Here is a 288,358-nt window from a genome sequence, read left to right on the forward strand (position 1 = left end):
ACAGGATCTCATCAATACACTCCGCACCAAACGCAACACCGCTCCTGGTCACGATCGTGTTACCTACCGTCACCTTCGTGAAGCTCCTGTCTCTTTTCTCTCCACCCTGGCCAGGCTCTACAATGTAGTCCTGTCCACCGGTTACTACCCCGACCTGTGGAAAACCTCCCGTATCCTCATGTTCCTCAAACCTGGCAAACCGCCGTCCGCCGTCTCCTCCTACCGTCCCATCAGCCTTACCTCGGTCTTCAGCAAGGTCCTGGAATCTATCCTCACCCGCCGCATCCACCAGCATCTCCGCCAGCACCGCCTCCTCCCCGTTACCCAGTGTGGCTTTCGGCCGTCCTTCTCTTCCGACGATCTTCTCCTTCACCTCACTCATCTCCTTTCCGAACAGCTCAATTCCCGTCGCTCCGCAATCTTCCTCTCTCTTGACCTCGAACGCGCATATGACCGCGTATGGCATTCCGGTCTCCTCTTCAAGCTCCAAACCTTCGCCCTTCCCATTAACTACGTTCGTCTGATCGGTTCCTTTCTCTCCCGCCGTCCTTCCCATGTCACCATCCATAATACCGATTCCTACACCTTTTTCCCCTCCGCCGGTGTGCCCCAAGGCTCCGTCCTCTACCCCCTTCTGTACCTTTTGTACACGGCGGATATGCCGCCGCCGTCACCCCCCGTCCACCTTCTCCAGTTTGCCGATGACACCGCCTTCCTTGCCCTTGCCCCCACCCTGCAACGCTCTCAACGCCTTCTCCAATCCCATCTTGACCGGTTCACCGCTTGGTGCAACCAGTGGTTGCTCAAGGTCAATCCTTCCAAAACCCAGGCGATCATTGTAGGCAAAACCACTCCCTCCTTCCGCCTCCTTTATTTCTATCTCACCGTTTATGGCCGTCCCATCGCTCTCACCCCCACCCTTAAGTACCTTGGCGTCACCCTCGACCGTCGCCTCTCCTGGACTCCCCATCTCCAGACAATCCAAGCCAAGGCACGTTCCCGACTCCGTCTCCTCAAACTCCTTTCCGGCCGAACGTGGGGTCTGGACCCCTCCACCATCCTCCACACCTATAAGTCCCTTATCCGCCCTATCCTCTGTTACGCCCATCCAGCCTGGATCTCCGCCCCCCCTTCCTTTTATAAATCCCTCCAAATCCTTGAACGCCATGCTCTCCGCCTTGCCTATCGCATCCGTCTCCCTTCCCCCACGCGGATCCTGTATGACCTTATCCCCTTCCCCCACCTCCTCCTCTTCCTCGAAAGGATACGAATCCTATACACCTCCCGTAAACTCGATCCACCTCACCCGCTCGTCTCCCCGGTCCTCTCCCACCCCCGCCCGCTGCCGCGCCTGTACTCCCATGTCCCACCCGGTCTCCATCTCTCCACCCTCCTTACCCTCTCCCAAGGTGGCTTCCGCCAGCTCCCCCTCCCTGATGATGTCCTCCTCCCCTGCATCTACCCCTCCTATCAACTTTGATCCTCCCCCCCCCCCTCCTGTGTCCTTTCCTTCAGGCACCCTCCCTCCCCCCCCTTTTTCCCTTCCCTTCTCTTTCCTTTCCCCCCTCCCTCCTACCCTCTCCTCCGGGCTTCACTCCCCCTTCCTCCCTCCCCCTCTCTCCTTTGCCCGTGGCATCTCTGCTCTCCCCTCTCCCATTTCCCCTTCCTCCTCCTCCACCTCCTCTCTTGGCAGGTCCCCGGACTCGTACACGCTGAGTGGACATTCGCGCGCCGGAGATCATCGCCATCAGTGTCTCGTGAGTGCCGTCGTGTTTCGTGTTCAGTGTTCCCGTCATACTCCATCGTTCACCTGTGCCATCGCCATCTTCAGTGTTAGTGCGTCGTGACAACAGTTTGTAGTGAATTTTCGTCAAGTGTGAACGGCTCCGTGTTTGTCTTTATGTGTCTACTGTTTTATTACCCACCGTTATGTCACATTTGTGTATTCTTTCTGTTCTATCTTTATCTCCTCTACGGCTGAAGAGCGGCGTACCATGCTGCTGACAGCCTGCCTGTTTGTACGGGTTTGAAAATAACAATAAAGAAAAAAAAAAATCATTTCGGCACATGTAGCAGTACTGCATCAGTGATTAGTGTAACACACAGTCAGGAAATATAAATAGGGTGGAAAACTAAAATTCATACGTGATGTAGTGATGAAAATTTAAATTGGAAAAAGGACATTTTGGAAAACAGCTTAGCTAAGTCACATTTGCAGTTAGAATCAATGCAAATCTTGCGGACACATTTTTAAACACGGTTTTAAAAATGAAACTGTCCTTCCAACAATCATATCTTTTTCGATGTCTTCACATTTTTCCTGCAGCCATTTCGTCTTAGCTTCCCTGCACTTCCTATTTATTTCATTCCTCAGCGACTTGTATTTCTGTATTTCTGATTTTCCCAGAACATGTTTGTACTTCCTCCTTTCATCAATCAACTGAAGTATTTCTTCTGTTACCCATAGTTTCTTCGCAGCTACCTTCTTTGTACCTATGTTTTCCTTCCCTACTTCTGTGATGGCCCTTTTTAGAGATGTCCATTCATCTTCAACTGTACTGCCTACTGCGCTATTCCTTATTGCTGTATCTATAGCGTTAGAGAACTTCGAACGTATCTCCTCATTCCTTAGTACTTCCGTATCCCACTTCTTTGCGTATTGATTCTTCCTGACTAATGTCGAACTTCAGCCTACTCTTCATCACTACTATGCGTCCTATTGTGGCGAGGCTGACGTTTGCATAAATTGCAGCCCTCTGATTGGGACTGGTAATATTAGCCTACAGTTATTTTGTGCCGTTATATCAAATGAAATAGGTAAATGAAAGAATATTTAGTCCATCCACCGTTCGCTGCTTTTCTCGAAAAGTAAGGAGGGGTTGACTACTTACTGATTTAAGTTTTTAAATGATTAGTGTTGCCACAAATTCTTTTCTTGTTCATTATTTCATAGAAATGACAAATAATGCTTTGTGTAAAATTTGTAGCGTTTTCCTTTGATTATTTCGAATGAAAAACCAATTTTTCCTCAAATATGTTTTTAATAATTAATCGGAATTTGAATGCAACTGATTTTTGACGAAACCAAAAAAGCTCTTACAAAAAATTCAAATGGACAATTCAGATAGTAGACAAAATTCAGCATTATGTAGTAACACTTACGTGGAGTAGTTAAGAAAACAATAATTAATTAATCCACTGGACAACATTTAATATCTGTTCATAAACACTTGCTCCCTAATGTGTTGATCTGGAAGACGAGTTCATCTATATCATTCGAAGATGATACGTATCTTTTACAAGCCAAAGTCGTTTTCTTAAAAGAAGTTTATTTAAAAATCCAAAATTTTACCACCACTGGTATGGCCAACAGACATTTAGGTATCACAATCGGTTATCGGTAAAAAATAAAAACCCAGTTATACAGAACTAAAATACCGGTATCCGTCTTATCCAGACGGTTTTTTGCATCTTTAGCTAGAACACTTACTTGTTAGCACCTGTCAGATGCTACTTGTAACTAAATACAGAGTAGGATGCTGAAAGGGCGTGTTATCTTTGGTACGATGCTAGAGGATGTGGATAAGGTGTTTATAACCTGCACCACTACCAATCGCGTTTAAGCAACCGGAGGTTATCATACTTAAACTCTATCACAGAGCTCAATACCATATTTATATCTCAATTACGTGACAGTTGACGTGTTGAGTCTGATTTACGAATATACAAACCAAGCCCACTAAAGCCTGTGAAATTTTGTCAGCATCTGTGTTACTTGATTTATTGAGCTTGATCCACAAACATGTTAATCAAGCCCCTCAAAAATTGTGTTACTTGATATATTGAGCTTGATCCACAAACATGTTAATCAAGCCCCTCAAAAATTGTGGATATTTTGAGAGCTTGTACAATTCACATTTTTTTTTTTTTTTACTTTATTGTTATTTTAAAACCTGTACAATTCAGGTAGGCTGGCAGCGGCACACTACGCCGCTCTTCAGCCATAGCGTTTTACAAGAGTATGAAACATGGTGAATGACAATGAACAAAGTGACGGGCAAAAGAGAGAGGTCACAGAGACATAAAAAACACGGAGTCGTTCACATGTGACGATAACAACACTGAAAACACGTCGGCACGGCGCACAAAACACTGATGAGTCCGACGGCACAAGTGAACGTAGGAGTGGGACGGCGGACACCAAAAACACTATACGACGTCACAAACACGAGACACAAAAGGCGACGATCTCCGGCGCGCGAATGTTCACTATACGTGTGCGAGTCCGGGGACCTGCCAAGAGAGGAGGAGGAGGAAGGGGAGTGGGAGAGCGAGAGGGGAGAGCAGAGATGCCACGGGCAGGGGAGATAGGGGGGAGGGAGGAAGGGGGAGAGGAAGCCCGGGGAAGAGGGGGAAGGGAGGGGACAAGGAGACGGAAAAAGAAGGGAAGAGAAGAGAAGGGAGGGAGGGTGCCGAAAGGAAAGGACACGGGAAGTGGGGGGCGGGGCAGGGTCAAAGTTGATAGGAGGGGTAGATGGAGGGGACGAGGACATCATCAGGGAGAGGGAGCTGGCGGAAGCCACCTTGGGAGAGGGTATGGAGGGTGGAGAGATGGAGACCGGGTGGGACGTGGGAATACAGGCGCGGCAGCGTGCGGGGGTGGGAGAGGATCGGGGAAATGAGCGGGTGAGGAGGATCAAGTTTACGTGAGGTGTACAGGATACGTATCCTTTCAAGGAAAAGGAGGAGGTGGGGGAAGGGGATGAGATCATACAGGATCCGCGTGGGGGAGGGGAGACGGATGCGATAGGCAAGGCGGAGAGCATGGCGTTCAAGGATTTGGAGGGATTTATAGAAGGTAGGGGGGGCGGAGATCCAGGCTGGATGGACGTAGCAAAGGATAGGGCGGATGAGGGATTTATAGGTGTGGAGGATTGTGGAGGGGTCCAGACCCCACGTGCGGCCGGAAAGGAGCTTGAGGAGACGGAGTCGGGAACGTGCCTTGGCTTGGATTGTCTGGAGATGGGGAGTCCAGGAGAGGCGACGGTCGAGGGTGACGCCAAGGTACTTAAGGGTGGGAGTGAGGGCGATAGGACGGCCATAGACGGTGAGATAGAAATCAAGGAGGCGGAAGGAAGGGGTGGTTTTGCCTACAATGATCGCCTGGGTTTTGGAGGGATTGACCTTGAGCAACCACTGGTTGCACCAAGCGGTGAACCGGTCAAGATGGGATTGGAGAAGGCGTTGGGAGCGTTGCAGGGTGGGGGCAAGGGCGAGGAAGGCGGTGTCATCGGCAAACTGGAGGAGGTGGACGGGGGGCGACGGCGGCGGCATGTCCGCCGTGTACAGAAGGTACAGAAGGGGGGAGAGGACGGAGCCTTGGGGCACACCGGCGGAGGGGAAAAAGGTGTAGGAATCGGTGTTATGGATGGTGACATAGGAAGGACGGCGGGAGAGAAAGGAACCGATCAGACGGACGTAGTTAATGGGAAGGGCAAAGGTTTGGAGCTTGAAGAGGAGACCGGAATGCCAGACGCGGTCATAAGCGCGTTCGAGGTCAAGTGAGAGGAAGATGGCGGAGCGACGGGAATTAAGCTGTTCGGAAAGGAGATGAGTGAGGTGAAGGAGAAGATCGTCGGAAGAGAAGGATGGCCGAAAGCCACACTGGGTGACGGGAAGGAGGCGGTGCTGGCGGAGATGCTGGTGGATGCGGCGGGTGAGGATAGATTCTAGGACCTTGCTGAAGACCGAGGTAAGGCTGATGGGACGGTAGGAGGAGACGACGGACGGCGGTTTGCCAGGTTTAAGGAACATGAGGATACGGGAGGTTTTCCACAGGTCGGGGTAGTAACCGGTGGACAGGACTACATTGTAGAGCCTGGCCAGGGTGGAGAGGAAAGAGACAGGAGCTTCACGAAGGTGACGGTAGGTGGCACGATCGTGACCAGGAGCGGTGTTGCGTTTTGTGCGGAGTGTAGCAATGAGATCCTGTGTAGTGATAGGGGCATTGAGTTCCGTGTGTGTAATGTTGTCCAAGTACTGGAAGCCAGGAGCGAGGGGAGGGGAAGAGGTGTCAGTTCGATCGCGGATATCTGGGAAGAGGGAGTAATCGAACTGGGGATCATCGGGGACGGAAAATACATCGGAGAGGTAGGAGGCAAAGTGATTGGCCTTACTAAGGGAGTCAGGGAAAGGGTGATCATCATGGAGAAGAGGATAATAGGGGGAGGGTTTAGTTCCGGTAAGGCGACGGAAGGCCGACCAGAACTTGGACGAGTTGATTGGTAGGGTTGCATTTAAACGGGTGCATGTCTGTCGCCAGTCCCGGCGTTTCTTAGCCGCGAGCAAATTACGAACGTGTCGCTGGAGTTGCCGGTGGCGTCGTAGTGTGTCCGGGTCACGCGTGCGGAGGAAGGCACGGTAGAGACGACGGGATTCACGGAGGAGGAGAACGGCCTGTGGGGGTAAGGTAGGACGGTGGGGGTGGATGGCGACAGTAGGAATGTGGGCCTCCACGGCCTCAGACAAGGTTCGCTGGAGAAAGGAGGCGGCATGGGTGACATCGTCAGGGTGGTGGTAGGTGAGAGGGTGGCTATCGACCTGGGTGGAAAGGGTATCCCGGTAGGCATTCCAGTCGGCTCGGGAATAGTCGTGGACATACTTAGGGGGAGGGTCAGTACGAGGGTCGGGGCGAGGGCGACGACCGTCTGAAACGGTGAGGAGGACAGGGAGATGGTCGCTACCAATAGGCTCCAGGACATCCACCGTGATGCGGCCAAGGAGGTTGGGGGAGGAGAGGATAACATCAGGAGTGGAGTTGGATTCAGGACGGGTATGCCGGGGGATGGGGACGAGGTCACCTTGAAGGGTGGAGAGGAACCGATGCCATCGCCGTAACTGGGCAGCGGAACGACTATGGATGTTGAGGTCAGCGGCGATCACGTAGGAGGAAAAGGTACGATCGACGTGGGAGAGGAAGTCGAAGGGAATAGGAGCGTTGGGGCGGACATAGATGGTGGCGCAGGTAATGGTAAGGCCGGGGAAGGAGAGACTAAGGATCAGGTGTTCGGTGGGGTCGGGAAGGAGAGGTTGGAGCCGAACGGGGATCTGGCGGTGGTGACCAATGGCAACTCCGCCACGCGCAATCGGGAGGGGATTATCGGAGCGGTGGAGGAGGTAGGGCGAAGTGTGGACTGTGTGGTGGGGTTGCAGGAAGGTTTCATTGAGGAGGAAGGCATCCACGCGGTGGGTGGCAAGGGTGTGCAGGAACAGGTTTTTGTTGGCGGGAAGGGAGCGTATGTTGTTGAAAAGGATACGTTGCTGTCGCGCCATGACTGGGATTTAAACGAGGGTGTCAAGACGGGAGAAGGTGAAATGGGCCTGGTTGTTGGAGTAGGTGGCGTACATCTTGAGTTGGAAGATGGAACGGGCAGCAAGGGAGATCTGCTGGAGGGTGTGAGGGCGCTGAAAGGGATGAACATTCTGGAGGACGATGGTGAGGAACCTGATGATGTCCTCAGCGGTGGGTGGGGGACGAAGGGAATTGCCAGGAGGGGTGGGGGCGTCCAGAGGACGGACAGGTACGGTGAGTTCAGGAGTGGTTGGAGGGGGTCGGGCTTTACACTTTTGGGAGTAGGTGGGATGAGGGAGATTGCAGGTATTACAAGAGGGAGGGGATTGGAGGTTAGGGCACTGCCGGAGGAAGTGCGCCTGCCGACAATGCGGGCAGGTGGGGGCCTCGCGGCACTCAGCTGTGGGGTGCGCATTATAGCGCAGACACCTCTGGCAGCGCAGGGATTGAGGAGGGGAACGGGAAGGGTCGACCTTGTACCGCTGGTGGAAGAGGAGGGCACCCTCCTTCAGGAGACGGTCAATGGAGGAGGCGTCCTCAGAGAAAACCCGCATAAGGCGGGTGGGGCCGGCCGAGTTGAAAATGCGGCGGACCGCCCGCACCTCCAGCGTGGGATGGGCCTGGAGCTCCGCCAACACCTCCTCCTCCGTGATCGACGGACTGAGCCGCGTGATCACGGCGGTGAGGGTCGGCGGGCGACGCGGAGGTTGGGGTTGGCGGGTAGGAGATGGAGAAGGAGCAGGGGTAAGGGAGGCGTTGGGACCAAAACGGGTGATGGGGAGACGGGAGAGGATGTCAGTATGGAGGGTTGGGCTGGGGGAGGAGATGAGAACAGAATCTCGGCGAGGAGTGAGGAGGGAGATGGGGGCACCAGGACAATGCTGGCGAAGGAAGAGGGTGAGGTTCCGGGCTTCAAGGAGAGAGGGATCAGGACGGGAGAGGAGGTAGCGGTAGGAGGAAGGGAGAGAGGAGGAGGATGAGGGGGCAGGGACAGGCGGGGAGACTTCCATGGCATCAAGGGTGGGGGAAGGAGGACGAGGTGCAGCCTTTTTGGAAGCAGAGGAAGCAGGGGTGCCACCGGGGCGCTTGACGGCGGTGGAGGAGGTGTGGGGGATGGGAACAACGGGAATGTGGCGGGGAGGGGCAGGTCCCGGGGCCGGAGTCGGCGCCGGAGATGGTGACGGTGACGGTGAAGGCGACGATGACGATGACGGCGGCAGAGGCGGCGGTGATGGCGAAGGTGACGGGGAGAGCTGGGCATGGGCAGTGGCCCGACGGGCCACCACCCGAGCTGGAGCTGCAGTGACAGGCTGGGGGAGTGGGGGGAAGGGATCAGAACGAGAGGAGCGGGAGGAAGAAGCGGGAGAGGGGGCGACAAAGATAGAGGGTGAAGGGACAGTGAGGAGAGGTGGCAGGCGGCGACCAGGCGGAGGCGACGGGCGACGAGCCCCGGCAGGCGGCGGCGGCGGCGGCGGCGGCGGCGACAAGGACCGGAAGGCGGCGACCAAGCGGCGGCGGCAAACAGACGACACGGCAAGGATCTTCCACGTCGAAGGCGCACCCTGAGAGTAGCCCAGGCAGTGAAACTCTTCGATGAAGAAGAGAGGGAATCCAACCCTCGAATGCGCATGACAATTCACATATCGTTACATTTCATTTATAGCAGTCATGATGGGACGGGATGACGAGTGAGAGACTTTGTCGTAAATCGCTGAAGTGCAAGAAGATTCATATGTAGTTCATCAAATAACTAAAATTACATAGCCATTCGGATGAGCTTTAGTTCAACTATTCTTTCATGAAAGTTTAAACTGCAGTAATAAACTCTACTGCCACTGTCGAATGGCGGGACGGCCACGAAGCTTTTGACGTCACCAACAGATGGCAGCGCGGTAGCTGAACGACAGCGGCAATCGTTTTTCGCGGTGGCGTGGCTGCTGGAGGATTTGGTGTTCCCATCTGGAAGCGGCATACACTGGCGGCTGTCAATGGCTGCTTTGTTTGCAATATATTCTTTCATGTATTTCAAGATTCATGTTCCCTTCTTTTTACCGTAAAGAGAATGGGACTTAACTTCTAAGGTCATCAGTCCCCTAGAACTAATTAAACCTATCTAACCTAAGGACATCACACGCATCCGTGCCCGAGGCAGGATTCGAACCTGCGACAGTAGCGGTCGCGCGGTTCCAGACTGTAGCGCCTAGAACCGCTCGGTCACTCCAGCCGGCTGGAAGAAGTACAGCACATGATTGTTCACTGTCTCATTATGTAGTGGATAACATTTAGAAAACCAATGGCCACAGAACAGAAACTTTCTCTGGCTCTAATATCAACTTTTAGTATTGACAGTTGCAGTACCTAAATACTGGCCACTAGAATGATACTACATTACCATTTATACAGCAGACAGTGACTTATTATTGAAGACGAATTACAGTTGATCCTCAGTGTTTGCAATATTAAGATCATATATTCTTACCGCTTTCAAACAATCAATGAACTACTATGACCATACTCAGCTCCATCTATAAACTGACATTAACTTTGTCATAACGAAGGTAACATATTATTCATATAGTTAAGGAACAGAAAAATTTAAAATGTAATGAGAGACTGGAATTCTGCAGCAAAGACCGGAAGAGAAAACAGTACAACAACATAGCCTTGGGGTAAGGAATAAGTGCAGAAGGCATCTGGCAGATTTTTTAACAGAGCGAAATTTCATCATCGCTAAAATTTGCTTAAGAATCATGAAAAAGGATGCATACGTGGAACAGAGTTTTCGAAACCAGATTTTAAATTGTATTGCACGTGCAGATGCTGACTGACGATAATTTCTTGATTATAAAGTACAGAATGTAACAACAGATAGCAAAAGGTAATAAATTAAGGTGCTGCAACGTGAATAAGTTGTCGATACCCTTAAATGGATCATTTGGCAACGATTGACAGAAACACAGGAAGGAATACACTACGGGACGAATGGGTTCCTTTGAGACAAGTAGTGAAGACAGCAGAAGTAGAAAATGGAAAAACGGCGCAGTAGAAATTCTCAGACAACAACGATATACTGAATTTAACTGACAACACTGGAAAATATTACAACACAGTGATACGGAACACAGATGTCTAACGATGACTTGGACAGAAGGTGCAAAATCGCAGATCACGAATAACTAGGGGGGGAATTCAACAGCCTTAAAGTTTTCTTTTGTCCATTCTTGCGTTAGGATTTTGCACCTGGGTAAGATAAATGCCGTATACAGGAAAATTAATATTGTAAATGCTTTGGAGTAAAGAAGTGCAACGGTACAAATATCAAGAGCTTAGTTGGCATGCCAGAACTACGCATGGAAGTGAAAGCTGGAAGCTGTAGGGTGGGAGTATATTGGTGAGGGGCGCTATACAAACAAACTTGAGCACAATTTTCATACCTGAGATAAATCTGAACACGAGAGACAGTACTGATGCTACCATTTCTCAGTAGATAGACAGAAGGGAAACAGACCTATGTCTGTAGGACTTCTAGATTTAAAGTAAGCGCTAGACAAATCCGGGATAGACACAGGGACACAAGATTTTCTATAAATAGTACAGAAACTGGACTAGAGTTGTAAGAGTTCAAGGACTCGAAAGGGAAGCAGTAGCTGAGACAACGGAAGCAGAGTGGGTATAAAATGCAGACTGTCATTAGCGAGAAAACTGTTTCTGAAAAGGAAAAGCTTGTTGACATTGATTATAAATTTAAATGCTGGGAAGTATTTCACGAAGATATTTGCATGGAGTGTAGCGTTATATGAAAGTGAAACGTTCTGACTAGAGGACAATGGATGATTTTGAAAGTGACGCTACAGAAGGATATGAAAGACTAGATATGTTGATCGCATAAGTAATGAGGACATACTGAATCTAACTGGGGAGAATGAAACTTCGGCATAAAAAAATAGGTTCGATTGACAGGACATGTTCTGAGGTATCAAAGTATCGTCAGTTTGGTAATGGAGCCGAAATTGTAGAGGGACGCCAGGGCTTAACAAAGGCAAGCAGATTCAAATGGATGTAGGATCAGGAGTTATACAGAGGTTAGGAGGCTATGCCCGCTCACCCACCGTCGTCGCAACTGCACTGATATCGCTTCCACGTTTCCCCTTCGGCAGCGGAGCTGATTTCACAAGTAAGTATATATATATATATATATATATATATATATATATATATATATATTGTCCTGGCTAGTAGAAAACAAGTACCTCCCATGTGGGTCGCGCATAAAAATCTATGAATCACGTTGTGAATCTAATTGTATCAATTAGCAGTTGAAAATTGAACTCTTTTTTTTTTTCCTAGAGATATTTCATTCACTTTCAACCACGACGGATCCAAATACAGTGATTTTATTTATTACTCGGGTGTAACATAGCAATCAGGTTCCAGTCTATTTTTTCTAATGTTTGTTCCCCAAAATAATTTGATTTAATTACCTTTATTGTCAATATGCCTTCGCTATATCCTATTTTCTGTTTATAACAGGTTGATCAGCTTTTCTCATAACACTTGAATGTTCACAGATTTAATTGTCTATGTACTAACTGATTTTTGGGATTTATAAAACATGGAGAAAGTCTCGTATATCTTCTGTTTTATTGACACTATTCACTTCTTAAATTAATGAGAGATGGCACTGGAGAATCGATGGATGAGTTGATCCTAGTGTGTGTCGTTTCGGTATAGTAACTGTCAGTCCGTACCATATTCCTTCGCGTTACTATCACCAAAGATATGATTTCCCATGAAACTCTCCTTTACCATTAATATCTGATAAATCACAAATATGTCTCTGGCTTCACAATGTCTAAGCTTCTTAATTCTCATGACACGATATTAATTATATGTTCGCGTTCTTTCAATGTCTGTTCAGCACAAATTTAGTGTTTTCACAGGGACTATATCTCACGTCTCGTTTATTTCCAAAATCGCGTTGTCATCGATCGGCAAAGATATTAGTATGATAAGGTCCAACTATTTTCTATATATGTAGGTAGTATCTGTTCCCGAAAGAACAGATACCATTGATGACTGTGCAGCTTCTCTAGAATGAAATAATTAAATCGACACCATAGCTCCAAACAGGCGTTGATCTACGTGTCCCAAATTATGTATATCAACGCCTATTTGCAGCTAGGGTTCGATTTATCATTTCAATTATTTTCTCTCCAACATCTCAAAATAATCTATTATCCACCACTCCAATGTCTAATCCAGTTATCAGAATGATATTTAATTAGGCTTATAATCCCTAACTTCCGACTACCATGGAAGAGAAATGTTCAAATGTGTGTGAAATATTATAGGACTCAACTGCTAAGGTCATCAGTCCCTAAGCTTACACACTACTTAACTTAAATTATCCTAAGGACAAACACACACACCCATGCCCCAGGGAGGACTCGAACCTCCGCCGGGATCTGCAGCACAGTCCATGACTGCAGCGCCTGAGACCGCTCGGCTAATCCCACGCGGCATTACGAAAGACTGCGAACATGCACCATTGAAAACAAAGACTCAAAAGAGCTAACAATGCTGCGCATTGATTTATATATTACATTCTGAACAAAATGCAGCTCTGTTATGTCTTCCTTGGATTCCCTTTGTACTACTTCGAGTTACTCTATTTCGAATACCTACTCTTTGTAAAATTTTAGCTGACTATTACTTCGAAATACTACTACCGATTTTTGGCTCATATGTCATTTCGTATTACAGAATTTAATCTAATATTCGTTTCCGTATAGCCACTCTCTAAAGAGCGGTTACAAGGCTCACCATTCGTCAGACAGGTCAGTAGCGTATTTGTTTGCTGAATGTCTGTTTAGTACAGGCTCTAGTAACATATCACTTGTCATAGACGAGGATCACTCAATACATATCGCAACACATTTCTTTTTCCTGAAAACAGATTCTTATTTTCGATTCCCAAACCCGATGCTATTCCTCACTCTTCTGGATACAAAACTTTTCAACATGATTTTCTTTCAATTGGGGGACCTTACTGGGAGGTCTTGTATCCCGGCACAGTACCACTCTCCTGGTCAACATCGGAACCAACGTCCTGCTGCGTCAGTAACCTCCCCATCATCCACACACTGCTTCCCGTGGAGCGCAGCCTTCATTAGGCCATTGGCTATTGATTGGTCTTCTGTTTGACAGCGAGGAAACCAGCAAACACACACCTCTGGGAACACTAACTGGTGGACGAGTGTCAATACTAGAAGCAGAGACGTCCAGTTGTCCAGAGATTTGTTCGATTTTGATCTGTCGATCACCTCGAATGAGTGTGTCCACACGTTCCAACATTACAGGAGTCTCAGCCGGCCCACACACGGGAGACCGGACAAGTTTGTGCGATCCTGTTGAGACGATGACAGACGCGTCGCCCAAAGACTCAACGTGCTTTTGTTTACTGCTGGATTTCCGTAGACATACTGCAAGCGCCTACGAATATCTCTGGGATGTTCGGTTTTCCCCCAAAAGAAACGCAACTACAGCTCTCTACTTGGAACACACTTCCGTCACAGACGCCATTTGGAACGCTATGTATAGCATCGCCACCTATCGGAACTTCGTGAAACTATAGGGCAGGGGCGGGCAGGAATCCTGCACGTGTGCGGTGCACTTGCACGTGTGCAGTAAACAGGTGTTCTGCGTGCACACAGGGGCAAGCTGGCCATCCGCTTCTCTCCTCTCCCCACCTTACCGTCTCTCCGCTTCTTCCTCCGTAATGCGACTTGTTTCCTGGCCTGCTTTATTGAATGAAGGAATAAGGTTAGTACGAGTGCGTGAAACAAATCATGGTTTGAAAGAGTACCTATTAACTACGATACGTTGTATTTAATTATCACAGGTGGAGTTTACAATACGTTTAATGTATGGAACAAAATTTCTACATACAGACAAACGCAAACAGTTACGTAAATTTTCATTACTGATGTTTACTCTTAACCAAGACTTATTAATTTTCATAACAGAAAAAATCTCTCGCAAACGTATGTCGAGCCAAACATATTATCCTCGCGGCTTCACGATGCAGAGGAGGAAACTCTTGCTGTGAAAAGTTGTGATAAAAATCTATTACACCTCTTGCCAAAAGGAACTTGTCTCTCATACGAGAATTACGCTGTAGAATCTACATTGTAGATCTTTTAATTCCATTTGCAAACTGGAATGAATATCATCTACAGAAACAGCAAATTGTCTCGAGAACTATTCAAAACCTTGGGATAAGTATGATATATCCCCAAATCGCTTGAGAATTTCCTCTTTTATTGCACTAAGTACGGGAACATATTGAAATTTATTATAATGGCGTTCAATATTAAACTTCCGCTGGCCAGCGAGAATACAGTCATTTCGAATTTTCACGTTTTTGCACAAAGAAAAAATGATTCTTCCATTCCTTTTTAAAAGATAGCAATTCCTTTTTAAAAGATAGCAAATCTCCACTTCTTCGTTTCCTTGATTCACTCTGCATTTTCCGGTTCTTGAAATACAACGTTGACTACGTAGTGGTCGCTTCGCTTCAACGTCCACAGCTTAGCCTGGTACTACATTGCCGCACCCTGCCAGCTGTCACCACAGTCCCATTCGACGATTGCACGCGAGCAGCACACGTGCAGCGCTGTGTGCTCATGAGCCGCGTGCAACGTTTGCCCGCCCCTGCTATAGGGACTGAGACGGGAATATTCCACGAAGGCCCACAATAAATACCACATTTTTTCAGGAAGTACTGGCAGAGAAAAATAGTTAGTGGCATTTCTTATTCTACACCCGTTGTATGTTTTGAGCATGCCCCCCCCCCCCCCCCCCCCACCATCACGACCTCTGCAAAAATCTCACTGCTGTATTTAAAGTGGCTGCACAGTGGATGATGTAAGGCACAAATTATATGGACTATGCAAGGAGTCGACAGATGTCACCATCGTCCTCCAGAACGTCCACCCATTCCAGTGACCCCACACCCTCCAGCAGATCTTCCTCACTGCCCGTTCTGTTTTCCACCTTAACACCTATGCCATCTACTCCCATAACCAAGCCCACTTCACCTACTCCCATCTCAACACCCTTGTCTAAATTCCTATCATGGCGCGACAGCACCGTATCTTGATCACTAACATCCGCTCCCTTTCTGGAAACAAAAACCGCCTCCTGCACACCCTCACAACCCACTGTGTGGATGCCTTCCTCCTAAATGAAACCTTTTTCCAGCCCCAGCATACCGTCCACACATCACCCTACCTCCTCCACCACTCTGATAATCTTCTCCTGATAGCATGTGGTGGAGTAGCCATTGACCACCACCGCCAGACCCCTGTTCGGCTACAACCCCTTCTTCCTGACCCCACGGACCTGATCCTCAGCTTCTTCTTCCCTGGCCTTACCATTACCTGTGCCACCATCTATGTCCGCCCTAATCTACATCTACATCTACATCTACATTTATACTCCGCAAGCCACCCAACGGTATGTGGCGAAGGGCACTTTCCGTGCCACTGTCATTACCTCCCTTTCCTTTTCCAGTCGCGTATGGTTTGCGGGAAGAACGACTGTCTGAAAGCCTCTGTGCGCGCTCTAATCTCTCTAATTTTACATTCGTGATCTCCTCGGGAGGTATAAGTAGGGGGAAGCAATATATTCGATACCTCATCCAGAAACGCACCCTCTCGAAACCTGGCGAGCAAGCTACACCGCGATGCAGAGCGCCTCTCTTGTAGAGTCTGTCACTTGAGTTTGTTAATCATCTCCGTAACGCTATCACGGTTACCAAATGTCCCCATTCCTTTTGAATTCCTTTCCCACGTCGACCGTACCTTCTCCACTTACGCGATTGCCGCCGACCTCAACATCCTTACTCGTTCCTCCACCCAGTTGCGGCGGTGGCATTGGTACATCTCCACCCTCCAAGGTGACCTCTTTCCATTCCTCAGCACACCCGTCCCGAATCCAATACCACTCCAGCTGTCATCCTCTCCTACCCTAACCTCCTCGGCTGCATAGCAGTGTTAGTCCTTGACCCTATTGGTAGTGACCATCTCCATGTCCTCCTCATGATTCAGAGGGTCATAGACCCCATCCCGATCCTCGCATCGGCCCTCCCCCGAAATACGTTCATGATTATTCCCGTGTCGAGTGGAATGCCTACACAGGTCGATAGCCACCCCCTCACCTACCACGAACCTGATGATGCTACCCACGCCACCACCTTTCTCCCGCAGACCTTGTCTGAGCCCGCAGAAGCCCATGTCCCTACTGTCACCATCCACCCGCACCGTCCAACTTTGCCCCCACAGGCCACCCTCCTCCTCCTCCTCCTCCTCCTCCTCCGTGAATCCCACCGTCTCTGCTGTGCCTTCCTTCACACGTGTGACCCAGACACACTCAGACACCACCAGCAACTACAATGACACATCAGACACTTGCTCGCAGCTAAGAAACGCTGGGACTGGTGACAGACATGCACCCATCTTAATGCTATCCTTCCTATCAACTCGTCAAAGTACTGGTCAGCCTTCCACTGCCTTACCGGATCTAACCCCCCCCCCTACCACCCTCTCCATCAGGATGACCAACCCTTCCCTGACAACCTTAGTAAGGCCAATCAATTTGCCTCCTACTTCTCCGATACCTTTATCCACCCTGACGATCCCCAGTTCGATTACTCCCTCTACCCAGATGTCCACGATCGAACTGACACCTGTCCCTCCACTCGCTCCTGTCTTCCAGTACTTGGACAACATTACACCCAACGAACTCAATGCCCCCATCACTACTCAGGATATCATTAATTCACTCCAAACGAAATGCAACACCACTTCCAGTCACGGTTGTGTTACCTATTGCCACCTCCCTGAACCTCCCGCCGTCTTCCTCTCCACCCTGGTCAGGCTATATAATGTGGTCTTGTCCACCGGCTACTACCCCGACCTGTGGAAAACCTCCCAGATCCTGATGTTCTCAAACCCAACAAACCACCATCTGCTGTCTCCTCCTACCATCCCATCAGCCTTACCTCAGTCTTCAGCAAGGGCCTGGAATCCATCCTTACCCGACTCATCCACCGGCATCTCCACCAGCACCACCTCCTTCCTGCTACCCAGTGTGGCTTTTGACCATGCTTCTCTTCCGATGACCTTCTCCTTCACGTCATTCATCTCCTCTCTGAACAGCTCAACTCCCGTTGTCCATCATCTTCCTCTCCCTCGACCTTGAGCATGCTTAAGACTGTGTATGGCATTCCAGTCTCCTATTCAAGCTCCAAACCTTTGCCCTTCCTATCAACTATGTCCATCTGATCGGGTTCATTCTTTCCCAACATCCTTCCTATCTCACCATCCATAACACGGATTCCTACACATTCTACCCCTCCACCAGTGTGCCCCAGGGTTTCGTCCTCTCCCCTCTTCTTTACCTTCTGTATATGGCGGATATGCCACCACCTTCACCCCCCATCCACTTTCTCCAGTATGCCATCGACACTGCCTTCCTTGCCCTCGCCCCCACTCTGCAATGCTCCCAACACCTTCTCCAATCCCATCTTAACCGGTTCACCTTATGGTGCAACCAGTGGTTGCTGAAGATCACTCCTTTTAAGACCCAGGTGATCATTGTAGGCAAAATCATCCCTTCCTTCCGTCTCCTCGACTTCTGTATGACCATTTATGGCCATCCTGTCACCCTCATCCCCACTCTCAAGTACCTTCGCGTCACCCTTGACTGTCGCCTCACCTGGACCCCCGTCTTTGGACAATCCAAGCCAAGGCACGCTCCCGACTCTGTCTCTTCAAGCTCCTTTCTGGCCGCACATGGGGTCTGGACCCAACTCTTCACCATCCTCCACACCAATAAATCCCTCATCTGCCATCCCATGCTGCACCCACCTTACCTCGATCTCTGCCCCTCCTACCTTTTACAAATCCCATCAATTCCTAGAACGCCATACCCTCTGCTCCGCCTCGCCTATCGCATCCATCTTCCCTCCCCCACACAGATCCTGTATGATCACATTCTGTTCCCACACCTCCTCCTTTTCCTCGAATGGATATGGATCCTCTACTCCTCCCGTAAACTTGATCCCCCTCACCTGCTTGTCTCTCCCATCCTCTCCCACCCCAGTCTGCGCCTGTATTCCCACGTCCCACCTGCTCTCCATCTCTCCACTGTCCATACCCTCACCCAAGGTGGCTTCCACCAACTCTCACTCCCTGATGATGCCCTCATTCCCTTCTACCCTGATCCTCCCCTCCCCCCACATGTTTTTTCCCTAGGACGCCCTCTCCCTTCTCCCTTCCTCCCTCCCTCCCTTCTCCCCCTGGGCTTCTCCTACCCCCTACCTTCTTTCCTCCCCCTCCCTTCTCTGTTCCAGGCATCTGCACCCTCCCCTCTCCCTCCTCCCCCACCTTTTCCCCTTTTGGCAGGTACCCAGACTCGTACACGTACAGTCAACATTCACGCGCCGGAGATCGTCGCCATTGTTTGTGTGTGTCGTTGTGTTAGTGATTCAGTGTTTCGTCATTGTGCTCCTTCGTTCGCGTGTGCCATTTCTGTCGTCTCTGTTCGTGTCCGAGTGCTGAACGTTTTTAGTTGGACGTTGAACCTGTGGACAACTTCATGTATATTAAATTTGTGTGTCTACTGTTGCCTATCCACCGTGTTTCGTGTTTCGACGTCTCCAATTGTAACTGAATGTATTCTCTGTGGCCGAAAAGCGACGTAGTCTTGCCGCTGCCAGCCTGCCTTGTATGAATTTTCAAAATGACAATAAAGGAAAAAAGAAGAGTCGACAGAGATGTGGAAAGATCGTATGTTGTCTGTAAAATGTACATAAGTGAAATAAGTGTACTGAACCTACTCTAAATAACCAAAACTAACTTTCATAAACTTCCTCTCAACTGATTCATATATTGGGTGAAATAACATCTGAAATGTTACACTGTGGGATTCGATTGCTATATCACGAGCTGAAATAGCTTTCCCATTTGGTTAATATACTTAACCTAACCATTAGACGATCTTTGGCAGAACTGACAGTGATGATTTAAATAATGAAGCACTGCAACAGGTACGTACTGTTTCGCGCTGAGCACGACACTTTGAGAATTTATTCCCAGTAGGAAGTGCAAAGGATTGCAGAGGTATTTCATGTGATGGTTCGGAAAAATCGGATAAAATAAGTCTGTCCTCTTAAAAGAAACCATAAAAAAACTGCACAGCAGAAACGGCAGAACACACACATTCAAGCATCTTACAAAATACCTAAGTACATATTTGCTGTTGATAATGAAAATAAATTCTCGAAACGCGTTATACTCAGATTGCAATTACTTTCTGACTGCCGTTTTAGCGAGTCGAGAAAGAGATTACTGCATAATAGGTGTGAACCAAAGCGTAGGGCAATAGACGGAGAAATTCCGAATGAAATGCGTTTGGCTGTCAAGAGAGCAATGCGTGATCCCTTCAGTGACTACTGTAGTAGAATATCGTTAAATTATCTTTCACAAAACCCAAAGAAATTTTGGTCGTATGCAAAGGCTGCTAGCGGTACCAAAGTCAGTACCCAGTCCCTAGCAGATGTGATAGGAACTGAAATTGAGGATAGCAAAGCGAAAGTTGAAATGGTTAACTCTGTTCTCAAATTTTCGTTTAGAAATTAAACCCCAGGAGAAATGCTCCAATTAAGTCTTTGTACCACCGAAAAGGTGAGTGAAAGAAGTATGTCACGAGGGGTTGAAACACCTGAAATCGACAAAACTCGACAAAGTTCCAGGATAGGATGGAACACCGTGCCCAGTTCTCTAATAAAGTGACAGGTGACACACGTCTACAAGAAGGGCAGTAGAAGTTATTCACAAAACTAACGTCCACTATCCTTAACATCGATCTGTTGTAGAATCTTAGAACATATCTTGAGTCAAACAAAGAGATATTTCGAACAGGATCACCTCCTCCAGCGCAGAGCATGACTTGATAGCGGGGTTGAACGGGATTGTTTCTGGAGGTGGCTTGGTTTCCGTTAGTTTGTAATTATATAACACGAAAAATACCTTTGCTCTAATTTTTTAATCCGTTATTCGTTTTGTATTTCCGTTTGGAGACCCTTCTTCTATGGTACAGTTTGGCGTATCAAGCTGAAATTTTTCACACACTAAGGTCGATGGTTCGTAGGCGTTGTAAAAGTTTTATACCTTTCAGTGAAGTCAGTCATAAGTTAGGCCACTTTTGTGACATGTTATGATACTCGAAAACACGCATGTTCAGCAGTAGTAGCGTACTGTGTGTTGACCTGGAACCATGAGACATAGGAAGAAGCAATGTTTCACAGTACAATTAAAGGGAAGTATTGGAAAGTTTTTAATTTGTAGTTATATAAGACAAAAAATAACTTTTGTCTGTTTTTATGTGTTTTTTGGTTTGTATTTCCGCCTTTGCGAGCGTTTTTGTCCGGGACAGTTCGGTGTATCAAGCTTAAATGTGCATCACGTACTAAAGTCAATGGCCGCTTGACGGTGTACAATTTTTAAACTTGTAAGCCAAGACAATCAGGAGTTATGGCCATTTATGCGACATGTTTTGTAACACGAAGAGACGCGCCGTCTACCCCAGTAGCGCAGATCAGATTAGATTAAATTAGATTAGATTCGGTTTTCGTTCCATAGACACAAAAATTGAGATGATTCTCGTGGGAAAGTATAATATAAAAACAAAAAAGATTTCGATATAATAATAACTACCCCTACAATTTATCAGGAGATTGTTGAAATAGGTGAATAAATTGCGGTAAACGGGAACAGCTAATATTTACAGAATTAGCACGCTGTCAGAATGCAATATTGTTATGCTTTATCAATAAATTTATCATAAAAATACCTCGTCTAGACTGTTGTGACAAAGTGCTGTCAAAATTGAAACCTAAGAGGCATTTTACTTCATCTGGCTTAACACACTCTGTTAAGATATTTATCTATAGAGTAGGAGTGGACTATTAAAAAGTCTTTCTAACTCTGTTTAGTGCTTTATCGGAAAACAAGCTTTTAATGGTTGCTGGCAATTTATTGAAAATATGTGTTCCTTAGTATTTGACCCCTCTTTGAACCAACATAAGTGATTTTAGGTCTTTATGTATATTTTTCTTATACGTAGTATTGATACTATGTGTGAAGCTATTGGTTGGAAATAAAGCTATATTATTGCAAACAAATTTCATTAAGGAAGAAATATACTGAGAAGCAGTGGTTAGAATACCAAGTTCCTTGAACAGGTTTCTACATGATGATCTTGAATTTACACCACAAATTATTGTAATCACTCGCTTTTGCTCCCTAAAAACTTCCTCTCAGTTTGATGGGTTACCCCGGAATATGAATCGATATGACATAATAGAATGAAAGTAAGCAAAGTATGCAAGTTTTTTTTATATTTACATCTCCTACATCTGACATCATTCTCACAGCAAATACAGACTTGTTTAGCCGCTTAAGCAATTCTGTTGTACATCCTTCCAACTGAATTTATTATCGAGCTGCAGTTCCAGAAATTTACCGCTGTCAACCTCTTCCATCTGCTTGTCTTCATATGTTATACACATGTTGGATGGAAATCTCTTACAGGTCCTGAACTACATGTAGTGGGTCTCCTTGAAGTTTAATGACAGTGGATTAGCTTTAAAGCAGTTATTAATGTCAGTGAAAATTTGATTAGCAGCTATTTCTAAATCTGTACTTGACTTGCTACTTAAGGCAAGCAGCCTTATCATCTGGCAATGTAACAGACGAGAGGTCATTAATGTACACAAGAAAAAACAATGGATCCAAGATGGAACCATGACGAACACCACGTGTATTTAATTCCCAATCAGATGAAGGCTGCCTGCTTACTGCACAGGTATTTTGCAACGACACTCTTTGTTGCCTGTTAAAGAGATAAGACTCATACCATTTCGCAGAAATATTCTAATTTACGTAAGAGAGTGTTAAACGCTTTTGAAACGTCCCAGAAAATGCCACTAGCCTCCAATTTATTATTTAATGAATTAAGTACATTCACACTGTAAGTGTAAATGGCTTTCTCTATATTAGGACCCTTAACAAATCCAAATCATAACTTGGACAATTCAGTATTTGCAGTCAGATGCTTTGGGAGGCGCTTGAACAGAACCTTTTTAAATATTTTTTACAAAGCTGGCAGATAAGAAACTAGTCGATAGTTTGATGGTATCTCTTTATCCCCCTTCTTGTAAAGAGCCTTACTTTTCGGCATATTTTAACTAGTCTGGAAATGTTCCGGTAATAAGACATTATTGTTGTTGTTGTGGTCTTCAGTCCAGAGAGTGGTTTGATGCACCACTCCATGCTACTCCATCCTGTGCAAGCTTCATCATCTCCCAGTACCTACTGCAACCTACATCCTTCGGAATCTGCTTAGTGTATTCATCTCTTGGTCGCAGAGATTTTTACCCTCCACGCTGCCCTCCAAAACTAAATTGGTGATCCCTAGATGCCCTACCAACTACCAACCGATCCCTTCTTCTAGTCAAGTTGTGCCACAAATTTCTCTTCTCTCCAATTCTATTCAATACCCCTTCATTAGTTATGTGATCAACCCATCTAATCTTCAGCATTCTTCTGTAGCACCACATTTCGAAAGCTTCTATTCTCTTCTTGTCTGAACTATTTATCGTCCACGTTTCACTTCCATACATGGCTATACTCCATAGAAATACTTTCAGAAACGACTTCTTGAGACTTAAATCTATACTCAATACCAGGACTTGAACCCGGGATCTCCTGCTTACATGGCAGACGCTCTATCCATCTGCGCCACCGAGGACACAGATGAATAGCGTGACTGCAGGGACTTATCCCGGTGGGGGCACACATTTTCAACTCTCCACATCAAGGTATATCAACAACACCTGTCGGCAGCTGAGGGTTTCAGTTAGTCATCATTTATTCCAGGGAAAAGCTAGCACGGTCATCAACAGTATTCTGTTGTTTCGAGAACAGTTACTGTCTTCACATATAGAGTTCCTAATAGTTTATGCTCAGAAGAACAATTGTGCGAAGCTTGTGTGAGAGCTACATTAACAAGAAAACCATTTTCTACTGTGAGAGAAAGAGCAACAAGACCTCTTGAAATCGTACATACTGATATCTGTGGAGAGACAGAACCCCCAATATTTAATGGATATAGGTACTACATGACAGTGTTAGATGATTTCACTCATTTCTGTGTAACCTACTTGTTAACATATAAGGCAGAGACCGAAAGATTCATAAGAAAATATGTGTTAGAAAGAGAAAATAGGTTCAATACAAAAGTGTCAAAAATAAGATGTGATAAAGGTGGTGAATAAACCAGCCGTGAGTTTAAGAATTGGTGTGAAGAAAAAGGAATCGTGCTAGACTATAGTATTTTTTATAGCCCTCAGGTCAATGGGAAAGCAGAGAGAATAAATCTGACAATAATGAACAAGGCAAGAGCTATGATATTCGATAGCAAACTAAAGAAAGAGCTATGGGGAGAGGCAGTGCTCACAGATACATACTTAATCAATGGAATCCCAACTATCAATCAAAGTGCCACAACTGCAGAGAAATGGTTTGGGAAAAGACCAGATCTGTCAAGACTTCAAATTTTTGGCTCAAGAGTTTTTGCCAAAAATTTAGGCTATTTGAAGAAACTGGATGTAAGAAGTAGTGCATACATTTTTGTTTGTTATGCACCAAATGGCTACAGACTGTTTGATGCAGAAAGAAGAAATATTGTTGTGTCAAGAGATGTTGAATTTGAGCAGAAAGTGAAAAAAGAAACTCTACAGAAATATCTTGTTATTGGTGAACTATCAAATGATACTAGCAATCAAGAAAATAAAATAGAAGACCATAAAAATCAAGGAGAAGAAAATCAAGAAGTAATAACATGCAATGAAGACACAAGAAACTACAACCTTAGGAAAAGAACTAGTTTGAAAAAAACCTGTATAATATAATGATTATGAAACAGCTTTACTTACCTATGAAGAATGTATGAGTGGTCCATACAAAGAAAAATGGTTAACAGTAGTTGAAGAAGAAAAGAGATCTCTTCGACAGAATGAAACATGGAAGTTGGTTAGTCCAGAGGAAGCAAAAGGAGAAGAAATCTTAACAAGCAAATGGATCTTTAAAGTCAAAGATGATGGACAATATGAGGTCAGACCGGTTATCAGAGGTTGTCAACAAGAAAAGGATATAGATTTCAAGGAATTATTCAGCCCAGTCGTATTTATATGTTCATTGAGACTGTTTGCACTTGCAGCAGAGAAAAGTTTCCATATGAGAGTGTTTGATGTCGAAACGACATTTCTCTATTTTTATGAAGATACCTGAAGGATACAAAGAAGCTGGAAAAATCTGTGTTTTGAAGAAAGCTCTGTATGGACTTAAAGAAACCCCGTCCAGATGGAATAAAACTTCGACAGATTTCCTAAAAATCAGAAGGACTAATTCAATTGAAATCAGATCAGAGCACAATTAAAGATGCAACTGTAGAAATGTACATGGTTATACATGTTTATGATGGAATCGTAATAGGAAAAGACTTGGAGAAAATTGAAAATATCCTAAAGAAACTTAAGAAGAAATCTGAAATGGTTGTGGTAGAAAATCCATATATACGTAGGGATACAAATAATGAACACAGAGGATGGAATATTTTTACACCAAGGACAGTAAGCAAAGAAAGTACTAGGAAAATTCAATATGACTGACTGTAAGGCCATGAAGACTCCATGAGTTTCAGAGGGAAAGACAAATGAAGAAAATCAAGAAAATGAACACATTGAATGTGCATATCATGAAGCCACAGGAAGCTGTCTTTATTTTTAATGTAAAACAAGAACAGATCTTGGATTTACAGTAAACTATGAGAGCTGCTTCACAGAAAACACCAAGAAAAAGGGATTACAAAAATGTAAAAAGAACTCTTAAGTATCTACAATGTTCTAAGAATTATGGTATTTTCTATAAGAAAAAAGAAAGTGAAGAAGATAACAGTATTCATCTCAATGTTTATTGTGATGCCAATTATGCACAAGATTTAAGAGACAGAAAAAGTACAAGTGCATCTACATCTACATCTACATCCATACTCCGCAAGCCACCTGACGGTGTGTGGCGGAGGATACCTTGAGTACCTCTATCGGTTCTCCCTTCTATTCCAGTCTCGTATTGTTTGTGGAAAGAAGGATTGTTGGTATGCCTCTGTGTGGGCTCTAATCTCTCTGATTTTATCCTCATGGTCTCCTCGCGAGATATACGTAGGAGGGAGCAATATATTGCTTAACTCCTCAGTGAAGGTATGTTCTCGAAACTTCAACAAAAGCCTGTACCGAGCTACAGAGCGTCTCTCCCGCAGTCTTCCACTGGAGTTTGTCTATCATCTCCGTAACGCTTTTGCGATTACTAAATGATCCTGTAACGAAGCACACTGCTCTCTGTTGGATCTTCTCTATCTCTTCTATCAAACCTAACTGGTATTTTTTTTTTTTTTTTTTTTTTTTTTTTGGATCCCACACTGCTGAGCAGTACTCAAACAGTGGGCGAACAAGCGTACTGTAACCTACTTCCTTTGTTTTCGGATTGCATTTCTTTACGATTCTTCCAATGAATCTCAGTCTGGCATCTGCTTTACCGACGATCAACTTTATATGACCATTCCATTTTAAATCACTCCTAATGCGTACTCCCAGGTAATTTATGGAATTAACTGCTTCCAGTTGCTGACCTGCTAGACTGTAGCTAAATGATAAGGAATCTTTCTTTCTATGTATTTGCAGCACATTACACTTGTCTACATTGAGATTCAATTGCCATTTCCTGCACCATGCGTCAATTCACTGCAGATGCTCCTGCATTTCAGTACAATTTTCCATTGTTACAACCTCTCGATATACCACAGCATTATCCGCAAAAAGCCTCAGTGAACTTCCGATGTCATCCACAAGGTCATTTATGTAACTTGTGAATAGCAACGGTCCTAAGACACTCCCCTGTGGCACACCTGAAATCACTCTTACTTCGGAAGACTTCTTTCCATTGAGAATAACATGTTGCGTTCTGTTATCTAGGAACTCTTCAATCCAATCACACAATTGGTCTGATAGTGCATATGCTCTTACTTTGTTCATTAGACGACTGTGGGGAACTGTATCAAACGCCTTGCAGAAGTCAAGAAACACGGTATCTACCAGGGAACCCGTGTCTATGGCCCTCTGAGTCGCGTGGACGAATAGCGCGAGCTGGGCTTCACACGATCGTCTTTTTCGAAACCCATGGTGATTCCTACAGAGTAGATTTCTAGCCTCCAGAAAAGTCATTATACTCGAACATAATACGTGTTCCAAAATTCTACAACTGATCGACATTAGAGATATAGGTCTATAGTCTGCACATCTGTTCGACGTCCCTTCTTGAAAACGGGGATGACCTGTGCCCTTTTCCAATCCTTCGGAACGCTACGCTCTTCTAGAGACCTACGGTACACCGCTGCAAGAAGGGGGGCAAGTTCCTTCACGTACACTGTGTAAAATCGAACTGGTATCCGATCAGATCCAGCGGCTTTTCCTCTTTTGAGCGATTTTAATTGTTTCTTTATCCCTCTGTCGTCTATGTCGATATCTACCATTTTGTCATCTGTGCGACAATCTAGAGAAGGAACTACAGTGCAGTCTTCCTCTATGAAACAGCTTTGAAAAAAGACATGTAGTATTTCGGCCTTTAGTCTGTAATCCTCTGTTCCAGTACCATTTTGGTCACAGAGTGTCTGGACATTTTGTTTTGATCCACCTACCGCTTTGACATAAAACCAAAATTTCTTAGGATTTTCTGCCAAGTCAGTACATAGAACTCTAGTTTCGAATTCATTGAACGCCTCTCGCATACCCCTCCTCGCACTACATTTCGCTTCGCGTAATTTTTGTTTGTCCGCAAGGCTTTGGCTATGTTTATGTTTGCTGTGAAGTTCCCTTTGCTTCCGCAGCAGTTTTCTAACTCGCTTGTTATACCACGGTGGCTCTTTCCCATCTCTTACGATCTTGCTTGGCACATACTCATCTAATGCATATTGTACGATGGTTTTGAACTTTGTCCACTGATCCTCAACACTATCTGTACTTGAGACAAAACTTTTGTGTTGAGCCGTCAGGTACTCTGAAATCTGCTTTTTGTCACTTTTGCTAAACAGAAAAATCCTCCTACCTGTTTTAATATTTCATATTTACGGCTGAAATCGTCGATGCAGTAACCGATTTATAATCGCTGATTCTCTGTTCTGCATTAACTGTTTCAAATAGTTCGGGTCTGTTTGTCACCAGAAGGTCTAATATGTTATCGCCACGAGTCGGTTCTGTGCTTAACTGCTTAAGGTAGTTTTCAGATAAAGCACTTAAAAAATTTCACTGTATTCTTTGTCCCTGCCACTCGTTATGAACGTTTGAGTCTCCCAGTCTATATCCGGAAAATTAAAATCTCCACCCGGAACTATTACATGGTGGGGAAATCTACTCGAAATATTTTCCAAATTATCCTTCAGGCGCTCAGCCACAACAGCTGCTGAGCCAGGGGGCCTATAGGGACATCCAATTACCATGTCTGAGCCTGCTTTAACTGTGACCTTCACCCAAATTATTTCACATTTCGGATCTCCGTCAGTTTCTTTCGATACTATTGCACTTCTTATCGCTATAAACACCCTCCCCCTTCACTGTCCAGCCTGTCCCTGCGGTATACATTCCAATCTGAGTTTAGAATTTCATTACTGTTTACATCTGGTTCAGCCAACTTTCTGTCCCTAGTACTATGTGGGCATTGTGACCGTTTATTAATGAGAGCAGTTCTGGGACCTTTCTATAGACGCTTCTGCAGTTTACTATTAGCACATTAATATTGTTATTACCTGTTGCATTTTGCCTACTCCTACCTTGCCGCGTCTCAGGAGGTGTCTTGTCTCTAACCTAAAAAACCCGCATGTGCACTCCACACGTACTCCGCTACCCTTCTAGCCGCTTCCTGCGTGTAGTGCATGCCTGACCTATTGAGGGGGACCCTACATTTCTCCACCCGATAGCGAAGGTCGAGAAATTTGCACCCCAGATCTCCGCAAAATCGTCTGAGCCTCTGGTTTAAGCCTTCCACTCGGCTCCAAACCAGAGGACCGCGATCGGTTCTGGGAACGATACTACAAGTAGTTAGCTCAGATTACACCCTGCGAGCGAGGCTCTCTGCCTTCACCAACTCCGCCAACCGCCTGTACAAACTGAGGATGACCTCTGAACCCAGACGGCAGGAGTCATTGGTGACGACATGAACAACAATTAGCAGTTGGGTACACCCAATGCTCTCTATCGCCACAGGCAGGGCCTCCTCCACATCTCGGATGAGACCCCCCAGCAAGCAGACAGAGTGAACACTGGCCTTCTTCCCCGACTTTTCCGCTATTTCCCTAAGGGGCTCCATCACCTGCCTAACGTTGGAGCTCCCTATCACTCCCCCTGTGTGCCTGCTCGGACCTTGCTGAAGGAGCAGCCACATGTCCATTCACAGGCAGAGCGGGTGACGCCACACGGCCAGCCTCCACATTGACCCTCCACCTCGTTTGCCAATCCAACATAGTTCTTTATAATGGTGCTCCCATTAGTTGGTGTTCCAAGAAGCAAAGTGTGACAGCTACTTCATCAACTGAAGCAGAATACATTTCAGCAGCAAAATGCACCAAAGAAATAAAACACATCAATACCCTAATAGAAGAGTTAGCCAGAAGAAAAGTGAAAAACATTCTTCATGTAGACAATCAAAGTGCTATCCTAATGACCAAATCAGGACAGTTGGTTAGACGAAGCAAACAAATAGATGTAAAATTTCACTATGTCAGCGAACAATAGAGAGAAGGTTTGTTCGAGATAAAATATTGTAATACGGAAGAACAATTAGCAGACATACTGACCAAAGCTCTACAAAGATCAAAGTTTGAGAAATTTAGAAATGCTATTATGAAACAATTACTATGACTGTGTGATAACTAAATTTGTGAAACTTGTGATTTAGTCATTAAAAAGAAACATTGTACTTTAAGGGAGATTGTCGAAAGGAGCAAGTAAAATACAATGTTTACTGTGTGTGCTTAAAAAATATCTGTAAGGTAGGTTGACATAGCAACATATCAAGTGTGTCTAGTGTTTTTTTTTACTTTGAGTCTATGTATGTGTGTTATTACATTCACATAAAGTTACAATAAAATTGATATAAAAATCGCAGCATGCATATAGAGGCTACTCTTATAATCTAAGCTTTCTTTTACACAAAACAAGTTCCTTCATGTTTTCATTTTATTCTGCAAAACCAGTCTGTATACATTTTTTGTACTGGAAATACTCATTCTGTTGCCAATGTTCACAAAAAAGAGAATTGTAACATACTTCCATTCGTTGCTGCTAAGAACTATTGTTTATATCGGCAACTTTATTTGTAAATGGCAGTACATTCTGGTGCAGAATCCCAGTGTGTGTGCATCGTTTAGTTCTGCAACACTTTTTTTATGATACAGTTTACATCCCCCATAATATTGTTCAACCTTTTAGTAAGAGTTAGAAGTTTTCTTAATGACCCAATAGTCCAAAATACTTCGAGCTGCTTTCATGCTATGCCTCTAACCCATGCTGACTAAATGACAGACTTCTTTTAGTCAACAATTATTTACCATTGTAACACATGAAAGCCGTGGCCGGTATGCGTGGATTTATCTAACATAATTACATCTTTCAAGTTCACCTATAGAAGTTTTCTGTGCACTTTATTCATCTCTCCGTTCATTTATTCTATTAATTTATTTACGCATGACCAAGAGCTCAGAAAAACAGTATAAGAGGATTGCTGGTCACACCGTGATTGACCGAACTTGAACTGAACATTTCGTCTTCTGAAGATGCTGTTTCTACTGTAACCACTGGCTAGCAATTCTGTCACAGGTCATATGCTTTCAACTTTGAAGTTTCTGATCAGAAGGTCGAGCACGAGACATGACCCACGAACATTTCGAGCACACGGTGTCGAGTACAACTACGTTCACACCCATACTCTGCGAAAGCGTGACAGTCTGCAAACCGCTGTGAAAGTGTGAAATACATGACGTTTTCTATACACATAGGAAGTTACCCTGCCATGCGTAACAGAAGCAGTAAATAGGGACTCGAAAGAATTTGAAAAAAACAGTCTCGACAAAAACATTCTCGCTTCCATGTCAGTGAGAGAGTGCTGTTCGAAGATGTAAAATGAAGATACAATAGGTTCATGTAATTTCAACGCCTGTAGAATTACCATTTATGTTTGATTCAAAATAAAAATAGAAATTTGTGATATTGAGGAGAATGTAGTGACACTTTCTCAATTTTGATCTGCCTGCAGCTGTTGGCTAAAAATCGATAATTTTGTTTTTGTCGCCAATGCTACGTTGGTAGCTTTGTTCTCTGTTCGTTTGTTTTGGGGTTATTGCGTGGTATTATGTGGAGGGACATGTTTGTTATTGGTTACAAACAAATTAATAATAATAGTGTGTTAACGGGATTACTGTGATCAATCATGCACGATTTGAATTCAAAAAACGTTACAGAAGATCCTATAAAGGTATATGCAGTTTTTATACATTTTAATTGAGGGTTGTCATTGGTTGTGCATCAGTAGTGTACACTTTTGCTGTTAATCAAGGCCAGTGAACAAATAACACAATATCCGGAAGAATGAGCATGGAGTGCGATGTTAGTATTTGTCATCCTTGTTATTTGTTTATTTATAAGACTGTATCAGGTACGTCACGTTACATTGAAAAATGCATATAAACGTTGCAGAGACATTAGAGATGCTTTCTGTTTTGCTGTAATTGAAGCTCATAATATACATTTGAACTTCATCTCACCGATACCACTTCTCCAACACTTCATCCAGTGCATTAATTCTGCTCCCGGCGTAGTCTGTATCAGATCAGACAAATTTGGTAAAGTTTTGGACCGTGATGTCTCAGATGTGTCTGATTTTTTTAGCGTCTGAGCGCACCCAGGTAGTTGACAAATACTGCAAACTCCAACAGCGTTTCACTATGCCAGATTTTTTTTCTTCGAAATCGTGGGAAACTGCCTCATTTGCCAAACGTTTTGAGAAATAATTCTGTGTATGACTCCAAAACTATTGAAACTAAATAGTTGACTCTCGTGCCAGTTAAAAACTCTTGAACTATGCAAAAACTAAAGAAAAGATCTGTTTGAAACTCTCAAAAACACCCTTTTTATTTTTCTCAGAAAAATATGTTTATTGCTGCCATGTTTGTGATAAAATTTGAATGTGGGGACAGGATGAGTAGAAAGTGGAATTAATTTTTAAAAATAGAAGCCTATTGCTTCACATTATTTTTTCCAAATTGCAAAGGATCATCAATAATAAAGAGTGGAATTTTTGTTAGAGCTTCTATTCGGCTGTTAAGGTTATAGTTATGCTGGTATGTTATTGAGTGTGCTGTGTGCAGTACAGAGTTTTAACCACTCAAGTGTGAGTTTATTCATTTAGCCAACATACTTAGTGATGCCATTAATTTAAGTATCACTGAGACTGGCTTTTAAATTAATTGATGTCACTTTTTGTATTAATTTGTGTTTGGTGTGTAAAGGGTCAAACAGTTTCCTTACAATGCAGAATGACTCACAAGAGGCACAAGTTCCCATAACCCATAATTTTGATGAAAAGTATTAATTTGTGCTTTGATATTTGAAATTTAGTCCTGTTGCTGGACTGTCGACCAATCCACAATGCGTCCATTGGTTGAATACTGTAGTTGGGATAATACTCAACTCAAATACATGAATTATGCATAGACATTTCAAAATACGTAAAATGCAGTACAGTGATGTTTTCCGTTGAATAGTGATCTCACTCTCAAAGAATAGATTGCCTGTGGAAGATTCCATTGTGATTTAAGTTACATTTTGAAATCAGTATTTTATTATGTTGACTTTTTATCAACCTATAAACCCATTTTGGATCGACAGAAGCGTCCGATCCCACCCGTCGGCTTTGACCCGTGACGCCATGACAGCACGGAGTTTGGTTTGTGAGTGTGGCGTGTCTGCAGATGACGTCGTGTTGTGGTTTGTTGTTGTTTCTGGTGGTATGTTCAGGATTTTCGTTTGTGTGGTGTAATGGGCTCAGTTTGCTTTTGCTCATTATCCAGAATTGTTCAAGTGTCGGCTGTGTTTGTAGTGGAATTTGTTTCAGTGAGTTAACAATTTTGTGTGAAGGTTAATTTAGTGCTGTTCGCTGTACATCGTGTGGTAATTTTAGTAAAATTAATTGATTGTTGTTTTTGTTCAGGAATTGATATGATGGATAAAATTAACAGTGCGCAGGCCAAGTGAAGTGTTCGATACCAATGTGTGGCTGTGTATGTTGATATTGGTATCGGGAGATGTTTTTGAGCTATATAGGCCAAGGGAAGTGTTGGATCCTAATTTATGGGATCGGGAGCTGCTGTTGAGCTATATAGGTCAAGGGAAGTGTCCGATTCCAGATGATATTGTGTTTAGTGGTATTTGGGGAGTATTGTGAAGTCGGTTTTTTCGTCGTTTTGTGTGGTTTTGTATTGGGGTGAGTGTCTAAATTTGTTTATATTTAGTTTGCCCCCCACCCAATAACATCCCATTATCCGCCCTTGTCCCGTTAATATCATTAGGCTTTTTGTGGAAAGTGTGTGTGTTTGTTTTTCGATGTATTTTCATCTTTATAATGTGTACGTACTGACTTTATGTGCACCCTATTGGAATCGTGGTTTATGGTCGTTTCCGCCATATTTGTGACGTCGTGGGTCAAAGCAGACGGGTGGGATCGGACGCTTCCGTGTTTCCCCCATTTTTTCTTTTATAAATCTTTATAAATTGTGTTATTCAGGCAAAGATCTTGATGTGTTATTTAAGCAGGGAAGAGCATTAAAACTAAAGAACAAGTATTTAATTTATGTTGTTACTCATGTTACAAATTTGGGACATCCTGTTCCTAATGTGCATTTTGGGTCCAAAGTGTTCTCTAACCTGGAGTATGGTTCTGGTTTTTATCACAGAAAATGTATATTATGTTGGCATTCAAATGACAGAGTTACAGATTTCAAAAAATGTTTGTACCATGTGAAATATTGTAATATATCGAAATAGGCGTGTGACTCATTGTTACATATGACTTATGTTACTTGCTACTTCTTGTTGGAAAAACTTTTTCCTGCAAGCAGAGAAACGAAAATATGACATTATGTGCCAAGTAAGATAAACTTTACACTAACATTTCACTTTTCAAACACTATGAAAAATTAAAAGAGCTTGACGTCTGGGAAAATGAACCGTAAATTCAATTAAGTCAGAGAACTGAAAACATCCTCTTGTATTGACAACATCAAGCCGATTAATTTTATTTATAATTTCGTCACATTTTACAGGCCATTTCAAATAGTGACAAACACACTCCATTGCACTGATTAGGTAAGAATTTCCAAACACTGCACATACTTCCCCAGAATTGAATTTAGTGTCATACTCTGCTTTGTACCAGTCTCCAGTTTTCACACTTTCTGTGGTTTCTTCAGTATGATGATATGCAGCAGTGAAATTCTTTGGAGACAGCAGATATGTTTGTAGTACTTCTCTCTTATAGTGAAAGCAGTGAATGCTTTTTATGTTTGGTACTGATTGTGCTGAAGAAAATATTTGAGCCAGATGAACTTTCACATTGATTATTTGAATTTCATCAATGGACATATGAAAAACCTGCATAGTTGGAGCTACCTGAGTGAAAGTTGATGCATCACCTGCTATGAATTTTCACTTTTTTGCTGCATTCCACACCAGTAAATCTGCAACTGGACCAATTCCATCTGCGGCTCCTTTACCATGGCACGTGGGTATTAGGGGAAACGAACTGGCGGATGTGGCTGCCAAAGATGCATGTTCCTCCCTCACGTTGTTGAATGTGTCGTCCCCCTCCATGCTGTTACCTCCCTTTTGCGGTTTCATGTCAATGGGAAGAGGAGTGGTTGGCAGTCGGTGAAAATAAGCTGCGTCTGGTCAAGGCCACCATGCGGCCGTGGCATACGTCCTACCAGTCATGCAGGCGGGATGAGGTTCTCCTCACTCGTCTCCACATTGGGCACAGTCCCTTAATGTACGGTTTTTTACTCTGGCGGGAGGACCCCCCAATCTGCAGTGCTTGTGGCGTCCAGATTACTGTCCGCCACATTTTACTTGACTGTCCTTTATTCTCTGACCAGAGGGCGGTGGTTTTCTTGCCACCGGATTTGCCCTCTATTTTGCAAGACGACGCAACGACTGTGGTTAAGGTATTACGGTTTTGTGTCCTGTCCAAATTGTTGCCTCGGATTTTAGGGAGAGGATTTTAATGTGCTGCTGGGTGACTAGCTCACCCAGGTTTTAGGTAAGAGGTCCGCCAATCACGATTACCTAACTTGTTTCACTTCGATTTCTGTTCTCTTTTCCTTATGTTTCCTTTCCTTTTTTAGTGCATTTCTTCTCCTCTTGTTTTGCCTCTGTATGTGAGGATTTGGAACTGCATCAGATCTGTGTCTTTCAGCCGTTCTCCTTGTTCGCTGTCCGTCTTCGTCCCTTCACCGCATGTGTTCCTGTTTCTATGCGTTTGGGCACTGATGACCATGCTGTTTAGTGCCCGAAAACCTCAAACCACACACACACACACACACACACACACACACACCATGGGATGTAGCAGATAAGTTTCAATAGATTTCCACATTATGAAATAATTGAAATTGAGGTTCAGCAGCAGAAATAATTTGTTTTTAAATTGTGAGGCAGGTCCATCTGACCAGATTGAAACTACCTTCACATTTTCAGGTATAGTTGATAGTACCTTTCTAGTGTAAGCAATTGCAACACTCGAGCCATGGCTTTATCCAGAGCACCATGTGACTTACACAGTGACAAACCTGCTTTACTAGGTTGGTGATCTCGCATCAGGATTACGGAAGCGTCCGATTCCACCCGTCTGCTTTTGACCCATGATGTCATCAATATGTCAGAAATGGCTATTCTAAGTGTCTCCAATATGGCGCCTATGATGTCACCACATACACACAGCAACAAGCACCAAAATGTGTATAAATAGGACAATAGCATCGCCCTCCTAAAATACAATCAAACTAACGTGACAACAGTGGGATATTTGGCTTTTAGGGAGGGTACAAGCTAAATATAACAGTAAAAAACACACCATGATCCCAAAACACACAAAGTAACGAACAAAAAAAAAAACAGAAATCTACAGGAATCGGACACTTCCCTTGACCTGTGTACGTCAGCCGCAGCTGACGATACCGAAAAACCTAAGCCTACAGCAAAAACTATGGAAATTAGAATCAGACATTTCCCTTGAACTATAAAGGTGAACCATAACTATTGATACGAAAAAAACCAACACCTACAAATACGAAAAACACCACCACCTCAAAAATTCAAAAGCCAAACATCCCTACGTTAATTAAAACACATTCAGTGCACAATCAATGCACAAAACATTACAACTTGAGTGGGGGGGGAGGCAAACCAGTTACTTACCACCAACAAATTTCAGCACTGCAAAGTAGGTCGGCCATCCCAAAACAAAAAAGCGCATGGCAATCCCCCCCCCCCCCCCCCCCCCCCCCCCCCACACACACACACACACAGAGGGCACCATCAAACACAACAAGACGACATCTACAAACACAACCAACTCAATCTCTGCGCCTTAATGATGTCACACACCACAGCACCCTTATGTCATGGGTCAAAGCAGACGGGTGGAATCGGATGCTTCCATTGCTCCTCTTGCATCTTATGTTGTCTATTTTCTAACTCTCTCATTGTTTTCAGCTCTTCTTTCTTCTAATAACAGTCATTACCTGACTCGACTGTAGAAGCTTTTGTTTCTGCTTCTGCTGGCTTTTTATAGCTTCTTCCAGATGCTGCTTCTTAAATTCTTCATATCTTCCTTCAGTCTTTAACTGTTCCCTCCTCCTACTCTGTCCTTCTGCAGTTGCTAAGGGCATCCTCTTCTTCTAACCTTAAAATTATACCACTGTGACTTAAATTATATCTCATGTCACACATTTAATTTTCTGTTTTTACAATATTGGTTGAAATTGGGAAATTTTTAGTAGTGATATTAGTTACACATTCACACTAAGAAGTAACTACTGAACAAGATAAAGTTATCTCTAATATCTTTTGTCATATAAAAACTTAATTACATTAAAGGGACTCATATTAGGTCTACATGAAAGTTCATGCTGTTGTATTATATTATTTACCCTAACTTATAATCTACCTACTTCAGTTTTATAGTCGTTATACTATACATTAGGGTATGTAACAGTATTGTAAATAATAATATGCTAATTTTTTACCTGCCAGTTAGTTGAAATGAATGTCCAAAATCTCCAATAGTTCACATTCTCATCATATGAAAAAAATATGGCATTACAAAATGGCTTCAAATTATGGATGAAAAGCAGTAATGGCACACAAACCACTGTTGCCATACAGTAAAAGGTCCAGCCTTTTCAAAAAAATATAAAAAGTACCACATTTTAAACTTTTAAATATTGTGAGTGTGTCCTCCTTTACATGGAATATCCCATAGTGAGTATGGTTACTAAAGTTAATAAATGAGTCAAGAAGGCTAGGAGAGTATTTCTGGTAGAAAGAGCAGATAAGCAGTTGTTAGCATCCCACTTAGAAAATGAATTTTGTTAGCATCCCACTTAGAAAAAGTGACATCATTTAACACCAGTGTGTTGGACATACAGGAATTATGGGCAAAGTTGAAACAGATATGCCGAGTAGGTGAATTAATCAGGGAAAACACCCACCATGGTTTAGCAATGAAATTCGGAAAGTGGTGAGAAAGCAAAGGCTGTTGCACTCTCGGTTAAAAAGAGAACACACAAATGATGACAGGCTAATAGGGAACAGGGAAAGGGTTCACCTTACAACAGGATAATGACCCCAAACATCGGTCGGCATACTGCACCAAATACATTGCATCAAAGGAAAAACAGAACGTAATCAGTGATATGTTATGGCCACCCCAAAGCCCCAATTGTAATCCCATTGAAATGGTCTGGGATGAACTAGACAAATGTATTAGGGAAGTTAGTATATGCAGCAAGGAACATATCTGTAATTTTGTTAAGGGTGTATGGAATCGTATAGATTCACGATACCTACAAAAACTGATTGACCACTTGCCTCGAGTTTGTTAGGCAGTCATTACTTTGATGAAAGTAAAATATAATGACTGTGATTGTATTATATATGTGGAAGACAATTATATTATCTTTTGTGAAAAATAACGTTTGATTTGTGTTGTAAATCTGAAATACCAGGGTGTATTGAAATTGAGTGGTAGTGTATCTCTGGCATGGAGAAACAAGTGAAACAGTTGAAAACAAACAAGTCACCAGGTCTAGATGGAAACCCAGTTTAGCTTCAAAGAGTACTCTATGGCATTGGTCCCTTTCTTAGCTTGCATTCGTCACGAATCTCCTGCACTGTCCAAAGACCAAAGACAAAAAAGCGCAAATGTCTCCTGTACATAAGAAGGGTAAAAGAAGATCCACAAAATTTCAGACTAATATCCTAATATTGATTTGCTGCAGAGTTCCTGAACATATTCTCAATTTTAATGTAATAAATTCCCTGAACTGAAAAGCTTCTGTCCATGAATCAGATAGTTTTAGAAAGCATCACACACGTGAAACTCGGCTTTTCCTTTTCCCATATGATATCCTTTGAACTGTGGATGAAGGGCAGGAAGTAGATTCCATATTCCTAGATTTCTGAAAAATATTTGAGACAGTGCCCCACTGCAGACTCTTAACGAAGATACGAGCATATGGAATAGGTTCTCAGATATGTGAGTGGCTCATAAGTAACAGAACACAGTATGTTGTTCTCGATGGTGAGTGTATCGTCAGGAGTGGCCCAGGGAAGTGTCATAGGAGCTATGTTATTTTCTGTATACAAAAATATCTGGAAGATAGGGTGAGCAGCAATCTGTGGCTGTTTGCAGATGATGCTGTAGTGTGTGGGAGAGTGTCATCATTGAGTGACTGTAGGAGGATACAAATGACTTAGACTATATTTCTAGTTGGTGTGATGAAAGGCAGCTACCTCTAGAAGTAGAAATATATAAGTTAATGCAGATGAGCAAGAAAAACAAATGTGTAATGCTTGATTACAGCATTAGTTGTACATTGCTTGACAGAGTCATGTTGTTTAAATACCAAGGTGTAACATTGCAAAGTGATCTGAAATAGAATGAGCGTGTAAGAATTGTAGTAGGAAAGGCAAATGCTTGACTCAAGTTTATAGAGAGAATTTTGGGGAAGTGTGGTTCATTTGTAAAGGCGACAGCATATAGGACATCAGTGCGACCTGTTCTTGAGTGACATATTCTAGTGTGTTTGGGATGTGCACCAGGAAGAATTAAATGAATACGTTGGAGCAATGTAGATGCAGGCTGCTAGATTTATTACTAGTAGGTTCGATCAGCCTGCAAGTATTATGGAGATGTTTCGGGAACTCAAATGGGAATCCCTGGAGGGAAGTTGACATGCTTTTTGAGGAATACTGTTGAGAATATTTAGAGGACCGGCATTTGAAGCTGACTGCACAATGATCCTACTGCCACAAATGCACATTTCATGTAAGGACCACGAAGATAAGAGAAATTAGGACCCATAATGAGGCATACGGACAGTCATTTTTCCCTCACTCTGCTTGTACGTGTAGAAGGTTTAAGGATATCTCAGCCCTCTCCCTGGGGAACCGTAGCCCCCATCGCCAGAATACCAGAAACCTAGTGTAGCACCCACAATGGCGAACACGACAAGGACACATATGTGGCCAGGAAATGATACGCAACAAGCCTTTTTGCTACTGTCTGTTTCTTAAATATGATAAGGTTTTTAAAATACTGCTACCAGTCACAAAATTTGTTGACTATTTAAATAATTTAATTAGCAACATACTTTGAGGTTAGACGTTATCATCAAGCTGCAGTGGCAGTAGAAAAATATTTAACACAAGTTTATGTGTGTAGTCTTGGCAGCTGCTGTGGGCGTCCTGCAGAGAAACAGAAGGATAGCTTAATAAGAGGTGATGACTCTTTGTCTGTTGACGGGCTGTTCACATGAAAAAGTTTAAATAACAACTCACTTTGTTCATCTGAAGTGGCTGTCTTCTTACGATGTGTTCAGCAACCTCCATTTCTAAGCACATTTATATAAATTTGCTAGCCATCATTCATAAATTCCTGAAGGTAACTCAAAAAACAATATCACAAAAGAACTCAACTGTGGAACAAAACAAGATGGCAGTCAAACAGATTGTGTTTCAATTTAACTATCAATATGTCGATCCTACTGTTCGCAGTCACTTGCGGTGTGGTCTGCGTGATATACTGCCACATCACTCATTGCTGGACAACATATATTACAGAATGAGAGACCGTGACAATTTTATATTACAAAAGACAGTATAAAATGTTGTTTCAAAGAATTACAAAGATATTTCTGGAACCTGCATTTGTATATGATGTTAATTTGTATGTGTTTTCTATTGAATTGAAATTGATCAAGGAATGTGAGCTCTTAAACTCCACTGTTTTATTTACGATCTTCGTTTTTCAACTTTTATCCTGGATGAGTCATCCATTTCCTTCAAGATGGCCATTTTCCAGCTCTTTTCGAAATTATACAGTACTATAAGGTTGTTTCCAGAATGAGATTTTCACTGACCGGAGTGTGCGCTGATTCGAAACTTCCTGTCAGATAATAAGGTTGCTGTCTGTTGCAACACTGTGTCCATTTTGTTTATGTGTTTTGCAATGACTGACTTCTTAGATTCGTCAAGTCAGTGTGTTCTTTATAACGGGTTTTAGAATTTCTGCCCATTTAATCGATGTAGTATTACAGTAGTTGCAATGACTGCTTGTAATTTGCTCTGTTCTTCTGTTGGTTGTGAGATGTCATGAACCAGATTCTCCATTACATTGTTGCTGCAGAAGTGATCCTGATACCTTTGGTTTTGAACAGCTTGGCTATTTTGTATAAAATGGCTCTTAATTATGGTATTGGTTAAAAATAGTCTTGGTTGCAGTTTTAGTGTGTGTGTCCTTTTTTTTTTTTTGCCCCCCCCAACATCATGTTTCGCCTTATTTAGGCAACTTCAGGTTATCTTTTCTAGATGGACGCGAGAGGCACCAAGATCTGCATAACGCGTTCCCCTTCACTCCTGTGAATGGGAACGCGTTATGCAGATCTTGGTGCCTCTCGCGTCCATCTAGAAAAGATAACCTGAAGATGCCTAAATATGGTGAAATGCGTCGTTGAATAAATAAAAAAACTAAAATTGCAACCAAGACTGTTTTTAACCAGTACTGTTAAGCACTGGTTTGCTGTATGCCACATATGGATTAGAAGAATTTCTTAATTATGGTATAGCTATATAGTTGGGTTTTTGTATGTTGGCTGATGGCCCTGTCAGTTTGTTTGGTTTTGTTTTCTGATATGTGTTGTAATAGCGCACCTAGTTCATATTCATCATAGCCATTGTTCTGTGAAATCTATTTGATTGTGTGTATTTATGGGTCATTGTTGTCAGCATGAAGTGGGAATTTCTGTATTCTGTTTAAGAAAGGACTGAATTCAGATTTTTTTTGCACAAGTTTGGTGTGTATGTTGGTTATTGTCGTGCCAAAGAAGTTTATATTGTTACCTTTCTGGTGTTCTGCGGTGAAATTGATGTTTTTATGCAAACTGTTGAATCTATGTAATAACATTTCTATTTGCTCTTCAGTTTGATTATATATTATGAATGTGCCATCTACGTATCTATTGATTTTGTTACTGTTAAGTCAGGTATATGTACAGTGCTAAAGTTGCAATGCAAGTAGTAGTAGCATGCCCTAATAAGTACCCCATGTGCATGCCAAAAGAACCGACCCTACTTTCTCACCGAAGGGGTGACTGAACAACCTAATCATTAACAGCTGGCTCTTCTACTGAGGGGAGTGGTTGTCCACCATTGCAGTTATGTCCTTAAGTGCACATTTTAATTTTGAACAAGTAGCCAATGAAATTCAGTCAGTGAATAAACAGCTGGAATCAGAGCAATTCTGATTAATGTAAACCAGACTTTTGAAACACTTGATATATTCACAATATTTCAGATTTCGAGCTCTAACTCGACACAGGATTCATCGACACCAAATATAAACTGAAATATGCGTTCCTTTGATATCAAGAATCTGGAACTTTTCATTATTATATCAAGAACAAATTAAATTGGCCAAATGTCTAGCAGTGCATGTAGAGCAGCCTTTGGACAAACTATACACGTGAATCCAAAAAAAATTACGTCATGCTCAAAAGGATACCATCTACTGATATCTCAAAACCATTGAACGAAACACTCAGATATGTTTCAGTTTGAACATAAAAACATTAACTTCCAAATTCTTTACTCAACACTCGTGCGGGAGCAGCATTTTGCTGCCTAAACAACATTACCAGATTGGTGTCCACCGACAAATGACGCCAAAACACCTCACATGCTCTCGTCTCAGCAAGTCACCTGAGCAAACTGCCATAGTCAGAAGTCCACTGTGGTCACCACATTTGGTTGCAAAAGTCATTTATGCTTAACATTTAATTTATAGTCTGTCCATTGAAAATGATTTATTGCAAACATTAAAACATCCTTTCATTTCATGAATAATTGTTATGAAACTCACTTACTTTGTGTGTCATTATATAACTGGAGTACACACAATAGACAAAACTCTTACTTTAAAAATGAATTAAAAACAGTTTTGAGTACAATAAAACATTTGTTTACAATGTTTGTCAGTTTCGGTTGCAATGTGACCATCTTCAGAACATTTATACCATGTTGCTAGGTAGTGGCGGTGAATGGAGCTGGTGTTATGACTCCACGAATGTCAATTACTCACTTTGTGGAGTCACAACACCTGTCTCGTTCAGCGCTGCCTCCTACTGTTGTCGTATAAATGGTTTGAAGATGGTCACATTCTGACTGAAACCGGTAGCAATTTTAAATAAATGTTTTATTATGGTTGAAACTGTTTTTTTTTTTTTTTTTTTTTAAATACTGTTAGCCAGTCTGCTGTTTCTCCACGAGAGGTGTTCTCAAACATTTCTAAAAGTCCTTACTGTGTTTACTCATGCAGTTTCCACACTGCATTATTCAAATATTATCTTTGTAATACCAGTTTCCAAATTTTCGTTCAATAAACATACAGTCAAATCTTGTAAGGGTTAATGCAGAACTGTAACTGTTTCTTGATAGATGACTTGTCTTCGCACTTAAATTTTGAAATCAGTTTACTCTACTCTTGTCGGAAAATTCTCAGTAAAATTTTCCCAAAGTACACAGAGTCAGCAGACAGCAGTTCCACAACTCTGATAGCTTGTTATTATGTGACACTGTCGCCTGTTATCTTACAAAGTCACTTTCTGAAAACAGCTGGTGAATTAAATTAAAATTTAGTTTCTGTAGGGTGTAATTCAAACTCTTAGAAAATAGCTTTCCACGACTGCTACAGGAATTACAGGTCTGTGGTACTGACAATGGGGAGATCGAGTCCCATAATTAAATCGATGAAGACTAACGATTCCTGTGGATTATAATGGGATGTCAGCAGAATATGTAAGCGTTGTGTCACGTATGTTAGCCCAGTAATTAGCCACATTTGTCAATTTTGCTGTGGGGATGGTCAGTTGTATGAACTGCTCTATTAAAAAAAGGAGAAAAGGATAATGTAGACAGTTTTAGATCTATTCCTATGCGATGTGTGTTTTCTAAAGTTTCTGAAAAGGATGTGACAAACAGCACTTGATTTTCAGTGAGCCTTAAGAGCACAGAGGGACCTCACAGGCTGTGAGTTTGTGAACGGGTGTAGAGGCTACGATGACCATCAGTAGGAGGATGGGAGATGGGGTAAAGGTAATTGAAAACTCCAATATTAGCAGTATTATCAGGGTTGCCACAGGTTATGGAAATTGGGGAATTTCAAACGCAACAGGGAAATTGAAAAAAAAAAAAAAAAAAATATTCTCATTTTTGTCTCAGTAGATGAAATGGTTTGTTCATTGAGGTGTCGTGCATCATCACTGGCTGGGTGCAGCTGAGTACGTGCGCCACTTCCCTACTCCCTCATTACTACTGCTTCTCACCTTCCTACCAACACCCTCCCCCCCCCCCCCCCCCCCCCCCAGCTTGTAGTCACTGCTGCCACCACTTCTTGCCGCTAGCCTAGCAGCTGCCAATGAGAACCAGGGAGGCAAGAGGATTGGTTTGTTTGGATCTGATTCTCAGAGACGGCAGATGCAGTGGCCAGAGATGGAGGTTATGGGAGACTCGAGTTACAAATTATGTGCTGCACGGATTGATCATCGTGGTCTCATTTCGTCAACTAGCTGTCTGTGGCTCACGAATAGCTGGCCACACAAGTGGATTTCTGAGGCGGGCCAAAAGCGCAGGCTGCTCCTGCGGGTATGTGTAATGGATCGGGCCTGCCGACCTAAATTTGGTGCCCACCGATGTGCAGGCCCTGCCTGTCGGATCTAGTCTCACCGATCTGCCCGCAGGCTGGGTCTGTTTGTGTGTGATGTAATGCAGCAGATTTTCACGCTTTACCCACGGTCCCGGGAGTGTGGTGTTCCCCGGCAGGCCAGAGGCCGTGGGCGATGGATTTCAGGAATTATGACTCTCACCACAAGTACGTTGTACAGTGTGGCGTTTTATAGACATTTTATTTGTTATAGTACATTTTGGCACTTCAGGAGTACTGTATATATTAGAAAGCATGGAAAATAAGAAGAAGAAAATTATGTCAGTTGCTGACGGTTTGTACTCATATATTTCTCAAAAGAAAAATCACACAATATCTCTAAAATAATAGATTTAGCACAGTGGGTAACGACTGACAATAATGAACATCGTAGAACCAATCTTTTATTAACGGTCCCCTGCAGTGTTTGTTTACACAATTCTTTCACACCTTATACACTTCTTTACCGAGCGAGGTGGCACAGTGGTTAGCACACTGGACTCGCATTTGGGAGGACGACGGTTCAATCCCGTCTCCGGCCATCTTGATTTAGGTTTTCCGTGATTTCCCTAAATCGCTTCAGGCACATGCCGGGATGGTTCCTTTGAAAGGGCACGGCCTATTTCCTTCCCCATCCTTTCCTCCCCCGAGCTTGCGCTCCGTCTCTAATGACCTCGTTGTCGACGGGACATTAAACACTAGTCTTCTCCTCTACACTTCTTTCTTGAGGCCTACTTTTTCTGATGTTATTTCTGAAATCGGTGAAGGTGTTTTAAATCTGTCTTGCAACTCCAAGAAAATAAGCATTTTTATCACAAAATGTGTTCTGTTTTATTGAAATAAAATAACATCAGTGGTCTTAATAAAACTCATTTACCATTTGGGTTGCCTTCTCCATTTAAAGACAATTCATTACAAAAGAGGTTGATATTAGTACTTAAGATTTTTGCCCACATAAGGAGACCCCGTCTGGTTGCTAGCTTTTTTAAATATTTCCTCATTTGCACTATTGTACCGTAGCTGCAAAGGCAGATTGTCAACTTACGTCGTAACTTGCCTGTGAGATCTCAAAATTTGTCATGGAAAAATTCCAAAACTTGTCTGGAAATCAGTGAAATATCAGGAAATTTGTGGCAACCCTGATTATTGTCTGTTAGTACTTGGGGGCTGATGTATTGCACTTTGTTACAGCTATGGACAACGTTCTAGAAGTGCTGATGCTGAAATGTAGATGCTTTTTTCTTTTTTTTTTCTATTTTGGTATTTACTGAGAAAGTGTTCATCTTCCTAAACACACAGGCATAGGTAAACCTACATTTATACTACATGTAGTTGATATGGGGTCTGTGTTAAACAAGAAACTATAATTAAGTGGAGAGGTTGGTTTATGTGAACAACTATGGAAAGCCAGTCCTAAGCAAAGAAGGGAAAGGCGAAGGGTTATACAGAGGGTCTCTACAAGGGAGGTGAACTTGAAGGCAGTATTACAGAAACAGAAAATGACGTAGATGAAGATGGGATGGAAGATACAATACAACGAGAAGAATTTGACAGAGCACTGAAAGACCTAATTCTAAACAAGGCCCTGGGATTAGATGACATCCAGCTACTGATAGCCTTGTGGGAGCCACACATGACAAAACTCTCTCTGGAGTGCAAGATACGAGACAGGCGAAATAACCTCAGACTCCAAGAAGAATGTAATAATTGCAGTTCCAAAGAATGTAGCTACTGACAGGAGAGAAAATTATCAAAATATCAATTTAATAAGTAATAGTTTTAAAATACTAACACAAATTCTTTGCAGTAGAATGGGGAAACTGGTAGAAGCCTACATCGGGGAAGAACAGTTTGGATTTGGGAGAAATGTAGGCACACATGAGGCAGTACTGACCCTATGATTTATCTTAGAAGATAGGTTAAGGAAAGTCAGATGTACATTTATAGCATTTGTAGACTTAGACAGTGTTGACTGGACTACTCACTTTGAGATTCTGAAGGTAGCAGTGATAAAATACAGGGAGCAAAGGACTGTTTACAACTTATACAAAAAAAAAAAAAAAAAATAAATAAAAAATAAAAAAAAAAAAAAAGGCAGAGAGCAGCCTAGGGGCATCAGAGGGAAGGAGTTGTTGGGAAGGGAGTGAGACAGTTTTGTAGCCTACCTCTGATGTTATTCAGTCTGTACATTGAACAAGCTGTAAAGAAAACCATAGAAAAATTTGGAGTAGGAATTAAAATCCAAGGAGAAGAAATAAAAACCGTGAACTTTGTCAATGAGATTGCAATTCTGTCAGAAACAGAAATAACTTGGAAGAGCAGTTTAATGAAATGGACAGAGTCTTGAAAGTGGGATATAAGATGAACACCAACAAAAGCAAAACAAGGATAATGAAATATAATCAAATTAAATCAGTTGATGGTGAGGAAATTAAATGTAGTCAAATTAAATCAGGTGATGGTGAGAGAATTAGATTAGGAAATGGGATACTGAAAGTAGTAGATAAGTTTTGCTATTTGGGCAGCAAAATAACTGAAGACTGTCATACTAGAGAGGATATAAAATGTTGGCTGGCAATGGCAAGAAAAGCTTTTCTAAAGAAGATTATGAAAAGGAAAGTTGCTACTCGCCATATAGCGGAGGTGCTGAGATGCAAATAGGCACAACATAAAGACTGTCACAAATAAATAAAGCATCTTGGCTATATAGTGGGTAGCAACTTTTCATAATACAAGGCGAGTCAAAAGTCCTGTGACACCTTCATAAGTTGGAAGATTAAAGGGAAAATTGAAATGTGATGATGGGAACATAGGTTTGATGTGAGGCCGCAACTTTCGGAGTGAATGTCATTCGTGGCCGCCATCTTGAAATCCACCATTTTGGATTCAAGTCTTTTTTTTTAAATGGGAAGGGGTGTACGACACACCAAATAACACTCACTTGAGCTCTGGAATTTAGTGGTGTTTTGTTTTTGTCTGTCTTGTACAGTTTAGAGGTTATTAATGTTCAAAGTTGGGAAATTACCTTCATACCGCCTGCTACAACACATGTTCAATATGTTGTCCATCCCGTGCAATGCACAACTGTAGTCACCGCAGGAGAGTGTCTCCTGCAATTTGGTCACAGGCGTGTTGTATGCGTTCCTCCAGGTGTCTCAAATCACGGATGATCTCAGCATACACTATCTGCTTCAGATGTCCCCATAGATAAAAATCGAGGGGCGTCAAGTCAAGGGATCTCGGCAGCACTCCACGGGACCACGGCGACCGATCCACTTCCCTGGCAGTTGTTCCTCTGACAATTCACGGACACCAAAGCCATAGTATGGAGGGGCTCCATCGTGCTGAAAATAAGATGGGAAACACAAGGTCCTGCAGTAGGTAGCATTAGATACTGTGGTGCAGTTAAGGTGTTGTAAATGAAAAATGGCCCTCTGATGCGGGTGACCCATCTGCCACACCGCACAATCACCTTCGCTGGACTATGTTCTCGAATTGGGGCAACCCAGTTCAGATTTGCGTCACTCCAGTATTGACAATTATGCCGATTCACCTCCCCGTTCAAAGTGAAATATGCCTCATCACTGAATAGTATGCCCTCAGAAAACGAAGGATCCTGTTCGTGTTGTTCAGTAGCCCCCAGGCAGAACTCCAACCGGCGATCGGGGTCATCCTTGTTAAGTCAATGTTGCATCTGCAGCTTGTAAGGATGCCACTTATTGGTATGCAATATCTAGACAATGGAGGTTTGGCTCGTTCCACATGCTAGGGCCACACGACGGGTACTTTGTTTAGGACGTTTCACAAACGACGCAGCATCCTCAGTTTCAGTTTCATCTTTGGTGGCAGTCCTCGGTCGCTCACTACGTGCCCTACCGTGAACAGAGCCCGTCTCTCGGAATTTTGTGATCACGTGAGTGACCGTGCTGTGCGATACTGGTTCCCTGTCTGGGTGCCGTCTGTTGTAGTCAGCTGCTACTGTTTGGTAGCTGCATTTCCCTGATATAAGGATGATTTCGATCTTCTGTTCACATGTCAGACCCATTTTAGATCACCTGGAACAAAGAGAGACACGAGTCGGTATCAAGGTAACTTTGAACATTAATAACATCTAAACTGTACAAGGTGGACAAAAACAAATTACACCACTCAATTCCAGAGCTCAAGTGAGTGTTATTAGATGTGTCATACACTCCCCTTCCCATTTTAAAAAAATGATTTGAATCCAAAATGGCAGATTTCAAGATGGCGGCCGCGAATGACATTCACTCCAAAAGTTGGGGCCCCACATCAAACCTATGTTCCCATCATCACATTTCAATTTTCCCTTTAATCTTCCAACTTATGAAGGTGTCCACGGACTTTTGACTCGCCCTGTATCGTTGCGTTCCATACTAGATTTTCAATTGTTTGATTTTCTGAAGAAGAGAAATTTGTTAACATCGAATATAGATTTAAGTGTAACAAAGTCTTTTCTGAAAATATTTGTCTGGAGTGGAGCCATATACGGCAGTGAAAAATGAACTGTCAACAGTTTAGACAAGAATAGAAGCTTTTGAAATGAGGTGCTACACTTGAATGCTTAAGATTAGACAAGTAGATGATGTAACTAATGAGGAGGTGCTGGATAGAGTTGGGGAGAAAAGAAGTTTGTGGCGCAACTTGACTTGAGAGGACACATTCTGAGACATCAGGGAATCACTTGAGTGCGGGGGGGGGGGGGGGGGGGGTAATTGTAGGGGAAGTCCAAGAGATGAATACAGTAAGCAGATTCAGAAGGATGTAGGTTGCAGTAGTTACGGGAGATGAAGAAGCTTGCACAGGATAGAGTAGTATGGAGATCTGCATCAGACCAGTGTCCACATTGATGACCCCAACAGCAATATGTTGCTTCTGTAAAATTAAATTGCCCAAAATTATATATTCTTCTCCCAGAGAGGAAACTAAAAATCTTGTTTATAGTCAAGTTTTGTGTTTTAGTGCATTGAGCATGTAAAATGTGTTGCCTTATAATTGGTAGACAGTACTTGTACTGCCGGCCGAAGTGGCCATGCGGTTAAAGGCGCTGCAGTCTGGAACCGCAAGACCGCTACGGTCGCAGGTTCGAATCCTGCCTCGGACATGAATGTTTGTGATGTCCTTAGGTTAGTTAGGTTTAACTAGTTCTAAGTTCTAGGGGACTAATGACCTCAGCAGTTGAGTCCCATAGTGCTCAGAGCCATTTGAGTACTTGTACTTTTCAAAATTCGTTTAATAGAGGACGTGCAGAAATAAATAACTGTGCAGTGGTGAGTAGTCAGCTGGCTCGTTACGAGAATGATAACCTTGCCTTAGATATGCCAGTGCCTTTATCAGAGTAACCAAAATATTCAGTCCTGTAAGTTCAGGTGTTTTTAGTGTAAAATGAGATGGAAGAAACCTATGGAATATAAGAAGAATATTTCAACAATTAATACAATGCTGCCAGTCAGACTACTGGGTGTCATACTTGTCGTCGACATCTGCACTCTGCATACCATGGTGAGGTGCATGACAGAGGGCACGTCCCATTGTATCAGTTATTAGGGTTTCTTCCTGTTCCATTCACATATGTAGCAAGGGAAGAATGGCTGTTTGAATGCCTCTGTGTGTGCAGTAATTATTCTAATCTTATCCTCATGATCCCTGTGAGAGTGATACCATTTAAAGCCGGTTCTTGAAACATTCTTAATAGACTTTCTAGGGATAGTTTACGTATATCTTCAAGAGTCTGCCACTTCAGTTCCTTGTGTATCTCTGTGCCACACTCCCGTGGATTAAAAAAATCTGTGACCATTCGTGCTGCCCTTATCTGTATACATTCATTATCCCTTGTTAGTCCTCTGTGGTATAGGTCCCACACACGCGATCAATATTCTAGAACCAGTTGCACGAGTGATTTGCAAGCAATCTCCTCTGTAGACTGATTGTGCTTCCCCAGGATCCTGCCACCTGCTTTACCCGTGACTGAACCTATGTGTCCATTCCATTTCGTATCCGTACAAAGTGTTGCTCCCAGGTATTTGTATGAGCTAACTGATTCCCAACAGTGACATATTGATATTATAGTCATAGAATACTAAGTTTTCTTCATTTTGTGAAGTGCAAAATTTTACATTTCTGAACATTTAAAGCAAGTTCCTAATCTTTGCATCACTTTGAAATCTTATCAAGATCTGACTGAATATTTATGAAGTTTCTTTCAGACAGTACTTCAACATAGGTAACTGCAGCTTCTGCAAAAAGTCTGATGTTACTATTAATTTTGCCTACTGACCAAGTGGCGGCAGGGGGCATACGCACAAAAGGATTTGACTTTTACGAGCTTTTAGAGCCAGTGGCATTACATTATATGATCAATAATTGATTATTTTCGTTGTTATATTGTCTGCAATGTCATTAATGTACAACACAAACAGCAAGGGTCCCAACACACTTCCCTGGGGCATACCCGAAGTTACTACTACATGTGATGATAATTCTCCTTCCGAGATAATATGCTGTGTCCTCCCTATAAAATGTCCTCAGTCCAGTCATAAATTTTACTTGATACCCCATACAATTGTTCTTTTGGTAATTATAAACAATAACAATCATTCTTAACCACTTTACCCATTGAACGCTGTGTATGAAAATTTGTAATTGCACATCTAAATTCCCTTATAATATTGTATAATGTTGAATTTTTTTTAAAAAAAAGAAGAATACCTAAACCGTTTGTAAGATGGCTGTATGGATAAAACCAAAAACCGTTAAAAAAAAAAGAAAGAAAAGAAAAGAAAAGATGGGACAGATAATTGACTGACAGTTTTTTTTTCCCGCTTTCAGATACCTGGCCAGTCAGATGAAGTTGTACCACTTACATCGGTCCAGATATTTGTCAAAGAAGAGCAGTTTGTAAGTATTCTGAAATATTGACTGTCGAGTATGCACTGTACTAAAGTGAATATTGACTGAATTCTGTCACATTGAGAACGTGGATGAAACAGTCTGTGTTTCATGAGGGAAAAAGCTTTCAGTAGCAAAGATCACAGAAGTTAGTCTGTATTGCTGACAATAGGTGTCAACACTTGTAGTTGTCATCTTCTCGTCTTACAAAATTTCTTTGACGAAATGTGCCATTATGAATTTGTAACTTCTGGACAAAACGCAACACATTATACATAGGTTTGTCAAAAACAAAACCATTTACAGTTAAAAAAAAACCTTGTGCGTACGAGCATGCTCTCATACATAGCACACACAGAGGCAACAAAATCGTAAGACATACAGTATACAGTAAACTGCAGTTGCACCATATACTTCGGCTGAGGTGGATCTACGGTGTGTGGAACATTTCTGCAAACATAAACAGATGTACAAAATGTGAATTTTACTGTATATCAAGTGCTTCAAGAATTAACAAGCCTCTGCGTGCACTATGTATGCAAATGCGCCCGTGTGCACGAGGTGCTTTTTAACTGTAAATGGTTTAATTTTTGACAGTATTATGTATAGTGTGCTGCATTTTATCCAGTGCAATGACAGTGTGGCATAAGGTACAAACTCACACTGGAACACATTTTATAACAAACCTTTTTTGAAGACCAGAAGATGACAGAACAGTTGCAACCAGTTGTCCACATTAAAGACTAATTTATGTGATCTTGGATATTTGAAAGTTTTTCTCAAGAAATGAATATTACTTCTGTTCCGTTTAGCTATCGCAGAGAAGCTGTATGGATGCAGTTTCATATCATAGCTTCTACAGTGAAACACTGAAGTTGAAACGAGGTTGCTGGATAGATGCAGGGTGTATATACCCCAGGCTAACTGGGAAATCCGAGGAGAACACAGGCATCTTTTAGATTTATGATAATTTGTCATTGTTTTAGTTTCTATTTAAAGTTTTATAATTTTGACTGGTAAGAACTGATATTCTTAATAAAAATTTTACTTTGGCCCACTGCTGCAGAATAATATTGCAGAAAGAAAACATAAATGAGAGAATAATGCCAAAATAAAATTTTAGTTGCAAAGAAAGTACGCCATTTACTACAAAACAAACTGCGCACACAAGCATCTGGCAACAGTGAAATGTGTTGAAGGCTTTAGGATGAAGACTGTGTTATATTTTGTAACAGCAAACTGCTTTCATTGAGTATGATGTCACAACAGTTCACGGGAAAATATTGAGGATGGTGGTTTGAGAAGCGTTACTTTATGTTATGTGTTAGAATGTGTGAGTAATTTCTTAAATCACAGTGTATTTGACTCTCGCTCAAAACTTAATGCTTTGAGGAACAGCTGTGTAGAAAAATTGCGAACCCAGAAGACCAGCTATTTATGCCATTTTTTTTAAAACTTTCCAGCATATTTGTGTTTGATGTATGTTGAAAGGTAACGCACTAAAAAACACCAAGCTTCAGGATTGGTTTTTCATATCTATTTTATTTCTGTCATACCGTATTTACTCGAATCTAAGCCACACCCGAATATAAGCCGCACCTGAAAAATGAGACTCGAAATCACGGGAAAAAAAATTTCCCGAATCTAAGCCGCACCTGAAATTTGAGACTCGAAATTCAAGGGGAGAGAAAAGTTTTAGGCCGCATCTCCAGATCGAAACAAAGTTGGTCCATTGTAACATGAGAGACAATTTAGGTCGAATGAATGACGATACAGCTACAGTAGTTTGGTCCGAGTCGTAAGCTTAGCAGTTAAGCTTTACCAGGTAGCCATTGCTATGCGTCAGGCTCTCCGTCTGTATTTATACGGGTACCCTTCCTTTTTCACGTGCTTCGTCTGGTTTGAATTGATTGTTTATTTTTCTTTGATCTGACAAGCACCGTTTTCTTTGTTATAGGTGTTTACCTCACTCTAAGCTGAAAATGCATTACTGTTCTGTGTCGTACATTGTTTGTCGCATTCTGACAGTGCGTGTTTACGGCCTGTCACCGCTCACGGCATGGCTTGCTTTTGTGCACGCTACCGCCACTTAAAAAAAAAAAAAGAGGAATCGTCTCATTGGCAAAACAATGACAAGAGACTGCTATTTGTTGTTACTTACACCGCTGCTTTCTTTGATAATGATCAACAAGAACCAAATAATAGACCGCGTATGATAGATGATGTTCTAAACGAGAGTTTAGCAAAAATTTTTCTCCGTTTGAAAATCTTTGCAGGCGCTCTTTAGTACATTACATTGTGCACAGAAATTAGAGTCATCTTAGATTTAAAAATCTAGTCAATTGTCGTGCTTCATTTCTGACTTATCACTATTAGGCATAAGAGTAATACGAATATTTGCTGTTGTCTCACTCTAGTATCGTAGTTTATTAGGCGGACAGGATTTAACTGAGATAGCAGCAAACACGAAACAATACACGGCAAAATGTTTATCTTTCTTTTTATTTTAATTTTTTTTTAATTTTTATATATATAAAAAAAACAAAGATTATGTGACTTACCAAATGAAAGTGCTGGCAGGTCGACAGACACACAAACGAACACAAACATACACACAAAATTCAAGCTTTCGCAACAAACTGTTGCCTCATCAGGAAAGAGGGAAGGAGAGGGAAAGACGAAAGGATGTGGGTTTTAAGGGAGAGGGTAAGGAGTCATTCCAGTCCCGGGAGCGGAAAGACTTACCTTAGGGGGAAAAAAGGACGGGTACACACTCGCACACACACACATATCCATCCACACATATCCATCCACACATATCCATCCACACATATACAGACACAAGCAGACATATTTAAAGACAAAGAGTTTGGGCAGAGATGTCAGTCGAGGCAGAAGTGCACAGGCAAAGATGTTGTTGAATGACAGGTGAGGTATGAGTGGCGGCAACTTGAAATTAGTGGAGATTGAGGCCTGGTGGATAACGGGAAGAGAGGATATATTGAAGAGCAAGTTCCCATCTCCGGAGTTCGGATAGGTTGGTGTTAGTAGGAAGTATCCAGATAACCCGGACGGTGTAACACTGCGCCAAGATGTGCTGGTCGTGCACCAAGGCATGTTTAGCCACAGGGTGATCCTCATTACCAACAAACACTGTCTGCCTGTGTCCATTCATGCGAATGGACAGTTTGTTGCTGGTCATTCCCACATAGAATGCATCACAGTGTAGGCAGGTCAGTTGGTAGATCACGTGGGTGCTTTCACACGTGGCTCTGCCTTTGATTGTGTACACCTTCCGGGTTACAGGACTGGAGTAGGTGGTGGTGGGAGGGTGCATGGGACAGGTTCTACACCGGGGGCGGTTACAAGGGTAGGAGCCAGAGAGTAGGGAAGGTGGTTTGGGGATTTCATAGGGATGAACTAAGAGGTTACGAAGGTTAGGTGGACGGCGGAAAGACACTCTTGGTGGAGTGGGGAGGATTTCATGAAGGATGGATCTCATTTCAGGGCGGGATTTGAGGAAGTCGTATCCCTGCTGGAGAGCCACATTCAGAGTCTGATCCAGTCCCGGAAAGTATCCTGTCACAAGTGGGGCACTTTTGTGGTTCTTCTGTGGGAGGTTCTGGGTTTGAGAGGATGAGGAAGTGGCTCTGGTTATTTGCTTCTGTACCAGGTCGGGAGGGTAGTTGCGGGATGCGAAAGCTGTTGTCAGGTTGTTGGTGTAATGCTTCAGGGATTCCGGACTGGAGCAGATTCGTTTGCCACGAAGACCTAGGCTGTAGGGAAGGGACCGTTTGATGTGGAATGGGTGGCAGCTGTCGTAATGGAGGTACTGTTGCTTGTTGGTGGGTTTGATGTGGACGGACGTGTGAAGCTGGCCATTGGACAGGTGAAGGTCAACATCAAGGAAAGTGGCATGGGATTTGGAGTAGGACCAGGTGAATCTGATGGAACCAAAGGAGTTGAGGTTGGAGAGGAAATTCTGGAGTTCTTCTTCACTGTGAGTCCAGATCATGAAGATGTCATCAATAAATCTGTACCAAACTTTGGGTTGGCAGGCCTGGGTAACCAAGAAGGCTTCCTCTAAGCGACCCATGAATAGGTTGGCGTATGAGGGGGCCATCCTGGTACCCATGGCTGTTCCCTTTAATTGTTGGTATGTCTGGTTTTCAAAAGTGAAGTAGTTGTGGGTCAGGATGAAGCTGGCTAAGGTAATGAGGAAAGAGGTTTTAGGTAGGGTGGCAGGTGATCGGCGTGAAAGGAAGTGCTCCATCGCAGCGAGGCCCTGGACGTGCGGGGTATTTGTGTATAAGGAAGTGGCATCAATGGTTACAAGGATGGTTTCTGGGGGTAACGGACTGGGTAAGGATTCCAGGCGTTCGAGAAAGTGGTTGGTGTCTTTGATTCACAAACCCAATCATCCCGGCCGCCCCATTGTAGCTGGTTACCAAGCCCCCACAGAACGTATCTCTGCCTACGTGGATCAACACCTTCAACCCATTAAATGCAGTCTCCCATCCTTCATCAAAGACACCAACCACTTTCTCGAACGCCTGGAATCCTTACCCAGTCCGTTACCCCCAGAAACCATCCTTGCAACCATTGATGCCACTTCCTTATACACAAATATCCCGCACGTCCAGGGCCTCGCTGCGATGGAGCACTTCCTTTCACGCCGATCACCTGCCACCCTACCTAAAACCTCTTTCCTCATTACCTTAGGCAGCTTCATCCTGACCCACAACTTCTTCACTTTTGAAAACCAGACATACCAACAATTAAAGGGAACAGCCATGGGTACCAGGATGGCCCCCTCATACGCCAACCTATTCATGGGTCGCTTAGAGGAAGCCTTCTTGGTTACCCAGGCCTGCCAACCCAAAGTTTGGTACAGATTTATTGATGACATCTTCATGATCTGGACTCACAGTGAAGAAGAACTCCAGAATTTCCTCTCCAACCTCAACTCCTTTGGTTCCATCAGATTCACCTGGTCCTACTCCAAATCCCATGCCACTTTCCTTGATGTTGACCTTCACCTGTCCAATGGCCAGCTTTACACGTCCGTCCACATCAAACCCACCAACAAGCAACAGTACCTCCATTACGACAGCTGCCACCCATTCCACATCAAACGGTCCCTTCCCTACAGCCTAGGTCTTCGTGGCAAACGAATCTGCTCCAGTCCGGAATCCCTGAAGCATTACACCAACAACCTGACAACAGCTTTCGCATCCCGCAACTACCCTCCCGACCTGGTACAGAAGCAAATAACCAGAGCCACTTCCTCATCCTCTCAAACCCAGAACCTCCCACAGAAGAACCACAAAAGTGCCCCACTTGTGACAGGATACTTACCGGGACTGGATCAGACTCTGAATGTGGCTCTCCAGCAGGGATACGACTTCCTCAAATCCTGCCCTGAAATGAGATCCATCCTTCATGAAATCCTCCCCACTCCACCAAGAGTGTCTTTCCGCCGTCCACCTAACCTTCGTAACCTCTTAGTTCATCCCTATGAAATCCCCAAACCACCTTCCCTACCCTCTGGCTCCTACCCTTGTAACCGCCCCCGGTGTAGAACCTGTCCCATGCACCCTCCCACCACCACCTACTCCAGTCCTGTAACCCGGAAGGTGTACACAATCAAAGGCAGAGCCACGTGTGAAAGCACCCACGTGATCTACCAACTGACCTGCCTACACTGTGATGCATTCTATGTGGGAATGACCAGCAACAAACTGTCCATTCGCATGAATGGACACAGGCAGACAGTGTTTGTTGGTAATGAGGATCACCCTGTGGCTAAACATGCCTTGGTGCACGACCAGCACATCTTGGCGCAGTGTTACACCGTCCGGGTTATCTGGATACTTCCTACTAACACCAACCTATCCGAACTCCGGAGATGGGAACTTGCTCTTCAATATATCCTCTCTTCCCGTTATCCACCAGGCCTCAATCTCCACTAATTTCAAGTTGCCGCCACTCATACCTCACCTGTCATTCAACAACATCTTTGCCTGTGCACTTCTGCCTCGACTGACATCTCTGCCCAAACTCTTTGTCTTTAAATATGTCTGCTTGTGTCTGTATATGTGTGGATGGATATGTGTGGATGGATATGTGTGTGTGTGTGCGAGTGTGTACCCGTCCTTTTTTCCCCCTAAGGTAAGTCTTTCCGCTCCCGGGACTGGAATGACTCCTTACCCTCTCCCTTAAAACCCACATCCTTTCGTCTTTCCCTCTCCTTCCCTCTTTCCTGATGAGGCAACAGTTTGTTGCGAAAGCTTGAATTTTGTGTGTATGTTTGTGTTCGTTTGTGTGTCTGTCGACCTGCCAGCACTTTCATTTGGTAAGTCACATCATCTTTGTTTTTAGATATATTTTTCCTTCGTGGAATGTTTCCTTCTATTTTTATACACACACACACACACACTGACGCAGAGGTTTTGATGCCAGTATTTATCTTTGTGCCTACAAAGCATGCCTGTGTAGCACTATATATATTCGATGGCAGAAGTTAGTTGTGGCGGCACCCACCAACATTTTTCGAACTTCCGCTTGCTTTGCACTCGATTCTAAGCTGCAGGCGGTTTTTTGGATTACAAAAACCGGAAAAAAAGTGCAGCTTAGATTTGAGTAAATACGGTAGATTACAGATCATTCAATAACACTGGCAAAACGTATAATTATCCTTCGAAAAAAGTCTGAGGTGAATTCTTGAGCAATTTCACATATAATTGGCTTTTCTATGGAAAAGTCGAAGTGCTCGACAGAATATTTATTCAACCAGCTCACCCGCAAAAAATTTCGTGCAGAGCAGTGAAACTTGTAATTGTGCTTGTTAGGAATATTCAGCTGCTGCAATTGTAAGATATGCTTTTAGGATCCTCCCTAACCACAACTTGAGAAAAGAACAGTAAAAAAACTTTTGATAACCAGTATATCATAGGTGAAAACTTAGTTTTTCATGTAGTTATACTGAATGTATATTAATTTAAACCATTAACTTTTCCTGTTTGTGTGTTCGTGCTACTTAACAGTGATGTTTCTGTTGGCCGACTACATGACAGTGATGTGTCTATTGGTCGACTACATCACAAGTCCTGTGCTCTAAATTTCTGCTGTCATTGCCTGGGTAGTACTGTAACATGAGCTATGACTGGCTGACAAAAGATCATCACAATCTCATTTTCAGTGCTTTGAAAGCTGCTATGCCTTAATTGGTGGAATTCATATTTATGCTTTCATAATTTGAAAATATGCCGTGTACACGATGCTGCGCATCGAAGATTTTTCCAAAACACTTTATTTTTTTTGCTGGGTTTCGTTTCATAAAATACCGGGAAGTTCTACGCTGGTTTATAATACCTTTACAATTCAAAGGATTTGTAAGTTTTACAGCTCCAAGGGAAAGTATATTGTCACTTAACATGGAAAAAGTTTATTTTAGCCTGGGAGAAAAATGTGTTTTTAACTGGGAAATCGGGAGAAAAACCCGGGATTTTTTTTTTTATTTTTTTTATTTTTTTTATTTTTTTTCCTTGTCCAGGTCTGTACCTTGAGACAACATTGCCCCAGAATTACAGAGATGTTTGACAGAACCAGTCATTATAAAATTATTGCATGTGGTGTGCAAGATACGAGACAGACAAACTGTCAGTTTAATAATTCAAGAAACTTCCTGGCAGATCAAAACTGTGTGCTGGCCAGGATTCTAACCAGAGATCTTTGCCATTCGTGGGCAAGTGCTGCACCAACTGAGCTACCCAAACATGACTCGTGACCCGTTCTCAGAGCTTTACTTCTGCCATTATATCTCCTGCCTTCCAAACTTCACAGAAGTTCTCCTTCAAAACCTGTGGCACTATCACTCCTGGAAGAAAGGGTATTGCAGAGACATGGTTCCTTCCTCAGGAAGTTACATAACAGCGCACACTCCACTGCAGATTGAAAATTTGTTCTGGTTAATAATTCATGATATTGTCACTAATAATTTACAGAAGAATGGAAAAATTGGTAAAAGCTGATCCCAGGGAAGATAAGTGTAGGTTGTGGAGAAATGTAGGAGTACGTGAGGAAAAAATGACCCTGCAACTTATATTAGAAGATTGGTTAAAGATAGGGAAACCTGGATTTAAAGCATTTGCAAATTCAGAGAATGCTTTTGACAAGTTGACTGGAATACACTCTTCGAAATTCTGAAGGTAACAGGGATAAGTTATACTGACCAAACAGGTATCTGCAACTATTACAAAAACTAGATGGCAGTCATAAAGAGTTGAACAACGTGAGAGGGAGGCAGTGGTCGGTAATAGAATGAGGCAGGATTGTAGCCTATCCCCGATGTGTTTCAGTATGTATGTAGAGCGTGCAGTAAAGGTAAACAAGGAGAAATTCTTAAAGGAAATTAAAGTTCAGGAAGAAGAAAGAAAACTTGAGGTTTACCAAAGACATTGTAATTTCATCAGAGTTGACAAGTGAGTTGGAGGAGCAGTTTTGTCGAATGTCTTCAACAGAGGCTGTAAGATGAACATCACTGAAGGTAAAACAAGGTCAGTGGAAGGTAGGCGAATCGTGATGTTGAGGGAGTTACATTAGGAAATGAAATAATGTGTTTTTCTGTCTGGACAACAAAATAGCTGACTATGGTCAGTGAGGGAGAATATAAAATGCAGATTGTTAGTAGCAAGAGAAGTGTTTTGAGAAAAGAGAAATTTGTTAACATCAAAATAAAAATATAAGTGTTTGGAAGCCCTTTCTGAGGGTATTTGTCTGGTGTGTAGACTGGTACCGAAATAAAACATGGTTGTTAAACAGTTCAGACAAGAAGCGAGTAGAAATGTTTAAAATGTGGTGCTGTTTAAGAATGCTGGAGGTCAGGTGGATAGATAGAATAACTAATCAAACTGGGGAGAAGAGAAATTTGTGGCTCAGTTTCACTAAAAGAAGGGTATGGTTAATAATACACACACTGAGCAATCATCAATTTGGTAATGGAAAGTAACTGGGGAGGGGGGGGGGGGGTAATTAGGAATTGGAGAGGATGACCAAGGTTTGACTACTGCAAGCAGGTTCTAATGGATGTAGGTTGCAGTATCGTGCATAGATGAGGAGGATTGCTCAGCACGGAGTAGCATGGATATTTGCATTAAACCAACCTTCGGACTGAAGACTACATCGACAACAACAACACACTTAATATTGAGGAAATTTAGAAGCCACACATTATAATAATGTCAGATTCTTCTTTTTATTTTTGTTTCACCTGACTTTGGATTTATTAAATCAATCCCTTTTTAATATTCCGCGTCTTTCTATTAGCAGCTCAGTATTGTTTCATTCTTTTGACCTTGCTTTCCTATTTTCTTCAGAGATGTGGATGTTTGTTTGGTTTTGACCTACTTCTCTCTCTCTCTCTCTCTCTCTCTCCCCTCTATCCCCTTTTCCTCCTCTCTCTTTTTTTTCAGTTTTATTTTTGAACATAATTCTTGTGATTTGGAGTTCTCATGAGTCCGTTTCCATTTCACTAGACCATTTTTTTCCTGAAGTAGTAGTCATAATTTTTTCAGTTGATCTATTTTGGTTCTTTCTGAAGATGTATCCATAAAAAATCAATAAATCAATTCTTTTTGTCCTAATTGTCTGAGAGTTTTTCGGTAGTTTGGTAAAAGGTTTCATTTTTGGTGTGGATTAGTTGTGAAATCTGGGGTCAAGAATTGTTTGTAATATCTTTGTTTCTTGTGTCTCCAGTCTTTCAAGTGGGCCACGGTTGGTGGTAGACAGTGTTTTGGCTGCATACAGTGCTTCTGGTTAGATTAATGCACTGTTAAAATGTCTCATTTTTGCATTCCATGAGAGGGACTTTTTGTTGTATGCGTTTTTTGTGAGATAGAAGGCCAGTTCAGCTTTACTTCTTCTAATTTTCATTGCCTTTTTCCTCGAGCTCAGTCCAGCTGATGCATTCTCCAAGGTGTTTGAGTTCGTTGATTATCTCTACTTTTGTTCTCCCACTTTATGTTTTGGTGGTTTTTTATGTTTGTCATTACAGTGGTCTTTTTGAAAGTTTTGAGACCTGTTTTTTGTACTTGTTTTTCTGTTTGAGAGTCTGTTTTTTGTCTTCATTGCAGTTCTCAGCTAGTAGGGCTATATATCTGCAAAGACAAGATAGTAGGCTTTGATGCCTTTTGTTTTGTGCTCCTAGGCAGATTCGACTATGGATCTCTGTGTTCCAGCCCTGACCACTTTTTCTTGGGAGCAGTTAACTAGCAGTGGGGGAGTCTATCTCCTTAGCTTACACCAGTTTTTATCTCAAAAGTGTTAGAGTGTTCTCCCATGAATGAATGTGTGGTGGTAAGGGTTTCTGTGATTGGATTTATATTTTTTGTTATCTGTTGTATTGTTGTTGTTGTTGTTGTTGTATTCTTTTAGTATAGAGATGAAGTCTCGGCCTGTTAAGTTGCGAGTTGCGTGATTTTAAAAAGTCAGTGGCTGTCATAACATATCATTTTACTCTTGATTTTTGGTAGACCATGAGATTTTTGAGGTTTAGGGCTTATTCTGGGCAGGCTCTTCCTTTCCTGAAGCCAACTTTTTGTACTTTTGTAACTTTTTGTTAATTGTCTAACTGGGAATTTGGTCTGTTTAGTAAGACTTTAGAGAATAGCTTGTATGTTATGTCTAGGTGTGAGATCCCTCCATAGTTCTGATATGCTTGGGCCACTTTCTTATGGAGTGGGTGGACGAGGGCCGTCTTCCATTCATCAGGGTTTTTCCATGTATTCATATTTCTTCAAAGATGTTGTGGTGAGTGTCCCCAAAGTTTAGCTTCATTTGGTCTTCTCTGAAACCTTATAGTTTTTGAGATTTGAAATGACTGCAATTCCTCAGTGGTGGGTGGTTCAGAGTTGGGGTTGGTTGTTGAGGTCTTCAAGACCATTTTTTGTGTGTTATTCATAGTTGAGATGGTTTCGTAAATATTCTGCCAATGTTTGCAATTATCTCTTTTGTTGGGACAATATTTGCACTTTTGTCTTCAGTTTCCAAGTTCAGTGGGCTGTATTTGGTTATTTTGTTTAAAAGTCTTATAAAAGTTCCTTGTGTTGTTTTCTATGAAGTTCAGTGACTAACATTTGTTTTCCACTTGCAGATAAATGACCAAGTAGATGAAGCAGCCATACTCTCACCGGTCCAGATATTCCTCAAAGAAGAGGAAGGTGTAAGTATTTCTGAAATACTGACTGTCAGTTATGCACTGAAGTAATGAGATAACTGTTAACTGTATTTCATGTACATTTTATGCTAAATGTGAAATAGACACAAATTCTGCTTCATAATGTGAAATTACATGTTAGGTGCTATTTTGTAGTGAATTATATCCAGATGTGAACTATTTTATGAGAGATAGTTTGAAATAGCTTTATTTCTGCATATACAAGTGCTATCCACAAAATACATAACGTTGTGGAATTAAAAATAAATAAAGTATTGGAATTTTTTTTAATTACATACAGATGAAAGCCACACTTAAATACTACTTTTCTACATAGTTGCCATTTAAATTAAGGCACTTATCGTAGCGATGGACGAGCTTGGAAATTCCCTCGTCGTAAAATTCGGCCGCCTGCGCCTTAAACCATGTGGTTACCTCTTCTTGAAGCTGTGCATCGTCATCAAAACGCTGCATAGCCAACCACTTCTTCATTGCTGGGAATAAGTGGAAGTCGCTCGGTGCCAGGTCGGGACTGTATGGCGGATGAGGAAACGACTCCCACTTAAAAGATTCGAGAACTTCACGAGTGGCATTTGCCGTGTGGGCCCGGGTGTTGTCGTGAATCGGCAAGATCTTTGAGCCCAACTTTCTCCTGCACTTGTTTTGTATTGCTCTTCTGAGGTTGTGCAGAGTTTGGCAATACCTTTGAGAGTTTATTGTAGTGCCTCTTTCCAGGAAATCCACAAAAATCACACCTTTTCTGTCCCAAAAGACAGTCGCCATCACCTTCCTTGCCGACGTTGTTTGCATGTATTTCTTGGGTTTTTGGGGGGAATTTGTGTGCCCCCACTGCATTGACTGCAATTTTGTCTCGCAGTTCACATGCTCAACCCATGTTTCGTCACCAGTAACGATGCGATCGAGTAATGAGTCGCCATCTTTCTCGTAAGCATCCAAAAACGTTAACGCTGCAGCCATTCGCTGATTTTTGTGAATCTCTGTCAATCTTGCACAAAACTTGTGGTAACCAAGCTTTTCGGTAATGATTTCATGCAACAAACTTCATGAAATTTGTGGAAAACTCATAGAGAGTTCTGTTATTGTGAAATTACGGCTTTCACGGACCGCGGCATCGACTTTTTCGACAAGTTCGGCAGTCACTATGCTGGGTCTTCCACTTCACTCTTCGTCGTGAACGTTAGTTCGGCCATTTTTAAATTTTATGACCCATTGACACACTCCACCTTCAGTGATTATGTTGTCCCCATACACTTCACAAAGCTGCCGATAGATTTCTATCGGTGTACATTTTTTTGCAGTCAGAAACCTTATTACAGCACGCACTTCACACTTCGCAGCATTTTCAATTAACGCTGACATTTCAAACTGTCACAGTAACTCAACGGAGTACAGCACGAACCTCTCACTAGCACGGCAAGATGCCGACTGAGCGCCGGAATGCCATGACACCAAGATGGCCGCGCTAGCCCCGCCCCTAATGGACACGAACGAAAACGTAATGTACTTTGTGGATAGCCCTCGTATATATACTAAGATGGTACTAAGATGGTTCGGACATGTCCGAAAGAACAGATACCATCTTAGTGTGTATATATATAGCCTATAGTGTCTGCACTCTGTGCTATAGCAATTGGAAAACAAGATTTGTAACGTTTTTCGGCTGTGCCGAAATTCTTTTCCTAATGTTAACATAGTGTTATGATATGTTCAGTTCTGTTTCTACGCTAACTGCCTTGTCTGTTCTGTCTGTAGCATTGTAAAGCATGAGTCAAACAGATACGAATGCCCACAAAAGATTGGAATTAATAGTTTTTAGATTTTGTTATCATCAGATTGGGTGGGGAAGATACGTAATTTCCAGAAACACCTTAAATTAGAGACGCATTCAGTTCACCGGCAGGAAAATGCCGCAACTTTTCAACATAACAATCATTTTGAATGCTTAAAAACGGTCAGATGAAAAAAGCAAAGGCTATTTTGGAAGAAAAAGGTGTTGGAAGTTTTTGCAAAAGCAAACATCAGGGTCACAAAGTTCCCAGTCAGCACCTTTCTGTAGCAGTCGGTTTCAAAGAACTAAGGCTCTGTTTGTTTTCCCTCATGTGACAATTTTTGAGATAGGTGCTTCTAATCATTAAAAGAAACATGAATCTCAACAAAAATAGATGTGAATTTTGCAAAAAATATATGAGAATTTTGCCAAAATAGATGCTACATTTTCCAGTCCCTGTGTAGTGTAATTCCAATACGGGGGGCTACATATGGATGTTTGGGCCTGGCCAAGAGTCGTGCACAGATAGCCAAAACAGTTAAGGTGACCGCTCGTGTAAAGCAGGAAACATAGGTTCCAGTTCCAGTATGGCACAAATTCTAATTGTCTTTATTCCATTATACAGCTAATGGTTGTCCATATTTGCAGCTGCAAGTATGTTTTGTGTATTCCATGTGGGCTGTAGTCGTCACAGTGCTTGTTCTTTTGGGCACGCGTGCGTGTTCGAAGGAACATAGCATCGTACTTTTAACAACACAGACACTGCAGTATCATATAATGTCTGCGTTTATACAGTGTCTGCATCATCACAATATAATGCTTTTCAAACTCGCATGCCTGGAAGCTGTGGATTAACATTGTGAAATAAATATACTTCTTGCATATTTGCATCAATGTCAGTAGTTTGTCACACATGAAAATTTGTGTCGGACCAAGACTCGAACTTCAATTTTCCACTCGTTACGAGCGCTCACCTTAACCGCTTCAGCTCTCCGAATGTTCCTCCGGGACTGATCCGGACTTCCATATATTGTGCAGTCACATCCTGTACACTTGCCAATTTGTGATCCTCGCACAGGGAGACAAATGGTATACTGTCACTTTAGCCCGTCATCGGCACATATTCGCAATATGTTAACTTTTTCACAACAGTATATTATTGTATATAAAGTAGTTGTCAGTTAGCTCCCACCGGCAATACACGAATAGAACCTGTCCTGGTTTTGCCGGCTCCAACCCTGTTGCCAATTCCACTGTGTGAATCGTTGTGCCTACTGGTAGCAAATGTATTTTAATGCAAAATTGTTGTCTAAATTAAGAAAAAATGTAACCTTGGCCGTAATGACCAGTAAGAGCACTACGGGGGTCTAGATCGTAGTCAACTTAGAGAATTTTTATGTGGTTTTTGTAGGAAATACAGACATCAAACTTAATACTTGTTAAGAGTTAAATGTTGACAAAATTGCAAAACGATGCCATCCTTGAGGATTACACACGAGGGTCTATAGACGACTTACGCTGCGGCTGTGGCGCGATCCCTGCCGAGGGATATTTGGTGATGACTAGAGACCGGATTATACGAATTTTTGTGCTGCATATGCATTTGCATATTTGGCTCCTTTTCACCGGTTGTTGCATATTTTAACTAAAAACTGGCGACGATGCATATTTTCACTCTATGTTTACAATATTTTAAAAATTGAGACAGGTGGTCTCTAGCTTGATCTACCGTATTTACTCGAATCTAAGCCGCACTTTTTTTCCAGTTTTTGTAATCCAAAAATACTCTGTGGCTTAGAATTGAGTGCAAAGCAAGCGGAAGTTCTTAAAAATGTTGGTAGGTGCAGCCACAACTAACTTCCGCCGTCGAATATATGTAGCGCTACACAGACGTGCTTTGTAGGCACAAAGATAAATAAATACTGGCACCAAAACCTCTGCGTCAGTAAATAAATTTTTTGAAAAAAAGTGGAAGACGAGCTTTTTTTCTCCGCCCACGATTTTCGACCACTCTATTTTTCATACATTATCCAACGAAGTAAATACAAATTCCATATTGTTCATCTTCGAATATAGCAGCACTTCAATGTACTACGAAAATACGACTGGCAAGACTGTTTGGGACGTTAGTCAATATGGCCAACTCTACATTCTGAATTTTCTCCTACCTGTGAGAAGAGATGGCTGCTAATAGGAGCTTTTATGAATTGTGAATCACATGCAGTATTCTCTTCACCGTCAGATTAATATGAATATAAACATTTTGCCATGTATTGTTTCGTGTTTGCTGCTATCTCATTTAAATCCAGCCTGCATAATAAACTACTAAACTATAGTGAGACAACAGCAAACGCGGAAGAATATACATATCGCGTCATGTTTATATTCGTATTATTCTTATGCCTAATAGTGATACAGTCAGAAATGAAGCACAGCAATTGACTAGAGTTTTAAATCTAAGATGACTCTAATTTCTGTGCAGAATGTAATGTACTAAAGAGGCGTCTGCAAAGATTTTCAAACGGAGAAAAATTTTCACGAAACTCTCGTTCAGAACATCTTCTATCATACACAGTCTATCATTTGGTTCTTGACCATTATCAAAGAAAGCAGCAGTGTGAGCAACAAGTAGCAGTCTCTTGCCATTGTTTCGCTGTAAGCGGCGGTAGCGTACACAAAAGCAAGCCATGCCACGAGCGGCGACAGGCCGTAAACACTCATTATCAGAATGCGACAAACAATTCATGACACAGTACAGTAATGCATTTTTAGCTTAGAGTGACGTAAACACCTATGACAAAGAGAACGGCACATATCAGATCAAAGAAAAATAAGCAATCGATTCAAACCAGATGAAGCACGTGAAAAAAGAAGGGTAAGGGTACCCCTATAAATACGGACGGAGAGACTGACGCATAGCAATGGCTACCTGGTGAAGCTTAACTGCTAAGCTCACGACTCGAACGAAACTACCGTAATAGCTGTATCGTCATTCATTCGACCTAAATTGTGACTCATATTACAATGGATGAACTTTGTTTCAATTTGGAGGTGCAGCCTAAAACTTTTCTCTCCCCTTGAATTTTGAGTCTCAAATTTCAGGTGCGGCTTAGATTCGGGAATTTTTTTTTTCCTTGATTTTGAGTCTCATTTTTCAGGTGCGGCTTAGATTCGAGTGTTGCTTAGATTCGAGTAAATATGGTAAAAACTGGTGATGATGCATATTTTCACTCTACGTTTACAGTATTTTAAAAATAGAGATGGGTGGTCTCTAGTTCGATCTAGTTTTTATGTCTCACAGATTGACCGCACCTAAAACCGCAAGTAATAGCTAACCGAAAGGCCACTGCCTAGTGAAATCATTACAGAATAGGAACAGGAAGAGGCATACAGAGTCAATGCTCCTGTGCCTGTGCCCTCGGTTAATTCCCCCCACTGTCCCACCGTATGCGTTCGCAACAAATGAATTAAATTACGCAAGCTTTTAGTCGCGCATACATTGTTTCAGTTTAGCTCTCTGCCTACTTGTACACAGTTGAACGTGTTAACGATGTGTAGTGTATAATGTGTTGTGCACCATACCACCCGAAAAAAAGAGATGTTGTTTCGTGGATAGCTGACCGTCCCGGAACATTTACATATGACAAAATTGTTTTATGTCGTCAAGTTTGCGAGAAAAATGTTTCGTGCAAAAAAAATTTTCAGTTAGATCAGCATGTCCAGACAAATCTTCGTATCGCAGGAATGCAGAAGAAAGTACGACAGCAAAAACTTCTGACGACAGCAAACTGCAGTAGCAGGAACTTGTCCGAAGGAACCAAAAAAGTTGATTTAACGTGGATCTGTGTGAAGCATTCATTGCAAGCAATATTCGGTTTCACAGATTTACAAACTCTATCTTCAAAGGCTTCCTGCACAAATATCGCTTAAATCAATATACCACACGAATCAACATTGCGTAAAAATCACATACCGACAATTTACGGAAATGTTCTGGAAGAAATATGCAATGAACTCGAGGAAAGCATTATCTGCATTTCAGTTGACGTAACTACACACACTTATGGCTGTTAGTGCAAATTTAATTTTTGATGCTGTAAAGGATGAGCCACCTCCTTCCTATTTAGTGGCCTACAAAGAACTTGAAAAAGTAAATCATCCTATGATCGCCAGATTTGTGGATGCGGGTATTAGAAAAATATTTCCAGAATCTTCTGCAGATGAAAGGGTGTTTGTGTTAATTTTAGATGCTGCTCCCGATATGATCAAAACAGGAAGAGCCCTCCCGAGTACGTTATTCCAATTTGATTCACGTGACGTGCTTAGCTTATTGAGTACGTCGCCGTGCTGAAGTAGTACATTCCATGTTTGTGAATGTAAATAAACTGAAGTCATTCACAAATAAAGTATTTCTAAAGGCTCCTGCTCGCATCAAGACCTACAAAGAAAAACTACCAAAGGTGCCTTTACCTCCCAAATCAGTCGCAACTCATTGGGGTATGTGGGTTGAAGCTGTGTTGTTTTACAGTGAAAATTTTAAGGCCATTAGAGGGTTAGTAAATGACTTCAGTAGTGCAGAGGCTTTGGAATTTGCCAGTGTAAGGAAGGTTTTAATGATTCCAATATTAAAAAACACACATTTCTGTGATTAGCATTCATTTTCCCATACACCTGCAAGTATTGAAAAGCTTGAAACTCAAGGTTTGGCATTGAATGAATCTATTCAGTTACTGAATAAAATTATTCTAGTGAACTGCTCATTGCCAGAGATATTTCCAAGAAAACTTAAAGAAAAGTTTGAAAACATTTTGAACAATAACCCAGGGTTTGAACCCTTGTGCCAAATTGATAGTTTTATTAATGGGACGGGTGAACTTTTACCAGGAGCAATAAGTGCCAACATAGCACCCAAATTCAAATACTGCCCAGTTACCACAGTTGATATAGAACACTCCTTTTCTGCTTATAAAAATGTTTTGAGTGATCAAAGACACAGTCTTACTACCAAACATTTGGAGCAGTACTTGGTTGTTTATGTTTACAGAAGTAGAAAAATGGAAAATAAATTATAAATGTGCTTTGGTCCATTAGTATTAATTAAAATTTAAAGCTATTCAAAAAATCATGATTGTATTTTGTTTTTTAAACAAAATATTACAGAGTTTTTGATCATGCCCCTCTGCTTGCAATATATCTCGAAGTTGGTCCTGTACATATCGATTGTTTCGATGCGACTCACTCACATTGCACCCTCTTGTTACCGACAACAATAGTAAAGAATGAACAATTCTTGAAACACGGTATGCATCCCATTTTGCAAAGTTTTAGAAAATAATCCCAGAAAGGCCCCCCTTCCTTATCTCTACCAGAATGTATTCCAGGTGTGAATTTGAGATATAATGTACGCAGTAACTACCATGTTTTTTTATTATTTGGACTTGCATATTTCGACACTTTTCATGCATTTTTTAAGCATTTTGCATGCATATTTTAAGGTTTTTATGATGCATATAATTTGGTCTCTAGTGATTACAAAGACACAAGAATAGCATTTTAGTGCAGTTTTGAAAAGGTTGTAAGCTTTCATCAACCTGAAGGTGGGTTTGAACAGCACAGTCCTACTCAAGGCCATATACCATTGCCCTCCTCTGACCTTTTAACTCGTTCATCTATTTGCTTATAGGACTACCTACAGTTTAATGTCAACTCCAAACTGTGATGGAACTTGCCATTTTTCACAATAACAGATCTATTAGGAGGTGAAAGAAGTGATAAATGATAAATAAAAACCTGTAGCGACCTCAGCTCTTGCACCACTTCCCACCTATCTGTCAGCAATGTGGCGAACGACCGACAGTGGAAAGACGGTGTACTCCAGCAGTCAGTACCCCTTTACCTGCCGTGACGTGAGCATCAGTGTGTGTGCGGTTAATGGATGTGCATTACGTAAAATAGCAAGCGGGACTACGATATTACATGTGGTATCAGTTGCTTATATTGTTGCTGTGCTGACTAATAAAACATCATTATCTCGAAGTGTAGTGTAATGTTTGAGTACCGTATTTACTCGAATCTAAGCCACACTTTTTTTCCAGTTTTGCGGCTTAGAATCGAGTGCAATGTAAACGGAAGTTCTGAAAAATGTTGGTAGGTGCCGCCACAACTAACTTCTGCCTTCGAATATAAGTACCGCTATACAGGGATGCTTTGCAGGCACAAAGATAAATACTGGCACCAAAACCTCTGTGTCAGCAAATAAATTAAAAGAAAAGGTAGAAGAATGTAAACATTATGCCGTGTATTCTTTCGTGTTTGCTGCTATCTCATTTAAATCCTGTCTGCCTAATAAACTACAAAACTAGAGTGAGACACAGCAAACGCGGAAGAATATACATATCATATCATGTTGATATTCGTATTATTCTTATGCTGAATAGTGATACAGAATGAAGCACGGCAACTGACTAGATTTTTAAATCTAAGATGACTCTAATTTCTGTGCGGAATGTAATGTACTAAAAAGGCGCCTACAAAGATTTTCAAATGGAGAAAAATGTTCGCTAAACTCTAATTCAGAACATCTTCTATCATATGCAGTCTATTATTTGATTCTTGTTGATCATTATCAAAGAAAGCAGCAGTGTAACTAACAACAAATAACAGTCTCTTGCTTTTGTTTCGCTTATGAGAACATTCCTCTCTTTTTTTATTGTAAGCAGCTGTAGCGCACACAAAAGAGAGCCATGCCGCTAGCGGCTACAGGTCTTAAACACTCATTATCAGGATGCGACAAACAATGCATGACACAGTACAGTAATGCATTTTCAGCCTAGAGTGACGTAAACACCTATAACAGAGAGAACGGCACTTATCAGATCAAAGCAAAATGAGCAATCGATTCAAACCAGATGAAGCACAAGAAAAAGGAAGGGTACCCGTATAAATACGGTCAGAGCGCTGGCTACTTGATAAATCTTAACTGTTAAGCTTACGACTCGAACCAAACTACTGTAGCTGTATCTTCATCCTTTCGACCTAAATTGTGTCTCATGTTACAATGGGACAACTTTGTTTTGATTTGGAGGTGCGGTCTAAAACGTTTCTCTCCCCTTGAATTTCGAGTCTAAAATTTCAGATGCGGCTTAGATTCGGGAACATTTTTTTTTTCCTTGATTTCGAGTCTCATTTTTCAGGTGCGGCTTAGATTCGAGTAAATATGGCAGCTGCAAAGGTGTCTCTCATACTGGCATGCTCCCAGCTATATAATGTATTTACTTGAGTGTAAGACACCCCTGAATATAAAATGGCCCCCATTTTTTCTTTTTTTTTAAGAAAAAGAAAGAAGCTCTTCGATAAAAATTTATTTTTAACAGTGTCTGATTAATTAAAATTACAAACTGTTTTATTGACATAAAGTATGTGCCAAAAAGATAACCTTATAACTATTCAAAACTTTTGTCATTTATTGATTGTCTAAATTTTGGTAACAATTGGAGAAATAAAATAAAAAAAAAAGAAATGGTTTACATTAATTTTTAGACTGTTTTCTTTTCCACCTTTTATGCTTACAAACCCTGTAGTGTGTGCTACCACTATTTTGAGTCATTACCATCATCATCCTAACAGCACAGCCATGAAATTTATACCTTCATTGTCACAAACATATGGCTGTTTCTTCAGAATACATGGCTATGTCTGAGGTTGTTGCTATAGTGGAATTTGAGAACACAGCTGCTTTTTTCTGAATACATATCAGATGTCACCTCTATCCTGACATGATGATGTTACAATGTCTCTTGCTTCCAAACATGTCAAATCCCCCCCCCCTCCCCCCACTCTGTGTAGAACCAGCTGATATACCCTCCTTTTATTCTTGTCATATGTCATGGAGAGTGTTGACAACATTGCAGCAAGAAACACGTAAATACACAACTTGGCTATATCTAGACTTTTACTGTCTCACGCAGAAATTAATACTATTGAATACCATTGTTGAGTATTTTTCCAATTTTGAAGTCAGTTCAATTCTGACTGCAAATGCTTTTAGGCAAACTCCAGTTTAAACACAGTAGATGTTCATACCCTGAAGAGCCAAAGAAACTGGTATAGGGATGCATATTAAACAAATACAGACATTTGTAAACAGACAGAGTACGGCGCTGCAGTTGGCATTGCCCTTACAAGACAACAAATGTCTGTCGCAGTTGTGAGATCAGTTACTGCTGCTACAATGGCAGGTTATCGAGATTTAAATGAGTTTGAACGTGGTGTTATAGTTGGCACATGAGTGATGGGACACAGCATCTCTGAGGTAGCGATGCAGTGTGGATTTTCCTGCACGATCATTTCACGAGTGTACCGTGAATAACAGAATCTGGTAAAACATCAAATCTCTGACATCGCAATAGCCTAAAAAGACCCCACAAGAACAGGACCAGCAACAACTGAAGAGAATCATTCAGTATGACAGAAGTGCTACCTTTCCACAAATTGCTGCAGATTTCAATGCTGGGCCATCAACAAATGCCAGCGTGTGAACCATTCAATGAAACATTATTGATATGAGCTTTCGGAGCCAAAGGCCCACTCGTGTACCCTTGATGACTGCATGACACAAAACTTTATGCCTTGCTTGGAGCCGTCAACACCAACATTGGACTTTTGATGACTGGAAACATGTTGCCTGGTCGGATGAGTCTCGTTTCAAATTGTATTAAGCGAATGGGCAACCTTATGAATCCACGGACCGTGCATGTTGGCAGGAGACTGTTTAAGCTCATGGAGGCTCTGTAATGGTGTGGGGCATGTGCAGTTGGAGTGATACAGAACCCCTGTTAAGTCGAGATACGACTGTGACAGGTGACACATATGTAAGTATCCTGTCTGAGCACCTGCATTCATTCATGTCCATTGTGGATACCAACAGACTGGACAATTCCAGTGGATCAATAGGAGGTAATTCCAGCAGGATAATGCGACATCCAACATGCCTAGAATTGCTACAGAGTGGCTCCAGAAACACTCTTATGAGTTTAAACACTTCTGCCAGCCACCCCAAGCATGATCATTATTGAGCATATCTGGGACACCTTGCAACATGCTATTCAGAAGAGCTCCACCCCTTCGTACTCTTTCGGATATATGGACAGCCCTGCAGGATTCATGGTATCAGTTCCCTCCAGTACTACTTCAGACATTAGTCGAGTCCATGCCGTGTTGTGTTGCGACCCTTCTGTGTGCTCGCAGGGGCCTTACACAATATTTGGCCGGTGTACCAGTTTCTTTGGCTACCCGCCAGGGTAGCCTAGAGCGCTAACACGCTGCTTCTTGAGCTCGGGTGGGCACACCGGCCCCGAATCAAATCTGCCCAGCAGATTAACAACAAGGGCCGATGTGCCGGCCAGCCTGGATGTGGTTTTTAGGCGGTTTTTCACATTCCGCTAGGTGAATACCGGGCTGGTCCCCATGTTCCGCCTCAGTTACACGGTGCGCAGGCATCTGAACAAATTCGCACTATTCCATGGATTACACTCGGCGCAGACAGTCGGGGTACACTAATTCCGTCCCGGGGGGTACGGGGTGGCGGCAGGAAGGGCATCTGGTCACCCCTTAACCATTAACATGCCAAATCCGATTAACGATGGCAGACCCTGCATAACTGCGGGACAAGGCTCAAGCGATAGATAGATAGATAGATAGATAGATCAGTTTCTTTGGCTCTTCATTGTAGAAAGCCAAAGTATGTGGTATACATTCCCACGTCTAACAACACGATGAAATTTGCTGCAGGCTCATTGCTTTCCTCAGTGCAATCATCGTAGCTCACAGCCAAGCTGGTGTCACTGTTCTCCTTCGAAGCCTTCAGTAGTGCTAAGCTTGAGCGACTGTCAAAAACAGACTGCAGTATCTGCTAGTGTGCAGGTCATATGTAACAACACCAACTAATACATAAATAAAACATTGCAATTAAGATTCCATCCCACTCTCGAACTATTGCTCATCCCATGATCTACTGACATCCGTCACTGCTATCTCCACAACAGGTCTTGCCACTGTAATTTATTTTTGCTATAACAATTACAGTCTGTTTAATATGATGTACTTTCTTTCTTAACCATGTCGTTCTAGATTAATTTTACTCCTTGTTTCAACTGAATTTCACCATCATGTTCTACAGCTGATTAAAACCTGGTAATGTTTTTACACAGTATTGTAAAACATGAACAGTGGCCAAATTTATCATTTGCAACCTACGTAGTAAATCATTACAGTCTCTCATTACCAAATAAGATTTTGGTCTGGGTTCTGGATCAACTTGATTTTGGTCTGGGTTCTGAATCAACTTATGTTCTTTGAAGGACAAAAGTTTCTGTATTTGAATGTTACCTTTACTTAAAAAAATGACATTAATTTTTGTATACAGTACTTATACATGTATGAGAACATTTATTGCAAACCTGTTAAAATACAACAAAAGTTTGTAAGTTGATAGACTTTAATTCTATTTCCTCCTGTGCTTCACAAAACTGTCAAATGCTAATCAGTGCAATAGAATGTTGTGGCTAGTTCATAATTTCTTGCTTATCTCTTACACTTGCGCAGTGTTAGTCAGTGTCATGTGATAGTTCGAGTAACGTCGATGCTGTATCGAGCGCTTCGGTGTATCGGGAAGTCTTGAGCCTTTGGAATGTATCCTTTGCCAAGCCCTGCCCTTGACAATTATTTAAAATAAATCTGCTTATTACCTCAGTAACCAAAGCTTCATCTTTGTGATGACAGCTGTAAATGCAATAGGTGGGTAAATCAGTTATTATCCGCAAAGTAGTTATAAAATTTTATTGTAATCAAATACTAAACTTACAAGAACATCATTTTTTGACATAGTCTCCATGGGTTTTAATCCACTTGGTCCATTGTTGTACAAGCTTCCAGATACCCTCATAAAAGAAGGTTCTCGGTTGAGCTGCGAGCCAGGAATGCACCGCTTCTTTCACTGCTTTGTCCGAAGCAAATCGATGGCCCCTTAATGCCTGTTTGAGTGGACCAAACAAGTCATAGTCAGAAGGGGAAAGATCAGGACTATATTGAGTGTGATCCAGTACTTCACATTTCTGGTGGTAAACATCTCACTGTAATGTACACTGTTTATTGTTGTGCCCCTTTCCCCATAATGTTCCAGTATTGGACCTTGTGCATCCCGAAAAACTGTAAGCATCAGTTTTTCTGCCGACGATTGGGTCTTGAACTTTTTCTTGCACAGCGAATTTGGATGGTTCCATTCCACACTTTGCCGTTTACTCTCTAGCTCGTAATGATGGATACACGTTTTGCCATCAGTAATGATCCTGTTTAAGAAGTTGTCCCCTTTGTTACCATAGCGATCCAAATGTTTTTAGTAAATGTTCAAGCACATTTGTTTATGCAGTTGTGTGTGTTGTTTTGGGACCCATCTTCCTCAAACTTTATGAAACCCAAGTCTGTTGTGGATGATTTCATATACAGAACCGTGACTAATTTGCAGACGATGTGCCACTTTGTCAATAGTTAATTGTCTGTCTGAGAGAATCATTTCACGTGAATGGTCAGTTGTTTCTTCGTTTGTGGCGGTAACGGTCATCCGGCTCTTTCATAGTGCGTAACACTTGTGCGACCATTTTGTAATTTTTCAATATATTCGGTAGACACTCCATTGCGGCAAAACACTGTTCCCGTACCATACCAAAAATCTTCGATGAGTTGTGGCCCTTGATACGCCTTCCGACCACAAGAAACTGTTCACTGAATGTTGTTCTTTTTTGGTGCAAATAGACAGCAGAGCAGCCACGATTAACAGCACTGCAGCGATAATGAAACTAACCTAGCAGGTTGAAAATTGCAAAGATATAACAACAAATAAACAAAGCATGTGTCATCTACTTAAAACAGCATTACTACCAAAATAAACAAAAATATAAGTAAAGTGTTGATAATAATTGACTTAACCTTGTACAACCCCTGTGCACATTACTAAACAATGTGAAAATGTTGGCACCACCACAGTAGTTTAATCTGCCAATGTAAGACCCTGTAGTTTTTGAATGACAAATTTGGGATAAAGCCTCTTATAATTATGTTAATACTCCAGATGATGCAGGGTTTTCAGTATGCTATCTGCTGATACATATTTCACCACGAGTGATCTGAAGATGATTGTTTACTCGACTAAAATTAGTCATCACATTTTAATGTTTTATACTGTACAAGATCTAGACAATAATATAGTTTTTACTGACTTGAGCTATTAATGCATGCTGGGTCGAAACAGAAGCACAGTTCCCTCCCGTAATATGTTTCTGTTGTGGCTGGATGATGGTGGGTCGGGTGGTGTCGCTAAACGACTGCCGCGTCTGGGAGTGTGGTGGCTCATCAGTTTGCATGTGGGCCGCACTGTTTTGGAAGACTTCAGTGTTGAGGGCTGCAATGTGGCAGAAGCTCTGTGTCTAGTGGTAGCCTGCATTGAGGTAGGCTGGCTTGCACCAGGACGAGGACAGTGCTGTGTCTCCCCCTTTAATGTGCACGGTGAGTGTGCTAGTGTTTTGTCCCGTGAATGCGTTTTGGCCTCGGAAGGGTGGTTCTAGTGCTTTACGCAGTGGACCGTATCGGAGGAAAATGTGCTACGTCATTACCAGCTCTGTGAGAATGAAGCTAGCCTGTTTTCAGTGCCGTGTTGTTCCACTCGATCGCACGGCCTCCATTAGGTTTTGGAGATCTGTGAGGAGAGTAGAGTGGAGGGGTTCAGGTTGTTTGAAAAACTCTCCTGATAAATGCAGAGTTTGCTACATGGCATCTCCACTGGGGAGGCCTGCAGGTTGTCTTATAGAGACTGTGCAAGTCCCAATAGCAGTACCGGGAGGGCATAATCCGTGAATCCACTGTGTCTTTGAGGAAAGGTGTAGGTGCTCCACAGTGCCATTTACAGCTGCGTGACAGGGCGGAGCTCTCGTCAGGTGTATCTTGTACGAGTGGGCTATTCCACGAAAGATATCTGCCTCCCACTACCTATCCTGGTAGGAGGCAGCCGGAACGTGAAATCCGACCACCGGTGAAGGCACACGTCACGTTCTCGGCAGTTCGTGTCTCCACCAGGTGTACCTGTCGATCACTGTGAGACGGTACCGGTAGTTAAGTGCAGGTGGGAGCGGTCCTACCGAATCCAGCTGGACGTGTGAGAATCGTGCCTCCAGAATGTCAAAATTTTTTGGCAGAGCTCGTACCTGCCATGTTACTTTGTACATTTGGCAGTCAGTGCAGGTCCGAGTCCACGTACGGCAGTCCTTCCGTATGCCGGGCCGTGCAAAATGCTGTGAGCAAATTCACAGATGGCTGAGCCCGTGTAGAGAATGAAGAACGAAAACCCGTAGTTGTAGAAGAGTGGGTACGTACAGCTGCTGTTGGCCAGCAACACTGCAGTGGCATTCAGAGCTGTAAGGTGCGCCTGGAAACTGACCAGCTACCAAACATCCAGGCGCAGCAGCCACCTCGCAACACCAGTTGACTCACCATCGTCCGGCCCCGACAGAAACGCATTATGGAAGGAAACTGTGGTTCTTTTTCAAGCCGGCAAATGTTCGTAGTTAAAAGTCCCTGTGGTAGTGTGGTGTAGTGACCTCAGCTCGCTGGTCACTCGACTATCCGTCGACTACATCGCGAACGACCAGTGCTGAAGACCGCAATCTCCAGCAGTTGTGTGGAGGGGGAGGGGGGATTGCCAGGTTCGGGTTCGATTTCCGGCGGGGTTAGAGATTGCATCTGCTTGGGGCCGGTCGTTGTCTCATCTTCGTCGTCACTGACACGCGAGTCGCCAGAGTGGCGTCAAATAAAAGGCCTCATACTAGGCAGCCGGATGACCCCAATCGGGTCTCCCAGCCAGTGTTACCATTCAATCATTTCATTTCCCCCTCTTGATATCTTATTTCTTTTCTTTGTAGACTTCATCTCCTTAGCAGTATGGCCTGTGCTGGAAGTGCATTCCTGTTTATATGTTTCAAATAAACTCCCAAATAAAAGAAGCAACTCCTGTAAGATGTGCACAAATATTCCAGCTCGTACAACGTTGAAACGTCCCACAGTAATTGTCCGCAGCAACAACTGAGCTGGCGGATTGAGCTGTACAGATTGTGTGACAGTTCAGAGCAGACTGATTTCTTTCTCGGAGTTCAGTCCACAGTGCACTATTCTACGGAGTGCAGCCTGTCTCTGCGGCAGGGGTGCAGGTGCACGGAGTAATTGCCAAACCGGCGGGCGCTGCAAAGCGTGACTAAACTGCCAGTACTGTCTCATCTGGCAGAAACTCTGCACCCATCCTCATTTGATTACACGGACAGACGATACGAAATCTCTATACAGTATTAGTGTACAAACTCACTAAACCAACTAATGAAAATTAATTACTCATTTTTCAGTCATCATTTGTTGGTACTAAAAGCATTGTGCAGTACATTACTGTGCCAGAGTGGTATGTTCACTAAAAGTTATATGCGAGTCAGAAACGTGGAACAGCAAAGGAACAGAAACCGTTTGTCCTCGAGAGAAAGATGTTGAGGAAAATACTTGACCAGTCGCTTGACTGGAGGACACTGAAAAAAGAAAGGAACAAAAAGACAGGAACTGGCAGAGCTGAACTCACAAGCTGACGTTGGCTGAAGGATGAAGAAAGGAACATTGATGTGGACAAGGCACCTAATTAGGACAGAAGAGGAAAGACTCCCACGAGTAGAATTCTCAGGACCCTTTTAGGGCAGAAGGGGGTGAGGAAGGCACTGGATGAGGGGAAGGACACTGTCAAAAACGATACAGAGACACCAGGCTGAAGAAAAGGAGAATGGGCCGTGAAAGTCAGGAACGGAAATGAGTGGCGGAGGAATGTTGTGAATGTGTGTAGTCTCTCGAGCCAATCTGGAAATTAGGTAGATGATAAAAATGTAATCTTAGTTTCTTAAAGACATATGTTTACTCATATTTGACTTTCAGATTTCCCACTGAAACACACACAGTAGTTAAGTAACCTCCTATGATGTGAAGAATCAGTAAGCTATCTGCCAGATGCTGTGGATTTTAAGTCATCTTGTTCATCTCTCTTAATATCTTGTTAACCAATTAAGCTACTCAAAAAGGGTATTCACTGCACTCAAGAGTTCAAGTATCCCCATCTGGCAATAGTAAGTAGAAACATTAAAGTGTTCTGGTTCAAATGAATTGAAGTATGTAAGGAATTAACTTCCTGCAAAATTGAACTGACTCTAAACTGCCAAGGTTTCATGAGCCATCCTTTTGGAAGCCTTAATGATTTTTTTCAGTTGAAGAGCTACATATCCTCCTGGACGCCACTGGGAATTTGATGTGAGGGGGGTGCTCATTTTGAGAGGTGTGTGCTGACTTAATTCATATCAGCTGCCTGATGAAAGATTCATCTGAATAAGCCTGTAGAAAATAATTATGTTTCTTTCTTTTATTATTATGAAAGGACCCACGTCACAGCATTAAAGCGACAACATTATTTAAAAAAAAAATATTTAAAATTTATTTGCTGCTAGCCCCTAGTTTGTAGCCTAGATAATAATTCTGGTTATATGTATCAATCCGATACACAACATTATAAATGTCTGTTGCTGTGTGAGTTATTTTGGTGGTCATTTGGGGAAAGAAGTATTTTATTGAGGTCAATAGTTTTCAACATATGTGTGATAATTTTGAAGCCTTTTCTGGCTGGGAAATCTCAAGAGTTCCAAAACTAGTTACCATATCTCAGGCCCTGTTCATTATAATGAAAAGCTTTTCTAGATACTGAGTGAACCTGCAGCAATCTCTACCTAACATGAAATTCAAATGAATTTTGTAGGAGATAGAAACTTCAAATTGACTTTTTCCCACCACAAAGATCATGTGGCAGTTGCTTCCATACAATACTTGCAGCACCAGTGTCACAATTTTGGATCTACAACACTGGATGCCAACTAATTGAAATCCAACAACAGTGACCTCAAACTAGCCTAATAAAATGTCCAGTTTAAATATGAAACAAAATTTCAAGCATTGTTATTTCCAGTAGTGACAGTGAAATGTTGCTGTGGGAACGTACAGTGAGAAAAGGAGTCTGTATTCATTATCAGGTTCAGGTGCAAAATTTGGAGAGTTTTGGATGCCTCATGTATTCAGCACTCCACATCTCGACCCAGTTGTCTGTATTTGACAGAGAGCCTTCTGGTGTGAGGAAGAAGACTCAGTAGAAGTGGTGAAGATGAATCGCACAAAATTGAACACACAGGATCGTTGTAATGCAACTAACATGTGTGTTTGCTCGAGGTCTGTAACAAAGAAAGAGAGCCCAAATAATTAACATTCCGTACATAATTATTGCAGATTTCAGACCCATTCCTAATGACTGATTCACTGTTGAATTTACAAGTGATGTTATCTATTTCATTTTGTTTTCATCCAAACCTCAAATTCATATTAATCCTATATTCAAAATTCAGGATGACGGAAGGATGCAATAGATTCCTGATCTACTGAGGAACAGTTTTCCAGAATCCAATTTTGGATGCGGTCATTTTTAGTTGGTCCAGTTATTTTCTAGAGGTTCAGTTGACTGTTGCTGCTCAGGCAAGGGTGGACTGTCTGGATTGAAACACATTGTCTGTTCTCCAAATCTCATAAGGGAGTCTTCGGCCACTACTCTTTTCAGGAGAGCAGAAAGGTTAATGGGACATGTCCTGTGTCATCGAGGACCACCAGTTTGGTAATGGAAGCAAGTGTGGAGGGTAAGAATTGTAGAGGGAAACCTAGTTCTAACTACGGGAAGCAGGTCCGAAAAGATATAGATTGTGGTTGTTGTGCATGAAGAAGAGGCTTGCTCAGGACACACGAATGTGGGAGGTTGGTTGTCTGTTGCGAAGCCATCGTACGGCAGTCGTGTGAATCGGTACTGAGGACGTTATGTCACCAGTTGTCAGATGTGTGATGCTTTTACCACAACATGTTTGGGGCTGTGCTACCTAATTATCGAGTGCTATAAAACAAGGATACCAGTCAAAAATTATTGTATTGCCCTGTAATGTAACATACCATAAAGCTTCTATGCCATTAGGCATTATAAGCAGTAAAATCCAGCAGCAAATGTGCATTGTCATACATAAAACTCTTTGTAGAATATCTCATATTGGTGTGTTACACTCTCGTGGCACAGTTTTCATGTGAAATTGGAAGACAGTAGTGTCTGAGGGCCATTCTTGGGCCCAATTTAGCGATGTCTCCTCAGCAAACAGCCACCGATTTATTCAAATCGGCGGCATTAGGTTTAATGTTTTCGGTTGTCTTCCATATGGATGCACACAATGAAATGTAGGTGTAGTACTTGTTTTTGGAACTTTTAGAACTTTTAATGTTCATAAATTTTTTGATAGACAGTAGCGTTGTTGGGTGCTCTGACATATGCTTTGCAGGACAGTGCTATTTTTGGTAGGTGACAGTGGCAGCTTTAGTTCATCAACTGTGCCTTGAGAATATAACATGCCTAACATGAGATATTCTAGGAAGAGTTTTATGTTTGGCAGTGCATGTTTGCTGCTGCCTTTTGCTATTGATGATGATGCCTAATGGCACAGGAGCTCAGAGGTATATTACACTATGGGCCGTTATAAATATTTTTGAATGGGTCACTACGTATAGTGTTGCAATTTATCGATATATGTGTTGTGGTAAAAATAAGACACATTTGACCACTAGTGGTGTAACATTGTCAGTACCATAGGGGACCGGCGTGAAACAAAAGCCTTTCGAATGAAGACCGCAACAACATACAGTTGATATTGATGAAGTTATAATAAGTGGCAGATTATTGACTGATTTTTTTTCTGCTTGCAGATACGCGACCAATTAGAGGAAGTAGTGCCTCTCTCACCGGTCCAGGTATTTCTCAAAGAAGAAGAGAGTGTAAGTATTTCTGAAATATTGACTTTCATCTACACTCTGACCCAATGAGATAACTATTAATTGTGTGTCCATTGCCTATAGCAGAGAAGGCCTGTTGATGGAGTTTCTTATCTACTACAGTTGATAGTTTGTGAATTTGAGAATACACATTATAATGAGTCACAGTTGTACTTTGCATAAATGTAGAGGTAGGCTAACTTGCTAGCTATGTGAAGCTCTTTGCAAATGTTGCCATTGTGTACAGGGATTTCATATTGTTAGGAAATTATTGTTAAATGTAGTGAGTCTTGAAGATGATATTCATATTGTTCAAGGACTGACAAATGATGTAGTGTAAATGGTAAATAAAGTGAAAGGGTATCATTGCTCATTGACTAGAATTGAACACACCTGTCGTGAGGTACAATTAAGTGTGTGTGTTGCTTTTTACTATGATATTGTGCCATATTTTAGGTATGGCATATATTTGCATACAGCCTGTTGCTCCCGTGAGCTGTGTGTTATTAGTTCTTTTTGTGGTTTCTACATACATATGCAAGGTATTTTGTATGCACTTGCTTTGTCATGTGGCAAGTGTTGTTCCCTTGCAGCCTTGAAATATTTGTACATCTTTTATGTTGGCTTACACTGCATGTCGTCTTCATATTCTGCTGATGTGACCTGTGACTGTTTGTAAGAATTGGAGCAATACCACCCTTTCATCAGTAACTTTAAAGATGTATTTCCCTATTTGTGTCTCCAGGGGATTAGCAATTTCTTTTGAAAGTAACTTAGTACTTGAATGACCAAGCTTCTTTGTTCCCTCATGTACCGTGGTTCGCAGATTCTTTCAGCATGGTGGCCAAGTGTGTTAATTGCTACTCTGTTCTGCTAGGGACAGTGATTGGAGATTTTGTGACGGTATCTATCTGTGTGAGTGGGCTGTCTGTAGACTTTGTGCCCTAAAGTTCTATTAGGTTTAGCACTGGGGCCAGGGAAATACCATATTCGTTTCTCTAATACTGTGGTTGTATCGAGACCTGATTGTTACTATATTAGGATGTACAGAGACCGTAAGAATTGAAAAGCACAAAAACAGCTTTAACAGAACGCAAGAAGGGCTGAAATTCGCGCAAGTTATGTGGGCCGTAGTGCTAATAAAGCAAACTGCACTAATCATCTATATCTACATAAATACTCCACAAGCCACAGTACTGTGCATGGCAGAGGATACACTGTATCACTATTAGTTATTTCCTTTCCTGTTCCACTCGCAGACAGACCAAAGGAAAAAGATGACTGTCTATATGCCGCTGTATGAGCCCTAATCTCCCATATCTTATCTTTTGTGGTCCTTACACAGAATGTACTCTGACGGCAGTAGGATCATTCTGCAGTCAGCCTCAAATGCCGGCTCTAAAAATTCTCAGTAGTGCTTCTCAAAAAGAATATCACCTTCCATCCAGTGATTGCCATTTGATTTCCTGAAGCATTGGGTGTTGTTCGGACCTACCGGTAACAAATCTAGCACCCTACCCCTGAATTGCTTTGATGTCATCCTTCAACTGGACCTGGTACAGATCCCAAACACTCGAGCAATACTCAAGAATAGGTTGCACTAGTGCCTTATATGTTGCCTCCTGTAGAGTTGGACCACACTTTCCTAAAATTTTCCCAATAAATTGTAGATGACCATTTTGCGTTCCCTATCACAACCTTCACATGCTCTTTCCCTTGCCATTTCATATTGCTTTGCAGTGCTGCACCTAGATGTTTAGATGATGTGACTGTATCAAGCAGGAAACTACTAATGCGGTCTCCGAATATTATGGATATGTTTTTCCTACTCATCCCCATTAACTTGTATTTCTCTACATTTAGAGCTAGCTGCCATTCATCACATCAACTAGAAATTTTGCATAAGTCATTTTGCGTAAGTCACACCATGACGACACCTTCCCGTACACCGCAGTATAATCAGGAAACAGCCGCAGACTTCTGCTTACCCCGTCCGCCAGATGGTTTATGTATATAGAAAATTACAGCAGCCCTATTACACTTCCCTGGAGCACTCCTGACGATACCCTTGTCTCTGATGAATACTCACTGTCAAGAACAACATACTGGGTTCTGTTACTTAAAAAAGTCTCCAAGCCACTCGCATGTTGGAAATCTATTCCATGTGCTCATACCTTTCTTAATAGTCTGCAGTGGGGTACTGTGCCAGATGCTTTTTGGAAATATGGAATCGACCTGTTGCCCTTCATCTGTAGTTTGTGGGATATGACATGAGCAAAGGGCAAGCTGAGTTTTGCTTCCTATAACTGTGCTGGTTTGTGGACATAGCTTTTTGGTCTCTAGGAAATTTATTATACAGGGTGATTCAAAAGGAATACCACAACTTTAAAAATGTGTATTTAATGAAAGAAACATAATATAACCTTCTGTTATACATCATTACAAAGAGTATTTAAAAAGGTTTTTTTTTTTTCACTCAAAAACAAGTTCAGAGATGTTCAATATGGCCCCCTCCAGACACACGAGCAATATCAACCCGATACTCCAACTCGTTCCACACTCTCTGTAGCATATCAGGCGTAACAGTTTGGATAGCTGCTGTTATTTCTCGTTTCAAATCATCAATGGTGGCTGGGAGAGGTGGCCGAAACACCATATCCTTAACATACCCCCATAAGAAAAAATCGCTGGGGGTAAGATCAGGGCTTCTTGGAGGCCAGTGATGAAGTGCTCTGTCACGGGCTGCCTGGCGGCCGATCCATCGCCTCGGGTAGTTGACGTTCAGGTTTCATAACTAACCTTTTTTGTAGGACTCTCCATACAGTTGATTGTGGAATTTGCAGCTCTCTGCTAGCTCTGCGAGTCGATTTTCCTGGGCTGCGAACAAATGCTTGCTGGATGCGTGCTACATTTTCATCACTCGTTCTCGGCCGTCCAGAACTTTTCCCTTTGCACAAACACCCATTCTCTGTAAACTGTTTATACCAACGTTTAATACACCACCTATCAGGAGGTTTAACACCATACTTCGTTCGAAATGCACGCTGAACAACTGTCGTCGATTCACTTCTGCCGTACTCAATAACACAAAAAGCTTTCTGTTGAGCGGTCGCCATCTTAGCATCAACTGACGCTGACGCCTAGTCAACAGTGCCTCAAGCGAACAAATGTACAACTAAATGAAACTTTATAGCTCCCTTAATTCGCCGACAGATAGTGCTTAGCTCTGCCTTTTGTCGTTGCAGAGTTTTAAACTCCTAAAGTTGTGGTATTCTTTTTGAATCACCCTGTATTCTAACTCAAAATATGTTCTAGAATTCTACAGCAAACCAATGTTAAGGATATTATTCTGTAAATTTGTGGCTCTGTTCTTTGTCCTTTTTATATACTGGAGTCACTTGTGCTTTGTTACAGTCACTTGGAACTTTGTGCAGAGCAGGAGATTCATGATAAACGCAAGCTTACTAAGGGGCCAGTGTCCTAGAATAGTCTTTGTAAAACCAAATTGGGATTCCATGCGGACTTCGTAACTTAACTCATTTGCAACTCTTTCAGTTGGTTTCTTCACCTCTACAGGCTCCATAACGTATCTTATGTAGCAGTCGGGCAACATCACAAACCAACTGTAGTGTGGCTGCACCTAAACAGTTCTACTTGCTGAGCGTGTTTAAATTCAAAACTGATATCCAAATCCCTATAGCCTCTGATGAAGTCTGCAGCACAAGGAGGCGAAACATTGGCCACAGAAATATGCCTCAGGTCTCAGGCTAATGCCCAGAAAACATAATTCGTCGAGGTCGCATACTGTTACTTTTTGGTGGGACTTAGCCGGAAGAGTTATACTGGCTGGTGTAGCGTGATTAGACTGCAAGGAAAGGAGTCTGTATTCCTATATTACAAGCAAGTTCAAAAACTGGAGTTAGAGACTCCTCATCTGTCCAGTGCTCCATGTCTACACGCACCTGCCTCTGTATCTGGTGGTCTTCTGGCTCGTAAGGAGAGGTCCCCAGCAGTGGCATTAACTTTCTGAAACCATCTGTACGGTGATGTGGGTTAAGGTCCCAAGTATCACACCCTGCAGCCGTTCACTCTGGTGGGTTCTCATTTGCGAGTAATCGAGGAAAAAAGTTTTGAATTTCACATGATGCTCTACAGATTTAAAACAACATACAGACTGGTTGCATAACCAAATGGTTAAGGTACTGTCCTTCCATGCTAAAGGTTGTGGGTTTAAGTCTCTTTTATTTTTCCAGATGCTTTGAAACTTTTTATTTTTAAATCTTTATCAAAATGACTGATTATAATTTTTACTCAATTATTTGGTTTGAAAGTATCTTTTTTATTTCTGTTCCTTTGTTACATCATATTAGTCATTGTATTAACTTCATTATTTGCTTTCGTTTTTTGTCCTTTCAGTCTTTTTCCACTAGGAATTTCTGTTCGTGTGATTTTGATTATTGTTCTGTATTCACTGTGATTTAATTTCTTCCATTTTATAATCTCATATTTGTGTGTGTGTGTGTGTGTGTGTGTGTGTGTGTGTGTGTGTGTGTGTGTGTGTGTGTGCGTGTGCGTGTGCGTGTGCGTGTGCGTGTGCGTGTGCGTGTGCGTGTGCGTGTGCGTGTGCGTGTGCGTGTGCGTGTGCGTGTGCGTGTGCGTGTGCGTGTGCGTGTGCGTGTGCGTGTGCGTGTGCGTGTGTGTGTGGGGTGCGTCACCCACCACAGCAGTACAAGTTTATATGCCATCTAGCTCTGCAAAGAATGATGAAATCGAAAAGAATTTTTGATGCGTCAAAGAAAATCCAGGACGGAATAATGATAATGTTATGAAAAGGATAGATTGCTACTCATCATGTAGCAGAGATGTTGAGTCACAGACGGGCACAACAAAAAGACTACTCAACACATAAGCTTTAGGCCAGACGGCCGCCTTCTGAAATGGACAACACTCTCTCTCTCTCTCTCTCTCTCTCTCTCTCTCTCTCTCTTCGTGCTGTGTGTCACGAGCTGCATGGAATGGGGCACGCACCTGTTTGGTTGAATTTGGCTCATGCCGGGTTGCTGAAAGTGAGTGATGCCCTATCAACTTAGAAAGGACATAAGCTGCTCATTCAGTTTTGCCACACAGGTGCCATGCTCTACTGTTTAATGTAGCCGAGTCTCAGTCTCCCTCAACAATACAATCCTCCATTACCAAACTGCTGATTTTTTGGTGCCTTGGGGTGTGTCATGCTGATAAATCCCTTCCTTTAGTCAAATTCTGCCATCAATTTCTTTCCTCCTTAACTCAGTTCTGTGCCTTCTCAATACTTATTTGAGCTATTCATTTAATCTTCTGCATTATCTGTAGCACCACATTTCAGAAGCTATTGTCATCTTGAAACTTACTGGCAGATTAAAAATGTGGGCCGGACCAAGACTCCAACTCGTGACCTTTGCCTTTCGTGGGCAAGTGCTCTACCATCTCAGCTACCCAAGCACGACTCGCGCCACGTCCTCACAGCTTCACTTCTACCAGCGCCTCGTCTCCTACCTTCCAAACTTTACAGAAGCTCTCCTGTGAACCTTGCAGAACTAGCACTCCTGAAAGAAAGGATATTGCACAGACATGGCTTAGCCACAGCCTAGGGGATGTTTCCAGAATGAGATTTTCACTCTGCAGCAGAGTGTGTGCTAATATGAAACTTATTGGCAGATTAAAAACTGATGAGTAGCAATCTATCCTTTTCATAATATTATCATTATTCCGTCCTGGATTTTCTTTGACGCATCAAAAATTCTTTTCGATTTCATCATTCTTTGCAGAGCTAGTTGGCATATAAACTTGTACTGCTGTGGTGGGTGACGTGCCACACACACACACACACACACACACACACACACACACACACTCACGCGCGCATTGGGTCCGGAGGAAAGATACCTGCTTTGAGGAGTGATAGTTTTAGTGATTTTGAACAAAAAAGTCCTACAAACATGTGTCGTGTTCTTAAAAGTTTCCAAAGAAATTGATTAAAACAGTGGGGAACAGGACACATACATGTGATAGTAAATGAAGCATAGTGATCTAGTAATTTTTTTAATTGTGTATGTTGGTTTAAGAGCAAAGTCTACAAGCACAGAGTGGACGTAAAGGAGGAACTTCTCACTTGCATCTTATATGAGTGTGCTCAAATAAAGGACTATGTGAATAAGCTTAGATCAGAAACACAACAGCTGTCTACAAGAGCTACAAAAATCATCGCAGTTGGTGACGGTCTTTTGATCATCTTTTGTGAGGAAGTACACACAGTTAAGCAAAACACTAGAACATAATGTATCATTTAGTATCAACTGCATTTGTCCTGTTCCCCTTTGCTTTTCTTAGTTTCCTCTGAAACTGTTAAGAACAGGACATATGTTCATATGACATTTTTGTTGTAATTTCAGATATGAGCTAGAGAAAGTTTTGGGACCCTTGCAGTTTGTCTTGTATATTAATTACCTGGAAGACAGTAGTAATTGTAACTTTAGATTTTTTGTGGCTAATGCAGTTGTATATAAACCCCCCATGAACCATGGACCTTGCAGTTGGTGGGTAGGCTTGCGTGCCTCAGCGATACAGATAGCTGTACCGTAGGTGCAACCACAACGGAGGGGTATCTGTTGAGAGTCCAGACAAACATGTGGTTCCTGAAGAGGGGCAGCAGACTTTTCAGTAGTTGCAGGGGCAACAGTCTGGATGATTGACTGATCTGGCCTTGTAACACTGACCAAAATGGCCTTGCTGTGCTGGTACTGCGAACGGCTGAAAGCAAGAGGAAACTACGGCCATAATTTTTCCCGATGGCATGCAGCTTTACTGTATGGTTAAATGATGATGGCGTCCTCTTGGGTAAAATATTCCAGAGGTAAAATAGTCCCCCAATTGGATCTCCGGGCGAGGACTACTCAAGAGGACGTCGTTAATCAGGAGAAAGAAAACTGGCGTTCTACGGATCGGAGCATGGAATGTCAGATCCCTTAATCGGGCAGGTAGGTTAGAAAATTTAAAAAGGGAAATGGATAGGTTAAAGTTAGATATAGTGGGAATTAGTGAAGTTTGGTGCAGGAGGACCAAGACATTTGGTCAGGTGAATACAGGGTTATAAATACAAAATCAAATAGGGGTAATGTAGGAGTAGGTTTAATAATGAATAAAAAAATAGGAGTGCGGGTAAGCTACTACAAACAGCATAGTGAACTCATTATTGTGGCCAAGACAGACACGAAGCCCATACCTACGACAGTAGTACAAGTTAATATGCCATCTAGCTCTGCAGATGATGAAGAAATTGATGAAATGTATGATGAGATAAAAGAAATTATTCAGGTAGTGAAGGGAGACGAAAATTTAATAATCATGGGTGACTGGAATTCGAGAGTAGGAAAAGGAAGAGAAGGAAACGTAGTATGTGAATATGGATTGGGGCTAAGAAATGAAAGAGGAAGCCGCCTGGTAGAATTTTGCACAGAGCGTAACTTAATCATAGCTAACACTTGGTTCAAGAATCGTGAAAGAAAGTTGTATACATGGAAGAATGCTGGAGATACTAGAAGGTATCAGATTATGTAATGGTAAGACAGAGATTCAGGAACCAGGTTATAAATTGTAAGACTTTTCCAGGAGCAGATGTGGACTCTTACCACAATCTATTGGTTATGAACTGTAGATTAAAACTGAAGAAACTGCAAAAAGGTGGAAATTTAAGGAGATAGGACCTGGATAAACTGACTAAACCAGAGGTCGTACAGAGTTTCAGGCAGAGCATAAGGGAACAATTGACAGGAATGGGGGAAAGAAATGCAGTAGAAGAAGAAAGGGTAGCTCTGAGGGATGAAGTAGTGAAGGCAGCAGAGGATCAAGTAGGTAAAGAGACAAGGGCTAGTAGAAATCCTTGGGTAACAGAATAAATATTGAATTTAATTGATGAAAGGAGAAAATATAAAAATGCAGTAAATAAAGCAGGCAAAAAGGAATACAAACGTCTCAAAAATGAGAGTGACACAAAGTGCAAAATGGCTAAGCAGGGATGGCTAGAGGACAAATGTAAGGATGTAGAGGCTTATCTCACAAGTGGTAAGATAGATACTGCCTACAGGAAAATTCAAGAGACCTTTGGAGAAAAGAGAACCACTTGTATGAATAACAAGAGCTCAGATGGAAACCCAGTTCTCAGCAAAGAAGGGAAAGCAGAAAGGTGGTAGGAGTGTATAGAGGGTCTATACAAGGGCGATGTACTTGAGGACAATATTATGGAAATGCAAGAGGATGTAGATTAAGATGGTGTAGATGGGAGATATGATACTGGTGAAGAGTTTGACAGAGCACTGAGAGACCTGAGTCGAAACAAGGCTCTGTGAGTAGACAACATTCCATTAGAACTACTGACGGCCTTGGGAGAGCCAGTACTGACAAAACTCTACCATTTGGTGAGCAAGATGTATGAAACAGGCGAAATGCCCTCAGACTTCAAGAAAAATATAATAATTTCCATCCCAAAGAAAGCAGGTGTTGACAGATGTGAAAATTACCGAACTGTCAGTTTAATAAGCCACTGTTGCAAAATACTAACACGAATTCTTTACAGACGAATGGAAAAACTGATAGAAGCCGACCTCGGGGAAGATCAGTTTGGATTCCGTAGAAATGTTGGAACATGTGAGGCAATACTGACCTTACGACTTATCTTAAAAGAAAGAGTAAGGAAAGGGAAACCTATGTTTCTAGCATTTGTAGACTTAGAGAAAGCTTTTGACAATGTTGACTGGAATACTCTGTTTCAAATTCTAAAGGTGGCAGGGGTAAAATACAGGGAACGAAAGGCTATTTACAATTTGTACAGAAACCAGATGGCAGTTATAAGAGTTGAGGGGCATGAAAGGGAAGCAGTTGTTGGGAAGGGATTGAGGCATGGTTGTAGCCTATCGCTAATGTTATTCAATCTCTATATTGAGCAATCAGTAAACAAAACAAAAGAAAAAATCTGGGTAGGAATTAAAATCCATGGAGAAGAAATAAATACTTCGAGGTTCACCGATGACATTGTAATTCTGTCAGAGACAGCAAAGGACTTGGAAGAGCAGTTGAACGGAATGGACAGTGTCTTGAAAGGAGGATATAAGATGAACATCAACAAAAGCAAAACGAGGATAATGGAATGTAGTCGAATGAAGTCGAGTGATGCTGAGGGAATTAGATTAGGAAATGAGACACTTAAAGTAGTAAAGGAGTTTTGCTATTTGGGGAGCAAAATAACTGATGATGGTCGAAGTAGACTGGCAATGGCAACGAAAGCGTTTCTGAAGAAGAGAAATTTGTTAACATCGAGTATAGATTTAAGTGTCAGGAAGTCGTTTCTGAAAGTATTTGTATGGAGTGTAGCCACGTATGGAAGTGAAACATGGACGATAAATAGTTTAGACAAGAAGAGAATAGAAGCTTTCGAAATGTGGTGCTACAGAAGAATGCTGAAGATTAGATGGGTACATCACATAACTAATTAGGAGGTATTGAATAGAATTGGGGAGAAGAGGAGTTTGTGGCACATCTTGACAAGAAGAAGGGACAGGTTGGTAGGACATGTTCTGAGGCATCAGGGGATGACCAATTTAGTATTGGAGGGCAGCGTGGAGGGTATAAATCATAGAGGGAGACCAAGAGATGAATACACTAAGCAGATTCAGAAGGATGTAGGTTGCAGTAGGTACTGGGAGATGAAGAAGCTTGCACAGGATAGAGTAGCGTGGGGAGCTGCATCAAACCAGTCTCAGGACTGAAGACCACAACAATAACAACAACATATAATGAAGTCACAAATATTGTTTGATATTACATACAGTTGTACTGCGGTCCATAAGCATTATCATGGTACCAACTTGAATGCTTTTTGGAAGTTTAGAAATAATCTGTTCAGCTGTTTGGCCCAATCTGTGGCTCTCACAATGTCATGAGAAAAGAATGAAAGTTGGGCTTTTCACTGCTGATTCTTCTGGAATCCGAGCTGGTTGGCACATAGTAAGTAATTCTGTTAGCTCAGCCATTGTAATGCTATGAGACCTAATGTAGGATAAGTTCACATTACTCTGTTGTGGAGTTGGTCTGGTTCCCAAACCACAGATGGGGTCTGCTTAGCAGCACTGTCACGCACTCTCCTGTCAAAATTGTGTACAGTTAGTACCTATTGTGCATTGGTAGGACTGAGGGTGTTGCTCAATGTGTAATTGCATAGGTTGCCTAACTTGGCTTTTTTTTAATTTTAGTTGTGATGGAGCTCACTTTTGTTTGGATTAAAGTTAATGTTAACTATATAGTCACTTTTAATAGTTAGTGTACAGAAATACAGGTTTAATTCTTTTTTCAGGCGTATTGTAAGGCAGAAGAGCCTGTGCTGGTTTCACTTGTCCCAGTGCTTCCCAAAGAAGAGCACGTGGTAAGTTTTTTTATTAAGACATTTGCATTTGGTGATGAACTGGCTTAAGTGGAGACAATAATGAACCCATGATGTATCGTAGAAGATATATTGAAGCATACATTTTAGACGGATATGTAAGTCTCCGACACTGTTGACTGGAATATATATTTAATATTTATATTTATATTTAATATATCAACAAAATTAATCAATATTTGTAAATATAATGTAATTGAATAGATAAAAAAATCTACTCACCAAGTGCCGGCAGGAGAAAACACGTACAAAGAGATTGAAATTTGCAAGGTTTCAGACCCAGTGGCTCATTCTGCTGACAGAAGTGTTGAAGGGGATGGAAAGAGGGGTGAAGGAAAAGGTCTGGTGAGCTTTAGGCACTGGAGAGGAGGAGCCACTGAATTGGAACGCTTGCAGATTTCAATACGTTTATATTTGTTTTCTCCTGCTGCCACTGCTCAGAATGCACTATTTGGAATTCTTAAGTTGTCACTCATGAAATACAGGGAGCCAAAAGATATCTGTAACTTGTACAGAAACAGGACTTCAGTTGTAAGAAGCAAATTGCTGCAGTGCACCTACCACGGAGTGCTGGCGGCCCAGTGTCTGCCAGCTGCACAAACCACGGCAGGGCCGAGAAGTCGGCAAGTAGTTGTGTCGGAGGACGTTGCCAGTGGCCGCACCAAAACGTCACTCGCTGCAAGCTGTTAGCATTTGCGTGAGCCGATTGAGACTGTGTTCTACTTCTGTGACCCAACAGAGCAGCCAATTGAAAAGCTGTGGTATTCTGCACACTGAGGATTTAAGCTCACGCTAGTGTAGCAGAAGGCAGGGACATCGCTAGTCTGGAACCGCTGAATTCACCACAGCTGCTGCTGCCTTTGCTGTCCACCGACACTCACAACTGAGATGTCGCACGCCATAGGACCGGCCTCTGCCAGCTTGGCGTGTCTGGACTTTGTCATCGTTTCAGTGCTGGCAGTTAGGAATATTAACGTGTTCATTACTCATTCTCAGTGCGGACTTCGTGTTCACAAGTGTGCTCTGCGGTAGCTTGTCAGAACTTTACTTTTTGTTCTTCTAGTTCTATTGTCCAGCAGGGGACTCGATTATTTGTTTTCCAGTTATTGACATTTTGAGAGACTGTATTGTTTACTACAGTGTGCAGTAACAGCTCTTCTTGCCACAGCAAATTTTCTGAAGAAGTATTTAATTTCTGTGGTGTTAATTGATTAGTTTTGGAAGACAGTTCAAGAAGCATTTTAAACTGTTGTTGTTAATGTTTTCTAAAGGATCAAAACTGTGTGCATTCAACATAATGGTGTAAGTAAATATTTTTCCAGTTTAGGTTCCATTCCTGTCCCTCCTGTTCAATCTGTAAACTCATTGAGCAGTGAAGGAAACCAAAGAGAAATTTGGATAAAGATATGAAGTTCAAGAAGAAGATATAAAAACTTTGACATTTGCCAGTGGTTTAGTAATTCTTATGATTAAAGTTCTCATGGGTGTTGTACCACATTATTGGATAAAATACTTTAAATATAAACTATAAAACAGACATTTTGACCATTTTTCAACGGCCTTCTTCAAGCCTATCCTGGTATTGCGTGAGGAAATCTGCCTCTATTTATTGCAGACAGTTTTGTGTCAGTACATCATACTTGTGAAACTTTATTAGTCCTAGAATATAACAAGCTAATCGTGACAAAAGGGAGAGGGTAGGAAGGAAGTTAGTCGTGGACGACACGGCTCGTCAATGATTGGAGACAGTCTGCATATAAGCACTTGTTTTCTGGTGGGCATGTTTTCTGCCTAGTGCATGTGGAAATGCACTGAGAGTTCCCCTGTGGCTGATTATTAAGTATGTTTCATCAGTGTGGGGATCATTTCCTCCTGCAAAACCCTGTGGGAGGCCAGTGCAGTACAGTTGAAATGTCAGTGTTATAGTTCAGCATTTACAGTAGTTTACACAGGATGGAGCAGAGGAAACAATTTTTTAAAACCACTAGTACTCAGTAACGATTGAGAGTATTGATCTTGAGTGATGGTTGGCAACAGCTCAGACAATGCAGATTGTGTGTGCGGTCGAGCAGTTCTTTAGAAACAACGATTCCGTGGTACAGTCCAATGTTTTTTCCATTGAAAGTTTAGTGACGGACGTTTAGATGCAGCCCCAGATCGAAATACTGTACTCTGATGGGTTGTAGCATTAAGAAGTGCTGGTTCAGCTTGAACTCCATAAAATGTAGACGGAGTGAGAACGGCAGTTCTTCCTAGTCTGAAGGGATCTGCCAGGTGACAGGCTGGCTGTATCGCTGGCTGTGTCACTTTGTTCGCTTCAGTGTATCTTGGGCAATGATCTCAAGTTTCACCCCTACAAAATAAAGATTATCTTGCATCTAAGTGAAATGGATTTTCTGAAATGCAGAGAAGTTTTTGGCATAATGGACACTATTCTTATGGAAGATGCAAATGTCCCAGTATTTGTGAATGACAAAGACCATTTTCATCTGGATTGTTATGTTAATGTACAGAACGGATGGTACCAGGCATCGGAAAACCCACAGGGACTACACCAAAAACCTCTCCACAGCCTAAAAGTAACAGTGTGGTTTGGTATATCCAAGATAGGATTGTTGGACGTGACTTTCTTGAAGAGGGAGGAACCACAGTTACACAGTGACATCAGCATGTTATGTCAAAATGTTATACAGCTTTCTTCATCCAGAACTTGAACTTTGTCGAGTGAACGTGGGAGAAATCTGGTTCCAGGAGAACAATGCTACAGCTCACACTATGAGAGCACCCACAGAAGCAGTTCAGCAGATGTTCAGAGGACACGTCATTTCACGATACGGTGATGTTCTTTGGCCCCCGTGCTCACCTGATCTGTTGATCTGTGACTTCTTTTTGTGGGGCTACTTGAAATCAAAAGTGTAAGTGAAAAAGTCCTGCACAATCGATTCAAGACTTCCTCCATTCATCAGGGATTGAAGCTGTGCCAAATAAATTGTTGGAGAGAGCCTTGCGTAACTTGTATTTGCAGAACCTAATTAAGATATATACAGTGCTGTTTTTCTGGGGGAATGCTGGGGGATGCGTACCCCTAAACTTTTTCGTTGACAAAGTAATTTTTTTACGATGTTGAGAACTTGGAAGACTGCCAAAAATTTATTATTTCATGGACATAAATTTTTTATTTCATTTTTTTGTGTTGGTAATTGCAATACGAATGATACTAGTGCAGTTTTTGGTGGGAAAATCAATGTCATTGACTGTTTCGAGCATTTCGAAGCTGCGGCAACCGTTCTCGACAACTGAATCGCTGGCAGCCAGTTCGACAAGCATTTAGTGCCCTTGCCTGCTAATAGTGGGCAATGGTGGTGCTAAATGGATATGCGTATGCTCAAACCGCTTGCTTCATTTAAGGTGATGTAAACTGAAGTGTTCGATACCACATTCTCTTTTACGTTTGTGTGTTTCTCGGTATCGCCTGCTTCATTTGAGCAAAGTCAACTGAAGTGTCAGATACCATTTTTTTTGTAGTTCGACATGTTGATGACGTCATGGCTAAAAGCTGACGGGTGGTATCCCATGCTTCAGTTATAACTAATTTTCACTGCCTTATATCCCATGTCGGAGTACCCTCAAACTTTTTTTTAGAAAAAAAGCACTGGATATATAGATACCAAAAATGCAATAAAAGTACTATTATTGAAAGGAAAAATTTTAAAAATAAAACCAGGTTTAAGTTATTCACTGGTGAAAAATATGCATTTCCTCTGCTCCACCCCCTGTAAAATGACATGGTACAACACCCAGAAGAATTTTAATCATTGCAACACTGGCTGCAGAAGCCTGTGTGGTTAAGACATTATGATTTTCTCAGATTCAGTAAAGGACTTAAAAGAACAGTTGAATGGAATGGGCAGTATTTGAGAAGAGGTTATAAGGTGAACATCATCAAGATTAATGGCTGTAGTAAAATTAAATCAGGTGACACTGAGGGTATTAGATTAAAAAAAAAAAAAAAAGATGCTCCAAAAGTAGTCGATAAGTTTTGTTATTCGGGCAGCAAAATAACTGACAGTGGATGAAGTAAGGAAGAAATTAAATGCGTTGTGACAGTTGCAAGCAAAGCATTTCTGAAATAAAGAAATTCTTTAACACTGAATATTAATTTAAATCTTAGGAAGTCTTTTGTCAAGGTGTTTGTATTCAGTGTAGTTGTATGGAAGAGAAATTGGGACAGTCATCATTTAAGACGAGAAGGGAATAGCTTTTGAAATGTCATGCTATAGAAGATTGCCAAAGATTATATGGTACTGGATAATTAATCGAGAAATTCTGGATAAAATTCGAAAGAAAATAAATTTATCTCACAACTTGACTAAAAAAGGCCATGTACTAGGGCATCAAGAAATTGTAAATTTGCTGATGGAGGGGAGAGAGGGGGATTAAAAATTGTAGAGAAAAATCAAAGGTTCAATACATTAATCAAATATTGAAGTGGATGTAGGTTGTGATATGTATACTGTGATGAAGAAAGAAGTTTGCCGAAGATAGACTTGCGCTGTGGTCCACAGCAGCTTTGAAACCTTAATTTTGTATCAAAGTTCAAATTAAGTGAGTGTGTTCCCCATAATTTTCCAAACTATCATGTAACTAGTGGATGCTTAAAACGTGTTAACGGTTTCAAGAAGTGTTTTAGGCCATTTGGTATATAGTGCTGCACTTAGTTCTGGAAATGGATACTGCAGTCAACTGAGGTGGCACTAGAAGTACACATTAATGGTCACACCCTCACCTGTTCAAATTCATTGCTGACATATGTGTGGACTGACGGTGAGGCCACCCTAGCCACATTCTGCCAGAACCTCAACGCCTTCTCCCCCTTTGCTTAACCTGGTCCTGCTCAACCAGAGCCATCTTCCTCAGTGTCGGCCTCCACCTCGAGGATAGCTTCATCAGTACCTCCGTCCATATCGAACCTTCCGAACACCGACAGTACCTCCACTTCGACAACTGCCATCTCTTTCGTACTGAGAAATCGCTTCCGTACAGACTAACCACCTGTGATCGTCACATCTGCAGTGTGGAGCAGTCCGTCTGCAAATACACTGAGTGGCCCACCCAGACCTTCACAGACCAAAATTACCCTCCCAACCTTTTACAGAAACGGATCTCTCTTGCCCGGTCTCTCCAGCCATCTACCACCTCCTGCTTACCCACCGTCTGGCTACGAAGGACCGTTCCTCTCGTGGCTCGGCACCGTGCAGGACTGGAGTAAGGATTTCGACTACCTCTCACTGTGCCCTGAAATGAGGAATATTCTACCCGCTATCCTTCTGCCCTCGCCCACAGTCCATTGCCTCGATGCTCGTATCCCTGAAGTAGACCTAGGGGTAAGATGTATCTCGTACATCCTCCCGACCACCTACTCCAGTCGGGCATCTTCTACCCCATCAGAGGCAGGGCTACCTGTGAAAGCAGTCATTTTATCTACAACCTGAGCTGCAACCGCTATGCCACTTTCTACGTGGGTGTGACAGCTAGAAAGCTGTCTGTCTACACGAACGGAAACCTGTGGCCGAGAGCCAACTGGACCGCCCAGTTGTCGACCGTGCTGCCTGACACGGCACGCTTTACTTCAGTGATGGCTTCACAGTCTGTGCCGTCAGGGTCTTTCCTACTGACACCAGCTTTTCTGAACTGTGCAGGTGGGAACTCTCCCTGCAATATATCCTATGTTACCGTAACCCCCCTGGCCCCAGCCTTCACTAGTCCCTGTTCTCCATGTACCAATACCCTTCCCTGCTTGTGCTCCAGCAATACAATGTCTTCTGTTCTACATCTACATCTACATCCATACTCCGCAAGCCACCTGACAGTGTGTGGCGGAGGGTACCCTGAATGCCTCTATCGGTTCTCCCTTCTATTCCAGTCTCGTATTGTTCGTGGAAAGAAGGATTGTCGGTGTGCTTCTGTGTGGGCTCTAATCTCTCTGATTTTATCCTCGCGGTCTCTTCGCGAGATATACGTAGGAGGGAGCAATATACTGCTTGACTCTTCGGTGAAGGTATGTTCTCGAAACTTTAACAAAAGCCCGTACCGAGCTACTGAGCGTCTCTCCTGCAGAGTCTTCCACTGGAGTTTATCTATCATCTCCATAACGCTTTTGCGATTACTGAATGATCCTGTAACGAAGCACACTGCTCTCCGTTGGATCCTCTCTATCTCTTCTATCAACCATATCTGGTACGGATCCCACACTGCTGAGCAGTATTCAAGCAGAGGGCGAACTAGCGTACTGTAACCTACTTCCTTTGTTTTCGGATTGCGTTTCCTTAGGATTCTTCCAATGAATCTCAGTCTGGCATCTGCTTTACCGACGATCAACTTTATATGATCATTCCATTTTAAATCACTCCTAATGCGTACTCCCAGATAATTTATGGAATTAACTGCTTCCAGTTGCTGACCTGCTATTTTGTAGCTAAATGATAAGGGATCTATCTTTCTATGTATTCGGAGCACATTACACTTTTCTACATCGAGATTGAATTGCCATTCGCTGCACCATGCGTCAATTCGCTGCAGATCCTCCTGCATTTCAGTACAATTTTCCATTGTTACAGCCTCTCGATACACCACAGCATCATCTGCAAAAAGCCTCAGTGAACTTCTGATGTCATCCACAAGGTCATTTATGTATATTGTGAATAGCAACGGTCCTACGACACTCCCCTGCGGCACACCTGAAATCACTCTTACTTCGGAAGACTTCTCTCCATTGAGAATGACATGCTCCGTTCTGTTATCTAGGAACTCTTCAATCCAGTCACACAATTGGTCTGATAGTCCATATGCTCTTACTTTGTTCATCAAACGACTGTGGGGAAATGTATTGAAAACCTTGCGGAAGTCAAGAAACACGGCATCTACCTGTGAACCCGTGTCTATGGCCCTCTGAGTCTCGTGGACGAATAGCGCGAGCTGGGTTTCACACGACCATCTTTTTCGAAACCCATGCTGATTCCTACAGAGTAGATTTCTAGTCACTAGTCTTTTTCTCCATTGCTTCTCCTCTCCTCCTTTCCCACTTGCCATCCTTCTCCCCAGCCCACCACACACACACACACACACCACACACACACACACACACACACACCTCCCAGCTGCATCTAAATGCCCTACCCTATCCCCTGTGTTCCCTCGCATGCTCCCACAAGCAGGAGGACACCTTCCCCCATCCCACCCTGCTGTCCTCCCTCTGCACCCCGTGCCACCTCCTTACCATCACAACTGGACAGCTGCTCCTGTCAGGCACATATACGACTCAGCTCAGCCACAGCTGACAGACAGTGGTCGTGTTTGTTTGTGTGTGTGTGTGTGTGTGTGTGTGTGTGTGTTTGTGTGTGTCCTTTATATGAAGAATAGCAATGTATTCTTTTCATAATATTGTTAAAATAAATAAAGTTTTTATTCAGGAGAACTGAGCAGCAAGAACATTGTGTAAAGTAGACAGTGATACGCCTTGTAGGGGCTGCTTTAAGGATCTCGAAATTATCCGCTCTCATCCTGGTACATTTACTTCACATCAATTTTTGTTGCTTATAATAAAAATTGCCTTCAGCTGTAAAGTGATTTGCACAGTCACTAAATGACACACAAATAATTTTCATGTTGACACTTTTCCTTCTGGTCTAGTACACAGAGTTAGGTTACGTACTCTGGTGCAAAGTATTTCAACATATCCTACCAGACATAAAGAAAAATGTTTGGGCAGGAATATTTGGCAGTTGATAAGAAAATGGAAAACGTTCCTTGTTGGCCATTCCTTCTAAAATTATCTTAATCTGTAGATTCAAGAATGGAAAATTCATGTTAGCTACATGACAAGCAACAATGTTCATTGGAATCTACACCTACATCCAGATTCCACAAGCCACTGTATGGTGCGTGTTGGAAGGTACCCTATTCTATGACTAGTCATTTCCTTTCCTCATCCACCTGCAAATATAGTGAGTGAAAAACAACACTCTTTATGCCTCCTAATCTCTCTACTCTTATCTTCGTGGTCCTTCCGTGAACTGTACACTGGTGGCAGTAGAATTGCTCTGCAGTCAGCCTCAAATAGTGGTTCTCTACATTTCTAAATAGTGCCCTTTGAAAAGAATGTTACCATTCCCCCATTGATTCCATTTAAGTTCCCAAAGCATCTCCATTATACTTGATAGTTGTTGAAAAATATTAGTAACAAATCTAGTAGCCCGCCTCTGAATTGCTTCAGTGTTTTCCTTCAATCCGACCTGGTGCGGATCCCAAACATTCGAGCAGTGCTCGAGAAGAGGTTGCACTGGTGTCCTACATGTGGTCTCCTTTACAGATGAACCTCACTTTCCTAAAATTCTCCCAATAAACCAAAGTGGACCATTCGCCTTCCCTACTGCAGTCCTTATATGCTCATTCAGTTTCGTAACGCTTTGCACCATGCCTAGATATTTAATTGATGTGACTGTGTCAAGCATCTCACTATTTGTACACTATGGGTCTGTTTTTCCTACTCGTCTGCATTAGCTTACAATTTTCTACATTTAGAGGTAGCAGCTATTCATCACACCAACTAGAAATTTTGTCTGAGTCATCTAGTATCCTTCTACTGTCACTCAACATTGGCACCTTACTGTACAGCAGCATTAGCAAACAACTGCAGATTGCTGTCCACCAAATCAATTACATATGTAGGAAAATAACAACTTTCAGTCACATTTTTCTGAGGCACTCCTGTCTGAACACACACCATCAGGGACACCGTACTGGGTTTTGTTACGCAAGCAGTTTTTGAGCCACTCACATAACCTGGGGACCTATTCTGTATGCTTGTACCTTCATTAACGTTCTGCAGTATGGTTCTATGTCAGATGGTTTACAGAAATCTAGGGGTATGGAGTGCTGCATGACAAACATTTTTTTGTTTTAAACAGAGCTCTGTTGTGACCCCTGACGTTCTCTCAGCATGATTGATCAAAGGTGTACATCCAGGTGTTTCGCATCCAGGTGTTTTGCTAAGTTGTCATTTCCATCTCGAGCACAATATTTCAACAACTGGACGAGACGTCTTCTTTAAGTGCTGTGAGTATTACTGTTTTGTGCACTCACTGGATGGACTCCACTCTACACAGTCTGGATGGAGTCTGGGAAGTGAGTAACAGCAAAACTCACAGCACCTGTGGAAGATGGCTTGTGCATAAAATGGAACTGACAGTTCGGCAGAACAGCTGGTAGCACACAGTAACAGATTTCGTTATTAGCATCTGCAGCTGTTTTCTTTGAAAATTGACAGTGTAATCAAGTAAATACACTCACAGAAAGAGCAAGTTTTATATCGTGAAGCACCAGTCTGATACTTGTCAACCATCGTGGTGATGCCGATCATGTAACAGTTATTTCATGATTAAAATTTCATTCCATTTTGAACTGGCATCATCAAAATCAGCACAGGTGCAATATAGTCAATTTCTTGTGGCATACGTTTATTCATGAATAAAAGCTTTAGTTTTGATGGTGTTCCAGTAGAGCACTAAAGATTTATTCCCACACAGTAAGCCCGGTATTATTGGAAATATGTAATGCATCACTGATTCAAGACATTCTTCCAGAGAAACTGAAATACACCATTGTTAAATCCTCTTTAAGTAAGGTGATAGGAGAGGTCAATAACTGCTGACCTGTTTCATTGTTGACATCATTTTCCAAAATGCAGTTGAATACCAGCAGTTCTCAATCTTGTAATGGCTTTTGTTACCACTGGAAAGTTGGCATTGGTGATGCCAAGTTTCCAGACAGGGTGTGTGTAAAGACCTCTTTCGCAGTTTTGATAGCACTTGATTCATAGCTGTTGAGCTCACGAAAGATTACCTTTCTTTTAGTGTGTATCGTCCAGTAATATTCAGCAGCATTAAGCCAAGAATTCAATCAGGGTGAGGGAAGTAGGGCAGTGAAGGTGCTCGTTCCTTGAATTTCTGCACCCTTAGTGGGGTGTTCGCATTAATTGTCTGGCCCCAAGAAATTTGTTTGCCCACATCAGAGCAATTTGATTGCACATCTTCTGCAACTCCGCATGCTTGAGGTAAGTGACTCAAACCATACTACGGTAGAGAATTTGAAGTCCTTGGTGGCTTTAGCCATGTGTTAAGTACCGTCTGTTACCAACAGCAAAACATTTTCTCTGTTCACAACATCTGGCCCCAGTATTTACATAAAGTTGTGAAACAAAATGGAAATTGTTGAGTTTTGTACTCTCTCGAGAGCTTCACATGTTAGGAGAAACATTTTTCCTGGCCTGTCAACTTTTAGAACACCACCATAACATTTGCAGCATAACATTTTCAACACAATGTCGATCCACATTGAGAATTTTGTATAGGGACGTTGATCTTTCAGCCAGCAACACTAATTCATATTTTTTGAGCTACTCTTTGTTGCAGACAAATAAATTGTTCTTTCTCAGAATAGATTCACCTGGAACAGGATGTTTGTGTACTTCTCAAGAACTGTCTGAAATGTGGATTCTGCAGCTTCTCTGATGGGATGTTGCAAGGACACCGTCATTTCACCTACATCTTTGAATGATTGTACAATTGAAGATGAACCTGTCTGCTCACCTAACAGCATTTGTCTGCTGCCATTTTCTGCACTTCTCTTCACACAGCTGCTGTATTTGGTGGTATTACAATGTTGTTGCACATAAAAGTGCTTTTCTCTACTAATTTTGACTTCACTTAATTAACAAAATAACATTTCCCCACCAGTGCTGAAGAACTTATCATCAAAATCACGAACGAAACCTTGCAACTCCATGCTGGTGGACCGCTTTACTTGAACCCTTGAGTTTATATTCTAACTGAACAGTGTGACAATATGTGCGATGTTTATTACATTGGAAACTGCCTTTGTTGGCTTTGAGAGTGTTTTGTTGACCCCACCCAACAATGTCTTACATCAGCAAACAGACTAATGTGTAATGCTGCTTGTCTACTGTTGTTGTTATTGTTGTCGTTGTTGTCTTCAGTCCTGAGACTGGTTTGGTGCAGCATTTCACGCTACCCTATCTTGTGCAAGCTTCTTCATCTCCCAGTACTTACTGCAACCTACATCCTTCTGAATCTGCTTAGTGCATTCATCTCTTGGTCTCCCTCTACAATTTTTACCCTCCACGCTGCCTTCCAATGCTAAATTTGTGATCCCTTGATGCCTCACAACATGTCCTGCCAACCAATCCCTTCTTCTAGTCAAGTTGTGCCACAAACTCCTCTTCTCCCCAATCCTATTCAATGCTTCCTCATTAGTTATGTGATCTACCCATCTAATCTTCAGCATTCTTCTGTAGCACCACATTTCGAAAGCTTCTATTCTCTTCTTGTCTAAACTATTTATCGTCCACGTTTCACTTCCATACACGGCTACACTCCATACAAATACTTTCAGAAACGACTTCCTGACACTTAAATCTATACTCGATGTTAACAAATTTCTCTTCTTCAGAAACGCTTTCGTTGCCATTGCCAGTCTACATTTTATATCTTCTCTACTTTGACCATCATCAGTTATTTTGCTACGCAAATAGCAAAACTCCTTTACCACTTTAAGAGTCTCATTTCTTAATCTAATTCCCTCAGCAACACCTGACTTATTTCGACTACATTCCATTATCCTAGTGATGTTCATCTTATATCCTCCTTTCAAGACACTGTTTATTCCATTCAACTGCTCTTCCAGGTCCTTAGCTGTCTCTGACTAAGTTACAATGTCCTCGGCAAACCTCGAAGTTTTTATTTCTTCTCTATGGATTTTAATTCCTTCTCCGAATTTTTCTTTTGTTTCCTGTACTGCTTGCCCAATATACAGATTGAATAATATTGGGGATAGGCTACAACCCTGTCTCACTCCGTTCCCAACCACTGCTTCCCTTTCATGCCCCTTGATTCTTATAACTGCCATCTGGTTTCTGTACAAATTGTAAATAGCCTTTCGCTCCCTATATTTTACCCCTGCCTCCTTCAGAATTTAAAACAGAGTATTCCAGTCAACATTGTCAAAAGCTTTCTCTAAGTCTACGTAGGTTTGCCTATCCTTAATCTATTTTCTAAGATAAGTCATAGGGTCAGTATTGCCTCACGTGTTCCAACATTTCAATGGAATCCAAACTGATCTTCCCCAAGGTCGGCTTCTACCAGTCTGCTATAGTACTGATAAATAAAGCTTTGTAGTAATTGTTGTGTTTATTTGTGACAATATCATCTGAAACATTGTCATGCGAGCAACATTTTCATGTTTTTATTCTTGTGTTCATAAAGATACAACAAATATATGTACTTTTGCAAAATGGGGCGGAAATATGATCTGTTACTTAAAAAGGATTAAATATGACTTTGTATGCACAATAAAAGTACATTTTTTTTACACTTCAACACCTGATTTTTTGCATAAATTTTTGTTAAATTCACCATGAAGTTCAGGAAAAAATATGACTTGCCATTAAAATGTGTGTCCTTGTTATGATTACTTGAAGTGAAAAGTGAAGTGTCAAAAAAAAATTCAGTAATGTACCGTAATGAAACAGAGAATTAAACCTTTTAAACGCAATTTCCGTCACCTACTTTTTATACTGATACATTATAAATCTGACATCTGTCGTAAATTTTTCCAGGTTGATGAATCGCCGGAGGACTTTGAAGAGGGCAGTGGTCCATTGGTAATAAATCTGGTGAGTCACTGAGTTTTATAATATTTTACTGCTTACAAGTAGAATACAAAATTGCAGTAAACTCAGTAAGAAGGCCTGACTGCAACTCATTTTCTCAAGGGAATTGTGATTCTGTTGTTCATCTTCTTCTTCTTCTTCTTCTTCTTCTTCTTAGTTCTTCAATCACCAGGTTGGTTGTCGGCAGCTCACAATGCTTTTCTTTCTTGGGCCTTCATCTTGACATCTTGAGAGCGGTATGTGGTGCAGTTGTTACTGTCCTTGATCTAGGCAAAGTATTTCAAGTCTCGGTCTGCCACTTCTGTTCTTCTCTTGTACTGTTCGTTCAATGATACATTTAATGACACTACCATGTCTTAGCACATGGCTGACCTGTGTGTCCATTCTGTGTTGGATAAGCTTCCAAAGTTATGGCTTCTCTTCCCCCACCCTGTGGAGCCCTTATCATTTGATATCTTTCCTACCCAAACAATCTTTAGCATTCTCCGGCAGCACCACAACTCAAAGGCTATTATTTTGTATTTTCTCCTACTCAGAGTGCCGGTTTTTCACTTCTGTGTAGCAAAACACTCCAAACATGCCTTTATGAGGTCTTTCCTGAAATATCTGTGTATGCAGCTGGGCGTGAAAGGTTCCTCGCTTTATATATATTTTAGCATAGAGTCACTAATATTAGGAACATGTCCACAGCAATGTGTTTCGAGAGTCAAGCTCTCATCGTAAGGTTATCTAAGTTAACCCTACATAAAACGCACTTCAGAAGCAGTGGAGGTCAAATTATAAAATTATTCAGACATGAAGACATCATCTTAATTTAAAAATGGTAGCACCAGCATCTGCATATTCTCCAAAACATTGCTGATGTAAGGCAGTAAACATCAGTCACACCAGCTGCATCTCTGTGCACATCAGAGCTGCACACATGTTTACAAACAAATGTTGCCTTAAAGAAGCAGCACTTTGAAGGATGTGCCATAACATGGATAAGGTAGCAGGGAATCTGATGCTATTATTTTTCAAGCAAGACGAGGACTTCAAATCTGAGTAATTTTATTTGTTTTTCTATTTTGACCTTCAGTGCTTTGGCTTTGGAAGTACATTTTATGTAGGATTTATTTTGAAACCAGATGACGGTAACTTGACTGCGAAAAAATGTTTCTGTAGATTATATTCCTAAAATTGGTGGTGCTAAAATATGTATAAAGGATACCTTAAAAACAGCTACCTTTGGTCCTTAAAATGGAGAATATTAGAAAGTTTCTTCTCTTGTTAAAGTCAGTTTTTGTGTGGTAGATTTGGCTTGCAATATTCTTCTTTAATCTTCCATTTGATGTAATTTTACTACATCGGTAGGTGAAGGATTTGACGGTTTCCGGTTGCTCACTGAGCTTTGAGCATTGGTATTTTATTTACTCGCCACAAAGATTTTTTCTAGCTTCAATATTTTCCACGTTATAAGAAAAACTGAGTGTGGTTCGATCTGGGCCAGCATCACTTCTAATTTAAGGGATTGGTGGAAGAAAGTGCTAACTCATGGTAGCGTAATTTGAGTTATTGCACGTTGTTCGATTAAATTGGAAGATGACAGAAATATAAAATAAGACCAAGCAGTTGATGTAGTGGACAATGTCTTTTAGCAGTACGTAGTGATTTATTTTTTACTGCGGTAGGGTGCACTAGAAAACTTGTCTGATTATATGCTAAGACAAATCCTTACTAATTTGAGGGTTCACACTTTCTTTTGCTGACCCCCTCAGTATTACCACATCCTCACTTAAAACTGCAATACCACCAGCAAATCTCACCATGTCCATTTTCTTACCGTAAATTTTAATTGCTCCTGTAATTCCTAGTTTCTCCCTAACTTCATCTGTTGCCCTCTAAATGTATCCATGGAACAAGACACGAGATAGTTTAATAGTAGCTGCTTCTTGATGTTCTCCTCATCTTATCACAGCCACAACTTTATACAGTCTCTGCACTAGTCTTCTGTCCTTACACTTTATGCCTCTCTCTCTCTCTCTCTCTCTCTCTCTCTCTCGCTCACTCGCTCGCTCGCTCGCTCGCTCTCGCTCTCTCAGCATTTCAAGAACCTGTCACCAGTCTACTCTGATGACATTGTAATTCTGTCAGAGACAGCAAAGGACTTGGAAGAGCAGTTGAACGGAATGGACAGTGTCTTGAAAGGAGGATATAAGATGAACATCAACAAAAGCAAAACGAGGATAATGGAATGTAGTTGAATGAAGTTGAGTGATGCTGAGGGAATTAGATTAGGAAATGAGACACTTAAAGTAGTAAAGGAGTTTTGCTATTTGGGGAGCAAAATAACTGATGATGGTCGAAGTAGAGAAGATACAAAATGTAGACTGGCAATGGCAAGGAAAGCGTTTCTGAAGAAGAGAAATTTGTTAACATCGAGTATAGATTTAAAGTGTCAGGAAGTCGTTTCTGAAAGTGTTTGTATGGAGTGTAGCCATGTATGGAAGTGAAACATGGACGATAAACAGTTTGGACAAGAAGAGAATAGAAGCTTTCGAAATGTGGTGCTACAGAAGAATGCTGAAGATTAGATGGGTAGATCACGTAACTAATGAGGAGGTATTGAATAGAATTGGGGAGAAGAGGAGTTTGTGGCACAACTTGACTAGAAGAAGGGATCGTTTGGTAGGGCATGTTCTGAGGCATCAAGGGATCACCAATTTACCGTATTTACTCGAATCTAAGCCGCACTTTTTTCCGGTTTTTGTAATCCAAAAAACCGCCTGCGGCTTAGAATCGAGTGCAAAGCAAGCGGAAGTTCTTAAAAATGTCGGTGGGTGCCGCCACAACTTAGTTCTGCCGTCGAATATATGTAGCGCTACACAGGCATGCTTTGTTGGGTGCTGTTTGTAGGCACAAAGATAAATACTGGCGCCAAAACCTCTGCGTCAGTAAATAAATTAAAAAAAAAAAAAAAGGAGGTGGAAGATAAGCTTTTTTTCTCCGCACCGAGTTTCGACCACTGCATTTTCATACATTATCCAATGAAGTAAATACTAATTCCGTACTGTTCATCTTCGAATGTAGCAGCATTTCAATGTACTACGAAAACCCGACTGGCAAGAATGTTTAGGATGTTTGTCAATATGGACAACTCTACGTTCTGAATTTTTTCCTATCTGTGAGAAGAGATGGTTGCTAATACGAACTTTTATAAATTGTGAATTACATGCAGTATTCTCGTCACCATAAGAATAATACGAATATAAACATTTTGCCGTGTATTGTTTCGTGTTTGCTACTATCTCATTTAAATCATGGCTGCGTAATAAACCACAAAACTAGAGTGAGACAACAGCAAACGCGGAAGAATATACATATCATGTCATGTGTATATTCGTATTATTCTTATGCTAAACAGTGATACAGTCAGAAATGAAGCGAGGCAATTGCCTAGATTTTTAAATCTAAGATGACTCTAATTTCTGTGCAGAATGTAATGTACTAAAGAGGCGCCTGCAAAGATTTTCAAATGGAGAAAAATTTTCGCTAAACTCTCGTTCAGAACATCTTCTATCATACGCAGTCTATTATTTGGTTCTTGCTAATCATTATCAAAGAAAGCAGCAGTGTAAGTAACAACAAGTAGAAGTCTCTTGCCATTGTTTCGCTAGTGAGACGATTCCTCTCTCTCTCTTTTTCTTTTTTTTATTTGTAAGCGGCGGTAGCGCGCTCAAAAGCAAGCCATGCCACGATCGGCGACAGGCCGTAAATACACAGTATCAGAGTACGACAAACAATGCATGACACAGTACAGTAATGCATTTTCAGCGTAGAGTGACGTAAACACCTATAACAAAGAAAACTGCGCTTATCAGATCAAAGAAAAATAAGCTATCAATTCAAACCAGACGAAGCACGTGAAAAAGGAAGGGTACCCGTATAAACACGGACGGAGTGCCTGACGCATAGCAATGGCTACCTGGTAAAGCTTAACTGCTAAGCTTACGACTCGAACCAAACTACTGTAGCTGTATTGTCATTCATTCGACCTAAATTGTCTCATATTACAGTGGACCAACTTTGTTTCGATTTGGTGATGCTGCCTAAAACTTTTCTCTCCCCTTGAATTTCGAGTCTCAAATTTCAGGTGCGGCTTAGATTCGGGAATTTTTTTTTCCTTGATTTCGAGTCTCATTTTTCAGGTGCGGCTTAGATTCGAGTGCGGCTTAGACTCGAGTAAATACGGTAGTACTGGAGGGCAGCGTGGAGGGTAAAAATTGTAGAGGGAGACCAAGAGATGAATACACTAAGCAGATTCAGAAGGATGTAGGCTGCAGTAAGTACTGGGAGATGAAGAAGCTTGCACAGGATAGGGTAGCAAGGAGATCTGCATCAAACCAGTCTCAGGACTGAAGACCACAACAACACCCGTGATCTTTGTACAGCAGCCCTCCTCCGTGCTAGGCTCCGTCAGTTGAAGTTTCTGACGAGATGACTTCAGCACGTGTTGTGCAGTGAAAGTTAGTGAAATGCTCAGGAATTTCTTTGCTTTGAGAGCACTGCTGAAGAAATAATGAACTGAGAAGTAAACATCAGTGTAAAAATGTTATACTCGATAAATATACAGGGAATCGATGCACGTTATTTTTATAATAATCTCGTGCTTACTGCTGTCTGCTATCCCGTATTGTGCTTTATTTTCGATTTTGTGCAGTACCAGGGTTGCCATGTAAATGTAGACAAAAGAAGTGATTAAATAAAATACAGTAGAGCATCGACTATCCGAACGTCGGTCAACCGAACGACCGCTTAACCGAACTGTGTACTCGCTCGCGCACCTGTTACTCTCCCACCCTACCGTCCGTCATCCCCCTCACTGCCTGAATGGATAGTGCGATTTTTATGAAGTGGTTTCTGGATGTTTTCGTACCCTCTGTAAGAGCTCATCAGCTAAAGAATGGGAAGAGGGAGAAAACACTACTTCTCCTTCACAATGCGCCAACCCATCCGTCATGTGATATTTTAAACGAAAAAGACTAGTTCGTAAAGGTAATATTTCTTCCACCTAATGTAACCTCCTTATTACAGCCCATGGATCAAGGCGTTATTGAGACTTTCAAACGATATGACAGGAAAGAATTTTTGCGTAAGTTATTGTTAGAAAGAGAAGAGGATGGAGAAGAGTCTCTTAAGAAATCCTAAGAATATTGACTTGAAAGACGCGTCCTACATGATCAGCGCAGCATGGAATAGTGTAAAGGAAGAGAATTTGAAGAAAGCCTGGAAAAAAATTTTGGACACAGAAGAAAATTCACAAGGTATGATTGAATATGACGAACAGAATGATATGTCCAAAATTCTTGGTATGCTAAAAGAAATAGAGTGCCACGAATGTGATGAAGATGATGTTCACGAATGGATGAACATCGATTATGCAGATCCAGGACACCAAATCGTGCAAGACAGTGAGATTGTAAACATTGCCACTGATAAAGATGACGCCGCCAGCATCTCATCAGTGCTCCAGAAAGTGAAGATGAAAGTATACCGACAGCTTCTGAGGCGTTCACTTGTTTAGATACTGCCTTGCAATGGTTTGAAGCCCAAGATGAAAGTGACCAGTTTCAGATATCTGTAATGAAAAAAGTACATGACTTAGCTGTTCGTAAGCGTGTAGGCTTGCTTAGACAGACCAAAATAAAGGATATTTTTAAACGTTTTTTTGTATACTATGTGTATTGTTCATGCAAAATGCATATGTAATAAAGTATGTATATATGTTTGTTTAATAAACTGTGCCACATACTATATATTCCTACTGAAGTTGCCTTTGTATGTTACTTTGTAATACTAAAAGAGATGCCTGTTTTTATGAATAAATTTACTGTGCAGTTCTTCTTTTTGGCAAATAAACATGTACAGTTCGATTATCCGAACAAACCAGTTTTCCGAAAACCCATGTCCCCCAATTACTTCGGATAATCGACGCTCTACTGTAGTTCATAAAGTGATGCTACACATACTCTGTGAAGTGTATAGTCAAGTAAACTTACAATTTTCATCAATTATTAAATAGTGCAAACTCCAGATAGGAATATCAACAGTATAGGGAAAGATAGATTACTACTTATCGTAAAGATGACGTGTCAAGTTGCAGACGGGCACAATTAAAAGACATTGGCTCGAGCTGCCAGAGTAGGCAGTCATCTGTGTGTGAGGTGTGCTTGCTTTTATGAATGAATTGTGTGTGTTTCTCTTTCTTTTTCTGACAAAAGCTTGTGTGTAAGTGTCGTTTATTTGTGCCTGTCTACAACTTAATGTGTCATCTTCAAGGTAGTAGCAATCTGTCTTTTCCAACATTGTTCATTAATTATTATGGTGCTAAAATGGTGGAGAATATTGTCAAGTAAACCTACATCTACATCTACACTCCGCAAGCCACCCAATGGTGTGTGGCGGAGGGCACTTTACGTGCCACTGTCATTACCTCCCTTTTCTGTTCCAGTCGCGTGTGGTTCGTGGGAAGAACGACTGTCTGAAAGCCTCCGTGCGTGCTCGAATCTCTCTAATTTTACATTCGTGATCTCTTCGGGAGGTATAAGTAGGGGGAAGCAATATATTCGATACCTCATCCAGAAACGCACCCTCTAGAAACCTGGCGAGCAAGCTACACCGCGATGCAGAGCGCCTCTCTTGCAGAGTCTGCCACTTGAGTTTATTAAACATCTCCGTAACGCTATCACGGTTACCAAATAACCCTGTGACGAAATGCGCCGCTCTTCTTTGGATCTTCTCTATCTCCTCCGTCAACTCGATCTGGTACGGATCCCACACTGATGAGCAATACTCAAGTATAGGTCGAATGAGTGTTTTTTAAGCCACTTCCTTTGTTGATGGACTACATTTTCTAAGGACTCTCCCAACGAATCTCAACCTGGTACCCGCCTTACCAACAATTAATTTTATATGATCATTCCACCTCAAATCGTTCCGCACGCATACTCCCAGATATTTTACAGAAGTAACTGCTACCAGTGTTTGTTCCGCTATCATATAATTGTTCAATAAAGGATCCTTCTTTCTATGTATTCGCAATACATTACATTTGTCTCTGTTAAGGTTCAGTTGCCACTCCCTGCACCAAGTGCCTATCCGCTGCAGATCTACCTGCATTTCTCTACAATTTTCTAATGCTGCAACTTCTCTGTATACTACAGCATCATCCGCGAAAAGCGGCACGGAACTTCCGACACTATCTACTAGATCATTTATATATATTGTGAAAAGCAATGGTCCCGTAACACTCCCCTGTGGCACGCTAGAGGTTACTTTAACATCTGTAGACGTCTCTCCGATAACTGGAGTAGTGACTGGTGTATTGTGACGAGCCAGTTGCTCGGCCACCATTGACCAGACGTTTTCAGTTGGTGAGAGATCTGGAGAATGTGCTGGCCAGGGCAGCAGTCGAACATTTTCTGTATCCAGAACAGGACATGCGGTCGTGCACTATCCTGCTGAAATGTAGGGTTTCGCAGGGATCGAATGAAGGCTAGAGCCACGGGTCGTAACACATCTGAAATGTAACGTCCACTGTTCAGAGTGCCGTCAATGCAAACAAGAGGTGACCGAGACGTGTAACCAATGGCACCCCATACCATCTCACCGGGTGATAAGCCAGTATGGTGATGACGAATACACGCTTCCAATGTGCGTTCACTGCGATAGCGCCAATCATGCATGCGACCATTACGATGCTGTAAACAGAACCTGGATTCATCCGAAAAAATGACGTTTTGCCATTTATGTACCCAGATTTGTCGTCGAGTACACCATTGCAGGTGCTCCTGTCTGTGATGCAGCGTCAAGGGTAACCGCAACGGTGGTCTCTGAGCTGATAGTCCATGCTGCTCCAAATGTCATCGAACTGTTCGTGCAGATGGTTGTTGTCTTGCAAACGTCCCCATCTGTTGACTCAGGGATTGAGACGTGGCTGCACAATCCGTTACAGCCATGCGGATAAGATGCCTGTCATCTCGACTGCTAGTGATACGAGGCCATTGGGATCCAGCACGGCGTTCCATATTACCCTCGTGAACCCACCGATTCCATATTTTGCTAACAGTCATTGGATCTCGACCAATGCGAGCAGCAATGTCACGATATGATAAACCGCAATCCCGATAGGCTACAATCCGACCTTTATCAAAGTTAGAAACGTGATGGTGCGCATTTCTCCTCCTGAGACGAGGCATCACAACAATGTTTCACCAGGCAACGCTGGTCAACTGGCATTTGTGTATGAGAAATTGGTTGGAAACTTTCCTCGTGTCAGCACGTTGTAGGTGTTGTCATCGGTGTGAACCTTGTGTGAATGCTCTGAAAAGCTTATCATTTGCATATCACAGCATCTTCTTCCTGTCGGTTAAATTTCGCATCTGTAGCATGTCATCTTCGTGGTGTAGCAATTTTAATGGCCAGTAGTGTATGTTGTTCGGTGTGTGCAGATCAATGATTTTGTGAGAACAGAAAGACATCTGGTTTTTTGTTTTTTGTATTAGGTTTTCTAATTGATTTACTTGTCTGGTTTTTTACTTTTTGTGCATATTTTTCTTTTTTCTTTTTTAGTATGATACATATTGCTTTAGTCAAAATAAATTTCCGTAGATTTTGCCATTTGGCCTTTTTCATGATATTAATATGTTATCAATATTGACACAGAGTAGTGCACCACAGTGTGTAATGTTAGCAAGTCGTGGTTTTCTGTATTTTATGTTTATTGCTTTTGGTCTCACATAGCTAGGACACCATTCATAGAATTAGGGTACCGCTATCATGGATTTAGGAATCTTGTCATCCATTCATGAGCCATTGTCATAGAACTCATTTCTCACCTCTTCGCTGTATTTGCAAAACTAAACAGTACTCAGTCAAATAAAAAAAATTCTAGAATGTTTGGTCTTGTCTTCCTGAGTGGTTATTTAAGTGATATATTTTTTTTTTAAATTTATGAACATTGTACAACACCAACTGAAAAATATTGTGGAGTTAGGCACATGTTCACTATAAAACTTATACGAGATGTGACAGTCCATCGTGTACCTGTCATCCAGCAGCTTTGATCAGTTCTGTTGGCATATCGACACCACCAGTGGCTTTCCCAGGATTCAGCTTGACCGCAAAGATCAACTCAATCTATAAGATATAGTCACTCATCTTCCGGATCACCTTTTTCTGTGTTTTCCAGCTCTAGATCTTCCTTATTTTCCTATGTACAGCTTTTCGAGATATTTTCTCCACATTTCTGCTACATCTTTCTCTTTGTAAAAAACCATTCCATCTTCATTTTGGACACCACTGCATCTCATTTTTCTATTTCCAAAGAACTGTTTAATTGAGTTATAAATATATTTCAGTTTCCATACCTCTATCATTTCATTCAAGTCTTTGCAGTGCTCCTATAAAAATTGTTCTTTAGCCTTTCTTGCATGGTTTATATTATTCAAGTGACAAACAAGTGAAACGAAGTCACTTGCATTGAAATTGTGTAATCTTTCATGGAGAAGTCCGGAGTCTCCGTAAAGGTACCTGTACATCTGTGCAACTTTTCGCGTGCACTAGATGTGTATGGCCATTGTACGAAGATGAAAGAGTCCCTTGCAAAGGGACGTGCAACAGTGATGCACCAGTCTACGTTTCTGTTCATTTATTGATTTGTTTTACTGCCACTGACTGTTGAAACATTTTAATTTTTTGCATGCTTTTGTGTGATCTAATGACAAATTTGTGGAGGATTATTGTGCATTTCTTTATTGTAGTTCATTAATTTTGCCGCATATGAAAACAGAACATAATGAATTGTATGTGTGCTGTTTCTAACAAATATGTACCGTGTGGATATGACTGTACATATCTGTGTACATTGCAATTTACTTGTGTATTAAATATCCATAATAACCAAGGTCTACAAAGAATTTAAGAGTTTTTAGAGTTTGTGTATCAAATCTTGTGATTGGGGTGTAGAAACTTTACTCAAAAGAAAAATACTAATTGGAGCAATACAACTTTACTTAAACACACTTACTTATTCTCATTATAAAATGTAAATTACTCAACACAGTACTACAATGAGTAAAAGCTAGTGTTATTTACGAGTAAGGGTACGCAAATTTTGTCTTACAAGGTGACATATCTGTCACCAGACATAAAGTTATTTTTCTGGGAAGGAGTTCTTTAAAGACCAGAATGTCCCAACCTACACACAATATCTGCCCTCCATTTTCTTGATATTACTCTTTCTTTTCTATTTTCACTATGCAGTAGGGAAGTGAAGATGTGATAAAGCTACATTTCCTCGAAGAAAGTTGTGTAGGGAAACATACACAAGAACATAAGCTCAATGTATCAGTTTCCACATTCAGTGGCTTTCTGAAAATTTGTCATTCAGCAGCCACACAACTACTATAATCTACATCCTTCTGAATCTGCTTAGTGTATTCATCTCTGGTCTCCCTCTAGCATTTTTACCCTCCACGCTGCCCTCCAATACTAAATTAGTGATCCCTTGATGCCTCAGAACATGTTCTACCAACCGATCTCTTCTTCTAGTCAAGTTGTGCCACAAATTTCTCTTCTCTCCAATTCTATTCAATACCTTCTCATTAGTTATGTGATCTACCCATCTAATCTTCAGCATTCTTTTGTAGCACCACATTTCGAAAGCTTCTATTCTCTTCTTGTCCAAACTATTTATCGTCCATGTTTCACTTCCATACACGGCTACATTCCATACAAATACTTTCAGAAACGACTTCCTGACACTTAAATCTATTCTCAATGTTAACGAATTTCTTGTCTTCAGAAATGATTCCCTTGCCATTGCCAGTCTACATTTTATGTCCTCTCTACTTCGACCATCATCGGTTATTTTACTCCCCAAATAGCAAAACTCATTTACTACTTCAAGCGTTTCATTACCTAATCTAATTCCCTCAGTATCACCTGATTTAATTAGACAACATTCCATTATCCTCGTTTTACTTTTGTTGATGTTCATCTTATATCCTCCTTTCAAGACACTGTCCATTCCGTTCAACTGCTCCTACAGGTCCTTTACTGTCTCTAATAGAATTACAATGTCATGGGCAAACATCAAAGTTGTTATTTCTTCTCCATAGATTTTAATTCCTTCTCCAGATTTTTCTTTTGTTTCCTTTACTTCTTGCTCAATACACAGATTGAATAACATTGAGGATAGGCTACAACCCTGTCTCATTCCCTTCCCAACCACTGCTTCCCTTTCATTCCCCTCAACTCTTATAATAGCCATCTGGTTTCTGTACAAATTCTAAATAGCCTTTCACTCCCTGTATTTTACCCCTGTTATCCTCAGAATTTGAAAGAGAGTATTCCAGTCAACATTGTCAAAAGCTATATGAAGATGGTATCTGTTCTTTCGGACATGTCCGAAAGAACAGATACCATCTTCATATAGCTTTTGACAATGTTGACTGGAATACTCTCTTTCAAATGTCCGAAAGAACAGATACCATCGGTGACAATGCAGCTCTTTTAGAATGTTGTTGATATATATCAATGCCTGTCGACAGCTTAGGGTCTTGATTTAATTGTCATTTCATTGTCAAAAGCTTTCTCTAAGCTTACAAGTGCTAGAAACGTAGATTTGCCTTTTCATAACCTATCTTGTAAGATAAATCGTAGGGTCAGTATTGCCTCACGTGTTCCAACATTTCTACGGAATCCAAACTAATCTTCCCCGAGGTTGGCTTCTACCAGTTTTTCCATTCGTCTGTAAAGGCTTTGTGTTAGTATTTTGCGGCCACTGATAGTTCAGTAATTTTCACACCTGTCAACACCTGCTTTCTTTGGGATTAGAATTATTATATTCTTCTTGGAAACATAGTAGTTGAATATGGAATGGGGGTGACGGGTGAAAGAGGAAGCCACATGGTAGAATTTTGCACAAAGCATAACTTAATCATAGCTAACACTTGGTTCAAGAACCATAAAAGAAGGTTGTATGCATGGAAGAAGCTTGGAGATATTGACAGGTTTCAAATAGATTATATAATGGTCAGGCAGAAATTTAGGAACCAGTTTTTAAATTGTGAGACATTTCCAGGGGCAGATGTGGACTCTGACCACAATCTATTGGTTCTGAACTGTAGATTAAAACTAAAGAAACTGCAAAAAGGTGCCAATTTGAGAAGATGGGACCTGGATAAACTGAAAGAACCAGAGGTTGTAGAGAGTTGCAAGGAGAGCGTAAGGGAACGGTTGACAAGAATGGGGGAAAGAAATACAGTAGAAGAAGAGTGGGTAGCTTTGAGATATGAAATAGTGAAGGCAGCAGAGGATCAAGTAGGTAAAAAGATGAGGGCTAGTAGAAATCCTTGGGTAACAGAAGAGATATTGAATTTAATTGACAAAAGGAGAAAATATAAAAATGCAGTAAATGAAGCAGGCAAAAAGGAATACAAACGTCTCAAAAATGAGATCAACAGGAAGTGCAAAATAGCTAAGAGGACAAATAGCTAAGAGGAGAAATGTAAGGGTGTAGAGGCTTATCTCACTAGGGGTAAGATAGATACTGCCTACAGGAAAATTCAAGAGACCTTTGGAGAAAAGAGAACCACTTGTATGAATATCAAGAGCTCAGATGGAAACCCAGTTGTAAGCAAAGAAGGGAAAGCAGAAAAGTGGAAGGAGTATATAGAGGGTCTATACAAGGGCGATGTTCTTGAGAACAATATTACAGAAATGGAAGAGAATGTAGATGAAGATGAAATAGGAGATATGATACTGCGTGAAGAGTTAGACAGAGCACTAAAAGACCTAAGTCGAAATAAGGCCCCGGTATTAGACAACTTTCCATTAGAACTACTGAAAGCCTTGGGAGAGCCAGTCCTGACAAAACTCTACCATCTGGTGAGCAAGAGGTATGAGACAGGCGAAATGCCCTCAGACTTCAAAAAGAATATAATAATTCCAATCCCGAAGAAAGCAGGTGTTGACAGATGTGAAAATTACAGAACTATAAGTTTAATAAGTCACAGCTGCAAAATACTAACCCGAATTCTTTACAGACGATTGGAAAAACTGGTAGAATCCGACCTCGGGGAAGATCAGTTTGGATTCCATAGAAATGTTGGAACACGTGAGGCAATACTGACCCTACGACTTATCTTAGAAGAAAGAGTAAGGAAAGGCAAACCTACATTTCTAACATTTGTAGACTTAGAGAAAGCTTTTGACAAAGTTGACTGGAAAACTCTCTTTCAAATTCTAAAGGTGGCAGGGGTAAAATACGGGGAGCGAAAGGCTATTTAAATTTGTACAGAAACCAGATGGCAGTTATGAGTTGAGGAGCATGAAAGGGAAGCAGTGGTTGGGAAGGGATTGAGGCAGGGTTGTAGCCTATCCCCAATGTTATTCAATCTCTTTATTGAGCAATCAGTAAACAAAACAAAAGAAAAATTCTGAGTAGGAATTAAAATCCATGGAGAAGAAATAAAAACTTCGAGGTTCACCGATGACATTGTAATTCTGTCTGAGACAGCTAAAGACCTGGAAGAGCAGTTGAACGGAATGGACAGTGTCTTGAAACGAGGGTATAAGATGAACATCAACAAAAGCAAAAAGAGGATAATGGAATGTAGTCGAATTAAATCGGGTGATGCTGAGGGAATTAGATTAGGAAATGAGACACTTAAAGTAGTGAAGGAATTTTGCTATTTGGGGAGCAAAATAACTGATGATGGTCGAAGTAGAGAAGATATAAAATGTAGACTGGCAATGGCAAGGAAAGCGTTTCTGAAGAAGAGAAGTTTGTTAACATCGAGTATAAATTTAAGTGTCAGGAAGTCGTTTCTGAAAGTATTTGTATGGAGTGTAGCCATGTATGGAAGTGAAACGTGGACGATAAATAGTTTAGACAAGAAGAGAATAGAAGCTTTCGAAATGTGGTGCTACAGAAGAATGTTGAAGATTAGGTGGGTAGATCACGTAACTAATGGGGAGGTTTTGAATAGGATTGGGGAGAAGAGAAATTTGTGGCACAACTTGACTAGAAGAAGGGATCGGTTGGTAGGGCACGTTCTGAGCCGTCAAGGGATCACCAATTTAGTACTGGAGGGCAGCGTGGAGGGTAAAAATCGTAGAGGGAGACCAAGAGATGAATACACTAAACAGGTTCAGAAGGACATAGGCTGCAGTAGGTACTGGGAGATGAAGAAGCTTGCACAGGATAGAGTAGCATGGAGTGCTGCATCAAACCAGTCTCAGGACTGAAGACACAACAACAACATATTCTTCTTCAAGTCTGAAGGTATCTTGCCTGTGTCATACATCCTGCTCGCCAGATGGTAGAGGTTTGCCTTGGCTGGCTCTCCCAAGACTATCAGTAGTTCTAATGGAATGTTGTCTACTCCCGGAGCCGTATTTTGACTTAGGTCTTTCAGTTTTGTGTCAAATTCTTCATGCAGTTTCATATCTCCCATTTCATTTTTACCTATGTCGTTATCCATTTCCATAACATTGCCCTCAAGTACATCACCCTTGTATAGACCCTCGATATACTCCTTCCACTTTCCAGCTTTTCCTTCTTTTCTTGCAGACAATATTAACATTAAAATAGCGATTTTTGCAGTTACCCATAATGAAGTAATGTCTGAAGGAAGCTGTATATATATATATATATATATATATATATATATATATATATATATATATACACACACACACACACACACACACACACACACACACAGGTGAGATCTTGATAAGATTTCAATTTTATGCAGATATTGACAACTTGCTCTGTATGTTCAGAAATGTAAAATTTTGCACTTCACAAAACAAAATAACATATTATTGTATGGCTATAATATCAATGAGTCACTATTGGAATAGGCCATGTCATACAAATACCTACCTGCAACACCTTTTAGGGACGGAATGTGTAGGCAGACAAGGAAAAAAATTCTTGGATTTTTCCCAGATAAAAATACTTTTTTCTGGGCAAAAATACATATTTTCTTGGGTGAAAATATACTTTCTTTGTGTTAAGTGACATTATATTTTGCCTGGCACTTCAGGAAATGAAACCCAGCAAAAAAGTTATGCGTTTTGGAAACATCTTTGATGTGTAACAGTGCGTACACTGCACATTTTCATATCACAAAAGTATAAATATGAATTCCACGAAATATAACACATTAGTTTCCGAAGCATGCAAATCGAGATTGCAATGTGCTTTTGTCAGCCACTGATAGCCCATGTCACATAATCTTGTGAACAAATGAAAGCAGATGTTCAGAACATATGACACGTGATGCAGTCAGCCAATAGCAACATAACTGTTAAGCAGAGCAAATACCCAAAGGGGAAAAGATTGTGGTTAACACGATTGATCTTGTATAAAAGGAAATTTACTTTGAATATAACACCTCTCAAACCACCATTTGCAATATGTTCCCAAGACCTTTAAGAAAAACAGTTGCAATGCCACGCTCATCGAACGCAGTTGGTATTAGTAGACCGCGGATTTTAGGTAAAAACCTATTTTGCTCCTGAGTTCCTGTTTGCATAAAAATTTCTACTTATGTGTTTCATGACTATTTACACTTAATAGCGGTAATTCTATAGGACCTAAAAAAGCCTATTTCGACGTTAGTGCCTATATTTGCCTATTTCGGCTTTAATATCCTAAAAAGTGCCTTTTTCATCATATAAGACAGTGGCTCCAAGTTTTTTCACACTATACGACAGATGGGAAAAAAATATTTTCTGCCCAGCGTGCAGCAAGGTGGCTAGTTGATACGCGCTCATGCTTCGTATTCTGCTAACATTTCGGTCTTTTTTTATTTTTTTATATCGCTATCCCTGTTAATACCAAATACTCTTTATAGCTGTTCTATTATTCATATGTAAAAAATAGATCACGGATCTTTAGGTTAAAACCTATTTTTTTCCTAAGCTCCAATTTGCATATAAGTTGGTACTTATGTGCTTCATGACTAACTAAACTGAGTACCGTTAGTTCTATAGGACCTAAAATGGGGTATTTCGTCGTTGACGCCTAATTTTGCCTATTTCGGCATCAAAAGCCTAAAAAATACCTATTTCTTTAATCTGACATAGAGTTCTTGTGTTTTCAAACATTAAAAAAAGGAAGTAAACTTAGGGCTTTACGTCTTGTCGAAGGCGAAGGTCGTTAGACTGTTTACAATTCCTTTGCTTGCCTTACTACCAACAGCACTCGGCACGGTTGAATGGTCATCCGTCCAAGTACGCGCCGAGCGCGACAGTGTTTAACTTCGGTGAGCGAATGGGAACCGGTCAAAGATTTGAGTTACACATTAGAATCGAACGTGGGAGTACTAAATGCTATATTTGAAAATGTTTCGTTCGTAGTATTCTGGCCAGCTGTGTATTTTCGCAAAGAAACGGTTTCATAGCTGAGCACGGATTAAAAAATCACAATGTTAATCGTAGACGCCCTCTATAGCTAAATTATTGCCTTTCGCGCATTTTCTCGCTGCTGTCTACAGGCAATCCTATCAAACTACTGTGTTTCGTGAAAGGTATTATACATGAATTTTCCGGTTCGAAAAATAATTTGCCAGTAGTGAGATGTTTTGATCTGAAGCACCAGTAGATTCCATTCGCTTGTTCAGAAGGGGCGGCCATCTGTCAGGTGCCGTATGTCCAGCAACGAGTACGGTACTTTCCCTACCACTCCCATGCACTGCAGTAAAGAAAAAAAAAAACAGGTTTTCGTTCACTTTTTCCTAGCGAAAACAAATCAATACTGACAAGCGCCATAGTTTTTCACTAGAAAACCTAGAAAAGATTTTGGTTATTTATTGTGAAGCCAACTATGGTCAGAATATGTGAAACTACGAATGTATTAATTAAACAATTCCCACATCTTTTTTACGGAGATCTTTATCTTGCAGGAACTCAAAAATATTTGGAGTTATGTTCAACATTAATGTTGTAGATTGCTGTGCTCTGTAACTGTGTAAATATTCATTCTCCTTGTTTTAATGACTAATAAGATGTTCGTACTGTCAACACTGTGTATTTTAATTTATTTTTATTTTCTCTACATCATTTTTATTAGAGCCTATTTTAGGTTTTATATAGCCTAAATGAACTACTGAAGGAGCCTATTTTAGGTGCCTGAAACACACTTTTTTACGACCTAAAAATTCGTGGTCTAGTTATTAGGTAACACACAGACTTTCTCATAAAGCGTTTGACTCATTTTGCTGTCGGCAAATGCTTATGTACGCACTGTGTTTTGTTGTTGTTGTAAATGGCATGTTTTCTTAGCAACTTACATTTTACATTGGTTTTCTCTCATTTGTGTTTTATTGCTGCAGTATTAGTCTACAGTAGTGGGCTAAAGTAAAATTATTTGTTAGAGTGTCAGTTCTTACCATCAAAATTATAAAAATTTAACCCAAAGCTAAGACAATGAAAAATTTCTGGAATTATAAAAGATTACTGGTTTTTTTCCGGTATTATCCCGAATTTCCCAGTTGTCCTGAAAAGCATGTGCCCTGAGGGATATGAAATGGAATGACCAAATAGTCCCAGTGATGGGTAAAACAGATGGCAGACTTCAGTTTATTCGCAGAAGACTGGGGAAATGCAATCCATTTACAAAGGAGATTGCTTACAAATCACTTGTGTAACCACTTGTAGACAATTGCTCAAGTGTGTGGGACACATACCAGATAGAACTAATAGAGGATGTTGAATGTATTCAGAGAAGGGCAGCATGAATGGTCACAGATATGTTTGATCCGTGGAAGAGTGTCACAGAGGTACTGAAGGGATTGAACTGTAAGACCTGAAGATAGACGTAAACTATCCCAAGAAAGTCTACTGACAAACTTTCAAGGACTGGCTTTAAATGATTGCTCTAGGAATTTACTATAACCGCCACTGTATCGCTCATGTAAAGATCGTGAGGGTGAGATAAGAGTAATTACAGCACAGGCAGAGGCATTCAAACAATCATTTTCCCTGTGCTCCATTGTCCACAGGTGATTGTGTTGTGTACATAGTTCTGCGTAGTCAGCGCGTACACAAATTTCCCACTAGAGCGCGCCCCGCTAAGCACAACAACGCAGGCGCAGCGCTCGTCCGTCTCCGCACTACGAGATGGCGCTGTCTTAGAGACGGACCAAGTTCTGCTTCCACCGGTCCGTGTATTAATATGTAACGCAGCCAATGAGATTGCTGCTAACGTAGAACCTATTCTCCTTGCGGATCACACATTAACGCGCGAGGTATTATAACGAGTGTACAGACCTCCGCTTAGTCAGTCTGCACCAGTCTGTACCAGTCTGCATTAGTCTATTGTCAAGTTTCAGTCTGCGCCTAATAAGATTATCGTATTCCTGTACATAGCCATGAAGATAAATGTATAGACACTTTGTCAAGTATCAGAGATATGTGAGAATAAGATTAACGTACCAAGACCAAAGGAACTTCAGATTGTCAATTGTAAATAGCATCCTGAATCAAGTTAAGTAAGGTTTATGATTGTTATTATTTTAATAAACGTGTGTGAAAATTAATCAAGTTCTGTTTAAAGTTGGTCACCGTCAATTTGCTACTCTAAGCGTGCAAGTGGCATTTCTATCGTCTGACCTAACGGCAGAAGATAAACACGCCACGATAAGACCACGGGACATGTTGCTGACACTCGCCTACTTTGTTAGAGCAACAAGTCAAATAATCTGGTGGTGTGTGTACCGAAGGTCTTACAGTATGCACCGAAGGTCTTACAGTATGCACACCACAGATTGGAATGGGAAGAAACCCTACTACTGGTACAATAGGACATGCGCTCTGCCATACACTTCACGGTTGCTTGCTGAGCGTAAATGTAGATGTAGATGTGTTGAAAAAAAGGCACGCACCTACACGCGTGACTCTTACTGTGTGGGCAGTGAGTGTGGTCGCACAGCAACTAGGTGTGAGGAGCACAGGTGTAAATGCACCTTAACTCTTTCGAACATTGAGAGGCTTACTAAAAAAAATGAGGGTCACTTACTTGTATTTAAATTTTTACTGCTCAGAACAGAATTGTACAAAACCATTACCATCTGTTTACAACAACAAAAATAATCAATTTTTGGTAATATAATGTAATTGGATAGATAAAAAAACTCAATTCACCTTGCACCCGCAGGAGAACGCACACATAAGAGGAGATTATACTTATGCAAGCTTTCGGAGCCAGTGTCCTCTTTCTTCTTCAGGCAGAAGGATTGAAAGAGAAGAAAGGAGTGAAGGAAAAAGACTGCAGACGCTTAGAAAAAACGGGTAGATTTTGGAAAAGTCACCCAGAACTGCCGCTGAGGGGAAACTTGCCAGTTGGGATGAGAAGGATAGACTAATTGTTGGGAACTGCACCGGGCTAGATTTGAAAACCTGAGAGCTTAAAGGTGGAAGATCGGATAATATACAAGATGGAGATTACTGGACAAGTTATTAAGAGTGGAAAGCTAAGTGCATTGTACGTAGCAGGGAAGGGAGAGGGACGGCAAAAAATTGACAGGTCAGAAAATGAAAGATGTAGAAAATTAAAATGGAGTGAAGAAAGGAGTAGTTACTGTGGAGAAATGCTGAGACAGAAGAAATTGATGTAAATTAAGGCCAGTTTGGTGGCGAGAACAGAGGACACGGTGTAGCATTAGTTCCCATCTGCAAAGTTCTAAGAAACTATTATTGTTGGTTGGTTGGCTTGGAGATTGAAGGGAGAAACTGGTGTCTGGAGAAAAAATCCACATGGCACAGGCAGTGAAAGAGGCCCCGAGGTCATGTCAGTTATGTTGTAGAGCTTGCTCTGCAACAGGATGTTGTGTGTCACCAATATTCACCGTCTGACTATTCACGTTCATCCTAACTGATAACTTAGTGGTAGTCATGTCCATGTAAAAGGGCGAACAATGTTTACATAACACCCGGTATATAATAGCCTATATGACGTGTTGTTTCACATGTGGCTCTCCCTTGATTGTATATGTTGTTGATATAGATGGTGGTAGGAGGGTATGTAGGGCAAGTCTTACAGTGGAGACAGCGACAGGGGTAGGAGCCTTAGGGTAGGGAGATGCATGCAGAAGGATCATGGGGTCTAACAAGGGTATTGCAGAGATTGAGAGAGCGATGAGAAACCTACTTTAGGTGTGGTGGGCAAAATCTCTAACAGAATGGACCTCCTTTCAGGAAGTCGTGGCCTTGTCAGAGTAGCTGATTAATACATACAAGACCAGGATAATAGTGAGTGGTAAGTGGTGTGCTGTGAAGTTGTATTTTGGAGGGGTCTGCAGTACCAAGATTGGACGCGGTGGCCTGGTAAGTCTGCTTTTGTATGCTGTCGTGCATTTCGTATTTATATTGTTGAGATTTATCAGGAAGGCATCCATCTCCTCGGCACTGTGTGTCCATACCATGAAAGTATCTCGACACAACGGTACCACCTGGCTGATCGATTTCTCAAAGGTCTCCATAAACAAATTGGACACAGCCGGACTGAGAGGACTGCCCATAGCTACCCCATCCATCTGTTCATAAAAATCGTTATTGTATTAAAAATAGGTTGCGATGAGACCATGTCTGAATAATCCAACTGTATGTGTTCGAAAAGTATTGCTATTCACATAGGCTCGGACGATGTCCTTGTTAGTTTTGATGTTGTATCATTATTTATTATGATTCCAGTGAATGAAGCTATCTAATTCAAGAAAAATGGTTATTTTAACAAGGAGATAGATCAAGCACTTCACCCTGGGGAGAGAATCAGGATCAGTGAGGAACAGTGTCCACACAAGGGAAAGTTTTCCTACTATTTATTAGTAAGATTACACATTGCATTGGGAAAGTGTTGAACAAGTATGGCTTGGAAACTATCTTTAGACCCACCAGGAAGATAAGATAATGTTATGATTGGCAAAAGGTGTAAGACTTGCTTTGGCTACAGTGGGTGTATATAAAATTCCTTGTAGATGTGGACTGGTTTATGTTGGTACCACGAAAGAAATGTTAACACCCATCTGGTTGAACACAAGAATTGCCTCCTGGGACATACGGGTAAATCAACTGTAGCTGAACAAGTTTACTGAAAGGGTGGTCGTGAAATAAAATTCAGTGAGGCAAGTGCCATATCGAAAACATCGCATTTCGTGCTTGCGTTCGTAGAGCGGCTATTGAGATTTATAAACACCAGAATAATTTTCTAAATTGGATCAAATTTGGATGTGTGCCAAAGGCCTGGTCTCCCTATACAATTTCTATCCCACACGCTTCCCTATATTACCAAACTGTCAATTTTTTGATACCTCAGGATTTGTCCTATCAACCAATCACTTATTCGACTATATTTCTTAGCCCTTACTTTACTGATGTTGCTATTCATCTTATAACCTCTTCTTAAGGCACTATCCATTCCATTCAGCTGCTCTTTCTAGTCCCCTGCCGTCTCTAACAGAATTAAAATGTCATTGACAAAGCTTAAAATTTTTATTTCTCCTCTCTGAACTTTGCACTCTTATAACTGAAGTCTGGTTTCTGTACAAGTTGTATTTTACCCCTGCTCCCTTCATAATTTCAAAAGGTTGTTCCAATCAGCATTTTCAAAAACTAAGTGTGCAATTGCTGTATGCATAGGTTTGCCTTTCTTCATTGTACACAGTCCATTCACATTAATTTGACTGCCACCTACATTTGATGCCAACATGCAATAACCACTCACAGGCAGCAGACGGCAGCACTAGCAGTGGAGGGTATGTAGGGCTTTTCGGGGGTACCAGGAAAACAGTGCAATCGTTATTGTAATGCAGAAATGGACTTTTGTGTTTCCAGATGAAAGCTGGTTCTGTCTCTGTGGCGATGACGGCAATATGGTGGTTATGAGGAGGCAGTTGAGGGCCTGCAACCAATCTATGTGCTACACGCACTGGACCTAGAACTGGAGTTACGGTCCGGTGTGTGATTTCGTACGTCATCGCGAGCACACTCACGGTTATCCCACACACTCCAACCGCAAATTTGTATATTGGTCTGGTAATTCGACCTGTTGTGCTGCCATTTATAGGACAGTATTCCAGTGGGTGTTTTCCAACAGGATAACACTCGCACACATACGGTTGTTGTAGCCCGACTTCCTCTACAGTGTATCGACATGATGCCTCGGCCTGCTCCGTCACTCACATTCGGGCCAAAAGTAGAAGCATTTTCAACACGGTTTAGTCTGTAAACTGTTCATGTGCCGCCACTGTCGAAGTATACCATTCGTGGCAAATGGCAATATGTGAAACCTGACCGAGGGCTGTTGTGTTGCATCACGGGCCACAGATGACCGGGCTGAATGACAGCTGCGGAGACTTGTAGAGTCGAAAAGACGTGCAACTATTGAACAACTGACCGCGCAGGTGCACCGAGTGGTACCGACAGTGTCTCCTCAATGACTGGTCGGCAAATGTTGTCGCGTAGCAGACACCCGGTACGTGCACCCGTATCGATTGCTGCTCATTGGCGACGAAGGCTGGAATTTGCACATACATTCTGCAACTCGATGTCCACCGAGTGGCGACAGGCGGCCTTTTCGGACGAAATGTGTTTTACGCTCGATCTGATAATTGACCGTTGCTGCATGTGGCACGAAACGTCTCAAAGCAAACACCCTGTGCCGTAGGGGGGAGCGTTATGTTTTCGGGACATTATCTCCGTGATATCGTCATTCTGGAAAGCACAGTGGATCGACAAAATTATGCATCAATCCTTAGGGGTCCTGTCCGTCCCTTCACGCAGTTTGTTTTTCTTCGGCTCGGTGGCATCTACCGCAGAACGGTGCGACGTGCTACACGGCTCGCAGTGTATGCGCGTAGTTCAGAGAACACTGGGATGAGGTTAATGTACTCCCCTGGCCACCGGACTCACCAGATTTAAATCCAATCGAGAATCTGTCAGAATCTGTCGGACCACTTGATCGGGCTGTTCACACTGCGGACCCTCAACCGAGAAACCTAGCACAGCTGACTGTGGCACTGGAGTTTGATACCATCCAGAACCTCATTAACTCTCTTCCTGTATACTTCGCTGAGATCTGCCCTGTGAAAGGTGGTTCTTCAGGCCTTTGACAGATTGTCACATTATTGTGACTGGACAGTGGAACTTTTAAGATAAGTTGTAGTGGCAGTATTGTCTTGCATGTTTCTACGTTTGTTCAGTACTCGAGCTGGTCTTTTTCCAGTCTTCTGTATGTAATTCATGTCTGTATTTTGCAACCATTACTTGTTAAACTGATGGCTGAGTAATATTCACACCTGTCAGTGCCAGTTTACTTTGGAATGGGATGATTGTTTTTGAAGTATGAAGGCTTTTCACCTGTCTGTTATATCTTACAGTTAAGGTGGACTAGCTTTGTCATGGCTTGGTCTCCCAAGGGCCTCAGTAATGCAGATAGTATGTTACCTACTCCAGGGGCCTTGTTTTGGCTTATATCTTTCAGAGCTCTGTCAGATTGATCAGGCAGTATCATGTCTCCTATTTCATCTCCATTTACTCCTCTTCTCTTTCCACAGTATTGTCTTCTGGTTGGTTTCCCCTATTTTGAGCCTCTGTATATTCCTACCAACCACACACCTGCAATATGAGGAGTGTAATGTTTTTCAGCTCATAAGCCCATAACTTCCATCGATTCTTTTACAGGAAAATTCTTCATCAGAGGACTGGAGTAACCATAGCGATCCACTGGCGATAGAACAAACTGTGGTGAGTTCATAAACTGACTCTCATTTATTCATATTATTTTGAGAACACAATGATTGACAGCTTTTAAGTACTTTTTCAGTATTCTGGTTTGGAACAATGGTTATATGTCACATCTTTATCGAAACATTATGTTTTTTGGTGACATAGAGAGTTTCCAGGCATCTGTATGCAGCATATTGTGGGTGCAGTTTGCTGAGCAATTTTGAATGTTACCTAATATGTTTTATAAATATGATGTATGGCATAATATATTGCAGCACTAGTGGTCTTACATACCTTGGAGGTTATAACCAATGGTAATTGTTATTCTTTTTCTTTTATTTAAAGATGAAATACAAAATTTAGGCCACTTGTTGACAAACTGCCTGTTGGCTTCTGTCTCAGGTTCTTCAGCCGATGTTTTTTTGATAATTCTTCTGTCATTTTGCCTGCATTGTCCACCACCAGGAATGGATGGTGAAGTTTTGACAATGCCAGCCCTCATGCTGGCGAAACATGAGAAAAATCATCAGACAAAGGTTGGCCGAACAACCAGAGACAGAAGCCAATGGGCAGTTTGTAAAGGTGAAATACTGTTAACTGTTTTCTGCTCATGTTCCTCAAACTATATGTTCACATATTTATACTTATTTGTAACTATGCATAGAACCAGTTGTTATACTTTGCAAATATTGAATATGTTTGTGTTTTCATAACTTTAAATATGTAACAGTTGAAAATAACTGTGTATATTACTTGAAGTGTGCATGTACTCCCTTTTTCATGTTTCTTTACACTACATTCTAATATTTTTGTTGTTGGTGTTGTGACATCAGAGATACACCATGTATGAGTATCAATTTATTTCTGGGGAGCATTTTTGGGTTGACTTCTGCGATTATATATATGGGAGAACAAGCCACTTCAGTCAGTCTTTGTGTTTTGCCCTGGAAACATGTTGTAACTCTGTCGGTATGATTTTGATCCCGCAATTTCAATGCAAATGATCATTTTTGGACATGTGATGTGTAATTAATGCCATCCTCAATAAGCATAAGTGAAAAATGTTTTGTGGTTATGCACTGTCTGAGCAGTAGTATCTGGACACTCGTTAGTGAACATTAAAATGGGGTAAGTCCACCCTCCACTCGTATGATAGCTTGAACTCTGCTGGGACCACTTTCACCGAGGTGTCTGAATGTCTGTGAAGGAATGACAGCCCATTATAGGTCCCAGTAAATGTTCAAACATTTTGACAAACCTAACTATGCTTGCCAAATATTTGACATGTACGGTGCAGTTTGATGTGTTTGTCAAGCATAGATCCTGTTTGACGTGTTGGGAGAAATTCTGATCGACAGAAAGTTTGACAAGATGTCAGATGACGTTTGTGTCAACATTTCGCAGCAAATGTTTATTGAAAAATTGGTTTATTACGATTTATCTCACATCATGAGTTTCCACTACTGTGAAAACTATGATAGAGTATAAAAACAAAATAGCACTAACAATTACCAAAGTGGTAGAGGTATACCAAATCTTTCATAGCCAAAGATTAGGCATGAAGGGTTATGAACAAATTGAATATTTTATGCATACGGTGACATAGGCAAGTGGAGTGGGATGAAATAAAGAAATTGAAGTTATCCGGTTCTTCTGTGGACAGTGTGGGTTATAGGTTTCCAGGTTGCGGTATTTTAACGACTTTTCATTAAAGGACCAAGTAGGAGAAAATAAATTTTCGTTTACTTGTGTGTCTTCTTTTTCACTGTCAGGGTGAAGTAATGATAAACAAGTTATTAAACGTTTCAATGTTCATCTGCAGAAAGCTAATGTAACCGTTAGATTCTGAGTGAAACATTCCCATTAACAGGTTTCCAGTTGTATATTTTTCATTTTAAACTATTCCCTGGACAAGCATAGTGTTTTCTTTTTCTTTCAACACAGTGCTGGATGAAATGTTAGAATTGCATTATCTGGGTTTGTAGCCATTTTCACTAGTGCCAAAATACAATATTCACGAACGTTGTTTGCTTCGAAAGTAAGATTAAATTGGCAAGCTCACCTAGTACGTGGACAGGCTTGTTTGGCACATCCGTGGCTAGATAAGAGCGAGCTTGAGAGGCAAGTTTTAAAAAGCTTCATTGTCCATTCGAAGTAAGTTGATGTAATCGTCAGATTCTGAGAGTAGTATTTCCTTTAGCATACTTTCATGGGTGAATCTCCCACTTTGAGGCATTCTCTGAACCAGAGTCTCATTTTCATTTTCATCATCATCATCATCTTCTTCTTCTTCTTCTTCTTCTTCTTCTATAAACACAGTGCCAAAGTCAATGCCAGGACTGTATTGTTTGAATTTGTGGCCGTTCTCACTACTTTCAAAATACAAACGAACACGAGTAGCATCTGCTTCAAAGTGAGGTTAAACTGACAAACATTGTTTGAACATATATGGGCTTGTAACACTTCAGGCTTTCCCGGCGATATCTTGACATGTGGATGCCGGATGTTTGTGACGCTCTGGCACAATATTTTGGCCACGTGACTCGTTGCCTTCTTCAAGTGCTACCTGAGACTGCCGTATTGGAGGATCTTGTCCAGTATTTATGCCCAGAGGGCACTGGGTGCTCTCTCTGCCGTCCGCGCCTGCCTGGCGCTGCTTGTAATGTGTCGTCTCTTCCCCGGTGCTCCCTCGGACGTCCGCGCCCAACTCAGTTGCTATCTGTGGCAGCTGTTTGAGGCCGGCCCGTGTCGGGCATCCCGTTCGCAGTCTCCGCCCGCCTCGTGCTGCTCCTGAGGTTTTGGCCCTTCACTGGTGCTCCCACGGACGTCTGCGCCCAGCTCGTCCACCATCTGTGGTCGTGTCAGCTGTCCGGGGCCGGACCCATGTTTAGTATTCCGTTCGTGGCCCGCGCCCACTTGGTGCTGCTCCTGAGGTGTTGGAACTGCCCTGGTGCTCCCACGGACGTCCGCGCCTGCCTCGTCCACCATCTGCAGTTGTGGCAGCTCTCTGAGGCCCGTCCTTTGTCGGGCTCTCCATTCGCGGTCCACGCCCGCCTGGCGCTGCTCCTGTTGTGTTACTACTTCTTGAGGAGTTTCTCGGTTCCTTTTGTTGGGCCCTGATAAGATCCAGAGCCGGACTCCACGCCGAGCTGAGCTGGTAAATGCTGTCTCAGTTTATTAGGTTGTCTGTGACCTTGATGTCGATGGCCTCCTTTATGACACTGTCCCAGAATCTTGCAGTCTGTGTCAAAATTTTGGTGTTGTTGTAGTCCATTGAGTGACCGAGCTCCAGTCAGTGCTCCGCTATGGCAGATTTGGTTGCCTGTCCGAGTCTGGTGTACCTTTGGTGTTCTTTGCACCTGACGTCCACCTTCCTGGTTGTCTGGCCAGTGTATGATTTTCCACACTGGCACGGGATGTTGTAAATGCCTGGTTTATGTAGCCCCACGTCGTCCTTCACACTCCTTAGCATTGTCCCAATTTTGGAGGGTGGACAGAAGATACTCTTTATATCATATTTTGAAAGAATTCTGCTGATCTTTGCAGAAATAGGTCGAGCATATGGCAGGTATGCCACCTTCGTCGCCTCCTCTGGCTCCTCTTCTGTACCCTGTGGTTGGCTGGTAGCACAAAGTGCCCTTTGGATGTCTGAGGAGGAGTATCCATTTCTGCTGAACACCAGCTGTAGATGTTCTATCTCTGTGGCCAGACTTTCCGTATCCGACAGAGCCCGAGCCCTGTAAACTAATGTTTCCGAGACTCCATTCTTCTGTGCCGGGTGGTGGCAGCTACTGGCTTGTAGGTATAAGTCAATGTGGGTGGGCTTACGATACACACTGTGCCCAAGAGTGCCATTTGCCTTCCTCTTGACCAGGACATCCAAGAATGGGAGCTGTTCATCCTTCTCTAGCTCCATAGTAAAGTTTATACTTGGTTGGCTTGAATTTAGATGTTCCAAAAAGTCATCTAGCTTCTCCCTGCCACGGGGCCAAATGACAAAAGTGTCATCGACATACCTAAGAAAGCACTTGGGTTGGTAAGTGGCTGACGCAAGTGCCTCCTCCTCGTACTTTTCCATGAAAAGGTTGGCTACCACTGGTGATAAAGGGCTGCCAATTGCCACTCCTTCCGCTTGCTCATAAAATTGACCCCCGTAAAGAAAATATGTCGAGGTCAGTACGTGCTCGAACAGGTCGAGCAGGGCACCGTCTAACTTCTCTCCAATGATACTGAGTGAACTGGTGAGTGGCACTCGTGTGAAGAGCGACACCACCTCGAAACTGACCACAGTGTCAGAGTCCACAGTGTGTAGCTGCCTTAGCCGTTGTAGGAAGTCCTCCGAGTTCCGAATGTGGTGTGCACATTTGCCCACATATGGTGCCAATACCTTCTTCAGGTATTGTGCAACGAGGTATGTCGCTGCGCCAATGTTGCTGACAATAGGTCGAAGCGGGACCCCCTCCTTGTAGACCTCGGGGAGTCCATAGAGCCTGGGTGGTACAGGTGCTTTGGGATGAAGCTTCTTGATGACCTGTTCAGGTAGACCTGTCTCCTTCACCAACTTCCGGGTCTTCTTGTCGCGGACGGCGAACGGAGCGCCCGACACGAGACGGGCCTCAAAAAGCTGCCACAACTGCGGATGGTGGACGAGGCGGGCGCGGAGTCTGTGGGAGCACGAGGGAGGTGCCGACACCTCAGGAGCAGCACCAAGTGGGCGCGGACCACGAACACAAACGGAATGCCAAATGCGGGTCCGGCCCCAGACAGCTGACACGACCACAGATGGTGGACGAGCCAGGCGCGGATGTCCGTGGGAGCACCAGGGAAGGGCCAAAAAAAAAAAAAAAAAATGCCAAATGCGGGTCCGGCCCCAGACAGCTGACACGACCACAGATGGTGGACGAGCCAGGCGCGGATGTCCGTGGGAGCACCAGGGAAGGGCCAAAACTTCAGGAGCAGCACGAGGCGGGTGCGGACCGCTAACGGGACGCCTGACACGGGACGGGCCTTGGACAGCTTCCACAGACAGCAACCGAGTCGGGCGCGGACGTCTGAGGGAGCACCGGGGAAGAGACGATACATTACAAGCAGCACCAGGTGGGTGCGGACGGCAGGGAGAGCACCCGGCACCCTCTGGGCATAAATACTGGACAAGATCCTCCAATACGGCAGTCTCTGGTAGTACTTGAAGGCAACGAGTTACGTGACCGAAATATTGTGCCAGAGCGACACAAACATCCGGCAGTAGACCCGATTATTCCACGTGTCATGTATGGGCTCGGTTGGAAAATCCGTGGCTAAATAAGAGCAATTTTGTCAAACATGTTTGATATAAATGTAGGATTCTGCGGCCATTGTCACATACAATAAAATTTCCCTGGGTTTGTCGCCACATTGTCAATATATATAAAACTACTGACATTTGGATACCTGTTACAAGCGACCTTCTTCAGGGTGTTTTCGTTTACTGTTGAATGAGAAAACTTTGTTTCATTATATACCTGTAGATGTGGCTGTTATCTAATTCTGATAGGCTGCTTAGGATGAAGGGGAGGGTTGTTAGAAGTCCTTATTGGTGTTATTATTATTTCTTTTCATTGGTGGAAACCTGACGATTTGATTGGTGCCTGCATCACTGCTTGCAGTTGGTGGAAATCGACGAATGGAAAACCGGGGGGCAGCTGCGACGTGGTGGCGTTTTCCTGCTTTCTAGTGCCGGTCGAAGCACACGAGTACTCTACTTATCTGCAGTTGTTGCGGTCTCCTGTGCGCCTGTATGTGCTGCTTCAAGTGAGCTTACATGCCGTAATGCTGTTATTGCTGGCAGCCGAGACGTCAGAAGTCGGTACCCGTCTTCTCTGTTAGTGTTGGCCGGTCGCTTGGCTATTTCTATTGCCTCTCTCATCTTCCTCCTGAAAGAAAGAGGCTGTTTTGCCAGTACACGTGCTTCAACAAAATCAGTCTGTTTGTCGCCTCATCCTGGTGTTCTGCTACCGCTGACTTGGCGTGCTGTCTTAGTCGGATATATCTTTCGTGTTCAGATATCCGTGTGCTGATGGGTCTCGCCTAGATACTCTAATCCACATCTGCGCCTGATTTCGTTAACTCCAGCAGCATGTAGTTTGTCAACTGTATGTTTCGTTGTGCGAAGAAGGTCTTTTATTCTATTGCTGCTTTGGTAAATCAGTTTGATGCGCGCTAAGTGGAGAATTTTGCCCACCCGTTCAGTGAAACCTTGAACATATGCTAAACAGAGCTATGTTTTGTGCTTCCTTTTGCTCTCCTCTATTGCCTTCATTCTTTTGCACCACAGTTTTATCTATTACTTTCTTCAGTAATCAAAACAACTAACACAGCAGAAATTGACAGAATACTAAAAATCGAAAGAAGAATAATTAGGACATGTATAAATAAACAGTATAAAATAAATGGACATTGGAGAATAGCATCAAATGAAACAGTATATAAGAAAATAGAACCAGTCATGAGCACAATCAGGAAGGAACGCATCTCATTCTTTGGACATCTGATGAGAACTCCAGAAAACAGAATAAGTAAAAAAATAATACAAAAATTGTGGAATAGCAAGAGCGACATTAAATGGATCACAGAAATTAAGGAAGATATAAAAGAACTCCAAATTACAGTAGATGACCTAAAAAACAAGACAGAGAAAACCAGAATACTGAAAGACCCGCAAACCAGACTACAAATGAAAATCAATAAAAGGAGTACAGGAAGAGTGGTCTCAAATGAAGAAAGAAAGAAAATATCTGAAAGAATGAAGAAATATTGGGCAGACAGAAGAGCAAAACACCTTTCATATAAGAATAAACACTAATAATTATATTACTTAAATATCATATAAGTTATTGCTGAGCCAAATTGTATCCCTGTGTAACAACTTGTTTATGACTTTGTATTTTTGACTAGAGTGGTCCAATGAAGGCCATAAAATAAATAATAATAAAACTTTCTCCATAACCTTTGGCAAAAAAAATGGACTTAAGGTTTTGTAGTTCACCCTTTAGATGTTCTTCATCGCTGATCCTGTGAGCCCTCTTGATTAAAGTGTGCAGTGTGGATTTATTCTGCATAGGCTAATGATGGGAGGAGGTATGCAGGTACCTGTCAGTACTGGTTGGCTTCCTATGTACTCTATGGCTCAGTTTACCGTCAGGCTTTCCGTAAACTTCCATGTCGAGGAAAGGCAGCACCCCATTCTTTTCCATCTCCGTAGTGAATTGGATTCTGCTGTGCTGTTGGTTGAGGTGATGGTGGAAATTTTGTAACTCTTTCTCTTTTGTGCCAGTGGTTATGGAATGAAAGTAAAAGATGAAACTGTGGTGACAAAGAACGAAGGCAATAGAGAGCAAAAGAAAGCATTAAACGTCGCTCTATTTAGCATATGTTTAAGGTGTCACTGAATGGTGGGCAAAAACCCGGCATCAAACCAATTTTCCAAAGCAGCAACAGAATAAAAGAAGTTCTTCGCACAACGAAAGATACAGTTGACGAACTATATGCTTCTGGAGTCAACGAAATTAGGTGCAGATGTGGATTAGCGTATATATGCGAGACCCATCAGCACACGGATATCTGAACAGCAAAAGATATATCCGACTGAGACAGCACGCCAAGTCAGCGGTTGCAGATCACCAGGATGAGTGCGGCAAACAGACTGATTTTGTTGAAGCACGTGTACTGGCAAAACAGCCTCTTTCTTTCAGGAGGAAGATTAGAGAGGCAATAGAAAGAGCCAAGCGACCAGCCAACACGAACAGAGAAGACGGGTACCAACTTCCGACGTCTCAGCTGCCAGCAATAACCGTGTTATGGGACGATAGCTCACGTGATGCAGCACATACAGGTGCACGGGAGACAGCAGCGGCCGAAGATACGTAGAGTACTCGTGCTTCGGCTGGCACTAGAAAGCGGGAGAATGGCACCACATCGCAGCTGCCGCCTGGTTTTCCATTCGCAGATTTCCACCGACCACAAGCAGTGATGCAAACACCAATCAAATTGTCAGGTTTCCACCAATGAAAAGAAATAACAAAAACTCCTATAAGGACTTCCAACATCCCTCCCTTTCATCCTAAACAGCTTATCAGAATTAGATAACAGCCACGTCTGCAGGTATATAATGAAACAAAGTTTTCTCATTCGGCAGTAAACGAAAACACCCTTGAAGGAGGTCAGTTGCAACAGGGACTGAAACGTCCTTAGTTTTATATATATTTACAATGCAGTCACAAACCCAGAAAAATTTTATTGAATGTTTGATCATTTATGGGGACCTTTAGAGAGGCAAAACCAGAGAAGCTAGTGGCGTTGAATGCTGGTGTCTGGTGAAAAGTTGACATTCTAACTCATTCCCGAGCTGTTTCATTGGATTTGGTTCAGGACTCGGAGCAGGTCAGTCTGTTTCACGAATCTTACAGTCCGTACGCCATTGCCTCACGGATGCAGCTTTACAGAAGAGTGTGTTGTCGTGCCGATACAAACAGTCATCATCTCCTATCTGCTCCTCTTCTGTATGCGGTACATAGTGCTGTAAAATGCGTTCGTATTCATCTGCATTTAGTGTTTCCTTAAGAACAACAGTGGGACACGATGCCCGACTGTGAAGAATACCCGCACGCCTTAACACGGCCCCCTCAGTTCGCCACTGTTGACAGCACGTGTCGTGCCAGGTGACATTCTCCAGGCATTTGCCAAACCCAAACCCTTCCATCTCGTCGGTACAGGATACAGTGTGATTTATACTCCAAATCACGTGTTTCCATTCCTCTGCTGTACTGTGGTGTCACTCTTTACACCACCTCACACATCGGTTAGCACTGGCTACAGAAAAGTGTGTCTCGTGAGGAGCCGCTCGACCTTTGGACCCCATTCTTTTTAGCTCCCGATGCACAGACATGTTAGCGGAATTGCCGGCACTGTGCCCTTCACTGGTTCCGTGCTAATTTTCTACGACCGCAGTCCGCAGTGCTCGACAGTCCTCGAGATCTTCCCAGTCTCGGTGGTCTAGCTGCAGTCGTTCCTTTGCATTTCCACTTCGCGATCACAGCACTGGCAGTCGATTTGGGCAGCTTTAGGGAGTTGAAATGTCTGTGATGGATTTGTTACTCAGGTGACATGCAGTGACTTGTCCATATTTGAAGTCAGACATACTGCTCTTACCGCCTCCCTACTGACAATACAATACTCCCCACTCCCTCGCATACTGGTGGGTCCACCTCGTGTGACATCTAGGGACCAATTCCGCATTACAGAGCGATATCTGGTATATATATGATCAGATAGTGGGTTATAACTGTTATGGGTTTTTGATCATTGAACACATTTTTCCTAAATACAGTATAACCCCATTTTTACGTTCCCAGAATTAACGTTTTCCCGCCGTTGACGACATCTTTTGTCAATCGTGTCAAATTTCCTACGCCGAAAAAGTTAATTTGCACCTATTTTGTGTCAACATGTATATAACTTCCCCACAATTTACGCATTACAAAAAAATGTTTGTGGAGAAAAAATGTCGCCGGCATGAAGCTGGCCATCCAGTAGTGTTTACAAATATTATTGGTTAAGTTTCTTGACACGAGGGCACTCTACTCAGTGGATTTGAACCGGTAAATGTGTAAAAGTTGGAACAATTTGTGCGGTATCTCCCGTCGGTGCCAAGTTCTACTTGGCGTAGTTGCTGATGAGAATAACTAGGTTAATTTGAATGAAGATATCGTGACCAATCACAACCATTTCCAAACTGTCTCTGCTGCGCAAATGCAGTTTCGTGATTATTGTGATCGTCGTTACACCTTTGTCGAACCGTATTTAGCACGTTTTGGCGTATAACCCCTTGGAGCGCTAGTTGACACAGTCGTTCTCTTTTGCAATGCTCAAATGTTTTTAGTTTAAACACAGCACCATTTATGTATTTTATTCGTGCTGAGAATTTATTCTCGTTGTCAAATGCAGTATTTACATATGTATTTTTTGTTATGTTATACATTTGAGACAATTATTACTTGCTTTCTGTGCAGGATTTCACTTTGAAACTTGCACGGAGTAAGTGTAACTCTGGATAAACTGTGTTTCTGAAATGCTGTTGCTGTTATCTTCAGTTTGAAGACCAGTTTATTGTAACTCTTCATACCAATTTAACCCGTGAGGTTTTGTGGTCAGCATACTTTGAAACACAGTACCTGATAACCTCAAAAAGATGACCGCAGTGCAAGAGAGCAGAATAATGCAAATTCCAACACCACGCAAAATACTTATTTACCTATTTGCACGATTAAATTCTCGAAACACAGCGTGCTAAGCATGAAAAAATATGTAACTAGTGCATTATTCATTATTTAAATAATGAATGAAGCTGCAGGCTTTCAAAAACATCGATTATGACGTGTGAAATTTAGTCAAATGTCCCTACTTCCCAGACAGTTATCAGTGCCAGTTACATCAGCAGTTTTTATTAGGTAACAAACCTTCATTAGATAATAAACATGTCCCTGACAAGTCTTTTGATGCCTGTTATGTAAATATATCGTACATAAAGTGCAAGGGGATATCCTGTACGTAACTTTTACAGCTTAAAGCACTATTTCCCACATTTTACGTTTTACCACACTTTACGTTTTACACACCTAAAGACGGTCTGTTATTCCACTGAAACTAACTGTGTTTCAACAAAGAAGTGACATGCAGCTATTGTGCCAAGTATTTATATTTGAAAACTTTATGTATGCACTGCATTTTTCTTCTCTTTGTGTATGTAACTAGAATAAATATTACCAGAAAACATTCCATGTACTTGCTATGATCTCCAGATATCTTTGCATTTGAGACAATTATTACTTGCTTTCTGTGCAGGATTTAACTTTGAAACTTGCACAGAGGCAATGTGACTCTGGATAAACTGTGTTTCTGAAATGCTGTTATCTTCAGTTTGAAGACCAGTTTATTGCAACTTTTTATACCAATTTAACCCGTGCAGGTCTCTTCACCTCTGACTGAGTGAGGTGGCGTGGTCAGCATACTGGACTGTTATTTGCGGGACCGCAGTTGAAATCTGCATCCGGCCATCCAGATTTAGTTTTCCACGATTTCTCCAAATTGCTCCAGACAAATTCCGGGATGATTCCTTTGAATGGGCGTGGCCGATTTCCTTCTCCGTTCTTGGAACATTCTGAGCTCACACTGCATCTCCAATAATATCGATGTCGTTGGGATGTTAACCCCTAATCTTCCTTCCTTCTTCATCTCTGCATAACTACTGTAGCCTACATCCTTTTGAATCTGTATACTTCATCCATCGCTCGGTCCCCCTCTACAATTTTTACTTCTAAGACTTCCCTGCATTAAAAGACTGACAATTTGTTAAAGCCTCAGAATGTGTCTTGTTACCAACTGATCCTTTCTTTGAGTCAAGTTGTTCCATAAACTTATTCAGTACCTCCTCATTAGTTACACGATCTATCCATCGAATCCTCAGCATTCTTCTGTGGCACCACGTTTCAAAAGCTGTTTTCTTTTTGTTGGAACTTCTTATTGTCCGAGTTTCTGTGAAATACTGACATACAGGCTGCAGTGGAAATGCTGAATGCTTGTGAACGATGCAGCTGAACACGAAGCAGGTTCTTTACATAGTGGCTATCAGAAGGAAACTTGGCCTATGTGGACTACCACTAGGGGAGTAGAGATCCCCTCTTACAACGTTAGCACCATTGCCTGTGTCCTGTGCTTTTATGAAAGCAGAGGCAACACTCTTCGTATGATGGTCGCCTTTTAGGGCTTTACGAACGATGTTGAGATGATACTGTTAATATCAGACACTACTATCATTTTGAATTGTCGGCAGACGACAAGAAAGAACGAAAAATTCTCTAACTTTCAGACGAGTTCTTTAACGAGCTAGAGAACACACACCAGGGTGGTCATTTTTACAGAAAACCTGTAGTTCTCAGGGAATTACATTTTATGTGTAAAAATCAGTGAAATCTCGGGGAATTCACAAATATCCGAGAGAAGTCTGTATTTTTAACATCCCATTGTAATTTAATTTCGTTGTACTTTATAAGTAACTAATTTTAAAATACTGAATGTTGTAAAATTTATTCATTATATGAATATTGCATTTAAATTTTAAAAAAATAACAGCTCAGAAATCGGTCAAGGAGCTCATTTACAGAGTGTGTTTGAAGGAACAGTGTTGCGAAAAAATGGAAATTTCACACAGAGACTATTGTCAAAGAATTCATCACTTCATTAAAACAGTTTGACCGTATGACAGCAGTAAACTTATAGTGAACAAAATCCACTGGCTGCGTACCCAGCAATTGAATTTTGTAGAATAAGTCTTGAAGTATTGTGGTCTATGTAGACATCAGTAATGGAATCCAGAATATAACAGTTTTCCTGATGTACTGGAAAAAGTAATCTTGCAGGTGATAAATACACCATCAGTATTTAACCCTTTTGCAGTTAGTGATTTTGAGTGGTAAATGGTAAAAATATCAAACATTTTTATGTCATGCAATGTTCTATTTAAATTGCTGTATACGATGCCACATTCAGTATAGAAGTATGAAAACATACCACTTTCCACAAAACTATGTAGTTTATTATGGTGTATCCAGATTGCCATTCACTGCAAATTGCTTATACGAGGGGTACCCAAAAAAAACTGGTATTACTTTTTAAAAGCTATATATTTTCAAACTGTTTACAAAACAGCTTTATCCCCTTCAAAATATTCTCTATCTCAACTAATATATTTGCCCCACCAGTTCTTCCACTGTTCTAAACATTTTTTTGTAATCATATTTAGAAATGGCTGACAGCGCCACCCTAATTTTTTTTCCGTGACCTCTTATTATTGTCAATCGGCATACTTTCGTGCCCCTTCTCATGCATGGAAATAATAAAAAGTTGCACAGGGCCAGGTCATGCGAGTAAGGTGTGTGGGGTAGTGGAACCATGCCATTTTTAGCCAAAAACTTAACAGAGATATCTTCTCGTGGTGGAAGAACCAGTCTGCAGTCTGCCACAAATTGGGTCTGATCTGCAGGAACTGAACTCAAAGATAACCCAACAATCTCTGACAGCTGATCAATTGCCTGTCAATGATGTGAGAGTACAAGCTCTCATATTTTTTTCAATATTTTCACCAATTCTGGCAGTTGATGGAAGTCCAGAATGAGATTTGTTATCAATCGACATGTCACCATTTTTAAATCGAGCAGACCACTCGTACACTTGAGTTTTTCCCCATAGCATCATATTGATAAACTGTTTTCAACTTTAAAACAGTTTCAGCAGCATTTTTAGTGAGTAGAAAACAAAATTTCACAGCTGCATGTCGTTCATTTAAACCTGCCAAAAAAAAGGCACTAGCAAAAAAAATCACTGTAGATGGACAGAACAAGCTAGTTCACCAGTGATCACTCTTTTTTTGGGAACCGTTTATTTTTACTCATTCACCGGTCATGTGTGCGTGGTATATGCTTCTTATGAAAAATTGAAAATTAGTAGCATAGGTGACTGAAGATGGAAGAAGCCAAGAGGGGGCACTTGCCTCCCCTCTGGAGTACAGAGGTTTTATTCATTACAGAATTCTCACACACTTGTTGAAGTAATTTTCGTGATTCTGCAAAACCTCTCATTTAGTGAACTGTAGCATTATGTGGCTGATCACAGTGAAGTAATGTAAGGTGGCACATGAAACGTCGGCCACGGGTACAGACTGCTCGCCAGTTACGCACAATTTTTTGACTGCTACGAGCAGAATAGATAAACGTGTAATAATTTGGCAGCAAAGAAATAACAAATAAGCTAATGCAAACAACTACTTCGTAACAATAGATGACGATTGGTGGGCGACAGTGAGCAGTCTAGTACTCGGGCCGATTTTTCGTGCACCACCCTCTACCACTGAAATAATATTGTAGAAGTTATTGTATTCTCTTTACAAAATGTGACACCAGACACTCAATTATAGAGCTTGGGCTTTATTCAGTTGTAAGTCGTTTGCCTTGGCTCAAAAAAGGATAGAAAATGGCCACTCGTGTGCACTGTGCCGACTTCCTTTGTATGTGATAACAAAAAAACTCGCCTTTTTATAAGTAGGCCTTAGTGAAGTAAGCTGAAATGCCTTTTTGTTACCTGAAAAGATGTGTGTATTACATTCCACGTAATTTTTATGTAATTTACATAAGTATAAAATACATTTTAATTACCAGTCATGGACGCTGAATAGAATACGAAAAGAACCAGAAGGTCAGAGTTCAAAAAAAGCATGAAACAGATCTAGAATGGGCGTGCGCAGCGAACAAAACGAACAACCCTGTATTGTACTAACTATGAGCAGTCAGCAGTGGAACTGTGACGAGTGGCCACGCGAAGGAGGACGAGTCCGGCCGAGCGAGACAGAGACTGAGACAGACGGGTTGGGACCGAGGCTGGAACGAGGCCGGCTGACGTGCTGTTGCGGCGGTGAGACCGACCGTTTCCCGTTCCCAGGAACTACAAGTAGAAAGCCATGACCGAAGTGAACTATGAAAAACCGGTCCTTAGAATTCATTCGTCGCTCCTTCCGTTCATCTCGGTGAACCGTTCCTTTGGACCCGTTAGTTTGCGAATGACCCATCTCTAAAACGAGCCAGGTCGACTAAACAGGTGGCACTGAACTGGCAATGAGTTGTGCTGTACACGACTAGTGGGAAAATGCGTACTACGCAAGCTCTGCACATGGCAATGTAATTCCGGCTTTTTTGGATACCCCCTCATATAAGTGATGAAATAAAAAATATTTTTTGAAAAACAATATAAATTTGATTTTGTTTCCATATAATTAACTCTACCTTGATTTAAAGAAAGGTCACTAATGTCAATTAAATCTGTACAAATTTCTGAATAAAATGACACAAGAAATTTGAATTTTTAATTGTATGTACTGAGATAATGATTATAGTACGGGGTGTTCCATTTATCTGATGACTGCCTGTGTGGTGTAGTAGATGCTGGGCAGTGAGCACTCTGTGGCCCGGTGATCGGATGCCGTCTCACCCATCTACTGCTGCAGTATGACATGAGTCCATTTAAAATATAAGCAGATAAATTTTGTGCTCACTCGTGTCACGCAAGGAGATGCTGGAACTGCCTGCCATTATTTTCCATGCATTTCTTACTTCTACCCAAGAAATTATTAGTCACATTGTATAATTCCTTCTGAGATATTGAATTCACAGATGTTATCCTTTAGTTCCTCTATCATGTGAGGATTTGTTATGAACACTTAGTCCTACAGTGCACCCCACAAATAAAAATCGCTCGTAGTTAACTCGGGACTTCCAGTGGGCCAGATATTGTTACTAATCACTCTTTCATTGAACACATCGTGAAGTGCATTCAAAGAAACACGGGCCGTATGAGCCTTTCCGAATCCTTTTGAAAAAATGCGAAGCTTCATTTTCTTCCACCCATTTCTTTAAAAAACAGTCACAAAATGTTTTGCACACGTCTTTCACTTGTAACTGTGTCATCAAAATAAATTGGGCCTATTATTCTGTCGTAACTAACTGTGCACCACACCCCTATTTTCTGATCGTGAAGGGGCTCCTCATGAAGCACACAACAGGTCCTGAACAGTTCCCGTTTCACAAAATTTATTCACTAATTTCTGAACCACAACACACTAGGAACTCGAACACCTGGAAACTTCTGTTCAAACAATCTCTGAACAGAAGTTGCAGACTCTGTACGTACAGACGAATCGTAAACAAACACTCTTTGTGGAATTGAATAATTCACTCTTGCCCTTGTTGCATTTGCAAACTTCACTATTACATTCTTGATGCGTGTTTCACTATGCAAATGACACTGGACGACAAGGCGCGCATGTCTGTACGACCATCAGGCTAAAACCCACAAAAAAGGGGGGGGGGGGGGGAGGGGGTAGCATAGTGCCGTCCTGTGGGACCCATTTAACCAGCAGGCACAGTTTTCATGGCCGGCCTGCAATACCCCGGGCAGACGGTCATGAGATAAATGGAACACCCTGCAATTGGACAGTCCATAACAGTCTGCTGAATATTTGCTGTTCTCTATCACCTAACAATTATGTGTTGGAACGGAATACATTTTGCCAAAACATAGAAATGCCTTAGAAGGTTTTGTGCTCTGGTATGAAAACATAGGCGTTTGTTGAGTCCCATATGCAGTAAGCATACTATGAAACCTCTTACCTCAGCTATTGTGACATTCTTCTATTTTTCGTATAGGCTGGACAAAGTAGCAGCATGTTAAGATATAAATTGCTTAGTGGTGTGATTTGTTTCAGTGACAATTAGTTGAAGTAAAGCTGCGGTGAAAAATAAATTGATATATTCAATAGCAGAAGGTCCCACCGGTGGATTGGTGGCACAGCCAACTCATGAAAATAGATGTAGTGTTTCAGGTGCAGTCACTTCAATGTACTGTGTGTCTTCCATTTTCTGTCTTCGCTTTCAGTCACTACACCTGCAAGAACTTCACTGTGACTTTCTGAATTCCTGCTACTTTCACTGAAATACCCTGTGTCACTACCAGTTTCCAGTAACGTATGAATTTCATTGTTGCTCACGTTCTTAAAAAAATAAATTGTAGAAGTAAATGAAATACGAGAGTCATCCACAAAGTAAGATCCATTTGGTTATATAAAACAAATATGTTGTTGTTGTGGTCTTCAGTCCTGAGACTGGTTTGTGCAGCTCTCAAATCTACTCTATCCTATGCAAGCTTCTTCATCTCCCAGTACCTACTGCAACCTACATCCTTCTGAATCTGCTTAGTGTATTCATCTCTTGGTCTCCCTCTACGATTTTTACCCTCCACACTGCCCTCCAATACAAAATTGGTGATCCCTTGATGCCTCAGAACATGTCCTACCAACCGAACCCTTCTTTTTGGCAAGTTGTGCCACAAACTCCTCTTCTTCCCAATTCTATTCAATACCTCCTCATTAGTTATGTGATCTACCCATCTAATCTTCAGCATTCTTCTGTAGCACCACATTTCGAAAGCTTCTATTTTCTTGTCCAAACTATTTATCGTCCATGTTTCACTTCCATAGATGGCTACACTCCATACAAATACTTTCAGAAAAACAAATATGTACAGATACAGAAAAAATAGTTATTGTACAAAAATCTACAACTGTCTTTTACTTTTCTACATAGCTTCCGAAATTTTGTAGGCACTTGTCATAGTGAGGCACAAGTTTTCGTATGCCTTCTTCATAGAAGGTTGCCACCTGTGTATTCAACCGTGTGGTAACATGTTCTTTCAGCCTGTCATCATTGTTGAAGTGTTGATCACCAAGGAAGGATTTTAGGTGTGAGAAGAGATGAAAGTCTCTAGGAGCGTGGTCCAGGTTGTACAGAGGATGATCAAACGCATCACAGTTAAATTCCCGTAAGAGTTGTTTGGTCACACTCACCGTGTGAGGTCGGGCATTATCGTGGAAAAAAACACCACCTTTTGACAGTAATCTTCGGCACTTGTTCTGTATTGCGCGGCGCAATTTCGTAATGGTCTCGTTGGAACCGCGTGCATTGATTGTTTGGCCTCGTGGTAAGAAATCAATCAGCAAAATGCCTTTTCTGTCCCAAAAAATGGTGCACATGACTTTTCGAAGTGTCAAGATTTGCTTAGGCTTAACCGTCGTTTCGGCTGCGGTGTGCGTACATTCCATTGATTGTTGTTTTGTTTCAGGGGTGTTGTACAGTACCCAAGTTTCTTCCCCCATGACTATTCGAGAAAGAAAACCATCACCTTCTTCATTGTAGCATTTCAGAAACTGAAGTGCACTGCCCACCTGTTGTTTTGCGTTATTAAGTAAGAATGTTGGGTGCCCAGCATGAGCAAAGTTTTCGAAATTTCAGTTTTTCAGTAAGAATTTCATGAATTAGTGATGGTGAGATTTGCGGAACTTCCATAGCAAGGGCACTAAGTGTAAACTTATGGTTGTGCTTAATCTTCTCTTCAATTGTGTGAACAAATTCATCAGTAACCACAGACGGGTGTCCACTTCGTTCTTCATTGTGCACTTGATCCCGTTCTTCATTGAACAGTCTGACCGAGCTCCTAACCATTGAATCTCCAATAGCATTTTGTCCATAAACCTCGCAGATTTGTCAATGAATTTCCTTTGGTTTACCTTTTTTTGCATTTAGAAAATGAATCACAGATCTGATTTCGCACGCGGCGGCATTTTCAATTACGGCTGACATTATAAAGAAGCACTACAAAGCACACGTCGGCAGCAGCGATCTGAAACTGGCGTACGTGTCTTCTCCTTGAGTCAGAGTAACTGCCGCACATGCTGGGAACTGCGATCGTAGTGCTGCCGCGGATAGAAATAGAAATGGAACTTACTTTGTGGACGAGCCTTGTAAACGAGCTGGAAACATTTACTCAAAAAAGAAAAATATTGAATAACAATTCTATGGAAAAACAACACTGTTAGATGAAATAACAAAATGTAAACTATTGCTATGGAGCACAATGTCAACAAACAGATGACGCAGTAGCAGAGTTATCGATCATCAAAATTTCACTCCAGTGACACTCAAAAGCCATATATGTAAACTGAAATGTTCAACATAATAATGGGCACTCTAGCTACATCCAACAGCAAATTTTACATGCTAAGCAAAAGGAAGCAGAGTACCTATGAATCAGCACTGACAGTACTGGCATCGGTAGTGTGTAATAATTGATCATCACCTTGACGTTCAGAGAGTCAGTAAAGATTTCCCATATTTTGGTATTTCAGCTTAATGCATGAAATATTAAATCCTAAAATTTTGGTTCATATATTGTCCACAGACAATAGATAACTGACTGTTTTAACGATACATTTTGACCCTTTTCTCTTAATTTCTTTTACAGACAACAATAATAAATCGTAACAAATATGAAATAGGCTAAATTGCTGCTTACCACATAGAGGAGGTGTTGAGTGGTGGACAGGTAAATAAGGTAGGCCAAGCTATCGGATAAAGTCCTTCATCAGATTTAGAAAAACACAGCACGCGGGCACACACACACACACACACACACACACACACACACACACACAAGGACACACGAGCATCTGAATCGGAAAGAAGTGTTATATAAGACAAAACTTGTATGTTATTTAACATGTACACTTCCGTTTTATTAAATGAGCTTGTTTTATTTGTTAAATTATTCTGTTTTACATATGTAAGGGAAATTATTTCTTTGTTCCAGAAATGCACGTTTGTGCAAATACTGTCACTGTAAACCAACTAGACACTTGATGTTATAACAAACTTCATTTTTCTTAGTAATGTAGCCACTGTGGGTATTCATTTTGCAGAATGGCTAGAAGCGTAACACTCCACGAAATCAAGGATCTTCGGAACAGCTGGGAGGGAAGTGAAGATAGTGTGAATTTGTCAGATGATCACAGATCTGTTAGATCTGAAGATTCTTCTTGCTTGCCACAGTTTGCTTCAGACGATGAAACAGCTCATTAAACAAATGATGAAAATTATGAGACATTTTGATTATTTAGTGGAAGCTGGAAAAATTGAATATGATTCCTGTCGTGAGCAGGCTGGAGAATCTCAGTAGAATTCAGTGTTCACTCCTGAATGTATTTCTAACAAAGACATTCTCTACATTAAACAAGGGTTAATTTTAAATGAAACACAGTTGTTGTTTGTCGCTAGTACAGTCTTGCCAACAGTTACTCTAGAGTTAGACACCCCAGTCTGGTTTTCTAGTACTTATTTACAGGCGAAATTATGCAAATGGTTAGGGATCAAACAAATCTGTACAGTGTACAAATGGACACCAGCAAAAACTTCTCAGTGACCGTTCTGATTGTATCTCACTTCGTAGGTTTTATTCCACACAATCGATTTCTGGCTGTTGAGGAACAAGTGTGCTCACGAGAATCTCCTAACAGTGTGAAATGGTATATGCCAAACAAACTGCATGAGTGGTATATAAGATCTTTGTGCTTAGTGGTATATCAGAGTTTGATTTCAAGTTTGTGGATGAGAGAGGCACAGAAAACATTGTAAGAAAAGGAGGGCCAGATGTGGGGGGGGGGGGGGGGGGGGGGGGGAGGGGGGGGGGGAGTTTCTCAAATATACACACATCAAAAAAAATTTTGCATTACACCGGTTTCCAGAAGTCCTGAAGATAGACATTGACTGTGGATATTGTATCACAGGTACAGTCCCTTTGACTGTTCAGAGATCTCACTAAACCAGCCCAAAGATGTAAACAACCATGCATGAGCAGCGCATATTAGACGGAGGGATCCAACAGCCAATCAGTTCCAGTCATTCCACCAGGAAGGAGGTACACAGCACATGTTGTCTGTAGTTCAACCATGCCTAGACGGTCAATACCATGATTCGATCGCATCCGCATTGTTACTTTGAGCCAGGAAGGGTTCTCAACAAGGGGAGTGTCCAGGCATCTCAGAGTGAACCAAAGTGGTGTTGTTCGGACATGGAGGAGATACAGTCGATGACATGCCTCGCTCTGGCCGCCCAAGGGCTACTACTGCAGTGGATGACCGCTACCTATGGATTATGGCTCGGGGGAACCCTGACAACAATGCCACCATGTTGAATAATGCTTTTCGTCCAGCCAGAGGACGTCATGTTACGACTCAAACTGTGCGCAATAGGCTGCAGGATGTGTAACTTCACTCCAGACATCCATTGCGAGGTCCTTCTTTGCAACCACGACACCATGCAGCAAGGTGCAGAAGGGCCCAACAACTTGCTGAATGGACCACTCAGGATTGGCATCATGTTCTCTTCACCGATAAGTGTCGCATATACTTTCAACCAGACAATTGTCAGAGACGTGTTTGGAGGCAATCCAGTCAGGCTGAATGCCTTGAGCAAGTGCAGCAAGGTGGAGATTCTCTGCTGTTTGGGGATGGCATTATGTTGGGCCGATGTACGCTTCTGGTGATCATGGAAGGCACCATAACGTCTTCATGGACGACAATTCGTGCCACCATCATGCACGTCTTGTGAATGACTTCCTTCAGGATAATGACATCACTCGACTAGCGTAGCCAGCATGTTCTCCAGACATGAACCCTATCGACCATGCCTGGGATTGATTGAAAAGGGCTGTTAATGGATGACGTGACCCACCAACCACTCTGTGGGATCTACACCAAATTGCCGTTGAGGAGTGGGACAATCTGGACCAACAGTGCCTTGATGAACTTGTGGGTAGTATGCCACAATGAATACAGGCATACATCAGTGCAAGAGGACGTGTTCCTGGGTATTAGAGGTACCGGTGCGTACAGCGATCTGGACCACCACCTCTGTAGGTTTCACTTTGGTGGTACAACATGCGATGTGTGGTTTTCATTAGCAATAAAAAGGGCGGAAATGATGTTTATGTTGATCTCTATTCCAATTTTCTGTACAGGTTCCAGAACTCTTCGAACCGAGGTGATGGAAAAACCTTTTTTGATGTGTGTAGTTGTATGCCTGGTGAGGGATATTTCAAGATATCAGAATTATCATCTGTCTTTTAATTATTACTTTATATCAGTTCTTTTTTTAAAGTAACTGCACCAAAGGGCATACTTGTTCTAGGTACTATTAGAAGAAACTGAATTCAAAGGTGTAAAATACCAGGTGTGATGGAAATGCAGAAAACAGAACATGAATGGTGCACAAGTTTCTGTGGTTAGTTGAGGGTGGTAAGATAGTTAATTAGGCATCAACATTTGCAGGGGACTTGCATAAATTACAGTTGCAGTGGTGTGATAAATCTGAGAGGAAGTATATTTCCATTGACAGGCCAGGCAGGGTCTGTGCATCTTAATTGGCACAGCGTTAGGGAACTGTGTGTGAGATACAAAATACTATTAAGGAACAAAATATGTCATAGATCATATTCCTGATATCATCATCGTTATATCCCACTTCATTCCCTCTTATGCGATGGATCAGCAAACCACCTCCATCAGTTACGGCCCTTAAACGTCTCTCTTTCTTTGATGCTGTCCTACGTATGTTCTCTCTCCTTGATGTCCAATTTCACCACATCCTTGTCTGGGTCTTCTTCTTGGTCTTTTGTCTCCAAGTTTCAGTTAATACATAGTCTTGGTAGCCTGTTAACATCCATTTGTCACTTATCTCCATACTATCTCAGTCCCTAAAAGGCTATTTTTCTGGAACCTGTTTTTGGATTTCCTCATTCTGGATTCTATCTGCCTGTGTCTTTACTTCTCATGGGCTGTGTTCCACAACCACATGTCAGATTGGACATGTAATAGGTTTCATAGATGACACTCCTATGTTTTAGTGATAATTTCTTGTTCTCTGTTAGGTATTTAATAGTTTGATAGAAGTTACTTGAATCTTGTGAGTGATTTCTTTTGTCTAGAGAACCAGTATCAGAGGTAACACTACCATGATATTTGACATATGGCTCATCTGTAGATGATACCCATCCATTTCAATGTGTCACATGGGTTTTCCATCTTTTCATGATCATCATCTCACTTTTATTCTGGCAGAAAATGAAATCGTATACAAGGTCTGTTCAAAAAATTATCGAATGTTTGAAATTTCGTGCCAATGGTGTGTTGGAGCGAAATGTGGGTGGCATCCCTGTACGTGCCAGAGTTTAATGTGTAACTGCCACAAGTTTCATTGTTGTATGCCTGTCAGTTATTGTTAAGTGCTGCATCGAGTAGAAAATTGTATCGCACAGTTTTGCGTATTTCAAGATGGCAGAGTTGGAGGAACAAAGCATCTGGATTAAATTTTGTGTGAAACACAAGAAAATCTTTTCAGACACCCATCAAATGATCCAAGAAGCATACAGTGATGAGTGATGAAGCCATACTCAGTATTACAAATGGTTCTCACAGTTTAAAAATGGCCAGACGGATGTTACAGATGACCCCCATTTAGGACGCCCTTCGATGTCTACCGATGACAGTTGTCAGGAACGTCAATGAAATTGTGCATGCCAATTGAAGCCTGACTGTCAGAGAGGTTGCAGAGGACTGTAACATATCTACATCTACATCCATACTCCGCAAGCCACCTGACGGTGTGTGGCAGAGGGTACTTTGAGTACCTCTGTCGGTTCTCCCTTCTATTCCAGTCTCGTATGGTTCATGGAAAGAAATATTGTCGGTATGCCTCTGTGTGAGCTCTAATCTCTCTGATTTTATCCTCATGGTCTCTTCGCGAGATATACGTAGCAGGGAGCAATATACTGCTCGATTCCTCGGTGAAGATATGTTCTCAAAATTTCAACAAAAGCCCGTACTGAGCTACTGAACATCTCTCCTGCAGAGTCTTCCTCTGGAGTTTATCTATCATCTCTGTAACAATTTCGCGATTACTAAATGATTCTGTAACGAAGTGCGCTGCTCTCCATCGGATCTTTTCCGTCTCTTCCATCAACCCTATACGGATCCCACACTGCTGAGCAGTATTCAAGCAGTGGGCGAACAAGCGTACTGTAACCTACTTCCTTTGTTTTCGGATTGCATTTCCTTAGGATTTGTCCAATGAATCTCAGTCTGGCATCTGCTTTACCAACGATCAACTTTATATGATCATTCCATTTTAAATCACTCCTAATGCATACTTCCAGATAATTTATGGAATTAACTGCTTCCAGTTGCTGACCTGCTATTTTGTAGCTAAATGATAAAGGATCTTTCTTTCTATGTATTCGCAGCACATTACACTTGTCTACATTGAGATTTAATTGCCATTCCCTGCACCATGCGTCAACTCGTTGCAGATCCTCCTGCATTTCAGTACAATTTTCCATTGTTACAACCTCTCGATATACTACAGCATCATCCACAAAAAGCCTCAGTGAACTTCCGAAGTCATCCAAAAGATCATTTGTGTATATCGGTTGGATCATGTCATGAAATCCTGACACGGCATTTTGGAATGCATCGCGTTGCTGCCAAGTTTGTGCCACGACTCGTGAGTTGAGACCAGAAAGACCTTTGCCTCGCAATCTGTGAAGAGCGTATGGATCGTGCAAATGAGAACAAGATGTTGTTTAAGAGAATCATAACTGGTGATGAGACACGGGTCTACGGTTATGATGTTGAGACAGAGGTTCAATCTTCACAGTGGTTCAGGAAAGGTTCTCCGAGGTCAAAAAAAGCTTGTCAGGTCAGATCAAATGTTAAAACCGTGCTGATAGTTTTCTCTGACATTGAAGGATTATTCTATCATGAATTCGTGCCACAGGGACAAACTGTTAATCAGTGGTGTGATGCCTACGAGAAAGTGTGAGAGCAGACTGAAATGTGGTGAGACAGTTTGTGGCTTTTGCATCCCGTTAATGCACCTGCATGCCTTGCAGATTTTGTTTTATTTCTAAAGTTGAAAACCCTATCGACAGGACAAAGATTTACAATGATTGACAAGATAAAAGGAACTTTGCAGATGGTGCTTCATGCATTCCGGCAAGAGATGTACGTATCGAGACTGCTTCCGGAAGTCGAGACAGTGTCGAGAGCAGTGTATCAATTGTGGAGGAGAGTAGTTCAAAGGAGACCATGCACAATAAGTAAAATTTAAGCGTAGAAAAATTTTGTGGACGAAGTTCCAGAATTTTTTAACAGACCTCTTACTGCAGCTGCTTTTGGCCAGATGTTTATTTGATCTTGGATGTCATCTTTAGAGTCTATCCACAGATATACAGTACCTCATCAGCAAACAATGAATTAATCAGAATTACAACTTCACTTGGAAGAAGTATTGTGGAAACAAGAGCATCTGGAAGCAGAAAAATGAGGGGCTCAGCAGAACAGTGTATTTGAGCAATGAAACACAAAGGCCCCACAGTGTGTGCCACAAAGACCTGTATATCAGAATCAAGTTGGTTATTGACTAGTATGGACTGACCCTAAATGTATAGTTTATGCACAGATTGTGTGGAAGAGTACGGTATCGTGCTTAAAGAAATTTAATATTTAGGAAAAATCCAAAAATGGAATACTTCCTTTCTAAAAATTGGGCCCTAATTGCACAACATTGCAAAACAGCAACATGTATTTTTTCCATAAAAATTGAGTTTTGCAAAAGAAATGAACATTTTGTTATTTCTCCTCCATATCATGTGTACAGAAGAATGAGAGTTTTACTGTGCCACTTAAAATTTTCCAATAGTGAATGAGAAGGAGAATGTCTTGTTTCTGGAACAGAACAGTTGCTTCTCTGATACTCTTTGCTCCACAGCTTTCGGCCTGTAGTGTCAGTGTACAGATTTAAGAAGGAAGACATTTCCTTTGCACATGCAAAGGCAAACAGAGCATGCAAATTAGTACTTTAAATTACTGGACAGTTCTTGCTTATGTGTTGTTCGTCTATTAATTAGTATTAATACCGTCAACTTCTTTATTTTCCCTTCCTTTATGCTCGCTCTTTGAAATTTGTGCTTTCATCCAGGTTATGAGAAATGTGCACAAAATATTCTTTCTGATGCACCTGATTCCACACGAACAGAACAGTCTGGAGGTAACTGCTGACTACTTGGCTTTTAGAGATTTTGTCACATTATTTTCCGAGAACTAACTGAAACTTGTCCATCTTCGTTTGTAAATCTGATTGTCAATATTACAAAACAGTGCGCAGTCTCAGTGTATCTAATGGCTTCCAGGGGCAACAAAAATACTATACATGTTGTTGACTGAATTAAAAATTTTAAATGCTGTCTTAATCTACTCTTTAAGAAGTTAATCTTATGTTAAAGGTTTAACACAACAGGTCAAGTACAGAAGGTGGATGCTTTGTGTATGTCCTGATTCAGTGAAATTCACAGCACCCAAAGTACCCTCATTTTATTCATCCATTATTTGAAAATGAGAGGACTTGGCAACTTCCAGTGAACTTTGCACATAATTTCAAACCTTTTCCAAACATTTTCTTTCTGACAATCCCCCCCCCAACCCCCATCTTCCCCTCACCTTACCACCCACGCACTCAGCCACACACACACACACACACACACACACACACACACACACACGCCAAATTTTACCTGTAACAAATTTTGCAGACAGTATCCCCATATGCAGTTGAATGTATCTGGAAAATCCAGGATGGAATGTAACAGTTATGGAAAGGATAGGTGCTACTCTCACCATATAGTAGAGATGCTGAGCTGCAGGTAGGCACTACGAAAAGAATATCGGAAAGTGAGCTTTTGGCCAACAAGACCTTTGTCAAAAATAGATAACACATGCGAACGCACACTCTCATGCAAATGAAACTCACTCACACAAGACCACAGTCTCTGGTAGCTGAAGCCAGTCTGCCTTCAGCTGCCAGAGGCTATGGTCTCGTGTGTGTGTGTGTGTGTGTTTTGTCTGTTTGCAAGAAAGGCCTTGTTAGCTGAAAGCTCACTTTCTGACAGTCTTTTTATTGCCCTATCTGCGACTCAGCATCCCCACCATATGGTGAGTAGCAACTACCATTTTTATTGAATGTATCCTGCAAAATTACATCATTGTACAACATGCAGTTCTCGAGACATGATGTTATAATCAGTAAGATGTGCAAAAAACTATCTTTTCTTAAAATATGGACTTGGATTGTTTAAAGAATCGTGGTGAGGTGCGGGAGGGGGGGGGGGGGGGGCGTTGGGGGGTGTTACTGCTATGAATATACTGCTGGAATGAAATGAAACTTCCTGGAAGATTAAAACTGTGTGCTAGGCTGAGACTCGGACTCGGGCCTTTGCCTTTCGCAGGCAAGTGCTCTGCCGACTGAGCTACCTGACCCCGTCTCACAACCTGTCCTCACAGCTTTACTTCCGCCAGGCACCTCATCTTCTACCTCCCAAACTTCTCAAAAGCACTCCTGCGGATCTTGCAAGACTAGCATTCGTGGAAGAAACAATATTGCAGAGACATAGCTTTGCCACAACATGGGGGACTTTTCCAGAATGAAATTTTTGCTCTGCGACGGAGTGTGTGCTGATAGGAAATTGCCTGGCAGATTAAAACTGTTTGCTGGGCCCAGATTTGAACTCGAGACCTTTGCCTTTCGTGAAAGCGTGAACCAGTGAGGGCAGGTAATGAGTCATGCTCTGGTAGCTGTCGGTAGAGCACTTGTCCACAAAAGGCAAAGGTCCTGAGCACTTGTCCACAAAAGGCAAAGGTCCTGAGTTTGTGTCTCAGCCTGGCACACAGCTTTAATCTGCCAGGAAGTTTCATATCAGTGCACGCTCCGCTGCAGAGTGAAAATTTCATTCTGGATACTGCTGGGATGTTTTCAGATTTCCCATCCTTGTGAAGACTGGAAATCTGAAAGAATGTGCCATCCATCTGCACCTGTGCAGATACTTTGCATTCGACTGTGCAGCATGTGGTGGAGTGTAGTGTGTACCAGTGTCAATAACTTTCTCTCCTATGCCAACTGCATACAGAATGAGGGGCAAGCAGCTGTCCTTATGCACACGCTAAGCACAGATGTTATACCGGTGCTCTCTAAACGGGATATACAATGGTGACAGTTGAATTTTACACAGCCTGTGTTGAGTATCGGTTCAGTCGTACAGTAAGATCAGTGTTGCCTTTCCTTTGAACATTTCCGACTGAAGTCGCTTAAAGATACCTGTCACACTTTCCTCACAGACCTGTTGTCATCCTTGTTGTGTATCTCTGCATTACTTTGATGTCTGTTATTTTTCCTTCTTCCTAATGAAGCAGTATTGTAGAATTGATTGCACTATCATTCAGTATGCCATTGTCTTTGTAGATATCCTCTGCATAACTCTCGCAGAGCCTTTTCAATTGTGCCTCAAAAACATCAGAAACTGTATATTAATCTGCATTAATAATAGATCACCTGGTGTCCATCTTACGCGAGTAGTGTAATGGAAGCACATACTGGTTACTTTTACAGTTTGTATTTTTACCTTAACAGACAGGTGTCGGTTAGTTAAGTTTTCCTCTTTTTCTACAGGCAAATGCATCGTATGTCGAATATGTGGAATCCAGCGAACCCGTCCTCGTGGACTTGGTGAGTCTACACTTACAATATTTTTTTCCAATTTTTATGTTATTTTATATTTATGTAGCTATAAAAATTATTCAGTTCACAGTGTTTGGTCTTGCAATTGTTTTACATCTGATTCTTTATTCGTATAAATGAAAATTGTTACGATAATAGTGTGTCTGTGCGTCCATGTATGCCGTGAAATAGTTTCAGTGACACTTTCAGTTGAAGCTGCTAAATGAGGGACTTTCAATAGGTAATGAAACACATTTTTTTAACAAATTTGGTTGAAAAAATGCAGTATTTGTTGTGAGACATTGTGGAATATTCCTGCTTCAGCTCCTACAGTTTTGTGCAGTTCCGATAGGTGACGGCGTGTATGTAGTCTTCAAAATGATATCTGTAACAGAGCAGAGAGCTGACATTCAGTTTCATTTTGTGGAAAACGAGAGCATCGCATACTCGTAGGAGCTCGCAGATGTCTACGGAGAGCTGGCAGTCAACGAGAGCGTGGTGTGTCGTCGGGCAAAGTGTCTGTCATCGTCACTATGAGGTTGCGCAAACCTGTCCGATCTCGCACGTGGCGGCCGGCAGTGCACAGCTGCAATGCTCGAATGCGCGGACACTCTCAACTGAGGAGATTGACAGGTCACAGACAAACACCTCACTGCTCGACTGGATGTCTTTGTCGGTCGTGCAGATCCACTCGTCCACCAGTTGGGGTACTCGGAGGTGTGTGCCCACTCGGTTTCTCGGTGCCCAGCAGAACACTGTAAAGAGCACAAAAGAACAACTTGTGTGGAATTGCTTGCGCATTACGAGGCTGATCGTGACAATTTTTTGTCGGGCATTGTCACAGGTGATGAAACGTTGCTTTATTACTTTGAACCGGAAACAAAATGTCAATCCGTGGAGTGGCATCACACTACCTCTTCTCCGAAGAAAAAGCTGCTGCCTCAACTGGTAAAGTCGTGGCGACGGTCTTCCGGGATTCTGAAGGGTTTATCGTTTTTGATATCCTTCCTCGTAGTGCAACAATCAACTATGTGCTACCCTCAGAAAATTGAAGGAATGACTTCAGCACGTTTGTTGCCACAAAAATGCGAGTGAACTCCTGTTCCTCCGTGTGAATGCGAGGCCTCTCACAAGTCTGGCTTCCCGAGAGGAGCTCTCGAAACTTCAGTGGACTTTTTTTTCTCATCCACCCGATAGTCCACATGTCGCACCTTTCAACTTTTTGGCCCAATGAAGGATGCGTGCTGCAGGAAGCAGCACCTGGTTGATGGGGAAATTGTTGATGCGGCAAGAACCGGAAAAAAAGTGCGGCTTACAAGGGGAGGCCGCCAATTGTGAAATTCAGATTTGATTCATACTGCGCATAATAAAAGCTCATGGCCAGAGGTATAATGTGGCAAAGCACCGAGATGCACTTCTCAGCCGTTGTCGAGAATATCGACAGTTAAAAGAAACCGTTGCGGTGAAATACTCTCTACGATTAATAATTCTCTACAGCGTTGTGGCGCAGCAGTAAGCGCTCGGGTTCGTAATCCAAAGGTCGCCGGATCGAATCTCGCGCTATGCAACTTTTTTTTTTTTTAGTATTTGTTTTTTATAATTCCAATATATATATATATATATTTTTTATAATTCCAAAATATATATATATATATATATTTTTTATAATTCCAAAATATATATATATATATATATATATATATATATATATATATATATATATATTGGAAAAAAAAAAAAAAAAAGTTGCATAGCGCGAGATTCGATCCGGCGACCTTTGGATTACGAACCCGAGCGCTTACTGCTGCGCCACAACGCTGTAGAGTATATATGTGTGTGTGTGTGTGTATATATATATATATATATATATATATATATATATATATATATATATATATTGCTTTTTTTTCCAGTTTTTTTTATGACAGATTTTTTAAATGCTTATTGCAAAAAACTAAGTCAGCCAGTTTCTGTATTACCATTATTTAACAACAGAAAATTACAAATTTTCAACATCAGCAATCATCAGCAATCATCATCATCATCATCATCATCATCATCATCATGTACAGTTTCCAGTCACTGGCTGGGTCTGGTTTGGAACGAAGGCCTCTCCACTGTTCTCTGTCTTCCCAGAATCTCTCTGGTCATCACGTATTACTTTCTGATTATTCTCGTATCATCCATTCGCTGAACATGTCCGTACCATCCAAGTCTCAAATCCTCTATCACAGAGATCAGAACTGGATGTTGCATGTTACATACTTTATAAATCGAGGTGGCTAGTGGGCTTCCATCCACGAGTATGGCGAGACTCAGAAGGGTGACATTGCAGTCGATTCGTGCTCACCGACTCGTTCCCTCTTACTGAGCTGTGCAGAAGTATAAGGCTAGCCATTACTCATTGTCAATAGCGAAGATGAGTAGACGATCTTGCTTCTCTAAAGCACCACTGACAAGGGGAAATGACCAAATGTCAAGATCAGATGGCCTTCACAGAAGCTGTGTTTCATGAGACTGTGGAGGATGTAAGACAAAATTTAACTGATGCACAGTACACATTTGTATATGTGTACAGATGGGGTGAAGTACAATATAAGTTTCACGCTATAGTCGAGATGAAAAATATACAAATTTTGTTGAACAAAAACAAAATGGTTGTAGTCCTGTCTACCGTATTTACTCGAATCTAACAAGGGGAGGCCGCCAATTGTGAAATTCGGATTCGATTCATACTGCGCATAGTAAAAGCTCATGGCCAGAGGTGTAATGTGGCAAAGCACCAAGAGGCACTTCTCAGCCGTTGTCGAGAAAATCGACAGTTAAAAGAAACCGTTGCGGTGAAATACTCTCGACGATTAATAATTTTCTACAGCGTCGTGGTGCAGCAGTAAGCGCTCGGGTTCGTAATCCGAAGATCGCCGGATCGAATCTCGCGCCATGCAATTTTTTTTTATTATTTGTTTTTTGTAATTCAAATGCTTATGCATGTTGGTGAAGACGGATCGCTCTCCAATTGTACCGCCTCCATTTTTCCGTTTTTTTTAACAGGGTGTACCAAAGCTCTCCCGTCCGCACTGATTTTCGACAATGTTATAAGTTGCGCTAGGGACCGCATCTACCTTCTTTCGAAGTTAACAGGCAACTACGCTGTTATGCGGCGGCTCGTTTCGGCCCATTCAACATCTGTCATTCAAGTGTAACGAGCGAGTAACGGAGTTTATATTTCATACCTGCCACAGCAAATTTGTGTTCGTGGGGTCTCTATTCTAATTCGAACGTTTGACTTGCGCTATACGTATTCGTTTCGGAATATCGTTTCTACGTCTTCTGTTAACTATACGTGGTTAACATTATGAAGACAATTAATAACATTTGTGAAATACAACTTTGTTTGCGGAAAACATAATGATGTCGCCAGTTTTTCCACGACAAACGACTTTCAACAACTTATTATATGCATAATTGTTGCAACTGATTGCCGGGAATTTTTTTTATATATATATATATATATATAATATATTCGAACGTTTGACTTGCGCTATACGTATTCCTTTCGGAATATCGTTTCTACGTCTTCTGTTAACTATATGTGGTTAACATTATGAAGACAATTAATAACATTTGTGAAATACAACTTTGTTTGCGGAAAACATAATGATGTCGCCAGTTTTTCCAAGACAAACGACTTTCAACAACTTATTATATGCATAATTGTTGCAACTGATTGCCGGGAATTATATATATATTGCAACTGATTGCCGGGAATTATATATATATTGCAACTGATTGCCGGGAATTATATATATATATATATATATATATATAAAATTCCCGGCAATCAGTTGCAACAACTATGCATATAATAAGTTGTTGAAAGTCGTTTGTCGTGGAAAAACTGGCGACATCATTATGTTTTCCGCAAACAAAGTTGTATTTCACAAATGTTATTAATTGTCTTCATAATGTTAACCACGTATAGTTAACAGAAGACGTAGAAACGATATTCCGAAACGAATACGTATAGCGCAAGTCAAACGTTCGAATATACACTCCTGGAAATGGAAAAAAGAACACATTGACACCGGTGTGTCAGACCCACCATACTTGCTCCAGACACTGCGAGAGGGCTGTACAAGCAATGATCACACGCACGGCACAGCGGACACACCAGGAACCGCGGTGTTGGCCGTCGAATGGCGCTACTGCGCAGCATTTGTGCACCGCCGCCGTCAGTGTCAGCCAGTTTGCCGTGGCATACGGAGCTCCATCGCAGTCTTTAACACTGGTAGCATGCCGCGACAGCGTGGACGTGAACCGTATATGCAGCTGACGGACTTTGAGCGAGGGCGTATAGTGGGCATGCGGGAGGCCGGGTGGACGTACCGCCGAACTGCTCAACACGTGGGGCGTGAGGTCTCCACAGTACATCGATGTTGTCGCCAGTGGTCGGCGGAAGGTGCACGTGCCCGTCGACCTGGGACCGGACCGCAGCGACGCACGGATGCACGCCAAGACCGTAGGATCCTACGCAGTGCCGTAGGGGACCGCACCGCCACTTCCCAGCAAATTAGGGACACTGTTGCTCCTGGGGTATCGGCGAGGACCATTCGCAACCGTCTCCATGAAGCTAGCCTACGGTCCCGCACACCGTTAGGCCGTCTTCCGCTCACGCCCCAACATCGTGCAGCCCGCCTCCAGTGGTGTCGCGACAGGCGTGAATGGAGGGACGAATGGAGACGTGTCGTCTTCAGCGATGAGAGTCGCTTCTGCCTTGGTGCCAATGATGGTCGTATGCATGTTTGGCGCCGTGCAGGTGAGCGCCACAATCAGGACTGCATACGACCGAGGCACACAGGGCCAACACCCGGCATCATGGTGTGGGGAGCGATCTCCTACACTGGCCGTACACCACTGGTGATCGTCGAGGGGACACTGAATAGTGCACGGTACATCCAAACCGTCATCGAACCCATCGCTCTACCATTCCTAGACCGGCAAGGGACCTTGCTGTTCCAACAGGACAATGCACGTCCGCATGTATCCCGTGCCACCCAACGCGCTCTAGAAGGTGTAAGTCAACTACCCTGGCCAGCAAGATCTCCGGATCTGTCCCCCATTGAGCATGTTTGGGACTGGATGAAGCGTCGTCTCACGCGGTCTGCACATCCAGCACGAACGCTGGTCCAACTGAGGCGCCAGGTGGAAATGGCATGGCAAGCCGTTCCACAGGACTACATCCAGCATCTCTACGATCGTCTCCATGGGAGAATAGCAGCCTGCATTGCTGCGAAAGGTGGATATACACTGTACTAGTGCCGACATTGTGCATGCTCTGTTGCCTGTGTCTATGTGCCTGTGGTTCTGTCAGTGTGATCATATGATGTATCTGACCCCAGGAATGTGTCAATAAAGTTTCCCCTTCCTGGGACAATGAATTCACGGTGTTCTTATTTCAATTTCCAGGAGTGTGTGTGTGTGTGTGTGTGTGTGTGTGTGTGTGTGTGTGTGTGTGTGTGTGTGTATATATATATATATATATATATATATATATATATAAATAAATAATTCCCGGCAATCAGTTGCAACAATTATAATCGTGCATATAATAAGTTGTTGAAAGTCGTTTGTCGTGGAAAAACTGGCGACATCATTATGTTTTCCGCAAACAAAGTTGTATTTCACAAATGTTATTAATTGTCTTCATAATGTTAACCACGTATAGTTAACAGAAGACGTAGAAACGATATTCCGAAACGAATACGTATAGCGCAAGTCAAACGTTCGAATTAGAATAGAGACCCCACGAACACAAATTTGCTGTGGCAGGTATGAAATATAAACTCCGTTACTCGCTCGTTACACTTGAATGACAGATGTTGAATGGGCCGAAACGAGCCGCCGCATAACAGCGTAGTTGCCTGTTAACTTCGAAAGAAGGTAGATGCGGTCCCTAGCGCAACTTATAACATTGTCGAAAATCAGTGCGGACGGGAGAGCTTTGGTACACCCTGTTAAAAAAAACGGAAAAATGGAGGCGGTACAATTGGAGAGCGATCCGTCTTCACCAACATGCATAAGCATTTGAATTACAAAAAACAAATAATAAAAAAAAATTGCATGGCGCGAGATTCGATCTGGCGACCTTCGGATTACGAACCCGAGCACTTACCGCTGCACCACGACGCTGTAGAAAATTATTAATCGTCGAGAGTATTTCACCGCAACGGTTTCTTTTAACTGTCGATTTTCTCGACAACGGCTGAGAAGTGCCTCTTGGTGCTTTGCCACATTACACCTCTGGCCATGAGCTTTTACTATGCGCAGTATGAATCGAATCCGAATTTCACAATTGGCGGCCTCCCCTTGTTAGATTCGAGTAAATACGGTAGACAGGACTACAACCATTTGGTTTTTGTTCAACAAAATTTGTATATTTTTCATCTCGACTATAGCATGAAACTTATATTGTACTTCAACCCATCTGTAATGGAACACATATACAAATGTGTACTGTGCATCAGTTAAATTTTGTCTTACATCCTCCACAGTCTCATGAAACACAGCTTCTGTGAAGGCCATCTGATCTTGACATTTGGTCATTTCCCCTTGTCAGTGGTGCTTTAGAGAAGCAAGATCGTCTACTCATCTTCGCTATTGACAATGAGTAATGGCTAGCCTTATACTTCTGCACAGCTCAGTAAGAGGGAACGAGTCGGTGAGCACGAATCGACTGCAATGTCACCCTTCTGAATCTCGCCATACTCGTGGATGGAAGCCCACTAGCCACCTCGATTTATAAAGTATGTAACATGCAACATCCAGTTCTGATCTCTGTGATAGAGGATTTGAGACTTGGATGGTACGGACATGTTCAGCGAATGGATGATACGAGAATAATCAGAAAGTAATACGTGATGACCAGAGAGATTCTGGGAAGACAGAGAACAGTGGAGAGGCCTTCGTTCCAAACCAGACCCAGCCAGTGACTGGAAACTGTACATGATGATGATGATGATGATGATGATGATTGCTGATGATTGCTGATGTTGAAAATTTGTAATTTTCTGTTGTTAAATAATGGTAATACAGAAACTGGCTGACTTAGTTTTTTGCAATAAGCATTTAAAAAATCTGTCATAAAAAAAACTGGAAATTTTACGTGAAGATTGTTGTCAGATAATTTTTTGTTTTCTTGAGATACTTTTAAAGTCTTAACTCAGTAACACTGCCTTGGATCATTTCATTCAACTTTTGGTAAGCAACCACCTTCAGAAAAGATAATTGGGAATCAGTACGAAGAAGTCCACGGGGTCATGTTTCAATCAGTGATGAATTTTGTAAAGCTCATCCAAAATTGGACATCGTTTCAGAAAGTGTTGATGCTACGTGCAGCACAATTGAAGAGTACTGGCACGTAAGTTACTGAGAGATACAGAATTACACTATGATTCGCCACGAACTTAACAGCTCTAGTTCTGTTCCCGTCTGGCGGTAGAATGAGTGACTTACGGAACTGGACAGAGACGTTACTGATGTACAGAATGGACAGCACTTCTGAACTGCTTGATCCACCCAGGAGCACTAGGCATCAGTAATGTGCCCGTGCACAGAAGGGGGTACTCAGTGTGTGCTTTCAGCTCGTTATTCGTTGTTTTTTGTTATTGTTGACAACTATGGCCAGCTTCCATCTGGAGCATTTGCACATTTTTCAGAAAGTGAATTTTCATAGATCCACTAATTAAACATATAAAATATTTTTTTGTTAGCAGACTTCCTTCTCCCCCACCCCCACCCCCACCCCTCCACCTGGTGCAAAACCCTTTCTTTGTACCGATTGCTGCATATTCGAGAAATGCAATGTAGCAAAGGTTCGAGTGCCCTGATATTGGAGTATAGTATAGAAAGGTAGCTCTATGATCTTATATCACAATGTGGTACCTCGACAATTGCTTATTACTGTACACCACATACAGAATTCTGAGGAGGAGGAGGAGGAGATTAGCATTTAACAACCCGTCAACTAGAAGGTCGTTAGATATGGAGTTAGGCTTGGATTAGAGAAGGATGGGGAAGGAAATTGGCCATGCCCTTTCAAAGGAACCATCCCAGCATTTGTCGAAGCAATTTAGGGAAACCATGGAAAAACCTAAATCGAAATGACCAGACGAAATATTTGAACCATTGTTCCCACAAATGCAAATCCAGTGTGCTAACCATTGCGCCACCGCGCTTGGTCGTACACAATTCTGAGTAATTGTGGCACATACATTAGTTCTAAAGGAACCAGTTAATGTTTTGAAAAGTTTGAGAAATTGTTTTACATATTAGTTTTGTCTTTGCACTTATCAGCATAACGGAAGTCTGTCATTCCATGTGGGAAATAGCAGATGTCATGATTTGTTGTGGTCTAGCAAATGGAAGCATCTGTGAAGCCCATGTCTTGTATATTGGCAAATATCCGGACTGCTGGGTACCGTCTGTGCAGTTATTCATCAGTCTTTTCCAGAAACTAGCATTTCACAAGCCTATTAAAACAAAAACTGGTTTCACTAGCACTAATGTATGCATTGCTCTTGCCCAGAATTGTGAAAATGTGTTATAATAATAACACTAACAGATGTTTCCATGGACAGTAAGAGAGCAATGTGTCCTTATTGTTTACTGCATTCTGTAGGTCATTCATAATAGCAAAGAGTTTGCAGTAGAAGAGATATTACTCACAGGAGTGAAATTACAAGTGCTCTTGCTTCTTAAGCTATGCATTTTACAGCACATGTTTACTGGATATTTTTGCCTTGTTTTGGTCAGTACTAGCACCTCGTAATATGTGAGCTACTTTTTTTTTTAATGTGTGTGTGTAATATAACTTCTTCTTCTCCCTTTATTTAAAAAGCTATCCAATAACTTATAGGCATCCCTTGTAGTAATAATTTCCTTACCTGGAATGATACTCAGATCTGGTTGTGCTTAAAAATAGGCAGCATTACTTGTTCGAACATTATGAATTACCTTGAAGAAAATTGTCTATTGACATACAGTCAACACAGGTTTAGAAAACATCGTTCTTGTGAAACACAACTAGCTCTTTATTTGCATAAAGTGTTGAGTGCTATTACAAGGGACATCAGATTAATTCCGTATTTCTGGATTTCTGGAAGGCTTTTGACACTGTACCACACAAGCGACTTGTAGTGAAATTGCGTGCTTATGGAATATCATCTCAGTTATGCTACTCTGTGTGTGACTTCCTATCCGGAAGGTCACAGTTCGTAGTAATTGATGGAAAGTCATTGAGTAAAACAGAAGTGATTTCTGGCATTCCCCGATGTAGTGTTATAGGCCCTGTGCTGTTCCTTATCTATATAAACGATTTGTGAGACAGTCAGAACAGCCGTCTTAGATTGTGTACAGATGACGCTGTCATTTATCGACTAATATAAAGTCATCAGAATATCAAAATGAATTGCAAAATGATTTAGAAAAGATATCTGAATGGTGCGAAAATTGGCAGTTGCTCCTACATAACGAAAAGTGTGAGGTCATCCACACGAATGCTAAAAGGAATTTGTTTAACTTCGGTTACACAATAAATCAGTCAAATCTAAAGGCCATGAATTCAACTGAATACCTAGGAATTACAATTATGAAGAACCTAAATTGGAAGGAACACAGAAAATGTTGTGGGGAAAGCTGACCAAAGACTGTGTTTTATTGGCGGGACACTTAGAAAAGGTAACAGATCTACTAAGGGGACTGCCTACACTATGCTTGTCCATCCTCTTTTAGAATACTTCTGCATGATGTGGTATTCTTACCAGATAGGACTGACGGAGTACATCAGAAACGTTCAAAGAAGGGCAGCACGTTTTATATTATCACGAAATATGGGAGGGTGTGTCACTAAAATGATACAGGATTTGGGTTGGACGTAATTTAAGAAAAGGTGTTTTCCATTGCTACGGAATCTTCTCCTGAAATTCCGAATACCAACTTTCTACTCCGAATGCGAAAATATTTTGTTGACATTGACCTACATAGAGAGAAAGGATCACCATGATAAAATAAGGGAAATCAGAGCTCATACGGAAAGATACGGGTGTTCGTTCTCTCCGCGCGCTATACGAGATTGGAATAATAGAGAATTGTGAAGGTGGTTCGATGAACCATGTGCCAGGCACTTAAATGTTATTTGCAGAGTATCTATGTAGATGTAGATTCAAGGGGATTCAATGATAGTTCTCCCATTTCAAGGCAGAACATACAGGAAGTCACCCTTAAAGTCTAAGAGACATTAAACATTAAGCTGAAAACTACATATCATCACGATACTGTCAGTCGGAAGTTGGCTGCTACTACCTCTCTCTCAGCCTGTAAACTCTGTAGGATGGTGTGGTGGTGCAGCGAGAAGCATTTTAACGAGGTTGACGCCGTGTGCACAGAAGGCTACTGTTTATATTTCCATGACCATCTGTTGTCTTGATACATTGTGATTCACAAAACCTTCCATTTGGGGAAAAATGTGTCAGGAAGGGGAAGGGCAGCCACACCAGTTTGGGAACTTGGTCAAATCTCTCTCCCTCTGCCATGCACTGTACAGTGTCTTCCAGACTATCTATGTGGTTGTAGGTCAGATTCTAGAAAGTTTTTTTTCTCTGTTTCAGGGAGCAACTTCCTCAGAAGGCTCTTCGCACCCTTTACGGTAAGATCCTGCACCATAAGTTCAAAATATGTCTCTGCATATCTCGTTTCTTATAGCATAGCTGTATAATATCTCTTTGTTAGGAGAGCAGCAAATAAAGTTGATTAAACTTTCATTTAATGAGGGTGGTCCCACTCCGGATTCGATTTTGCATCAAAGAATTGAACAGTAGCATTCTCTGAGTGGGACTCGATCTATTGACTGATGTGAGAGGGAGAGTGTGTTCCTAAACTGAGGTGCCGTTGTGACAGAATGCAAAATCTAAAATGGTGTGCAGAATTCTGCTCGTAAACATCACAGGGGCTTTTGTCCGACCTTAAGTGGCAAGTACTACTGACAGTCTAAAATGCCACACACTAGTCAAATACTAAACAATACATCCCTAGCCAAACAGTTAGCGTATCTGTCTTTGGTGCGGGAGAACCTGGATTCTCTTTGCGGTACCTCCTCAGATTTTCCCCGAGGTAGGGAGGTCTGGAACAGCTTTCGCTCAGCCTCGTGAGGCCAGATGAGGAGTTGCTAGAATAAAGAAGCAACGAGACTACTGGCATTCGTATGTTGGCAGTAACAGCTGGAGGGATTGGCGACGTGGCATTCGCTTTTCCCTAGCATTGCCTCTCGTAGGCAGCAGTCAGCCAGTCAGAACGTGCCTAAGGTGTAATCCGTGTGTGGTGGTGTTCTCACAGAAGTGCATGAACACCTCAGCAGCAGTCTCCATCTCGTGCTTCAACAACTACTACTCTAACTCTGTGCACACCTCGTTTCAAGGTTTAATATATTGCTGTTGAATAACTAATACTGCGTAACTGACTTCAGATTTAGGCCAGTTGACCTACTTGACTCAATGCACCCAGTGTTACAGTGAGTATAACAAATTTCAATTCATTACAGTGGAAATAGAGCTGGAAAAAAAAAGGACAGGTCAGAGAAGATTAAAAAAAGGTGTAAATTCTGCACAACTGCAATAATAATAATAATAATAATAATAATAATAATAATAATGAAATAGCATGAATAGATTAGAACAACAAGCTGACCCACAAAGAGGAGAATACCAGGCTGGTTTTCGCAAGGGACGATCATGCATAGAACAGATCTGGAATCTGAAAATGATTCTGCAGATGAGAAACACCCGAAACACAGTGGCCACTTTTGTAGATTTTAAAAAGGCCTACGGCTCAATAGACGGAGTAGCGCTCTGCAACACGCTGGAAGAATTCAGCATTGACAGAAAGACAAGAGCAATCATTCGACAGACATTAACTGACACAGTCTCCGTGGTCAAATTTATGGGGGATGTCTCTGAGCCATTTGAAATCCAAACTAGAGTGCGACAGGGTGACTGACTTTCACCATTACTGTTTAATATCATTCTTGAAAAAATTATCAGGACATGGGAAAAAGAAGTTAAAGGAATCCAAATTGGCCTTAGAAAAGATAATAGATTCAATGTGAAGTGTTTAGCTTTTGCAGATGACCTTGCAATCCTCACAAATAATAGAAAAGAAGCCACTAACGCCATAGAGAAGTTACACGAAATTGCACAAAGAACTGGCCTGCAAATTTCGTATGAGAAAACCCAGTACATAGAAAGAGTGCCACAAGACAAATTGCCTATTGTGACAACCCATGAGAAAATCGTACAAGTATCACATTTTAAGTACCTGGGAGAAATCATCCAGCCATCAGGGATCAACCTAAAGGCCAATGAGGAAAGAATTAAAAAAACTACAGAAAGCATATAAACTCATGTGGAACTATTATAACAAAAAGTCCATATCCATTAACGCAAAATTGAGGCACTAAACACTGTCGTACTTCCAGAGGCACTGTATGCATCTGAAACAACACAAATAGATGGGCAAACTAAAATCAAAGAAATAGAGAAACAAGAAAGGAAAATTCTCAGGAAAATTTTTGGCCCAATACAAGAGCAAGGAATCTGGAAGAAGAGACCAACATCAGAATTATATAAATACACAGACATGATAATGGATACAATAAGGAAAAGAAGGCTGCAGTTCTACCGACACAGGATGAATGAAAACAGAATTTCAAAGCGAATTCTTAAAGTCATCAACTCAGGCAGGGGAAAAACAAAATGAATAAAGGAAGTTGAAGAGGACCTCAGACAAGTGCACATAACAGTAAATGATGCAGAAAATAGAACTGAATTCAGGAACATCATCAAAAAACATAAATTTGACACCACAACACAGAAGAGACCAGGATGCAAATGAACAGCGGAGCGAAAGAAACAACACAGTGAACACATGAAGAAAATTTGGGCTCAGAAAAAACATAAACAATCATCATAAAGGAATTCAAGTTCAAACGCTCTCTTTAAATGGGAATAATTGAAAATAATAATAATAATAATAACTGGAGTGAGATTGTTTGCTGTTGATACTGTTGTCTATAGGGTGGCTGCAAAGTGGGAAGACAGTGAAATGAAGGAAGGCTGCAGAGTTTCGATATCTGAACAGTTTCTATCTGGTGTACATCACTCTCAAAACAAATCTCAACCTTTGCACACTACTTTAAAATGAGCCTGATTTATCTCAGAATAAATAGATTGTCTTGTGAATCACTGTTTATTCCCATCAGCCGAAGCTTTTTCTAGAGAACTGGTGTCCGACACAGATAGATGCGTAACGAGCAGCAAAATCGTGCTGTGTCTGTGTGTCCTTTTGTATGTACCCAGCAAATTGACAGAGCGTCAGTTACGCAACATTGCTTCTACAATGGTGATATAAACTAAGTTGTAGTGGATTTATGCTGATAATAAAGTAAAATTCAACATGATTATGTCATTCAGTTTATACCAATGTAATTTTAGATAATAAATAAAGTAATTAACGGGCAAGGTATGTAGGACTATTGGGTCGGTGCTGCTCGAGATATGTGCTGGCGCCCTGAAGCTATATGTGTAGTGATATCGGTGGTCTCCCACCAGTTAACGTGTGTACGTGACTGTCTTTATTGTATGTATCATCGGCATCCAACAATTTGTAACCAAATATATGACATTGGATTGAACTAACAGTTCTGTTGCTGCTGTGAAATATAAACAGTTGCAATGAATAGTGTGTTTGTGTCCACAGATGTGCCCCTGTAATCTCTTAACAAGAGCATAGGGAAATTGTCAACCTTCATTTCATCCCCTGAGGTACCACACTTGCCTAGCATACAACTTGTATGTGTTACAGTGGTGTTAGAACAATATTACATGTCTTGGTAGTGAATGCCACTTCAAAAGATTTTTTTTTTTTTTTTTTTTTTTTCTTCTAACGTTGCCTACAAATCAGAAGAATTTTGTGGATATTGTGGCTGTTGACAAAGAGTTGGAGGTAGATTGAGGAAGAATTGCAAATGGAAAAAGATGTAAGGTTGATAGAAGTGGAGTAGGAACTGACAAAAAAACAGAGAGAGAGAGAGAGAGAGAGAGAGAGAGAGAGAGAGAGAGAGAGAGACACCAGCATTGGACAAATTAAGTGTGGAAGTGACTAGAGCAGGAGAAGAGATGCAGATACAGTGGCTGAAGAACAGCTTTTGAAATTCTGGAGGAGGGCATAATTTTACCCGTCTGAGAAGCAATTCCAGAATTCAAGTCAGGAATAGTTGCTAGCTTGAGTAATTTTCAAGTAGATAACCTCAGTGTAGCAAAGTCATGTCACTTAAAAAAGGCAAGTCTTCCAGTCCAGATTGTGTACCTGTTAGAGTGCGCTAATGAATTAGCTGTGTTAATAGATGAACAGCACCAGTTTGCTTTTGTTCTACAGTATTAATTTCTATTTTGTTAATCGCTTTTCGGCATAAAAGGCCATCTTCAGACACTTACCGAGTATTGTCACCAAAGAAGTTACAATGTTTGCAAACGACATTGGAAGAGAACTAACATATCCAGACTCAAGCAGAAACATAGAGTAAGTAACATATTTGACAGTGTGGTGGTAATGTAATGAAAAAGTAAAAAAAATTGAACAGTAAATAAATAAAAATGGAGTAGACAGGAAAAACTTTTAACACAAAATAGGAACGGCATGCCTACGTAAGTTTCTATTAATAAACAAAACAAATAAAATAAAATTAGTACTTGACAAGGCTAAGTCAAGAGGTACAAAACATGCAAAGTGATACACAAACTAATTAAAAGAAGAAACAATTATCAATGTAACTACAGAATACATAAGGAATTTGAGCGACAACAATAAGATAAACAGAAATAAATAAATGCAAGAAAATGGAGGAGTTTGAGGGAACAAACGGCAAATCCAATCTTTGAGAATAGGTTGGTACTGCATCTCAACATTAACATTACATTCAAAACCGTGGCTATGTAACAGTTTGCATTAAATAAATGAACCAAGTAAAATATTAACAATATTTGATGAGACAACTACAGGAGGTGTTAAACATGGACATGAATACAAGTACCAGTGAACAGAAGGACTTAACAATTGAAACTACAGTCTATATGGAATACACAGACAACTTCAATAGTCAATACAGAAAAATGGGAATATGTATGAAGAGACATTGTGGGAAGTAATGAACAACAGAGATGACTATATGAAGTTTAGGAGAGGGAAAGTGTTGAGCTGTGTGTGGTCATTTAGGATTAGATCTGGACTGTGAGCAAGATGTTTGTGAACTTCCAGGAGGTTGAGTTTATGGCCTTTGTTTGCCAAGTGAAGTACACGGACACTGGCTGGTAGTTGTGACCCTCACTCAGTACACGCTCAGCAAATGCGAAGCCAGAATTCTGCAACCTCCAGCTGCGTTCATGTTGGGCCAGCCTAGTTGCTATGTCTCTGCCTCACTGACCGATGTAAAATTTGTCACAATCAGAACAGGTGATTTTGTATACCTCACTTTGGCTAATAACTGGATCTTATCTTTGCTATTAAAAATACACTGGGCTGTCGTGTTCGTAACATAGTAAGAAAGCCTATATTTGCAGGCTTTCAATGCTTTGTCTACAATCTGTGATACCTCACCTAGATATGGCTGTGTACACCATTTCTTGCAGACAGTAGATGGGGAAGCAAGTAGGCCATAGAGGAGGGTAATAATTTTCTGCTTTTGTTTCTTGTGCAGGATGTGGTCAATAAGAACTCGACTGTAGCCATTGGCTGTGGCAATAAATTTTATTGTATCTAACTCTGTTTTAAAATCATTTCTGGACGTAGGGATCGATACGAGACAGTGTACCATTGAGTGGAAAGCTGCATATTCGTGAGCTATGTGGTATTGTGGGCAAAAAGGAATTACTGTGTCTGTAGTTGTAGTTTATCTGTAAATTTTTAAATTGTGTGTGCGTGTGTGTGTGTGTGTGTGTGTGTGTGTGTGTGTGTGTGTGTGTGTGTGGGGTGAGATCTAAGAAGTTTATGGTTTTGTTGCCAATCTCCATTATGAACTGAATATTTTTATGTTGACCGTGTAGGTTTTCAAAAATATGTTGAGTTGTCTTGTAGTACCAGTCCTCATACACAGGACATCATCTACATATCTGAACCTGTATTTGATATTTGCACTCAGAGGTTCTGTTTTAGAATATTCTGTCAAAACGGTCCATAAATATTTCAGCCATCAGCGGACTAAGAGGGGAACCCATAGCTAAGCCATGTAATTGTTTGTAAAGAGTCCCTTTGAACTGGAAATATCAAATACTGGTTCGTATATGTAAAAGATGTCCTATGTATGTGGACTGGTACCACAAGACAACTCAACACATTTTTGAAAAATACCTAAATATTCAGTTCACAGTGGAGATTGGCAAAAAATCCAAAAACTTCTTAGAACCTGCAATTGACATCAGTACACACACACACACACACACACACACACACACACATATTATTTAAAATTTTACAGAAAACCTACAACTACAGACACTGTTAATTCCTTCTTGCTCACAACACCCCATAGCTCACAAACATGTAGCTTCCACTCAATGGTACACTGTCTCATATCGATCCAGAAATGATTTTAAAACAGAGTTACATACAATAAAATTTATTGCCACAGCCAGTGGCTACAGTCGAGTTCTTATTGACCACATCGTGCACAGGAAACAAAAGCAGAAAATTATACCCCTCCTCTATGCCCCACCTGCTTCCCCATCCACTGTCTGCAAGAAATGGTGTACACTGCCATATCTAGGTGAGGTATCACAGATTGTAACCAAAGCATTGAAAGCCTGCAAATATAGGTTTTCTTACTATGTTACGAACACGACAGCCCAGTGTATTTTTAATAGCAAAGATAAGATCCAGTTATTAGCCAAAGTGGGCTGTGCAAAATCACCTGTTCTGATTGCGACAAATTTTACATCGGTCAGTGAGGCAGAGACATAGCAACTAGGCTGGCCCAACATGAACGCAGCTGGAGGTTGCAGAATTCTGGCTCCGCATTTGCTGAGCGTGTACTGAGTGAGGGTCACAACCACCAGCCAGTGTCCCATGTACTTCACTTAGCAAACAAAGGCCATAAACTCAACCTGCTGAAAGTCCTGGAAGTTAACAAACATCTTGCTCACAGTCCAGATCTAATCCTAAATGACCACACACAGCTCAACACTTTCCCTCTCCTAAACTTCATATAGTCATCTCTGTTGTTTATTACTTCCCACAATGTCTCTTCATACATATTCCCATTTTTCTGTATTGACTAAGTTCTTAGTTCTATTGAAGTTGTCTGTGTATTCCATATAGACTGTAGTTTCAATTGTTAAGTCCTTCTGTTCACTGGTACTTGTATTCATGTCCATGTTTAACACCTCCTGTAGTTGTCTCATCAAATATTGTTAATATTTTACTTGGTTCATTTATTTAATGCAAACTGTTACATAGCCACGCTTTTGAATGTAATGTTAATGTTAAAATGCAGTACCACCACACTCTCAAAGATTGCATGTGCAATTTGTTCCCCCAAACTCCTCCATTTTCCTGCATTTATTTATTTCTGTTTATCTAATTGATATTGCTTAAGTTCCTTATGTATTCTGTAGTTACATCGATAATTGTTTCTTCTTTTAATTAGTTTGTGTATCACTTTCCATGTTTTGTACCTCCTGACTTAGCCTTGTCAAGTACTAATTTTATTTTATTAGTTTTGTTTATTAATAGAAACTTACGTAGGCATGCCGTTCCTATTTTGTGTTAAAAGTTTTTCCTGTCCACTCCATTTTTATTTATTTACTGTTCAATTTTTTTACTTTTTCATTACATTACCACTAAACTGTCGAACTGTCGAATTTGTTACTTACTGTATGTTTCTGTTTGAGTCTAGATACATTAGTTCTCTTCCAGTGTTGTTGGCAAACATTGTAACTTCTTTGGTGACAATACTCGGTAAGTGTCTGAAGATGGCCTTTTACGCCAAAAACAGGTTAACACAATAAAAATTAATAAATACTGTACAACAAAAGCTAACTGGTGTTTTTCACTTATTATAATGTTGTTCTACCAAAACCTGATGGAATTTTCTGCTAAAATAATTAGCTATGTTTTCAGCAATGCCATTTTTTAACTGTGTGAACCATTTGTAACACTTGAATACTGCTTACGCTGTCATTACCGTATGCTTCCTGCATCATTTAGTGTGTCTCTGTTAAGGGTTTTTTGAGTTTCACACACAATTTCATGCAGATGCATTCATTGCTCCTCTGACTCTGACATCTCAGACTTCATAAACTATATGACATAATGTTCTACTCAACACGGCACTGAACTATAATTAACAGACATACAACAATGAAACTTCTGGCACTTACATATTAAACACAAGCGTGTGCAGAGATGCCAACAGCATTTCACTCCAACACACCATTGGTGTGAAATTATGAATGTTTTTTGAACAGATCTCGTAAACAATCTGTTGCTGCAGCATCACACTGCAAGCAATCCAGTGTCAACAACAGCTACATTCAGTTTGTGTTCGGCACTGCAGTAACATGCCACGTTGAGGCATACAGCACTTTGATAGAGTCAGGATAGTGGCTTTACTTTGAGCAGGCCATACATAGCAAGATGTTGCCAATAAGTTACATGTCACTCAAAGTGGTCTAAGGTGTGGAGAAAGCACGGAGAGATGGGAAACGTAAAGGACAGACCTCGCAGTGTTTGTCCTCGTATGACAACACCGACGCAAGGTGATTACCTCGAGCTGTCGAGCTGCAGGCACCCGACATCAGCTGCCAGAAATAATGGAAATGACTTCTCTCAGGCAACAGGCATTCTTATCTCAAACCAAATAGTGCATAGAAGGTTGCATCAGGGTGGTCTTCATTCGAGAAGAGCAGTGAGAAGTTTTGCACTGAGCCAACAAAACTGATGCAATTGAGGGACGTGGGCTCTTGCACGTCAACATTGGACCGTTGGAGAAAGGAGTAATGTCATGTTTGCTGATGAGACCAGGATTGGTTTGTGACCAGACACTAAACATGTTAGGGCGTGGAGGAGTGTTAGATGGCACCAGGATGCTGATATGTTCAGGAAACCCATCCGTTTGAAGGTGGAAGTATAATGTTCTGAGCGACAATAATGATGGGATGGTGTACCCCGTAAGTGACACCTGCATCAGTTTGACTGGTTTCTGATACCTCCAAGAGGTCTTCAAAACGATTGCAAGGCCCTACAGATGTGAAGTCAGTGACAACTTCATCCTAGTCAGTGACAGTGTGAGGTCACACCGCACTCTAGCGGTGTCTCGGTATCCTCAAAGATTTTTCATCAACAAAGTGCATTGGCCAGCACAGTCCCCAACACGAATGCAATTGAGCACGCACGGGACCTGTTGAAGGTGGCCATTGCACGGCATCCATATCCACTTGACAATCTTCAGGACCTCACTGCAGCTGCCATTGAGGAAAGGGACCTCATACCCCAAGATAAACTCGACGGTCTCATCCAGATTATGCCTCGCACTCGTCCGTGTGCGGGGAGGACATATGAAAGACTGATAATCACATCATGTTGCTTGCTTTGTTTTGTAATGATTTTTTGTAATTAACCAAAATCGTTCTTGTTTTCAGAAGGAATTGTGTTTATTTTGTTAATACGATATTGTACATACCTCAGTGGGTGTACTACAGGAAGCCATTGTAGTAAACTCTATAATATTACAAACCTTTTTTGGCGTGTGTGTGTGTGTGTGTGTGTGTGTGTGTGTGTGTGTGTGTGTTTGTGTGTGTGTGGGGGGGGGGGGGTGTGGGGGGGGGTGTGGGTGTGGGTGTGGGTGTGGGTGTGTGCTGCTGCTTTAGGCATTTATCTAGAAGTGATATCTTCCTGTTTTGATAAATCCTTATCTGTTATCAAGACCAAAACCGAGTCACAGGTTCCAAGACAGCTGTGCACAGCAGATGGCTAAATTTTTTACGATATATTCCTAAGACACGATCTCTAACAGACTTGAAAATGTTCTTGATATCTTTATCCATTTCCAAATACAGAAGTTCAAAGTTGCCTAACTTGTACATGTAAAATATGCACCTAAAATCTAGTGTGAGGTAAAAATTTAGTTTATAAATTAACCGAGCATGAAGAAATATGTTTTAAAGTATGTCAGTTATCATCAGTAGGGTTCTGGGAACCCCATGTTGTAGTACTGAAGTATACAAAATTTTTGTGCAAATAAAATCTGGTCACAGGTGTACAATTAGTTTTGCACGGTTTCAGTTTCACATAAGTAAACTATCAAAATTTTACGTACCCGTGAAGTTCTTTTCATATGAATGACATGCCCTGCTGTAGCAGTGAAAATAAGAGAACCAGTGGAAAAATGCTTCTATTGGAGTACAAAAAAGGCAAATGCGCACCTTGTTATTAAAACACTGACTGAAAAGGGGGTACCAGGTACCTCATTCTACCTCCTTCAGCACCTTCAATAATTTCTCCAAAAATTTTATGTTTCTGTATGTTGAGAGAGAAGGCAGTAGCAGTGGGAAAGAGACAGAGAAGTAATAAATACTGAAAGATTGTAGACAGTGGTGGTTGTATAGAAAAAGTGAAGGAGACAGTGGTAGTGTAAGAGAAAGAGAGGGACACAGTGACAGTGGAACATAGCAGTCCTAGGAAAAGGGTGAAGGAGACAGTGCCAGTGGGAGAGGAATAAAGAGAAAGAGAAAGAAAAAGTTAAGTATGTGAGAGCCAGATATAATGAGATACAGAGTCAATGAGAATGAGGAAGAGAGAGATAGCTGTGGGGAGGAATGAATGAGACAGTAGCAGTAAGAGAGAATGTGAGGGAGACAGTGACAGTGAGAGCAGACAGTAGTAGTAGGACAGGATGAAGGAGAATGTGGCTGTGAGACAGGAGACAGTGACAGAGAGACACAAAGAGATAATGACAATAAGTTGGGCCGAATGAGTAAGAGAGGATGGGCAAGTGGGAGTGGATGTGTACAAGCGACTTGCAGTGATCGACTAGTGGGTGTGAGCGAGTTACAGTTAGGGGAGCCTATGGGAGTGAAAGGTGCGTTGCGTCTTAAAATGAGTGTGATTATGTTCGCATGCCAAAATATCTGGGAAAATTTTTAAAGGTGCTGGTGAAGAGAGAATGAGGCAGCTATTACCCCACTTTTCAGGCAGTCTTTAAAATAGGAGAGTATTCGCCTGTTTTGTGCTCTGAAAGGAGTATTTTTCTACTGGTGATCTATTGATGCACAACCAGCACAGATTCAGAAGATATCACTCTTGTGAAATATAAGTGGCTGTAAACACAAAGTAACAAGTGATATCCGTCTGGGCTCTCGAGTCGATTCTGTATTTCAGATTTCCGGAAGGCTTTGGACTCCGTCCCTCCGAGCAGCTTCTGATCAAATTGCACATCTACAGATTAATGATTTCCTGTCAGGAAGATCACAGTTTGTAGTAAATGACGGAAAGTCATCGAGTGAAACGGAAGTGATATATGGCATTATCCGAGGAAGTGTTACGTGCTCTTTGCTGTCGTTACTCTTTGTAAACAATTTAGGAGATTATCTGACTTGAGTACTACTACCGTCTGGTAAAACCGTCAGAAGATTAAAACGAATTACAGAATGATTTAGACAAAAATATCTGCACATTAAAAAAAAATTGGCATTTGATCCTGAACAATAAAAAGTGAGAGGTCCTCCACATACAAAAAGATTTTGTTAAATTTCAGATGCGCAATAAATTTAAAGGATGTCGATTAAACTGATACCGAGAGAATACAATTACGAACCATTTAAATTGTAACTGTCACATGGGAAATGTTGTGGGGAAGGCGATTAGAAGACTGTTGTATTAGCACACCACTCAAAAGGTGCAACGAATGTACTAAAGAGATTGTTTACAGTACACTTGTCCCTCTTGTTTTGGATGGTACGGAGTCCTTACTCGATAGGATTTATGGAGAACATTGTCACAGTTCAAAGAAAGCTACTCATTTTATGTTATTGCGAAATAGGGGAGAGGGTGTCACAGACACGATAGATAGTTGCTGTTTCGACCACATTAAAACGAAGACATTCTTCGTGGTGGTAAGATCTTTTCATGAAATTACAATCACCAACTTTGTCCTCCGCACAGCAAAATATTTTGTTCACTCCCACCCACATAGGGAGAAATGTCCGTTGTGCTAAAATAAGAGAAATCAGAGCCTGCACGGAACACCAACTTTCAGCTGCAACATGATAATACACCAGTTTTGTGACTACACAACTTATTGCAAAATTTGGCTGGACTGTCATACCACAGCCTCTGTACAGTCCCAATTTAGGGCCTTAACTCTTCCATATCCTTGGGCCTCTGAAAGATGGACCGTGAGCTTTTCAAGAGTGAAGTGGTAGAGGAATAGCCTGAAAGTGAAAGTGTTTCTGTGGGACCTCAGCCGAATACACGGGTTTAACACTCACGAAAACGTAGCGTTTTCATCCCATACTTCGGAAGTGTATTACTCTTGAGCAATAGCCTTAGGATGCTGAATGGCATTAGGTTAAATTGTATTTATAGTTTAATTTTTACAACAGTCTGTTGAATTTTGAAGATAAATTTCATTTCAGGAACCACTGTCTGGGACACCGTGTGTCTAATATCACCAAAACTGTGCCAGACTTGTCTCGGTGTTCATCAAATTATTTTTATGTGTCACATTATATAATTTGGAGTATACTGCACATCATTATTGATGATCATTCTTAAAGAAAATAATGATTAGGTGAAACAGTTCTTTTAAAATTCCTCAGACACACTTCTAATTATAAAATGTAAGGCATAAACTAATTCTTCGAGTGTCGAGAGAGGCACGACACAGTTAGAGTGATATTAAATACGTGATGTCCCAGATAATGGTGCTGAAAACTAAACGTGTATTCAAAATTGATTGTACAAACAAGTTGTTCTGGTACTTAAACTATTTATAGATAAATAAATAAGAGAGGGCTTCAATAAGTAGGGTAACACGCCTATTTTCTCATCCAATTTTGGTTGAGAAAATCAACATTTGTTGCGGGGTACTGTGGAATATTTGCACTTCAGCACATTTATGTGACATTCAAACAAGTAGTAGTGCTATACGTAGCCTTCAAAACGATGTCTGTAAAGGGAGGTGCATTCCGAGCAGAGAGCTGTCATCGAGTTTCTTTTGGCGGAAAATCGGAGCATTGCAGATACTCGTAGGTGCTCGTAGAATCTCTATAGAGATAAGGCTGAGTCATCGGGCGAGGCGTCTCGTCATCCCGGCAAGGTCGTGCAAACCTGTCAGATCCTAGTATGCAGGCCGGCCACACACAGCTGTGACTACGGCAGTGCCGGAACGTGCGGACACTCTCATTCGAGGTGATCGGCGGAACACAGTCGAACACCTCACTGCTCGACTGAATGTCTGTGTCGGTAGTGCTCGTTCACCTTTCGGGGTACTGAGAGATGTCTTACACTGGGTTCCTTGACGCCTAGCAGAAGACTGTAAAGAGCAACTCGGGACCGTCTGTGCGGAATTGCTCGTGTGTTACAAGGCCGATCGTGACAATGTTTTGTCTACCGTCATCACAGGCGATGAAACGTAGGTTCGTCACTTCCAACTGGAAATAAAATGTCAATCTGTGAAGTGACACCACAGCACCGTCTCCTGCGACGAAAAGGTTCGAAGCTGTGCCATTACTCAGTTAGTCACGACAACAGTCTTCTGAGACTCTGAAGGGGTCATTCTGTTTGATATCTTCCCTTGTGACGCAATGGTCAACTCGGAAGTGTATAGTGCTACTCCCAAGAAACTGAAGAAATGGCTTCACTGTGTTCGCCACCAAAAAACTGGAAACCGACGGTTCCTTCTCCTTGGCAACACGAGTCTGACACCCGAGAGGAGCTGACAGAGTCTCATTGGACTGTTCTTCCTCACCCACCCTATAGCTCGGATCTCGTACCTTCTGACTTCTGTCTGTCTGGCCCAATGAAGGAGGCACTCTGAGAAAGCAATAAGTGGATGATGGGGAGGTTATTGATGAAGCAAGATGTTGGCTCTGGCATTGACCAGAGATTACGTTGAAAAACAGGGCTTTGTATCTAGAATAATGCAGGATAATATGGCGTATTGGAATCCTGAATAAAACCGACCTGTTTTCAGGAAACAAGTGTTGTTACTTACTTATTGGAGTCCCCTCATATAATTTATTCTATTACTTAACGTAGTATCGTACAGTGTTGGCATAAAACACCAGCATTCCAAGTGATACAGATGGAGAGTAACGAACTCTGAAAGTATGGGATGAAAATGCGACCTGTTTACAAGCAGGACCCCTTATTTATAAGAGTCGAGGGGTATGAAAGGGAAGCAGTGGTTGGGAAGGGAGTGAGGGTTGTAGCCTATCTCCGATGTTATTCAATCTGTATATTGAGCAAGCAGTGAAGGAAACAAAATAAAAGTTCGGAGTAGGTATTAAAATCCATGGAGAAGAAATAAAAACTTTGAGATTCGCCGATGACATTGTAATTCTGTCAAGAGACAGCAAAGGACTTGGAAGAGCAGTTGAACGGAATGGACAGTGTCTTGAAAGGAGGATATAAGATAAACATCAACAAAAGCAAAACGAGGATAATGGAATGTAGGCGAATTAAGTCGGGTGATGCTGAGAGAATTAGATTAGGAAATGAGACACTTAAAGTAGTGAAAGAGTTTTGCTATTTGGGGAGCAAAATAATGATGGTCGAAGTAGAGAGGATATAAAATGTAGACTGGCAATGGCAAGGAAAGCGTTTCTGAAGAAGAAAAATTTGTTAACAGTGAGTATAGGTTTAAATATCAGGAAGTCGTTTCTGAAAGTATTTGTATGGAGTGTAGCCATGTATGGAAGTGAAACGTGGACGATAAATAGTTTAGACAAGAAGAGAATAGAAGCTTTCAAAATGTGTTGCTACAGAAGAATGCTGAAGATTAGATGTGTAGATCACATAACTAATGAGGAGGTATTGAATAGAATTGGGGAGAAGAGGAGTTTGTGGCACAAGACTAGAAGAAGGGATCGGTTGGTAGGACATGTTCTGAGACGTTGAGGGATCACCAATTTAGTATTGGAGGGCAGCGTGGAGGGTAAAAATCGAAGAGGGAGACCAAGCGATGAATACACTAAGCAGATTCAGAAGGATGTAGGCTGCAGTAGGTACTGGGAGATGAAGAAGCTTGCACAGGATAGAGTAGCATGGAGAGCTGCATCAAACAAGTCTTTGGACTGAAGACCACAACAACAACAACAACAATGATGTGGATGTAGATGTTCCACTTGTGAGAAAATTCAGGGGAGGCAAATCCAGAGAACAGCGAAAAATGTGTCGAGAGAACAACAGTGTGGCTTCGGGCCAGGAAGATCTGCAGTAGATTTCATGTCTACAGTGGTGCAGCTAACAGCTGCAGGAATGCCACTCTGAGTACCAGCGGCATCTACTGACGGTCTTCCTGGATTTAGAAAAAGTATATGGCTCTATATCCAGAAGCAAAGCTTGTGAGGCTCCTACAAGTAAAGTGGTAGTGAAGCATGCTGTACTTGGGATGAAAGAATTGTACCTCGGAAGTGCAGGTTGGTTGCTCCGGGAGCTGGTGGAGAGGAACTACAACACATGAAATATTAATTCACCTTATTACAAGAATTTTTAAATCTGAATGACACAGTTTGATTTATGAACAGTATATTTTCTCAGGACACAGCCACGTACAGCTTTACTTCATTACTAAAAATGAACTTCAGAGATTGTATAAAAACAATGATATTTAACTAAATATCGAGGGATAAGACTTTACAGTGAACACTAAAACATTTTTCCATTTATCATTTCCATTTATTGCAACACCACCTTAAAAAATTTTTTAATAAAGCAGTCAAATAAACAAGTAAGGGATTACATGCCAATCTCTGCACGCATAAGTACCAAATTCTGCCTTATTTGCTACAAAAGGCTTTGTCAGAAGATCCACTAACTGGTTCTTTTCATCTACACATTCCAACATATTTTCACCATTCAGAAATCTTCCACGAGTGTAGAAGTGTAGGGCCTCTACATGTATTAATTGACGATGATATTCAGGGTGTGTGTGTGTTTTTTTTTCTCTCTCCAATTTTAATGCGCTGACATTGTCAGTGTAAAGCATTGGAGATTGTCCCTGCATGTCAGCTAAGTCACTTAATAAATCACGTAACCAAATTAATTCTTTGGCTGCTTCATTTGCTGAAATAATTTGTGCTTCAGTTGCAGATGTGGCCACCACCTTCTCCAACTGACTTGTCCATGATATTACCCCACCAGAGTACTTTGCCACAATGTCGGTTGTCGGTTGTCGAATGTTTTGTCCACTTGTCCCCAGTGAAATTAGCACCACTGTAAATTCTCAAATTTTCTTCGTATAATAAATAAAGCCATAAGTGTGTTTCGCCCAATTCCAGTCCTCACTGGTTGGGTTTTCCACAGCTCTAGCAACTTTATTCACTGCAAAAGTTATGTCTCGAAGAGTTGATATTGTGAGATACGTAAGACATCTGACTGCCTTGTGACAGGGGATGGATGACGAAACTGCTTCATCCTAATAATTTTCTTCATCTCCAACTGGAGTTGAAATCATATTGTATTCTGCCATTCAAAATCTTTCCAATATTTGTTTCACTTATTTCACTTGACTTACCGTAATTGCTCCATCTTCATTTAGATTAATTTTTATCCCAGGAAAATTGTCAAAGGGCTCCACCGTTGCATCAAATGCACATTGTAAAGTGTTCAGAAAAGCTGTAATTTCTTCTTTATCATTGCCAACAATTAGACCATCATCGACATAAATCGGCACATGAAATCTGTTTTTGTTGTATTTACTATAAAACAAACAAGGATTTGCAGCTCTGTTTGCAATATACGCTGTATTCGTGACTCCCATAAAATGCCAGTTCCACTAGTGCGGTCCATAGAGACTCCATTTCAAGAGACATACTAGTTGTTCATTATCGTATTCCTAATGATAAAAAGCTCAGTTGCCACGTGTTCTGACTAGACGATGTCGTCTGCTCGACTGAAGGTCACGAACTGGACTGGGCCCCTCCTCTCCCCGTCTGTGTTTCGACACCCACACAGTGGCACTGCTCCACTAAAAGAGAGGCCGTGGCTTTGCCAGCGCCTACCAATCACCATTGTGGAATTTGGCGAGACGATGTGAACGTCTGTGTCATCGGTGCAAGGGGCGTACTTTTTTATGGCACTGCAATTTTTGGATGATACTACAAAAAAATTGAGGGAAAAGAATTGAAAACAGTATGGAATGGATGAGATGAGGATGACTAGGAAGATGTTCGAGGTGAAGATGGACGATGAGAGACTGAGCAGAGAGTTGAGGGGCGATTGACTGAAAGTAGAAGAATGGAGAAGGGTACTGGGTCAGTGCGGCACCAGAGAGGAGAGTAGAAGCTTGTGATTCTAACAGACTGTTGTGTACATAGTTGCGCGTAGTCAGCACGTACACAACTTTCCCACTAGAGCGCGCCCCGCTAAGCACAACAGTGCAGGCGCAGCGCTCGTCCGTCTCCACACTACGAGATGGCGCTGCCTTAAAGACGGACCAAATTCTGCTTCCCCCGATCCGCGTATTAATATGTTATGCAGCCAATGAGATTGCTGCTAATGTAGAACCTTTTCTCCTCGCGGATCACAGCCAGTCTGCATTTGTCTGCACCAGTCTACAGTCAAGTTTCAGTCTGTGCCTAATAAGATTGTCATATTCCTGTACATAGTCGTGAGGAGAAATGTATAGACACTTTGTCAAGTATCAGAGATATGTGAGAATAAGATTAACGTACCAAGACCAAAGGAACTTCAGATTGTCAATTGTAAATAGCATCCAGAATCAAGTTACATAAGGTTTATGCTTTTTACTATTTTAATAAATGTGTGTGAAAATTAATCAAGTTCTGTTTAAAGTTGGTCACCGTCAATCTGCTATCTAAGTGTGCAAGTGGCATTTCTATCCTCTGACCTAACGGCAGAAGATAAACACGCCACGATAAGACTACGAGACATATTGCTGACACTCGCCTACTTCGTTAGAGCGACAGGTCAAATAATATGATGGTGTGTGTACCGAAGGTCTTACAGTACGCACACCACATAGACCTTGCCAATGGCGAGGAAGTGTGTGAGATGATGGTGAGCCTGTTGTAGCAAGTGAGGCAGAATTTGGTACTTATCAAGAGTCATTAACATATGTGTGATTGCTATTTAGCTAGTGACACATTGATTGTATGAGAATTTTACTGTCTTTTCACTGAAATAGTTTTAAAATGTATTGATTTAAGGACAGTGAGGAATAGCCTAAGAGGAGAAAGGTGAATTTGTGTTGGGAGGACGAAAGAGCCATATCCGTCAACATAGTGAAGTGAGTGACTCTTACCAAATAAAGAATGGCTGCATAAAAAGTGCAACTCCTATATTTGAACACATTACAAATATGGGAGAGGTTATGTTCATTGTGGACTGGTTCTGACAAACAGTTCTTCATGCCAGGGGACAGTCTACTAAACTCACCATTCTCGAGAAGCTGGAGTACTTCATTCCTCACTAAATCAGAATGAACTTTGAGTGGCTTTTTCCCCAGTATTGCAAGTTCAATTTCCGGGTATTTCATATCTCACAAGGGAATCCACAGACTGACCGCCTCTGATTTCCTTTTGACGTCAAGCTCAGTTGCCGGGCGATTTCGTAAGTATCTGTTTACACGTTCCTCGAAGTGCGCAACTTATTGTGTGGTAAAGTGAACGGTAAAAGTTGTGAGTGGTCGGACAGGCCACGAAGCACACAATACTGCATTTGCAGAATTAGCTATCGTGACTCTGAGTGCCGATAGCAAATTGGCAATTCTCGCTTTCTCTGTCGCTGTTACATTATGTGCCGTGATCATTATTGATAAATAGTGGGGGCAGGAAAGGGAAGCTTGACATTTCTTCAGAAATAACTTATTTCAGAGGACGAATAATTGAAGTTGAGCGAATATAATTATCGGTTCATACCGGCCCTTGTGCAACAGAAAGTAATGAAGCGGAACACAGTGATGAGAAAAGCAATTGCTTCTTCTGAGATTTTATCGGCTCGTCTTAAGATTCCATTACACTGGTGAATCGAAGTCTGCCAAATAAGTATACGTGTGGTAAATAAATGTGCTCGCTATGAGCAGCACTTCTCTTCCGTGGCAGTGCTGTGAATAGAAAGTTTTTATTTTCAGTTTCCTCCGCTGTTGTCTGCAACCTATCCTCTTCTATCATAGAGCATATTTTGTTGAATACTCTATCACATTTGTTGTTGTTGTCATAATCTTTACTTCTATCAAAAAGACATGCCTCCAGATCATATTGTCAGAACAGTCACGTGTTCTTTGTAGCAACTTGCCATATTACACCTTTCTTTCTTCTCAAAATCACTTTGTCAGCATGCCACAGGAACTGTGAAGTGCACACCTCCACAATTTTTAATATTTCGTCATTGAACTGTGGGCCAGAACAACTTAACAACAGTTTCTTTCATTTGGGATAAAATTTTCCAACCTTTCACAGCATTTTAACTAACATGTAGGTCAGTGAATGGCAACTTCAAGCATCCAAATTAGAGAAGGGCTCTTCAACAGGTGTCCTTCACTAGCTGACTCTGTCATATACACAAAGTAATGGTATAAAGTCATTTGGAAAATTAAAATCTGATCAACCTTTTTTAAAATAAAAAACTCTATACTGGTTTCCTTATTCTATGCTCCTAAAAAGCTGAATATTACAGAATAGCTCTTGCGTTTCATTTAAGGTACAATGAAATTGACAACAGTTTTGACATATTATCTTTTACAGTGACCATAAAATTCATTTGACCACTAAAAAGCAATAACTCTTCTGGCTGTAGAGATGTCTTGGTGGAAGTACTAAATATCTTGTGCCGACTCACTAGGGCCACCACTTGATTACCTCTGTAATCTGTCAATGAGTCATGGTGTATTTAATGAAAGACTGAATTATGCCATAGTAACACCAGTACAAAAAGTGGAGTTCAGCAAATGATCCCTAATCACATTAGGTCAACAAATTGAAACTTTTTTTCTGCATTTGGTTTCTGTGTGGGTAGATTTGTCCAATTTTAGGATGCTGAATTCAGAGGTGCAACAAGGTTTTCTCTGTCATGTGACATTTTTGGTATACAGAATAATAAAATCATATTGATCTTATTTCCAATATGTGATGAATATTGCAATCCAAAGTATGGCTTACACAACCCAAAAATTATTCACACACTTATCGTAAAACCCCTTGTTACTTAATCTCTGGGGATGCAAATATTTTTTCCTTAAATAGGGTCTTGCCAAAATACATGTAAGGAGTGACCCAGAATCATAATTGAAGCATGTTTAGATGATAAAAGTGCCATTTAATTAAAAAGTTACTGATATACTGTGCTACAAATGTAAATACAATAAATAACACTGGGCAACAGTGATTTTGTTGCCAATTAATTGACAGTGAATTTAGGGTAACTTTATGGCCCTGAATTTGAATATGTCACTCATTTTGCTACATTGGCTCAATTTGTTGTGGTAATGTACAGTATGTAGATAAACAAACAAACAAACAAAAATTCAAAATATCAATTGAGATACATGAAACAAATAAAAGATCAAAAAAATGCCGTTTCATTGTTGATTCAGCATGTACAAGGGTTGACTGAAAACTAATGCCTCCACTTTCGTAGCTCTTCAGCAGTTTGCAGCATTGGTATGTGGCAGTTACTGGCTTCCCCCCCCCCCTCTCCCCCCCCCCCACCCCCCCCCCACCCCCCACACACACACACACACACACACACACACACACACACACACACACACACACACACACACACCAAGTTCTGGAGGACCAAATTGAGGAGCAAATCTCCAAGGTCATGGAATGTGTCAGTACATGAAATTACATCATAAAAGTAATAACAGATAAAAATAAATGTTTGTGAACCTGAAAAAAGTCAGTCCATAAGTTTAAGTAAATGCAGTCAACAATACAATGAGAGTCAGCTTAATTTTTCAAGGAACTCTTTGACAGAACAGAAGGAGTGACCCATGAGGAAACTCTTCAGTTTTGATTTGAAAGTGCGTGGATTACTGCTAAGATTTTTGAATTCTAGTGGTAGCTTATTGAAAATGGATGCAATAGTATAGCGCACACCTTTCTGCACAAGAGTTAATGAAGTCTGATCCAAATGCAGGTTTGATTTCTGCCGAGTATTAGCTGAGTGATAGCTGCTGCTTCTTGGGAATAATCTAATATTGATAACAAGAAATGACAGTAAGGAATATATATATTGATAGACCAATGTCAAAATACCCAGACTCATGAGCAGGGGTCAACAAGAGGTTTGTGAACTTACACCACTTATTGCCCAAACCGCCCGTTTCTGAGCCAAAAATATCCTTTTAGAATGGGAACAGTTACCGCAAAATATAATACCATACGACATAAGCGAATGAAAATAAGCAAAGTACACTAATTTTTGTGTCAAATATCACTCATACCGTTTGAATAGTAAAAATGGTGGGTATTAAGTCTTTGAACAAGATACTGAACATGTGCTTTCCACGACAGCTTACTATCTCAACACCTAGAAATCTGAACTGTACACTTTCACTTATCATACACCCATTCTGTGAAATTAAAATGTCAGGTTTTGTTGAATTGTGTGTTAGAAACTGTAAAAACTGGGTCTTAACTGTGATTTAGTGTTAGTTTATTTTCTACAAACCATGAACTAAGGGCATGTACTGCATTATTTGAAACCGAGCCAATGTTGCACACAACATCCTTTACTACCAAGTTAGTATCATCAGCAAACAGCAATATTTTAGAGTTACCCATAATACTAGAGGGCATATCATTTATATAAATAAGGAACAGGAGTGGCCCCAACACTGATCCCTGGGGCACCCCCCACTTGACAGTACCCCACTCAGACCCCACATCACAACCGTCATCAACATTGTGAATAATGACCTTTTGCTGCCTGTTGCTAAAGTAAGAGGTAAACGAATTGTGAGCTATTCCCTGTATTCAGTAATGGTCCAACTTCTGGAGCAATATTTTGTGATCAACACAATCAAATGTCTTAGTTAAATCAAAAAATATGCCAAGCGTTCGAAACCTTTTGTTTAGCCCATCCAGTACCTCACAGAGAAAAGAGAATATTGCATTTTCAGTTGTTAAACAACTTCTAAAACTGAACTGTACATTTGATAGCAAATCATGTGAAATAAAATTATCAGTTATCCTTACATACACAGCTTTTTCAATAACTTTTGCAAACACTGATGGCATAGAAATAGGTGTAAAATTATCTGCATTATCCCTTTCTCCCTTTTTATAAAGCAGCTTTACTGCTGAGTTCTTTAATCGCTCATGGAAATTGACCATTCCTAAAGGAAAAATTACAAATATGGCTAAATACGGGGCTAACATGTGCAGCACAGTACTATAATATTCTGCTAGACACTCCATCATAACCATGAGAGTCCTTAGTCTTCAGTGGTTTAATTATTGACTCAATCTCCATCTTGTCTGTCTCACAGATGATATTTCAGGCATCAATCTCGGAAAGGCATTTGCAAGAAAGTTATGTGATTTCCTGTAGAAACTAATTTTTTTATTTAATTCGCCAGCAATGCTCAGAAAATGATTTCAAATACTGTACATATATCTGATTTAACAGTAACAGAAATATTTTTACTGCGAACTGACTTTATTTTGTCGACCTTGTGCTGCTGACCTGACATTTCCTTCACAACTGACCATTATGGTTTAAATTTTATCCTGTGAATTAGCTATTCTATTTGCATACCACATACTCTTTACCTTCCTAATAACATTTTAAGCACCTTACAATACTGTTTATAGCGGGCTACTGTAGCTCGATTGAGACTACTTCTAACATTTTGAGATAACTCCTGCTTTGTTCTAAAAGATATTCTTATCCCACTAGTCAACCACATGGGCTAGTACTCCATTTAGAATTGGTTGGGTTGGGTTGTTTTTGGGGGAGGAGACCAGACAGCAAGGTCATCGGTCTCATCAGGTTAAGGAAGAACGGGGAAGGAAGTCGGCTGTGCCCTTTCAAAGGAACCATTCTAGCATTCGCCTGGAGCGATTTAGGGAAATCACGGAAAACCTAAATCAGGATAGCCGGACGCGGGATTGAACCGTCGTCCTCCCGAATGCGAGTCCAGTGTGCTAGCCACTGCGCCACCTCGCTCGGTTTTAGTATGTTGTAATGGAAAGCAACTATGAAAGAGCATGAAAAATGTGTTAAGTAAAGCATTGTATTCATCATCTATGTTATCGGCACTATAAACATTCTACCACTCTTGTTTCTTGACAAGGTTCAAAAAACTCTCTATTGCTCTTGGATTAACTTTCCTACATAGTTTGTAATTAAATACGATATTGGTTTGAGTACAGAAGCCTTAAAATTTGTGCATCATGGTCGGAAAGGCCATTCACGCATTTACTAACAGAATGCCCATCTAGTAATGGAGAATGAATGAAAATATTGTCTATGGCTGTGCTACTGTTCCCCTGCACCCTAGTTGGAAAAAACACAGTCTGCATCAGGTCATATGAATTTAGGAGATCTACCAACGTCCTTTTTGTTGCACCATCACATACAAAATTAATATTGAAGTCACCACATATAACTAATTTCTGGTCCTTCCTAAAAAGTGGATCAAGAATCCTCTCTAGCTTCAGCAGAAATGCTCTGAAGTCGGGAGTTAGGGGACCTATAAACAACATCAATTTAGAAGTTTAGTTTCACTAAATTCAACTGCCCCTGCATGACATTCAAATATCTGTTCAGTGCAGTGTCGTAATATGTCTATGGACTCAAATGGAATACTCTTTTTTTACGTGCATAGCCACTCCCCCACCCTGGAAGGAACTCCTTGAGAAACAGCCAGCTAATCTGTATCCTGGTAAAGGAAGCCTCTGAATTGTCGAATTATTGAAGTGGTGCTCTGATAAACCAATGGGTAACGGCCTTGCCGCAGTGGACACACCGGTCCCCGTCAGTTTACCGAAGTTAAGTACAATCGGGTGTGGCTGGCACTTGGATGGGCGATCGTCTGGGCCGTCGTGCGCTGTTGGCATTTTTCGGGGTGCACTCAGCCCCGTGATGCCAATTACTCGACCGAATAGTAGCGGCTCTGGTCACAGAAAACCACCTTAACGACCGGGAGAGCGATGTGCTGACCACACGCCCCTCCTATCCGCATCCTCAGCTGAGGATGACTCGGCGGTCGGATGGTCTCGATGGGCCACTTGTGGCCTGAAGACGGAGTGCTGATATACCAATAATTTCAGAGTCAACATCTATAAGCAGTTCACTAACTTTATCTCTAATACATCTTATATTTTAATGAAATTTGCTAATTCCTTCTCTACTTGGAAACATTACATCCTCAGAAGGTGAGCCCTTAGAGGGACTTCCTTTAAGCAGGTATACCTATCAGCTGACTTCAGTCTAAAAATGTGCAGCTCTAAAGCCTCTTCTCTACAGCTTCAGTTGGCGGGAAGCCTTAGCATTAAAAGGTCGTGTTGTTACAGTGTGAAGTATGGAACCCTGCGCAGACAGTAGGTCAATGCGATTTAAGCAACGTGCAGTCATTGAATTCTTGACAGCAGAAGGTGTCACCCCAAAGGAGAGCAGTTTATGGCGATTTTGTTGATGTGAGTAATGTGCATTGTTGGGCGAGTAAGAGTAAAGATATTGAGGCGGGAACATCTGACCTGCATGACAAACAAAGAGTTGGACATCCTGTGACATCAACCACTGAGTTTCACGAGCATAATGTTGACAGATTGATTCGAGATGATCGTCGTATCACTCAGAGAGAAATGGCAAGCACAATCGGCATTTCACAAGAACGTGCAACCAGGATTTTTCCAGCTGAGGGCTGTGTCTTGAATTTCTTTTTCTGGGTGAATCTTTGTGTCAATATTCCACAGACTGATGTTTCGTCTCCGGATCATAATGGTGTACCCAAGTTTCGTCTCCTGTCACAGTTAAATTGAGAAAGCCATCACCTTCATTCTCGTAATGAGAGAGGAGTTCCTGGAAATTTTCAAGTCTGTGCGCTTTCATTTCAGGAGTCAGCATCCGGGGTACCCATCGTGCACAGATCTTCCGAAGAATAATGTGACCCACATGTTCATGTGAAATGCCAATAGTGCTTACAGTTTCTCTCTGAGTGATACAGTGATTGTCCCGAATCAGTCTGTCAACATTTTGCTTGTGAAACTCAGTGCTTGCTGTTACTCTTTGTTTGTCAGGCTGGTCAGATGTTCCCGCCTCAATATCTTTAGACTTACTCGCCCAATGACGCACAGTACTCGTATCAACTGGAGCTGTAGTGAAGAGGCTAAGGAACAAGCCAATACCTGCCGCATACCTATGCTGCCAACTGTTGAAGAGTTACGAAGGTGGAAGCATTACTTTTCAGTCAACCCTCGTATTAGAAGAAGAACAGAAAAAACAGACAGTCTTTTAAAAACATTACAATTAGCATATGCAAAAACTCCACCTGCATGATTTTCTCTTGTGTTGATCGTCAGGACAGTCATGCAGGAGATTACAGCAGTAGTCTGCCATCGTGTGCTTGTCCCATCTACTTCGACATCCTTCTTCTATCACCTGCAAATGTTGATGGAATCTTTCACCTTGTTCCTCGCTGTAGCCACCAAGATCGTCCGGAAATCTATCGAGATGGCCGTGGAGGTAGTGAATCTTTATCCTCATATTAGCCCCCAAGCTTTTAAAGTTTCTGAGCATGTTTTGCACCAGTTCCTCATAATTATGTGCTTTGTAGTTACCCAATAAATTCTTGACAACAGAGACAAAACTGCTCCAGGCAGACGCTTCAATGCCATTCATAACTTCAATGAATTCCAAATCATATATAGCTTCCGAATTTGGAGACCATCAAATATACCAGCTTTTAATTTTTCATTACCGAGTCCAGGGAAACAGCCACTATTTTTGTCCAGTGCTTTCACAGATTGTTTCATTAGACCAAGCTTGACATGAAGTGGTGGAAGAATGATTTTGTCCCTGTCAAAGAATGGTACTTTTAAGATATTAGCTGCTCCTACAGTAAAGCTATCTCTTGATGACCATGAAACTTTTACCCAGTGATCATGATTTGCTCTGCTGTCTCACATGCAAACAAAGCAAGGGAATTTTGTGTATCCATTTTCCTGTCCAAGCAAAAAGTTAATAATTTTTAAATCAACACAGATAGGCCACCGGTGTTGACTACGGGGTGTTACAAAAAGGTACGGCCAAACTTTCAGGAGGGACCGCGCGACTGCTACGGTCGCAGGTTCGAATCCTGCCTCGGGCATGGATGTGTGTGATGTCCTCAGGTTAGTTAGGTTTAAGTAGTTCTAAGTTCTAGGGGACTGATGACCACAGCTGTTAAGTCCCATAGTGCTCAGAGCCATTTTTTTTTGAAACTTTCAGGAAACATTCCTCAGACACAAATGTGTCCGGAAACGCTTAATTTCCATGTTAGAGCTCATTTTAGTTCTTCCACCTACACTCACTGGAGCACATTATCATGATTTCATACGGGATACTCTACCTGTGCTGCTAGAACATGTGCCTTTACAAGAACGACACAACATGTGGTTCATGCACGATGGAGCTCCTGCACATTTCAGTCGAAGTGTCCATACGCTTCTCAACAACAGATTCGGTGACCGATGGATTGGTAGAGGCGGACCAATTCCGTGGCCTCCACGCTCTCCTGACCTCAACCCTCTTGACTTTCATTTATGGGGACATTTGAAAGCTCTTGTCTACGCAACCCCGGTACCAAATGTAGAGACTCTTCGTGCTCGTATTGTGGACGGCTGTGATAGAATACGCCATTCTCCAGGGCTGCATCAGCACATCAGGGATTCCGTGCGACGGAAGGTGGATGCACGTATCCTTGCTAACGGAGGACATTTTGAACATTTCCTGTAACAAAGTGTTTGAAGTCACGCTGGTACGTTCTGTTGCTGTATGTTTCCATTCCAGGATTAATATGATTTGAAGAGAAGTAATAAAATGAGCTCTAACATGGAAAGTAAGCGTTTCCGGCCACATGTCCACATAACATATCTTCTTTCTTTGTGTGTGAGGAATGTTTCCTGAAAGTTTGGCCGTACCTTTTTGTAACACCACATATAACGGAGTTTGTGGAGAATGTTCTGGATATTTTTATATTCCTCATGAAGATTCATTGAGTGGCCAATTGGAATGGATGCATAGCAGTTACCATTATGGAGCAAAACACGTTTTAGGCTACAGGTTGAGCAGTCGATAAAAAGCCTCCAGTCTTGAGGTTGATATTTTGGTAGTCCTACTTTTAGTAGTAAACCAGGGATGTCACTGCAGTAAACAAGTGCATCTTGACTGAAGTACGGAAGTAGATCTTATTGTCTTGTCCGGTAAGTTGTGGTTGTAGTTCCTGGTTGTAGACAATTTGTCTCATTTAGTCTAGACACCAAGAGTTCAGAAGATTGTTTATAAAGTCCAAGGTCTCTTATCAAATCATTAAGCTCTTCCTGACTGAAGAGCTAATGTCATGTGGAACTTCCTTCGTATTCAGATTCACTACTACTAGTGTTGAAGTCCTGCAAATCACCATCATTTTAAGGAAGTAGTTGTGGCAGAGTGGTGAACACCAGTATGGGAATGTCATCGCTATGTGGCACAGGTCGCCTTGCTGATTGTAAATGGGAATACCCTGTAGCTAAGAAACTAAAGCCAATTGGGGAAATATGTTTTCTGATTCAGCATGCCAAATATACCCAGTGTACATTCAAATATCACTGGCAACAAGATTTTTTTATATTTTTCCCCATTAGAGCTCTGTAGTTATTACACTTTTCACAGAATACATCTTTCTTTTCTAAATCAGTTAGTCTTATTTCCTTTGTCTTTCCAGTATACTGTAGTGAAAGAAGTTGTCACTGTAGCTGGTTGACATAAGCTAGAATTGATTTATCTAAATCAAAAGAGGAGAAACAAGTTCCTAACAGTATAAATTCCTTGCACGACAGCTGTGAAACTTGATGCAAAGCCCTCCTGTTCTTTGTCTTATTCGTATTTGTCACCGCCAGCTCCTACCTGTAATCCTTAATAAGCATTTTACTTTTATCAGTCTCAGTTATGAAAGTCAGGATGTCATCATCACAACAAACGACATCCTAGAATGTTGCATTTTCAGAAATATTAGTGTTGTTACTCCATTCTTCTGGAACAACGTTGTCTTCAACTGCACCTGATATACTGCAGCCAGCCATTGTGGAATAGCTTAACACAGTCTGTTGTGTTACGGAATTCCAGGCAGCTACAAACATATGTACAACACTGGGCCCCAACAGTTCCTTCCTTTCTCCCAAAGAATGAAATAGGATGTTACACAACTGCTACTCTATTTGGCTTTAAGGGAAGTACGCATGGTGAAATTGGTCAAAAAGTGAAATTTTCTGTTTATTATTTCTTAATATTTGATCTCTCCTGAATAATTTGATGCATCATTTGCCAATTAATTCCAATTGGAATTGTATTTTTTATTATTTCAAGGTTAATAGTGTCAGCGTAAAAATATTCAGTCATTCTGCACCGACTTCCTGAAGTATCTCTATCTCCGGAACTATCCAGTCTAGAAAGCTGTGATTTTCAGCCATTTACTCCTTGAATTCAAACGAGAAAGGACCAACCATCATAATGGAAGAAGTAAAGTCTGCCATAGCTGCAATGAAAAATGGCAAAGCGGTAGGTACAGATACAATACCAGGAGAAATACTAAAATGCTTGAACCAAGAAAGAGAAATATTGTGGTTATGTAATAAAATATATGGCAGTGCTGAATGGCCTGAGGACTTTCTGACAACAGTAATGATTCCATTACCGAAAATAACAAGGAACCAAGAAATGCAGCGATCACAGGACAATCAGCCCCATTTCACATGCAGCCAAAGTGATGTTAAGAATAATTAATAAAAGACTTTAAAAAGTAATGGAGGAGAATCTTGGCAAGGAGCAATTCGGCTTTAGATGGAATACGGGCACCATAGATGCAGTGGGGTTCCTACGGATCTTGGGAGAAAGGTTTATTGAAAAAGGGAGAGACCTATATACGTGCTTCATCGATCTAGAAAAGGCATTTGACAATGTGGTTTTGGACAAGCTGGCGACTATAATGAGGGAGAAGGGAGTGGACTGGAAAACCAGAAGACTTGTAAACTCATTATATCTTAATCAAAAAGGTTCAATTAAAGTGAGAGGAGAAAGTACAAACTGGATCGGACTAGGAAAAGGAGTAAGACAAGGATGCTGTCTATCACCTACTCTTTTCAACCTCTACTTGGAAAGTATGATTGACCAATGCTCATTAGATGACAAAGGCATAGAAATTGGAGGAAGAAGAGTAGGGCGTTTGAGGTTTGTTGATGACATGGAGCTTCTAGCCACAGGGGAAAAAGAATTACAGGATTTGATGGACGCCATTGAAACTAATGGGGGAAAAAAATGGAATGAAAATTAACACAAATAAAACAAAAGTATTGGCACTAGGGGGAAATAAGGAAGTAAAAATTATGCTGAATGGAGAAATACTAGAACAGGTGCAAAATTTTAAGTATCTTGGAAGCAGGATAGACACTGACTGGAAGTGCACCACAGAAATTAAAACAAGGATAGCAATGGCAAAATAGGTGTTTTATAAGAAAAGGAGAATTTTCTGCAGCGGTCTGGACAGAGAACTCAGGAAGAGACTCAAAATGTCTTGTATGAAGTGTTCTCCTATATGGCGCTGAAACATGGACTATGAGGAAGAAAGACAGAGAAAGGCTGGAGGCTGTTGAGATCTGGACATGGCGGAGGATGGAAAGAATAAGTTGGATGGACAGGGTAAACAATGAAGAGGTATTGAGAAGAATGGGAGAGAAAAGACAGTTACTAGATGTAATAAAGAGAAGAAAAAGAAACTGGATTGGGCATACATTAATAAAGAGTGACAGACTGATAAAAACAGTTTTAGAAGGTTATGTAGAAGGGAAAAGGAAGCAAGGAAGGAAGAGATTCCAGATACTGGATGACATGATGGACGGTACAACATACAGCAGCCTTAAGAAGGAAGCAATGGATCGCAGAAAATGGAGAGGCAAAGGACCTGCTAATATAGCAGATAACTGATGATGATGATTACTCCTTGAATTCAAGTCAATGTTCATGTTACGAGATTGGATGCAGTGTGTAAACAGGAATGGTGGTACTGCATATGCATTTTGTGGAGACTATAAATGGTAAAGGAAGACTTATAGACAAAAACATTGATGAACCCCAACATTGTTATGAAATGGCAGTAAGAAACAATACACATGACCTACAAGGGATAAAAAGAGCAGCTCGGGCTACATTCTTCCACATATTATCCACTGATGATACACCTATATATCGTCTTTGCCCACCTGGTGCTGATTCATGGTGCAAGTACTGCTAAGCTCAGGCAGTGGGTCCAGAGAATGATTTAGGCACAATAACAGCAAACCTTCTGCAGTGATGGAAGCTATTAAACTGATGTATAGAGAATTAGCTTATCCTGACCTTTTCAAATGTCTGCATAGTCAAATGCAAAACTGGAATGAGTCTTTAAATAATGTAATTTGGACCCACATAACAAAAAATGTGTTTGTAGGAATGAAAACTCTATGCTTGGGTGTTGGTGACACTGTGATAATGTTTAATGATGGTGTAGGTCAGAAATCGAACCCACATATACTTAGAGACATTTATTTTACCTGGATTAATGTCAGAAGTACAGCTCTGAACAAACAAACAAAATTAAAAACAAAGAATAAACATCAAACCATAGAAATCAGCAACTTGTCCAGAGAACAAACAGTGCACTTCACTGGTCGGCCTCTTGTTCCCACACAGCCCCCCCCCCCCTTAAAGTGTGGAGTACCTGGGATGTAGGGGTACTTGAATTTGACTTGTTGTGAACTTGTGCATCAGCTGAATATATTAATATATGTCATATAAATATGCAAAGCAAAATGACAGGCCTTGTAACATTGTGTCAGTGAATCTCTGCCAGGTTTGGGCTGCATTTTTATGACCAAACGGCATAAACAAAAACTCAAACAGGTCAAAAGGTGCAATAACTGCTGTCTTTAAGGGTGGTTTGAGTTGGCTGAAAGCATTACTCATTTCTGGTGTCCATTTTAATAGTCTCTTGTGCTTGGCATACTTACCCGCAAGCGTGTCCATTAGTGGTACCTGGGTGGCAGCTATTACTGGCAAATGACGACAGTAAAAATTTACTATGCCTAAAAATCATCTATGGTGCTTATGGTCTGTTGGCTTTGGTAGATTACGCAATGTGGCAACCTTTTCTGGCTAAGTTTGGATCCCATTGGCCGAGACTCCGTGGCGCAACAGTAGTGCATCTGACTCCAGATCAGAAGGTTGCATGTTCACATCATGTCAGGGTCACCAATTATGTAGGTCAGAAATCAAACCCACATATACTTAGAAATATTTATTTTACTTGGATAATGTGTAACTAATGAGAAGGTATTGAATAGAATTGGAGAGAAGAGAAATTTGTGGCACGACTTGACTAGAAGAAGGGATCGGTTATTAGGGCATATTCTGAGCCATCAAGGGATCACCAATTTAGTATTGGAGCGAAGTATGGAGGGTAAAAATCGTAGAGGGAGACCAAGAGATGAATACACTATGCAGATTCAGAAGGATGTAAGTTGCAGTAGGTACTGGGAGATGAAGAAGCTTGCACAGGATAGAGTAGCATGGAGAGCTGCGTCAAACCAGTTTCTGGACTGAAGACCACAACAACAACAGTGTCGGAAGTACAGCTAAAAAAACCATAGAAATAAGCCATTCGTCCAGAAAACAAGCAATGGTTCAAATGGCTCTGAGCACTATGGGACTTAACATCTGAGGTCATCAGTCCCCTAGAACTTAGAACTACTTAAACCTAACTAACCTAAGGACATCACACACATCCATGCCCGAGGCAGGATTCGAACCTGCGACCGTAGCAGTTGCGCGGTTCCGGACTGCGCGCCTAGAACCGCTAGACCACCGCGGCCGGCAACGAGCAATGCATGTCATTGACCGCTCTCTTGTTCCCACAATGGTAAAAGGGAAGAATTAGGGTACTTGAGCAACTAAGTATCACTCCAGGAGCCAACACACTGCAAGCCTTCCAGCGAATGGATTGACTCAGAAGTATGAAAGCCCAGTGTGCAACAAAGGAAGTGACTAAAGAAGCAAGATGCAGGAAAAGCAAGAAGCTTTTAGGTTTGTAGGATGATCAAGAACAGGATCCAGACAATGCTGATCATGAACCTGGCTGTTTCTAGGAACTGGCATGCCTCAATGTGTGAGTTAATATAAAATGAAACATTTAAACTTTATTTCCCAAAAATTACTTCTTTAAATATTTGACCCATTATCTCAGGAACTATGACAGATACATTTATCTAATTTTACACTGTTACCTCCTAGTATACTGCTGCTCCTGGACCACAAAAACATTTCTACCTATAATGGTTTTTTACTTACAGAAGCAAAAGTGCATTTTTAGACAATTGAACATAAATTTTAAAAAAATGATAACCAGCTAATTATTTGTCTGTATATTATGATTCTGGATCAATAATGTGAAAAGGAGTGAAACTATACTCCCAAAAATTTCAGATCTCTATCTGTCAAAGGTTCTGAGATAATGGGTCATCAGTATTGCATATTTAACACTGTAGGTATAGGCTGTACGTGCTCCCATTAACAGAGCGTATTATGCGCAGGTCCAGAGACTGCAGATTACTGGTGCAATTCAGGGGAAGATACACAATGTTTACATTTCTCGGAAATTGTGTTTCCTTGGGATGTACTGGGAATAGGTCAATAATAAGTAAAGTTTTCTGTCTTGTAACACTCTTCACAGCATTTAAGCACCTGAGAAAGTTTTTGTACTTTGAAGTACAAAATAGTTTTCATGTTTCGAAAATACCAGTGCATTAATAGTGACATAAACTTTTCACTTCCATGACTATTTTGTCTATACAATAGTACCATATCCTTTCTCTGCTTTTATCTCCATGGCATTTTCCTCCCTTCACAGAATATGATTTTGCAGGAAGTGTATTATAAAAGATGCCACTTGTCATCAGCATTGGGTTCATAACCCTTACCAATCGTGGCAATGTTATGTTCTTCCAATAGTTTATACTTTCTATGACCAGAGTCTCACTTTTTCCCCCTACACTTCGAAAAAACAGATTTTGACGTGTTTTTTTTTTTTTTTTTTTTTTTTATAATGATTTAACCGGCCTTTTGATGCTCTGAATTTTTCCTCCTGAAAACAATTAGTATTCATTTGGAAGTTCAGAATACTGTACATTTTGCCATTGCGTGAATTAAGAACTTTTGGACATTAAGTAGACTAAAATAAAGGACGATTGATTCACAGATCCAGTTATATGGCTCCTTCCGTGTATAGCGATTTTACAACTATGACGAGTGGGGCCTGAAGATGGCATCAATGTAGTGCCGAAACTGGTAGCACATAGAAGTTCATAAAATAAAATATACTTCTACAAATCATACAGCTGTTGGTAAATTATTGTATCAAGAAGTTCATGCTTGCCGTCATCCCATGTTCCATAATGGATCAACGAAGATTAAAATAAAGGAATTTTCATCACCAACATGTAGTTATTTAATATACAATGTATTTTGAACTTTTTGGTCAACTTCAACCCCAGCGGTCAGCTTCACCCCATTTGACGGTACTGATTGTACTCTGACTCAAACTTTTGGGACCCACACCTCCCTTGACCTGAATATGAACACGTCATTTCTTTTGCATAAGACATCCAACTCTTAAGTGTGGGCTAAACATAAGTTGAGAGAGAGTTGTTCTTTCTTTGTTAACTGTTGACATAACACATCTTAATCAAATTAATATGTTATTTCATCTTGCAAAGAAATCAATGAGAAGGTTCAGATTTCTTCATTATCATCAGTCCGTCCAATCTCGGCACAAGAATGGAAACTGCGACTCCCGTCTCTTTTTCCACATTCAGTGAAAGTTTGTATTTTGTATTGATGGCTGCCAGTGCTGAAAAATCTACCCTACATAAATAGGACATTGCAAAAGGTATCAAAACTTGTAGGGCCTTGTACCTGTGGATACTCCTACTTCACTGTGTGCCAAAACTCCAGCAGTGATGTGGAAGCAAACTTGGATTTTAGTGTGGATTCTGAAGACACATCAATAAATTGCTGTTGTTCTTCAGTGGTGAGAGTGAAGTTCTGTTATGAAGGATCTCAGATCCAGTTGGTTTGATCAACTTCTTCTGGAAAATATTTCAGAAATTAATCACTGAGCTCAATTAAGTAATCCACAAACACAGACTTTCAGCTGGAAGTTATTGTCTTCTAAAACCTTTTTAAGAGCAGGGGGAATGTAACAAAATCTTTATCATCCAACTTTTTCTTCCACAACAGCAGTTTCTTTCCTAGGGCTGACATGTTTTGTGACAGTTGCAGAATGGTGGTATCATTGAAGGGGTACCAGGGTGTGTACTCCCCAGGGAATCCGGGAAAAGCCTGGGAATTTTTTCATCCGGGGAAAACTCAGGAATTATTTGAAAATCCGGGAATTTTTCGTGGTTTTAACTTTCAGTTAAATTTGGTATGTTGACTGGCAAGAACTGATACTCTAACATAGAATATTACTGTATCCCGCTACTGCAGAATAATACTGCAGCAATAAAACATAAACGGTAGAAAAATACCAAAATAAAACTTTAGTTGCGTAGGAAATGTGCCATTTGCAACAACAAAACACTGCCCACACAAGCGTCTGCCAACAGCATAACGTGTTGAAGGCCTTATGATGAAGACTGCAATATGTCATAACAACGAGCTGCCTCTAATGAGCGTGACGTCACAACTGCTTACATTAGGTTCGTTTGAGCAATTGCCAGCGGGATCTTGCGCGTGCATATTTCAGTCGCATAGGAGCAGTACCTTCTCCAGTTACTTCGAGCCAGATGCTAACTGCAAAAAAAATTTTCTGGGATGCCCGAGTTGCCAGATAGACGGATGTGCAGAGCAGTCTGAGTTACAAAAGGACATCGCAATCTCGATTTCAATGGTTTGGAAACTAACGTGCTGTGTTTGGTGGAATTCAAATTTACACTTTCGTAATTACAAAAACATGCAGCGTATCGTAATACAAAAGTATGCAGTGTACATGTTGCTGCACATCATCAAAGATCTTTCCGAGACCTTTTTTTAAGGGGCGGCGGGAAGTTCTATGCCAATGATGTGTAAAACGTTAACCATTCAGAGGATTAACAAGTTTTATAGCTTGGGCAGTATACTGTCACTAACACACACGAAAAAGAAAGTATTTTCACTCAGGGAAGAGGTGTATATTTTAACCGGGAAAAATCGGGGAAGGTTTTTTTCCTTGTCCACATATACACCCTGGATACACTCGGTGAACGGAGTTTTTCAAAAGTATCAGGAAGATTCACCAGCTCAAAACACAGTTTGCAAACTTCGTGGAACTCAATAGTGAGAAGTTCATTCCCGAGTTCGTACACCCTTTGCAAGACATTACCGTGTGAAAGCCAGTAAGAATTACTGTAACAAATTGGAAAAATGTGCTCAGTCCCCACATCAACTCACGTTTGTTGAAAACATCTCAACTTATGTGAAGTTCATCACTTTGGTAACTGATTGCAAAACCACACGAAGGACAGGACTCGTGCTTTTTGATGCCAGTTTCTCTCGATGAATAAACTGTGTGCCCCAATAACATGAGAATCAGAGCTTGCAATCTGACATAACAGCCAGCCCTACTACAACCTCCATCTGTAAACACACCTACACAGTTTTCCCAGTTGATGTTGTTTTCTCCCATAAAAGAACAAAGTATTCCAAAGAGCTCTGTTGGTTTTGTTCCAAGAGTTATTTTCCTGCAGAAAAGAAGTTCTTCATGAAATTTGTTGTCACATATACACGGCACGTAACAAGCTAACTGTGCATCGTCTTAGCTGTCTGTAGCGTCATTCAACTGAATAGTGAAATCCTTACCATCTTTTGAGTCTTCAACCAACTAATCATTAATGTTGTCAGCTGTATTGACTATTTGATGACTAATAGTGTTGCCTTACAAAGGAAGACTTGGCAGGGGCCTGGCAGCCAACTAACTTATCATAATAGATATCATGCCCAGACACACTGGCTGTGACAACAACTAAAATTCTTCACTGCTGCCAGCTATCGAGGTCTTGTGAAGAGCAGTTTCCAGGATGAATTTTGACTCTGCAGTGGAGTGTACGACGATATGAAACACTGTTGCAGATTAACGTACTGGGACTCAAACCCAGGATCTTTGTATTTTGTGGGCAAGCACTTTACCGACTATAAAGGGATGGGATATGTGTCTGAATGAATGTTGTAATGGTCGCCTGGTCGTAGATATAGCTAATTGCTATAATCGCACTATTTCACTCCCATTTACGGAGCTTGTTAGCACTTGATGTTAGGTTGGCGCCATTAAAATGCATTGTGTTGTGGTAATCGCTGCTACTTGCTGGATCACTGCTGTCTCTCAATGCTGATGCTGGCTCTAAATCTGGTTGTCTAGGGTTAAAAACATGAGGTCCCGTGTTTTTTATATGCTTTTGATCATAAAGAACGAGCGAAACCAACAAATATGTAAACCTCAAATATTTATTACTCTGGTGGCCATCTTAATTCCATTGTCCACCAAAGACCATGACACAAGACAAAGTAGTATTTCCATTACATGTTCTTTGCATTGTTTATCCACCTCAAACCATAACACACATACACACTCTACCAAAGTGACATTCCGACTGCCTCCCGACCGTTCTTGCTGCTTGTATTTATAACATTGTCAAAGAACTACTAAAAAGAGATATAGTTTACAAGTCACATGTACATCTGTTATCATAATTTGTGCAGAAAAGTTATTAATTTGCATCGAGTGACATAATTTAACATGTTATTAAAATGACAGACAGATTTGTAGACTTGACAGAATAATTCTTTGTTACAAAAAGGCCGTTTTTTAGAAGTTTGTCAATTGACTTCTCTAATTTGCATAAATAAGTAATTAACATGAATTATTAAGAATTACATTGGTTTTCGTCTAAAATAGGATTGATTACGTGAATACTGAGTGAAAACGCTGCTAGTGAACAAATAGGTTTCACTGGGTGATTTTTATTTAAGGAGATCCAAAATACCTAAGTTGGCTACTATTTTTCGTACTTCATATTAATTATTTAAGATAAACTTAGTGTTTTTACATGATGACATTTGCTGTATCAGTGATCAAGTGATATTAACTTTTGTGTGGGTCAGTTATTCAGTATAATTTAATGGGTTGACTGTTTATGGAGACATGTTGTGCAATCATTGTTAACATACACAATAACTCTTCTATAATCATAAATACTCGTTAAACTGGTTGAATTTGGAGGGTATCACATACTTCATTAAAGTAAAGCCTTTAATATGTTCCGTTACAATGTCCAGGGTGAATATGTGGAAAAGTGAAATAAATTCCACGAATTTACATTGAATATTACTGCCTCTATCCTGTTTTGCAACTTATTTAGTGACGTACACTCATAAATTTACAAAATTGAGACACTGAACAAAATTTAAGATACACCTTTTCAATTTCCTTTTACAGAATCGCACGAGAGCCCACGAGCAGTGTCGATAGCGGAGAGCTCTACAATGTGACGGGGAGTGACGAAGTGGTGCAAATTTCCGAGAATGACAAAGCTGCCCCTGACGGGGACACCGACGACGAATGTGTGGAGATAACGGATGTGTCACGTGTGCCGACAAAGAGCTTCCAGTGCGGGTATTGCAGCCAGTGGTTCCCTACTGAGGGCCAGATGCAGATGCACACCCTGACACACACAGGCCGTACCACAATCTGGCGTGAGGTGCGGGAGGCGAAACAGGTGAAACTCAAACCGAAGCCCATCTGGACACTGAGGGCACAGCACACATGCGGAGACTGTGGCGAGGCGTTCGACCGGTTGGAGCACCTCATGCGGCATCGCCTCGGCCACATACGGGCTGCGCTCAGGAAACCGTTCAGCGTGCCGAAACTGTTCGGTGTGCCGAAACCGTCTGGTGTGCCACAACCGCAGCCGCAGGTATCGGCGACCCCTGATTCCCGCCACACAGTTGCAGCCGTTTCGGCGAGGACGTCGCCAAAGAGAAGTAAACGACCTTTTTTGTGCTGGGCCCGTAGTCGCAAAATATTTTTAAAGAACTATCTTTCCCGTTTGAAGCTGTCACTTATTTACTGTTCATGATTGTGTTCTGGTATCACACGAGAACTTCATCCCGTGTTCTCTTTTTGTATTTCTTATTTTCTCAGTACTCCCACCTTCTTGCCATGGTGTTCCTGAGCTCGTATTTTTTTCTGTCTTGAAAGCGTTGATACTGTCCCTCTGAACAGGGTGATCTAAAAGTCATCTACAGCAAAAAGTAATCAAGTGTGTGTGTGTGTGTGTGTGTGTGTGTGTGTGTGTGTGTGTGTGTGTATACGTGTATCGTATGTACTTTATTTCATAACTCCACACACACAGCTTGTAAAATATGCTCAAAATTATTTCCCTGTTTAGTAACATCACAAACTTGTTTTACCATGTGCACATATGAAGCACATTGACACTGATTTCTTAATCTCTGTTGTGATCTTTACCTCCATCAATGGGTGTGGTCTGTTTTCAGTGCTAATTGAGAAGAGGGTGGAGATGGAGCAGTGATGCAACCCACCCCCCCTTGAAAGTTTGTGGGTGGGGGCAAGATATGGTTTCTGTCCCTCTCCCTTAAGTTCACTTAGAGGTGTAAAAGATCTATGGGCAGAGACAGTGATAAAAATTATGCAAATAAGCAATTAGTGTGTTGGTTGACAGCAGTTTTTGTATATGACAAACTGTCCCATCCTTGAATGGTACTATCTAACAGATAACATTAAATTGGCTTATTACTTGAAATATAATGTGTCCTGTATTATCGTAATATTCAAAAACAAATCCAAAATGGGGTAAATCGGAGTGGTTAGTGTCTTATCTGTGGCTACATTACAAACAAAAGAGCGACAGTGTTCTATGCTGTGGCAGTATTAGGTCTATCCACATAGTAAGCGACAGAAGACCACAGAAAGATAGAAGTAAGGAAAAAAAGTTAGGGAGAAGTTCAAAAAGGATAAGACGAATCTTTTTCATCAAGATTCTGTTGCACATATTCAGCAAAGTGAAGATAGGGTACATATGATCGCCCTGGTCATGCAGTATCTGCTGGCTGATTAGGAAAAAGCTAGAATCGGTCACAATCAGTTTCACGAGTTGAATGGAAAGTGCACTGAGCAACTAAGAAATCAAATATTGGCTGGCCATGAGAAATTGGATGAGAACATTCTGTAGACATTCTAAAAGCAGCTCTTGCTAATCTTAATAATGCAGAAGTATTTTATACGCTGTTAGAGAAAGTTGAAGATCATTCTGAGAATCGAAGTCTGAAAGACCCAAATATTTCGTGGCCAAGAAAAATACAAGTGTGATTAAAACACAGAAACATTGTTTATTCCCAGAGAATTGTCTCCTGATTGGATGTTAAAAAAATCCGTTTAAAATGCCAGACCTCTTTCTAAATGAGATTTATTGTAAGGTCCAACGAAGGGGACCCAAACTGACTGTTGCATCTTGAAGAGAGATTTGTTGTGTCCTCCCATACAAATCCTCCATCTTCATGACATTTGGAAGAGTACACAGCAGACTCTAACCTGTACAGGCTTTGTGCACAACTTGAAAACCTGTGAAACATTACAACTGATGTAGGACTGTATAATGTTAATGTATCCTCTGTGGAATACATCTTAAAGAACTTGTTTTGGGAAATTATTTACCTTATCATTCTGATTACAATTTCTGTGCTGTGTGACTGAGTCTTTCCCGACATATTAGTTGTAGAAATGATTCTCGGGTAAGATGTCAGATGTCGTCGTGAAGTACCCACAGTGTTTCAGCTGACAAATGTCTTCGAGTGTGACAGACACACTGCTGAGCTAATGCAGCCTCTTCTCTGTGCCAGCCGTAGTAGGTAACACACAGGTGTGAAGGTGCCAAATTCAGTGCTTCGAGGAGTGAAAAATTCGGTTGGCAGAGTTAAAACCTACATGCTTGTGGCGATATGTGAATGGCGCTTTTATACTCTGGCACTGGCACTGCATGGCTGGATATATTTGCACAACATCTAAATTCTCTATATTCTCAGTTTACAACGGAGATGAAGAAAAATGTTGAACTACTGTTTGTGGTTGTGTTGGTGTGTAGGAAAGGGGACCGTACCTTGGATCATGATGTGTACCATAAATCAATACACAAAAACTTATACTTATCAGCCACGAGCTGTCACTATCCTGTGGAAAGAAGTGGCATATCGAGGACGTCAGTCCACAGAGCAAGAGCCGTATCAGATTCAGACAGCTTGTCCCACAAGCTATGCCGCATCCGTACTGTACTCCTGCAAAATGGATATTCCAAATGGGAGATTTGTTGTGCCTTAAACCTGATGTATGTTAGAGCTCTTCTAGGTTCAGTGGAGGACAGTCTCGGTTTGAGAAGGCCTCGTGTTTATAAGATTCCTTGTAGTTGCAGGAAGTCATACATCGGACAAACTTGTCACATCTCGGAACACAGATGTGTCGAATATTAGTGACACCAAAGTTCTTTCATTGTCGACTTCGTTCTGGGACAGCATATTGAAAGAAGTGGTGGAAATTTGCAGCTTGGCAATTTTATGAATGGAGAGACGGGGTTCAAAATTAGGACCACATGGGATCCAGCTCTGGCAATACTAAAGTCTCAGTGATCACAAAGAGGAACTATGTGTCATACAAGGGATAATCAATCACTGAAACAGAAGAAGGCATTAAAGAACTGAGTCACAGAAAACAACATAACAATCAAGAACAATTCAGAAACATCATAAAGAACACAAAAAAGGACAGAAGATAAATTGGAAGAGCACAAGAGAGAACACAGTGAGCTTATGAAGATAATTTGGGATGAACGAAGAAAGAAGAAAACATTGTGACTGCTCAAGTCCAGACGCTCTTTTAAAATGGAATAAAAAGAAATACTGATAATAGTTATAATAAATAACAACAACAATAGGTTTATCTGTGGCCACTCGATATTGCAGCTTAGAGGAAATCCAAGCTCCAGTTTGTGACTGGTCTCGGAGCAAAGTTCCACTATGTTTCTTTTTCAAAATTAAAAGAACAAAATTCTTTCCATGAAGCTGGACCTATAAACTTAGGCTCATTTTTAATTTTTAATGTTATTGAATTGCTTCTCTTTGTAGAACAACAGGAGAGGAATTCATGGCGGGCCACATCAAACCAGTCAGAAGACTGATGGGGGAAGGGGGGGGGGGGGGGGGGGGGAGAGACGACACATAGCACTGACTGCCTAACACCCCTTCCCACCCTAGTGTGTGCTTAACACCTTCACTGAAAGATCTATGCCTAATTTACATTCACATTAGAGGAAATCAGTGAATACACTACTGGACATTAAAATTGCTACACCATGAAGAAATGCAGATGATAAACGGGTATTCATTGGACAAATATATTATACTAGAACTGACATGTGATTACATTTTCACACAATTTGGGTGCATAGATCCTGAGAAATCAGTACCCAGAACAACCACCTCTGGCCGTAACAGCCTGGGCATTGAGTCAAACAGGGCACGGATGGCGTGTACAGGTATAGCTACCCATGCAGCTTCAACACGATACCGCAGTTCATCGAGAGTAGTGAGTGGCATATTGTGACGAGCCAGTTGCTCGGCCACCATTGACTAGACATTTCCAATTGGTGAGAGATCTGGAGAATGTGCTGGCCAGGGCAGCAGTCTAACATTTTATGTATCCAGAAAGGACCTGCAACGTGCAGTCGTGCATTATTCTGCTGAAATGTAGGGTTTCGCAGGGATCGAATGGAGAGTATAGCCATGGGTCGTAACACATCTAAAATGTAACGTCCACTGTTCAAATTGCCGTCAATACGAACAAGAGGTGATCGAGACGTGTAACCAATGGCACCCCATACCATCACGCCGGGTGATACGCCAGTATGGTGATGACGAATACATGCTTCCAATGTGCATTCACCTCAATGTCCCCAAACATGGATGCGACCATCATGATGCTGTAAACAGAACCTGGATACATCCAAAAAAAAGACATTTTCCCATTCGTGCACCCAGGTTCCTCATCGAGTACACCATTGCAGGTGCTCCTGTCTGTGATGCAGCGTCGAGGGTAACCGCAGCCGCGGTCTCCTAGCTAATAGTCCGTGCTGCTGCAAATGTCGTCGAACTGTTCGTGTAGATGGTTGTTGTCTTGCAAAGGTCCCCATCTATTGATTCGGGGATCGAGACGTGGCTGCATGATCTGTTACAGCCATGCGGATAAGATGCCTGTCATCTCGACTGCTAGTGATACGAGGCCGTTGGGATCCAGCACGGCGTTCCTTATTACCCTCCTGAACCCACCGATTCGATATTCTGCTAACAGTCATTGGATGTCGACCAACGCGAGTAGCAATGTCGCGATACAATAAACCACAATCACGATAGGCTACAATCCAACCTTTGTCAAAGTCGGAAATGTGATGGTACGCATTTCTCCTCCTTACACGAGGCATCACAACAACGTTTCACCAGGCAACGCTGGTCAACTCCTGTTTGTGTATGAGAAATCGGTTGGAGACTTTCCTCATGTCAGCACGTTGTAGGTGTCGCCACCGGCGCCAACCTTATGTGAATGCTCTAAAGCTAATCATTTGCATATCTCAGCATCTTCTTCCTGTCAGTTAAATTTTGCGTCTGTAGGACGTCATCTTCTTGGTGTAGCAATTTTAATGGCCAGTAATGTAGGTTTGTTTGTCTCGCCCCCTGCCCCCCCCCCCCTCCCCCGGGCCAAACCCTCCCCCTTTCCCCTCCAAAAAAAGTGAAAGTCAGTTTGCTTGCCCCAGCGCACTAATAAAAAAACTGGCGGTCACATTCAGGTCGGTAACCCACTGCCGGCCACAGCGTCCCTGGTACACCTTCACCGATCGTCGAGGCTCAGTTCCGAAGCAGGACTCGTCACTAAAGTCAATTCTATTCCATTCGGAGAGATTACAGGCTGAAGGTGTGTCTGCAGATGTCCCGGATGCTAATGGATACCCACATGACTGGTCTCGACTCGTGAGCCGTGGGACGAACTAGGCGGCAACACGATACATTCTGTGATGCATTGTCAGGATTTTATGACACGATCCAACTCAAATGTTACATTCTTCTGCAACCTCACGGATAGTCAGTCTTCAAGTGGCACGCACAAGTTCGTCGATGTTCCAGACGTGAGCACTGTCGGTAGATGTCGAAGGCCGTCTTAGACTTCCGTCTGGCCATTTGTAAACTGTGTGAACCATTGGTAAGATTGAGGACGGCTTAAGTACTCATCATTGTAGGCTTCCTGCATCGATTATTGTGTCTCTGTAAAGCTTTTCTTGAGTTCCATGCAAAATTTCATGCAGACATGTTGTCTTCTTAACTCTGCCTTCTTGAAATTTGCAAACTGTGCGACACAACGCTCTACTCAATAAAGCAGTGAACAGTAACTAACAGACCTACAACAATGAAACTTCTGGCAGTTATACAGTAAACACAGGTGTAGGCAGGGATGCCAACCACATTTTGCTCGCAGTTATACAGTAAACACAGGTGTAGGCAGGGATGCCAACCACATTTTGCTCCAACAGACCATTGGTGTGAAATTATGAATGTTCCAGAATTTTTTGAAAAGCCCAGTAAATCTGCCATAGCTGAGCCCTCTATTTCCACAGGAAATTTAGTAGGTTATTCTACCACAAAAAGCTTGGACATGATGAGTACATTCTGGGATTCAGCTATTAAAGACTCTTTGGAAACACATTCGACAGAAGTTCTTATTAATTGTAATGGTGGTTGTGGACTGGATAATACGTGGGACCAGTTGATTTCTTTAATTTCTTGACAAAGACAAAATATTACTCCTGGTGCCATATCTATGAACAGTTAACTTTTTCACCTTTTCCTCTCAATTTTAACTCTGCTGTTTGCCTTCGTGGCCGAGATGATAACAACATTCAACAGAGGGGGTAGTGGAGCTGAGATCTATGCATGCCAATCTCAGGCATAAACTTGGCAACATTTGGTATATAACTCATTCGAAGGTGGCTGCCCGGTTGTCAGCCACAATATTGTGGCATGATGTCGACGTCATCTGTCTAAAATCCTGAAACCCAAGGAAGGCTCGTCTTGAGCATAGTTTTGTAAAAAAAATATATATAGGAGGGCCCAAAAATAACCGGAATTTCTTTCTAGAAAGCATATACTATATTGTTTTCAAATACAACCTTAATCTCCTTTGAAGTACTCTCCATTAGCATTAATACGCTTTTCCAAACGTTCATTCCAGTGTTCTAAGCACCTTTTAAATTCGTCCTCTTTGATACCTGCTAGCACTTTCGTGATATTGCGTTTTACGTCTTCCACATCCGCAAAACGCTTCCCTCTCAAGTCTCTTTTCATCCTCGGTAATAGGAAGAAGTCCGAAGGTGCTAAATCCAGCGAATAGGGCGCATGGGTCAAGGTAGTCGTCTTCGTCGAGGTCAAAAACTGGCGAATGCTGAGAGCCGTGTGCGCAGCAGCATTGTCGTGATGCAGGAACCACACGCCGGAATCCCACAAAGCTGCGTGTTTTTGCGACAAACTTCTGCGAAGCCGTTTCATAACCTCCAAATAGAATTGCTGGTTTACTGTCTGGTGCCAAAAAAAAAAAAAAAAACTTCCATTGTGATGACTATCGTTTACTTTCTGGATCGCACCCATAGCACCACGACTCATCACTTGTAATGATTTTGTTGAAGAAATGTGGATCATCTTTGAACGCGTCCTTCATTTCGAGACAGGCTTGAATGCGGCGATCCCCTTGATCTCTGGTAAGAAGCTTCAGCACGAATTTTGCTGCAAATCTTTGCATCCCCAAATCGATGGTCAAGATGCACTGAATTGAGCTCCCAGACAAGTTCTTGAGTTGGTCGATCTTAACTGATGAGATCATGGATTTTGTCAATGTTGTCTTCGCTTCGAGCAGGTGAAAGTCGACCAGAATGGGGCCGATCTTCAACCATTATTTCTCCCTTTTTAAACCGAGAAAACCATTCGTACACTTGCGTTTTACTAAGAGCAAGGTCTTTGTAGGTTGTCTGAATCATCAACAGTTACTGCTGCTTTCTTGCCAAGCAAGAAACAAAACTTCACTGCCGCACCTTGTTTGTAAGAACTAGCCATTTCCTCATGTCACGTCTGCGCTGTACGCACACTCAAAGAACTGCCAAAGAAACCACGCTTCTCACTGTTGGGTGACGCCGTGTGGCAGAATGACTCGGCAGAGCTCCTACTACAACCCTCTGGCGGCGCAACCTGCTGCTACAAGTACACGATGTGCAGCATTATGAGTCTGGTTACTTTGGGGTCCCCCCTCATGTTAAATAGGAACCCCCATTTTTTATTACATATTCGTGTAGTACGTAAAGAAATATGAATGTTTTAGTTGGACCACTTTTTTCACTTTGTAGTAGATGGCGCTGTAGTAGTCACAAACATATAAGTACGTGGTATCACGTAACATTCCGCCATTACAGACAGTATTTGCTTCGTGATACATTACCCGTGTTACATGGACCATTTACAAATTGTAGAAAAGGTTGATATCGTGTTGCTGTATGGCTATTGTGATCAAAATCCCCAACGGGCGTGTGCTGTATATGCTGCTCGGTATCCTGGACGACATCATCCGAGTGTCCGGACCGTTCGCCGGATAGTTAAGTTATTTAAGGAAACAGGAAGTGTTCAGCCACATGTGAAACGTCAACCACGACCTGCAACAAATGATGATGCCCAAGTAGGTGTTTTAGGTGCTGTCGCGGCTAATCCACACATCAGTAGCGGACAAATTGTGCGAGAATCAGGAATCTCAAAAACGTCGGTGTTGAGAATGCTACATCGACATCGATTGCACCCATACCGTGTTTCTATGCACCAGTAACCGCATGGTGACGACTTTGAATGTCGTGTATAGTTCTGCCACTGGACACAAGAGAAATTACGGGACGATGACATATTTTTTGCGTGTGTTCTATTTAGCGACAAAGTGTCATTCACCAACAGCGGTAACGTAAACTGGCATAATACGCACTATTGGGCAACAGAAAATCCACGATGGCTGCGACAAGAGGAACGTCTTCGACTCTGGCGGGTTAATGTATGGTGCGGCATTATGGGAGGAAGGATAATTGGCCCCCATTTTATCGATGGTGACCTAAATGGCGCAGTGTATGCTGATTTCCTACATAACGTTCTACCGATGTTACTACAAGATGTTTCACTGCATAACAGAATGGCGATGTACTTCCAACATCATGCATGTCCGGCACATAGCTCACATGCGGTTGAAGCAGTATTGAAGAGCATATTTCATGACAGGTGGATTGGTTGTCGAAGCACCATACCATGGCCTGCACGTTCACCGGCTCTGACATCCCCGGATTTCTTTCTGTGGGTAAAGTTGAACAATATTTGCTATCGTGATCCACCGACAATGCCTGACAACATGCGTCAATGCATGTGCCAACATTACGGGAGGCGAATTACTTGCTGTTGAGAGGAATGTCGTTACACGTACTGCCAAATGCATTGAGGTTCATGGACATCATTTTGAGCATTTATTGCATTAATGTGGTATTTACAGGTAATGACGCTGTAACAGCATGCATTCTCAGAAATGATAAGTTCACAAAGGTACATGTATCACATTGGAACAACCAAATAAAATGTTCAAATGTACCTTCGTTCTGTATTTTAATTTAAAAAACCTACCTGTTACCAACTGTTCGTCTAAAATTGTGAGCCGTATGTTTGTGACTATTACAGCACCATCTACCACAAAGCGAAAAAAGTGGTCTAAGTAAAACATTCATATTTCTTTACGTACTACACGAATATGTAATAAAAAATGGGGGTTCCTATTTAAAAAACGCAGTTGATATCCGTTTGACCTATGACAGCGCCATCTAGCGGGCCAGTCATAGTGCCATCTGGTTTCCCCTTTCAAGCTGGATGAGTTTCGTTCTTTGTAGTTTTTTTGTTTGATGCTTATTTCGTGAGATATTTGGCCCAGTCATGATCAATGGTCCACCCTGTATATATGATTTTCAGATTATTGGTATGGTTGGAAGATTTAAAGTCAAAGTTGGAAGTCTTCCTTTTTAAATCATGGTACACTTAAAAAATCCAGAGCACTGTTTTCGCTGCACTAAGTTGTAGGAGGTGAGCAGTAGATGAGGATGATTGTGGGAGGGGGAGTGGCATGGACAAAACGTGAATGAGGGTCCTGAACCAAGCTTTTGGAAAGAAAAAGAGGAGTGTGTGGAGAAGAAAGATGTGATGAATAAAGAAAGAGAAGTTTTCTATTAAAGACAAGAGTGAACAGGTAGTGGGGAGGTGGCTGAAGTTTTGTTGTGATTTGACATGGAGCTTGTATAGGTGTCAAGGTTTTGGGAGTACGCTGATAAAGGGTGGCAGGTGAAATTATGGGCTGGTTGATGTCAAGTTTGTGGGGCGGGAGAGAAAGGATATCCAAAAGCAGACAGTCTTTACTTTAGGTACTACAGTAATACTGTGATAATCGCCGGTCCCGATAGTCCGGAGTGGACGGAGGGATAATACAGAATCTCAAGTGCTGGTACAGTGGTATTTTTGTGCAACAGCTGGTAATCTCAGATTGCAGTGTCTAAGAGTTCCAAAGCAATTGTAACATCAAAGATGCTATTTTCCCAGCTGAAATTGCTTGGACGTATGTTAAAAATACTACATTGCACAGCATCTGGAGAAAACTATAGCCTAAGCTGGTTAAAGGAGCCGAGGTGGAACACAGTGTAAATAATTATTAGTCGACAAGTATTCACTCTTAAATTGCACGAGTGATAAATCTTGCATTCACTGATCAACTGCGTGCATTTTCAACGGAAGTAGTTGACAAATAGATAAACATTGACAGAAATTTAGCTATCAAAGAAGAGTTGACTGATTTTGTGATATTACAAAGTGTTTTCAACCCACGGGAGGCACTAGAAACAGAGTGTGATGAAGAAGAAATGCCTACAATTCACATTTCTTGGCCTGGGGCTCCAGAATCCTTAAACATTTTCATAAAAATTGGTGAGAGCAGCCAAAAGTACAACGCTTCTGACTTTATGAATCGGCACATCATTACCCTTTTTTTTTTTGTAAGTGTTAAATCCAAGAAACAATTTAACATTCCTGCATTGTTCCTGAGGACTCGAAAGCCATCATTGTTGGATACCAGTCCAACATATTCCACATCCTAGATAACGTGAGATATCTGTGCTCTTCCTAAAACCAGTGATGCTAATTAAACTGCGCCAGTTTATTGGTAACAATTTTTATTAATTGCCTTGTTCTGGATCTTTTCAAATCAGTGGTGCTCATTTGTATATATCCATTGTAGATATTTCATTTCATAACTGGTGTATAAAAAATTGTTTACGTACATTGAACTTTTCTGAAACTTTGAGCCTTAAACTGATTTAATAGAGCAGTACATTGTTCTTTAATTGAATTTTGTTTTTATAGAAAAGTAGTACATGCTTTTAATTTTTTGTGTAGTCTATCAAGTTCTTTTTAATAAATAGTAATTGCTTGTTTTTCTGAGTTAAAACAATAGGTTTTCCTTATATCACTTTTTGTAAAATGAGGTTTTTAAAATGTCCTTCATAATCCAGCACATTTGATAATCCAGCATTGACAGACCCCTGAGCATGCTGGATTATCATTGCCCTCCTGTACTCTGTTTTTATTTTACAGTAAAGTTACTATTTTGGTTTCATAATACATCTATCATGTGTGCTCCCCTCGAATCTAAGCCCACATGCACTACGTGATATGTGTCGGTGCAGAACATTTCTCGAGTATACAGTGCGGGTTTCCACAGATGGTTGTTTATATGGGCTTAGGCTGTGACCTGAGGTGTGTTTCTGTGCTTAACATTTAATCTTGTAATGTGGAGAGGTTATTTTTGCTAGTTCACTTTTGATCTAAGATGAGATCAGCAACTCAAACCATTTATTTTTAGCTGCACAGTGGTCAGGTTGTAACATCAAAATCTGGCTTACGGAACATGAGAGCTGTAGCAGATCGTTCATTGGGACCACGGAAGCACAAAATTTCATACTCGGGTACTTTGGTTTTATTGAGTTCTGAACGTTACTATGCTAGAATGTACAGATGCCCCAGAAATTCAAAATACAGAAACAGCTAGGACAGAAAAGGAGGAGATCCATAATTAAACACATTTGGGCATCAGTACTAAATAAAGTGAACTCTGTGATCTTTGGCAGTGGTTTAATTATGCCGCGACACTACTATTGTGTTATCATAGATAAATAGGCTTGCTGAGATCATTGGACAAGTGGACTGGTACTCTTTGATTTTTTTTTTTTTTTTTTTTTTTTTTTTTTCTTCATACTTGCAGGATTTGTAAGTCAGCACCCAAACATCAAATTCCTAAAGCAGTACAACACAATCTTCTTTGAAAATTAGAAGATTTTCAAGTCATTATAACTACAAAACACTTCCAGCAGTAGGTGAATAGAAGTCTTGTGATTGTGAAGTCATTTGTTCGATTATCACTAGTTAATTTCTCAATTTAATATCCCTTTTTCTCTACATATACTAAATGTACAGGGATTAATGATGTATTGTTAGAAAGGTTTTTTAACTGGCTATTGATACTGCGTACTGATTTTGCACTTAAACTTAATAGTTGTGGAAAATTTTTAACATAAGAGTTAACTACAATAGGCAAATGTGCATCACAGATGCCCAGATTCATACCTATAATTTATGATAATTAATCATGAATAAGAGACTTCCTTTTCATATTATCTTATTATAAATACAGTTCAATTGTCTTAAAGTACCCATTACTGGATAATCTGTATACAGCATTGTCATAGATACTAACTGTGACTACTGCGGTAGTCCATTTCATCTGCCTGACCGAGCGAGGTAGCGCAGTGGTTAGCACACTGGACTCCCATTCAGGAGGGCGATGGTTCAAACCCATGTCCGGCCATCCTGATTTAGGTTTTCCATGATTTCCCAAAATCGCTTCAGACAAATGCTGGGATGGTTCATTTGAAAGGGCAAGGCCAACTCCCTTTCCCATCCTTCCTTAATACGATGGGACCGATGACCCACCAACCAAACCAAACTAAACCATCTGCGTGTCGTATAAGTTGACTTTACTAAATGAATATAACTCTCAAAATGACAAACACATTCATCACTGTCACTTTGAATTGTGATTTACCTATTGCTACTGTGCTGTAACATGCTTACTGTAAGTGAAAATGTTTGTGAAGTTAAAGTTATAGGTTATGTTGCCCTGCTGACAGTCCCTGATCTCTCCCCATCATACAAGCTGTGACGAGCATTCCGAATGCAAAACGCATTTCTGGACACATGGAAATGTATATGCAAGGATGTATCATAAATTCTTGATTATTATTTCACATTGCTCAGTTCATTTTTAAAAATGGTTTCACTTCATTTCCACAACTACCCTCATCCCGGTGACTACACTTATTCCAGATACTGTCATTATCATAAAAGTGCAAAAGTTTTGCATGGTTCCCCTAGTAGTAAGTTTTATATTTATTGTGAAATGGAAATGTTAATGGACATCGAGCTCCAATTTTTTAATAAAAAATGACATCGTTTTATTTTTAATTATCTATCACATCAAAATGAGTGTTCAAAATAAATTATAATTTAGTATAAAAATGCCTAACATCAAATAGCAAATGAAATACTTTTTAATTTCCACACACTGAACAGTATTACTGATGTATATAATTGCTAGTAGTGATAATCAAACCAGCGATACCATGCTCACAAGACTTCCACACAATGCATTCAGCTACTAGCAAATATTTTAATATGCTCCAATTTCTTATGACTAACAATGCTCGAAACGCTCCGAATCTTCAAAGGTAGGTCATCCCTGCCTCCCCCACCATCACCACCAGACTGCTTTAGGAAAATTAGGTCTGGGCACTGACCTTCAAATTCTGCAAGTATGAAGAAAACGGAAGAGGGCAAGCAGTCTTTAAGGTCCCCTCGCGAGTTCGAAAAGAACTAATGAAGTCTGTATGACCCTTCAAGATGACTACGGAAATATGCTCGTTTGAGATCAATTTTTACCACATTTCTGAAGCGTCTGTCCGCAAATCATAGATGGAACTTTGAAAATTTTCAGGTCCTCAGCGAGCTGTGGCAACATCTCAGTCGAAGAGGTGGGCGCGAAGGAAGAAAACACGCCGTCGGAGGATTTCATGATTGCAGTAGTGATAGAATTGCAGGTAGCGAGATGTGGAACACACGACCAAGGCCGCTGAGCAGGTGTTTTTATGCACTAAGTCTTATTTGAGGTGTTAGTCGGCAATAGCTGACTAACGGACAGAAAAGTTGTTTTGTACAGAAATAAACATCAGAAAATATTTTATGATTACTTCATTTGTGTTACTGATTTCAGTGTAACAATTTAAAGTGGTGAGAAAAATATAAATACTTTTCAAGTTTGACCACTTTGTTATAAAAAGTGTTATATTTTGCTCCACATTTGCAGCAGGATTCCAGAAAACAAATAATGCCAGCAGCAACAACTCTAGGTCTAATGACACGCATGATCTTCTTAAAAGGAACTTGACAAACTGGATACACATTGGTGCGATAACTTAGGATTGCCAGCAAATGACTACTAAGAACATTTATCAAGGCTGTCCAGAAAGTGACCTCAGGTTGATGTAGCATGGGAAAAATGGGAGGGAGGGTGAGGGCCAGGGGCAGGGGCAGAACAGCTGTGCAGGTAGGGCAGTCAGCTTAAGATGCGATAGTGAGGAAGCCACTGCTTTTTGTTTGCCTTCTAATATGATTTCTAGTGGCAAAAAATTTCTAAATCTCTTGAAATTAATTATGAAATTTGTGCTACGTAGAGGCTGAATTTGATGAGCTGATATGTAGCGGTAGTAGTTTCATTCATCCTTTGATGACTTTTTTTTATAATACATCTTGAAATTAGTTAAAAGATTATATGCTGGGGCATTTACAGACATACTGGTCTAATTTTTCCAGAATGGGTCAAGTAGTCAGCTGTGTGGCCTTATACGAGGACAGTTTGACATGTCTGGTAAATTTCATTGAAAGAAATGAACATTTTTGTTGTGCCTTCATGGTTGGTAAGCTGGATTATTTCAAGGGTTGTATAAAGAATTTCAACAATGTACAGTGTACAGCTCATTGTTGACAGCTGTCTGGATTGTTCAGTGTGTTGACTGCGACTGAAAATGGAGAAAATCGAGTTTTGTGGTGTTATCAAACATTTTCATTTGAAGGGTTGGACTGCCGCACAAGTCAAAACAGAACTGGGTGAACTTCTCACGGTCTCTGCACCATCACTGAAGACTGTTTACTTTTGTATTTATGAATGTAAACGTGGTCAGACAAGCACCGAAACAAAGCGTGCTCTGGCTCTCCTGTTGAAGTTACCACAAAGGAAACCACTGATAAAATCCACGATATGGTAATGCGGAATTGCTGAATAAAAATTCGTGAGATTTCTGATACTGTAGGCATCTCAACTGAGTGAGTGCTTAATATACAGCATGGAGAGTTGGCTACAAAGAAGCTTTGTGCGAGGTGGGTGCCGCGATTGCTCACCCAGAAAAAAAAAAGGTCAATGTGTCTCCATAATGAGTGATATCTTGAGCTCAGAAAAAAGATAAGATGTTGGTATATGAATTGCACTTAATTATTTCTTGGTAGATTTAAGTCTAGACTTGTTGTTCCATGGCAGCGAATAGAGCTTTTTATGCAGTAATTATCAAGGTTATTGTTGATGTGGATGGCTACGGTAATTGGTGAATGCACTGACATGGTGAAGTAAAAATCCGTAATGGTTTAAACAGATGTTTTTAAATGAGATCAGTTATTATTTTTTGTTATTATTCTTATCGGCCTAGTCTGTTGTCAACAGCATCTTTCGTTTGAGAGAGGAAGGACAAAAGTTTGTGAAGATGAGAGAAGTGGCAGTCCATTTGCAGTCAGTGATAAACTGGTACAAAAATTTGCCAAAATTGCCATTTCATAATACCTCACCTGTTTTACACCTTCTGTGGATTTCTCGAGTATTCTGCAAAGCAGTGTTACTAAATAATTAGCATACCGCAACTCCTGCACTTCCACATGCTATTCCTTGGTATTTTTTTTTTTCCAAGTTAGTCAGGCCATTAACTCTGAAATGTGGCAGCAGGCAGCTGCACGGCATGCAAGAAGGATTTCTGACATTCCTATGTATCACGTGAACACTAGATGCTTTCACTGGGAGAGGTGGTGATCGGTAACATGAAGTCATTTCTGATGAGTGGCAGCGTGCTCCAAATGTAGAAAAATGTAAATTAATGCAGACTATTAAGAAAACAATCCCATAGGCCTGATGTTCGAAAACAGCATTAGTAAGTATTCCGCACGGTGTAGTCATGTCACTTAAATGTCTAGGCACGACATTGCAAAGCAGTATGAAATGGAATGAGCAGCTAAGGACAGTTGTAGGGAAGGCAGTTGGCAGACTTCTGTTTATTGGGTGAACTTTTAGAGAAGTGTACCTAATCTGTAAAGCAAACCACATATAGAATACTAGTGCAACCCATCCTTGAATACTGCTCGAGTGTTTGGAATCCCTATCAATTCGAATTAAAGAAAGACGTCAAAGCAATTCAGAGGCGAGCTGCTAGATTTGTTACCAGTAGGTTTGAACAAGCCACGAGTATTACAAAGATACTTCACGAATCCTAAAGGGAATCCCTGAAGGGAAGATGACGTTCTTTTTGTGAAACACTATTGAAAAAATTCAGAGAACCAGCATTTGAAGTGGACTACAGAACAATTCTTCTGCCACTGACATACGTTTGGTGTAAAGACCATGAAGATAAGAGAAATCAGAGCTCATAGAGAGGCATATAGACTGTTGCTTCTCCCTCACTCTGTAAGCGAGAGGGAACAGGAAAGGAGGTCGCAAACAATAGTACAGAGTAGCTACACCGTGCACTGTACGTGGGTTGCGAGTGTATGCATATGCAAGAAACCAAGAGGCAAGCTTCTGTAGGAGAGCTGATGACTTTCGTGATATGGAAGGTCCACTGCTGATTCATTACTCTCCTTTAGTTCAAACAGAGGATGATGACACTACTACGAGATCAGAAACCCAAAATCAAAGTGAAGAGCAGAGAAAAAAATTTCAAATGTGTCATTTTCCTGGGAAAGGAATCTATTGCACACAAAAGCTCTGCTCCGAGCTGCTGTAGCTCACGGCACACAGTCCTGACCTGACTCCAAATGACTGTCACCTTCCCGGTCCGTCAAAGAAGCTCCTGCGAGAATCCGAGCTCTGTGCCGGGTCAGCATTCGGAAGCTCCTCAGGAGGTGGACTGAGCTTTAATGGAATTTCTGATACACAATTTCTTTGTGTAAACATACATGTACTTTTCAACACTAATCTTTGTACAGTGGTACCATAATTACTTCGTGAAAGAAAGGAATTAATGAAAACAATTTCATTTAACAAAACTGATTGTTCATAAAGTACACAACTTTTAGTTTATTAGTCTTCAGTATGAGCTGGAATGGTGCCTGTTGTATACAACAAAAAATCCTTAGCATTAGAGTCGCCACTACTGTAGGTAAGTAATATTAATTTGTTTTTAATGAAAACTCACATACTGTATTATTAACTGTTAAAAATATTCATCGTACAAAATCTGGCCAAAAAAGGTTCTGCCTTTAAGGAAACAGTTTATTTAAAAGATGTCCATGTTCTCTGCTGAAATGGATGTCATATGTGAAATTATTCATATTCATCTGTTGTTACTGGAATTGCCATATGACATAAATTGTAACAAGAGCTAAAATGGAATGCGCTGTCGAGGTGATGCGTAAGTGATGGTGGCTGCGACCACACGGACAGTGTCAGTTTAATTGGAACAGTACTGCACAGATGCTGACAAGTCAGTTAGAAGAAGTCATCAGATGGTGAAGGAATAACTTTAATATTGTGTATTTCTGGATAACCCGTCATCAGTATCAGATAATCAATGTGTACAGATGCTCTGAACTTGTATGTTACACACGCAACTGTCACAGGCAGTTATGTAAAATACAAGTTCAGTTCATCTGTACAACTCAATGCATCTTATACCTGCTGATGAGTTATATCAAAATGCGTAATATTAAAATACTTCATTCGTCGTCTGACGGTGTTTCACTAAGTGACCTATTCAGCTTTTGTGCATTGCTGTTCCAATTATATAATACATTCACACACTTCTTGTACGACTTCTTGTCACATCACCAGTCTTAGTTTAGTTCTATCTTACTCCTGGTCTCAATTGTCATATTTTGTATTGCATTGTGATGTCAAAGATTGGATTTAGATTTATCAGCAAAGTGGAATTGATGATTGTGAAAAATTCTAAATTTGTCAGTTAACCAGGAAAGAATAAATTGGTAGGGATATAGCAATACTGTCAAATTATTATTTTTATTCAGCACAGAAGATAAATATTCTTGTTCTGATGATATCCGATTAATTTCTGGTGTGTAGTGATGTGTTTAGGGTTCATGTACTAACAAAATCACCTGCCAAATGGCACTGCAGTCTATGTTTTCGCAAAAGTCTGTTAATTACTAGACAAAACAATTGGATATTTATGTTACAGAGTTCACACAAGACAAAGGAGATTAATTAGAGTAACTAACTATGTTACTTGCAATGTTGTTTTCCAAAATAACAACTTTCTTTCTAAAAAAAAAATAGCTTGTATTATTTTTGACTTGCCCTCTTATACCTGTAAGGACCGAGAGCAGCTCTCTGCAAACCTTTAATATATTATAAGCAAGTTGTGGAAGCTCTTTTCAATACACAAGTCGTTTGCTGTATTTAATGGATGATTTATACATGATACCTCACACAAAGTGCTCACCAACTTCCCAAGCACAGGGAAAAATTTATCTAAAAACAAAGATGATGTAACTTACCAAACGAAAGCGTTGGTATGTTGATAGAGACACAAACACACACACAAAATTCAAGCTTTCGCAACCCACGGTTGCTTCATCAGGAAAGAGGGAAGGAGAGGGAAAGACGAAAGGATGTGGGTTTTAAGGGAGAGGGTAAGGAGTCATTCCAATCCCAGGAGCGGAAAGACTTACCTTAGGGGGGGAAAAGGACAGGTATACACACTCGCGCGCATTGCATTGACTGCAAAACTACGTTCGTGATGAACACTAACCTGTTGATGCTACGCACTGATGTGCTTGATGCTAGTACTGTAGAGCAATGAGTCGCATGTCAAGACAAGCACCGAAGTCAACGTTACCTTCCTTCAAGTGGGCCAACTGGCGGTGAATCGAGGAAGTACAGTATGACGAAACTATGTTGTTGGTAGTAGCTTACCTGCACTCCTATTTTTTTATTCATTATTAAACCTACTCCTGCATTACCCTATTTGATTTTGTATTTATATCCCTGTATTCACCTGACCAAAAGTCTTGTCCCTCCTACCACTGAACTTCACTATATCTAACTTTAACCTATCCATTTCCCGTTTTAAATTTTCTAACCAACCTGCCCGATTAAGGGATCTGACATTCCGCACTCCGATCCGTACAACGCCAGTTTTCTTTCTCCTGATAACGACGCCCTCCTGAGTAGTCCCCGCCCGGAGATCCGAATGGGGGACTATTTTACCTCCGGAATATTTTACCCAAGAGGACGTCGTCGTCATTTAACCATACAGTAAAGCTGCATGCCCTCGGGAAAAAATATGGCTGTAGTTTCCCCTTGCTTTCAGCTGTTCGCAGTACCAGCACAGCAAGGCCATTTTGGTTAGTGTTACACGGCCAGATCAGCCAATCATCCAGACTGTTGCCCTCCAACTACTGAAAAGGCTGCTGCCCCTCTTGAGGAACCACACATTTGTCTGGCCTCTCAACAGATACCCCTCCATTGTGGTTGCACCTACGGTACGGCCATCTGTATCACTGAGGCATGCAAGCCTACCCACCAATGGCAAGGTCCGTGGTTCATGGGGGGAGGTTATGAAAGTTAGTTTTGGTTATTTAGAGTAGAGATCAGTAGACTTATTTCACTTATGTACATTTTATAGACAACACACGTCTTTCCACATCTCTGTCGACTCTTCTTTTTTCCTTTATTGTCATTTTGAAACCTGATATAAGGCAGGCCGGCAGCTGCAAGACTACACCGCTCTTCGGCCACAGAATACATTCAGTTACAATTGGAGACGTCGAAAAACGAAACACGGTGGATAGACAACAGTAGATACACAAATTTAAAATACATGAAGTCGTTAACAGGTGCAGCGTCCAAATAAAAACGTTCAGCACTCTGACACTAACAGAGACGACAGAAATGGCGCATGTGAACGAAGGAGCACAATGACGAAACACTGAATCCCTAACACGACGACACACACAAACAATGGCGACGATCTCCGGCGCGCGAATGTTGACTGTACGTGTACGAGTCGGGGAACCTGCCGAAAGGGGAAAAGGTGGGGGAGGAGGGAGAGGGGAGGGTGCAGATGCCAGGGGCAGAGAAGGGAGGAGGAGGAAAGAAGGTATGGGGGTAGGGGAAGCCCAGGGGGAGGAGGGAGGGAGAAGGGAGAGGGTGCCCTAGGGAAAAAGCACGGGGGGGGGGGGGGGGGATCAAAGTTGGTAGAAGGGGTAGATGGAGGGAATGAGGGCATCATCAGGGAGTGAGAGTTAGTGGAAGCCACCTTGGGTGAGGGTATGGAGAGTGGAGAGATGGAGAGCAGGTGGGACGTGGGAATACAAGCGCAGACTGGGGTGGTAGAGGATGGGAGAGACAAGCAGGTGAGGGGGATCAAGTTTACAGGAGGTGTAGAGGATCCATATCCATTCGAGGAAAAAGAGGAGGTCATACAGGATCTGCGTGGGAGAGGGGAGACGGATGCGATAGGCGAGGCGAAGCAGTGTGTATGGCGTTCTAGGACTTGATGGGATTTATAAAAGGTAGGAGGGGCAGAGATCGAGGTAAGGTGGGTGCAGCATAGGATGGCAGATGAGGGATTTATAGGTGTGGAAGATGGTGGGGGGTTGGGTCCAGACCCCATGTGCGGCCAGAAAGGAGCTTGAGGAGACAGAGTCGGAAGCGTGCCTTGGCTTGGATTATCCAGAGATGGGGGGTCCAGGAGAGGTGACGATCAAGGGTGACGCCAAGATACTTGAGGGTGACAGGACGGCCATAAATGGTGATATAGAAGTCGAGGAAACGGAAGGAAGGAGTGATTTTGCCTACAATGATCGCCTGGGTCTTGGGAGGAGTGATCTTCAGCAACCACTGGTTGCACCATATCGTGAGCCGGTTAAGATAGGACTGGAGAAGGTGTTGGGAACATTGCAGGCTGGGCGCGAGGGCAAAGAAGGTGGTGTTGATTGTGTACTGGAGAAGGTGGATGGAGGTGAAGGTGGTGGCATGTTCGCTGTGTACAGAAGGTAAAAAAGAGGGAAGAGGACGAAACCCTGGGGCACACCGGTGGAGGGGTAGAATGTGTAGGAATCCGTGTTATGGATGGTGACATAGGAAGGACGTTGGGAAAGAATGGACCCGATCACATGGACATAGTTGCTAGGAAGGGCAAAGGTTTGGAGCTTGAATAGGAGGCTGGAATGCCATACACTGTCTTACGCACGCTCGAGGTCGATGGAGAGGAAGATGACGGAGCAGTGGGAGTTGAGGTAAAAAAAAAAATGGCTCTGAGCACTATGGGACTCAACTGCTGAGGTCATTAGTCCCCTAGAACTTAGAACTAGTTAAACCTAACTAACCTAAGGACATCACAAACATCCATGCCCGAGGCAGGATTCGAACCTGCGACCGTAGCGGTCTTGCGGTTCCAGACCGCAGCGCCTTTAACCGCACGGCCACTTCGGCTGGCGGAGTTGAGCTGTTCGGAGAGGAAATGAGTGAGGTGAAGGAGAAGGTCATCGGCAGAGAAGGATGGTCAAAAGCCACACTAGGTAGCAGTAAGGAGGTGGTGCTGGTGGAGATGCTGGTGGATGCGGCAGGTAAGGATTGATTCCAGGTCCTTGCTGAAGATTGAGGTAAGGCTGAATGGATGGTAGGAGGAGACAGCAGATGGCGGTTTGTTGGGTTTGAGAACATCAGGATCTGGGAGGTTTTCCACAGGTCGGAGTAGTAGCTAGTGGAAAAGATCACATTATATAGCCTGACCAGGGTGGAGAGGAAGAAGGCAGAAGGTTCAAGGAGGTGGCAATAGGTAACACAACCTTGACTGAAAGTGGTGTTGCATTTCGTTTGGAGTGAATTGATGATATCCTGAGTAGTGATGGGGGCATTGAGTTCGTTGGGTGTAATGTTGTGTAAGTACTGGAAGCCAGGAGTGACTGGAGGGACAATGGTGTCAGTTCGATCGTGGACATCTGGGTAGAAGGAGTAATCGAACTGGGGATCGTCAGGGAGGGTAAAGATATTGGAGAAGGAGGAAGCAAATTGATTGTCCTTACTAAGGTTGTCAGGGAAGGGTTGGTCATCCTGATCGAGAGGGTAGTAGGGCGGGGGGGGGGGGGGGGGGGTTAGATCTGGTAAGGCAGCATAAGGCTGACCAGTACTTGGACGAGTTGATAGGAAGGATAGCATTAAGATGGGTGCATGTCTGTCACCAGTCCCAGTGTTTCTTAGCTGCGAGCAAGTTTCTGACGTGTCATCGTAGTTGCCGGTGGTGTCTTGGTGTGTCCGGATCACTCGTGTGAAGGAAAGCACGGTATTTGATGGTGGGATTCACGGACAAGAAGGAGGAGGGTGGCCTGTGGGGGTAAACTGGGACGGTGCGGGTGGATGGCGACAGTAGGGACGTGGGCCTCCACGGCCTCAAACAAGGTCTGCTAGAGAAAGGTGGTGGCGTGGATAGCATCACCAGGTTGGTGGTAGGTGAGGGGGTGGCTATCGACAGGCTGTGACTCCTGCAATGTTGGAACGTATGGACACACTCATTTGAGGTGATCGACGGATCAAAATCGAACACTTCGCTGGACAACTGGACATGTCTGCTTCTAGTGTTGTCCACCAGTTAGTGTTCCCAGAGGTGTGTGTGTGTGTGTTTGCTGGTTTCCTCACTGCCAAACAGAAGACCAATCAATAGCCAATGGCCTAATGAAGGCTGCACTGCATGGGAAGCAGTGCGTGGGTGATGGGGAGGTTACTGACGCAGCAGGAAGTTCGTTCCGATGTCGACCAGTAGAGTGGTACCGTGCTGGCATACTGGACCTCGCAGTAAGGTGCCCCATTGAAAGAAAATCATGTTCAAAAGTTTTGTATCCAGAAGAGTGAGGAATAGCACGGGGTTTGGGAATCGAAAATAAGAATCTGTTTTCAGGAAAAAGAAATGTGTTTCGATATGTATTGAGTGACCCTCGTCTATGACAAGTGATATGTTACTAGAGCCTATACTTAACAGACATTCAGCAAACAAATACGCTACTGACCTGTCTGACGAATGGTGAGCCTTGTAACCGCTCTTTAGAGAGTGGCTATACGGAAACGAATATTAGATTAAATTCTGTAATACGAAATGACATACGAGCCAAAAATCGGTAGTAGTATTTCGAAGTAATAGTCAGCTAAAATCTTACAAAGAGTAGGTATTCGAAATAGAGTAACGTGAAGTAGTACAAAGGGAATCCAAGGAAGACATAAGAGAGCTGCATTTTGTTTAGAATGTAATATATAAACCAATGCACAGCATTTCTAGCTCTTTTAAGTCTTTGTTTTCAATGGTGCATGTTCGCAGTCTTCTGTGGTAGGTGGAAGTTAGGGATTATAAACCTAATTAAATATCATTCTCATAACAGGATTAGACATTGGAGTGGTGGAGAGTAGATTATTTTGAGATGTTGGGCAGAAAATAATTGAAATGATAAATCGAACCCTAGCTGCAAACACGCGTTTGCATACTTAATTTGGGACACGCCTGTTTGGAGCTAGCGTGTCTAATTATTCTCGAGAAGTTGCACGGTCATCAATGGTATCTCTTCTTTCGGGAACAGATACTACCTACATATATAGAAAATAGGTGGACCTTATCGTACTAATATCTTTGCCGATCGTTGTCAACGTGATTCGGGAAATAAACGAGACATGAGATATAGTCCTCGTGAAAACACTAAATTTGTGCTGAACAGACATTGAAAGAACTCGAACGTATAACTAATACCGTGTCACGAGGATTAAGAAGCTTAGACATTGCAAAATCAGAGACATATTTGTGATTTATCAGATATTAAAGGTAAAGGACAGTTTCATGGGAAATCATATCTTTGGTGATAGTAACGCGAAGGAATGTGGTACGGACTGACAGTTATTATACCGAAACGACACACACTAGGATCAACTCATCCATCGATTCTCCGGGTCTAGTTTAGCAGGGGATACAACCCGTCGGCTTTGACCAATGACGTTAGAATTGGCCAGAGAGCATGTATTGCAAAGATGAAAGAGCTGAGAAGAATGTTCAGAAACAAAGGAATGTAAGAGAGAAAAACTGTACTTCACATATATAAGGGCCAGACGCATTTTCACGTTAACGATATCGCGTGTTTGTATATTAGTATTTCTCCGCAAAATACAATGAAATGAAATGAATGAAATATATTACTAGCAAAGAATACATCGCGTTACATGTATGTCAATTGTATCTCGAAACTCTTTAGAACTGTATTGCTTAAGTGCAGTACAGGATACAAGTTCAGCGTACGTCGATTTCTTAGTTTCAACTAGCATTGCTGTCCTGTTGTTCACTTGAACTATGTATCCCCTGCTTCACTAAACCGTAGAGGAAACACCGGATACAAATTAAAAGCTCACTCGAAGTGTGTTGCTTAAGTACAGTACGGAATATGAGTTTGTCGTAAGTCGATTTCTTCGTTTTCACTAGCATTACTGTCCTGTTCTTCACTTGAACGATATATCCTCCGCTTCAGTAAACGATAAGTGGAACACGGGATAAAAATTTTAGATGTGTTGATTATTTCGTCTCTGCTGTTACTAACAGTCCTTTCTTACGTACATATCAGTACTACTGATGACGGAAGGACCTACGTATGTCATATATGTATACCAGACTTCCGTTGACCTCTGTATATGTACACTGGCAACGAAAAGGTGGAAATAGACGTAAGTTACATTTGCAACCTGTACCATAACTGAACTACACGGAGACAAGAAGATGACACTTGTAGAATTTGTATCCCGTACTTCACTATGGGGTACAGTTTTCTTGTTGCCTTGGACGCTAATAGTAGATGGCTCTGAGCACTATGGGACTTAACAGCTGTGGTCATCAGTCCCCTAGAACTTAGAACTACTTAAACCTAACTAACCTAAGGATATCACACACATCCATGTCCGAGGCAGGATTCGAACCTGCGACCGTAGCAGTCGCGCTGTTCCGGACTGCGCGCCTAGAACCGCGAGACCACCGCGGTCGGCCGCTAATAGTATCCCATTCGTTACTTGAGCTATATAGCTATACGCAACATTTGTATCTTGCTCGCCAATTGACCGTATATAGTGTCGGTGTAAAGGCGAAGTGAAGGACGGGATACAAATTTCAGTTGTGTCAGGGGTTTCGCCTGTGATATAGCAAGTACACATTCGAAAATGTCGTACTGATGCTAGTGCTGGGAAACGAAAGAAGGTCGACAGCTGACAAATTTCTATTACGAACTTAACAACACGAAAATACACATATTTGTGGAATAATACAGTGAAATATGTCAAAATAGTGAAATACAGTGAAAGAAGCAAATGGAAAAGTGAACTTACCGTGTGCATGGAAATATTGAGGAATAACCGAAGCTCGCCTAAACAGACAGTAACGAAAATTACATAACTACAAACAGACAAATCCATTCCTATAAAAGAAAATAAGACAGTATAAATTGTTCTACAATAACAAACTAATACTCCAAATTACCTCAATGTCATTGCGAATAATTTTAATGTACAATGATAGCGCTTATCCGGAACACAGAACTGTTTTATTATCAATGCCTCGAAGTGAAGACATTACTATCTATGACTAATGTATGACGTCATTGGTCAAAGCCTTCGGGTTGTATCCCCTGCTTCACTAGACCCGATTCTACAGTGCCATTTCTCATTAATTTAAGAAGTGAATAGTGTCAATAAAACAGAATATATACGAGACTTTCTCTATGTTTTACAAATTCCAAAAATCAGTTAGTACATAGACAATTAAATCTGTGAACATTCAAGTGTTATGAGAAAAGCTGATCAACCTGTTACAAATGGATAATAGGTTATAACGAAGACATATTGACAATAAAGGTAACTAAATCAGATTATTTTGGGGAACAAACATTAGAAAGATGTTTTATGCCCGACCCACACGGGAGGGACTGGTTCTCAACTAGGATGGGACAATATATGTACACAAACTTGAGATCAGCTCCGCTGCCGAAGGCGGAAGTGTGGAAGCGATATCAGTGCAGTTGCGACGACGGTGGGTGAGCGGGCCTAGCCTCCTAACCTCTATGTAACTCCTGATCCTACATCCATTCGAATCTGCTTGCCTTTGTTAAGCCCTGGCGTCCCTCTACAATTTCGGCTCCATTATCAGACTGACGATCCTTTGATACCTCAGAACATGTCCTGTCAATCGAATCTATTTTTTTTAGACAAGTTGTGCCGAAGTTTCATTCTCCCCAGTTAGCATCAGTATGTTCTAATTACTTATGTGATCTACATATCTAGTCTTTCATATCCTTCTGTAGCGTCACTTTCAAAATCATCCCTTGTCTTCTCGTCATAACGTTTCATTTACATATAACGCTACACTCCATGCAAATATCTTCGTGAAATACTTCCGCGCATTTAAATTTATAATCAATGTCAGCAAGCGTTTCCTTTTCAGAAACACTTTTCTCGCTATTGCCAGTCTGCATTTTATGCCCTCTGTGCTTCTGTTGTCTCAGCTACTGCTTCCCATTCGAGTCCTTGAACTCCTACAACTCTAGTCCAGTTTCTGTACTATTTAAAGAAAATCTTGTGTCCCTCTGTTTTACCACTGATTTGTCTAGAGCTTACTTTAAATGTAGAAGTCCTAAAGACGTAGGTCTGTTTCTCTTCTGTCTATCTACTGAGATAAGTGGAAGGATCAGTACTGTCTCTCGTGTTCAGATTTATCTCAGGTATGAAAATTGTGCTCAAGTTCGATTGTATAGCGCCCCTCGCCAATATACTCCCACCCTACAGCTTCCAGCTTTCACTTCCATGCGCACTTCTGGCATGCCAACTAAGCTCTTGATATTTGCACCGTTACATTTCTTCGCCCGAAAGCTTTTCTAATTTTAATTTTCCTATCTACGGCATTTATCTTCCCCAGGTGCAAAATCGCAAAGCAAGAAGGGTAAGAGGAAACTTTAAGACTGTTGAATTCTCCTAGTTATTCGTGATTTGCAGTTTTGCACTTTCGGTCCAAGTCATCTTTATAGTCTTCTGTGTTCCGTATTACTTCGTTTTAGTATCTTCCCGTGTTGTCAGTTAAATTCAGTACACTGTGTGTTGCCTGAGGATGTCTGTTGCGCCGTTTTTCCATTTTCTACTTCTGCTGTCTTCACTACTTGTCTCCAAGGAGCCCATTCGTCTCGTAGTGTATTCCTTCCTGTGTTTCTGTCAATCGTTGCCAAATGATCCATTTAAGGGTATCGACAACTTATTCACGTTGCAGCACTTTAATTTATTACCTTTTGCTATCTCTGTGGTTATATTTTACACTTTATAACAAATTATCGTCAGTCAACATCTGCACGTGCAATACAATTTAAAATCTGGTTTCGAAAACTCTGTTCCACGTATACATCCCTTTTCATGAATCTTAAGCAAATTTTAGCGATGATGAAATTACGCTCAGTGCAAAAATCTGCAACTTGCCTTCCGCTCTTATTCCTTATCCCGAGCCCATGTTGTACTGTTTTCTCTTCCGGTCTGTGCTGCAGAATTCCAGTCTCTCATTACATTTTAAATTTTTCTGTTCCTTAACTATCTGAATGTTACCTTCGTTGTGACAACGTTAATGTCAATTTATAGATGGAGCTGAGTATGGTCATAGTAGTTCATTGATTGATTGAAAGCGATAAGAATATATGATCTTAATATCGCAAACACTGAGGATCAACTGTAATTCCTCTTCAATAATAAATCCATGTCTGCTGTATAAAAGGTAATGTATTATCATTCTAGTGACCTGTATTTAGGTACTGCAACTGTCAATATTGACAGTTAAAATTAGAGCCAGAGAACGTTTCTGTTCTGTTGTCATTAGTTTCCCAAATGTTATCCACCACATAATGAGACCGTGAACATCATGGGCTGTAGTTCTTCCAGTCTCTTCACGGTGAAAAAAGTGAACATGAATCGTGAAAGACATGGAAGAGTATATCGCAAACAAAGCAGCCATTGGCTGCCGCTAGCGTCTGCCGCTTCCAGTTGGGAACGCCAATTCCTGCAGCAACCGCGCCACCGCGAAAAACGATTGCCGCTGTCGTTCAGCTACCGCGCTGCCATCTGTTGGTGACGTCAAACGAAAGCTTCGTGGCCGCGTCGCCGTTCGCTAATAGCCTATTGTGGCAGTAGAGTTTACTACCGCAGTTTAAAGTTTCATGATAGAATAGTGGAACTACAGCTCATCCGAACGGCTATGCGTTTTTAATTATTGGATAACATACATATGAATCATCTTGCACTTGAGCGATTTACGACAAAAACGTCTCACACTCGTTATCTTGTCCCATGATGACTGCTATAAATTTGTCACGTTCGACATGTAGGTTGATCATACAATATCTCCAATCGACTTGAATTTTTGACGGGCTTGACATACAAGTGAATGGATCAAGCTCTATCTATTCAATAAGTGAGTGGCGTAAGTGCAGTGTACTAGTGATGGGCTAAACTGCGATTTTCCGATATCAGTGATTTCTGTGAATGCTACTTTTCAGTATCTGTTATTCTTAACTAGTGATGGGCTAAACTGCGATTTTCCGATATCAGTGATTTCTGTGAATGCTACTTTTCAGTATCTGTTATTCTTAACTGTGATTTGTCGCAGTTAAGAGTCGCAGTTAATGAACCTAAGTCGCGTATCCCTCCGCCACTGCTACTTCTGCTACTTCCGCGATTTCTGCGACTTCTGCTACTTCTGCGACTTCTGCTACTTCTGCGATTTCTGCTACTTCTGCGATTTCTGTGACTTCTGCTACTTCTGCGATTTCTGTGACTTCTGCTACTTCTGCGATTTCTGTGACTCCTGCGATTGCTGCGACGTACCACCGTATGAAAAAGTTACATCTGTCCACACAGAAAATTGCATCTCAACAAACCTGTCATTGGTAAGTATGTTTTACGTTTATTCTTCCGTTGGCTTTAATTTTGTATTAAAGAAACAACTGTGAAAATATTAATAGTGTAATTAATATGTAAGTAGCCGCACAGTATCGTAATAGTTCGTGTTTAGCAAATGAATTCTAACATATTGTTATGTTCATAGGTACCTGAACTACATTTCAGTCACTCAGTAAAGTGATAATTCAAAATATCATTGTCAACAGATCTGAAGAAATTGCCAGTCTTTAGACCGTTTTCGTCAGACGACAGGTTAGTTTCTAAGCGTTTTGATGGACTTAATTACTTCAGTGAGATCGTTCTTGCGAATGTGATATAGCAAATATTAGCAAATGTGATATAGCAAATATTAGCAATCTACTCTGTCAATTATATTGCTAGTAATTAGTGACAGCAAAAATTGTTTAATAATCCTTGTGTTTTTGCAGACGCAGTTCTGACTGATTACTGGTTGCTGTACATATCTATCCACATCAAGGCTGTTGAGAGAGACTCGTGAAGATTCAAGACAGCTCTTAGAGGATTTGCAGTTTAAAAGTGAAATAATTATGAAATAAGTGTATGACTGATTAAAGTGTTTTATTGAAGTTGTTGTGCGATTTTAAAGGAATAATAAATGTTAAATACATTGAGTGAATAATAAAAATCTCATTTTCCACATGTTAAGCCGTCCTATACCCGTAATTTTCCGCCACTTATTTATTGGTAAACACTTGTTGGAGAGTGACATGCCGCCCCCCCCCCCCCCTTTCTCCACAATCTTGGTGTGACACTGACCTGTAACATATCCCGAAGTCTACAATATGCATTTTGAGGCTGTTGATATGAAAGTGGGAAGTACAGATCTTCCAGTTAAATCAGGAATAGCTTAAGTGCATTACTTGAAAGTGACACAGGAAAAGCTTACTTATGTAGGTGGTAGTAGTGTCGGCAAAAAGTTCTTGTGTGTGAAGTTGCCATGTAGAACACCAGGTGTAAAACTTTTCTCCCGAGTCTTGAACTGTGAGGCATTCATATGACTGTTTTCATTTCTCTACACTTATACAGATGTCTGAGTTCTGCTGTGTTAACATTGCAAAGTCCTGTAGGCATGTGGAGTATTAACCAAAACTGTCATATTGGAAGCAGAATCAAACACATTTGTTACGTTACTCGATATTTTCAGGAGAAAAAGGCAATGTCGCTTCTTATTAATATAATACATTCAGAGTCACAGCAGTATTTGACCAACCATAACTGATGCTGAATGTGCATGTCGTCATATAATATGAAGGGCTTATTTCAATAGTGGTACAAGTCCATTACCTACACTTTTCTGTCTATAATGCTTCTGAAATTAGTGATCCAAACAAACATAAATAAAGGCTCATCTCTAGCAAGAAGCCATATGGTGAATATTTCTGGTATCTCAACTGCAGATTTTTCAGCACTCATTTAACTTTACGACTCTATATCTCAAAATTAACAAAAATGGACTTGTACCACTATTGAAATAAGCCCTTCACATGCACACACAGCACATCGATCTCGTGAGGCACAAGGCTCTCATAACGTACATACGTCGGTCAACAGATGACACTAGGAGAAGTATGTTAACTGCCCTTTTTAGTTGCTACTTGCGACTCTTAGTTGCGATTTGTCACAGAAATCGCAATTTGACTCGGTAGCGAATAGCGTAGTATGAACTTTGCTCAACAGATGGCAGTGCTAACTGCGCTTTTTAGTTGCTACTTGTGACTCTTAGTTGCGACTTGTCACGGAAATCGCAGTTAGACTCCATAGCGTATCGCAGAGATGGACGTAGTACGAACTTTGACCCACAGATGGCACTGTTAACCGCGCTTTTTAGTTGCTACTTGCGACTCTTAGTTGCGACTTGTCACGGAAATCGCAGTTAGACTCCATAGCGTACCGCAGAGATGGACGTAGTACGAACTTTGACCCACAGATGGCACTGTTAACCGCGCTTTCTAGTTGCTACTTGCGACTCTTAGTTGCGACTTGTCACGGAAATCGCAGTTAGACTCCATAGCGTACCGCAGAGATGGACGTAGTACGAACTTCGGCCAACAGATGCCACTGTTAACCGCGCTTTTTAGTTGCTACTTGCGACTCTTAGTTGCGACTTGTCACTGAAATCGCAGAAAGCAGTGCTAAATTCGACCAATAGATGGCTCACGTCTTTCAATGTGAAATACTACTTGCGACTGCTAACTGTGACTGAAATCGCAGTTAGATTCTGTAAAGTTGCTACTGTGATATCTGTGACTTCTCAGTCACTGTGATTTCTAACAGATACGCGATTTCCTGCCCACCACTACAGTGTACTACAGTTGGGCAATCTGAGACCCGTAACTGTTTCGTAACAAATAAGACAGTCAAGTGTAATGTTTCGATACGCTGTTTCGAAAGAGTGAATCAGTTTGTGTTTTGTAATCTAATAAACCTACACATTTTATCATCTTGAATGTCAACTGTACAAGTATGCCCATATAAACATAAATCAGGTGCGAGAGCGCAAATGATGTCGCAGAAAGTATGAAACTATCACTTGGGCGTCTTGCCAGTTTCGTATTTCCTGAAGCAAATGCGCTGCTTTCGTGTCGTGTGACTTTCATACTTTTCATTTGGCTGAGGGCAGCCATAGCTGAAGACAGAAGAGCCACCACGAACGCAACTGGAGGTGGGAGCAAACTGCAGAAACAACGGATATGCTACTGGGATTCCCACATTCCGTTAGTATGGGTAATATACACATCCTGCTAATTTCCATGCACACAAAGGGAATCATTGAGGATAATAGGCACAGTGACTATAGACTCACAAATAATTCGAATAAATAACAAAATATAACAGAAAAAATTTTGTCTGTCAAGGTGTTTCGAACCGTTACTATAAATTCACCATGCTTCCCAACCCTTCCCGTTCACCATTACACTATCAGTGATATGTCAGATTGCTTGCAATTATACCTACATCAAATTTATGTATATATCTAATAACTATCATTCTACGCCTTTTTTTATTCAAAATGTTGTAGGCTTACTTGCGTTTCTTAATATGATTCCTGCACGTGACCAGAGAAACGCATGTTATAAAAAAGTGTAATTTAACTGAATGATTTTCACATATTTATTATTTTGAATGTGAATAGTATGCGTTGTTTTATTGTTTGGTTAGTGTTTATAAAGCAGATGTTACGCCATTTCGGAATAGGACAGTCAGATAGAAACGAAGCTTTATTTTTGGATATCTTAAGCTTCATGCTATTGCTTGTCAAAAAAGATTTCGACACTCTTGAAAGTGTTTCACGAAATGGTATGTTGTGTTTCAGTACCTGTGCCGAGCCCGAATCTCGTCCGACACAGAGCGGAATGAAACATCACTGTTTCGATACAATTAGTCCCTTCCAAGCACAGGTGGACTGAAACAACCTTATTTTGAAACAACGATACAGTTTCTGTGTCTGGCTCGAGATCGAATCTGGTCCGGTTATCCGAGACAGGGGCGGAATGAAACGGTGAACCACAGCCGTTCCGAAATACTGAAACTGCTTCACGTATCGATACACTGTATCGAAACATTGAAACAGTGGCCAATACCCACAGGCTTTGATGGGCGTTGTCTTTATATGCGTGAATCAGGTCAATGTATCATGTATACTCGTGAATCAGGATCAGTATGTTAAGTTTTTGAGATGTAAACGTGGCGTCGTGGTCTGTGACATTACTTCTGTTAACACCCGGTTGCTTCGGCGCGATTAGTAGTGGTGCAGGATATGAATACCTTATCCACATCGTCCAGCATCGTACCAAAGTAACACGGCCTTTCATCACAGTATTTACTTACAAGTAGCATCTGGCAGGCGCTGACAAGTAAGTGTGCTAACGAAAGATGCAAAAACCCGTCTGGTTAAGATGGATACCAGTATTCTAGTTACGTATAACTAATTTTTCCGGTATTTCTTTGTTCACGATTATAACAGGTATTTCTACTTTTTACCGATAACCAATTGTGAAATTAATATGTCTGTTTGCCATATCAGTGGTGGTAAAATTTTGCATTTTTAAATAAACAAACTTTTTTTAAAAAACGGGTTTGGCTTATAACAGGTTTGTATCATCTTCCAATGATATTGATTAACTCGTCTTGCAGATCAATACATTAGGGAGCAAGTGTTAATGAACAGATATTAAATGTTGTCCAGTGGATTAATTAATTATTTTTTTGTTAACTACTGTCACGTAAGTGTTACTAAATAATGCTGAATTTTGGCTACTATCTGAATTGTTCATTTGAATTCTTTGTAAGAGCTTTTTTGGTTTTGTCAAAAATCAGTTGCATTCAAATTCCATTTAATTATTAGAGACATATTTGATGAAAAATTGGTTTTTCATTCGATATAATCAAAGGAAAACGATAAAATTTTACACAAAGCATTATTATTTGTCATTTCTATGAAATAATGAAACAGAAAGGAAGTTGTGGCAACACTAATCTTTTAAAAACTTAAATCAGTAAGTAGTCAACCCCTCCTTACTTTTCGAGAAAAGCAGCGGACTGTGGATGGACTAAGTACTCTTTCATTTACCTATTTCATTTGATATAACGATTGTGTGTACCTTGGAACGAATAATGCATAAGAGTCTTAGAATTTTTGAATATTTGTTCGATGTCTACGTTTATTGCTCGAAATGGTAACAATCAAAAATCGAAAGTTCTTTCTGATATTGGTTATTTTGAGCAGTATTGTGTGTCAGGTTAAACTGGAGATGAAAAATACTGGTATAACTGATAAGCAATTGCTTCAGTAATAACCGACATTCCTTGTGCTAACTGCTATTTCTGGCCAGGTGATCCGTCTCAGTGCAACGGAACTCGGATGTTGTCGCCTGTAAAGGGTGAAAACTGATTACTTCTTCGCTGTTTCTTTCAACTAGTTATGCGTTTTCAAATTGGTAAGTGACTAACTTCTGACAGCACATTGGAATTTGCACTCTGTCGTTGTTAAAGCTGTTCCATAACCCTAAATTTTCTGCCAAGAAATTCTTGATGAAGATTCGGTTATACATTGATCATATGCAAATGAAGAGAGAGGGAAGTGCAGATATTCCATTTAAAAGCCGAACTGCAATACTTGGAGACACACGCAAAAAGTTTGCATACATATTGTGGTGTTGGCAAAGGTATCTGTAAGATAGGTAGTGAACGCCCACACCTTTGCATTTGTCTTAATTTAAGTACTTTATATGCCTATAATACGTATCAAAATACTTATCGGAACATTGTCCATTATTTAATATAGATTTTATGAATTTACCCTGCACTTCTACGTTTTTATGATGAGAAGTGCATTGTGCAAATATTCTTTTGAGGCTAACTATACGTCCATCTGCCACCACAACCTTTATTTGGCATTCATCTATTCTCAACTAGATTACCACCTCTCATCGTAACCTAGACATCAGCTATGCTACTGACCAAACTGTCGCCACAATCAAAATGTCAAGTTGTGTTAAAGGGGGGGGGGGGGGGAGGGGGTGGTCCAACAACATCACTCTACCTAACAGTGGTACCACGGCCAAGTAACTTCTTCCACGCACCTTCCTGTAGTTTGGAGAAGTATTACACCTACATCTACATGACTACACTGCAGTTCACATTTAAGTGCCAGACGGAGGGTTCATCGAACTGGTTTAGAACCATTTGCCTATGGTTCCACTCTCGAACAGCGCGCGGGGAAAACGAACACGCTCTTCTTTCTGTGCGAGCTCTAATCTCCCTTATTTCATTACCACCATAGCTTGTCGCTATGAAAGTATTTTTACTTTTTGAGAAGTCAGCTGGCGACTAAGTTTTCGTCGAAATACGTTCGTGTTAATGACCATCTCTTCCAACGAGTCCATTTCGCATAAATATAAAACGAGCTGCGTTCTTTGAATTTATTGGATGTCCTCAGTCAATGCCATATGGTAAAGATCCTAAACTGCACAATAATTTTCCAAAAGGGGACCAACAAACTTAGTGTAGACAGTCATTTCAGCTTGCTGGGTCCTGGAAGTATTTTGCCGATAGCGTTGTCATCTTCGAAATATGCTGAGTAATTGGCACAAGCGGAGTACCTCTTGTGACAGCATGTTCTACAGAGATGGTTTAGCTCTTTCATTATCGTTTCACACATATTCCCTTGTGGAAAATTGACCGAAATTTTAACACTTTATATGTTTCTCTTATTCAAACATTCTTCAAATCGTTTATATACAAATTGTGTCCCACTATCTGATAAAATGGCTTTCTGCATCCCAACGTTTACAAAATAATCTTTCTCCAGTTTACTCACAATTACTTTGGAATTAGCCTTCTTACTAGGATAAAACCTCTCATGATTTGAAAATCCATCCACCAATACAAACACATATTCACAACCTCCCTTGAAACTGGCAGAGGGCCGAAAAGATTCACAGCTACTAAATCTAGTTTATTCTGAGGTTCCACAGAGTACATATATTCCTGTATAATTATGTTACTTGCTCGTACTTTTTGACACTTGTCACAGGATTCTAGCCTCTTTTGAACTCTACACCACATGTTGTCAAAAACCACTACCTTGCATAATTTAGCAATACACTTATGGACCCGGTAATGTCCATATTTCCCATGTATAAATAGGCAACGGCCTTGCCATAGTGGATACACCGGTTCCCGTGAGATCACCGAAGTCAAGTGCTGTTGGGCGTGGCTGGCACTTGGATGGGTGACCTTCCAGGCGCCATGCGCTGTTGCTGTTTTTCGGGGTGCACTCAGCCTCGTAATGCCAATTGAGGAGCTACTCGACCGAATAGTAGCGGCTTCAGTCAAGAATACCACCCCTACGACCGGGAGAGCGGTGTGCTGACCCCACGCCTCTCCTATCTGCATCCTCCACGGAGGATGACACGGCGGTCGGATGGTCCCGGTGGTCATTCGTGGCCTGACGACGGAGTGCTTCTTTTTTCCCATGTAAAAAATCAATTAATAAATCTACATGTTGTTCTGGGAAACAAATACGTCGATCTTCATTCATTTTCTTTCTTCTCCTAAACAGAATATCCTTGTGTATCTGGTAATATTCAGCTAATTTTGGAAAATCAGAGTGACCTATCCTGCTTTTTACCAATTTCAGATTGTCATCGTTATTTTGTTCCCATCTGAGACTTTTACAGATGCACCCTCTTGGTCCCTCTTCCTGCAGTTGAATGACCGTGAGCAAAATTTCACCACATTCCCAGTTCCTTAATGGATCTACCTCCTGCTCCTTTTCTATTTGGCTTCTGGATAAAGCATCCACCACAATGTTTTCAGAACCTTTTATGTATTTCATTGCATTATCAAATTGCTGTAAATACATACACCACCTCCTCAGTCTGCTGAGTTTAAGTTGACAAGTATTTAAATAGATCAAAGCACTATGATCAGTAAAAACTTTATGTCCCAAAAAGCTATTGATCAAATTTCTGCAATCCGAAAATAACGGCTAATGCTTACAGTTCAGAAATACTATAATTCTTCTCTGCTTGTTGCAACGATCGACTTGCAAATGCAATCGTTTTATGGACCTGCTCTTCTCCCAATGTTTCGATCTGGAATAATTCCACCCCCAGACCGTAACCACATGGATCTGCTCCCAGACAAAAAGGATTAGAAATATCAGGATGGTTCAACATTTGACTATTCACCAGTGCTTCTTTAAGTTCTTCGAATGCTATTTGACACTCCTGGGTTCATGTATAGGGAATATTTTTCTTAAGTAATTCCTTCAGACAAGGTGCATTAAATAAATGCCCAAACACAAATTTGCGATAATTGTTGGTGCAGCATAATCACTAATAGCCTTTATCTTTCCTGGAGCGGGCATAATTCCTTCACCACTAACTATATATCCCAGGAATTTAATTTCTTTCTTAACAAATTCTGTTTTGTCCACTTCCAGTTTCATTCCCCCATTTTAATTGCGTCTAATTCTTTGCCTCTCAATAGGCAGTGTTCTTCCCAAGTGAGAGTTGAGAGCAATACATCGTTCACATAAACAGTAATCCTCTTTAATAATTGATCCCCTAAAACCTGTGAAATTGCACAAACACTGATGTTTAAACCAAAAAGTTGATAACATCGCCATTCAAACAGGAATGCTGTTTACTTTCTAGATTCATTAGCCAAAGGTAGATTAAAGTAACCACACTTTACATCCATAGAAGTACAAAAAAAAAATGCCCCTTTCAAATTTTGTAATAGCTCCTCAATATTTTCAGGCCTGTCACTCCCTGGTAATATAATTTTATTCAATGCCCTAGCGTCTAAGACAAGCCTAATAGTGTCATCCTTCTTAGGTACAACAACCAATGGGTTATATGCACTAATCGCTTTTTCTATTATTCCCCATTCGAGCGTTTTCTGTATCAAGTCTCGAACTGCTTTCTTATGTACTTCTGGAATAGCGAATGGTTTTCGGAAAAAATGTGCAGCCTCTTTAACACTCATAATTCCTCACTAACCTGAGTTGGTCAGAATGCTTGTTCAAAATTTGTCTCAAACATTGTTTCTGTACTTCTGTCAATTCCATTAATTCCTTTAGTTTTTCCTTGATCCTAATCCCGACATTTTTCATCTCAGAAGGATCCACTTCCTTCCTTTCTCCATGTTCATTGTAACCATCAATCAACTTTGCGGCCCTACAGTATCTTATCGGAATATCACTTTGTTCGTCGTCTACACATTGTCTTTATCCTATAAAGGGGTTAACTACCAGTGTTTCGTTTACTCTAATAATCACATCATTTGTCCCAAAATTAAACCATTCTTCATATTTACGTAAGAACATTTGAACACTGAGTCCATAAATAACCAAAAAAAAATAGTTCTATTTGTACTCCACTTAGAATGATTGGTAACAATATTTCCTGTTTAACCACCTTCTTGCTTTTCCCAGTAGCCACATTAACTTTCAACCCTCTTACTGTCATTATGACTATTTGCTTACTTTCAGGCAGAGCATTAACAAAATTCTGAGATACTGCACAAACTTCAGAACCAGTATCTATTAAACAAGGAACCGTTTCTTTAAATACAGTTACTTCAATGATAGGTTACCCAATATATTCTCTTCTGTTTACAGACACAGGCTCTTTGAACAAATCCTGCAGTACTTCACGCCTGTCAAAACATACCCCTTCCGTGGAAAGTGCACATACCTTAATTGGATCCTCTTTCACTCCATTAGTAGCGTCGGCTTTTACCATCCTGTCCACTATAAACAAATCAAAACACCTCTCTAACTTCACACCTTCCATAATAATTTTTGTTCCTGCAACCCTGTACAAGGGGTTGTCAGAATTATTTAAATGATGTCATTCTTCTTCCTCTTCCGACTCTTCTTCCTCCTTTTCTAAGATTACTTCATTTAATCTGTTCACTGCTGCTTCTGTCCTATTATATTCTCCCCTCTGCACTTCTGGCCTGGCTTCACCAGTTATTATATTACTTCCACAGTTTACGGGTAAATCTACGTCTGCTTTGCAGTGCTGATTCACCCCCACATCCTGAGTCTTCACTTTTTGTATATACCTCTTTAACATGGTTCCTGTAATCTTTATTGGTACTTTCCCTTTCACAAAATGCTACGTGATTTCCCAAATAGCCAAATTGTTGTGCAGTGTCATTCTCTGCTCTCCCCATTTCTATAACGATATTCCTATGGTGTTCCGTAGATACCACTCTTACAAATGGCGTCACTAGTGGGTAATTTGTACTGCTTCAGTCTGCAAACGCTAGCGTTATTACAGACTGCTTTTCGTTACCCTCCTGTATGACGTCATTGCCTCTGACATTCTGGTCACCGAATGGGCTGCGTCTATTTGTTACATGTGACTGAACCTCTCGGCAGTCGAAGTATTGAGTGTGGTCATGAACCTGTTCACAACAGCACCCCTCCCTCGACCTCTACCTCTGTAACCATTACCCTTTGCATCCCTGTACGGTTCACCTATACCTCGGCTCTGTTTTCTTTAGATCTAATAGGAGGCCTATATTCTCTTCTATTATTTTCTTCCTCTTTTAAAATGTTTTTTACTCTCTCAAGATAATGAATGAACCTATCAGTATCATCCCGAGGAGCTGATATGATCTTGTTCCTCCAATAAAATGGGAATTTGTTTTCAATTCACATAATAATTTGTTCTGTTTCAACTTCGACATTTAAATATGATATAGTATTTACCCATTTCTGTACAAATCTTTTAATGCCCTCTATCTGGGGAGCATACTTTTCCCGTGATCAAAATTTGTTTAAATTCTTCATTTGTTTCCGTTTTCCCCAATACTCGTCAAAAAAGACGTATTTACCTGAGGCCAAGTTTCTCCAAATTTTGCCTCTCCCATCAAATTTGAAGTAATGAATCCAATCTTCTGTATATCTCTCCATACATTTGGCAAAATTCTTTGGGGTGAACACTTTTACTTGGATCAAATTTCAAAAATTGACTATGATGTAAATACGCAATTTCAGATGCCTCTATGACACCATTAGATACCACACAACTATTACTGCTGTTAATGTGCTGCTGTACTTTGGTTAGTCTATTTTCATAGTTACACGATTGCTTATTCACGCTGGTACTGAATTGCTGGATGTTAGTTCAATGTTGGTAATTTTATTAGCAACTTGCAAACCAAACTTTGCACATACATCTTTTCCTCCTTTAACTTAATTTATAAGACAACATGACTATCTTCACAGCATTTTTCTACATTTTGAATCTGTTCCTGAATTTTATCTGTTTCTGAATGTAATTGTTGCTTTAACTGCTGATTGTTCTCAGCAACTTGCTCAATCTGTGAAGCTAGTTCACTTTTCACTGTTACAATAGCAGTATTACATTCGAAATTTACATGATTAACTTCTCTTTTAATATTATTACTAAACAAAGGCAGGTCATTTTTCTACGAATGTCTCACATTCGAAATTTTATCTTCCATTTTGGATTCCATTTCAACTGACAAATTATTAAATCCCTGATCAACTTCAGAATGCAATTCATTTATTTCAAAACTTAATGAGGTTTTAATATATGAACCTAATTTACTCATTTCAGTGTCGATATCAGACCCCATTTTATTCATTTTGGAATCCATCTCAACACCCAGTTTATGTATCTTATCGACTTTATCAGAACTTAATGACGTTTTAATTTCGGAGCCCAATCCATTCATTTTTGCCATAATATTCATTAACATTTCCGACACACTAGCCCTTGATTCCCCCACAACTGACACTGGTTCCTGTTTCTTTTCTTTACAGTTACAGGTCTAAATTTAGTATCGGCTTTCACTGTGCTGAGTTCGTTTTCGATTCCATAATTAGAAGACACTGGCTCAGGTAAACCACTATAATTAGCTAGTGATATGTCAAAACTGAAATTACCTGTTGGCATGGAAGCATCTTCATAGTTTACATTTCCCAAATATACCTTCAGTTTCTCACCTACTATCGCCTGATTATTTTCAGCCATTTTGCAAAGTTTCTTGTCACACACAGACAAAACTCTTTTTCTTCGTGTCTTTAACATGGCGGGATGCAACAGTGGGTCCGTACGCCAGGCCCTGCTTCCACCGATATAGTTCTGCTGGTCAGCACTCCATACACGGCTGCTGACTGGCTGCTACTGCAGAAACGCCGTCTCTCGAAGTTCAGCAGCCGCTGACGTCGCTTGCCTCCAAATTCCACTTGCTGCCGTTTCTAGACGATAGTTCATTTTACTCGCGCCTATTGTCCTATTATAGTTCCTTTACCCCAACATGTGAACACTTCACGAGTTGACTTGACACTACTGCTTTTATGAAGTTCCTACACATCCGATCTTTAGTATTGATTTTCCCGGCCGAATAAGCACCAATTGCGGCGGGGAGGGGTTATTAATATTTGCTCGTTCGTCGTACTGTACACTCCAAAAGTGAGACACTTAGAGTAGTGGATGAGTTTTGCTATTTGGGGAGCAAAATAACTGATGATTGTTGCACCTGCCTCAGTGCAGCAGCAGATCACCAGCCCGTTTCTCTGCATAAGTATGTACCGCGCTGACGACGTAAAAGCAGCCTTCAGGAGAACGCCATCAATACTTACGTTGCAAAGTACGTGAAAACTCTGGTAGCAAGCTATCCTGTAAGTTCTTATAATACATTTCGAGCGGAAAGTGGTTGCTTCGTTCTCTCAGTAAAAAGTCAAAATTTTGAACCGAGTCTTTTATTTCATTTCAGTTTAAAAAAAAAATACCTGCCATCAGCCCATATGTAATTAGCGAACAATATCAGTCCTCAGTTCACAGTTCATGCAACCCAGTACACAAGCAAGGAAGCCAGAAATGTACTTAAGTCCAACCCAAAGAGTTACGTGATTTCACAGTCAGTACTCTGTTACAATATGTGAGTTTCACATTCAGTCCTTGTCAGTGGATTTCTATTAAAGAAATTGCCCGCCAAATATTCCATATACGGATACGAAACATGCCACACGGAATTTTTTACCAAGGCCAAAAGTTCACACGCGTTTATCTTTCCAACGAAACAATTCTAGAACTTCCGAAATCCACAAAACTGTCCGTAGATGCAACTACTTCTATGGCAACACAATCCGAACGCGAAATTCCAACAACTTCATCATTTTACACATTATTCAGATGAATACATTCAACATGACCTGACCAATCAATAGCTACCCAGCGACACCTCAATGCTGCTCCTTCCACAGCCTGTAACTACCTGGCAGTACGCGGGAACTGCTAAACTCTGATTAGTTGATCAACATGACCAGCCAATCAGTACAATCATTCGAGATCATTCTCGCGACAAAACTGTCCTACGCCAATCACTATTGGCAGTTGCATTCACGTCAATTCAATATGCAAATATTAATATAATGTTTAACAAAACCAAACGAAAAGAAATATAATCTGGGAATTTATTTAGAAAACTATTACTCTGCAAACAGCTATTCTGGCTGCCCTCTTACAAAAGCAAGTACTTTTAGACATACGTCATCAGAATCGAGGGGAAAACACAAATTTCCCACTACACAGTTACATAATATGGTACAATATACAATATTTAATTTCTACATATGTCCCACTTACACACTCTCACCCATTCTCATTCATTCCACAACAACAAAACAAATAGATATTAATTAAATAATAATCTTTTCTGTATGTAATGTAATGAAAATGAAAAGTAGTTAACATTTTTAATACGAAAATCCAAATAAATTGACCTGACATTTTGTGAACTCCAGAAATGATTTCAAATGATGCTAAAAGCCAAATTGTTATTATTCCTATTTGAGTTTTTTAGTCTAAGTGTCGGTTTGGGGTGTTTTAGGTAATTTCTTCTAAATCCGAAACTATGAGAGATAGAAGGCTGAAATTTATATACCATATTCTCTTGAATAACAAAAGGCAGTGTATCGACTTTAAACAATATTAAATAACATTTAATGTAGTTTATTTAGATTCTTATGGGTTTGAACAATCAGTCGCTCGGAGTGACACAGATACCGCTTCCCACGGTTAGCATAGCGACAGGTGCGAATGAGCCATTGCTAAGACACAGCTGGCTGTCTCCTTCACAGCCAATGGCTCCAAAGCTACGGGCTGTTCTGCAAAGTAGCTTACTGCAGTAAATTTATCGCGTATTGACTCGCTACGTCACTGAGTATAGATTTAAGTGTCAGGAAGTCGTTTCTGAAAGTATTTTTATGGAGTGTAGCCATGTATGGAAGTGAAACATGGATGATAAATAGTTTAGACAAGAAGAGAATAGAAGCTTCCGAAATGTGGTGCTACAGAAGAATGCTGATGATTAGGTGAGCAGATCACATAACTAATGCAGAGGTACTAAACAGAATTGTGGAGAAGAGGAATTTGTGGCACAACTTGACTAGAAGAAGGGATCGGTTGGTAGGACACGTTCTGAGCCATCAAAGGATCACCAATTTAATACTAGAGGGAAGTGTGAAGGGAAAAAATCGCATAGGGCGTCCAAGGGATGAATATACTAAGCAGCTCAGAGATGAAGAACCTTGCACAGGATTGGGTAGCATGGAGAGCTGCATCAAAGCAGTCTATGGACTGAAGACCATAACAACAACAACAACACAGAAACAGCTGGTGGCCACCCTTTTCCAGTTCTATGCTGAACATTATCTTTGGGTGCTGTAAGTTCATACGTTCCAAAACTCATTACCCCTCTCCCTCCAATGTGGCATGATCCCAATTTTATCATCAACATACCTAAAGTAGTAAGTAGATTTGTATCTAGCTATGCCTCTTCTCAAAATTTCTCCAGGAACATATTGGTAATCGTTAGAGACAGAGAACTGCCCATGGCTACACCTCTTGTCTCCTCATGATATTGGCTCTCATACAGAAAGTGAGTAGAGTTCAGTATATGCCTGAAAATTTGAACAGAGCATCATCAAATATCTCTGAATCAGTTTGATTGGTACCTTAGCGAACAGAGGTACAATATCAAAGCTGACAATTGTATCAGTTACCTATGAGATGTGGTTGCTTGAGATATTGCAAGAATGCCCCGAAGATGCAGATGTAATGAATACTATTCTCCAGAAGTATGTAGGAACAGCTATTTCTTCAAGTGCTTGGCTGTTGGGTACACTGATTTACCAATGCTCCTGACCACACTCTCTTTGTGTACTTTCTCCAGTCCATATAATCTGGGCAGAAGTGGCACTCTCATAGCTGATTAATAACCTTCACAGGTCTTCAAAAGAACCCTAGTATTCCTGTTCACTTTGTCTGCAGAGTCACGTTAGGAAAGTCTGTAACCAGGGCCTTGCAGCAACTAACTCAGCTTCTGATCATAATTAGTCTGCAGCAAAAAGACTGTAGATATCCCTCCTTTTGCTGTAAACAACATGATGCTATCCTCTTCCCGATGCCTATTGAGTGCACTCTTCTCACCACTTGATATGTTCCAGTTTGTAGGTTTTGTCCTGGTGACCACCCTGCTGGCTTCCCATCGACTTTCTTCTGCCACATTTGGCGAAAGTGTGTTGGTTTCTTAGTCCACTGTACTGATGAAACCAGAAATGAGCGCAGTTCTAGGAGTTGCTGCAAAAGTCGGAACTGCTGCTGAGTACTTTCAAAGTGATGTCATCAAAGTGGTTAATCACTATATGAGAATCCTCCTCCTGCTGTGTTTTCTTACACATGCTGACAAACTTGAAAGCCTGGTGTTCTGAGGCAATCCTCTTGGCACTCTCCGCTACAGGCCAAGACCGAGAGACACTGGCTACCCTCTCCCAGCTTCTAAGGAGACTGTCATGTACAGGTGAAGATGTGAAAGCTCCCTGGCTACCACACCTAGCCTGAGGCGCCATGTGTCGAATCCTCCCTCTCGCAAGTGCCACGCCCAGTCGACGTTTTATCTTGTTCGCCGCTCTGAAGTTGGTGTGATGCTTAATCGTGGTGAAAACTGCTACAAAACCTCCGTCTCGACACCTCTGTAGCAACTGAGAGAACACAGTATCCTCCCTTTCCCCTGTTGAAGCTTGTCCAGCTGCTTGATAATCCCGTGCATCTCCTCCCCACAGGGTCCCACAGTGTGATTCATCAGACTTCCTCAGCGATCACGTGACGTCTCGATGTGTGAGATATTGAGCCTGTTATCATCGCTACTCTTTTGTGAATAACAATCTTTTTTTAAAAAAAATTGACCGGAATCCAATGCACGTGAAGAACACAGATAGACTGAAAGCTGCACTTACTCTGGGCATCTTACCCTAGTATTCATATTCCATGGATTATTTGCATCATAAAACGTAATGATATGGAGAAAATCATTTAAAAGTTTCGTCACGAATTATTTTGTAAATACGTCGACATCCTGACCACTGACTACAATTTGTTTTAATAAAAGTGAAGACAAGCAGATAAGAGATAGCAGTTCCTACCACAACAATAATAGAAATTCTTCTCTTGAACAGAACGAGTTGTCATGAAAATCTTTATAGGTTTATCTTCAAATTTTACTTTGCCGTCTGTCACACTTTTTGTATGACTGAGTATGTCATCAAAATTTTTTGTTGCACCATTGTGCACGCCTTTTTTGCTAAAGGCAACCTTAATGTGCATAAATCAACGTCCTTTTTTCTTCTAGTGTTTTAATTGTGTACGTCATTTTCACTTTTGACCTCCTGTGGCCTATGTACAGGAAGCTTCATGAGGGCATAAAAACAATACTGTGATGCCACAGTCAGGCCTTAATTAGCTGTCTACGTGATAACCACGGTTGAGCACCATATATTATTCTTACAGCACTTTTTTAGACTATGAAGTCTTTCTTTGTTAAAGATGAGTTATCATAGAACACTATTCCATATTACGTTAATGAATAAACACATGTAAAATATGTCAGCTTACTGATGCGTCTCTTCCCAAGAATTGCAATGATTCTAACTGCAAATATGGTTGAATTAAGAAACTTTGGGAGCTCCAAAATGTTATTTTCCGGTCAATATTTTCATCAAGAAGGACACTTTTGAAGTTTCCACCTCATTGATTATTTTCCGACTATGTGTTACACTCGTAATTGATGTAGTAGCCCAAGATGAGATGTAGTTAATATATCGCGCCTTTTTAAAGTTGAGGGTGAGACAATTCACAGAAAACCAGTCAATGATACTTTTAAGAACACTGTTTACCATTCTCTTGTTTCTGTATGTACGCTTGGATTAATTGCCATACCAGTGTCTTCTGCAAAAAGAACTTATTCTGTCAGCTATATACTGCATGCGAGACTGTTTACATACAGGGTGTCCGTAATTAAAGTTCCAGTTTCAAAACGCTGCCATATGAGAACGACTGCTCATCATGATGTCAAATTTGAACAGCACGTTATTAAGACAAGGAAAACGTCTAGGAACAGAGAGTAGCGAAAATTTTTACCAACAGAAGGCCCTGTAAGTGTGTTAATGTAAATGGAGTCAACTACAAATGACTGATGTATCCTAAACGACGGCTGTGGTTTGTGTTGCACATTACCCGAACCTTTCTGTACAATGTGGATGACTGCTCAAGCTCAGCAGTCAACTGATGTGGCGCTGTTAGGTAAGCCCATCCCCTACACAAGGTCGTACCGCATCGGATGGGTTTTAACTGTCTTGAGGCAAAACCGCATGAAAAGCTAAATGACATTTGATTTTAATCGTCCTGTGGCCTAAAACTGCATTAAAAGCTAAATGAATGTGGTTTTTAATTCTCCTAAGGCCCAAAAACTTCATAAAAAGGAAAATCAATTCAGCTTCTAATTGTCATTGCGCAACTGAAGAACGTTGCACGTAACATCGAGAGGAACACAAAAGTCTAAAAAGACCGCCAGTCTGATCCTTTTAGGCAGCCTGTATGGTATGATGAATGCAGACACAGACTTAAAAATGGTGACGACAGACATCCTTAAAATGGCGATGCACACCAAAATGATTGTATGCACTATTCCTTACAGACATGACATACCAGAATGGAGAGGCACAATTTCTCCAATGAACAGCTATTTAGCAGGAGCAGTGTTGTCATATAACCATGCTACTATAGCGGACGTCTATGTCTTCCTAAGATGAAGTGGCTACAAAAAATATGGGCTGCACTTAGTGTTTAACTACAAGAAAAAGTTCGCGATTATTCACAGTAATAACAACAATACAGCCTAAACTACTTTCTGCACATAAAACATTCACATGACGAAACGGAAATCATGACATCAGCTGCAGACAGACTAAAATTAATTAAATGGCAAGAAGTGAAGACCTGTGCTAGACTGGCGGTCAGACTCTTATTTCTCACTTTAAATGAGCAGTTGTCTTAACTGCTGCAGCTATCTAAGCATGGGTTTCATCCAATTCTGTTGCACACTACTTGTGTAGCGCCCCTGCCCAGCATATTCAGCAAAACCTCGATTATCCCAAAAGCTTTGGAGAGAGAGAGAGAGAGAGAGAGAGAGAGAGAGAGAGAGAGCATATGCACGGAAATAATCTTTAAAGGCTGTCACAGTGTATATGTATTTACGTGTGTGATGCCTGTAGTTTCGAAGATATCCAATAGAAGACGCACCACGCATATAAAGAAAAACATCTGACGAGTTGCTAACAGCAACAGAACCAGAAGTTAACAGTATTATCATCACATATATCGCTAACAAGGATAGCACAGGAAACAGCGACAGAAGCAAATAAAGTCTACAGGACAGTTTCTCACTGACACCCTTATATGCAGAAGTGGATTCTGTACAAGAAACTGATATCGAATGAAACCATCAAGAAGAGCAACATCAACAGTACCACAAAAAAATTCCATGAAGGACAGCTAAGGCAGAATTTTCCGTAATTAGCAGCAGCAAGACCATCTGAAAGGTGGCTACACTGAGCCACAGCGCCAGAGATTGCGCCAAAGAGTATTATTCAGCCGCCTCCACTGGCAGTGCTTGTTGAGAACTCGTAGTAGTCAGTGTTTGTTGAGATGTGCTAGTGAAAAGTGCTTGTCGAGAACTCGTAGTAGGCAGTGCTTGCTGAGATGTCGTAGTAAAAAGTTCTTGTCGAGAGGTCGTAGTAGGGAGTGCTTGTTCCATGTTTTATGCAGTTGTTTGATGGGATAGACAGCAGATGTTGTTCTAATGGAGATATTGTAATGATCAGAGTGCTTTTCATCAATATATATGAAGGTAACAAAACTCGCTTTTTTTCTCATTATTTCAATGTCCTGAATAATGCGTCATTACAGGTTCAGTCAACAAAGCATCTGGCTTGTGTTCTTGTATTAGAGTGTAATTCTGGTTTTCTTGCGCAATTATAGTATTTCTATTTTCTTTTAATTACTTCAGTATAAATGGTATTTGAAATTTCTTGTCTTATTGAAGAAGAACCGTGCCAGATGTGTACGTTGAGTCATACTTCCACACACAGAATAGTTATACTTGTGCTTTGGTTTCGTAGGTTTTATAGTTGCTGGGGACTTAATTAATTAATTGTGTTAACGAGAATTTTCATTTCATTCTTTGTTGTTGTTCTATGCAGTCAGATTGCGTACAAAAACTAGTCAGGGCCAACCGTTTACGAGACTTCGTAATCGGACATACAGCGACTGAAAATTAAAAGGTATTTGCATTAATTAATATTTAATTAAGCCCCCATGCGCATCTGCATCACCAACTCCAACAGTTCCATCAACAGCAGACGTTATCAGCCACAGCACAGGCACCCAGAACATCAGCCGCAGGAAGTGCTCACACAAAGCCAAGGGCTCCTGCAACAAAGGAGGAGGATTTTTGCTACAAAACCAAAAAAAGATCAGATATGCGTTATGACAATTCAGACTAGTGCATCACTCGTCAACAAAAGTCTTCATAGGTGGAGGGAGCTGCACATTTGTAAGAGACAGTGTTGTGGCTCCACCTCCTGACTTTACGACTCTCACTCATTTGAAATCAAAGATATCAGTGGCAACGTAATATCGTTTTATAGTTCTCCCTTGGTGCGTCTGTATTTCTTTTATAATCATTTCACATCAGTATTAGAAAAAGTAACAGAAAGTAAACCATGAGGCAACACAATCTGTGCTAATTTTAAAATCAATTTCCTCTAGAAGGAGATGATCAACAAAGTTTTAAAAATGAAGTATTTAGGTTATAAACGATTTAAAGAAGTGCGACCTAGAGAAAGTTTTTGTTCGTTTACCTTCTTACCGTGATTTTACATTATATGATTTTGCAGGACCTACCGCATTGTGTCCTGTACTGACAGCTTCTCGTCTGCAAACCAAACGGCGTAAATGTCAGTTTCATCGGTGAGTTAAGACATACAACGATTTTTTAAAACCGTGTTTAAAAATGTCTCAACGTATGGATTAGTCTGTGTGCAAGATTTGCATTGATTCTAACTGCAAATGTGACTGAGCTAAGCTGTTTTCCAAAATGTCCTCATCCCAATTTAAATTTTCATCACTACAGACACATGAATTTTAGGTTTCCAATCCTATTTAAATTTCCTGACTGTGTGTTACACTAATCAATGATGCAGTACTGCTACATGTGCCGAAGTGAATATGTTGTGTCCTTTTATAATCAGTGTTACCAGATCTCCTTATGTCTGATGTCACTGAACGTCCTCAAATTTCCTAAGTGTTCATGACCATTACCTTTAGAAGCAAAATGACATGTTCAAATGTAAAATTCTTTTTTTTTGCTTTATTGTGATTTTAAAACCTGTGGAACAGGTAGGCTGGCAGCAGCACAATACGCCGCTCTTCAGCCGAAGAGAGTACAATGATATAAACAGAGAAGATACATCACTTGGAAAAATGGCGGGAAAAACCAGTAGACACATGAACATAGAAAAACATGAAGCCGTTCTCACTCGATGACAATCCACTCTAAGAACTGTTGACACGACGCACAAACACTGAAGAAGACGACGGCACTGGTGAACGATGGAGTGTGACGGTGAACACTGAACACTAAACATGACGGCACACACGAGACACTGATGGCGGTGATCTCCGGCGCACGAATGTCCACTTAGCGTGTGCAAGTCCGGGGACCTGCCAAGAGGGGAACAGGGGTGAGGTGGGGGAGAGGGGAGAAAAAGGATGCCAATGGCTGAGGAGATGGGGGCAGTAGGAGAGGGACAGGGGAGGGGAAGCCTGGGGCAGGAGGGGGGAGAAATGGAGGAGGGAGGGAAAAGGGAGAGAAGGGAAGGAGGGTGCCCAGAGGAGCAAGCACAGGAGGAGGGCGGGAGGATCAAAGTTGGTAGGAGGGGTAGATGGAGGGGAAGAGGGCATCATCAGGGAGGTGGAGCTGGCGGAAGCCACCTTGGGAGAGGGTAAGGAGGGTGGAGAGATGGAGACCGGGTTGGACGTGCGAATACGTGCGGGGGTGGGAGAGGATCGGGGAGACGAGTGGGTGAGGAGGATCGAATTTGCAGGAGGTGTACAGGATCCGTATCCTTTCAAGGAAAAGGAGGAGGTAGGGGAAGGGGATGAGATTGTACAGGATCCGCGTGGGGGAGGGGAAACGGATGCGATAGAACGGCCATAGATGGTGAGATAGCAAATGTAAAACAACAGAACTTTATTAATATTACTGTTAGTGGCTACACTCAATGTCTGAGTAAAACACAATGACACTTTCTCATCTGTGACATACTACTTGCTGATCTTGAAAATAATTTAACCTTTCATTAAGTACCTCGTAGCAAATGTTCATTCCTTGGTGTGCAATTTTAGTTAACTGTCATGTATAACAACATTTTGCACAGGTGATGTACCTACTATGTGCAATTGACATCGTTTGCTGTAATATAAAAGCATTACATTTGAATTCCTGTTATGGTTTTCATATCTTGTTGCCATTCCTTGTTTCCTTTAATAATACACCAAACGCAAGTAAACAAATGATAAAAGCGTGTTTCAGGAATTAGACATCGTACTATAAAGGGACATGACAGTCTGTTTTGTTGGCTCAGTTATACGTCTCATTTATTGCATCTTTCGTCTCATATTAGTTGAAGTTAACATGCTTCGTGTCTTTACTATGTGCTGTACTCCTCGGTGTACCTTAAATTTTGTTGTTTTCGTTTAAAGGTGAAAGTTGTACATACTGCACACAACAGAGTTTTCTTGTCTGCTACCAGGTTGCTTTGCACATTTTCGTCAGGAGGACTTCTTGCTGCATCTGTCCCTTCAGAAGGAACGCCGTATGTTTCCCACGTTCCTAGTCTGGGGAAAGCACTGTTTGTTTACCCAACATAACGAAAATACACTAGACCTTCCATTTTAAACGAACAACGTGTACGACCTGTGTGGCTACAAATATTCGGGCACTGCCGACTGTAGGGGGAGGCGTGGTCGAGTGAATGGCCATACTTTCCAGCACGCGTGTCCAGCTGCCATCTGTCGGCGAGGCCAAAATACACTAGACCTTCCCTTTTAAACGAACAACGTGTACGACCTTTTTTTTTTTTTTGTATGTGTGTGTGTGTGTGTGTGTGTGTGTGTGTGTGTGTGTGTGGTGGTGCTGAAGTCTGATCAACTTCGTTGATTTTTACTTCTGTAGGGAATGGAAGGGGTAAAAATTTTCTCTTTATTTATTTATTCTTCTTTCAGCTTTAGTTTGGGCACACAGAAGGGTCCTTTAACTCGCTGCTTTTGGTATGTGTTTGAAAACATGTGTGTAGAAGTGCTAAAGGACGATATGTCCTTAAATTATGGAGAATTTCGTAGGGATATCATTTACGGAGGCTCAAATACTATCGCCTTCAGTACTTTATATTTGTGGTTGCGTAAGGGTTCTACCGTACCTACTGTGGTGATTTGTGGTGTACTGTCACGTATCATGTCCACCTTCCGAAATAAAGTTCGTGCCTTCTCCTTGACCTTGTCTGAGAGGTAAGATTCGCTTAAGGCTCGATGAATGTCATGATTTCGGATCCACCATTGGGCTCCTGTGATCCATGGTAGGCATCTGCTTTGTATAACCTGTAACTTCTTGTAGTTAGTGGCACATGTAGTACCCCAAGAGGTCGATCCATACAAATTAGATGGTTCGACTGTGGCATGGTACAACTGGAGTTTCGTGCGTTGGCTGAGGTATGAGCTCTTCAGAAAGGGGAGGAGAGCTCCCAGCATTTTGAGGCCAGACGTCTTCTTCTCCATAATGTAATGACTATACAACAGTTTGGCGTCTAGATGCACTCCCAGGTATTTTACAGTTGTTGCCCAGGGGAGTGGCTGGTCTGATATCCGCAGGCGGTCATTGACGATGGGTCTCCGACGTGTGAAGACAATAACTTTGGTTTTTTCCGCATTGACCGTTATTTTGTTCATGTGGGTCCAGTGGTCCACTAAATCTAGTTGGCGCTGCATCCGTGTGACGAGGTGGTCCATTCTGGTGCCTGCAGTCAGGAGCACTGTGTCGTCGGCATAGAAACTGGCAGTAACATGTGGCACCGTCGGGAGGTCGTTAATATATAAACAGCAGTGGAGAGATGACCGATCCTTGTGGAAGTCCTTCAGGGACAGGCCGTGTTGTTGAATTCTTGTCATCAATGCGAACATATAATCTGCGATCCTGAAGAAAATTGTCGAGAAGTTTTAAATAGCAGTCTGGTAGGGGAGTGGTACGTCGGAGCTTGACGATCAAGTTGCGCCGCCATACTTTATCGCAAGCCTTCTCTATATCGAGAAAGACTCCAATAGTATGTCGTTTCTTGTTGAAATTGTCTTGGATAGATTCCGTGATGCGCAGTAGTTGTAACTCAGACGATAGCTTCGCCTGGAAGCCAAACTGCTCCGGTCGGATGATGTTGTGTGCCACAAGGATGTCCAGCATGCGTTTCAGTAGGACACGTTCCAGGACCTTTCCCAGTGTCGGCAGTAAACTTATGGGTCTGTAGCTGTCAGGGTGTGAGAGATCCTTGCCCGGTTTTGGTATTGGCACTATTCTGGCAATCTTCCATGCCTCTGGGAAGTATCCAGTCCTGAGGCAGCTGTTCACTATCCGGGTGAGAAGCACAACAGGCTTTCGCGGGAGGTGTTTCAATTCCGTGTTGCTGATTCTATCTGCTCCAGGTGAGGTGTGTTTGCTATACTTGATAATCCTCCGAATTTCCTCCAGCGTTGTCAGCCGGGGCATAGTGTTAGTCGGGGCGTCCCGAATAGCTTCCCATTCCGCCGCTGTGGCCTCCTCTGCGCGGTGGAGTGCATCATCTCCATCCTCCGTGGGGGGCGTAGTCATCTGTTGTTGGTATGTATCTGCATACAGCTCCGCCTGCGCCAGTGAGTCGTACAAGAGGCCATGGGGTCCTCGAATTGCCCTTTTGGGGGGCCGTTGCTGTCTGAGACTTTTAACTATTCGCCATTCATCTTTGGTGCGTAATAGAAAGTTGTCCATTTTGAGTTCCCACGTGTGTTGCTTCCAGTCCTGAACCTTCCGCCGGAGTTCTTGGGTTAGTCTGTGAGTTTCCCATCTATCGTCCGGATGGCGGTAACGGACCCATCGTTTCCGACAGCGATTGCGCCTTGTCTTAAGCTCCTGCAGTGGTGGTGGAAACTCATCATAATTGACTTCTGGTTGCAGGTGCTCGGTGAGTGCTCGTTGTTTCGCACTGGTAATCTTCTTCGTGAGTACTGCGACTGCCACATCAATCGCTTCTCTGGTAGTAACAACCTGGGTTGGTCGCACATTGTTGTTGAGGTAAGCTTGGAACTGCTGCCAGTCGTAAGTTCTTGTCGTCGGCAGTGGGAGTTGCAAAGTAGCCCTCTCTATGAGTCCTAACACCGGTCTGTGGTCCGACAAAAGATCATCCAGCGTCCGCATATGGAGATTCGGGTTGATGTTCTTGATTATGGCGATGTCTAGAACATCAGCGTCTTGTGTCTGGACGTAAGGTATCCTCGTCGGTTCCCGTGGTCCATGGACGGAAACATGTAAATTCTCAGCCAGTGCAAACAACATATGTCCTTTTGGGTTAGTCTTACAGGAATTCCAGGCAACATGTTTACTATTAAGATCCCCTCCAAGGAGGATCTTGTCATAACCCTCTGTAACGGAGTAAAGATCTTCTCGATGGAGAGGCTTCTTTGGGCTAAGGTAAACCGCAATACAGATAATGTTTCCGAGCGTTGTGTGGATTGTTACTGCCGTGGCCTCTAAAGTCTGGAGTTGGGGTAAACGTTCTTGGTGGTGACGAATACATTTTTTGATCAGAACTGCGGTCCCTCCACCCCGTTGGTCCCGTCTGTCCGTCCGGTAGATGTGCATGTTCCTCAAGCGGAGGTCGGTTGACTCGCGGAGATGTGTTTCGGAGACAAATGATACGTCTATCTTGTGGCGATGTAAGAAGTCCGTGAATTCTATTTTCTTCAGTTTCATGCCGTTGGCATTCCAAATGCAGAAGTTAAGATTCCTCGCGTGATGCCGTCTATCCATTTAGGGTGTTTGAAAAGCTGTCAGTACGCTTTCTACAAGCGAGAGGATAGACGTCAGCTTCTGCTGGAGGGCGGTGAGTAGTTGAAGAATATCTGTTAACGCTGGTGTAAAGGTGGTCGACCAGGCAGATGACGTCTCCGCTGGTGTTGGAGTCGGCGGATGGGCATGTAGTGCTTCGGAGTACGAACGCTGTTGTCTTGTCTGTCGTAGAGTCACTCTGGGTGCCGGTTGTGGTCGAGAGGCGATTGTTTCCACAGGGAGAGGTGCCGCTTGTTGTTGGGTGGCCGGAATCGCTGCCATGGCCGAGTTCGTAAAAATTATAGGCCGTTGTGGGGTCGACTTCTTTGGTGTCCTTCTAGTATATTTCCGTAGGAGTTCTTGAAATTTGGGGCAGCCACGGAAGGTCGCTGGATGTTCTTGTTCACAATTGGCGCACTTTGGGGGCGCCGTCCTAGGATGGGTACAACTCGATGATTTATGGGATCCACCGCAGCGGACGCAGCGTGCTGGCATGCTGCAGTAGTTCGCTGTATGCTCGAAACGTTGGCAATGTCAGCACTGGACTGGTCCTTCTTTACTATTATAGGTTTCGATTATCACTCGTGTGTAGAGCAGGTATTTGACATCATATATCTTGTCACTGTCTTTTCCGGATGGGAGGGTGACTCGGTACACAGGTTGCGGTATCAATTGTTTCGTCTTCTCGTCGCGTTCCTTAAATTGGTAGACTTGTAGCACTTTGAAGCCTTTTTCCTTGAGGGCATAGTAAAGTTGTTCTTCGGTAACTTCCGCCGGAAGGCGTTTGACAACTACTTTCAGTTCCCTGTCGTCTGGTGCTTGATGTGTAAAATAGGAGAAGTTGTGGTTCGTGAAGAATTTTATTGCACGCCTTTGGTCTTTGAAGGACTCAAAGTGGTATTTGATGCGGTCCTTTTGGTATATAGCTTTAAGGTTGCCCTCTAGAAGTCCGTTGAGCGTTTCATTGAGGTGAACGTAATCCTTTGTGTAATAAATTGTGACTGGGGGCACTTTGCGAAGCACATTCTTGTCTCTGTCCACGGCTTCTGCGGCATTAGAAGTTTGTGCCTGCGGCTTGTTGGTGGTTGATGGAGGCGCAGCTTGAGGTGTCAGTGGGGCGAATCGGTTCGTTGTCGGGATGGTCTCCGTTCGTCTCTTAGCCGGGTTGGCTAAGTCCTTGGCTAATGCGTTGCTTCTGCGCCGTTTGTTGTGTACGAGCGTAAAGTCCCCCTCTGCGTGTAGGGAGTCGTTGTCGTTGTCTGCTGGAAAGGCCGCTGCCATCTCCGCGTCGTCGACCGTTTGGCGGGAGTGCTGTGATTCGACATCTGAGTCAACAGATGGAGATGCCAGACAGGTGTCGGTATCCTGCTCTTGCGTTTCCCGTGAATAGCGGATAAGGCGTTGTATGTCCTTCAGCGTTTCTTTGTCCTCCTCCCGACTTATATCGAGCCTTCTGGCGTAGTCCTGGCGGTCGTCTTCATTGCTGCGTCCGTCGTGATGTGATGTATGGCCGACGTCCGAATACGGTTTCGTCGCGTGGTGTGTAGTTTTCTGCTGTCGAATAGCGCCTGTCGATCGTCGTTCTATCCTGTCATGAACCGGTGCCGTAGCCTGGGTCGTCAACCTGGGATCCGTCCTGTGTGGAGCGGCCGCTGGAGCGTCCGGCGGGCCAGGCCCAACCGACCGACCAGCGGCCGACTCCAGCGCGTCCGAGGCGGCTGCCCCGGCCGCGCGCGCATCGTCCTCGCTCGTCGGCATCGCGAACTCGACCTGATGTGATGGTAAATGTCTGCTGCGTAAAGTATTATATTCTAGTAAATTGTATTTAGGTACTGCAACTGTCGATACTAAAAGTTGTTATAGGGGTCACAGCAAGTTTCTGTTTGTGGCCATTAGTTTTCTAAATGTTATCGACTACATAATGAAACAGGGATCAATCATGAGCTGTATTTCATCCAGTCTCTTTACGGTGAAAATAGTGTACATGAATCATGAAACACATGGAAGGATATGTCGCAAACAAAGTAGCCATTGGCTGCCGCTAGCGTCTACCACTTCCAGGTGGGAACGCAATTCCTCCCGAAGACGCGTAACCGCAAAAAACGCTTACCACTGTCGTTGCTGGGAACCAGCCTTAATACATACGACGCTAGTCTGTCATCTTTACCTATCGGACACGTTGAAGACCCTAATTCACACATTCAGCTCGCTTTTTTTTTTCTTCTAAACTAACGTTAAAAACTGCACTCTCACAATCGGACACTGCAGTAACTGCAAGAACAGCTACCGCGCTGCCATCTGTTGGTGGCGCCAAGCACAAGCGTCGTGGCCGTTGCATCGTTCGATAATAGCCTATTGTGGCAGTCGAGTTTTTTCCGCAGTTCAACGTTTCAGGGGAGAATAATTGAACTAAAGCTCAGACCAATAGGAATATATTTTTAATTGTTTGATTACCTTCCTATGAATCATCTTGCGCTTGAGCGATTTAAGACAAAAATTTTTCACACTCGTTGATGCATTCTTTGATGAATGCTATATACACTGTGCAACTCTACTTATCATCTGATATGCGCAATGCTGCTTTGTTACCTTAATTAACAAATTTTTGGAAAGCTTGGTTTAGAAGAATCAAGCTTCATGATAAGTAAGTAATATTATAATCGATATCTCCGTTCGACTCATTAATCTTTACGAACGTGTGGTTGGTGTCACCCAATTTATGAATGTGTGGATAGTAGTTGCTAGAGTTGGGCAACACTATTCTTTTTACCGATTCGATTCCTACGATTCAATCTCACATTGCGAATCGATTCCTACGATTCTTTCACGATTCATTCTAGTCTGCGATGGCACGATTCTTACGGAATGCAAAAAGTTCTACATCTTACTCACAGATCGCAGGACATGTCTTGAAATTGTCAATGGGGTTAGAATCAAACTGTGTCATGATAAGATATGCCAGAAATAGTTTATTTATGAGTAAACATGCATATGGCGTTACAAGTGTGATTCTCGATTTATACGAGTAATGCCTTAATTGATGAAAGGTCACGTTTGATTTGATTGCATCTATTGTTTTATTTCAGTATGCCAGGAAAGAGGATTCGATTTGTGCGAAAGGTGATGCAAAATTACGTGGTATGCCAGTTTGGTTGTGTGGCTTGAACGTATCAAACTACAGACGTCTGTTTTACAGTAACAAAATCTAGCAGTGAGGCAGACGTGGTTTGGCTCACATCATCCTATGTTTTTCTATGCTAAGATGTCTTTCCAAGTCCACATCACCCTTGTAATTCATAACGCAGCTGACAGCCCTCCCACGCAGAAAATTTAGCTTAGCTTTCATTTCTTCTAAATACAAAGAATAGGTATTTTGCTTTTAATTTGTCTGAGAACTTGCCGCTGTCGCTACTATTTACGTGAGAAGACGACATACTTCTAAACAGTAGGATTCAATCGTATACCGCGACAGTCGAAAACTCGAACTCGAAAATATTAATTAAAAAGCTTTTGTTTAAAGACGGTATTGCACGCCGATCCGCCAAGAAAGGTATATAAAATTGCATTTTTACGAATGGAGCTATGTAGGATATATATATTGTAAAATTGACTTCTTACGAAAGAATGGAACTATGTAGGTGAACTCAAAAAGCAAAAACCAGGCTAAATATAAAATTTCATCCAAATCGTTAGGACCGTTTTCGAGATACGCGAAATATAATACATAATCCAAGTGCTACTGCTCGTGTGTAAAGAAGGTGTGTGTGTTTTGCATTGCATCTGCAACAAATAAGAAGTACGTATTTATTCATCATACTTGCATTTCTTGATTTTAATCGTGTGTATTGGGAGCTGTGTACTCGCTGTATATCGTTTCTGTCATCACTAGTTCGTGTGTTGCTCGCGCAAACTGAGCTGACGTCTGCGCGGTGGCTGATGGTAACGATAGTAAATGGGGAAATGCCTTTACGCTCGTTCCCGTCAGCTACCGCCAAGTGTCAACTTGGTTTTCACGAGTAATATTACGGCCCACGAACTTCGTTTGTTCGTTCCGAGCTTCCTTTGTTCACACGCATCCTCCACTTGACTGCCATCTGGCGGTCGTAATCATTCGGCACGACTCGGCATGATTCGGAAGTTGCCTTCGAAGCATAGCGTACTAAGAATCGATGAATCGTTGGAACTTGGAATCGTCACAACTCGGAAACACACAATCGTTCTTACGATTCTTTTGAACGACGATTCGTCCGTATCACGATTCGATTCTTACGATTCTTTATTTAGAGTCGTTCAAATGAACGACTCATTCACGAATCGCCACACCTCTAATAGTTGCGTAGGTTATGAATACAGTATACAGAACCTCCAGTATTCTGCCAAGGATAACACGGCCATTCATCGCAGATCTTAACGTTGTGTTTAGTTATAAGTAGCATCTGACGGGCGCTAACAAGTGTGCTAACTAAAGATGCAAAAAACCGTCTGGTTAAGATGGATACCAGTATTTTAGTTCTATATTACTAGTATTTTTCAGTATTTCTTTGATTTCGATTATAACAGGTATTTTTTACTGATAACCAATTGTGAAACCGATATATCTGTTTGCCATTGCAGTGGTGGTTAAATTTTATATTTTTAAACAAACTTTTTTTTTCTAAAAAAAGCGAGTTTGACTTCTGCATTTTGGTATCATCTTCGAATTATACTGATGAACTCGTCTTACAGATCAACACATTGGAGAACGGGTATTTATGAACAGACAATAAATGTTGTCCAGTGGATTAATTAATTATTGAAATGTTAACTAGTGTCATTTAAGTGTTACTACAAATTGCTGAATTTTGTCTACTATCTGAATTGTTCATTTGAATTTTTTTGTAAGAGCTTTTTTCATTTTGTCAATAAAAAATCTGTTGCATTCAAATTCCGTTTAAAAATTAAAGCCATATATTTAAGAAAAAATTCCTTTTTCATTCAAACGAATTAAAGGAAAATTTTACAAAAGGGGTTATTATACGTCATTTCTACGAAATAATGAAAGACAAAGGAAGTTGCGGCAACAGCAATAATTTTAAAACTTTGCAAATCATGAAAAGTTTACAGAAGAAATAAAGAGTCTTTATCCGCCCTCTGTGTCAATCTAATATGCTTTTATCTGCTAGAAGCTCCTGGAGCCATAACTTAAAACGAAAAAGAGAGTTCTCCAGGTTCAGTTTTCAGTCTTTAGCACTGACTCCAAAATATTGAATGTATGATCTTCAATTGCAACACCATTTCTGGGCAGAGATTTGTAAAAATTATAATCAGTAGGAGAAAATATGAGTTTTTAGCAGTAGTCAACCCCTCCTTGCTTTTGGAGAAAAGTAGCGAACGATGGATGGACTAAGTATTCTTGTATTTAACTATTTTATTTGATAAATTGGTTATATGTACCTTGGAACGAATAATGCAAAAGAGAGTCTTAGAATTTTACCATCTTCCTTCAATGTCTACGTTTATTGCTCTTAATGGCAGCACTAACTAACCGAAAATCATGTATTTCAGATATCGGTTATTTTGAGCGGTTTTATCTGTCAGGTTAAACTGGAGATGAAAGGTACCGGTATACCCGACAAGCGATTGCTTCAGTCATAACCGATGTTCCTAGTGCTAACTGCTATTTCTGGCCAGGTGACCCGTCTCCGTGCAACGGAAGTCGCATTTTGTCGCCTGTAAAGTGTGCAAACTGATTATTTCTTCGCCGTGTCTTTCAACTCGCTATGCGTTTTTCAAACGGATGATAAGTGAATGTAAACTCTGCCAGCATTATGATATTTCCGCTCCGTCCTTGTTAATGTTCCGTAGCCCTAAATTTTCTGCCAAGTAATTCTTGATAAAGATTCGGTTATACATTAATCAATGCAAATGGAAAGACAGAGAAGTACAGATATGCCAATTAAAAGCCGAACTGCGATATTTCGAGACACACGCAAAAGTTTACTCGTATATTGTAGTGTTGAAAGAAGTTCTGTAAGTTAAGTAGTGAACGTCCACCCCTTTCCATTTGCCTTGGTTTATATACTGTATATGCCTATAATGTATATCGTCGGAAACTTGTCCTTACCTAATGTACATTTTCCGAATTTACCCTGCAGTTCTACTTTTTATGATGAGTACGTTGTGCGTATTTAACTATGGAGGTTAACTATGGGTCCATCTGCTACCACAACCTTTAGTTGGCATTCATCGACTCTCAACTGGATCATCACTTTTCACCTAACCTAGACCTCGAACTATGCTACTGATCAGACTGTCCCCACAACGGAGGTAACAGGGCGAATCAAGGGTGGGGCGGTGAGGGGGTAGTACAACATCACTCTTGTTTGCTCCAAGCAGGCGAGGGCCTTTTCGAAGTGTCCCCAATCTTTAAGGTGCGCTCGGACACATCTGGAGGGAGAGATTGATCATTTTTTGGCTCCCACGGCCGTCTTTCTGGTGTTTGCTCAGGTCGTCGCCTAAGGGCTTCTTCTACCTCTAAACTGCTCAAGCGCTTTTTTCCCCTCCACAGACCAATACCGCAATCTGAGAGCTACTCATTTCTGTCGACGTACCCGTTAACCGCGTTCGTTTTCTGGAACGATTTCCTCGTGGTCAGTCTATTGCTCTAACGCTATCGCTTTTGCTTTCGTTTTCTTCTCCGATTGTGCCATTATAACAAAATAGAAAACCAACGCTGTTTACAAAAATATGTATCAACTGGTAAATCAACCTTCTTGCATTATAACTGAAATCATGAAAAACTGTTGAATTAGAAATCAGAGTAATGTTAAAAGAATTAGAAATTATATCTTATAAGACAAACCAAAAATGAAAAAAAAGCAATAGAAAAGAAGCAGACGAGACTAAATATGACTTAAAAGTGAAAACTGATTATCATGTATTTGTGTTTAATGACCTCAGTTATAGTCCTACTTAAATGATCTTCCCCCGATTTTTTACATCTGCAAAATGGCCTACATATATTAGAAAAATCAATCTATTGCGCTTTTTCATTTTCTATTGATGGTCCTGTCAAAGCAGACCTCGGAGTCTCGTAGGAGCACGTAAGTACTCTGTTGTATTTATATCTGTAAAAATAAAATAAGAAAATGCCCAGCCTCTGCAGTGGTCCCGGGTGCTGATGGACGATGGTGGACGGATGGCGACGAAATGACAGCCAGCAGACGGCACCGAACCCCATTCTGTTTCATATTCGAGAACCTAAAGCACTTAAAAAATGGAAATACATACCGTGCACCACATTTGCAAACCACTTCATATTACACTATTGGCCATTAAAATTCCTACACCACGAAGATGACATGCTACAGACGCGAAATATAACCGACAGCAAGAAGATGCAGTGATATGCAAATGATTAGCTTTTCAGAGCATTCACACAAGTTTGACGACGGTGGCGACACCTACAAAGTGCTTACATGAGGAAAGTTTCCAACCGATTTCTCATGATTTGACCAGCGTTGCCTCGTGCAACGTTGTTGTGATGCCTCGTGTAAGGAGGAGAAATGCGTACCGTCACGTTTCCTACTTTGATAAAGGTCGGATTGTAGCCCATCGCGATTGCGGTTTATCATATCGCCACATTGCTGCTCGCGTTCGTCGAGATCCAATGACTGTTAGCAGAGTATGGAATCGGTGGGTTCGGGAGGGTAATACGGAACGCCGTGACGCCGTGCTGGATCCCAACGGCCTCGTATCACTAGCAGTCGAGATAGGCATCTTATCCGCATGGCTGCAACGGATCGTACAGCCACGTCTCGCTCCCTGAGCCAACAGATGGGGACGTTTGCAAGACAACAGCCATCTGCAGGAACAGTTTGACGACGTTGCAGCAGCACGGACTGTCAACTCGGAGACTACGGCTGTGTTACCCTTGACGCTGCATCACAGACAGGAGAGCCTGCGATGGTGTACTTGACGACGAACCTGCGTGCACGAATGGCAAAACGTCATTTTTTCGGATGAATCCAGGTTCCGTTTACAGCATCATGATGATCACATCCGTGTTTGGGACATCGCGGTGAATGCACATTGGAAGCATGTACTCGTCATCGCCATACTGACATGTCACCCGGCGTGATGGTATGGGGTGGGATTGATTATATGTCTCGGTCACCTTTTGTTCGCATTGATGGTCCTTTGAACAGTGGACGTTACATTTCAGGTGTGTTACGACCCGTGGCTCTACCCATCATTCGATCCCATCGAAACACTACATTTCAGCAGGATAATGCACGACCGCATGTCGCAGGTCCTGTACGGGCCTTTCTGGATACAGAAAATGTTCAACTGCTGGCCTGGCCAGCAAATTCTCCAGATCTCTCACCAATTGAAAACGTCTGGTCAATGCTGGTCGAAAATTGTAGTTGGGAAACCACACTCTTTGTTATACTTCTCAATTGGTCACGATCCCACTTTGTTTATGAACTGAAAACTCTAATATTCACGAGAAACTGCTCTGAAATTAACCTGAACCGACAAAATTGTGTATATATTCTCTGAAACTTCAAAGACATCTATGACAATATCTGCAAGGAATTAGAAAAAGTGACGAAATTTCGTGAATCACACACAATACTGTTAATAATCGCATGAACACTGGGGGAGGGGAGAGGGGGGGTCACCATACATCTACCCACTTTTGAGTGTAACCAGTGTCTCTTAATACTACGACTTGTAGCAACACAATATCAAAAACTTTTATTACTCGCTAAACAGTCCCTACGTGATTTGACAGCTGACATTTATAATTCACACTCACGTCAGGAAATGCACCAATACGGGAATAGCAGATTTTACGTTATTGGTCAGAACCCAAGCAATTATGGCGTAATTTTCGCGCGACGCCATATTTCGCGACAAAATACTCTTATTAGTCACTGTCATATATATCGAGTCTCATAACAATACAGTAAACTACATAAATTAACTACAATAATGTTGACATGCAAGGAGAATAAGTTCTAATGAGAGGAAGAAGTTTATATTTCCTGGTGTTTCAACAATGACTACCAGGCAACTTTTAATTCACTGATTGTAATTTTATTTTCATTAGAAAGCAAACATAAACTAAATAAAGAATTTATTTGAATAGAGTCTGTAATTCTTATACTTTTAATAGAGAAAGAAAGTTTCTAGGTCAGGGGATAGCGTTCGGCGAAATCTCTTTAACTTTTTGTTGCATACGAAGCGTTGCGTTGGGCAGCACGATGTCGGCGGGTTTCGATGATGAGAGCAGGATACAGGCAGTTCCGCTGGTTAAGCTTCTCCGGCGAAACGCAAATAAAGTTCCGGCACAGCTGTATCATTAACCCCATGGTGATTAACAAACCACAAGACGCCAGTATACGAGTCCTCTCTTTCAAAGTACATGACGTAGACATCGCTCGTTTTTACACTTTATGCACTGTCCGTGACGCTATCGTCCGTAATTACACAGTTCGTTACATTCATATAGTCTTAGCCACAAATACACAGTTCATTGAATTGTTCTTGTGTGTGAAGCACACCGTAAACAATATCCACTCTGTTCTCGCATTTCAAACTTCGACAACGTCACTGAAAGTCATTTATATTGCACAGTTAATTAAAGTCTTCAGTTTCGAGGCTTGATAGAATGTGATAGACAACAGTTCCACTACCCAAGACCAATACCAGCAAAGTTCATTCGCATAAAAGCATTGTTCGTGTCGGCCTCAACAAATTATTGTTAGCGGCACTTTCACAGTTCGGTTTATTTCCTATTAAAGTTCGCTGGCGATGGCGTTACATACCGCAGTAGTAAAGAGGATTAACAATCTGATAGTTCGGTGTCACCGTCCATACAATTACGTATGCTTTTCATAAAATACAGTACTATTTTTCCGCGCACGCTTCACAGACAAACCATCCACCATCCCCTCTACCACACAACAATCTTTCGACTATCGATATCACTATCGATGTCCCCCGTCTATAGATGTTATATCGTTATCGTAAATTACATAAATCATTATAAATGTTATTGACTGCATTTTTCACAATTAATAATATTCCAGAAGAGAACTTTACAAACTTTACCACAGGTACAAAGCAAGAAACATATTTATCCATTGTGTTGTTGTGGTCTTCAGTCCTGAGACTGGTTTGATGCAGCTCTCCATGCTACTCTATCCTGTGCAAGCTTCTTCATCTCCCAGTACCTACTGCAACCTACATCCTTCTGAATCTGCTTAGTGTATTCATCTCTTGGTCTCCCTCTACGATTTTTACCCTCCACGCTGCCCTCCAATGCTAAATTTGTGATCCCTTGATGCCTCAAAACATGTCCTACCAACCGATCCCTTCTTCTAGTCAAGTTTTGCCACAAACTTCTCTTCTCCCCAATCCTATTCAATACCTCCTCATTAGTTACGTGATCTACCCACCTTATCTTCAGCATTCTTCTGTAGCACCACATTTCGAAAGCTTCTATTCTCTTCTTGTCCAAACTGGTTATCGTCCATGTTTCACTTCCATACATGGCTACACTCCATACAAATACTTTCAGAAACGACTTCCTGACACTTAAATCTATACTCGATGTTAACAAATTTCACTTCTTCAGAAACGATTTCCTTGCCATTGCCAGTCTACATTTTATATCCTCTCTGCTTCGACCATCATCAGTTATTTTACTCCCTAAATAGCAAAACTCCTTAACTACTTTAAGTGTCTCATTTCCTATTCTAATCCCCTCAGCATCACCTGATTTAATTTGACTACATTCCATTATCCTCGTTTTGCTTTTGTTGATGTTCATCTTATATCCTCCTTTCAAGACACTGTCCATTCCGTTCAACTGCTCTTCCAAGTCCTCTGCTGTCTCTGACAGAATTACAATGTCATCGGCGAACCTCAAAGTTTTTACTTCTTCTCCATGAATTTTAATACCTACTCCGAATTTTTCTTTTGTTTCCTTTACTGCTTGCTCAATATACAGATTGAATATCATCGGGGAGAGGCTATAACCCTGTCTTACTCCCTTCCCAACCACTGCTTCCCTTTCATGCCCCTCGACTCTTATAACTGCCATCTGGTTTCTGTACAAATTGTAAATAGCCTTTCGCACCCTGTATTTTACCCCTGCCACCTTCAGAATTTGAAAGAGAGTATTCCAGTTAACGTTGTCAAAAGCTTTCTCTAAGTCTACAAATGCTAGAAACGTAGGTTTGCCTTTTCTTAATCTTTCTTCTAAGATAAGTCGTAAGGTTAGTATTGCCTCACGTGTTCCAACATTTCTACGGAATCCAAACTTATCTTCCCCAAGGTCCGCTTCTACCAGTTTTTCCGTTCGTCTATAAAGAATTCGCGTTAGTATTTTGCAGCTGTGATTTATTAAACTGATAGTTCGGTAATTTTCACATCTGTCAACACCTGCTTTCTTTGGTATTGGAATTATTATATTCTTCTTGAAGTCTGAGGGTATTTCGCCTGTCTCATACATCTTGCTCACCAGATGGTAGAGTTTTGTCAGGACTGGCTCTCCTAAGGCCGTCAGTAGTTCTAATGGAATGTCGTCTACTCCCGGGGCCTTGTTTTGACTGAGGTCTTTCAGTGTTCTGTCAAACTCTTCACGCAGTATCTTATCTCCCATTTCATCTTCATCTACACCCTCTTCCGTTTCCATAATATTGTCCTCAAGTACATCGCCCTTGTATAAACCCTCTATATACTCCTTCCACCTTTCTGCCTTCCCTTCTTTGCTTAGAAATGGGTTGCCATCTGAGCTCTTGATATTCATACAAGTGGTTCTCTTCTCTCCAAAGGTCTCTTTAATTTTCCTGTAGGCTGTATCTATCTTACCCCTAGTGAGACAAGCCTCTACATCCTTACATTTGTCCTCTAGCCATCCCTGCTTAGCCATTTTGCACTTCCTGTCGATCTCATTTTTGAGACGTTTGTATTCCATTTTGCCTGCTTCATTTACTGCATTTTTATATTTTCTCCTTTCATCAATTAAATTCAATATTTCTTCTGTTACCCAAGGATTTCTATTAGCCCTCGTCTTTTTACCTACTTGATCCTCTGCTGCCTTCACTACTTCATCCCTCAGAGCTACCCATTCTTCTTCTACTGTATTTCTTTCCCCCATTCCTGTCAATTGTTCCCTTATGCTCTCCCTGAAACTCTCTACAACCTCTGGTTCTTTCAGTTTATCCAGGTCCCATCTCCTTAAATTCCCACCTTTTTGCAGTATCTTCAGTTTCAATCTGCAGTTCATAACCAATGGATTGTGGTCAGAATCCACATCTGCCCCTGGAAATGTCTTACAATTTAAAACCTGGTTCCTAAATCTCTGTCTTACCATTATATAATCTATCTGATACCTATTAGTATCTCCAGGATTCTTCCAGGTATACAACCTTCTTTTATGATTCTTGAACCAAGTGTTAGCTATGATTCAGTTATGCTCTGTGCAAAATTCTACAAGGCGGCTTCCTCTTTCATTTCTTCCCCCCAATCCATATTCACCTACTACGTTTCCTTCTCTCCCTTTTCCTACTGACGAATTCCAGTCACCCATGACTATTAAATTTTCGTCTCCCTTCACTACCTGAATAATTTCTTTTATCTCGTCATATATTTCATCAATATATTATCCATTGGCAAACAAAATAATCGCAATTACATCTTTAATTTTATAAACCACAGTAGAATGTTACACAATCACAATTAGAAATGCCCATATGAACAAAATAAAAAGAATAAAAATCTAAAGAAAATCACGAAAAAAATTATATGTGTAATTAGCAATGCCTTCACAACTAACACTGAGATGGGTGACCATACGGTCTGCCCAGTGCTTTGGGCAAGTGGGGTGCACTCAGCCATTGTGAGGCAAACTGAGGAGCTACTTGATTGAGAAGTAGCGGCTCCGGTCTCGTGAACTGACATATGGCCGGGAGAGCGGTGTGCTGACCACATGCCCTTCCATATTCGCATCCAGTGACGCCTGTGGGCTGAGAATGACACGGAGACCGATGGGTATCGTTGGGCCTTCCAAGGCCTGTTCGGATGGTGTTTAGTGCCTCTGCACACATAACTGGTGCGGCCGCCCCTGCTGTGGAGCCAGCCAGAGGCCAATGCGCCGACTCGCGAGTCCGGATCGATGTGCGCATCACACAGCTCATCGAGACCCGTGTCCACATTACGGTTGTCGTCATGCATACACTATGTGATTAAAAATATCCAGACACCAGACGGAAAATATCTTACAAGTTTTTGGCGCCCTCGATCGGTAATGCTGGAATTCAATATGATGTTGGCCCACCCTTAAGCCTTGATGACAGACGCCACTCTCGCAGGCATACGTTCAGTCAGGTGCTAGAAGGTTTATTGGGGAATGGTAGCCCATTCTTCACGCAGTGCTGCACTGTGGAGAGGTATCGGATGTCGATCAGTTGAGGCATGGCACAAAGTTGCCCGTCCAAAACATCCCAAAGGTGTTCTGTAGGATTCAGGTCAGGACTCTGTGCAGGCCAGTCCATTACAGGAATGTTGTTGTCAGGTAACCACTCCGCCACAGACCGTGCGTAACGAACAGGTACTCGATCGTGCTGAAAGATACGATAGCCATCCCAGAATTGCTCTTCAGCAGTGGGAAGCAAGAAGGTGCTTAAAACATCAATGTAGGCCTGTGCTGTGATAGTGCCACGCGAAACAACAAGGGGTGCAAGCCCTCTCCGTGAAAAACACCATAACACCACCGCCTCCGAATTTTACTGTTGGCACTACACACACTGCCAGATGACGTTCACCGGGCATTTGCCATACTCACACCCTGCCATCGGATCGCCACATTGTGTACCGTGATTCGTCACTCCACCACAACGTTATTCCATGGTTAAATCGCGCAGTGTTTAATCTCCTTCAACCAAGCGAGGCGTCGTTTGGCATTTACTGGCGTGATGTGTGGCTTATGAGCAGCCGCTCGACCATGAAATCCAAGTTTTCTCACTACCCACCTAACTGCCGTAGTACTTGTAGTGGATCCTGATGCACTTTGGAATTTCTGAGTGATGGTCTCGATAGATGTCTGCGTATTATGCAACTGTCGGTGGTCTCTGTCAGTCAACAGACGATGTCTGCCTGTACTCTTTTGTGCTGTACGTGTCCCTTCACGTTTCCACTTCACTATCACATCAGAAACTGTGGACCTAGGGATGTTTAGGAGTGTGGAAATCTCGCATACAGACATACAACATAAATCACACCCAATCACCTGGCGACGTTCGAAGTCTGTGAGTACTTTGGAACGCCCTATTCTGCTCTCTCACGATGTCTAATGACTACAGAGGTCGCTGATATGGAGTACCTGGCAGTAGGTAGCAGCGCATTGCACTTAATATGAAAAACGTACAAAACGTACATTTTTGGGAGTGTATGGATACTTTTGCTCACATGTTGTACATACATACGTTAATCCTTGTTCCATAGATCATGAACACGACAGTTCGTAATGATGTGGAAAGGGTCACTTTAACATAAATTTTCTTTACACAAAATAATTAATTAATTTTTTTACAGTTACTACTTCATACCTAAAACTTCATCTATTTAGTAGAAGGACTTTACATTCAGAAATTATTTTAATTTGCTTTTAAATGTTGTTTGGCTACCTGTAAGACTTTCAATGCTATTTGCCAAATGACCAAAGACTTTTATGGCAGCATAATTCATCCCTTTCTGTGCCAAACTGATATTTAATCCAGAATAGTGAAGATAATCCTTTTTTCTAGTGTTGTAGCTATGCACTTTGCTGTTATTTTTTAACTGAGATGTGTTTTTAATGACAAATTTCATAAATGAATATATGTATTGCAAAGGTACTGTGAATATCCCGAGTTCCTTAAATAAAAGTCTGCAAGGTGATCTTGGGTGGACTCCAGCTATTATTCTGATTACATGCTTTTGTGCAATGAATACTTTTTCTCTTAGTGAGGAATTGCCACAAAATATGCTGCCATATGAAAGCAGTGAATGAAAATAGGCATAGTAGGCTAATTTACTGATATGTTTATCACCAAAATTTGCAATAACCCTAATAGCATAAGTAGCTGAACCTAACTGTTTCAATAGATCTTCGATGTGTTTCTTCCAGTTCAATATCTCATCAATGCACACACCCAGAAATTTTGAATATTCTGTCTTAGCAACACTTTTCTGTTCACAGTCTGTATTTATCAATGATGTTATGCCATTTAGCGTACAGAATTGTATAAACTGTGTTTCCTCACAATTTAGTGAGAGTCCATTTGCAAAGAAACATTTAACAATTTTCTGATAGACATTATTTACAATTTCCTCAGCTGATTCTTGTTTGTTGGGTGTGATTACTGTATTTGTATCATCAACAAAAGAACTAGCTTTTCATCTTCATGAATATAGAGTTGCAAGTCATTAATGTATATTAAGAACAATAAGGGACCCAAGACCGAACCCTGTGGGACACCATTCTTGATACGTCCCCAGCTAGTGCACTCTGCTGATTTTTGAAGACTATCTGTACTGTTAATTTTAACCTCCTCCATTCCAGTTACATACGAATTAAACCATTTGTGCACTGTCCCATTCATACCACAATACTTAAATTTATCTAGAAGAATTTCGTGATCGTCAATGCCTGAAGCTTCACTTATGCTGCTTCCCCCAGTTTGTGAAGCTACTGCGCCCAGCAGTACTCGACTTGTGTTCATTTCGTAAAAAAAAATGGGACACTACCTTCTGGCGCTTTGAAACTATGGTAACAAGTGAGAAATGAAATTCCGAACGATCTTCCAACAACCAGCTTTTAGCTGATTATTCATTGTTGCCCAGTTACATATTTTTAAGTGACCCTGTTCCTTTTCCACACCCAACCAGTAGGGCTGAAATGTCATCAGGACTGTCACGCATTAGCCAACGACCCCAGAATCCATGGTAGGTGGTACAAATATTTCCAATAATCTTCCATGTCATCACTTTCACACCTCATGTAGAGATGCAAGGAGGTTGGTTCTCCCAGTGTATCTCCAGATAGGATGTGTGATGTATGGAAATTGCTCCACACACCCAAACAGCCCACATTACACATGTCATCCCCTTCCCTCCCTCAACTCTCACCATAACTCCTATTAGTCAAATGTCATCATGACTGTCAATAATCAGCCTAATTACAGAATACTTTGGATTGAGACTAATATATTCGTTTTTTATTATTTTTATGTGTTTCAGATTTGTGCCACCACAATTGCTAGGAGTATCTTGCTACCAGACCAGTTCTCTCCTTAGTCATGTCTCTCACATGCTGAAATTTATCCAGGCATTCCAGAAACATGCTGGAACACACACTTTATATAAATAATTACATTTCAGAAGCATTCTTTGAGACTTGGTACCAATGTTTACCTCTCATCATTGTAATACAATGAGCAAGTTTCAATGAAAATTTGTTACATGCTATTTTTCGGCAGATTTGGTAGTGTAACATGCTCCTAGCTAATTGCGTGAAACCTTTTGTTCTTATCCACTAAAGCCTTATGTTTCAGACAACTGTTAACAAGAAAAAGTGGACTATATGTTAATTTATTTCACTGATTGCAGATTGCATTGATAATGGATGGTAAAAAGAAAGAAAAATATTATATAAATACTGAACCATTGCAACAAATTTCAAATATAATTGTCTCACAATATTAGAAATAAGGCTTTCCTGCCATGCTTGAATTTAACTTCCAGTCAAACCAAATCTATGAAATTAGCTCTATGAAAACTGTAAGTTTTTTGCTTCTACTTCAGTTTTTCTGTGGTCTCGTAGCATGTATTATTATAATGCACTTTTAATATGTTGATCTATTAGTTTTTGTTTAAGAGAAGGTGTCTGACTAATACAATGACTTTATCTGTGTATTATAATCAATGGCTGTGATATTCATGAATTGTGAAAGAAAAGACTGTTTGATCGAAGACATTTTGTGGATCTAATTTCATTATAAAATAAAAAATAATAATTTAGTACAGAAAAAGTTATAAAATCGGAAAATATGAGCTGCTAACGCCAAAGAAGCAAAGTCCAACAAAAGAGAACTTACCAGTTATTTCACAGGCTGCATTCGTTTTATTTAATCAAATCTCTATTAATCATAGCTCTGAATTCTTTCTGTGTGGTGGTTGCAGGATGCATTGGGCAAAAACTGTGGTTATATCAGGAAACTATACATTTTAGGGTTAGAACATACAATTGTTACCAGTGTGCCTTAAACTGCAAAGTTTGAGTAAAGAATTTCAGTTAATACACAACATATCAACATTTCTTCATCGCAGCTCATAAACAAGATGAAAAAATGCCACCTCAAACTGATAAAAATGGTGTATCAGGTAAGAGGTCATTCCTCGTTTGCTTTTATTAAATGTGTCCCTAAGAATACTATTCATCTGTCTACGTCTAAATACAGTGAGAATTAACTATCATTCCTTATTATTAATGTCTAATGTATTACACACTTGTAGACTACGATATGATCAATATTCGTTTGTTTTTAGCATTCCATCACCATAAATATTGCTGTAGTCGTTGCAGCAGGATGTATTAGTTCTGTGGAGAAATGCATAAAGTTTAACAGCCTATGGTTGTGGCAATATTTCTTTCAAGGCTGTAGTCAATATTTTTGTCTTGATAACCTTAATGACTGTATTTTTTGTACCTATATCTTTCATCATTTAAAAAACAAATGCCACAGCATTTTTGTTTTACATTATTAGAACTATAAAGAATACATTAATGCACGAGAAGATTTTTTTGCACTGTAATTCTGTATGAGAAAAGCGCTGTGTGTAAAATAAAAACGAAAGATTTTAAAAAATAGTTTCAATACTACATTGCTTGGCAGTCATAATTAAATCAGTTAAAGTCAATGGAAATAAAATATTTGATATTTCACTGATCATTGATATACTTAAAAGATTCTTGTTGGTCATGTTGTGAGGGTAATTCTTTTTTATACTGAACTTAATCGTTGCAGCTAGATAGGAAAGTTATACACAACCAAAGATCAACTTTATTTTAAATAAAAGACTTGGAGTAGATTCACCTTTCTAGAAATAATTTATTTTCATTCATTTCAGAAAAAAGTAATCCAAACTATAGTTAAGCAATATATATAATATTGGTACATAAAAAGCATGACTTTAATATTTGTTACAGTTTACTATTTCCTCATTTCCAACAGTTCATAGGCATTTATCAGGAAGATATAAGGATTAAATCTGACATAAAAAAGCTAAGCAAAATCTAAGAGTGAAGAACTGGCAGTCAAATTTGTTGTCATAGAGATGTGTAAACATTGTTTTAAGTTTAAAATGAACTGAGTTGGCTAAACACCAAATTGACTATTCACACAAACATTTATTAGTAAAGCACAGTAGTGGTAAAGGCTAGCGATATCACCACAAATCTATCAACACTGTTACGAGTCTCTTTATTACTATAAACTCAGCAACACATTTTCTTCATCTTGCTATTCAAAATAATTGTCATAAATTCTGTACCTGTTCCGAAGAGTTTTCCACATTAGAGTTACAGATATTTTGAAGCACTATTTTTACCAATAATATTTATGTATGTAGTTTACATGAAAGTGTTTGTATAGTGATTCAAATATGAACAACAGATTTCAGTACATTTGAAATAAAATTTTTGAGATCGATTCACTAGAAACAGATGGTGAATTTCTGATACTAAACAAGAAGTAATCTGAACGTTTCTTGCAAATTGTAAATATAATCTATACCAGTGAAACACACTGTTACAAAAAGCTCTACATCTCAAAAATTTGTGGTATCTCACTGGTCTCTCTATTTCCAAAAAATGTATAAAGTAATCAAATTGTAGAGAGCTATTTGCCTTTCTTCAAGAATTAATGTTCCCCCAGAAATACTTATAGAAAAGGAAAGAAAGAACAGTTCCTGAGCATATGTACTGCAAGAATGATACTGTCAGTTTGAAAATAATATCAGTATGGTTCTAGTTGAGCACAAAAGTTAGCGCAGTTGCCTAGCAACTTAATAAGCAGCTCATTTTTTGTGTTTAAGTCTGTGAATAGCCATCAGTAGATTCGTAAAATGTATAGGCTTAACAACCATGGAGTTGTTGGTGTCATGGCCATATACAGTTCCTTGGTTAACTGTTAAATGTAGAATCATAATAAATCAAACCACAGCAAGGGCCTACTGCCATGATCAGGTTTCAGTAGACCAGGAAAATGAAACTATCATGAGTGACAGTATGTGTCTGACATCAACTGTAAGAAACTACCAAGCGAGGTGGCGCAGTGGTTAGCACACTGGACTCGCATTCGGGAGGACGACGGTTCAATCCTGTCTCCAGCCATCCTGATTTAGGTTTTCCATGATTTCCCTAAATCGTTTAAGGCGAATGCCGGGATGGTTCCTTTGAAAGGGCACGGCCGATTTCCTTCTCAATCCTTCCCTAACCCGAGCTTGCGCTCCATCTCTAATGACCTCGTTGTCGACGGGACGTTAAACACTAACCACCACCACCACTGTAAGAAACTCCAGGAAGTATTTTCCAAGTAATAATATTGCTTTTAACGTTAACATTTATTGTAGAGTGGATATTGTTTACAATTACAAAACGCTGTTTACCAGTAATGGTGTTTGAAGCAATTTATCATTGAACACACAGTTGTCTGATTCACTTTGCTTCAGAATCTTCTCTCACAGATACAGAACCCTTTTTAGCCATTACAAGTAATTACTAAGTAGACGAAAAGCGTGGCAGAATGCCTACCTACATTGGATGTGCACTGTACCATCAGTACGATTACCGACCCAAATGACCCATTGTCCGCATCTTCGTGGTGCGCTGGCGTTTGCATCAGGACTTGCCTTCTAGTTTTTCCTTTTCCGCCAACTCTTTCAGTATTGCTTCCCTCTCTCGTAATTCCTTGCCTTCCCAGTGCCTCATCTTCAAGTCAGCAAAGAACCTGAAACTGACATCACTGACTATGACTCCACCCATTACTTGAACGTGACATGTATGATAATATTGGTACATGTGTATACGTGCCGCATTTCAAAAGAAAGCCCCAACTGGCTGTAAGTACACTGCTGGCTATTAGTACTGCAGAACCATGGCGTCGACGTACAACAAACACCAGGCTGGCATGAAGTGCACTACGTGCTTGGAGCTGCAATTGATTAGCAGTTTCGTGCAGCAACACAGGGCAGGTAAGAGTGATGTCATTCACGTTCTCCGAATAGATTGATTCAGCTGCCCCTACCTGCAATGTTCTACCTACCCTTCAAAAACCAGGTGCGATTTTTCATATTATATTGCCCGCTATGTGTGAACTATTACTGCTACAGAAAGAAATGAACAAGATATTTTTGTAGGAAATTTTATATAGTTAAATTTTGTACTGGGTTATGTTTTCGCTAGAGGCAGTAGTTTCAGGACTATTGAGGAGAAACGCACTGTACAAAAATTTCCGTCTACACGAACTATGCCCAATATTCGACCGTTTCTATTGTGGGGACATACAGATAGACAGAGAGAGACAGACAGGCGGACAGCAAAGCGATTCCGTCGCGGTTCCATTTCTAGAGACTGAGGCATGGAACCCTGAAAGCAATAATTTTACCTCCTGCTGCGTACATTCATGCAAAAATGTTTGATGCGAAAGATTTGGAAAAGTGTACAGCCAACGGAAATATTCTCTCGGATGGACAAACACTACGGCAGTAGTTGTTAGAACCCTCCGAGTATTTGCGCGTGGGTGGGAAAATTCAAAAGAGGTCTCGAACGTGCAACCATGTCCACAGCTCAGGGCGTGTGATACCAGTGTCTGACTCAGCACTGCCAGCTCTTACTGACTGATCCACTTATCCAAGATGACCGACAACTCACAGTTAAACAATCAGCTGAAAAACGCGAGTTAGTGTCGGCACAGCTCACTGCACCACAGTCCACCCCTGGTAGCTGAGTGCTCAGCGCGACAAAATGTCAGTCCTAAGGGCCCGGGTTCGATTCCTGGTTGGCTCACAGATTTTCTCCGCTCAGGGACTGGGTGTTGTGTTGTCTTAATCATCATCATTTCATTCCCATCGACACGCAAGTCGCCAAAGTGGCGTCAAATAGAAAGACTTGCACCCAGCGAATGATCTACCCGACGGGAGGCCCTAGTCACATGACATTATTTATATATTTTGCATGGTGGGTTCCCAGAGAGCTTACCGTTGATCACAAGGGACACACACTTTGCCCTTGAGACGAGTTCAGAAATCCTTAGCAGTAGCGAAGGTGATGGCACTATTGAACAGAAGTTTCACCTGCTACAAAAACTGGATACATCATTTTAAGCCACCAGGTAACCGTCAAAGCATGCAATCTAAACACCCTGAATTACAAATGCAGCCATCGACTCATAACATCATGTTTCGTGTTGATCATCTTTTGGAGTGAACCCATTCCAGTTATCTGGGATTCTTTTATGAACACATCATCAACAGCCTTTCATACTGAGCTGCAACAGAGAAAAAAGTCAAGCCCGTGATGAAGAGAGGAAATGTCCAGGCCTGCAAAGGAAAGGAATCCTGCTTCTTCTACAGGACAATGCTCAAAGTCGTACGGGCCAACTGTGGCTGGAAGGTTGTAGCAGATCAGGTTGTAGCTCCTACATCATCCTACTTACATCCCTGAAGTTGTTCCTTCGGATTTTTGTGTTTGGCTCGATGAAAGAACCCGTGTCCAATGGCTATGAAGAGGTAAAGAAAAAATTGTTTGTTTTTTTTCTTTATTGTGATTTCGTTCCCCTGCCCCATATGTTCAGGGAGGGCTGTCAGCGGCACAATCCGCCACTCTTCAGCCAAGTGACATGACAACTAATACAAGAATAAAATGTTATATATAAGACGATAAAAAATGGATGTATAAAACAGAGTAAGCGGAGATAATGGAGGTAAAAATACACTGAAATAGAGACATTCATGGGGGACAATTAAAAAAGTCGAAATAATGTTTAAAAAAACATAGTTGGGGATTCTTAAAATACAAAGAAGACACTGAAGACACATGCACAGGTTAGAAGTATTGAAAACACTCCAGAAAAACACACTTTAAACCCACTTGGAGCAAACACAGTGAAGCATAAAAGTGCCAGGTGGGACCTGCCGAGGGAGAGGCCGGATAGGATGGAAAAGGAGCGGAGAGCAAGGTGCAGCAGGGGAGGCGGCAGGAAGGAAGGAGGCGGGTTATCAGCAGGTACACCAAGAGGCAGGAAACAGGTGGGGCAGATGAAGAGAGAAGACAAGGCAGGGGGGATTGCAGAGACACTGAAGGGGAGCACAGGAGAGGGAGGGGGAGGAGGAGGGGAAAGCCACTCAGGAGAAGGGAGAGGGAGCACTGAGGAGGAGGCAGGAGGAAGGTGGGGTTAGAGTTGATAGGAAGGGTAGACGTCAGGGCAAAGCTCATCATCTGGGAGGGGGTAGATGGTGGAAGTTGCGTTGGGAAAGGAGGCGGAGGGTGTGGAGATGGAGAGAGGGTGTGGAGATGGAGAGAGGGTGGGACACAGCGGTAAAGGTGCGGCAGTGGGTCGGTGGTGGGGAGGAAGGGAGACACCAGGGGGTGAGGGGGGTCAAGGTGGCGAACTATATAGAGTGTGCGGATGTGTTCAAGGAAAAGGAGAAGGTGGGGGAAGGGGATGAGGTCGTAGAAGATGTGTGTGGGGGACGGAAGGTGGCCGTGGAAGGCGAGGCGGAGCGTATGGCGTTCGAGGATTTGGAGGGCTTTATAGAACCGGGGAGGGGCGGAAATCCAAGCTAAACTGGCATAACAGAGGATGGGGCGGATCAAGGATTTGTAAGTGTGAAGGATGTTGGAAGGATGCAGACCCCACGTCCTGCCAGACAGGAGTTTCAGGAGGCGGAGTCTGTTGCGAGCTTTGTTTTGGATGGAAAGCAGATGGGGAGTCCAGGTGAGGTGGCGGTCGAGGGTGAGGCCAAGCTATTTGAGGGTAGGAGTGAGCTGGATGGGATGACCATAAATAGTGAGGTAGAAATCATGGTAACAGAAGGAGAGGGTGGTGCGGCCTATGATGATCGCCTGCATTTTTGTTGTACAAGAATTTGTCTGTTTAATTACTGAAAGACACTAACAAAGTGGGTACAATAAATAAAATATGATGTATCACATTTTCGGAAAATCAAAAAGTCTGTAAATGCAACAGTTAATCAGTTGCTAAATCACTCAATTACGGCGTCTATCAAAAAGAACCATTCGATTTTTTTAAGAAAAGAATCATAACTGTTATGTTATTTGAGATATACAGGTGAACATCATACATTTGGAACGGGCAAACTCTCGAGTTTTACACGGTTCCCGCTAGGTAGCAGCACTGTGCGCCCCATTTAGTTTTAATAAAAATGGTGTCCCGACAACAGAAAGCGTTATGTGTTCTACGTTTTGCACAGTGCAGGCCAGTAACAACTGTTCAGCACGATTTTCGTACTAGCTATGGCGTGGATCCTCCTACAGCACAGAGCATTAGACAATGAAATGAATAATTCCGGGAAAACAAGGCTGTTTGTGTAAAGGCAAATGGCTGGGCCGTCCTCGAGTGTCTGACACAGGCGTCGAATGTATCCACTGTAGTTTCACAAGGAGTCCGCAGCAATCCGTTCGCTGCGTAGCTCAGGGAGCTCCACATGACCCCGATGTCCGTCTGGCGTGAGTTGCGTCGACGTTTACACGTGAAACTGTAGAAAATTCAGCTGCTGCTTTCTCTTCGTGAAGGTGACAAACGACAACATGTGGAGTTCTGTAATTTAGTTCTTGGGAAGATGGAGGATGACAGTTTCCTTCCATGCTTAGTGTTTAATGAAGAGGCAATATTTCATTTAAATGGAAAGGTAAACCGTCAGAATGCGAAAATATGGGGTATGGAACAACCACATGAATTTGAACAACATGAGAAGGACTCTCCAAAATTTAATGTGTTTTGGGCATTTTCATGGGGAAAGGTGTATGGTCCATTTTTCTTTGCTGAGAACGCTGTTACAGGAAGCACATATTTCGAAATGCATGAGAAATTTCTTTTCACACAGTTGGGTAGTTATGGAGACTGATTCGAACGACTTCATTTACCAACAGGATGGGGCACCGCCACACTGGGATCTGGAAGTGCGGGAATTTTTAAATCAAAAGATTACTGAACGATGGATCGGTCGCATTGGAGGTAATGATTTAGCCTTACATTACTGGCCTCCAATGTCGCCAGATATGACTGTATATCCTTATTTCTTGTGGAAGTTTATAAAAGGTTCTGTTTATCTGCCACAGTTACCAACAACAATGAATGAACTGAGAAATAGCATAACAACAGCTGTGGAAGCTATTACTCAAGACATGCTCGCTGCAGTGTGGGAACAATTTCAGTACCATATTGACACATGCTGTGCATCTCAAGGAGGTCACAGTAAACACCTTTGAAAAGCTATGAAAACAACTTTTTGAGTTTCCTGTTCAGCAAAAAACAAAATTCATAGTGTATGTTTGTTGGTGCCAGAAATACAGACATACCAAGTTGGATGATTCTTTTTGATGCACCCTTTCCTTTGCCGTGTGGTCAACTTTGGCAGACGTGAAGTTGTAAAGTAGCAGTCCATAGTGAGAGTTCTTATCAAATGGAAGTAATTGATGTGAGCGCTGGAGAATAGTCACCAATGCATTAAGCACAACATTTGCAGCACTGATAGATAAAGTAAATTAATGTGAAAAGGCATACAACGGAAGTTAATTTTTGCAAGACTAATGTCCAGCGGATCATTTAGAGAAAGGGTCGCAGGAGAAGACTATAACAGTTCACAAAGAAAGTAGATCGTTGTATAAAATAACGAAAGCTAAGAGGTTTATATTTTTGTTCAAACTCGCACTTTTTATTTGTACACATTTTTTGCATAATGTAGTTAAGCAGGTGTCAGCTGAGAGATAGTACCAAATGAATTAATAAGAGACGGTACAATACACAAAAAAGGTCAGAACAGTTGTGCTAGCGACTAAAAAAGCATGCCAGATTGAAAAGGACGCAAAATCTCCACGACTGGCGACGTTTTACCGAAGCCCACTTCAACGCCAGATGCTTTTAATAGTTTCCGCAAACGAAACTGTCTCGAAATCTGGCAGTAAACCCGAAGAGATATGTAAAGTTCACCAGAAGCAGCACACAGCCAATACATACACTTTGCGACAGCGGTGGTACTATTACCGATGATAGTGATACTTAAACGGAGATACTAGACACGGCTTTTCGAAATTTCTTCACCGAAGAACACGAAGTAAATACTCCAGAAATCGAATCAAAAATAGCTGCCAAGATGAGTAAGATGGAAGTATATATCCTCGGTGTAAAAAAGCAGTTTAAATCACTTAACAAAGTCAGGTTCACCTGTCCAGATAGTATACCAGTCGGGTTCCTTTCAGGGTATGCTGATACAGTAGCTCTATACTTAGTAAACATATACAACTGCTCGCTCTTCGAAATATCTGTACCTAAATACTATTAAGTTACTCATGTTGCATCAGTAGTCAACGATGGAAATAGGAAAAATCCGCTGAATTGCAGACACACACCACTAACATGGCAGTAGGACTTTGCAACATGCACCGTTTCATGAACAGCATGATGTACAAACAATGTAAGAGAGCTGCGCAGATTGTCACCTAAATCGCTTATGTACATTAGGAGCAGCAGAAGGCCTATAACACTTTTTTTTTGGAACGCCAGGTATCACTTCTGTTTCACTCGATGGTTTTCCGTCGGTTACTACAGACTAGTTTCTGACAAGAAATCACGAATCGGGCTCCGCAACTTAAACAATGAAAGCAATTTGAATAGAAGCTGCTTGTGAGGAACCGTGTTAAAAGCCTTGTGGAAATACAGAAATATGGAGTCACCTTGACATCCACAGTCTGTAGCACTCATTACTTTGAGTGAATAAAGAGCCAGTCGTGTTGTGAATGTACGCTGTGTGTTAATAAATCGTTTTTTTTTTTTTTTTTTTTGAGGTATTCAATAGTGTTTGGATACAGTAATGTCCCAAATACGCTGAAGAGCCAAAGAAACTGCTATAGGCATGCGTATTCAAATACAGAAATATTTAAACAGGCATAATACGGCGTTGATGCCAGTAACGCCTATATAAGACAAAAAGTGTCTGACGCCGTTGTTAGATCGGTTATTGCTGATACAATGACAGGTTATCGAGATTTAAGTGAATTTGAACGAGCTCTTATAGTCGGCGCACAAGCGAAGGGACGCAGCGTTTCCGAGATAAGGATGAACTGGGGATTTTGCCCTACAACCACATCACGAATGTACTGTGAATATCAGGAATCCGGTAAAACATCAAATCTCTGACATCGCTGCGGCCGGAAAAAGATCCTGCAAGAACGGGACCAACGACGACTCAAGAGAATCGTTCAATGTGACAGGAGTGCAACGTTTCCGCAAATTGCTGCAGATTTCAGTGCTGCGCCATCAACAAGTGTCAGCATGCAAACCATTCAACGAAACATCATCGATATGGGCTTCCGGAGCCGAAGGGGCACTCATGTACCGTTGATGACTCCACGGCACAGAGCTTTATGCCTCGCCCCGGCCCGTGCTAAACGACATTGGACTGTTGGTGACTGGAAACAAGTTGTGTTATCGCACGAGTCTCCTTTCACATTGTATTGAATGGATGGGCACGTACTGGTGTGGAGACAACCTCATGAATCCATGGATCCTGCGTGTCAGCAGGGGACTGTTCAAGCTGGTGGAGGCTCTGTAATGGTGTGGGGTGTGTGCAGTTGGAGTGATGTGGAACCCCTGATACGTCTAGATACGACTATGATAGGTGACACGCCGGCCGGTGCGGTTCTAGGCACTTCAGTCTGGAACCGCGCGACCGCTACAGTTGCAGGTTCGAAACCTGCCTCGGGCATGGATGTGTGATGTCCTTAGGTTAGTTAGGTTTAAGTAGTTCTAAGTTCTAGGGAACTAATGACCTCACATCTTAAGTCCCACAGCGCTCAGAGCCATTTGAACCATTTGAACAGGTGACACGTATGTAAGCATCCTGTCTGATTACCTGCATCTACTCATGTCCACTGTGCATTCCGACAGACTTGGGCAGTTCTAAAACGATAATGCGACTCCCTATACTTCCAGAATTGCTACAGAATCGCTATAGGAACACTCTTCCGACTTTAAACACTTCCGCTGTCCACCAAACACCCCAGACATGAACATTAATGAGCATATCTGGGATGCCTTGCAACATGCTGTTCAGAAGAGACCTCCGCGCCCTCGTAATCTCACGGATTTATGGACAGCCCTGGTGTCAATTCCCTCCAGAACTACACTACTGGCCATTAAAATTGCTACACCACCAAGATGACGTGCTACAGGCGCGAAATTTAACCGACAGGAAGAAGATGCTGTGATATGCAAATGATTAGCTTTCCAGAGCATTCACGCAAGGCTGGCGCCGGTGGCGACACCTACAACGTGCTGACATGAGGAAAGTTTCCAACCGATTTCTCATACACAAACAGCAGTTGACCGGCGTTGCCTGGTGAAACGTTGTTGTGATGCCTCGTGTAAGGAGGAGAAATGCGTACCATCACGTTTCCGACTTTGATAAAGGTCAGATTGTAGCCCATCGCGATTGCAGTTTATCGTATCGCTACATTCCTGCTCACGTTGGTCGAGATCCAATGACTGTTAGCAGAATAAGGATTCGGTGGGTTCAGGAGGGTAATACGGAACGCCGAGCTGGATCCCAATGGCCTCGTATCACTAGCAGCCGAGATGACAGGCATCTTATCCACATGGCTGTAACGGATCGTGCAGCCACGTCTCGATCCCTGAGTCAACAGATGGAGACGTTTGCAAGACACCAACTATCTGCGCGAACAGTTCGACGACGTTTGTAGCAGCACGGACTCTCAGCTCGGAGACCGTGGCTGTGGTTACTCTTGACGCTGCATCACAGACAGGAGCGCTGGCGATGGTGTACTCGACGACGAACCAGGGTGCACGAATGGCAAAACGTAATTTTTTCGGATGATTCCAGGTTCTGTTTACAGCATCACGATGGTCGCATCCGTGTTTGGCGATATCGCGGTGAACGCACATTGGCAGCGTGTATTCGTCATCGCTATACTGGCGTGATGGTACGGGGTGGCATGGGTCACCTCTTGTTCGCATTGACGGCACTTTGAACAGTTGACGTTACATTTCAGATGTGTTACGACCCATGGCTCTATCCTCCATTCCATCCCTGCGAAGCCCTACATTTCAGCAGGATAATGCACGACCGCACGTTGCAAGTCCTGTACGGGCCTTTCTGGATACAGAAAATGCTCGACTGCTGCCCTGGCCAGCACATTCTCCACATCTATCACCAACTGAAAACGTCTGGTCAATGGTAGCCGAGCAACTGGCTCGTCATAATACACTAGTCCCTACTCTCGATGAACTGTGGTATCGTGTTGAAGCTGCATGGGCAGCTGTACCTGTACACGCCACCCGAGCTTTGTTTGACTCAATGCGCAGGCATATCAAGGCCGTTATTATGGCCAGAGGTGGTTGTTCTGGGTACTAATTTCTCAGGACGTATGCACCCAAATTGCGTGAGAACGTAATCACATGTCAGTTCTAGTATAATATATTTGTCCAGTGAATACCCGTTTATCATCTGCATTTCTTCTTGGTGTAGCAATTTTAATGGCCAGTAGTGTACTTCAGACATTACTCGAGTGCATGCCACGTTATACTGCGGCAGTTCCGTGTGCTCGCGGGGGCCCTACAAGATATTAGGCAGGTGTACCAGTTTCTTTGGCTCTTCAGTGTGTATGGTGTTGGAATTTTACTAGCCAGCAGTGTAATTTACCAAGTACCAGAAGCTCGGTCTCGGGCCGAACCCCCACCTCACCTGTCCCTGACGTGCTCCAGCACCTGCCCCTCTCACAGTGTCCTCAGGTTCAAGTGCAGCACCTCCCTGCAGTTGGCCCCTACGATGTGCGTCGCCTGGCCTTTTCCAGCTCATGGTACACAGCGAGCTTACCCAGCTCCACACCCTGGC

At 41.5% G+C, this 288,358-nt stretch overlaps 1 protein-coding gene, 1 long non-coding RNA gene and 1 pseudogene across 4 annotated transcripts; all 3 read left to right on the forward strand.

Annotated features, from left to right (window-relative positions):
* The first annotated feature begins 30,911 nt into the window (after positions 1 to 30,911).
* Positions 30,912 to 219,179, forward strand: LOC126426810 (uncharacterized). 3 transcript variants are annotated; one of them, XM_050088811.1, is made up of 11 exons: positions 30,912 to 31,056; positions 50,959 to 51,027; positions 62,171 to 62,239; positions 81,924 to 81,992; positions 92,371 to 92,439; positions 105,149 to 105,205; positions 128,939 to 129,001; positions 157,006 to 157,062; positions 167,718 to 167,755; positions 205,082 to 205,626; positions 218,855 to 219,179. In XM_050088811.1, exons 1-11 carry the CDS (start codon positions 31,012 to 31,014, stop codon positions 218,932 to 218,934), a joined length of 1,161 nt encoding a protein of 386 aa, XP_049944768.1. In that variant the 5' UTR covers positions 30,912 to 31,011; the 3' UTR covers positions 218,935 to 219,179. The 3 variants fall into 3 exon arrangements, with proteins under 3 accessions (XP_049944768.1, XP_049944769.1, XP_049944770.1); XM_050088812.1 differs by lacking the exon at positions 157,006 to 157,062; XM_050088813.1 differs by lacking the exon at positions 128,939 to 129,001.
* Positions 219,180 to 233,997: 14,818 nt separating this feature from the next.
* LOC126427407 (uncharacterized) lies at positions 233,998 to 234,698 on the forward strand. The gene is made up of 3 exons (XR_007576669.1): positions 233,998 to 234,123; positions 234,282 to 234,388; positions 234,565 to 234,698. It is a non-coding gene; the product is annotated as an uncharacterized LOC126427407 (long non-coding RNA).
* Positions 234,699 to 240,804: 6,106 nt separating this feature from the next.
* On the forward strand, positions 240,805 to 240,921 carry LOC126427535 (5S ribosomal RNA; annotated as a pseudogene).
* Positions 240,922 to 288,358: the final 47,437 nt, after the last annotated feature.

The sequence above is a fragment of the Schistocerca serialis genome, chromosome 11, assembly GCF_023864345.2.
Source record: "Schistocerca serialis cubense isolate TAMUIC-IGC-003099 chromosome 11, iqSchSeri2.2, whole genome shotgun sequence".
Taxonomy (NCBI): Eukaryota; Metazoa; Arthropoda; class Insecta; order Orthoptera; family Acrididae; genus Schistocerca; species Schistocerca serialis.

Coding starts and splice junctions, on each gene's coding strand:
- LOC126426810 (XM_050088811.1), top strand. CDS start 31,012: ATGCACGATTTGAATTCAAAAAACGTTACAGAAGATCCTATAAAG. Junction 51,028..62,170: donor TTGTCAAAGAAGAGCAGTTT/GTAAGTATTCTG, acceptor TTCCACTTGCAG/ATAAATGACCAAGTAGATGA. Junction 81,993..92,370: donor TTCTCAAAGAAGAAGAGAGT/GTAAGTATTTCT, acceptor TTCTTTTTTCAG/GCGTATTGTAAGGCAGAAGA.